This window comes from Vanellus vanellus, assembly GCF_965231255.1.
Source record: "Vanellus vanellus genome assembly, chromosome: 19".
NCBI lineage: Eukaryota > Metazoa > Chordata > Aves > Charadriiformes > Charadriidae > Vanellus > Vanellus vanellus.
In genome coordinates this window covers 1,550,401-1,836,005 of record NC_138924.1, presented here as the reverse complement: position 1 = coordinate 1,836,005, position 285,605 = coordinate 1,550,401, and the positions used below count along the sequence as shown (strand labels likewise).

At 47.8% G+C, this 285,605-nt stretch overlaps 1 protein-coding gene across 1 annotated transcript; it reads left to right on the top strand.

Moving 5' to 3' along the window:
- The first annotated feature begins 52,634 nt into the window (after window positions 1-52,634).
- Window positions 52,635-278,108, top strand: GALNT17 (polypeptide N-acetylgalactosaminyltransferase 17). Its single transcript, XM_082493169.1, has 11 exons — window positions 52,635-53,075; window positions 107,882-108,065; window positions 130,360-130,526; window positions 139,754-139,928; window positions 142,476-142,673; window positions 194,961-195,078; window positions 260,569-260,754; window positions 263,895-264,032; window positions 265,287-265,382; window positions 276,905-277,072; window positions 277,728-278,108. The coding sequence occupies exons 1-11, from the start codon at window positions 52,838-52,840 to the stop codon at window positions 277,854-277,856; spliced, it is 1,797 nt and encodes a 598-aa protein (XP_082349295.1). The 5' UTR covers window positions 52,635-52,837; the 3' UTR covers window positions 277,857-278,108.
- The last annotated feature ends 7,497 nt before the right edge of the window (window positions 278,109-285,605 follow it).

Here is a 285,605-nt window from a genome sequence, read left to right as displayed (position 1 = left end):
AAGAGAAGGCTCCTATGCGCTAGAGGAGGAGTTGCTCTGGAGAAATTGCATAATGGTCACAGTGCATAACAAAAAACATCCTAGCTGCAAACGTGTTTCTTTTAACAGGAGTAAGGAAAAGAGCCCCAAGAGGTGGTGGCAAGGCAGTAGGCACTTGTGGATGCCACCATCCACGATTTTGTTGGTCACCTTGAAGTAGGGCTTGCTGGTGAGATGTGTAGGAAAGTTGTTTGTGAGTTCCTTGAAGGTGAAGAAAAATGTGGGCTCTAGGGATGATGGAGCACAGTGAAAGCCAACCTGCCTGTGGCACTGCACTGGTATGAATGGCAGCCTCCAGCCCCACTTACTGTCGGAACTCCTGGTGGAAAATCTGTTGGTCTAAAGCATCTACTCAATCACATGGGGATGGCTATAGTAATTAACCGAACCAGAGCGGAGAAATCAATTTTCATCTTCCTGAATGGAAGGCTGCTTCTAGGCTGGGAAGCTGTTCCTCATCTCTCATGCGAGCACTATTCTCCAACTCATTTATGCTATAGTGTGAGTATACGTATGCTCAGTCTTTCTCCCATTTCATGCTTGAGCTCCTCGTTATAAAAGGAACACACTAGTGCAGTGTTGCTTTCCAAGACTGAGCAGACCTCCCAAAGGATTTCTTAGAAGAAATAAAGCATGGAAATGAATTAGTGAAATCCTGAGCTTCAAAGACCACCAAAAAAGGTCAGGGAGTGCCAAGTATTGCAAGGTCTGGCAGTGGGGAGGCAGCAAGGGAGCAAAGTGGTGAAGGGTCTGTAGGAAGAGAGCAATACAGTCTAAAACTTTTTTTTTTTTTTTTTTTTGGTGCAGGCATGCTAGGTTAGGGACAACTTGCATAAAATCACTGAACCTTAATGCAAGCACCAGGGTTAAAGATATGTACTGTTACTTGCTGGATGCTCTGTTTCTTTGTATACATTGGTCTATTTTTTTCATTCTTTTCTGGAGCGCTTGGGTTGTTTGGGAAGCAGGTGGCAATTGTGGAGCTCCTGCAGCCGGCAGGGTGGTGAAGGGACATTTAACAGCATGGGTTGCCTTTTGTTTTTAAAGGATTTGCAGATCTGCTGGCCATCTTGGCAAGAAATAGCAGCTGTTTGTGCCTATTTCTTTTCAGCAGAACAAAATGTACTGGGTTGGGTGTTCTGGTCCTTCATCTGTTTTCCCTGTGATGGTGCAGAGGTGCTTCGCGTTTGATAATGGACTAACCTGCTACCTCCACGTGTGTTCTCTTGCCAGGCTTGTGCCCCAGACCTTTCCCCTGCTGCTTTTTCAGAAATACAAATTAATCCTTCGTGTTCATGGACTAATAACGTATCTGGGCTACCTGAATGCTCTAATTTGTAAAGTAATTGCCACTGGATCCAGGCCTTGCATTAAGGCTAACACCAAAAGAACTGCTGAAGGTGTGCATGCAAGTGTATAGTTTTGTGCTTTTAATTAATTTGATTTAGAAGATCATAGGATTGTTTGGGTTGGAAGGGACCTTCAAGATCATCTAGTTCCATGCCCTCGCAGCATGACCTAGATGTCCCCGTCCAGCGGCACGTCTGGCTTGCAGCATGTGTAGCAGGGAGCCAGTCGCTTCCACTCGAATGGAAACTAGTCTTGAGAAATACTTGCCTGTGAGCACAGCTGAAAGTATAATTACAGCCCATGGGGACACTATGTGCTATAATTGAACTGTTCCTGATAGGCAATGAAAAATGACTGTCCTTTGAAGACTGTGCCCATCCTTTTCTCTTTATCGCGGTATCTGTTTTAAGATCAGATTGTGGTAATCACAATAGTTGGCATTTCTTATCCTTGGAGCCTTTCAGGTCTCATCCCTTCGATGCAACAACCACTCGGACTTCTTGACCTGTGCTTTATGCCACTCTTGAGGTATTCCAAGAAGACAGTTTAGGGAAGAAATATGTTCATTACACTCACTAATACTCCCTTTTTCTCTGCTTATGGATCCCATAGCAATTGCACAATAGCAAGAGCTACAGATAAGGTGCCCTGTGATCTTAAATGAAGCTTCTGGCATTACAGTGCTGCAGTACATAAGCCTGTTGCAGTGGTGCATAAGGGTTTGCCATTACCTTCGGCATATTTACCACATCCGAAGTAGGTCAGATGGAAGTGGCTTCTTGTAATGAATATTCATCTGGCATATAGCCAAGCACCTACCTCTGTTTTTTGTTTTGTGTTTTTTTTTTTTTTTTTCTTGCTCAAATGCTCTTTGACAGTGCATTGCAGTTCAACGTGCCATTTTTCTTGCCTTTTAGGCAAATAGTTGGGTGATGTTCAAAATATGTGTGAGAAGTTTTGCGTAACTGTTCACAAAATCCCTACCCGTAGCCACCTACACTCCGGCTGAAGCCTCTGGCTGAGCATTCCTGCTGTCTTCGGTAGGAAAGGCTGCTGCAGGCAGTGGCTGAATCCTGAGAGGTAATAAGCCTGCAAAGAGGCTTTCTTTCCCTTTGGGGGTGGGGAAAGACATTCCCAGCAGAACCAGTTACTAAACTTTCCGCTCAGGCACTCAGCAATGGGTGCTGGTGGTGCAGGGCACTCTGAATAGCGGAGCATGGGTATTCTCTCCCATCTCCCATTGCAAACTGGTGTGGAACAATGTAACTGGCACATTGTTAAGCACTTCCAGTGACACAAAGCTGGTCCTTTGCGCTGTAAAGCTGTGTGAACAGAGTCTGTTTTCTCCCAGCCCTTGCACATGGCTTGAAACATCTGGATGGTTCTGGTGTAGGTATACTTGAACACCTTGAGATTTTTCTCTTTGGAAATCCGGTTACTCCATGCCTTTTAGAGCAGTAGCTCTTTCCAGGGAGTTAGCAGTATGCTGCTGTGTCACCTCCCAAATGCTTTTCATCGTTGGGTAGCTGTGCCTGCTACTTCAGGCTTGCCAAACATCTTAGATCTTTGCCACTCTTACAGCTGATCTGTATTCCTGTGGATGATTTTGCATTTTAATATTGTGAAATTTCAGAAGGGTTTTCAGCTTGCCTTAGCCTTACCTTCTGCTCATGAGTCATTTCTGGGAAGATACTGACTGAAGCAGACTGAACCCTGACAGGTAATAAAGCTGCAATCAGAGGAGGCAAAAAATGTTCCCTGCAAAACTTCTTCCCCTTGTTCTCCTTTCTGTGAGGAAAAATGTGCAAGTCGGCAGATGCTGAATCTGAGCAGCAGAAGATTTTGCTCCCTCTCACCTCCCTGGGAGAGTGGGGAGTGACATGTCAAACTTGGGTTTGCTCCCCTGGCTTGCTGGAAGAGTTGCGTGCAGCCTTGTGTCAGAGGCATGGGAATCCCAAATCCTGCATGTCTGGTCATCTCACAGGTAGTGTTCTTCTAATGGAAGTTTGTGTGAAGGCAAACTGCCTGAAGAAAGGAGTTGGAGCAAGTGGAAGTATTGCTCCACCTGAAACTGAGAGGTCTTTACTCGCTGCTTTTATTTTTTTATGCTTTACAAAGAATGGACAGGGAAAGTGAGAGAGTGGGCCACTCGTAAATAAAATCCTTATGTCATTTGGAAACGGGCAATTACAGTTGGGTTCATGTAGTACTAAGCTACTGACGATTCAGAGAGTCATTTGCAAACGCATTCAGATTTCCCTCTCTTCAGTCCTAAACTGTTTCTTCTCTCTCGAGGAAGACATGGATATAGCCTCTTGTGAAAATAACCTACTGGTGAACAAGAAATCTGCTTAAAAATAAAGTTTTTTACAATTCTATTTTACGTCTTCCTGTATGTACTGTTGTGTGAGACAGTTTTCTGCAAAGAACTTGTAGTTCCTCTGCAGCTATTTTTGGAAACTGAAGTCCTGATCCATAGAAGGGACAGATTCTACCCACCCCCCATGGCACTCTCAGGGTAAGCTACAAGTCTAACAGATGAATTGGAAACTTGGCTTTCAGCAGTCTCCTCCCTGCCTTCCTTTGACTCTCTGTCAAGGGGATGGTACTAAATTTCTCTTGTCAGTAAAGATTTGGCCAGTGACTTACCCTGTGTGTGCTTAATGACCAGCTGACTTGTTGAGTGCGGAAGCTTTGGAGAAACTTAGGTGGGAGTTTGTAGGTTATCCATGAGACAAAGCTCCTTTTCATAGTGGCAAGTGTGATCAAATGAAATGTTGGGGGTTTATTGCCACAGCTCTGCTTCTTGACATTTAGCAGCTTGCATCCTATCTCTGCTCTCTGACTTACAAAAAGGATTGTCTGCGTGGCTTCTGCTGCAGTATGTCTTCATTTCAATTGCAAACTGTGGCTATTAGTATTCAACAAATAACCATTTAGGCACTTGGATTTCTCAGTAAAAGGAGAACTTAAAACAAGAATGGACGTGATGCTCAGGATAGATGTCTTCAGGAGAGCTTGCAGGTTTTGCCCAGAGGCTGTCAGATTTCATCAGTGACCTGGGCTTATTTTATAATTGCCTCCCCCTCCCTTCCCCCCCCCCCCCCCCCCCCCCCTCCCCCCCCGTATTCTTCACACACACTTCTTTCTCTTTGTAACAATGGCAGACTTTGAACTTGCATTTAATTCTATACACCACCCCACCCCCCACCCCACCCCCCTTCCTTTTGGGCACAGGGAGGATTCCTCTTGCTCTGGCTATTACAAAGCAATACAGAACTGCATGCTTTCTCCTGCCGGAGTTGGGGCGGCTTGTACCCGTGGGGACTTTGGGAGCCTCCAGGTCAAGCTGGTGAAGGCATGGGGTGCTGGGAGGGAGCCCACTGCTCCTCTTGGGCTGTGGCCTCGGGCAGCCATCCTCTGGCTTCACAGTCTTGTTTTCCCTCTGTCATGTCTTCTGACTCCAGTTCATCCGTGTCAAATAAGCATGAATAAAGCTGACTTACTGAGTCCCTGGGACTGCAGCGGGGTTGGTATGGAGCAGCTAACTCCACTGAGAAGCAGAGCAGTTGGTGCTTGCCATGGCTGAGTGCGTCTGAAGAACGTAAAAGAATTTGGGATGCACGGACTGTAATGTCTTTCATGTTGCCAGTGTATTACCCTACAGGATCCTTTCAGGGTGCTTTGAATTTTTTTCAGGATTAAATGGGGCTCTCCAGTGACTATTTGCTTGCCCTCCTGTTCCTGTGAATGAGGGCTTCTTGGATCTCTGGACTGTTAGCATGATGATGTTTGTAATGCAGAGAAGTTGTTTGTTTTGTTCTTTCTCCTTTCTGTTTTTTCTGATAGTTGAATTGGGCTGGTTCCAGCCTTACTTTATAACAAAGCCCTTCTGTCTGTTGTGAAGGGCTGAAGGCATAATCACTACTTTCTCATTTAAATTCTAAAATTGCCTTTCAAATCTTACCTTTTCGTTTCTTCAGTAAAAGTCTTCTATGGCCTTTTGAGGGATGAGCAAACACGGTTTCAGTACTGCAGTTTCAGTAAAAGGCTATGAATTGCTCCCTGTGCTCTTAACACAGAATTTACATAATCCCAAATTGTGGAGTTGGAAGAGTAACTTCTAACCGCTTGACTACGTTGAACTTTTGTCAGTCTGGATCCATGTCCAGGGAGTGTTGGTGGTTCTAGCTGGGGGAGATGTGATTTGCTTGTTCACTCATAATAGTTTGCTTTATTTTTAAAAGCTGTGCTTGGGCAAAAGAGACCAAGGTACCCCTTCTGCCTCCGTTTGTCGCTGGGTGGATCCTGTGTGAGAGGGCTACTTCCTTCATGGAGAGCTGCAGCGCTCAGCTGGAAGAGACCGAGGTGCATGGCAAGCACCCCACGAGCAGCAGCGGGGGACGGCGAGGGGAATGGGGAGCAGACCTGCAGCCCAGCCTCAGGGTAGGGAGCACTGACTCTTGGAGAGGCTGAGAAGGTGGTAAGGAGAGAGGAGCCCCTTGGTTTATCTCTGCCTCCCTGTTCGCATGTTCACCTGAGAATGGTGATACTTGTTTCAGACCCTTTTATTTTTAATCTGTCACACTCGGTGCATTTATGGTTTTGTTGTTGCAGAATTTAACCAGCTTTGGTTTGTTTTCTCCTAAGCTAGCTCTGGAGATTCAATGCTCTTTTGGTATTTTTACTGTGTTCGCTTTAAAGGAAAGGTGTAGGCAGCTCCATCTCCCAGCTCTAGTTGACGCAGGATACTGTCACATAAATCAGAGCATCAAAATGTGTTCGCTATGGAGGAAGGTCTGCTTTTTGATTATACTACCTTATTACCAAATATATTGCTCTCGGGCAAGTGTGGGGAACCTTTTCCTTGCTAAAGGCTATGTAGACCTTTCAAATAATTTTGACAAGCTATACATTAAAACGCACAGTTGTAGTTTTTACCCCTTATGTTACTGTTGAATAATTTTGCTGTGGGCTTTATGAAATAAGTAGTTAGCTGTAGTCAGCCGGAGGGTTGCAGATTTCACCACCTAGGCTTGACAGACTAATAAGCTTTCTCTTAATAGTGTCTATAAAGCTTGATGCTGCTAAAGCTGTAATATCACTTCTCAACTTTAAATCAGATCCTTCCAGACATACCTGCCATGTTTTCCCAGCTGTGTTAGCCACTGCAAAGCAGCCAGACCTTGGTGGAAATGTTGTTAACTGAGGGTATCTTTTGTGGGAGGATGGCCAGAAAATAGCCCCAGGTGGCAGCCTAACCTGTGTCCTAAGGGGAAGAGACGGGTTGCAATTGGATGTACACATCAGGATTTGGAAGCTGGGAAAAGCAGAAATTCCCTTGTGAATAGAAACTAAGTTTTGGCAGATGTCCTATGGGCCATGTGAATTCTTTTGGAAGAATTAGATACTTCTTTTTTAAAGAGAGTCTTGAGTGAAGTCAAAGGACTTCAAATATGCAAAGCTTTCGTGTTAACGGCTGAGTTAATGAGGCACTTGAAATGATTTGTCTTTGGAGGCAGCAGCATCTTCATCACTGGTGACTGCTCCAATCAGACTGGGTAAACACCTTTTGGGAATGGTGTGGGTCGCAGCTGACCCTGTCCGAGGCAGGGGGACAGATGAGGCAAACGTATTCTCTTCCCACTGCCTAGTGTTCTAGGACTTGCAACCTTGCAAAGTGACAACGGCCTGACGTGTCGTCTTCAATGTACGCGCTGGCCCCGATCCTCAGCTATTTGTCCTCTTTTTCCCAAAGAGGATTTTGAGCAATGGCAGTATAGTGCTTGTATTGACTTCAGTAGTGAAGGCATCCCGGACCACGTGTGGGTTGCTTTTGGAGGGCAGTGCTGGGAAAGCATGTTTCAGGATGTAAGACTCTGTAGGGACTTCTCTAATTCTTTAAGTTTTTGTGCGTTTGCAGCTTGTTAGGCATTGTGAGTAGGTTATGGGTAAGGTCTGTAAGTAAGCGTTGTGTTGAAGTTTATCTTCCTCAAACTTAGAGGGAGATGTCTCCTTCAAATTACTGGCAATCTATATAAAGGACAGAGTGAGTAAGAAAAACACTAATGAAAGCATATAATAGTTTTTGCAAGCAATTAAGTAGGAGATAGCTTTTTGGCTCTGGAGAGAGTAAACAACTAGAAAACTATGCTTATTTGACAGCAGGAAATCTAATTTTTGTCATTACTGTATATTGAAGAGATCAGTAAATGAGACTGCTTAAGCCTCACTCAGTCACCAGCCCACACAGGATCACTTTCTTCTTACCTCTTTTTCTTCATTTAATTTCATTGCTGAGATTGACAGATTCAAGTATGAAAGGCTTTAAATAGGTGATCATTCCTATCTCGAGGATTTGCCTGGCTTTTTAGTTTTGAAATCTCATTTCAGAACACATGAAGTGCTTGGTAATTTCATGTCACTTAATGTTAATTACTTTTTTAAAAAAACAAACCGCTCATATCCATTGCTATTGCTTACAGGCTCTACGAAACAGAAGAGTGTAGTAGTTTACTGGTGGAATACCACGTTCCTTGATTGTATTATGCTTCAGGACATGAGAAGTTATCCAGCTACAGCTGTGTGAACTTTGGGAAGCACAATGCAACTTCTAGTGCCAGAATTACAACTTGCTGTAGGACTCTTCCTTTGAAAGTATCTCCACATCTGAAGAGTACTGAAGAGCCAGCTGTGTCTCTTGAGCCTCTTTTGCAGAAGAGAAGAAACCGATCATTGATTTGGAAATGAGGATGAATGGGTTCTATTATATTTTTAGGTGTTGCTCCTAATACTGTTGTCGTGGACTTGCTGCTGATGTAAAGTTTTGTTACCTGGGAAGGAGAGTGAAGGAAGGCGGAGCAAAATGGAGCGAGGGATAAATTTACAAAGCTTCTAATAAAAAAAGAATGGCAATGAGGAAAGAATTGTTGTTTCTAATTGGAACGGACGGACGGTGGGATCTTCCCATACAAATTACCATTTCTAATTGACTTGTAGGAGAGTGCTCGCTGTGGTTTTTCTGCAGTGGTGTTGCTAGGAAATGTTGCTAGGCAACCAGTCAATGACTGAACCGACCTTTAAGATAAATATATGTATTTTTCCCCATTTTGATGCTGGAGAGCAAACCTCTATTTTGTCTCTTGTACTGGCCTTTCTCTGGGCAGTAGGAGATATTTGGGCATGGGGATTGTTAAATAATAGTCTGCTTAAGATTTGGCAAAGCTGACTTGTGGGCACAACCTTTTTGTGTGTTACATTCTCAAGAGCTCAATTTCTTTTTTGCAATGCGAGCAGCAAAAGTTGGCAAATAATGTCTTGAATAATTTATCTGATTAATTTTATGGTCTTTATTGAATAAATCATTGAAGAAACATTCTTCACTATTCACCCGGCTGCACAGGGGCAGGCAGGGCAAAAGCAGAGCACGAGGTGACCGGTCTGGTGCAGTCTGACAAATGGGATTTTAAAGACTCTCGTGTTGATTAGGCCTTCTCATAAGAAGCCTGGTGGCATGGCACAAAGCAGCCGCTGGGACCTGTTGGGAGCGTCTTCCTTTTACCAGCTGTCTCTGAAGCAAATCCCTTTGTTTATTATCATGTTCAAATGAATCGTGCTCGTAATTTTTTGAATGCTTTTGCCTGTCCAAAATGAGTTATCACACGTTTTGTTTTGGTTTTTTTTTTTTTTTCCAGAGAAACAGTTTGAATAACCTGTAAGGCTGATAATTTGAAAGTACCTCAAGTTAAGGACAACTTGCAGAAAGCTGTAGAGAGATTCTAGGCTTTTCCTTGGCGAAGGCTGAAGTCTCAAAATGCCAAGGCTCGCTGGGTGAGCACTGAGTGCCAACCACGTAGGAGTCATACTTTGTCTACAGTCCCCTCGGAGAGCTGATATGGAGGGGCAGCTTCTGCTCCACAGAAATGCAGACAGAGGTTCGCATCCCTCAGGGTTGGGGTGTGCGGTCCCTCTCCAGCACAAAGCAGAGAAGAGAAGGAGGAGGATCCTCAAAGCTGAGACAGAGCAGGTTATTTTGTTGCTAGGAGCTGGATGGTGCTGTTCCCTCTTGCAAACCCTTGACTCACAATGGCGAGCTGAAAGAAAAACACAGAAGGCAAGGGAACCCTTCCCTTTGGGAGGGGAAACCTTCATCTTCGGTGAACCACCAAAGCACCTTCAAGGATGGAAAACAAGAGAACAGTTACTGGCTGCAGGGGAGGCAGGTTTTGCTTGGCTAGTGAATAACGGCTCCAACCTGCTGTGCGCGGTATTGTTCTGCTCCCTTCTTTTCCTCCCCTCCCAGGCCTAAAAAGAGCTGTGAATAAGAATACTCTTTCCACACTTCTAGACTTCCAAATAGCTTCACAACTGTCCATGGACCCATGTGCAGCCCGTCTTGGAGGATGCTGTGCTTGTTTTTTAAACTATTTTTGACATCCTGCTTCAGCCCTGTTGAACTTCATATCTCTTCCCCATACTGCCTCCCACCGCCCCCCTATACTCTGTGAGGAGAGCTGGTTTCTTGCAGTGTGTTGCAAACACTGGGCTGATACTGTGGTTGTTTTGAAATAAACTCGGGTTTCTACCAATGTCCAAATTAAAATAACCTCTGTTTGTTCCAAGGTTTTAAGTTAGCTGATAGGGATTTCCCAGTGCCTGCCTCTACTGTGCTTGTTGCCAAGGGGGATGTCCCTGGATTCTGCTGTTCCAGAATGTAGGCATTCAACCGGTCTGTCTCTATGTATGAAAGAGAGGTAGACTCTTCCTGACGGCGATTTATCCATCCCTTGCACAAGATCTGTTACGGTGGGGGGGATTTACTTTCTGCTCTGGTTGCAGCTGGGTCAGAGGACCTGTGTCTGAGCACAGCAGTGGAGGTGAGAATGAGACTGCCGGGGAGGAGGAAGAGAGTCTTGCAATGAATAACACTGCAATAATTTCTGAAAGAAGGTGGCTTTTGCAGTAGTTGAGGCACAGTAGGACCCGTTCCTTCTACGTATAGCAAGGACTCGGGATAATTAGTATGAAATTGAATTTTGTCTTAATCAATCTAAGGCAGTAGTAAGGCACAGAACTGACTAGCATATAATTTCATTCCTTCCTGTCTCTTAATTACTATGAGAGCTTCTATCCAAACTGGAAGGGTAATGCTCACTCCTGTGTGGTCATGGGAAAGAGTCAATGCTGTGACTGGTCTTTGTAAGGGAACAGAATTCAGATTCAATGAAGCAACCCGGGGCTTTACTGGCAATGAGGTGGAGGCTGGCTTATTAGCATGTGCTTTTGTCCTTGATTTTTGCTCTATGCCTAGGAATAACAGTTGTTTTAAATTAGGCCGGAACGAAGTATTTCTGTGACATTGTATTGTGTGGATATTCTACTGCCAATTTTTTAAATCTGATTGGGTTTGGTAACCTTGTGATTACCAAAAAAATGAATATAGTCTTCAATCTGAACATACAGATAAACTTCTGTTATTCCTTGTTTGGAGAAAGTATTACGGGTGCACACAACACCTTGCAGAGACTGAAGTTTTAAGTCGTTTGTGGAAAGTCTAGATTCAACTAATACTTTAGTCTCAGTACATGTGGGGTCACAATGAAATTGGGGAAAATAACATACTCTTTTAAAACTTAACTTCTGGAGGACATAGGCTTTCATTGTCTTTCAGCTGGAGAATGCCAGTAAGTTGTTAAACATTTTAATAACCATTTATCATTGTTTTCAAAACTATGGAAACATAGTTGATTTGATGGTTTTTGTTTGGATACCCCTATAACACCTAGACATTATTAACAAATACAAATTAATAAGTGTTTGACTTTACAGTGCTAAGTAGGCTAACTACAACATACCTCAAGCCTTTCTGCAGGCTACTGTGCTTTAAAATAGTGTGCTGTTGTTTGGAAATTACTTTTAATTGCAGAACAGCAAAAATGGGTAAGTTACATAGCTAGAGAAAGGGTTCAAAATTCTACGGCTTGCCACAGACTGCTATAGTTTTCAGAATATATTGATTTTGCAGCATTAAATAGTCTATGCGTTGCCAGGGCCTAGATTGAGAAATGTGTAGAATGAATAATTTACCACGTAGAGAGAGTGAGCCTGTCTACAGGAGGAAGAAGAAATACAGCCCTGTGAACCGAGATTGTTCTCAAAGCTGAGAGCTTTCTTGGAAGTGGGAGCATCTGATGTTGAAAGACCTCTGGAGGGTGAGGCTTGTATGTGAGAACACATACACAGCAAGAAAGAAGAAATGCACGTCCTTCATCTCATGGCTTTCCTTCCCTGTGTGAAAAGATGAGAAGCTCTACAGATACATCTTTGACCTGGGCAAAGCTTCAGGTTGTCCTGCTTGGAGAAGGCAGACTGGGGTGAAGGTTCAAACCTTCCAGCTTCGTGTGGTCCTGGTGGCTTGGCTGCAATGTAAAGGGTTGGTCAGGAGAGATGGATTCCTTGCATATGAAAGGAAAACATGGTGTTGTAAAGGTTGCCTCTTGTTTAACTGCTACGGGCTTTGGGTGCAGGTCTGTTGCTACAAGCACAGAGATGACTATTCAGAGTCTCTTCTTGTTTCCTGTTGTTTGGGTTAAAGGATGAATGTGTCTGGAGCGGAGGGTTAGCTGGCGCTGCTAGTCAGACCGAGGGATCCCCTCACAAAATAAATCATGAGACCGGTGGGTGTTTCCAGTTCTGGGAAAAACATTATAACTTGGTACTTGCACAGAACTTCAGCAACAGAGATGATTCTCCACAGAGGTTCTTGCATCATCTGCAAGGCTGTTTCCTGAGAGGTTTCTGACTGTTCTGATTTGCTAACTTAATCAGCACTAAGTTATTTAAAAGGCAGCAATTGCTCTGTCCTCTTCCCTCACCAAAACCACGTGTATGCTCTGCCTTCCTGCACTGTTCTTTCCTGGTTTTTAGGGGGTGGACAAAAAGAATAGAATCGAGGCAAGCGATAATGAGTAACAATTAACATACACTTCAATAAACCAGCAAGTTTCCACTTAGTATGACACAGTGAAGGAGGAAAGTGGAAGTTGATAAAGATGCAATGTAAATGTTTTTCTGCAAGCAAAATACGGGAGAAGACATGCTAGAGAAATGCCATTCCTTCCTCCTCATCTTCTCTGTCTCTTTAGCCTCTCTGCTTGGCTTTGTGACACTTTCTGAACCACAAGTTTTCACACATCTTATTGGTCAGATCACCAAAGCCAAGGAACCTGCAGACATGGGCTCATATCCTGCTCTGCTATTGTTTCTGAGCACATGGTTTCACTTTCCTGGGCCTTTGGTTTCCCTATCTCTGTAAGAAGGAGCAACCTCACATGTCTAGTCAGATGTGGACCTTAAGGAAATTTATCAAAAGAGACTTCGAAAATGCAGCAGGCTGTATTTGAGTCCCTAGGTAGGAACCTAATATAACTAATGATGTTTTTCTAAACACAGTTATACACAAATGTTTATGGCTCTTCCAAAAACCAGGCACGGTTGGGGAGGTTAAAGTATGTGCTGTGAAACTCTCTGGGATATGTAGAAGTGCTAGTAGATAGTAGTTGTACTGAATGGTTCACTTTTGTTTTTCCAGAATTAGTGCTGTCACTCTTCATGTTGACTTGTGTTTTGTTCTAAGGTATAAAAGTTCTTTGCCATAATGTCAAAGAACAGATTCTTTATTGTCATTACTATTATCAGTGTAAAACTTGTGTTTGCTCGTCTCCTAACTTTACTTGAAGGGTGCCTCTAGTAAATTGAAGTTTTGGGCTAGAGTAATATCAGGAACTGGAGAGGTCTTTGTCAATTGACTTGTGCAATTTGTAGGGGGTAGTAATGCAGGTGACATCGTACTAGCTTCTTGCAGGGCTGTAAGCAGATAAACTAGCAGGCAAATGAAAATGCTTGCTACTCAAAGTCACCATTGCTGCCTATTGCACCTTTCAGAGGCTTGTAAGATCCCTACAAAACATCTTTTTTTTTTTTTTTTACTGTTTGAAAAAGTGGGTGCTAATTCTATCATACTTGCCCAAAGAAAGGACCTTGCTGAGCAAAATGTTCCCAGCCACTCCAGAATGAAGAAAGCTATTGTTCTGTAATGGCTGTAAACTTGTAAATAGAGGCAAAGAAAAAGCCACGATTTGTTGTACAATGCTTTAGGGCAGTACTTCACTTTCCTTATCTCCTTGTGTTACAGGAGTGGTAAGAATGCAGTGTAATATGAAGGCAGATCTACTGGAATTGAAGCTGGAGTGTCATCTGCATGCCTGGGTACAAAGAGCCTCGAGTTGTACCTGTTCAGCAAGACAGGAGTCCTGATTCTGTGGTGCGTGATACAGCAAGAAGGTAGTGTTTGAAGATTTGTTCTGAAAGTACGGTTTTATCAAGTACTGTCGCGTCAGGGATTTCAGATCTTGCAATTTCCCCTTCACTTTAGAAATCCTTGCTTTCTGGATTTCTTTACTTCTATCTTGCTCTTCCAACCCAATTGTTATAATTTGTTTCTCTAACTGGGGATAAGTAGTTTCACTTCAGGTTTTGTTACTAAACAACATCAGTGGAAAAACTGGCATTTTCCTGTTGGAAAACTTTGAAAGCTTGTATCTGCATGAGTTTCTCCCTTTCAAAATTGTTCCTCAAGAAAAGAAGTAAATGCCCCTTTTTGCAACTGCATTATTCCTGATCAATGGCTCCTGCAGCAGCAGCAGCAGTGCTTTTTCAGTCTAAGAAACTGAAAAATCCTGAACTTGTGATTCCTTAGGGGACCCAGACAGAACGTGGGTCTACCTGAATCTGCAGGATGGGTGATGTAGAGAAAACAGGGGGCCCGCATCTGATTTACACACTCTGGCTTATACAGAGAGCACTTTGCTCTAGAGGTAATCGTGTAGGAGGGGATGGGAGTTGGGAAAGCTGTGCTTGTAGCTTTAGTCCTCACCTTCTAAGGCTGCATTTAAAGGAAAGGAAGAGTGAGAGGGTGCAAACAGGTAAGGCCCTTAGGCTTTACCCTACGTTCAGTTCTTCACTACTTCGAAGTTCAGCCCCAGCCCTGCGGCCATACCAGCTCTCAAGCGCTGCTGCTGAATTCGTCCCTTTCCACTCTCTTTCCTTGTTCCTACGCCTTGAACATCTGTGCAAAGCCTGGGTTTCCATCTTGATACTCAGTAGTAGGATCTTGCCAAGAGTTTTTTTTTTGAAAAGGCTGGGGAGAGGAAGCCATGCTGGGGCAGATGTGTGTAAAGCAACCTGCAGGGTTATTGCTGTGCTACTGGTAGTGGCTTTGCTAGCTAGGAACACGTAGGGCTGCGCCAAGGGGCTACGTGGCTCTTCGCCTTTTGCTTAGGTTTTGAATACCCAGACCCCGAACACCCCATGGTACACAGTGGGACTAGTGAGTGATTACAAGAAAACACTTTCATTTAAAAGCCTCGGACCTGATGCAATCTGCATTCCAGCCAGAAGGTGCGTTCTGAAATTAAAACAAGTCTGTGATAAGTTTAATAGGATTCATGAGTTTAATCTCTCTTGACAAACTAAATTCATCATGATAGTAAAAGAGAGGAGTTACTAGGCAATTAAACTGTTTTAGTTTCTAGACAGGGGGTTTAATGAACAATCGGTATGAACATATTGCCTGGTACTACGTTTTAATACTAGATGATAGAATTATTTCCAACCAAAAACTTTGCAAAAGCGGGAAACTAGAAAATATCTTTAAGCCTAAAAATGTTACTTAAGTATTCATGAAAGAATATTGGAAAAATGCTAGAGAGCATATTGCTAACTCCGCTTTCCTTTTTAAATGAGGAGTCTTGTTAGCTGGAAGACCAAGTATTCATTTTTCTGTTAAAAATGAAAGAGGGCTTTCCACACCAGATTAGAGAGGCTTCTGGTTTTAGAAGTCCATGCTGAGGCGTATCAAATATATTGGTTAAAACTAAGAAACTGTCTGCAAGCCTCCAGCTCCAACATCTGTTCAAGAATGAATAGAACAAAGAAAACATAATGTCTGTGAACAATATGAGGGAGATAGTATTCTTTCATTTCTGAATGGGATTTTTTTGTACCACGGTCGCTACAGTAACATTTGAACGCTTCCCCCTAGTAAATAAAATAACGAGGCTAACATCTGTATTCTTTTATCTACTTTTAGATTGCAGAGAATTCATCTGGCTTGCACAAGTGGCTATCTTTGTTCCTACAGCCGCACACAAGGTTGTTGCGTGTCACGTTACTGCGATACGCACTCAGGTCTCTTCAAAGTGGCCTGTATCTGCCTGTTTGCTTTTGATACAGTTGTTCCCAGCACTGCGGTGAGAAGTGTAGAACAAACACGTGGAGACGCTGGAGTTCAGAAAGCAGGTAGGGCCGGGGAGGCTGCTGGAATATAACCCTGCCTGCACCAGCATCTGACTCTCACCTGAGCGGCACCCCCTAAAACAAACCTCTTGAGCAATATAAGAGGGAGCCCTTCTAACGTGCTTCCTGTTAGAGCTTCTCATAACTGTAGATCCTCACGCGCAGGTAAGGAGAAAGCTGAGGACAAGCATATGCTAAAAAGCATCGTATCCTGTAATGAGATGCCTACAGTTATGTCAGGCTGTAAGGGGGGGAAGTTTTGAAAAGTTGAAGGGAAATGACTGTGCTGTTACCAGCAGTTGTTTTTCTTCTAACTTCAAGGGTAGAGAAAGTGTAATGACCCCTAATGTCTTCAGCAATCTATTGAAATACGTCAATAGTATACAGAGATGCAGCAGAACCAGTTTACTGCTCTGTGTGTGTTATTGAAGAGTAAGAAGTTCATAGCGCTTTTTTTTTTTTTGCTTTCTTTTTAATCCCAAGGGAGAAATTTCAATGACGTGTATCTGCACTGTGTGTAAGAACTTATTATAATACTTCATATTCTTGAGTCTGTAAGAAGAAATATTTCAGGAAGCATAGCTAAGGAAGTTAAACATTTTTTTTCTTGTCCATGAGGGACCCTTTGGGCCCTGGAGAGGATGCTTCTGGGTTAAAAATGAGAGATTCTTTGGATGTATTTGGATAATGTTTGTTACATAGACTCTGTGACTTGCTTATGAATGAGCATGAAAATTAATCTCCTTCTTAAGAGGATATATAGATTAGGGGAGCTTGAGAGATTATTATATCCTGTTTGAGAACATATCAAGTGAATAGAGCTTAATATTAGTCATAATGACACATTTCTATCTGACATTAATGTAATATACCTGTATAGAAACTTAAAAAATCTAATACTTCATTAGTGAGGAGCATTCACATGTTTGCTGTAATGCTTCAAACTGTCACTTTTGGCTATGGTTAAAAGTACAAATTAGGCAGTTGTAATTCTGACTGAAGGCAGCTGAATATATTCTAATAAAGTCTGTTGTATTAGTGCGTCTCTCTTTGAGAATCATGTTGGGACGAAGCTCCTGTTTCGAGGCTGTAGCGGCACAAATGAGCAATGGATTGAAAAAGCAGGATGCATCTCTGTTTGTCTGCTACTGAGGGAAGAGTGGCTCCTGCCCTTCGTGGAGGAACAGCAGCTTTCTCTTAAGTTACGTTAACTCAGGATATGAGCCTTAGGATAAATGGACAGATTTATGCCTCTATCTATGAAAAAATAACAGGGATAGCCATCTCTATTGAACCTCTGTCGTCTTGTGCTCCGTTGTCACTTCTTGTGGTATTGTCATAGAATCATAGAATTAGTGAGGTTGGAAGGGACCTTTAAGATCATCAAGTCCAACCGTCAAAACAGCATCTACAGAAAACACTGAATTAAGAATTGCTCAAAATGCATTCAGTAAACGTTGAGACTGTCTTGGGTGTTTCCCCTTCTTTCTCAATACCTAACTGAAATATTAATTAACATCTCCGGTTCTGACTTCATCTCATAATTAAGGGTTTGCACAGCTGGGAATCTGCAATTGTTGGGAAAGCAGCCTTTAGAATCTCTTAGGAATTGTTTTCGTTTTTAAAATGATAAACAATGTTAGTGTTGACGTTGACCTACATAGCCTCTGATTTTTATTTTTTTAACTTAAATTGTTGCAAAGGCTACTAATTATAGCATACTCAAAAATAAATTAGTAAGCCATCACTAAAAATTACATTAAAAGCAACATTATTTCCCATAACATTAATAAGCACTTTTTGGGTGTGATTTATTTTTGCAACAATTACTGTAAAGTCTCCTGGAAGATGTATTTCTGTGTAGTTAATGTAATATACATGTATGCAGTTTTCCATTTTAGTGCCTATTGATTGCTTCATTTTTCATTCATATTAGGCTATTCTTATAATTTCCTTTGGGCTTTCAGAAATGGCAGACATCAAGGGAAAATTGTAGTGGCATGTCCTATGGGAAATGCGAAAAAGCAAATAGATCAGAGTCTAATGGAAAGGACTGAGTTCAAGTGCACTTGCATCATGAGAATTTAAACTGCCTTCCAACCTTTGAGAGATCAGAAAGTATTTTATTACAGTAACTTCGCTTTTATGCATTTTACTGAGAAATGAATTCTAATTGTGAGTGGAGTCCTTGTGCATGTAAGAGAAGTGTGTCCATTCTGCCCTGTTCCGCAATCTCTTAAGTTCAAAAGGTAACGATGAATATTTCTTGCTAACAGCTGTATCATTCGAAAACTTATGTTCAAGTTATGGGTAGCTCAGGGAACTTACATCATAGAAGACTACTTCCCAAAATTCAGATTTGCTATGTCAAATGTCCAGGGTAGTAAGGCACGCTAGCATCAAAATATAAGAGATGGTAAATTTACTTGTATCCAGTACATGTGAACTTAAAAGCAAGTGGTTTACTTCAAAACAAGAAAGAATGCATACAACTGCAGTCTAGATTCTTGTAGGTAACTGGTTTCTCTCTGCTTTCGCCTCTCGCAGCCTCCCCGTGGTGGTGTGCTCTAAGGGACAGGCTCTGTTTTCAGGTCAGGTGGTGCAGTGTTAATTATAGATGTGAATTTATCTTCACAGCTCTGAGTAAGATAATTAAATATCTTCTTATTAGTATGTCCTGAGTGCCACAGTATGTAGCTGTTTATAATACAGTCAGAGATAATGTAGTTAATTTATGTTACGTTGGCAGCGGTAGCTCTAACTTTTTGCTGTTTTAATGGTAACTTGTGGTTTTACAACCACTAGACAGAGCAGAGTCAGGCGCAGGATTTGACTGCAATTGCAGTCTGCAGGAACAAAATTGGAGCAAAGGAGTTGACCCTGGATGCTTTAAGACGACATTACTTTGCTGGGATTGAAGGTGTGCATCAGGGGCTTGGGTGAGAACTCCCAACCATACTTCTACATAGCTCCAGTTAAATCTCCCTCCTAAACCGGGTCACTAGGTCCAGTACATACTTAGTGGGGAGAGGAGTGGTATACTGGATGATTCACCCAAACTATTTTAGGAAGTGCCAACATTTGGATGAACGAGGGTAGGAGACAGAAGTCCAAACTGTCTGGGTCCTACTCTGCACCTCTGTAAATATTTTTTGGTTTTGTCACAGAAGACAGTAGCGTTGGAATTGATAAACCAGTCCACCCGTGAAGAATATAAGATTTTCAGAGGTGCCCGTGAAAGATTTCTCAGATACCCAATTGCCCTCTTTGGAGAGATTTGCATACCTGACTTCTTTAGCCTGCTTGGAAAATCCTAGTAGCTATAACTATTCCATAATGACAACCTTTGCAAAGTTATGTGCTGGAAGTTTTGTGCCTTTTTCATTTCATGCATTTCTTTAGTTAGTACACGTAGAAAAACATTTTAAAGAGGTGTTTCCTTGTGAACAGCAATTCGGAGGTTATACTTGTGCCCTTCCAGAAAGGTCAGCTTAAAAACTCCCTTGAAAGATTAAACGTGGGGTGAAAATCAGATATTAAACAAATGCAATAAAAGACAGATAGTTCAGTTCTTTGCTTTGAATTAATTTAAAACTTTTGATTAAATACTGCCCTCTGCTCGTGATTTGGCCCTATTCGTGCTTTCTACCTTTCTATAACCTCTTCCAGTGGCACTTCAAATTCAGATAGGTCTTCCAAGGCCACTAGCTCCCACTGTCTTTGAGGGCAGGAGGGAAGACTTCTAGCACCAAAACCTTCCAAGTAAAAAGAAAACAGAATTATTTTTTTTTATTGTGGCCTTATCTTCTGTGAAAGCTCCTTTTCTACCTTGATCCTCCACTGGTCCTGCAGACCCTCTAGCAAGTTACTAACTAGGACGTTTTTGATAAAGAACTTATTATTAGATGTTACAACTTTTGTGAGCTGTTCCTCAAAGTATTTTGGCCTGTTTGGTACTACTGCTACGGTCAGCCTGCTGGAGTAGTACACAGTGCTTTTTATTTGGGGTACGACTTCATCTTCTTGAAGCCTCGGTGTAGTGTCTTTATGTAGCCATCTGCAAGGAATCTGGCTCTTTCTCGCTGCGTTACTGAGGCGTATGGGGATTTTCTGTACTTGGTTCAATTTGTTCTTGATTGCAAAAAGTATCTCTCACTTTTTTTGTGTCAATCCAGGATGGACCTTGAACTTAAATGCACAGGGATCTATGGCCAAAGTTGATCTGCATGAACAGGCATATGAAGAACTGAATGTTCCGTGCTGGCCAGGGCCGAGTCAAGAGTTGCTTTTCCTGTGGTTCCCTAATTAACTACTTAGTGAAATAGTCATTAGTGATACTGAAAAATCAGTCTTGGCTTTATGCCTGAGTACTTGATGCACATGTGGGTATCTGATTCTCCCATTACAGCTGTATTTTTTGGCACTAAATTGCTCTAGTCTCTTTGAGCACGCCAAAGTCATGGCTGCTGCCAGCAACAGGCAGTTGATAATATAAATCTGTTCTTGTATTTCTCTTTCTAAGACCTTGAAGAAGCTACTGCTCATTGTATGTGCAAGAGTTCATTTGTGTTGAGAACAGGCAGCTGGGACAAGTGTCTGTCCAGCTCGTTGTACAATACAATGTCTGCGTGATGATGCAGTGTGGTGTGCGTACAGTAACTCCATTGGATTTCTAACTTCTTACACCTGAAAACGTCTCCTCTTTATCCAGGTCCATGCGTGTTATAAGGGCAAGTTCATAGAAAATACTAGATGTCCTCAGGAAGAGAGATCTTTCCAGCTGAGACTGGGGAGGATGAAGCACACTTTGTACGTACCAGCCTTGAAACCCTGATCCCAGCTCCTGAGAAATCCTCACTCCTTGAGCCAGTTGTGCCATGCACGTGATGCAGATGGCAACTGACCCTTTGAGTATCACTGCTTCTTCAAATGTTCTCCACTCCTGCTGCAGGGATGTGCCAATTCCAACTGCACAGACTTACTTTTATTCCCTAACGTGTCATCCTTCCTCTACTTTTGATGGGTGTAAGGAGCTTCGTGATTTTATTTATTTTGTAATTATACTCAGCCCACTCTATCCATAGAAGCTGTGCACCCCCAGCAGTGAACAGCAAATGTGGGACACTGCGAGCGCTGCGGCTTCGGGAGGAAGGGAAGGGCTCAGGGCTCCGGCACCGGGGCATGAAGTTCTCAGGAAGGCAGCCATCAAGGGGGAGAGAGAACTTGGCAGCAAACTTTCTAATTTCTAGTGAATGTGCCGTTGATGGTATGAACTAACCCTGTTGGCAGCTTGGGTCAAGAGCCCGGGTCTCGCTCCTCCCCATCCCCGCACCTGGCGAGCTCGAAAACACCGAGACCTTGAAATCCACACACCGTAGCTGGCTGTAAAGGAAATATTTTCACAAATTCAGACACGAGAGTCTTCTAAAAGTGCAGTTTTCCCACGTACTAGAAGATAAATTAATCCTGTGTTGCTCAAACCAGGATAGTGTGATACAACTAAAGAGGGAATTTGTGCTGGGGAGAAGGTAAGCTCAGAAGACCTGAGGATGAGAATATCTACCATTCTGCTTATTGCTCAGCATAACCTGTTTAGTGTTTCAAGCACTTCCTCAAAGGTGACTACAACTAGGAACTGTATGTTTGGCTATTTTTCTGAAGCAACTGAAGATGGCAAAGCCTGTCTGGCATCTTTCTAGGCTAGTGCTCTGTGGCGGTCCCTTTACTAGGAAAATGACACTTGCTAAAAATTTAGTACGTAGGAGAAAGTTGATTAAGTAAATTTGTTGATGTAAGGGTGGAGTGTTTTAGTGTTTAGTTTGAAAGGAGGGCAAGACAAGAAGAATTAAGTAGACAAACTGTTTTTGCTGAGCTGCTGCTGCTTTCGGGAGTGCTGAGACTTTCTTCTAGCATATGGGAAATTTTATAAGGACAGACTCGGGCAGAAAGCAGTGCAATTGAAAGATCATCTGTCTCTTCTAGTGATGATAACTTCTTAGTTCTTGTCTCTCTGTGAATCTAAAAGCATTTAAGAAGGAATTGGTATAACTCTTCCCCATTAGCCTGTGGTCAGCTAATAGCTGAACTAGAATTTGAGCTTGAGTGCTGGGTTGTCGTTCTTGTGAAACACCAGTATTGGGGGCTTTGCCAAGCTCAGGAGAGGTGACTGCTGACTGACAAAAGTGGGGATGGCACTGAACTTCACTGGCTTGTATTGCTGGAAGCCTCTGTCTGTTTCTGGGATGACAGATGGTTCGATTCCGGCTGTACTTGCAGCGTGTGCCGTTCCTGATGCTCTGCCTTCTCTCTCGTGGCTCTGCGCAGTGGCAGGGAGCACAGGGGAGGACATCAGGACTGGGGTTTGTGTTGGAGCTTCTGAGCCAATTTGCTCATTTTTTTTTTTGATTGGGCAAAAGGGTGGGGACGGCAGGTGTTGTACGTACAACAAGACTTTCTTGTGGCTGTTCTGTTTGCCTTGGGAAAGCAAGCAAGCCTCGTATATGATTGTCTCAATATTGTCACTGTTTTGCAATGGTGTTGAGTGAAAAAACTCTAGATTTTTTTTTTTTAAGTCTCCTGAATCTATTGTTATCAGATGATTTCCTGTTATAGGTCCTAAATTTATTCAAGAGATCCATAAGGAAACCCTCGTAGCTACAGTTGTACTCCTGTGTGTCTGAGGCGTAGGTTGCTTATTTTTGAAGAAATAAAATATGACAGTTAGAAGCTAGTTAAAAAACAAGTGATTTCAATACATGAGATAATGTTGCAATGACTACAGGCTGATTAGCTCATCTTGTCTCCTGGATCAAATTACTTGCATGCAAGTAAATAATTTCTGAATCCCCCAAATAGGTTCTGATATTATCAGTGGATTTAGGCAACTTGAAATAATCACAATAAGTGTGAAGAAGTAGGTATTCTGTCTTTTACCCAAGAAGCAGATAAAACCTTACCCTAGGTGTGTGCAATAACACAAATGTATGTCATATCTGGTTTCCTTTTATATCTGCTTATTCCAGTTGACAACAAGAGTCAGATGTACCAGATACGCTTAACCTGGAAAAGAGCGTCAGCAGTATCTATTTTTTTTCCTCTGCTTTCATATTTCCTGCCCTTCTAGTACTCAAACCTGCTGATCTTATTTCTCCTGGCCATACTTCTCTATGTCCTCGTTTTCTTATTTTTATTTCTCTGGCTCTGTGCAGCTCACTGTATATAAATGTACACATACCTACCTTTACTTGGCTCTTCTAGGAGGAAAAGTAAGTACAATAATAAACAAAATCTGGTAGGTAGAACGAAGGTAGAAATAATGTTGCAGAGTACATCAGCCTATGTCTGTGACTGTAGGCTACTTTGGGGCAGACCTGTGTTTATTGTACAAGTGTCTTAGTTAGTGCTACCTTTCTTTTACCTCTTCCATGCTTTAAAGAAATACACTAATTTTCATGCAGTAAATAGAAGGGTGGTGCTTTGTGGCTTTAAAAAAGGATTGGAAGAGGAGCCGCTTTTCCATACCGAAAACATTGTAAAATAATAACAAAAAAAAAAAATCTTTCTTCATCAGGGATAACAATTGAGATCAAAATACTTTAATACTTTTAAGAGGAAATACTTGTAATTTGAAACGCTGAATTGCAATTTTCCTGTTCTTCTACTTCCAATGTGAAAGCCTTAATTTCCAGGTTGTTGATTAGTTGAAGGTTGGTATAACAATCTTTGCTCCTGCAAATTATTCCGCTTTGTGCAGTTTGAGTTAAATTTCTCACGTAAGCGAGCAGGCACACTTATCAGAGGTGTCTCCCAAACAACTCCCTCAGGTCTGATGCTGTGGTAGCATTGTGAAAGGGTGCGTGAACCTTTGCCAAGGTCGGGAAACGGGTATTGCGATAATGGAGATGTTGGTTGGTGGCTTGACCAGGGTTTTGACTTCACTGGTCTGTCTCCATGGTGTTATTCTGTTGTTGAGAAAGCCTTTGCAATGAGTCGTTTTCTGGAAGGTCAAATTGAAGATGATAGCTAAACCATGAGCATGGGAAAGGGTGGGATAGAGTAGTTTTACAGATGTAGACATGAGGGGAGTTTCAGTGGAAACGAGTCTTTCAGTTTGAATTTATGCTTGGCAAATATTGTAAGGAAATCGTCAGGAAGTTAAGGTCCAGTCCCTTCTATAGAAGGACACCAGTGAGGAATAGAAGGCAGTTTTTGGTAAAATTTGGTGGAAGGAGTGGACAGCTACATCTCTGGAAAGAAGGAAGAGAAGTCTTTAGTGCAGATGGGCTGAAAATTGTGTCAAGATATGAGACGTGGTGAGCAGATGCCCTAGAAGGGGAAGACCAAAGAGGGGGTGTGTAGGACCACCCAGTTCAGCTATTTTGCTTGGGCAAGTTGAGCCAAAGCTGCAGAAGCCATGAGGGCTGGGGAGTCCCCAGGCTTGCCTCGGGGGCTGAAGCTCGTTCAGCATCCTTGCCCAAACTGCACTGCCCCACAGAAAACCTCAGCAATACAACTGCCCTTCTGAGCGCTTCTGCCAACGCGTGCGTGTTCTCGTGGTCTTTTAAATGGATCGACGGTAAAAAAGAGAATTTTATTTTTCTTCTCTGAACCTCTCCCCTTTTTTACTGTACTGGAACTGGGTATTAAGCAACTGAAATCGTGGCAAATACAGACTTACTTATATTGAGGGCCAAGCTGTTTGTTTCTGAATGGAGAGGAGAAGATGGATTTTTGGGGGGAGCTTCCTGTTGTGCTGGTTTGTAGTGAAGCAGAACTGCATGTTTACATAAGGAAATGGAACCAGAGAGGTTTTAACACCGGAATTTTGTTTGAAAACTAATTTTTTTCATGTTAATTAAACCTCTGTAGAGCAAACCTTATATATGACGCTTGGTGTTACAGGTGGCATGGGCTGGCTTCTAAGATCTCTGGTTGAATCATTACCCCTATGTAATATACCGTGGGCCAACCGTGCATTATGTTCTTGACAAGGCTAAACCCAGCTGGCCCGTATTAGCAGAAACCACCTTTTATTTCAGTCTGCTATTGAGTGATAGTCCTTTCAGCGTTGCTCCTGTTGCCATGTCTGCTTTCCAAAAACCCTAAGGACATCGCTGAACGTTGTCAGGAGCAGCGAAGTTTCACACTCCTGGTCTGTGCGACCATCTCAAACTTCCCCTTACTTTCCAAGTGTAAAACTGTTTTTTTATCTCGCAAGAACGTTTCAAATGAATTCATATGGTAAAATAAATCTGGGAAGCTATTCCGGTCTGTTCTGGAGAAAGCTGCATTCCAGACATCGTGGGATGGGTATGTGAAAGGGAGAGTATTTTGGTGCATGTGATATGCTCTTTTTTTAACCAGCTTAAGAAAGTACATGAACAAGAACGCAGAATTTCAGCTCATGAGAACTAGAAACTGAAATGGCTCCAGGATCTGTGGGTCAAATGGAAACCGTGGTGAACTTCTGCATATAACAGATACTTTCCTAGTGCTATGCTGTACTTTAACGTGTCCTAAAATTTGAACTGTACACAGTGTAAAGAGAACCAAACATGTGCAGTGATACTCAGGAGGAAACCAAATGCCCCGTGTGTGTTTGTAAACTGATTTAGGCAGTGAAATGCCAAACAATTGGCATCAACTTTGAGGGCACTGCAGCACAGCCTGATTTAGTCCAGAAGGGTACTTCGGACCCCGGCTAACAGAGAGCTTGTAAACAGTGCTCTTACCTCGTCTAATCTTGTTCTTGGTATGATTGATCTTACGGAAGAGCAAGAGTTGTCTACTACAAATACTACAAACCCGAGGAAAACTGTTTTTACAGTAACACAGAGAAATATCTCTTTTAAAAGGAATTTATTTCTTGAAGCAATGCACTTTATTCTACTGTTACCTACACATTTAAGAAATGTACGTATATGAAATTTGATTTGCCTATAAACTTGTTGAATATAGGCTTTGCATTAGTTTGAATATAAAAACATTTAATTGACCCTCCTTAGCATACATTGAAAATTACCTTAGTCTGAGTTTTCTGGTGTGGTTGTTTTTTTTCCTTCCATTATTGTCTGGATTTTTGTTTTCCTTACTGATACTGACTTATTCGTCCTTCGTGTTTGACCCTCATAATCTGTGAGTACATTTGGATTTTATTGTGCATGGAGAATTCCTGGTTATTGCATTTGAAACGCATCCTGGATGGAGCCATTGGAAATGTAAACAAGGTGCTGAAAGCTGAATTGCAGAGGGAATGTGTGAGGAGTCTCTCAGCCCAGGGACATAAATCTGCTCCTCGAGAGAGGAACAGGATTGCACGGGTTGTTATTGCAAATTCCAGGCTCCCTTCCTTCCGCAGACGAGCTGCAGGGGACAGAACGGGCAGGATGATTTACGCTTTATCCTTCTTTCCTGTTGACCCATCCTTGCTCTTTTCTTGAAGACTAACATCTCCAGGAGCTCCCACGTATAAAGCTTATGTCATCTTACAGACGAAGAAAACCCCCATTTGGTATAAGCGTTCATTACACAGAGGAGAGCGTCGGTGGCTGTGAACAGAAACCGTAGGGTGACAGCTGACTCCTCAGGCGGCCGCCCCCGGTACCGCTCGGTGTAGAGAGCTGCCCAGTTTAACTGGGGGCAGGTTGCAAATAACGCACAGGAACTCTTGTGCTTGGTGGCAGGGGTGCACGTCTAAGTGTCCAAACGGAATGCGTTGCCCAAATGAATGCCACTTGGCTGTGCTTCTCTGTAAAGTATTTACATAAGTGCACCCAAAATAAATTACATTCTGATTACTTCATCACTGTGAAGTTATTGTAATTGAGAAGACGGTCAGAGAAGAGTGTCTGAGAAATTAACAGGAGCCTGAAGGATTTGATTAATAAGGAAAATTGCTAGAAGGTGCTGAGGGTGACAGGAGGAGGGATGGAACATAGTACACTATAAATATTTGAAGAATAAAAATATGAAGAGGGATCACTCAAGGCAGATACAAGGTGAAACTAGAGAGGTATGAACTAAATGCAAGGAAGAAAAACGTTCCTGACAGTGAGATGGTTCAGGCTGGGCACGCAGTACCTCAGAGGGACACTTGACCAACAGCATGTCTTAAAACTGAATGGAATAGACAAGGAACAACAACCTATAGCCGCAATCCTTTATGGTAGGGTGGGAGGAGATGAGTGACTTAGAGATTCACGGCAAGATTAAGTACTGATAACATGGCTGGCTTGCTTATATTTTAAAGTCGAGGTGTCGTGTAGCTGTGCAAATGGGAACGCGATAATTGAGCAGTCTCATGCGTAGACCTTGTGGAAGGGAAAAGCTGAAAGATGCCAGTCCTGAGATTTCTGGAAAAAACCCCACTACTGTCAGTACAGCTTCTAATTTCATCTTGCATTAATGAAATACGCCTTTGTGCTAGAAAATGGATTTTTAATTGTGTATTACATAGCTATGATTGTGTTTTAGACCTATCCCAGTCACTCCGCAGTGCTGCAGCTGTCGGAGGTGCGCCAGAAGTCCCAAAGCCATGTTGCGGGAGAAACCCTGCGCTCGTGTGTCTTTGTTCTGCTGCAGGGTAGGGCTGAGGACCGGTTGCTGTCTGCTCAGAACACTTCATAGAAAGCATCTTTTTAAAGCGACTGAAACAAGTTCAAAATGCAAACCAGTAGGATTGCAAAGTAAGCACGCAACAAAGTTTTATATGGTAGTGTGCAGCTGCTCTTAAGTGTTCTGCACCCCGGGACAGGGGGAATAAGGTCTCCCTTCAGCCAGCCAGGCTCCTGCTCCCCTGAAGAGCCACATCTCTACTCTGCCCTCTTTCAACCACCTCCTTTCAGTTCATTTCATGTTATCAGGCAACATAGACCTGAGTTTATCCATTTTGTTTTATGTAATATGTTTTTATATTATTATGTTTCTCAGTTGTCCAAAATCCTCTAAAGGAACACATCCCAGTAGAGCTATAAAACTATCTTCGGTATTTAGTATAAATTCAATATTGTCAGCAAGAAAGATCACTTAGAACGATTGCATTGTATTTTACTTTTAGTGAAGCCGTTACTGGAGTCATGTCTTCTATTTATATTAGTATGTTGTTACCTGTAACCTAATGAAGATGCAAAATGCATGAAATTCCCTACAGATTTAAGGAGTGCACATAAAGGAAATTTTCTGATTTACCTTCACACTTGTTGAATACAGACCTTTCATTTGAACATGAAAGCATTCAATTGGCTCTGTTTAATTCCCATTAATTAATTTCTGTTATCATTTTCTTTGCCTCTTTACTTCAGTATTAAAATATTTGGATCAGTGTTAGAAAATTCCCTTAAGTTGTAACAATTTCAAATTATAAGGTTTATTAAAAATATCATTTGTGCTCTAAGAGCTTATTAGTTAAAACCTACATTCCAAGATAATCTTCAACTTCACAGAAGGTTTTCATTTTTTTTTTAAAAGATTTTTGTTTCTGTTTTTCATTAATTTGTAACTTGAGAAGTGTGGAAAGCCTCTTATTCAACAGAGAGAACTTTTCAAAACATGCCCAAGCCTATAGTTTTTTTTTGACAAGGAAGAAGCGTATCAACTTAATTTTTGCAGTATTTTGTCCAAAATACTGAGAGCTCTGTATATAGATGTTAATCAAATTACATCTGGTAGGAATACAATTTTTTCCTGCTCTGTCTAGTTGTGAATCAGATTTCCATAATGCTTTGTTGTTGTTGTTGTTGTTGTTAAAACCTATTGCTGAACTGCAGAGAACCTCGGGATTGCAAATAGTGGCAACTGCAAAGCATTTGGGAAACTTGTTTGTTGGGTGGTTTTGGTTTTGTTTGGGTTTTTTGTATTGGCAATGGACATTATGCACATTCTGTAACTTTACTGACAAAAGGAGCATAAATGAGTAAATTATCTGGAGATCCGTCCTGTGAGTAAGTCATGTGTGAAGAGTTGCTAACGCTGCTGTGCCGGTCTTGTTAAGGTTTCTATGTAATGTGAGTAGGATGGGCTGTGTTGCTGGCTGGCTAATTAGCCTCATAGCTGTCACACGGAACAGGCAGGTCCCCAGGGGCCAGCAGGAACAAAAGCCCCAGGAGCCCAAACTGACCAAGCTCTGTTCTTTGGACCTGCCGTCAAGGAGCCCCCACGTGATGGTGGTCACTTTGCAGGAGCTGTGCTGTCTTACTTCTGGTGTAAACTTCATTACATTTCTTTTGGATTTCTCACCAGGATAATTTTGTATCTCTCCAGATAGAGCTCTACGGAGCTGTGTAGCCTTTTTTGTGTGCGTGTCGTGGAGTGAGGATCAGGCCAGTGTGACTTGTAGCTGTCAGGAGCCTTTTAGTAAAATCCTTTAAAGCTTGGATCTCTAATGCGTTGAATACTCTGCCCCAGTCTCAGGGCACCTGAGCAATGCTTAAATTTAAGGATGTGAGTACTTGGTTCCACAGGCTTCACTGGGACTTCTGTGTGTCCAATTTAGTAAATACTTAAGCGATGAGTTAGGGGCTTGGAGAGTGGAGATCTTGTGCCAAGCAGTAGAGCATTGAGCCCCCAAGACAGCTGACAATCCTAAAACCCCTAAGAGTTTATTTATAAAAAAAAAAAAAAAAAAAAAAGGCAAAAGCTGCTGAATAATGTATGTGGTCAAATCAATTGTGCACATTGAAAACATCAGTTAATCACAGAAAGAGAATCAGGCTGTGTACTACTCTTTAATGTTCACTATTGGGAAATTAGGGGGGAAAAGGCCACTTCTATTAATTCTTTGGAAGTAACAAGCAGCAACAGCAGCTGTAGGAGGCTGGGGCAGAGGCTTGTGCTATGAGATCATTCTGGAAAACAGAATTAGTAATGGATCGAAGTTGTGAAGTTATGATCTGACCTATGGTTCTATCACCGAGTGTTTTCAAGGGAAACGCATTCAAATGTGCTCCTAAATGTTCATCATCTCATGAGATAGACAGAATAAAGAGTCCTCTTTTAGGGAAAGGCTGAATAAAAAAATAGCAGATATGCCACCCCATTCTTGTCACAGTATTTGGACGGAAAATAAGAGTTTCTAAAAGGCACTGTGTATGTGTATTGGTGGGCTTAGGTGGGATATACCATGCCTGGGATAATCCAACGTTTTATGTCCACTGGGGTTCTGTACTGGTTAAACTCCTTAGCTGTTACAGTGGAAGCAGATTTGGGTGGGATTTTCTTGTGGGTTTTTTGGTATTTTTTGTTTTTGAAACCAAGTGGGTTATTCCGGCTTCCTTCGTTGCAGCTAGTTGTATGCGCTAACTGGAAACCATTTTCTAGGTAGATTTTATTTAAGCTGTGACTACTCTTGGGGCCAGCTGAAACCGAGGAACCTGCAGCTCTGGATGTTGCTTCCTATTACAGCTGGAGGCAGTGAAGTCTTTAGGGATTAAGAGAGAAATCCCACCAGGACCTTGCTGCATCTTATAAAAACCAGGCTGTAAGTGACTTTCCCAGTATCTGACGAAAAGTCCCTTGGCACAGCGGAGAGTTGTCATGGATACTCCAACTCCAGGACACTATAAAGCCCATCATTCATTACATTTATAAAATCTTCAACACTTTAAAATCTGCTCTCAGTACCATTACAAGCCTACATCAAAGCAGATGGTACAGCACTACAAGAATAACCTCTTTACCTCCTCAGGCATGGTGAGGGCTCTGCTGCTCAAAAACTCCAACAGTGCCAATAAGCCATCACCTGAGCACCACCAGGACACTCTTTAATGTAAATAAAGGTAAAATTTGTCATGGTTTGACTAGAGATCCCTTACTGCTATGGATGTGAGACTGCCTTTTTCAGTCTAAAGCGTTCTGTGTTCCCTTAATTTAAGGTGAGCTATTCTGGGTATGTGACACCGGTTGATGAGCACAGACCTGCAACCTCAGAGCTGTTTTGTATGTTTTGGAAGTTGGGGCAAATGCTAGGATAACAGGTTGACTCGATTACTTATTTCTCCCCACGTCTTTACAATAAAACTTTCTTCGTGTTAAAGTTGCAAACTGGAGAGCATAAGGAAAGTTGAAAATAAGAGCTGTTATTAACCAGCCTTGGCTTTGGAGTGAGCCTGTGTTTAATAGTCTGGCACACTCTACCCTATTTCCCTGCATAATTGCCAATTAGGGCAATAGATCTCTCTATCTCTGTAGAACTAATTTTAGCTAGGTGCTGACAGATCACGAGGCGAAGGCAGGTGAATAGAGGATGGGTCCTGAAAGGCAACTTCTTCCACGTTTCCTTAAATATTCTTTCAAGGAGCTGACAGCAACAATACCTGTGTCATTGCTCTGTTGAGCAGGTGTTGGGAAAACAGACTCAGGTTTGGTGTTTTTTTTTTTGTTTGTTTGTTTTTTTCAGAAAACAGCTTTTGGGCCTAGTAAAAATTAAAAATATTTACGTTGACTTACTTGTTTAAGCTGTCGAGTGCACCGATATTCACATGATTCCCCCTTTTTAATGTTAAGAAGAATGAATTGTACCTTCTCTGAGAGCATGGCGTTGATACTTCATTGGCTCGAGAGAAACAGATAGCCAATTAAGGTCTGATTGAAAAAAATGTGTTTGTTAACAATAATGCCTTCTGGCTGTAGTTAGTATGGGCTAATAAATTTGTAATTAAAGGTGGTGTTCACTTCCTGAGCACTGTCTGCCACTCTGTAGTCAAGAAATACAGCCTTGCTTGTCACTGGCTGCTATGAAGGCATCTCCAGTTGCCAGTAGCTCTTTAATGTGCACATCTGGAGTCAGAGCAGACCTGTGGGCAACTGCGAAGGCAGGTCATGCTCGACAGGTTCAGACCCTGTCCCGGGGCAGTCGTGGCACGCTACAGGCTTTGTTACATGAACACAGATGAGTGTGCGAGGGTTAACACTGCAGAAGAGCTGCAGACAAGTTGGGAAGAGTTGGAGAGGGTGACCATGTTATTACTAAGAAGGCGGCAGAGGGGATGAGTTGGCACATTCTCCTGATGAAAGCGCACACCGCACTGACATCTCCTGCTTTATCCTGGCCCCAAGCTAAGCGCTGGAGGCAGAGAAGGCTGCGACCCTTCTCTGGCTGTCTGCTCTCAGTGCTGGGAAGTGAATCCAGTGACAGCATGTCACTACAGAAAAGATTAAGAACAAATACAACCTTCTCCTGAGTTGTGCTTCAAGGTCTTGTCCAGGGCCTATCAGAGATGATAAGAAATTTTCTTGCAGCCTTCACTGCATAAGGCCCTTATTCTATATATTCATTGTATTTTTGGAGAAGCGCTCTATTATCTCTGGCTTTGTCTTGTTTTCTAGCTGTAGTGTTTGTGATTATATGTTCTACACCGGAGTCAAATCCTGTACTACTATGTTTCACCTCTTATGCAGAGTATTTTCCTCGTCTCTCTCTGTCTCAAGTGAAAGTGAGCAACAATATATTAGAGAGGATTAGACAGGGGGTAAACCCTGCCTTTATGCTGTCCAAAAAAAAAAAAAAATAGTTTTGTTGGTGGTTTGAACTTTAAGTGCAAGAATAAATACAGGAAGTTAGCATTTATTGCGATCGATGACTGAATTGAACTTGGATGCATCATTGATTTTTTTTTTAATATTTTTTTTTTTGTGGCAGAGATGTGCTAAGTTGCATCAAAGAATGCGTCTGTGCTATAAAATTAAAAGTAATGGGTTTGTGTATGTGCTTGTAGAAAACAGTCTTACTCAGAATGATAGTAATAAATACTGTAAAGCCACGCATCCTACTAGGAGATATGACAGACCTGTAAAAAGAAGAACTATAATTTGGAGGCTCTCTGCCATAAGCCTCCTTTGGTGTTTGGTGAGTCTGCTGAGGTTGTTAGCTGTAGAACAATATTGCTTTGAAAAGGGATCAGCTTCTTGAGGTTTTGATGCAGATGCTGGCGTTGTCCGTGGGAATGAACCAGTGTAAAGACGCGATATCCTTTTGTAAAGCAAGAGGAAACTTTCTAAGAATAGTAAGTTTTTTATAAAATACTTGTGCGGTTTGAGACTTTGAGGGGTTGCAGTGTTTTTTTTTTTTTTTTTTTTCTTGAACATCCAGGAGAAACTGTAAAGCTGTGCTCATGATGGGCTTGAAAAAGTGATTAAGGTAAATCTACACTTCAATGGATCTCCAGTCATTAGCTTCAGCCTCAGGTATACTAACCTTTCGAGGAGAATAAATCAGAAATGCTTAAAAGTTTTAGATACGCTGAGGGCAACGCCCACCTTCTGCTTAGTTAAAAACATCAAAAGGGAAAGAGGGCTTGATAATAATGAAGTTTGGGAACTTGAGAAATTATAGAGGTCACTTCAGATCCCATTGGCCCCTGAGCAAAACTGGTTCAAGGCATTTTAGTTTTCTGACCTTTTTTGTACATGTTTGAAAGCCACGGCTTTTTACCTAAAGCACTCTAAAGAAGATTAAACAGCTTTTTAACATCTGCTGTGTTCATAGTGTGTAGGAAGAGCTATCAGTTTTGGGTGCTATTAAGATGGATGGTTTTTTACTTGATTTGGAAAAAGTGTTTAAACATATTTTGGTTTATGCTTTTTTTGTTCTCTTACACTCTGAAAATGGGGGGGAAATACCTTGCTTGAATTTGGTGGCTTTCATTCCAAAGGAAATAAATGCTTTAAAAACAAAGCATACCCACATCTAGAGGTCAGGTTTTTTGCAGGCATAAATAGCAGCATCTGATGAACGGCAAGCAGCAGCTCTGCGTAGCGATGTAGTACAGGAGTATGTCAATACAGAGGAAAGCTAGGAAAAAAATAGAGGATAAAAATATAAACTGGTTGGTTGAGTTGTAAGAGCAATTCGTATTCAACAGTTGTGTGACGAATGAAGGATTTGACAGATACTGTCTACCTTTCGTGTGTTATATGATAGTATCTTGCCTGACTCTGAGCTAGTCAGAGAGGCCCTTGTGCTCAGGACAGATCTACTCAGGGTGGAGAGGGCTCCTTGAGTATCAGGACTTGGCATGGTGATGCTTCTCTCCATGTTGGCTACTGCGTCTGACTCATCCCAGCCTGAACTGGGACTACTGAACTGCAAAAGGTCTTTGATGTAGAAAGGAGAGCCAAGTGGTGCCTGGATAAGGGGCGTGAGTGATGCATCCCAATCTTCAGAGGGGCAGTCTGCTTCACTGGGCTGCAGGAAAGGCTCCAGAAGGAGCTTGTGATTTAGATAAGGGGACTGGGGACTGTATACAAGCATGTCTTGGTGGCACTCATCTCTGCACGAGGGCATTCTTTGAGTCAATGAATAACGTGTATTGAGATGATGACTGCTTCTGAAGAACTTTGATTAGAGACTCCTAATGAAAAAGAACTCAACTGGAGCAACCAGCAAAACACGGCTGCATCTCAGAAATGAGGAAACTCTTAAGTACCCAAAGACCGTTCATAATTAACAGGACCACGTTCCTGGAGAAAGGTGCCAGACATAGGGCCAGGAGGCGTAGGTGACAAGGACTGAGAAGAGTCCAGAACTGCAATTCACAACCTTTTTGTTTTTATTATTCCATGCTATTCTCGTTTTTTCCTTTTCTTTGGCTCTTCATGTGACCTCAGTCAGTAGAAAGTGTCTGGCCGCGCATAACATTTGGAGTCCTCCATGGAAGCTCCATGCGCTTGACAAATGATCGTTACCATGCTACTGGATGTCTCGCCTAAAACGGAGCTCCCAACAGTGCAGTGGTGTTGACCTTTTGGTGCGACTGTGGCCCTGATCCAGCGGAGGAGCTGGGTTGCTTTGCCAGCAGCAGTTTCCAGCGTTAGGTGGGTTTTTCTCTCCAGGGACTCTCATTCCAAGTGCAGATCTGAATTCAGGGCTGTACTCTGCTCAATTTATAAATTCCCCAGGGATCATCTGATAGGACAGAACAGCAGCAGACATCGAAGGGGAAATGGTGGTGTTTGCAGTATACTCTGCCACTAATTAAAACCAGCATTGCAGCGCTCTGATTCCTTGATGTTTCACATAAATTCCCACCTGGGGTTTATAACCCAGGAATACAGGCTTCCTGCTTGAAATAGCCTTGCGATCAGATCTGAAGACACTCCCCCGGAGAAGTAACTGTGGATTTTTGAACTTCAGATGAAAAGCCAGTTGCCGAATCTCTTATTTATCTGAATTTCCCTTGACTTTAATACGCGATTGAACTGAGCAGAAGATGCAGAGATTCAGCCTGAGGTTTCTGGAATTCATATTTCGCTCTTGCCTGATATACATTGCCTTGCATAAGTCAATTAGCCTGTACTGAGGATCGATTTTTCTTCCTGTATTATATTTACATGCTTTGCTCAGAGGTTGCCTCTGCTGAGATTAAGGAATTGCCTCTCTGTGAGGTTATTCCAGTGATGAGTGTAAAACTGAAGTTGAGCAGAGCTTGTTTGATGTCTGGGCTGTGATAAAAGCGTTGTGTAAATTACAGCAGTGGTTCTCTGGGCAGGTTATCTGCATGTATAGGATGCTTCTGGTGAGGAGCAGGAGGCTGATGCATCTGTGTCTGGATGCTTTTGTATCCCACAGCTTTTGGGATAGGTTTCACGTACAGCTGGATGGGGCTTTGAATGCAGTCTTGAACTCTTGGAATATTCTTATTGTTGGAGCCAGTAGGACCGATCGTGCATCCCTCAACTCTGTTTGTTTAATGAATGTAGTGCATCAGAGTTTGGTGTGTTTTGTCCCAGGGATAACAGCTTTTGTAGCTCAGTGTATTTCCTAAAATCTCCACTGCTCTCTCAGTAAGCAGTTTAGTTGAGGAAGTAAGTTTTGCTCCCTTAGGAGCTGGGGTGTGTTGCCAGTTTGTAAATACACAGATGCCATCACAAGAAAAAAAATCCAAATACTATATCAAGCTGTGATGTCTGAAACATTGTTTTATATTCTAAAAGACTCTTGCTTTGATATTAAAGACTTAGATGTCACAAAAGTGAATGTGTGTGATTTAATTTTTTTGCAGGGCTACAGCTAAAGAGAATGGTAAAATTCTAATGCTGTGGACTGTTAGTGTATTTGCAGGAAAACCCCCAAACACCTTCCTAACGTAAACTTCCTGCTGTAGTATGATATAGCGTGATGCTTCTGGAGTATGTTGGTTGCAGTATAACCGTTTTCAAGAGAGGGGAAATAGGAATAACCCTCTCCAGCCTCAAACTGGCCTTTGTAGCACGTCTCCTTTTGCTGTAGCTCTTAGCTCGAGTGTCCCAGATGATTTGAATTCCTATGTTGAGTTGGAGGAGAGTGAAGCTGCCAGATATTTTAATGTAGCTTTATAGTTGTCACATGAGATGTTTGGCTCAGAGAAATTGATTCCACAGTTTTGTTTTACTCAAAAAAGGAAGAACGTGCGGCACTCTGAGTGCCATGAATAGGCTCAAATCACTTCATGCCTGAATTTTCTTTCAGATTATGGTGCAACGACAGCATTCTGCAGCGCTCTCCCTAAAACTCGGTGATGGATTGGGCTGTTGGCGTGTGAGATGTCACCTGGCACCATGGTCTTTAGGACCTCATCCCCTGCATTTCTGCCTCCTTCTCACAAAGTAGTAGGTCACTGCTAAGTTCCTTCTGGTGCTGCTGTATTAGGTTCCCTTGTTCGACTCGCTTTTTTTTTTTTTTTTTTCTCTGAACTGAGGGGAAATAAGGATATAATTTGCACTAATCTTAAAGAACTGGCGCAAAATCCCAGCGTTGCGACATGAAAAAAAATGAGGCTATGTGACTCTGTGAGAAACAGTGGTGCAAACGTGTAGGTGATTCGGGAGAAATGATGAATTTAACAAACGCATGCGGTGTATCTTGATGCCACGACTGCTACCGTCAGGCTAGAAAGGTCCCTGCTGCAGCTTTGACGTAGGGTTGGCTTCTTTGTGCTTTGATGCCTTTCTTCTCTAATGGCGTGCAGAAACAGTATTGCATATACGTGGTGGCTGCCAAGCTAATCCAGGCTATTGTCTGCGTCCCGTATCTCAGCGCTGGCTGCGTGCTCTGCCAGTGCTGCTGCACCGGGTCCCGCAGTGATGCTGTTTGTCCCCAGGGGCTGTGAGCCACTCTCCTGCTCGCCTGTCCCTCTCGCTGGCTTAGAAAGCTTCAACGCATCAGGTCACTGCGCTGCGAGGGGCCCTGCTGTTCTCTCCCACTCCACCACAGCCAGGGAAACAAGCCCAGACCCTCCTTGCTGAGACATTTTAACAGTTCGGTCCTGTGATCCTCATCAGGAGATGTAGGTGGGGGGAGAACAGAAAGCATCTCTGTGTGCCGCACGTTTTTAAAAGCTGTAAAAAATACAGCATAACTTAAACTTTTCTGGGAAGCACTTTGTACAGTCTGAGCGTTTTCCACCCTAATTTGTCGTCTCTGTAAGGTATCTTGTTTTCTTACAGATGTATTGTTTTCCTTTGCCCAGTAATTCCCTAAGCCTGTCGGTGAGTAGCGCTTTATTTAATGTATGTATAATAAAGGACTTGGCAATTAAAAAACAAACAAACAAAAACTTACCTGGAAAATGCTTTGGGATTTGGTTATGCAAGTAATTGCCTCGTCCCTGTGGAGCATCTGCAGCTGAGACGAGTAAAATCTCGCGGGTTTGGTTTGGGGATAAAGCCCCTTGGAGAAGGGTGTTGGTGGGGAGGAGGAAGGAGGGCCTGAGGCTGTCGGGGGGTCGGACTCCCTTGCCCTCGCTGTAGGACACTAGGGAGACTTCAGCACGTTGTTTAGAAACGAAGATCTGATATCCAAGACGCCCCACTTTGGTCTGTTGGATTCATTAATGTTGTGGGCATGATCCCTTAATAGAAGTGCTGCTATGAGGCAGTTTATTAGGTAATTAAACCTGATGAGCCAGGAGGAGGTCCTTTCCCATTCTGAGTGCTCTGTGGCAGAAGGGACCTATTTAAATTATTCCAGAAGATGGGGTTTTCCCTGGGGGTTACAAGGGCAGCTCAGTGAGGATGCTGTACAGAGGACAGCGCGGCGGTGTTGGGTGTTTACTGGCATGCCTATTTTGGGCTTTTTGCATTGTTGGAGTTTATGTAAGCCACAGAGAACGCTAGGCAGGCAAAGCATCAAATTAAAATACAAAGAAAATATTCAGCCACCTCGGACAAGTTAATATGCACTAGACAAGTACATACACGAACTGTGCAGATCAAAGACAAGTGCTCGATAATGTCTGAATAACGCTGCCCTTTAAGGGACTTGTGCTGAACTGTAAGGTTCCTCCTAGGACATGGGTGTGGGCTAATTGCAGAACTGTCAGTCTGACCGCCTCAAGTGTAGCTCCTGCTTTATGCTTCCTTCTCCGAAAATATTCAAGAAATGGCGTTCACAGGCTCTCACTGGTCGTCATTTATAAGGAGCAACAAAGTCTGCTTCCAGTGCACTTAGGCATTAACGGGTAGGGATTTACCAAAGGGGGAGTGGGCAAGGAGGTACTGAAGTTCTTCCCTTTTCCCCTTGGGATCAGTTACTGTGTGCTCTGAAGAGCTGTGGTGCGATGTTATTACACTCGTGCGTCCTCCTGGTTAGATCAGGGCTGTGCCCTTTGCAGCATAGCTGGGATGTGATGTTTGGTTATTCTCGTTGTTGTCCACTCGAATGGCCGGATTGGCCTTGACGTATTATTTCAGATTTTAAAAAAAAGCAAAACCCAAGAACACTATCAAATGCGTGTAATTTTAAGTAACGTCAATACATGTTGGACTTTTTTGACAGGGTCGTGAGGACAGGTCCGTGTGGGCGGGTCTCTGTGCGTGGGCACGTCGTGTACAATTGTAGGGATTGCTCTCGGCCTTTGGGTGGTGAAAGTTTTGCCTGGGACTCCTGTGCGCCTGAGGCATTCCTCAGTTGCTGGGGTGGACATTAGTATTCGAATGCAAATGTCATCAGGGTGTTTGTTGAGGACATTACTCTACAGTGCAACAGTCATAACGGCTTCAGTATAATCTTAATTGCTGGTTATATCTTCTGGAGTACCCATCTCCCATTCCTCCTAAAGGTTTCTCCATCACCTCCTGTCCTGGTTTGAGGACAAACATTAGCTAACACCATTTCCCTTGTGTACAGACCACTTTTATTTTTTCTTTTTTCTCCTGTTGTTTGTCTCTAGTTTTGAGATGTGTGATAAACGCTGGTGTGTAACGGGGTACCACACGATACCAGAGTTAGCGTGTGAACCTGCAGGCTGCTGCAGCAGGCACTGGACCTTGAAGGACTGCATCAAGCTGCAGCTGCAGAAGACAAGCCTCTTGCTGGCTGGAAAGTATGGTATGCTCTTTAATAATAATTACTGAGTCATGCGGATGCAGGATTTGGAAGAGGGCTAAAACCGCCAGTTGCAAAGCACTGTAATTATAACAGGTATACTAGAGGGGGGTTGTGCAACTTGAGGTATGTTGTCTTCTACGTACAGAAGACCAGGCTTTGCTATTCTTGGCTGTGACATGTTAAAAGTTACTTTGTGATCTGTTCAAGGGATATAAATGGACTTTACTAGGTAAAGCGCTACCTAGTATAAATAAAGATGTCAAATAATAGTCCATAACAAAAATCCAGATAACGGGTAGAGATGATGGCTTTCACTGTGTACCTAGAGGTGTCTTATATGTAATATGCCATAAAAGTGTTGTATTTTATAGCCATGGCCTATATTGAAGGTGAGTGATGTTACTTTTCTTAGCCTCCAGTATTCCCTTTGAATGTGATTTTTATCCCCAGCTATATACCAGCAATTGCAGAGCCCAGTAAGGTTTTCATTTGAGGACCATATGGGAAGCATATGGGAAAATGTCTCTTTGGTTGACCAGTCATTTATTAATGACGCCTTACGAAATCTTTCGTTTGTTTGTCTTTGCTTAGGTGTTCTTGCCTTCCCTTGAAATTCAACTCCCCTTGCCTGGGCAAGCCGATACCGTTGTTTGCTTGCTGGGGAAATGAAAAAGATATGTCTACCGAGGGTTAAACTTCAGTTAGGGGAATAAGCAGCAGTAGCAGATGAGATCCCTAATAAGGTTCTTGCTTCTGTGAAAGTGCCCTTGGTGATGCAGATGGAAGGTAGATCAGTGTGGAAAACATGACCTAGATGTTCTTTCTAAGCAGCATACTTATGTATACACATAAATATATATATATATATACTGTTGTTCCAGGCACTGGCAGCTCTTTAAAGGAGCAGCGGAAGCTCTTTTTTTTTTTTTTTTTTTTTTTTTTTTTTTCCCTAACAGAGAAATACCACATCAACAGACTTATTTGCCTCAGCATAGTCCCCGGTGATTAAAGCTACACCTACAAGAAAAGCTGAAAGCTTTGCCTATAAGCCTTCCTCCTTGCTAATGCAGCTGAAAGACCATTCGTTATCCCACCCAAGGCAGAATTTAAAAACAGATCCTTTCCAGTCTCCCTGCATCAAAAAAGAGAGATTTGGGCACACTCTTGTTCAGCAGCTGAATCAACTGTACACAGAAATACTTTAACCTTTCTGCATCGATAGCTGTGTAGTACACCCAGATTATAGGTATATAGACTCTTCATACTTTCTGTGAGTGGTCAGTTGATGTAGTTATTCAGAATTTTTGCAGAAAACTATTTTGCATTATGAGTGTTTTTTAACATGAAGTCTAACCGTCAGGGGTTCATGGATTGTTGATAAATTAGAGCCGTGATTAGCTTGAATATGGTAGTTGATAAGAGCTGGAGAATTGTCATGTTTTAAGTAGATCTATGAAGTTATTAGAGTTCGTAGCATTTGAATAACCATTTATTAAACATTAACATAGTTAAAATTAACCCTTTCTTGGTCTATTACATGAAGTATGTAAAAATTTATTCTGTTCCCTGATTGAATTGTGGTCCAAATTAAAGTTGTGGCCTCGTAGCTGTTCATCACAAAGGATCTCATAAGCCGGAATGGAAGTAGATAAACAGCAAGACAGCTCAAACACAGGCTTGTACGTACTCATTACTCGTGTGATCCAATTCAGTGAGCTCCTGAAGTGAAATTTTAAATATGGGGCTTGAATGAGTTATATGCAAGTATTATCCTGGCCGTTTGCACAAGAATGATTAAGAGGCTGTAACATATGCCTTCAGATTCCTATTGCGCTACGGAGACCATCCACACAAAAGAAATAAAATGTGTCTTTGCAAGCAATTCACAAATGCAAGAATTAAATCCAGTAAATGGTGTCATCTTATTCACTGAATTGCTTGGCCTGAGCCCTGCCCTTTACCAGTCAAAAGCTTTATTCTAAAACTCCGTGCTTGGGATCCTAGTTTTCCCAGCGCTTACTGATGTAATACAGTCTGTCGAAATGAGTGGAGTCGTTGACTACACTGGGGCTGCCCGTGTGCATGGAGTCAGGCGTACTTGAGCAGCAGGAGTCTCAATAAAGTAATTTTTCAGTGTGTGGACATCCAACTCCAAAGGCTGTTCTGTGCCCACCGGGCTCTGGAGGCCGGGCTTTCCAACTGGTAGCTGTAACTGGTAAGCTTAAGACCTGAAGTTCTTAATTTCAGTTATCTTGAAGTACTCTGGCCAGACTGCACAGTAATTTGTATGTGGCACCTCTCTCTGCTAATCCTGAAAAGTGATAGCTGGTGTACTCTGTGCACTCCTCAGCCTATTGAATTTAACCTGTTGAATAGTTTCTTGTGATGCTGTCCGTGATTCCTCATTCACCTGTACCGAATCGCTACAGGCAGCCTGGTAGCTAAACCCAGTGAGTAGCTTTTCTGTTTTGCTTTTTTCTGTTTGTTTGTTTGTTTTCTGTTTTGTTGTTGTGTGTGTGTTTGTTTTTTTTTTTTAATTTATGCATATACACAGTTTCAAAATGACGTGGTCCGTTTTTACTTGATGCAATTTTGTACAGGCAGAAAAATCCATCCGTGGAATTTTTCTGTTGAAGACGACAAATGCTCAGTTTGAAAGCGGGCATCTTCCCCTGGTTTATCCACAAAGCAGGGGTGGGCAGGTGTGTATGTTTGCCTGGAGCTATGCCATGTACAACTAACTCTCCGAAGGCCAGCTTACTGTGTGCACGTGCCTTTCTCCGTATCCAGCTGGTGCAGAAGAGGGCTTACGGCATCAGAGATGGAGATGGCCAAAATTATTTCAAAGAATCTTTCTTCTACGTTTCTGCTGTCCTGCTTCTGAACACCAAAACACTGAATACTGAAAAGGAAAAACGTGCATCCTAATTTAGCTGCCTTGTCTTATCTGGTGTGAATGTGCCCTGGAATAGTTGTGAATGGCATTTCTGAATAGCCAAAGCTTGTGGCTTTTCAGTGTGAATTCTGGAAATGGGAGGATGTTTCCCAGTGAGAGCAAAGCAGTTTGCAAAGCTGCCGTTGGCATGTGTTCAGCTTCTCAGGACCGTGGATCTTGTTCCTGCTTATTTGCTATGATTTCTGTGGGTCATAATCACCTTTCTTTCTTTCCAGAACTGTCTCCTCTGTACCTCGAGTACTTTCTGTTCGAGATTTTCCTACTACTGGTGACAGCCCTGTGGAATGAGTCGGCTCCATACTGCTCACGCTCTGTTGAATGAAGGGATGCTGAAGGCGTAGTTTCTTTATTACTGAAACCTGATTTAGACAAAAGTTTAGAATTTAACACTTCCTCGTAGATTCCTCGTCGAATTGATGGAAAGCAAACACCAAAGCCTCATGTAAAGATGAGAGTTAAATCACTCTGGTGAGCTGTAAGCCCCAACATTTCCTGATGCAGGAGCACAAGAGCAGCAATGCTCTGGTTAATTACTGACACCTTCCTCGAAAGGCTCTGAGATGAGCGTATCTTCTAGGGGGGGGGGGGGATTATTGCATAGATTAGGTTATTTCCCAGAGAAATACCAAAAATATTTTTCCCATGATTATTGGCCTTTCTACAGTAATTCCTGTGTAGAAAATGCAAATACAGCATCCAGGCCACAAACAGACCCACGCTGGAGGGGCATCACTGGCAGTGCATGGGCCTGGCCCTGCTGCTCGCTTTCATCAGCCGCTTCCGTTTCCAGCTCCGCTGTCTCTAACGGGAAGTTTGAGCACAGAGCCACAAGCTCGAAAACTGGCCTTGCACCCTGCTCGTATTTTCCATTTCTTTGAGGTTTTGAGGAACCTAAAGATCACCTCACTCAAAATACTTGGCACAAGTATCTCTGCCCTGTGAGAAGGTAACTCCTGCATGTCTCACCTGAAGCATTTTTCCATCTGCCTGGTCACACCATGTCATCTTTCCCAGAGAGTTAACCCTCCTGCGCTTTTCTGTATCATGACCTGCATCCACTGGCAAGAGGAAAGGACAAACCCCGGTACTTATAAAGGCCGGAGAAAGAAGCAGGTTGTGAAACACGTTTAGGCTTTGGCTTTACGCATGAAAACCTCAAACTGCGTTTCCCCCTCTCATTCCTCAAACTCTTTCCTCCCTGTCCCGCCATCCTGTGTCGGGGCGGCCATTCCCGTCGGAAAGCCCTTCAGAAATAACCAGGGCGTTTACAATTGCTAGGTGCGCTTTAGTGTTTGCATCCACAAAATGGATATTGATCATCTGGAGGTTATGGTCAGTGCTGAAGGCTCTAAAGATCCTTAAAGAGATGATGCCATAAAAAAAAAAAAAATGCAAAGGCTATTTATAGCTTAATTTTTTTAATATGTAATATTTACTGCCTTCTTGGGGAACATATCAAATGGTGTTCTGCTTCCTGAAAACGTGTGGTAAATCAATTGTTCAACGTTTTTTTTCAAGTATCCTTACTTAATGTTAGTTTTCATGCATGTGTTTTGGAAACTATGTAAAATATGCCTTAAATAGCAGAATAAAATAAGTGCCGGGGCTCTTACAGCTTCTTCCACCTGCTTTCGATGCAGAGTTGCCAAACAATTTCAGTGTTTTATAGCCTGTTGCCCCAAATCAAATTCTGTGTTGCTTTTGGTTTAAGGGCTAATAGCTTTTTGAAATATATTGGCGCTTTCTGGTGGCAGGTCCGAGATTAGCTGTTTATCCATAGTTCCAAGAGGTATTCTATAATCCTGTGGCACAGTAAACTTTATGAGGGATTTTACAAGCTTTCATGAGTGCATTGTGTTTTTTAAAATGCTAAAAAAAGCCGTTAAGGAGAGACGAAAACAAAGCACTGCAGTGTCTCCCTCTGATGTTCCGCTGGTCTTTGAAGTGCAGCGTTGGCGGCCAGTGGGGAGGGATGGCTGCAGGCCCGTACAGTGAATGAGGAACCAGCAAGCCGAAAGCTTTAAGCGCTGCAGAAGTGGCTTACTAGGGGCGTGCAGGCCTTAATATATAATGAACAGCAAGAGTGGCGTAATTCTGCCGGGAGCCGAAGCGGCTGGCACACCGTGAGCACGCGCTTGGTAGCAGTAGCGCTGCGAGAACGACATCCGTTTGATTCGCCTTCGCTGATTTTTTTCACTTCATGCGATTTTTTTTTTTTTTTATTATTTTATTTTTTTTTATTTTTGAGGCGGCGCCAAAGCAGGAGCTTCGGAGTGCGTTCATGGCTCTGCTGTTGGTTCCTGCAGGGCAGGAGAAGGCGGAGAGCGTCTGGGGCGAGGGCAGGGCTGGGGGCACCCGTGTTTCCGTGCGCCGGTGCAAACTGTGGATGCGGCTTGCGTGAATCCCTCCATCTCTTAATGCTCTCCGCCCCTTCTGCCTGGAGAAAAGGGGGAACACCCAGGTGCTGCGATGAGACAGACCAAAGGAGAGAAAATTGGATAGGCTCAGCACAGCTTTTTTCCCCTTAAAAAAATAGCTCTTCTCTGCAAGATCTTGAGCCCTAGATGCGGATGTATGCTCCTTCGGGGGATGCATTTCGGAGGCAGGGTCTAGCACATAATTCTCTCTCTTTCCGCTTCCTTAAAGATGCCATATCTTTCACCCACAACAAATTCTGTTGTTCGAAAGAAAACAGAAAATCTTTCTGGCCGTTCTTCTGAAATGAAAGCAGCAATCTTCAAAGCTAAAAACAATCCCTTCAGGGTAACTCAATAACCACTGAGACCACAGGAAAACAGGCGGTTTGTACTTGCAGGGTATCAAGATTTGCAACTGTTTTATCAGACTGGAGCTACTCTGGAGTTGATTGCGTCTGGCTGGAATGGTGCTTCACTGGGACGTGGGTGGGCTGTGCCTGGTGGCAGAGAGGATTGCTTGAATCCTGCTTTTATAACCGAGGAGAAAACCGCAGCCTATTTTTGGCACCAGTTGCCATTTGATGGAGCAAGTTACAGGTCTTAGCCTCAGGATCTGCTTTCCTTCGCAGCTCCGCCATCCAGTGACTGGTGCGAGCGGAGCAGACGCAGCTGTAGCTGGTCGTCCTCTTCCTCTGTTCTTGCAACCTGCAGCCTGACAGGGAACCACAATACAGCCAAAATTCTGGCTTGTATTGCCCCAAATCTCCTACAGCAGCTTCACCTAGACACTAAACAAGAGCAGGGGGCAGGGTTTTGCCCTGAATGACTTCCCAGCTGAGAATATTTGTAATAAAAGGAGGCTCCTACCTGAAAAGAGCTGATTTCAGGAGCCTCCGCGCTGGGTTTCGTGGACCCCACCTCCCAAACTAACCGACCACGGCCGGTGATGGGGAATGTTTCAGCAGCATTGCTGAGCTGAGGATTTCAATGTGCTTTTTAGGGCTGCTTTAAAACATGAAGGTAGCAGCAGAGAACGCGAGTCTGTGCAGCGTTTGTGCAAGAGGATGGATCTACGCAGATCTCCCTCTCCGCGTAGCCAGCAGCTGTTCGGAGCCGCTCGGCGGTTTGGGATTTACTGGGGAGCTCTTCTGAAACTGCAGCCCTCGGTTGTGTGTCTGAATATTTGATCCATGACTACCCTGCAAACTCAGCTCTGGGCACTTTGCCCAGGGACACCCAATGAATCAACAGCAAATCGGAAATAAAATCTGGTTTGCGTTTGGTTTGGGCTCCACCCCCCCCCCCCCCCCCCTTCATTGAACTCCGCAAGGAAACGCAGCACCTTGAATTTATCTATGAGGTATTGCCGAGACATGCACTTGGTATGTTTTGGGAACTGGTAAAACAGTTGATATGCAAATTCCCAATTTAAAACAAAAGGCTACCTGAAAGGGAAATTCGGTTGTTTAATTCAAAGTGTAAACATATATGTCTGTTTCTTGACCTACTTGATTTTTCTAAACACTAAGAACTGCTTTGAAGTATTCTTTTTGCTGGGGTGCAGACCTCTTGAAATTTTTATGAGAAGCATCTTTTAAGTTCTGTAACAAGAATTTTATTCCTATCTGTCAATGGTATTTAATTAGTGCGATGCAGTACACAGACCGGCATTCGTTAAGCAGTTGTTGCAATCTGTCATACCTCTTTATTGGGAGGTTTAAATTTTTAAGGTTAAAATAGTGTGTTATTTCCAGATGGTCAGTCCACCATCTGTAATCACAGCAAGATAAAAGCTGCCCTAGCGTGACTATAACATAGTTTAAGCACAAATCCAGTGCAAGAGATACCTTAATTATCTAAAAAGAATTACATGAAAAGACATAAAGAAGCAAGTACTCGTGCACACTGGCTTGTAAAACTCACAGTAACTTTTTTTTGTTGGTTTTCTTTATTTAAGAAGACGCTTTTTATTTTTGAGATCAATGCATGGAGAGCAGATAAGGGAAAAAGGCAGGTGTCGGTTTTCCCTTGATATCTGTGGCAGCACCACAACCAGCTCTTGAGTGATGTATCTTTGCACGGTCTCCGTGACTCGGAACCACTGTCCTGCCCCAGTAGAGCTCCTGCTGGGGGTGGCGGGGTGCTGGGGAGGGCCGTGCACTGCACCCCAGGAGGCCATGGCTTCAGAAAAGGCTTTCGGTCTTGACCCTAAGCTGAGTACTTGCTTTAAGGCGTAGGATAAGAAGTTATTCTGGAGCATGAGCTGTAGCATCTCGGAAGTCTTCAGAGCCGGGCTTACTGAGCAGCAGGGAGGGGGTACGCTGTTTCTAGGATCTCTTCTGCTGTTACAGAGGCCAGATTGCTACGGGAAGCGAGACCAGGCTTTTAGGGAGGAAAAAAACGAAACCCTGAAAGGTTTTATTAGATTCAAGCGAACTGACTTCTGGTCGCCAACTGACTTCGTTGCACTATCAGATCTGCCTGTCTGACAGTCACATGAAAGGCAACCCCAATGTTAATAGGAACAGGGATATATTGCAAATTGGCTTTGGGGAGCTTTCGGGATTTCCCTGCTTTCCACTGGCGTGGGCGTACTGCAGCGCTGATGAAGGGGCCATCAGCTCAGTGTGTTAGCCTTGAACTTCAGAGGCTGGTGGCAAACTGAGCTCTTGTACGAAAGGCTCTTGGTTTGATCCTGGCCTGGTTGTTTTTGTCATCTCTTGATTTCCTTGGGAATGTAAAGCCCGTTTTTTCGAAGGTCTTTAGGCATCTTCTTGTTTGCGTGCGTAACATGAAGAAACAATACTGTTCCCTGGCTCAAATGAGATGTTCTGAAGGACTGGGAGATGATTAGGTGCTGGAATAATATGGGTCGTATAGGTATCTTCTGTAATAAAAAGAACTAAGTGGGGATTTTTTTTTCTAGTCACACAAAAAGTCAATATCTAAACCATATTTTCTTATTTCTTAATCATTTGTCAAAATTTCGGTGAACTTGCTCTTCTCCCTTCCCCTTGTTTTTCGAGAAAGAAGCTGAAACTTTTCTAACCAGCTTTAATAAGAACAGAATACAGTGGAATAGAATAGACTATTTCAGTTGGAAGGAAAATGCTCTGAGAATTAGATCCTGGTCATCAAGGTGAATACTGGAGTTCAAAGCAGCAAAACCGAAGAGTAGTTGAGCTTTAAGCTATGATTTTTGCTTTTTTCTGAGCAAGTTCTTTCATTTCTGAACTCAGTCAAGAGTTGAAGCCATTCTAGAAGCTTTAGAAATGCTGATCCCGAAAGATACTTATTGATAACCATTGCAAAGATCTCTCTTTAATATCCTTGAGGGAACCATAAAGCAATCTCATAAGCTGGAAGTACAATAAGTTGCTTGTTTTTTCACAGCATTTCCCTGATGTGTCAGTGATGAGCTGTCCACGCTCACAGTCTGAACTTAAAAATTCATGAAATATGAATAGAGTCATTGTAATGTAGAACTAAAAATATTCCCAAACTTTGAAGATAAAACTGAAGAAAGTTGCTTTTGTGCATTAGCTGTGGAAGAAAATTTTAAGGCTGGAGATAAAGAGTTCACTCCTTGATGTTAAATACTTGCCTAAATTACTGTCAAAAATGAACCCAGGGAGAGCAGAAAATGTGCCATCAACTTTTTAACATTAGCTTCTGAAAAAAAAATCAAAAAAATCTTTTTTTTTTTTTTTTTTTTTTGCAAATGCTGACTCATTTCGCACGAGGAGATCGGGCCTCACGCGGCCACTGAAGTGAGGGCAGGGAGAAATGTGGTGCTGCTGGACCCTCGCAGCGCCAGCACGACTGCGCTCCCTGGGGCAGCGGGTGGGCTGCAGCCCTGCGTGCGGCGGGGCGTTATGCCGCCGGTCGTGCTGCGACCGTCCTTCCTCAACCCTTGCCAGCAGGCGAGGGCACGCCGCGTGCCTCCTGCGGAGCCGCTAGCACTTCAGGGAGCAGATTCCTGCCTGGAGAAAACACCAATGTGAAAAACAAAAGAGCCCAGAGGCACTATGGAGGCTTGAATTCACCTGACCTGATGCGGGAGGACCTTCTCAGAGGTGGTTCGGAGCAGCAAAGAAAGAAAATTAAAGCGGAATAATAGGAATTCTCAAAAGCCTGAGAGAAAAAGGAAAGACTGGCAACTCCTGATGAGCACCACCTGAAGCCTGAAAGCAAAGAAGAAACGCAATTGCACTAATAATACCCCAACCAGAACTTTAAGATTTTGAGGAAACATCTCATGGCTTTAAATTTAATTGTTTGTTTTTGTTTTTGTTTTTTTTTTTTTTCCCTCTTGCAGATCATGGTTTTCATACAGGGATTCAAAGTCACAGAAAGGGCAATTTATACCATTCAAGCAAGTTTATCTAAGAGGACCCAAACATCAGCTTTCTTACGGTGGTGGTTTCAAGGCTGGAAATGCAGATGTTTAGGTTTTGCCAGGTCGGCGCGGGGCACCCAGCAACACCCTCGCTCGCTGCCAGCCCCGGGAGCGGGCGGCAGAGGACAGAGCTGGAGTGGCTCCAGTAAGCAGCAAGAAACCAGGTTTTTCTGCCTGGTTCACGTCTATCAGAACGTGAAGAGCGTCTGCCCCAGGTATCGTACTGCCATCGTACGCTCCCAAAGTGATCAGGGTGAGATAACTTCTGGAAAGCAAGTGGGTTTTGTATTCGTAAATCTTCTTGTAACTGGCAGCTGTATTTGCTGTATTTTAAGGAGCAGAGGTTTTAGCTAAAGGATTAGTATGTCATTAATCAATCCATTGAATATTCATGATTTAGTGGATTTTTTTTTTCCCCCCACAGAAGGAGAGAAGTAATTATTTTGGCTAGCACTTGAAAAGTGCGTATGTGCTGTTGGTAGAACTCCACTGTATTAGGCAAAAATAGAATTTTTCTATTAGAAATGCAAACTGATCTCTCCCCAATACTGATAAATAACCCTTTAGTTTTTCTTTTTCTCTATTTAGTAACGATGTTTCATGCTTTTTTTGTAGGAATGTAATTAAAGTGGAAAAAATGAGAAAAAAGAAACCGAACAACCCAAACACTGCAGTGGAGGTTGAGCTACTCCGTGTTGAAACCCTGATTTGGAGAGTTGGGGTCTTGACAAACCTCTTCACGTTTACAGCAAACTGCCTTTGTGTATGGGTTATTCAGATCTTGTTCAGTCTCGCAGTGGAGCAAAGCTCAAAGGAAACACTGGTTGTGGAGCGTTTTGGGGGCTGTTCTCAAGATTTACGTCACAAAGCGTGACCTTTCCTGGTTTCCTACAGCCGTATCCTGATGGTGTCCCTCTTCAGAGGACTTTCTGGTCCTTATTGGGTTTTGTCTGTAGCAAGCTGCTTTCTCCCACGTCGCTTTAGGTAATTCTGCAACTCTTGGTGACACAAATAGCGTTCGGCTATTTGGAAATACGGCAGAGTTGGCCGAGTCTCCTGAGGAGCATACTAGTGGTTGTTGCTCAGGACATGTTAAAGGGCACATAATGGTTGGTGCTAATCCTTTGGGGTTTGGGCTCTAGCAGTTTCTAAAATCTTGATCATCGGCCCAGAACTGATTGTAGAATGACTGAGCAAAACTGAAATAACTTCCTCTGAGTAAAAGAAATAGAGGGGAAATCGTTGCTGCTGGTAAGAGCAGCACAGCGGAAGGAGTCCTGGTGAACATAGAGCGTTGCAAACCAGCTCAGGAGAAGGGGGTTGGTTTTTTATAAGGTTCCCCTCCACCCCCGAAAGGCCATGCTGAGTCCCATCAGGAGCTTTGCCCCGTGAGTCAGCAGCAGGAAACCTTTCTGCTCTGTAATGGAGATGGTGTGCAGCTGGGTTGGTGAACTTCCCCGGTGACGACCGTTTGCTGTCAGCTCCCAGAGCTTCAAAGCCTCTACGGTTTGGTTCCACTCTTGATATGAAGAACAGCAGCAACAACGACAGGTATGTGGGAAAGTTTTTTGCAGTTAATCCTGCTGATGGGGCAGGGGGGCTGCATGGCTAGCTGCTTGATGTGTCTATGGTCTACTTCCCGCACAGAATATAATGATTTTTTTTTTTCCTACAGGTTTTTGGACATGTTTCTTTTATCCTGGCATGCTGTCCTCATGGGGACCACAGGCTCTTACAGTGGCCAGGTGTCCTGTAACTCTACACAGCAACACAGTATCACTTTAAGGCGAGTTGTGGCTTTCTCCCTCCGTCTCTGCTTTCTTGGGGACTTAGTTCTGCTCCGTTCTTGGGAGGAGGAGGGACAAAAATACTCTCCTTGTGAAGGAGCTGCTTCAAACTCTCGCGTTCACTTTTTTTTTTTTTAAAGTACTAAGTTGTGGGTAGGGTTTTTCTTTTTTTTTTTTTTTTTGTTTGGTTTTTTTTTGCATTAGAGTCATATTACATAATGCCCATGTGCCAAACTTCCTTAAATCCAGCTTTTTACCACCAGTGTTTTATAATTAAAATAGATCTTGCTGTTTCTGTGTAATGCAACGAGGCTGACTTCAGTGGGAGCACTGCGTAATGAAGGACTGGCAGGAGCGGGTCTTCTTTATCCCAGACACTTTTAAAATAAATAGCAGGTAGTTTTCTGTTTGCACAAATATTCCTGCTCCTGATAGTCTGGGGCCGTGTGGCTTTCCTTTGGGGTAAATAACTCTGCAAAGTTGTGTTGGGATTGTTTTTTTTGTTTGTTTGTTTTTTTTTAAAGTGCTTTTACTGATAGAGGAGAAGAAACATCTTGGTTGACAGCTCTGGAAACAAAACGCTTGTGTTCACGTGCCAGAACAACCCCAAAGAAGCCCCAAACTTTGCAGGTCTCAGGATAAGCTTTCCCTCAGTACCAGCAAAAAGCTTTCATGGGTTTCATGGTTTTCTGGAATTTGTAAGGTAGTCCTAGCTTCATGTCACCGAAATAATTCACGGCTTTACCCTCTTAGTGGAATAATAAAGCTGAGCATGAATGATGGACTGACCACGTTGTTTTAGGGTCTGATTATGAGTTATGTGCCTGTCTCCCTTCTTCAGGGTTGTAGCAGGGTCCTGGGTCTGACTGTAGAAACCATAAAAGATTTCATGTGCAGCTGGTACAAAATTAAAACTCAAAATCCTTTAAAGCAATTTTAGGTTTGTTTCCATGGCATTGATTTTTTTTTTTTTTTTTTTTGGTTGGTTGGTTGTTTCTTTTTTTTTAATTATGGTTTGAAGGTGAGAGGGGATGTTCTTACATCTTGCAAAGTTGCCTTGTAGGATACAAGGACTCAACGTTGTTTGAATTCCTAATCTGTTTTCATGTTGTCTTTCTGAAAAGCAGCAGTGTTAACTGTGGGTCTAAATAGGCAGGTTTACTCTGAGATGAGGACATTTGGCAGCCTGGCTTGAAAACTTTGGATTTGAATTCTAGTTTATCATGGTTTTTTGCGATGTTTGAAGCGTAGAAGACCCTCGGTGGCAGCGCCAGAAGCCGTTCCCCGTGGAATCTTGGTGGAGGACGTACCAAAGAGGGGACGGTTTGCTTCAGTTGTGATTTTTTTTTTTTTTTAATTTTATTTTATTTTCTTAATCGCAAAGGTAAAGAAAGCCACAGAGCTGACGAAGGAAGGGAAGGCACCTTCCCGAGTGGGAGGGCAAAGCCTTCATTCCCGGGAAGCAAAGTTGATGGAAAGCACCGCGCGTGATGCCCAGATGTGCGTTTACAGCTGTTACCCACAGGGACACGATGTCACGCGAGGGTGGCGGTGCTGAGCCGGGCAGCGGCGCCCCACGGGCTCCCCCCGCCGGGTTCCCCGGCGGGGGGAGCCCGTGGGGCGCCGCTGCCCGGCTCAGCACCGGGGCCGGCGGCCTCCAGCCCGGGATTTACCGATAGCCGCGGCGGGGCCGCTCTCCGCAGGCGCGGGCGGTGCGCGGAGCGGCGCTTGCCGCAACCCGCCGGCTCCGTACGCCGAGAAAAGAGGGGCGGGAGCCCCGTGCCCGCCCCCTGCTCCCCCCCCCCCCCCCCTTCTCCCCGCCGCGGTGCAGCGAGGCGGCGGCGGCTCCGGGAGGAGCGGCGGGGTATGCCCCGTCCGCTCAGCGCAGGAACGGCCCCGCCGCCGGCGGTGCGGTTGCCGCAGGGCTCTCCGGCCCCGCCGCCGCCGCCCCGCAGCCCGAGCGCGGACGCCCTACGCGGGGTATGAAGTTGCGGCGGCAGCGGAGAGGGGCGGACGGCCCCGGTGGCGGCGGCGGCGGCGGCGGCAGCGTCTCCTCTGCGGGGCCGTAGGTCGGAGAGCGGCGGTTTCTCCTCGTCCGGTGAGGCCGGGGCCGGGCCGGGGCGCGCAGCACCCCGCGGCGCGGGGCGGAGTGGGATGTGCGGGCAGCGGAGGGCACCCGCCCGCCCGCTCCCTTAGCCCCTGCGGGCAGCCCGGCGGCGCCCCTCGGGAAGTTTGATGGCTTCTTTGAGGAGAGTCAAAGTGCTGCTGGTGTTAAACTTGATCGCCGTGGCCGGTTTCGTCCTCTTCCTGGCCAAGTGCAGACCCATCACGGCCAAGAGCGGCGACTCCTTCCATGACATCCACCCTAGGGCAGAAGTGGCCAACTTGACAGCCCACGGCATCAGCTCCATCCAGGATGCAGTGCTGAAGAGACTCTCCCTCCTGGAAGACATAGTCTACAGGCAGCTGAATGGTAGGAACAGTTCTCCTCTTAATGCCTTTCGAGGACGGTTGCGGGTGGGGAGTTGAGGCAGAGAGCGGGCGCACGGCTTGCTTGAAGTTTGCGTGATGGAGCTATGCTTTTTCCTGTATTATTGTGCAAACGGAGTCTCCGCGGACTGAATCAATTTAGTATCTGATTTCCAAGTGCCGTTTGTGTTTAAAGCTCAGAGTACCTCGCACAGGATGGGAGGAAAGCATAACATATAACGCTGCCTTTCGGGTTTATAGTAGTGGTCAGGAAATTACAGGGTCATCAGCTGAGAAGGGTGTTCAGTGGGCGCGTACGGGTTGGAGCGGCACACTGTATATTGATTGAGGGAATGGCTTTTACTGCTACAGAGTTGTTTTTTTTGGAAGGGAGTTTTTAAACGGCTGAAGTATGCTCCATCATTTGAGTGCAGAAGGTCAGAAAGCAAAACGCACTTTCTCTAATAAGTTAAGCAAACTATTTGGTATTTCCTATGGCTCAGCATTGACAGCTGCTAATTAAAATCTCAAGTAATGCTTCTCTTTATAGCATAGTGAAGGGATTTCTATTAAAATCTCACCAGGTTCAGTAGTTCTGAGAGGTAGAAGGGGAGTTTTAAAGATGCCGTGTGGGATAGAAAAACATGTTGTGAGGATGTAAAAAATCTAGGTGAGGCATCTAATTAAAACAGTGACTGTGGAAGCTAATTTTTTTTGAAGATTGTTCCCCACAGATGCACAACCGGGAATGTAATCTCAATCAAGAGTCCTGTTTATTGCTTCCGATCTCTGTAGCTTTAACAACTACAAAGTTTTTGGATTGCAGAAATAGCAGAGTTAATGTTTTTGGCAATGCCAGTGTGGTTCCCTTTCTGAGTTTTGAATATGAAGCTTATGCACGATTCTGTGCCTTGTTGAACCCAAAGCCAGAGCGTGCTGTGTCTCCCTACAGAATCCGAGCTTTTCCTGGATATCGTGCCGCACTGAGGGTGCGAGCCAGGTGTGGGAATACGATGTACCTTTCCTAGTGCGTAATAGTTGTCTCAGTCAGCGTTTGTGCTTTGGGGAAGGCACTGTACAAAATGAGAAGCACTCAGCTGAGTAGCAAAGTGTTATATATGTTGCTGCTTCATACACTTGCATGAAAAGCCTGTCCTGCCTAGGAAGGTGCCTGGCACCAGGAGCTGTTGAAGCAACACTCTTGGGTGACAAACAAGGTGAAACAAAAGAATAAGGGAGAAAAAGGTAGAAAGCTGGGTGTTATTTACAATCAAACTCTGAAACTGGCTGCTTCTGGGTATTGCTAGGGCAGAAGTTTCCAGGCAGATTTAGGCACCTATTTAAAAAGGAGCAATAGCTGCAGTTCAAGACAGGAGACCTTGGTATTGGACCAGTAATCACCGTGCCATCTACCATTCCCGCAGGTACAGCGGGAGGGCTGAAATCATAAGCTATTGCCCTTCTTCTGTGGAGATTATCGCGGGACTCCCTGCTCCGATGTGCTCTGGGGGCTGCTCTGGGATCTGGCTGGTGCTTGTAACGGGAGCCGCCAGGTTAAGGACGGCTCTGAATGCGCTGTCCTGTCTGTAGGCTGCTGCGGGCACTCGGAGTACGTTTACGGTGTAGTACAGCAGTCTGCTTACTGCCGGAGAGCAGCCATGCACCTAAAGACCAGGGGAGGCAGAGAGGTAATAGATTTGTTGCCCATATCGCAAACGTTTTCTTAGGGCAGGCAGAAAGCTGAGCACATAGATGTGACATCTTGTCTGGCCTCTGCGTGCCAGGGTGATTTATAGCAACGCTGATGAGTCTGGCTTAAAAAATAGCTCTGGCATAGCGGTTATGTAACTTTAGGTCAAGTATATATTTGGTACGTGTGATTTTTAGAAAAGTACGATGTGCTCTGTTCTCTGAGTGAGGTCTGTGTGCTGTGCTTCAGCAAGGCATAGGTTTAGAGCAAAGGGGGGGCCGGGGGGGGGTGCAGGTGAGCCCCCATCATCACCCTCCAGCACTAAAAGGAAACAGTCAAGTGTGCTGGGACAGTCCCTCGGATGGAGGATGCGGAGGCAGCTGGACTGGCTTCCCCGCCAGGAATTTTCTGTGCCGGAATCGGCATTCATTCCGTGCACCGAAGAATACTTAAAGCTGAAATCCTAGTACCTGCTTGAAGTCTGCAAATTGGAGCTTGCTTCTCTTTTCTGCTTTCGGGATGGGGAGGTTGCATGCTGGTGAGAAGTGCCTGACAAAACCCGCCATATGCTCTTAGACGAGCTCCCTGCAAAACGCATCCACCGAGAGAATTCTCTTTCTGTTGCGTAAGGTTGTGTTTTGTTTTAAGTCTGACCTGTGGTTTAGCACGTACAAAATGTTGGGCTATGGTATCCTACAGTGTGGCATGCGGAAAGCCTGCACCTCAGGGAGCACCGGGAAACGTTTGGCAAAAGGGAGAAACTAAAACACAGTTTGGGTGCCATCAGCTGTGGGTTTTTTTCTGCATTATAGGACTTGGCTGGATTTCAGTGGGAGTTGAAGCCATCTTTAAAAAAATGAATCTCTTAAAACTCCCTTCTGTAAAGATCAAATGAGCAATCTGACCGTACCACTGCTGTGTTTTTGTTCTTTGAATCACATAAAGCATATTGGAAATAACAGCTCTCTCTGCGATGGCAACCCTCATTTTGTATATATATTTATTTCTGTAAATGTTGGCCATGAAAACAAGCTAAACATCACTGCCTGGGCTCTGGTAAAGGAACGATTTTAAACAATCCTTCCTTTTGACTGACATTTCTCTGCAGCGCCATTCTGGAAATAACACTGGGCCCCCCTCTTAGTCCTCTTTGTGCAAGAAGACCATCCCAAACGTGGCCATCCGCCTCCTACAGTGACTCCTGCCTTTCCAGGTGATGCGCCTTGCTGGTCTCCTAGTGTTTTCCAGCCACTGTGAGCTGGGTTGCAGTTGCGGAAAGTTATGTCACGTCAACTATGGGACACTTGTTTCAGACGATGGTTGAAAGAGTGCCTTGGGGATGCTGGAGGGGACTGGGGAGTCATCGCGGCGCGTGGTGGCCTTGCTTAGTTTTCTCCTCGTTGTAACTCGCAAAGTATCTGTGCGCAGGTGGGTTTGTCCAAATGTGTCTATTCAGTCATCTTTTGGCCTAAAACTGATTGAGAACTGTACATGTGCTTTGTTCTTTGCTATTGCTCCTTAGTTGGTTGCGCAAGTCTCGTGGGTTTTACTTTTTGCTTTTCTGTGGCTTTGTGCTGGTCTCTAGCTGGGTGGCTCCCACGGTCCCAAAGAAGTACGAGGGTGCCCTTTGCAATGGAGGGGTTCGTATGTGCAGGCACTTATGTGAGATTTCAGAGGATTTTTAATGCCTGTAGTCACTTGTGTGGATGGAATTTTCTTGTTCAGCAGATGTTCAGAGAAAGCTAATGAAGGTCTGGAAGGAACGCGTGCGTTTTACTCTGGGCATTAACTACAACTTGTCTTTTTGATCCAAACCTAATTTTTTTGTGTGCTGACGTCTACAGAAGCAAAAATTGCGGTCCAGATTATCTCCGACTTTTATGGACGTTCACAGAAATGAACTTTTCAGTTGGGTCTGTGTTTACAAAGAGAGGCTTTCTGTGCTTTTGTGACAAACTAGTTAGCTAGTGAGGAGCGGGAGCGAATAAAGACTCGGAAGAGAGCGTTTTGGCTTCTGTCGCAGCCGTGGCCTTCCTGGGCAGCCCTGGGCAAACTCTTCCATTTACCTAACCCTCTCCCTCCGGAGGAGTTTGAGAAATCGTGCGTTTGTAGGATTCCGAGACAGCCAAAGGTGGGCCAACTTTTTAACATCAAAGTGGCGTGTAGGATGAGTGTCGTGACTTGAGGAAAGCTGCAGTTTGCCTCGTGAAACAGCGTAAAAAGGTTCTGCTCACTGTGCATTCCCTTCCTCCGCCCGCCTTTGTCCGCTTGAAGTTGTGCTCCATCCCACCCCGGGTGTGGGAAAGGGAAATGTTCACGGCGGTGCAGCGTGCGGGTTCCCCCCCCCCAGGAGGCTGGGTTAGGCTGGTGTGTGCCCTCCGCGGTGCCTGCCCGAGGTAGGAGAGGTGTTGGGAGGTCAGTCATGGGAGGCTGGATGTATAGGGTCCGTAAGCAGGTTTCCGTACGTCTACGGAGTGTTGGGGCTGCACCAGTGTCGAGGATTCCTCCCAGGTAGGAGGAAAGAGCCTGGGTCTGATTTTGCGCGTTGGTTTTTGTTCCCGTCCTGCTGAGTCTGATCCTGCCCAAAAGTGGGCAATCCCCTATTCCAAATGCTGTTCGCCAGAAGCTATTTAAGTCAATATATAAATAGTTTAGTAATTAAATAGTGCTGCTAGTTTGAGAATAAGAAGTGCAGGAGGGAGAGTACTCTAAATAAACCGCTGGTTTGCATGCGGGGAAGTCATGGTCAGTGTCTACCATAGCTGAGCACCTGGAACAAACGTAAGCAGATGGCTCCCGCTGGTCACTGGGGATGTAGGAAACCTTCCACCCAGCCATCTCCCAGGTGTGCCGGGGTAAACACCTCCCTGTCTCCTTATGCGTCTTCAGCAGAGGGCCGGGTCGTGGATTAAAACCTCCAAGGAGCTCGAAGGCTATAAGCTCCCTCTCTAGTGCTCTCTGGATGATACACACCAACAGCTGAATCTGGGAGGCGCTGAGCCGCCTGGCAGCAATGAGACGGGAATAATGTGGCATCTTCCCGAGTAGTGTGAAACAAAAAATAGTAAAAAAAAAAAAAAAAAAAAAAAAATTAAAAAAAAATCTTTACTTCAAGCTAAATATTACCGAGACAGAAAACACTGTGAAAGGGCACTGCTGACTCATCCCAAGATCTTCTTTTAAGTTTTGTTTTGTAAACTCACAACAGCTTATGTGTAAGATCAGGGAGATGAGAAGCTGTTTGCACGTTGTAAATGAGAGGCCAGTGAGGAACCACAGAAGCTGGCCAGAAAAGGGGTGAGCACGGGGGGGGGGGGGGGGGGTTCCCTTCATACTAAAGAAGTGCACCGAGAATCAACTGCTGCTTTACCAAATGTTAAAAGTTGAAGAGGAACTTTAAATTCCTTGGTGGTTAAATAAGCCTATGTTCGCTTTTTAAACAAGCTTACATCTGTGCTTTTGCACATGGAATTATTTGCACGTGCTGAGATACGAACAAGTGCATGCCAGCAGCCTCCCTGCATACAGATTGTGCTCTCGTCTGCTTATCCAATTAGGAAATTAACTTTGTGAGGGTTGCATGTGGACACTGAGGCCGATACTGAAACGCAGCCTTTTGCACGGTCTTGCTATCCCCCTTGTAAAGTGGCACTTAATTAACTTAAAACGCTTTAGAGATATGTGGATTTACTTCCCACAAGGATAAGATAATGCTTATCTTCTATAACACTTATCGTCCTCAAAGTGCGTTACAAACTTAGCTAACTACTTAGTATAAAATTTCTATATGTAAATAAGGCAGATTAAAAGCGGTTCTATCAGCCCTTTAATAGTATGTAATAGCGTTACACCCACAGACTAGTAATATTAAGATTTTAACAGGTAGGTAATAGATTAAGTGAAATGCTAAGAAATTCTCTGATTAAGATAAACTATGTAAATAACTGAGAGTGGGGAAATGCTGTTTGTAGGCAGAAGGGCCCAAAGTTTAATCACGTTAATGAAATAACTCTTTATACAAGCACAGCCTCGCTGGGTGAAATCCTTCGATATAAGAAATGATGATGTGGAGATAAAGTGCTACGCTATGGGGATGTGACGACTGTATTAACTGATGGTGATCGCGCAGGATCCGAGATGCTGTTTCCCTGTCTCTCCCCCAACCATGATGTTTCTGAAGTAGAAACTAACTGTATTATTTTGTATGGCCTTATATAGCTACTTGATAAAAAAAAAAAAAAGGCAGCTTTAATATTTGTTATATACCTAGCAGATTTGGTTGCCATATTCCTGTTAGGAAGAATGTAAATGATCCAGATTCAATACATGCTTTTAGAAGTTCTCAGCCTAAACTCACTAACTGTAGGGGAGTGGTCTGCATAGGCTCGAGACACCCGAGAGCTGCTGTCTTGTAACTTATTGTCATCAGGTTCATGGAAATTGGGTCTGATACCGGCCAAAGAATGAATAAAAGAAATACTTCTTAGAGAAATAATGGAAGCTTAGACGTTAACGTGACATTTAGTTTACAACCCTGCTGACTAGGAACTGATAGATAATTTTTGTTTTCGATTGTTGTTTGGCATCATCATCCGAATATTCACTGTCATTGGCAGTGAATGAGTAATAAGGCACTAACACGTTTATCATGCAGAGACAACACAGGATTCATGAGATGCAACAGCAATGACTAGAAAATAGTGACAACGCTGGTATTTTAGTCTTGCATATTAATTCAGGTCTGCCTGAATGGAGAAACGGAACCTTATCTCGGTGGTAAAACTTACAGAGGTACGTTAGTTTTACGCTGCCAAATTAGTCAGGCAGCTTTTAGGAATATTTTTCTAAGGCTAAAAAAAAAAAGTGCTGTAATTATGTGAATTACAGTATTATTTCCAAGCCTCAGTCTGGATCAGTGGTGCAGTATTGTGTCTCCAGTAAGAGACATTTGGAATTGGATGTATTTGGCAAAACACGGGCATCTAGTGACATGTCAGCACCCGAAGGCATCGTGCCTGGCTTCCAGCTGCCACTCCAGAAGGGCACGACTCGGCCGTCGGTGCAGTGTCACATCTGCTGGGCTCGCGCAACATCTTGGATGCCCCGAGGCCTCTGGAATGGCAGCAGGCGTTGCTGAGACGACAGTCCCCTGTTTGCCATCTTGGAGATCTTCCTCTTTGATCAGCGAGGACAGACAGACGAAGTTGGCTTTGGGCATATGCTTGGATTTTGGGGAGTCTTTCTGGTCTACTCTTGGCCACCATCTTCCCCCATTACTTCTCCCCTGGCAGAAAGCACATGCACTTCGAGTAAGAAAATGCAGTATGCAGCCTGTGAGCAAATCTACCTGTTAATAAGGCATACCACAAAAATAAAAAGAGGAAAAAAATAGAAATGAGCCTTCTCAGGTAATTAAAAAGGTTTTACTCACTTTGTGATTTATGCAAGTAATCTTTATCTAAAACTGAACAATCTGGTCCAGATGTTACGGCAGGCTGGCAGGCTGCCAGTTCCCAGCTCCTACAGATACACCCGAATCCCAGGGTAGGTGAGGACATTCTGCGTGTTGAAATATTAAACTTAAAAGGGAGACTCTTTTTTTGGTAAGATGTTCTTAGCGAAATCTGCAAAGGGCTGCTCAAACTCAGTACGCATAGTATTGACCCTACCGTGAGTCAACAGCTGTGATTCAGCTTCAGTAATGTATCCTGGCGGTACAGTATTATTTTTCCTAAACGGTTTTGGGAGTACTAGGAAACGTATTTTCGAGCCCCCAGTCCCTTTGGTCAAATTTCTTCAAGAAATTGTTGAATGCTTTACATCTTATTGCTAGAAGCGTAGCTAGTTCTGCCTATAAATCTAATAGCTATCGATCCACGTTCTGACATTCACTGATGGTTATCTAAAAATAATGCGGTAATGATGCAATGAGAGCCCTACGTAAAACATTACGTCCGGGCAGAGAGCTATGCTGAGCCTCGCTCCGCTGTCACTGAGCAGTTACGTTGAGCATTCCCAGTTCCTGCGCCTCTGACGCACTCTTACAGCTTCGATGCTTGTGTCGGTGGGGAGATGGAAAGTTATCTGCAAAAGACAAGTCCCTAAAATCAGGAGTGAATTGGATAAAAAAAAAAAATCACAGTTTGCCTTTTCCTTTTTTTAAAAACCTGGTGGTCTGCGCTCGCTACGTGATGAGTACTAGTTCCGATGCTGCTGCTCTCCCGGGGGTTCGCCCCCTGTGAGTCACTCCGATGCCTGGTACCCACGGAGCGCCGTGCTAAAGGCGATCTGCTGTAGTACAGCACCGGCTTGCCCTTGGAACAGGAAATCCTACAGCTTCACAGCGTCTCTAATATAGGAGTAATGTGATAACTCTTGGTAAATAGATTTTTTTTTTTTTTTTTTTTTTTTTAAAAAAAAAAAAAAACAGGGATCTTGCTAGGTTTTCTGACCCAGGCTGTTGTGTAAGAGCACCGCTCTTCCCGCTGATAGGGAAAATGAAAGATCTCTTAAAAGCTGGGGCTGTGTCATCCATAGTAAATCACCACTTCTTACTGCACAGCTGGCATGCCTTCTTCCACCTGATGACTTAATTTTAGCGCAGTAAAACCAACGGTGTGATGTGTCGGCATTTGACGCCGAGGAAGGAAGGGGAATCCTCGGTCCCTCTTCCTTTTAGTACCCTCAGTTTACCCGCAAGCGGGAATGGCTTGTGTTCCTTCCCACGGTTTGGAGTGCGATTTGCTCAGCTCTAGCACTGCCGTGGGGTCTGGTGGGGAAAGGCTCCGGGTGGGAAGGCAGAAGAGCTGGGCGCCGGGCTCTGCTCTGTGCCGCCCTTGAGCATCCTTAGTCTCCCTGACTCCATTCCCCAGCACCCCAACAGGATACGGGATTTTCTTTTCTCCCAGCTCCTCTAACAGTCGGGCCTTTCTGTGTTTGCGGGCAATAGACATGCCAAGGAAAAGCAATTTGGATTTCCAAGTGCTGCTGAGATACAGAAAGCGGAAAAACCATTACAAGAGAAAAATCAACAGTGGATTAACGGACACCAGCGGGGCCTCGGCGGAGTTATTTTGGGTGTTTCTTCAAGCTGCAGAGAGCATGAGAGGGTCAAGCAAGGTCTCGTACCTGATGGTCGTCAAAATTTATTTAACTTTTGTTTTAATCTTCGTTTGTTCGTGCAGTATTTTGGGCTGTGTAACGGCTCGCTGTGGTTATGCGCATTCTTAGAACATAAAGATGAAGCAAGAAGGTTAATTTTAAAATGAAACAATTAAAATTTCTTTCTGGGTCTTTGCCTACAGTACGCTTCAAATCAAAGCATAAGAGCACTCATGTTTGCGCCAAATTACTGAAAACTTTTCCAAAACAACTGCCTGATCATACTCCAAAAACACAAAGCAAAGGAGGAAAAAAAAATGTGAAAAGCCATTTAATGATATCTTAAAGCTTGCTTATGTTCTGTTATTTGTTTTAAAATAATTGACCTTTGTGTGTTTTCAGCGTGTACCACCTTTAGTGAAGTGCGCTGGAAGATGGAATGCTTTAAACAGGTTGGAACATAAAACCCCTATTCTGCTAGATTTTATTTCGGTTTTTCATATTTGCGCTGACAAGTCAGTAATAGTAATAACCATTGCGCTTGTCTAAAGCCGTAGTCAAGGCTGCGGCCACGTTGTACTTTGCCCTTTGCTAAGTGTAGACCAAACGCCGTAATGTGGCATTCCAGTTTGCTTGAAGCTGCTGGTCCTGTGATCAGGAGGGACTGGTGCCACCGTGAAGGGCAGGAGGCGTTCCGCAGGGAAGGGGTAGGGCTCACTTCTTCCTCCAGCTTTTTGTGCGATGCTGGCCAAGTGACTTAGAATAATATTAGGAAAAAATACACTAGTTACGGGTTCAATTCCTTCATGTGTTACTGAGTGAATGTCTCAAGGGCAGAGAGAGATGAAGAGGTTTCTGTGTGGGAAACGGTAGGAGAACAAAGAAGTGGCAGGCACGTTTTGGAAAATATTTGTAACTGAGAGGTAGGAACAGAAAAAGCGAGAAAGAATAGGAGATGTTTGCCTTGCTTCTTATTCCTTGTCGTAACAAACGACTGGAATGTAGCCTTAATTAAGTGATTACCGCTCACTTACGTTATGACCCTGCCCGCTGGCCCTGGCTGGTTCATGTCCCATATATTTGGTGCTATAAACCAGTGAGAAACGGGCCATTCCCAAACCACTTATCATTTAGCGAGATAAATCATGCGACAGAATGAGGCAGAAGATGGGGGGAGAATTAGACCTAATGTTGTGTTAATTCCCTGTGGCTTTTGGATTTAAAGCTCATGTTGGTTTAAATCTATATTAATTATGTGTCGACTAGGTTGAAGGGAAGATGCGTAAGAAAACGAAATAATAGAGGAGGAAGATGTGCAAATGAAGCTGGAGGGAGGACTGCAGTGCTGGTGAGAGCAGAAAGCGTTGGTGAGTGAGGTTTCATCACCTGCCGAGCCAAGTCACGCAGCTGAAGGGTCTCCAGGGGCTTTGAGGGCTGGGAGGGGGCCGGGCAGCAGCTCCTGTCTGGGCCCTGTCCTGTCTGCCTCCAGAAGCTTCACTTGCCCCTCTGAGTTATGGGAGGAACAGCGTCGCCGTTCGGTTAAAAATTAGGAAAGTACCCACCATGTATTGTGGGAAGGCGGAGGACCAGGAGCATCAATTTGGAGGAGCAGATGCTGGTGGGGGGGGAGGGGCAGGTGCTGTTTGGGTAAGGTGGACTTGCTTGACCCTGGGCAGTGCCCAAAGGGATTTTTAAGCTCTGCAGGTGGAGGACAGAAACAAACCTGCAGCATCTGGAGAAAGAAATGACTACTGAACCCAATGGGCCAGGGATGGGTGAGCTGCTTTCTCCAACGTGAAGAAGGATGGTTCAGACCTGGTGCTGTTTGATTAGTGCTTGTGGTACGAAGGGACAGTGTGACAGCTGGATCATGCAGATGATTTATGGGCATGCAGACAGCTTTCATTTAGAAATCTGCCCCTGTCAGGAGTGTCTAAAGGTAGTTACCGGCTTTTACAATGTCTTACATGGAAGGTGTTACTGGGGTCAGGTCGTATTGACTTCAGTTGTCTTTGGATCAAGCACTGCATCAATAATTGACTTTCTGGGGGAGTTTAATAGCTGTTCTGCACAGACATAAAAGGGGTTAGACAGTAAAATGGGATTTTACGCTTTTATCAGTCTTTTCTCAGGAAGTTGCTCAACTTCCATATACTAATTAATGCTATGTTCCTTCCACCAGTTTTCTTCCCTACTGGTGCTGCCTGTTTGATCCTGTAGAACAGCATCAGACCTTGCAAATTAGAACCAGCTGCCAAGCGGCAATGAGGAAAGAGGCAATGAACAGAAAGGAATAAAACTTCATCATCACATCCCAGTTTGAGGCATCCGGCATAATTTATGCTCTTTGTGCAGCTGTTTGGAAAATCCTGGAATTCCCTTGAATGTCCGGCTCCAATTATGATTACCAGAACCGCATATCCCGAAATACCCAGCTCCAATTAATGTTACTGGAACCGGATAGCCAGAGAGAGTAGTTCACTCCAAAGCTGCACACCCAGGTGTAGGCATCTCTGCTAGCAACTTATCCTGACGCTGCCCAGCCTTTCTCATCATGAGAAACTGCTTCAATTTGTTTAGAATTTTTCCAGTTAGGCTGAAATGGTCAGATACTGTCAAGATCATGTTTATCTTTAATCCCAGCAAAACTGGCCCAGATGTTTTTGGAGATGATGTGTGAGAAAAACACATACCATTCTTCCCACGGCGAGACAAAAGCTGCTACAAAAGGGCAGAGGAGTGAAGAGACTGAACTGGCAGCTCCAAAAAAAATGGGGCTGAGGAACCCCAGGAGCAGAGCAGGGGGGAGAGATGAGGAGGTTGACGTGGGTGGGCAACATGGGAATCTGTGGGGAGAGGGGGCGTGGGACACGGTGTCTGGGCAGGGAGCAGTGGCCCCAGGGAGCGGGGTCCCGGGGGCACCCCTGGTTTGCTCCAGGAGTGTTTGAATGCAGCGCAGTTGCTCGGTGCTTTTGTTAAAAGTGGTGGAAAAATAGCCGTCTGCTGCAAAACCAAAAAGTGTTATTTTCAACTCGATATTTTACATAAATGACGTGTAAGTAAAAGATAGGTTACTTCCAGAAACCTTAATGTCAAATGCGGTTCTTGGGAATTGTTGCAGGTTTGATGATTAAACCGTTAGCCTTGCAGAGCGTTGGGAAGATGTGTGGGTATGAAGCCAGAGCAGGTATTATTAGCTGTGTAAAGCAAAACAATACAGTCGCTGTGGAAAAATTACAGCTTTTGTGCTGAAGCAGATATTTAACCTTTGTTTTTACAACTCCAGAAATGAAGCAGTTTGTTTCTTAATGTGGGCTTAATGCTCGCAGTGTATGCCGACTGGATCGTCACAGCTGAATGTATGAAACGCTGGGCTATTAAAATCTGTTTTAACGATCTCTTTTCCCATAACTCCTAATATTTGCCATTTACTAATTATGATGCGCCTAAGTAGTTCTCATTTGTAGTAGGTATTTTAAATGCTGCAGCTGTCCTAGTTTCAAGCTAACGGCTGGTGACTTTTTTTTTTCCCCATGTTTGAGAATTGAGCAGTAGCAGTGATTTCTGCAGGTTGGCGTTAAGTGCTCACCTCGTACTGTTCTTCATTAGAAGGTTTTTGATATACAGGTCCCCAGTGGAAGGAGAAATAGTTGGGGCTTGCCAGAGGAGCAGCAGTGCTGGAGAACACATATATTTTCAGTGAGTATCGGTTTGCAGTGTAGATTCATGCTGAGTCAGCACGGGCATCCCCAGGGCTGGCTGGAACGGGGTGCTTTTTGATTTGGGAGTTCCCGCTTGACCCGCTCGATTTGTCTCTCTCCTTTTTTTTTTTTTTTTTTTTTTTTTTTGTTTAAGGCCCCGCAGATGTTATTGAGGCCATTGACCTTATAGTCTGATGGTCCTCCCTGCAAAACAGAGCTGAGAAGGGACAAAAAGCGATAATAAAAAGGAAGAACTTGTGAAGTGTAAGTTAGGAAGCAGTGGCTGGACTTGAAGGGAAAAGGGAAATACACAACTCAGAACAACTTAGATGTTCTGCAAGCAAGGAAAGCCTGTTACCTCAGTTGCCTGTCCTCCTTGCATTTCATTTTACCTTGAATTTCACCTGTTGTGGTGTTTGTGGTTTTTTTATTTTTTCGTAATCCCATTTCTCAATCATCTTCACCAGAGGCAACTCCAGCTGTGACTTGACAGCTGCTGCTGCTTCTCCAGCTTGTGCTGCCAAAACTCCCACTTGATTCCAGGGCTTAAGGCACAGTGCTGTCTATTTTCTCTATTTCTTCCTACTATAAAATAATACATATTAATATTAATAATGCGCTTTCTAAATTCAGAAGCCTCCAGGCCTATTGCAATTATTTTTTTTTTTACTTTTTTTTTTTTTTTTTAAAGCCTCAGTGTTTGGCAGCTATATCCTGGCAGTAAACACGGCTTATGAGCACGTCCCAGAGTACGGGCAGTGCTTTAGGGTTACGTGCAGCGGACAGTACTCAAGTCTGGAACCAAATCCTTAAACTCTTAAGGAAGCTTGAACGGACGTGAAAAAGCTTTGATTACAGTCTCTTCGCTTCACATCCTGCAAAATAGTTCCTTCTGACTTAGAAGAGGAGACTGCGATGCCAGGGGTAGGATGTGCTGCAGGTCCTTCTCGTGCTGAACACGCTGCCAACCAGCAGCAGCTCCTCCTGTGCAGACCTAATGTGGTTACCTATTTACGGAGCTTATTTCTTGCTTCTTAGCCGTAGGCTCCCTTTCTGCTGTCTGGATGGCAAACCGCTGCTGCTGTTAGAGGCAGCATCAGACCTACAGCCTCTCTCTTTCCTCCATAAGTTTTTTTTTTGCTTGTTTGTTTGTTTTTAAATAGGATATTTTTCCTTTTTTTTGCCTGCTCCTTCCCTTGCGTTTCTCCCACCTCCATGCTGAGCCTTGGCTTAAAACCTTAAGAGTTGAATCTCGAGAAGTTGGGGGGGAGGGGGAAGCTGATCTGGGAGTCTTCTGAGTGGATCAATGGAGCAAAAGAAGAGGCTGAAGTTGCACAATTGTGAGTTAGGAGAACTTTGCTGAACGTGCTGTGTCAGGGGCTTATACCACGCGGTTATCTTCAGAGGTGCATAAGGCAAATGCTTTTCCACTCTTAGGAAATTCCTTTACACTCGAATTTTAAAATGCTGGGAGTTTTTATTTTTATTTTTTTCTTTTAACAAAATTGCTGATGTGATGGGGCGTTCAAGTAATAATGAAATTCTTGTGGTTCGTTTTCTTTGACTCATTTTTTGGATGTTATTGATAAAACCTTTCAGTATTTCCCTTCTGTGAGCACTGGAATCTCTTTTCATGCCTTTAGTGGCATTTTTTTTTTTTTTTTTTTTTGCAGTATGCATGCTCAATCCTGCCGGGCACCCAGAGCTTCCTAAAAGGAGCTGCAGTCTGCGGGAGCCCGGGGTGCCCGTGCCCCCGAGGAAAGCTCAGCTCCCCCTGCGGCGGTCCCTTGCCTGTTCAGTGATCTAGGCTGAAATTGGAAGAAGCTGCTTGCTTCAATTGGCACGAAGGTTTTCTGTTGTGTCTGTATGGGGACAGCTCAAACCTCTGATAATCTTTAGAACCCCGTAGCCCGGCCTGTCTGGATTGTAAATTTTTTCTGATGAGCGGATCCTGCCTGCATCCCTTTATATGGGTGGGTTGGGAAAAACCCAAGGGACGTGCTTTCATCATTACCGGGTGCAGGCTGCGTTCTTTCCAGGGACTTCAGCGGGGTTAGGATCCGGCTTGTCTTGTGTGCTTTATTAATTGGCAGTATGAATTGGAAGGCTGTATGTTAGGTTAGAGAAGCAAAAAGATAGGGCCTAATTTTCAGGCTGAAATTGGTATGAGCTGGGCTTCTCTCACATCAGTCCCTTGAGCTTTTACAGTTTAATTCAAGAGATTTTTTTTTTCTTCTTTTTTTTTCCCCCTTGCTAGGTCACAAAGACCCTTTGTATTTCATTTGCATTGTGTTACCTGTTGGGGACTTGGACTTGTAGCTATGTACCAAATTCAGAATTAACTGTATGGCAGATACCTTGCAAATTTTTGTTAATTTTTCAGGTTTCAGATTTTTTTTTTTTTTTTTGGCAAGTAAACACCGTTTCGTATTTATACCCATGCCAGGACTAAATCAAATTAGTCTGAAATTAGCCTTTGCTCTTACAGTGCTTTGCACATTTCTAATATTAAGGAGATAAGGAAGGAGATGAGCAAACCTGCTTTGAAGAGGAGCTGATTTCCATAGCAGGCAGAGTGACCTACTTAAAGGGAGGGGGAGAGGGAGCGGAGCCAAAAAGGGGCTCTTTATTTATTTATATATTTTTAAAGTATCTGCGTCAGTGCTCCCCTGGCTGAGCCCTCTCCTGACACTCACCTGACAGAGGGCTGAAGAACACAGAGCTGAAGAAACGTTGTCCTTCGAGAGACTCCTTTGTATTAGAGAGACTTGTGTTGGCGTTGCAGCCAGGGTGGAACTGCGCAGCTCAGCGCGGAGGCAGTTGGTAGATGACAAGATTCAGACAGGGCTTTGGGGGAATGTTAATCACAGTTTAACATTTGTAGGAAATCTACTTCTTTGCTTCTCTGAAAGGAGAAGGAGCAGCGCGCTTTGCTTTGGGGCTCTTGAGCATCGTGTTCAAGAGCACGGGGTGTTCGGGAACTTCCTCGCGGAGAACCGCCAAATGGCGCAGCGGATCCGGAGATCCCCCAGTGGATGGGTTGGAGCAGCAGATGGGTGGTGAAGTGCGTTCGCTTCTATTTTTACGCGCTCCTGGTTTGGTAGCCAGGAGATGCATGGAGTCGTATGTATGTACGTGCCATCAAATAAACACTGCCTGGGTCGGTTTGGGGCCTTCTTTCTTTAAAACGGGCTCCCATAGTAATAATATACGTCCGATTCAGGTCTGGGGACCATCTTAGGGGGATCTGACTCTGCAAAGCAGCGCCCGGGGCTGGAGTAAGCGGCGCGAGCACGCACGGTCACAGCTTGTTGCCCTGCCTCCAGTACAGTCGTTTCCTTTGCTGTGAAGTCAGCGTAACGTGTGCCCAGATCGGAATGACCGTGGGTCACACCAGACACTGAAATGCATGAATTTATACGGTAAAAGCTGATTTGTCAGGCACGGTGGGTTTGTAACTTGTTTAGAGAACCAAGACTCGCTTGGTTGCTGAAGGCTGGCAGCGCGCTGCCGGTGCTGGTTTCTGGTCTGCAAGCTGTGTTTGTATCTTAACTTGATTTGCATCGTCTGCAAAATAATTTATATATCCAGGACTTGAGTTGGGCGCAGCTCATGCATTGCAAGAAACTGATGATCTGAGCTTTCTCGTGCTCAGAAATTGATAGATACTCTGCTCTTGTATTTGAAGTATTATTACGTCCTGAGAGGCAGGAGGGGAGGACAGGTTGTTAGCCTGAGCTTCTGACTTGAGTCTTGTCTGAGCTGATCATCTTAACAAGTTTATGTAGAGATGAAGGTTCATTCATTTAGTCAGCAGAGGTACTAAAAAGTTCTCTTTGCTCACCCTGCATAGTGATAAATATTTTGTAAGAACAATGCGTCTGGTTGTCTGTGCCTGAAATCTTTAATTCTTCCAATACCTGAGTGGAGTGAGATGAAAACTTCCCTGCCCTGTGGGTAGTTGCGTTGCAGTGGAGCCATGTGTTGAGTCTGCGAAGCCCATTGGGAATTTGGCAGGATCTGTGAACTAAGTTAAAAATTAAGAACTGACAAGTAGGTGAGAAGAGACTGCTCACAGCTACCTCAGGGCATTAATGCTCCCATAACAACTTTGTTCTATGCAATTATTGTCCCTGGTTGCTTTTTTTAATAGCGTTTCTTTTTCTTTGAGTCAAAACTCAGCTCCTTTTAACTTCCATTCTTCACTAAGAATAGTAAATCTGAGAAGTTGAGAGGAAGTCTTGTGGCCTGTTTTAAAAGCTTTATATGTTTTAAGTAACATATATAAACCAGAAATTTATTGACCCATTGCAGAGAGGAAAGTACGTCAAGTCAAACCGACAGAGGGATGGGGAGAACTGCTGCTCCACTGCCTAAAATATCTCCTGGTTGTGTTGTTCCTCAGCCTTTCCCCCCAGGGCTGTGCTGCGCAGGGACTTTGAGTGGCTTCTCAGTCCCTCTGCAGGTCTGGTAAGAAGTAGACTCCTAACTACATGGTACGAAGAAGAACAGTTGTCGAGACACGTGAATCAAATGCTTTATTCCAATGGAAACTCTTTGCAGAGATACCATTTCGGTTCCCTGGGAAGCGCTAACTCACCTGCACACAACCGAGCCGTGCAATGCAGCCAAGAAAAAGTCATCACAGAGGCAACGGGAGAGTCAAGAAGCCACTGAATCGCGCGCAGTGCCCAGCGAGGGCTTGTGCCCCATGGCAGTCCTGGGGTTACGTGAGAGCGTAACTTCCAAACGCGGCCAAGCCAAGGGACCACCTTCCCCAGCACTGCCAGTAGTCGGGTGTCGTGGTTTGGGGAGAGACCATGGCAGGCTTCCCTTTTGTCTTTTGGCAAGTTGTAAACTTGCCACCCTTCTTAAGTGCTCTTAAGTGCTTAAGTGACTTCTTAAGTGCTCCCGACTTCTGGGGAGGAGCGATGAGTTAACCGTAGCTTTTTCTTTTTGTCATTCAGCATTGCAGAGTTCTTTCATGTCCTCTGAGCTCCTCTGCCGCCTTTCCAGGGTGAAGAGTTCCAGTTTATTTCATTTCTTCTATATAAAAAGCGTTTTTAAAATCTTTGATTTCCTATTGCTTTGCATTGCTAGGGGTTTTTTTTATAGCCGTTTGTTTTCAACTGGGGATGACTCGAGCTGCACCCAGTATTCTGGGTATGAAAGCGAGGCCTGAAGTAAGAAGGGAATACTTGAGCCAAACATTGGCAAAATGGCATCAATATTTGCAGGAAAATGAAAGACATTCCCTTTATATATAATCCCCCCTACTATTAATGTTTGAAGTGTTCCAGGCCTCGGGTGGGCAGTCTCTCCTACCCTGGGCTGAACGGCTCTAATGCTCAGAATTCCTCCTCTTCCCGCCCTCTGCCCTGCAGTGCCTGGGTGCTGCAGAAGGCAAGGTTGGAAGATCCCTTCGGTCTTCTACGTCTTTGGGCTACTTAACACAGTGTCTGTAGAGTCTCGGTGCATCAGAAAATAGAAGTAAGGTGCTTAAAGCGGGACCCGAAATGATGTGGACTCTTTGAGCCACTTGTAGAACTTTAGACCATTATTTTTATTACTATCAGGATTTATGGACTTCTTGGGAGGTGATGGTACCTCCCACCCCCAAGGATGTGTCTTACCTGTTGTAGCTTGTTGCCCTGTCTCTAGTGTCTGCAGGCACTGGTTGCAGCTGAACCTTCCCCCTTCTCTCTGCATGTGTACGTTGCGGCGGTTTGTGGAGCTCTTGCTGAGCAGAATTTGGCAAGTCTGCACTCGTTCCGGTCTCCGCTCTGCAGCTATTCCCCTCGCACAGTGATCCTCACGACTCGGTCTTTTCCAGTCTCGTGAGATCGACTCCCTTGCTAATGCCAGAAACGCTTTGATTTTTTTTTTTTTTATTTTATTTTTTTTTTGGTAGCAGTTCTATTTAATGTGTACGTCGATACAATACACTTCAGATGCTGCAGATTGTAAACAGACCAAACTGAAATGTAAAACATAAGACACTCTAGAATGTAGTTCTGTGTCATTAAAACAAGTTGTGTCTATGGTAGGAATTTTAACGTTTCCTTTCAGAAGGATTTATTTTAATATAATATTTTTGAAAACCCACTTTCGTTGGCTGAGCTGTAGGAGAGCTCACAAGGCAAGGCTTTCCCAGCCATTTTGCCATTTGATTGAACAGTAAAACAGGTAAGTTAAGTTTTAATAAAAATCTTATTTTTACAGAGCACTTAAAATCAAGTAATTCAGAAATACCAACTGATTAATCCTTGCGTAACCCTGTGTGGCCGGTTAGAGAGGGGTGTAAACTGAGGGGTGAGTATTTGATTTACGTGACTGAATCCTCGGGGCCGGATTCAGCGTCAGTCTCTCCCTCCCCTTGGTGCTGGTTCCAGTGCCTGTGCTGTCGGCCAGATGTGTCCCCTTTTGAACCTGGATGATGCACAGCCTCGGGGAGCTCGTGTATGGGGGCAGGTCGGCATCCTGAGCCCTGCTGCGGGGGAGCTGAGCCCCGCGCCCCTTCCTCGGCTCTGCCTCGGTCAGGCGCGAGCCAGGTCCAGCCTGCGCTGCGGCAGGGTTCACGGTCGAGGATGCAGAGAGAACACGTGCTGGCCACGGGTTGTAGCGTTTCTCCGCTGCCGAATCCGGTCTTAACCTCACGGCGCTACAGAGCCAGGAGGAGGATACAGCGGGGAAAGGGTAAGCCCTGGCGCCCGGCTGCGCTGCAGCGAAGCTCTGTAGCTCCTGTGTATGCAGAAATAATGCGCCCCGGTGGGGCGCCGCGTGCTTGCACCGCCTGGAAACATCTGCAGTCAAAAGATTGTTATACCAGCAGTGTCTGCACCGCTCAAGGAAGAGTCCAAAAACTTGCTCGGGTTCCCTGGTGTTGGCGTAAAGGAGAGGTCATGGAAGGCAGGGAATTGCCCAGATAAGAGCAATTGCTACAACGGGATGCGTTGTACTCCCCAGAAAGCCTGTTGAGAAGGGAGAGGTAAGAAGTGACTCTGACTGGTGTCAGGATTAACGCTGGGAAAGGCTGGCCTGAAAACCGGACGTGGGGATTGGTACAAACTGGAAGATGGCCAGAAAGGGTATCCAAAATCAAAGCTGTTTTCGTATTTGTTGTTATATATTTGTCTTCAAATAACTGGTAAATGAAATCTTGGACTTCGGTATTGTAGCCTCTTGCCTTTAGCTGAAGGCAGTTTGTTGCGGATAATGGCTTCAGCTGGCTGGAAAGCCACTTTCAAGGTCTTTGGGGTCCTAAAGTGGCACTGACCATCTCCCGCAGTGCCCAGAACGTTAATCTGAAATCAAAGGTAGCAGGGGTGTTATGAGACACTGCGATTTGGTTTAATCTCAAAGCTGAAAGCGGAGGCATTGGTGAGAGATCTCCCAGGGATGTGATTTAATCCTTGATACACAACTGGCTGAGGAATTAATCTCCCCACATCGTAGCGCTTGCTTTGGGTCAGCAGAGCCTCTGCTTCTCACCATCTTTTAATTCGGTTATTCTGCTCTGTGGTAAGGTTATAAAAGACAAGGATTAAGCCTTCCGCTTTGAAACCTAAAGCGCTTCCGTTATCGGTTGCTCCGCGTGGATGCCGGTGGACAAACTGGGCTGAAGCCTGATGAGAAATGCCCCAGAGTTTGTGTCCTCGGTGTTTGGTGGCTGGCAGAGTTCAGCTCCAGGGAAGGAGAGTGCAAAAATAGTTGAGTAATGGTGATGAGAGAGTTCTTTTTCAGACGTGCTTGTCCGTGGCATAGGATAAAGACATTCCTGTGGGTATGGCAATACAAATAAAAACAGCAGAGCTCTTGGATCCAGTTGTGAGAGATGGAACAGATGGGCCCTTGTGTGCAAACAGAGCGTGTTCTGCGTTCGCTGGCACAGCGGCCAGTGCTGTAGGAGTGGAGCTTCAATAATGCCAGACCCTGTAAAAGCCTTGGAAAATTGTATTTTCTTGAGAAAACTAATTAACTAGACGTTTTTTCTAATACATGTAGACTGACAACTTGTGCCGTTACATACGGAGGTTCTGCATCACTGATCCTTATGACTTCTTCCCTTTTGCTCCTGCGAAGCTCCTGCGGTTCCCTTGTGCCGAACGGCAGCGAAACCCCAGTGCTCCTGCCCGAGGGGCTGCTGCCCCTGCCCCCTGCCCGCCTGCCGGAACGGGTATCGCTTTGCCCTCGGTGCGTGCTGAAGAGGTGTAGCAACTTTTGTGGAGCCGTGGGATGGATAAATAAACACAAAGCGCCATGGAGATCTTATCTTGGTGGGGGAAAAAGGATGGGTGAGGCCACGTCAAAAGGCTGCTGGGATGCCTCTGAGCAAGGCTTTGTCATCTGACCTAAAGCTGCGCTGGCTGGGACAGCTGGACGGGGGTATCGCCGCGCTTCTGGAAGAGAGAGGAGCGTAGTCTTCAGGGTTGTTATCTGCAATAAACTGGGGTTGGAGAGAACTTCTCTCTTAGGGGCAAAAGGAGGGTGGAGGTTTGGCTTTTGAGAAGAAATTCTTGTATCGTGTTTTGGTCCTTAAAACCATCCGAACTGCAATTTTGTGCAGCTTGATGGGGGACCTTGCTCAGGCGGCTTTCCAAAGAGTTGCTGGGACTGATGATTCCAACAGGTCTCAGAGTCAGAAGAGGGGATTGGCATCAATTCAGCGCCTCCTCTTCAGGCGGGCGAGTTAGAGGGACAAATCCTCCACGTAGCTCGTTGCAGTTGAGCCTTCCTGAAGGGTAAAAATCTGAGTGCTGCAACATGTAGACCTCTAAAGGGAAAGGAATTGGAACGTGTGGGATGCGTTAGTGTCCAAAATCCTCTCTGGTTTTGGAGGTGAAGTGATAGAGCGTGGTGTCTTTTCTGGTTGGGGTTTAATTTTTTTTGTTTGGTTTGGTTTTGTTTTGTTTTGGGTGGGTTTGTGGCTGTTGATGTCCTGGTTTTTTGCAGCCCCTGTAGACTGGCTTGCAGCACAGCCCTGCCGATAAAGGGAATAGGACAGTGGTGGTGCAAGGTAGGTAGGATTTGACACTCGGTTGAACATTTTGGAACCGATACAATCCCCATGCTTAAAAAACCCCAACAATTCATAAAGATAAGCGATGTGGCCAGTTACGCACAGAAGCAAATGTAGAAAACTGTCAGAAAGAAAATCTACACTTAAAGTCTGTAAAATCAGGCATTTTTGTATTTTGAAATATCTTTATTACCTGTTATCCAAGCATGGCTTGAAAATTGCTTTCACTTGCTGAAATTTTTTTGCCTGGATGTGGAATACCTGTGAGTTTTCAATCTCTACCAAGCCTGTGATAAGCAGCTTCCTTTTGGCCAGAGGTCTCGGTGTGTTCCTCCCACTGCTTTCTCTTTATGGCTTAATTTCTTTGGCTTTGCCACAGTTTGATTTTATTTTACGGCTTGCAGCATGAGGTCCCCATATCATTTATGTCCGTTAAGCAAACATCTATTTCTGGGACCGGTTTTAATTTAATAAAACACTTTCTAATGGGGGTCGGCTGTGGCCGTGAATTTGTAAGGAGCGTTTGTTGGAAGCCCTGTGGAACGGCAGCGTTTAGCACCGAGCGTGCGAGGGTGCTCGTTCCAAGCCTCTGCAGATGGGGGGATTTGTCGGAGGGGCCTTGCGTGCCTCCTGCTCCTCGCTGTGCTGCTTGTCTGGGATCAGCTGCTGGAGCCCCCACGTGTGCCCTTTCGCATAATCTCAGGAGCCGGACAGGACCAACATCCGTACAAAGAAAGCGATGTTGGAGGCGCAGGTTTGGGGTCCAGCTGGACGCGGTCCCAAATGGAAAGAGCGTGTTGAAAGGTGCTAGGAGGCGTTTCTAGGAGCTTGACTAAGGGGTGCTCTTTTAGAATCATAGAATTGCTGAGGTCGGAACGGACCTTTAAGATCATTAAGTCCAACCATTAACCTACTCCAAGTACCACATCTACCCCCTTTTTTTTTTTTTTTTTTTTTTTTTTTAAACAGCTCCAGGGATGGCGAGTCCACCCCCTCCCTGGGCAGCCTCTTCCAACGTTTAATAACCCTTTCAGTGAAAAAATGTTTCCTACTATCCAATCTAAACCTCCCCTGAATGTTTGTAGCACACATGAGAGATTTTGCCCTAAAACATTTCAGAATATTTAGGTTCAGATTACAGCAGATGAAGCAGCCAGACATAGGTCTTGCTTTTGTACCTAGCCACTGGGAAGACCAACTGGTGCTGGCTGCTGGCTTGGCTCATGAAAGCAGGTCCAGGGCAGAAAGTCAGGGATGCCCGAGAGCACCTCGCACCAGCTTGGGCTTATTGACCTGTTGCTTAGCATCAAACATTTTCTAATCATTTGTGAGGGTTAGAAAAGCCCCAAGACACAGATTGCTGGTCCAAGACTGTTTAGGTAGAGGGCGCGTAAGCCAGGACACAGGATTTTTGTTGAGGTCTGTGTCTAGTGAAGTTAATTGGGGTCTCGTTTGTTGGCTAAAGCAGCACAGGGTGATTCCGGGCTGCAGGCTCCGTTCTTGGCTCTCAGGACACCAGGCAGAGCGATCTTGTATAAATTATACAAGACACACACATTAGTTTGTGTATTCTTTCAACGTGTCCTTTCCCATCTTTGCTAATCTCTAGTAAATCAGTGTTTTGGGAAAGAAGATGGAGGCATGACAAATCTCATAGTAATAGGTTTTTAATAAATTCTCCCTTGAGCCCTTCATTTCATTTTTCACTTTAACACGCTCTGTCCTGCTGCCAGTCCCTTCTCTTTGGGTAACATTTTAAAGTGTACTTCCTTTGCCAGACTTTTCCAAATAGATTTGGGATGGGACATTAAGCATCTGATTAAATTTTGTGTTCTTCCTTCCTCCCTCACCCTTCAAAGAAAATTCTGGCTTCTTCCAGAAGATGCAAACAAATTTCTAATGCAAGTCAGTGAACTTTCTTTTTTTATCACCCCCTCGGCCACCTTCCTGCCAGCTCCGACCGCGATATCTCTCGTGAGACTTGGGACCAGAGTAACCAGCTCATTCTTATGGTAGCGCAGCCTTCTAGGATATAAATTTCCGCATAACCTCTGATTTTGTTCCAAGGCAGCTGTCAGGGACCCAGTGGACAACAGAAGTTTTGTTGACCTGTGTTAAATTTCCATGTGTGGCTTTGATTGAGGAGGTTTTACACCTTCCTCAGCCCTCTGGACTCACTGTGCAGTCGCTTGTTAGGGGTGATGCATCCTGCTGTGCTTGCCCTGTTTTTTCTGCTTTTCCTCGAGAGGTCTGTCACCAGCTTCTTTGGACCCCGCGTGTGACCCAGCGTGGCAGCACGAATGATCAATAGCCGTGCAAACTTGACTAAGAGTGCTGTGCTTTAAATCTTTCTTTTTTTTTCTTCGCTCCTCATCTTATCTTCTTTTTCCTTCCCTTCCTAGTTCTCTTGCTCTCTCTTTTTTTTTTATTTTTAATTTTTAATACTTTTCCCCTTTTTCCCAGTGATCGTTGGAGTTGTGCTTTAGCACCAGTCTACAACAGAGCTTAAACCTTTGCGAATGGACAGGGGTACCCATCCTGCAGTATTAGGGAGCCGTAACTGTCTGTAGGGGTGTTGGGGAGGAGGGACAGGAGCAGTGTGATGGCAGAGGTCAAGTTGAAGACATCTAGATCCAGAGTGGAGGATGCTTAAGCCAAAGCTGAACTTGCCAACAAACTTCCTAATTGTTTTAACTACTGTTAGTACCCCAAGTTATGTAAAAGGGTCTGGATGCTTAACGTTACCATCTAGTGACTGCCCACAGGCACCTGTTCTTCTCTGAAAACGTTGTTGATAGCTTCCAGCCAGAATTATGCTTCACTTACAGCAGGAGCTTTACACATAAATAACTTGCGAAGAGCTGTGGGAAATCTCCTGTTGTAACCGTCGTCCTCTGATTGCAAGGAGTCGATGCTTTCCGTGTTTGCCTTGTATTTCTCTATTAAGGACATACGATTAGCCTGTAGCAAGTAGCATTGCTCTGCAGAGAAATCTATGCTCAATATCTCCAGCCTTAACCATTATCATGAGAAGAATGGATTTCTCCTCTTCAGTGTATTAAGGACACGTTGTGACTTTGTGGAATCACTGGAGGAGTAAATGATGTATGAAATGAGAAATCTCTGCTCCGTGTGCGCAGGCACAGCCAGCGCTGTAAAACGTTCAGCTCAGATGCAGCCAGAATAATCTGTGAAGTATCCGACAAGACTCCTGGTGCTTCCTCTGGTAAAGCATGTTCCACCAGGTTTGGCTTAAATTCTTTCCTGGTGTGCTCACGAGTCTTGATTGATCATTGCAGATCACGCCAGATGTGCAGAGCACACTGCGTGCACGTGTCGAGACCGTTTCCCTTGAAGCTTGGAGTGAAGAACGGATGCTCGTTAGCTTGGGAGGAAGTTTCTTGCTCCTTTAGAGTCCCTGACACTTATATATTAAAGCCCTTAAATAAAACTTCCTTTTGTAGATGTCCCACCTTCCTCCTTTCCCCAGGCAGCTGAGCTGGACGAACTCAAACTGGCAGGCGTTATGTGGAATTAATGCCTAAGTGAGTCTTGGAAAGTTTTTCAGTTTCCTGATTTTTTTTTTTTTTTTGTTGCCATATGTGGATGAAGCCCAGGGCTGAGGTTAAATCTGCACGCTGACGCACAGCTGGCCTTCCTCTGGCCCCCGATCCTCCTCCCTTATCTCCCACAGGAGAGAGAGCACGTGCTCCCCTTGCAGGCAGCTTGCAGCTCAGAGCAGCGTTTGGGCGAGGACGAGAAGCTGATGGCTCCCGGCTCATGCCGGTTTGATGACCGGTGTCCAGGCTGCACGTGGAAAATCAACCGTGGCTGCCAAAGGGCTCGTTAAGGCACCGCCTCCAGTTCCAGTGCTTGCTGGCTTTGAACCTACGAGTGCACAAGAGGATGGTGTGTTACGTAGCTCACGAGTACTGCTGCTTTGCAGATTTCTGTCCACAGCATTTCTCCATTGTCCAAGAGAGATGATGGGGCTTTCAGAAAAGAAAGGAGTTCTGCAAGTGGTGAGCTTGCAAGGTGCTAAGATCTTGCAACTCGTTCTGTGTATGTTTGGTACTACAAGACAGGAGGGAGCAGGGGAAAGAGGACGGTTACTAAAACTAAGTTAATGGAGGGGAGTTCAGTTGGGCGAAGAATGCAGAGGAGGTCTTGTGAAAGCTTCAGAATTCTAAATGTCAGATTTAAGACGTTTTAGAGAAAAAAAAAAAAAAAACAAACAAAACCAACAAACAACTCAGTGACAACCGCAGGAAACAAAAGAGGTTCACATCAGAAGAAGAATGGAGAAAGTTTTAGTGGTTTGGTATATGGATCCGCCTAAAGGCGTGTACTTTTTATACAGAAAAATAGCAGCAACGGTACTCTGCAACTCCTTGTAAGGTAGGTTCGTGGGGCTAAAAATATATGACTGCATGTATTATCTAAAATAACCTTACCTCCCTTTCTGGAGAAGGAGATTCTGTAGTTCAGTGTGAATCTCTGTAAGATCCTTGCAGCTAATTCAGTTGGAGAACAATTTGGAATTACTCACAAAGGACATTTTTCTTCCTATCTTTAAGAACAAGGCAGAATGACTGAGAGATAGCGCGCTTGGATTTGTACCAAGAAGCTGCATCAGTGTTCCTGGGAGAGTGCCTGGAACTTGCAAAAAATGGATCATTTTTTTAGCCAAGTCTAGATGAGTTACCGATTCGACACAAACTGTACTGCTCTTTGCTGTTGTGTAAGTGGGTCCTTCTTCCTACCGTAGTATTTGAGATGAACCCTTCTTGTAGCATTTGTCATGCGTGGGGAAAAATGATGGTGTCCTGTGCCATCAGCTCCTTAACTGTCACCCTCAGTAAGTCTCTGCCAGGAACAAATAAATCTAAGCTAGGGAGGAGGGAGAGATGGAGGAAGAATTTTTTTGTTGTTGTTGTTGTAATACTGATGCGGCCCTTTTTGCTTTGCTGTGCATTTCGGGCGTGCTTCATCAGCTGTAAGAGCTTCTTCAGTGATTGCAGAACGCGGCTGTTCACATGAGACCCGTAGCAAGGGTACCTGGCAGTAGTTTTAAGGCTGTTCTTTTAAATTTTAAATCACAGATCTACACAATTTTCTGTTGAGAAAATAGCTTTATCAAGAATTCGCTCGGGGGCTCTGGAAACAGTTTAACATAGATCCTCCTGCCGAGTGATCTCTTACCAGGGACTGTTCTGCAGAGTTGCGAGATTGGCTCTTATGTCTTAAAATCATGGGAAGCGCGCCTGGCTGCGTGTTTGTTGGTCTGGAGGTTGGTTTGCTTTTTGGGCAGCGTGTGCCGCTCTTCATATTTTTGTGTGGCCATTTCATCCTTCATCTTCTCTGCCTTTGCGTGTTGAAACCAACTGACCTACTTATCCTCCAGCTGCTGTTTTCGGCGCTTGAACCCCTGTTCTGCTGCTGTTGAGTGAAACATGATTTAAAACATCTTCGGTTGTCTGTATTTCTGGGGGGGAGACAGCTCTGGCGGGGCTTGTACCAGCACAGCAGCCACTTGCAACTGCCTCTTCAAAGAGCATTTTCAAGAGTGCCATGCTCACGCGTCCCGGTTTGTTCTCCTGGGTGCGCTCTGTAGCAGGGTTATTGGTGCGGTGAGCCTCCTCGTTGATGTCGTGCAGCTTTCTAACGTTTTATATTCCCCTTGCATTGAGATGGCATTATGTCTGCAGATTTTTTCTTTTTCAACGTTATTTGTTGGGTCTGTGCTGGAAGAAATAGCAGCTCAATAACCTGTCTCCCAGTTAGTTTCCGACCCATCCCTCTTTTAAACTTCTGCTCAAATGTGGATTTTTTTTTTGATATTTTTTTTTTTTGGCGTCCCAGACAACGTAATATACTTCAGTGACTGATGGAGCAGATGATGTCTGGGGAGATGGGGAGATACCTGCCCTGTGTGCACCGACAGGGTGGTGGGCTCAGGGCTGCTGCGCTGGTGGGGCGGCATTTCTGCGCCCTGACCAGCGGATCCGTACACGTGATTATTAATAATATGCAAATTGTCTGGGCATTTAAATTTCATGTCCTTTCGGCAATTTGGATTTTGTAATTCGTGCATGCCAGACTTCTGCAAAGTTCGCTACAAACACACAAAGGCAGAAAAGCTAAATTTGCGTAGCCTGCAGTTTTTTTACAGAGTGCGTTAATACCCAGGTTAGTTAGTTATTCCTCCTGACAGGCTCAATTTGCCCTCAAAAGCAGTGGCTCCATAATTCCTTGTCCTTTAACGTAAACTCAAGAGACGGTCTTTTCAGCGTCACGTGGAGTGTTTGGCCGTTAGGAGATATCCAACGACTTCCGCTTTCAGGAAGTTGCATTTTATTTTTCCCTAGGATAGACCGGCAGAGGTCCCGGTGTAGCGAGCAGTAGCACGCAAGGGAGGTCTCGGTGAGGCTTTCACTTTGCTGTTTTGGGGATTTGTTTTCTTTTCTTGTTACAGGCTTATGTTTACGAAAAATGGCAAGTAGGTTCTTTGGTTTAGACTTTTCGTCACAGTCTAATGGTTTTAAGATGCATGTTTGAGAGTAAAATTAATAGTCTGCTTCAAAAATGCAACCACAGAACTTAACTGCGGTAATATAATAACGTTGGTAGAGAAATATAATAAGCATGTGGTTGAAACCGCTGTGCCTGGAGCCCTGCGGCGCGTGGCTGTGCGTGGGAGCCTTTCTGTCTGGGTTTTGAACCAAGGAGGGGACATGGCTCTCCTGAGTTCTGCAGAATGGTTCCATAAACCTCAGTTTGGGACGCTGAATAAGACCTCTCCGTCAGGGCGAACTGATGGTGCTGGAGGCTTGAAGCCCTCTTTAAACAACGCACGGAAGCAGCGATTGCACGGTCTGTAACTGCGCAAGCTTCCCAAATAAATTGATGTCTTTCATAAGCGTAGCTCACAGAGGCTGATTTTATTTGTGTGCGTGCACAGGCTTCCTTCACCTGATAAACCCAGCCGCCTGTTGTGCTATAGTTGTAAATCCTGGAGATCAATGTATTCCTTTTTCCATTTAACAACTCGTGAATGAATGCAGAGCTGCACAAAAGGGGATGGTTAATGACAGTGGTTAAGCAAGATGTTATAGGCAGGCGCGGTCGTTAGATGAGCCAGCAATCCCCTGGGTGAGTCTCGCTCCTGATTTATATCATCTTCTGCCAGTATCTGAACCCTGACTGTCTTTATACTAAATGCCCGAGACATTTGGGGGCATTTAGGAATTGGGTTTGTCTTTATTTTCAGGAGGGAAAGCTGCTTATCGCCCATGTTCGTGGAGCGTTGCCTTTGAACTGTCTTCCTTGCCTGTTGGGAAGGAGAAGAGGCAAATGGGTACTGTCAGTCCGGCAGCTTTCGTATTCAGCTTTTGGTTACGGTACGTGCATTGGGACAGACAGGCAGAGTGGCTGCCGAAAGGCTTAATCTGTTCATATTCACTTGCATGGTAACTTCTCCCGAGAGCTTACACAGCTCCCTCAGCCCTTTTCTCCGCTGAACAGCCTCACATCTTTATCCTGTGAAGGAGGGGAGGATGTTCCAGCCCGCAGGAGAAGATGTGCTGAATGATCGTTATCGCGTTCAATCTGTACGCTTAGATTCCTGGCTTGCCAGACAAATGCTCTTTTCGGTGTTTCAGCCACGGGCACCTTTTCGCTGGTTCTTCTGTACCCTGTGAAACCCTCCCAGCTTTCCTCTCATGGCCATCTCCTCCTGGAGAGGTCTCCAGCCAGGGACGTGTGTGGGCAGCCGGCCCTAATGGGAGGGGGACCCTGTGTAAGGAAAGCACCACGATGGGGACATGCGAACTCCTCTTTGGAGCTGCATTTGGGCTAAAGCTTTGGAATAAGGAACTACATTAACTCTTTTGCGTTGTTGAAGGCTTGGGGAGAAAGAGTCATGCATGGAGCAAGGCTTGTGTGGCGCTGGTTTTCCGGATGGGGCTGTAGCTGGATTAAGTTGTTGGACCCATAATTTAAATTCAGTCTGGGCTGCCTAATGTTCAGAAATGCTGGCGGATGGCTTGCGTACGGGCACCGACCGACCGTGTGCTGCATGCCCGGCGTTCGTTTTGGACCTGCAGAGCGGATCTGTGCCCGAGTGCTTTGGCCACGTGCAGCTCCCGCTGCCCCGCGCAGCACCGGAGACTGTAGTCAAATGTGCCGCAGGCTCCACGGGTTAGCGGTGTCGGGGCGCCAGGCACGTCGCACCTCCTGATTTGTTGTGCTGTTGTTAATGCTAATGTTGCACTGTTTACGGTAACATAATTACATTAACATAAACAAAATATTTATATTGAAGTCATTGCAGGAGAAAAATCACTTTCGCCTCCTCATCCTGTCTCACCTCTCCGTGTTGCCCAGTCTTTTTTCATAACGTACCTTTTAATCTTCACTTATATTCCTTTTAAAAAACCCCACGGATCTTGAAGGCGCAGCCGATAAGCAGTAAGATAACTCATGCTGGAGCAAGAATGGTGTCGGTCCTTTCAGATAGATATATTTTCCAAAGCAAACGCTCCTGAATCCCGCTTTCTGTACAAGGAGGAGATTTCCAAGGGCATGGCATCGGATGACATCAAGAGGAGTCAGAGGCGATGTTCCCAAAAGAATCGATGTGGACCGGAGGCCAAATTTTATCAGAAATCAGTAAGAGTTATTCCTTTACTGAAGTTAGGCTTAGACAGTTGCATGCGCTTAAATTAATTTCATCACTAGAGCTGCTTAGCGGTGTCTTAAGATACAAAGCTACATAATTGCTGCAGGATTGCAATTCCGGCGACCTTTGGAAAAACTGAAGGCATCTTTCATGTATGTCTTCAGCAATCTCTTCTTTAATCTCGGCCATAGCTTGGAGAATCTAGCTTTAGCTATCCGGTACTAAAAATCTTGGCCTCTGTGCCTGAGGCATACGTTTTTTCTCCCAGAAAGCAAAGGCGTTTTACTGTACCAAGACCAAAGGTTATAGTAATTATAATGAATAATAATAACAGTCTCGGATATTTTCTTTTCTATTGCTTTTTTTTTTTTTTTTTTTTACCACAGGAGGCTCTTAATACACTTTCTAAATCAGTAGCTCTGAGGCAGAAGCTTTGTACGTCAAATTTCACCCCGGAGCATATTCACATTTTGAGCTTGAAGATACAGATTTTAAGGGAAATGCTGACAGCCTTCTAACGGCACGGCTTCCGCGAGAGCGAGGGGGATAACGCAGGATGGTCCGGATCTTCTGTGACGTTAATCTCTGTGAGAGAAGAAAGAGGTTTGAGAAGTCCAACTACAGCAGTCATGAGTTGTTAGGGCCTCTTCTGCGTCTGGAAGATGGATGTCGGGAAGTACCTAAGGCAGCCCAAGTTCTTTAGACTTTCGCCCTGAATTATTTAAGCGTATTCATATCTACTTCCGCACCGCGTTGTATCTGTGGCTGTGTGACAGAGATACTGTGCTTTATACAGAACACCGGAGCAAAAAGACAATTTTCAAGCAGCGGGCACTGAAGAGAGTACCTTTGTTTTGTCCACCTTTTCTGTCTTATCGGTGATACCGTGTTAGAGGCTGTGGTTTTTTTTCATTTGTCGTCCTTCTTAAACTATTCCTTGTTCTTTCATTTGACCCCCTTACAGTTGGAGGGTTCTGCTTGTTTGTGTTTGGTGTTAATCCTGGCTCTTACGGATGCATTTGAGGTTAAGCAAGTGCTTAATGGCTTTTGTACAACAAGGCATCTGCGTTCCCTTGAACATACAGGTGGTGTTTTGGGGGCTTTTTTTTCTTTTTTTTTTTTTTTTCCAATTGGAGTCCAGGGCAAGATGCTGTGTTTCATCCAATGGGAATACTTATGTTTTTAAAATGAAGCACAAATAAGCTGGCGTAAGTAGTCGGTGGACCAGGGCTTCTGGCTCTGGTCCTGCAGAGGATCTCTGTGCGCTGCCTCCTGTGTCCCCATGGGAGTCTGCTGGACAGATGGCATCCGTCAGGACTGGTGGGACAGGAGCTCAGGATGTCAGGGAACGTAGTTTTAGTTAAGCTAGAGAGGAAAATCAGGGAGAGAGGATCAAGGGTGATCCCTTGGGTCACGCGGGACCTTGGTGTGGCCTTGGCAAGCGTATCCTGTAGCCCGTGTGAAAGCCTTGCCCACTTTTAGACTACGAACTTTGAAGATTTTACCAGTGTCTCAGGGACTTACATATGTTCCCGGGTTTTCTCTCCTCCCTTCTCCTTTTGTCCTTTGACCAGAAGCAGAGAACAGTGCGGATGCAGTGAGGCGCTCCCGCACAAGTGAGCATTTGGCACGTGAGGTGGGAGTCGGGATGTACCAGCTCACCTGTGCCTTTGCTTTGCTCCGCTCTCGGTGAATTATACGGCTCTCTTCTTTAAAGTGCTCTCCGCCACCCCGAAAACAGCTCCTGGGACAGTACTCGTCAGGATTTAGGTTTCCAGGAGCATCAGTGCAGTACCTTCCCTCAGACTTAAATTCACGTTAAAAATCCATTACAGGCCCTATTATCAAGGGCACTATTAAACCCCTCTAGCATTCATCTCTTTGGTGTATACGTTAAGTGGATGATCTATTTCCGGACTAGAAGGTACTGTGACACCATATATCACAAAGCTGCAGGTATTTCCGCGCCAGCACTTAGATACTTGGCTTGATTTGCAAGGGTGCTGAGCACGTGTAGTTTCCTTCAACGCCAGAGGTTGTCGTGTGTCCGGGTAAGTGTGGTATGAGGATTAAGCAAAGCTGGGACGGATTGTGGTGTTCTCCCATGGAAAAAATTGTCAATCCTTACTGAAAGGAGTGGGGTTTTTTGTTGTTGTTGTTGTTTTTTGTTTTTTGTTTTTTTTTTCCGGGTACAAACGGCAGCAGGTACCAATCCCACGGCGCTTTTAGCCAGGCATCAGGCTGCCTTTCTTGCCAGTACAAACCTGCCCCGCTCTTTATTTGTTTCCTTGGCCTATGGACGTGTTTTAAGACCCAGATCCACTTAAGCACACCTTTAGTTTTAAGTTTGTTAATAGCCGCGGGTTAATGGGACCGTTCACACGCGCAGGGAAAAGCACATTAGGCTGCCAAAGGCACTGCCTCTTGGCCTCCACTTAACGATAGTTTGGAGTATTTGCAGTTGTTCTCCCAAACCCAAACATTTCTCCGAAAACGGAGGGTGCATCGCAAAGCTTTATCGTGAGTTCAGCTCTGGGTCCGGTACACATTGCCGGCGATATTAATTCCACCCCCACCCCCCCCCCCCAGCGCAGAGCGCGATGGGCTTTGTCCATCAGAGCTCTCCGGTTTTCGTCAGCTGAAGGCACGTTACGAACACGCCGTTTGGGTTCTGGGGTAGTGTGGGTTAAGGTGTTTGCTTACCCCCACGCTTGGGGAGAAAAGGAGGGGTCGCACCAGCACGTAGTGCCCCAGACCTGGATTTGCGAGATCTGCCTTGAGGTCCCTGCAGAACCGGAGCTGGGGACAAGTTACTTGGTGCACTGGGGCCGTGCTGGGCGAGCAGCAGCCGAAATGGCGCTGGTGCCGTGCCAGTGCAATGAAACTGGTTTTGCACCTGGGTGAGGAGGATGCTGTGCTGTGCCGGGAGGAGGTCCCTGTCCTCATTCGTCGTCAGGGTGGTCAACGCGTCCGCAGCTGAGGGGTGCTGCAGGAGCAGCCAGCACCCCACTGGGAATGGGGACACAGATGGTGGCTGAAGCATCTCCTTTTGTGCCCCTAAGAGCACAAACAGAACACCGGAGCAAAAAGACAATTTTCAAGCAGCGGGCACTGAAGAGAGTACCTTTGTTTTGTCCACCTTTTCTGTCTTATCGGTGATACCGTGTTAGAGGCTGTGTTTTTTTCATTTGTCGTCCTTCTTCTTAAAGAAGGTACCAGAAGGTACCCTGCTGTACCAGGAGGGAAGGTTATCACTCGTTAAGATTGCTGCTGGACGAATTGAGGTTCGGCCTTTTTCCAGATGCCTCCTGCGACCTCAGGCAAGTCATTTCGCTCAGACCCTCATAGATCATTTATATTTCCAAATATGATTTAACATGTAATGAAATTGGTGGAAACTGGAGTCTAAATACCCTTAAACATCTGGCTATAGGTGCTTGTCTGGAAAATCTCTCAGGGTATGCAAATTGTGTCAGGTGCTTAAAATAGAGCTCTCATTTGACCAGAGGATGGAAAACTTTTTTTTTTATATCTTTCTATATCACAGCTGCAAACATCCAGTCTGTAAAAGAAATGGTTAGTAAGAGGAGAGACGTTAGATTATTTATGGTGGGTTGTTTTTTTTTTTTTTTTTTTTTTTGTCAACCCCTATAGCCACCCGCTGGTTCTGCATACTGGTATTTTATATGCAGCCCAATTCAGTGCAGCCGGGCTTTTTGCTGTTTGCGGTGAGCTCTATTCAAGGTAACAAACGCATTTGTGCTGCCTCAGTGGGAAGGAAAAAACCTGTTGCTTCGAGGACTTGGACTGCTGCCGTTTGCTGTGGCACGTGTGAGCATCATGCACCGACACAAGATGGAGTGGAAATGAGTTAAGAGCTCTTCAGATGACAAATTTGCAGACGTACCCGGGTTTCAAAACTCGCAGCTCGTGCTGTGAATGAGGCCGGGGTGTGTAACGGGTTGTGATGCGCTTCGGCGATGTCATGGGGCGATGACATGGGAGGTAATTGGGGATGCAGTAATGCTGCTTGGATGCGCTCCAGCAAACGTGCCTTCTTGCTTCTGGAGTGTTTTCTCTTTAATCTCTGCACATTCTTCACCTTTCTTATCTTTATCGCGTCTCGCTGCCTTTGAAAGGCAGTACTCCGATATTATTGGTATTTTATTTAGTGTTTGTGCGAGCATGCCAGCATTCCACCAGCCACATCTATTGTATAGTTTTGATTTTTTCCAAGGGGCGCGCAGAAGTATTGAGATATTAGAAAAACGGGAGTTTTTCTAGGGAAAAAATCCCCCTATGAAATTGCTGATTTAATTCTGATTCTATTGGATTATCATTTTAGTTTTATGTATTTTAAAGCAAAGGCTGTTCTTCCTTTGTCATTACCTATGTTGTATTTATACTTGCGTTGGAAGTTCCGAAATGTTGATGACTCGAGAAGTCTGCGAGTACATTTTTTGTCGAGATAACATAAAAATAGGAAAACTGGCAGTGAGCTCTGGAAGGGCCGTGTTGGGCCCTTGCTTGGAGGGCTCTGGTCAGCCTCCAGCCTGGCCGTTGAGCGCGAGCCCGGCCTGCCTGCCCGCTCCTTTTCCGGGAAAGGATGCAGAATCCAAAACTAAACGCAAAGAGGAATTAATAGCACTGTTCTTGCCTTTCTCTACCTTTAATTACTATTGTTATTTGTTATGGACCAAATGCCTGAGTTCCAGTGCTGTCGTTCCTCCGCTCTGTTGCCATCTGTGTCGCAAGGGACGGTGACAGCGGAGCAGCGCCGTTACCGCTCTGTAGCCCCCGACCGGTAGGCGCCTCATCTTCCTGCAGCTGAATGCTTGCCACCTCCAGATTAAAGAACATCCTTTATTTTGCAGTGTCTTAACACTTGAAAATGTTTTATAGCCAAGCCCGAGTCAGATGCACAGAAAGATGCAAGAAATCAGCGGTTCCTCCGCGTTTGTCTTGTTTACCCCTCTTGCTCGCTCCTCCATCTGGCTGCCGCCTTCAACCCTGGACTGCCGCCTCTCTGCGTGCTCCCGGTTCCTGTAAGCGCTCTTTCTCTAGCACTTACGGAACTGGAAACATGTCTCCTAGGTTTGACTTTGTGGGGTGTGATTGATGCCGCTTTAGATGGGAATGAGTTGAGTATCTGTTTTACGGATCTGCTGGGCTGACAACGCTGGGGAGCGGTGGCCAACCTGAATGTTTCCAGGAGCGGCTCCGGTCAGACATCTGCGGCTTCCTAAAGCTTTGGCTTTTGAGGCTGAGATTCTCCAGACTTGCCCTGGTCTGTCTTTAGTTAATTTATGTATATCTATGCCTGTAGACTCTTTTTTTTTTTAGGCATAGGCAGACTTTGTGAGTCTCTGATCTGAAAGTGATTTAACCAACTTCTCTGTATTTCTGTAGCAATAATACGATGTGCAGAAATGACTAGAAGGAGGTCATGGTCTAACCTCGTTGATGGTGCGGGGGCGATTCTTGCTCTACCTTTAGCTCAAACGGTTGGGGATTAAAAATAACCTCAACCCGCTATAGCGTAAGACACTTGAGACTGGTCAGCGCTTTGGGAGGTTAAATGAAGCCTCGGGATGCCGGGCAGTCGGGTGGGATTCGGGAGCGGTACGCTCATGGGCTCTGTGCAGCCCTGATGGAAGGAAAGGGACGATTAGACTGTCTTCCTCCTCAGACAGCTGCAGACACCTCTAATGATAACACCGCGGTTCAATAGCTGCATGCTAATACAAACTCATCTATCTTCATTTACTCTCCTGCCGCTGCTTTTTCCTTTTCTTTTCTCCTTATATTAGTTTTTTGGTTAGTTGACGTGACTAGTTTATCAGCTCTGTAGGTGTTGCCGGGCTGGGAGACATCGAGAGGGTACCACGGGGATGCCCGTGGTGTCAGACCCTTCAGCGCACCACTGCCGTGTGTGATGCTGCTGCTGCTGATCGAACTCTGACAGAGTTGTAATCTGTGGTCCCGATCCTCTGGGATTACTAAAGACCTTTGGGCTCTTCCAGGAATCTGGTATCAGCTCAGCTGGCTGCGCTCAAATAACAGATTTTCTACCTAAACCTGGGTGCGGCGTCACTGGGGGTTTATTTCCCTTCCTTCTTTATCGATAGGGTATTGCGGCCGCGTGGTGTTACTTCAGTGTGGCTTTACGAAGCAGAGCGCTTGAAAGAATGGAGCGCTGGAAGGAGGGTAAGATTAGCTCTACGGAGCTATCGGTGGTAGTCTGAGCCCTGAGGTATTTGGCAGCTGGTGCCAACGTATGGATTTTGTTTAAATTTAACATAATAGTGAATCGTGTGAACGAAAACGTGATGTGCTTATTTTAGACAGAGGAGCAGTGACTGCATTAGGCTGAATACGGGATCAAACCTGAGAAGAAAAGTTACTGAATTTTTTCCTGACCGCTGGTTGGGATGACCGGAAAACTTTGACCAGGATCTCAAAATTTTGTTTCCTATTAATAGTAGGAAATAGGACTTGATTACGAAGTCTAGGGTGTCGTAGGATTAGACTCTGTGTATGTGTAATGATTTGCAGCTGTTTATTATTTCATTTGACTAACGCATAGACTAACACAGAATTCACAAAGGCGGTTTTAATAAATGCCAGAAATATGCACAGCGGGGTTGTTTTTTGGTTTTTTTGTTTTTTTTTTTAAACATAAAGAGCCAGTTTCTTTCTGCAGACAATTACAGGCATGTAACATATGGGGAATTAAGGAATGAGGTCTGCAATTGCCCTGTATTTATTTCAAAGTTCATATGGGAAGCATTTTTCTTGCTGCTTTGTGGAGAGACATTCCTGTGCAATCTGCTCTTTGGCACGGACACCACGGGTCCTGCGGGGCCGCCGTGCCCCCCAACTGACACAGCCCCCCCCCCCCCAGCCCATGTTTGAGAAATATCTGCGACTGCGTTGCCTTATGACCTCCTTCTAAGGCAAGAGGTAGGCGACGCTTGGAAACACTGGATTTCGTAGTCATTAAGGGTGAAGAATAAGAGCAAATTGTAATTACAAACAGGAATTCCACTCAACTTATCCCAGGAAGTTATGTGGGCTTCTCTGACAGTGGTACCGAGAAACAGGTACATATTGCTCCTCAGACGCTAATGAAATTTTTCTGCTGGTTATTTGTGGCGCGTTTGCCTCTGCTTCCCCTCCTCCGTTGCGTAGCCCGGTAGTAGTCAGCAGATGGGATTTGCTCTCCTGAACGAGAGGCAGCTCCTCTCTCCAGCCTTGAGAGGGGAGGGATGTTCACTTTATGAAACACAGGCAAGTGTTCAAAAATAAGTCAGCGGAGCGGCAGCCGGTGTTGGCTGGAGATGGGAGTTTTGACGCCGCAAAAGATAAAAGCGGATTTGGTACAATTCTGTTTAGTCCCGGCAGTCTAACCGATACAAGGGCCAAATCCCATAGAGTTCACCGGTCTCGAATACAACGCGGTTTGTGGTTATGGTTTGGTTTGGTTTTTTTGGGGTTTTTTTTTTTTTTTGTTGGGCACTGGCACACCGAGCCCTCAGTCCGGGGTCAGAGCCCTGCTGAGGGTTGTACCGAGGGGGATAAATTTGTACTCATGAACATCTTCCTGGAGTCCTGCGGTCACCTCAAATATACTGCATTTATTGTTGATGTCTTTAGCTATTTGTACCTAGGTAGCGTTTAGGAAACGCAGTCATGTATCAAGATCTCATTGAGTTAGGCTCGGTACAAATAAACAATAAAATGACACGCTGCTTCACAGACCTTACAGTTAATGACTTAACTAATTACTCTAATTAATCTGTGCAAAAATCGGAGAATTTGCCCTGAGACCTTTTGAAAAATTAGTAAACGTGTATTGTCCTTTTTTCTGTCAGATACTGAGGTTTTTATCTCTGCTCTGATTATACGGGAGCAGCAGAATAGCCGTGCTGGGACGTGGGAGCGTAGCGACAATGTCCCTTTAGCCCTTACTCGCTCCAAGTGCCTCCCAGCCTCCACCTCCCTCCCGAGCCAGGGAATGGGCTGGTGCGGAACAGCGCAGGGAACCTGCACGTGTTGGCTGATAGGAGTGGGGGGGGGGGATATTTGGAGGGGGGGTGAGGGGGTGTAGCGCCTCTGCTGTTTCTCTCTTTCAAAAGACTTGGCCTGGGAAGGATTGATTTTTGAGGCTGGTCTAGTCGGAATGAGCAGCACATTTCTTACAAGAGTGCACGTATTGAAACTGTGACAAATTATTTGGCCTAAAGGACGTGATACTGTCCTTCTAAACGCATCGTCTCAGGAATCTGACCTTTTAAAAAGGTTGGGTTTGGGTTTTTTTTTTTTTGTTTTGTTTTTGTTTGTTTGGTTTTAGCAAGTTATTTTCTAGTAAATCAAACTACGTGCACCTTTCTTCCCAGCCCCATACCTATACCCAGTTTGGAGCTGAAACCTGGAGCGACACAAATACATTCATTATTTTTTTGTGCTGTGTTTTTGCGTGTCTTAGTCTCCCCTTCCCTTTCTTCATCCCCCCCCCAGCATAGATTGTGAAGCATCTGCGTGCACACAGGGAAGCAGCCTGGTTCAAACTGCTGCTTATCTTCCTGGGAGCAGAATTAGGTTTGTACCTTCAAGAAGTGATGACGGGTACAAGTAGGTAATGGGGGTGATGTGTCACGGCAAAAACTCTTCCTGCATCCGAAATGAGATTCAGAAAGTATTCAGCTCCAAATGGCCAAATGGTAGTGACCCTCAGCAAATTGGTCAGTTTTAGATAAAAAGGAATCTGTCTTAAGGCTTACTGAAAGAAGGTGAAGGACTCCTGTGAAGTCAGACTGCTACGAAGCCATTAGCAACTTCGGTTCAGTAGTTCAGATACATGTTTTAATCTGTAGAAGAAGGTATGGCGAGTAACTGCCAATACTGCAGTGCCTTCAAGTGCTGTCATGCAGGTTGCAAGACGCGTGCCCTTCCTCTCGGGCATCGCGACTTCGGTTTGTGAGGCATATAACTTACTTTTACTCATGCAAATTAATCTAATGGTTTGCTTTTAAGTTCATAGAGGGCGTAGCAAGGCACCAGCAGCGCGTCGGGTTCGTGGGTTCCTTCTGCGTTTCCTCCAGGGAAAGCTCTCACAGAGTTAGGAAGTTAAACTCCAAAATTCAGATTTAAAAGTGCTGCAGTCTTTGTTTCAAGCCCAAGTGCATACCCGAGTTGTGGATCGATATCAAATCGGCACCAGTCCCTGAACACGCTCAACCTGGTAGTTTGGAATCTGGATTTCTGATAGTAGTACGTTTCTATCAAAAATTTGAAAACTGAGTAAGAGTGTATCCAGAGGAATAAATCCAGAACAGCCGGACATTACGCATAGCACCGTTACGTAGAATAAAAAGGGTTTTGGTAGCCAGGCTTGTCTGCTGGGAAATTCATGTGGCAGATTCAAGTGAGAAGGATCAATTTTGAGACAAAGAGGGACAAAAGCTGTCAGCCATTAGATGCTTTAATAGCACCGAATATTCCCCTTTCTGATAGAAGAAAAAAAAAAAAAAAGCAGCTCTTCAGCGTGTTGGTGGCACTGGAGGGTGTTTCGGAGGATCTTGAACACATGGAGGGGTGAGATGGCTGAGACGAGGGGTGGACCATGGTACGGAAAGCGTGGGCGAAGGGAAGGGAAAGGATGGGTGGTGCCCACATAGGGTTTGTGGATGGGGATCCGGGGCCGTGGTCGGGAAAGCACTTGGCCGTGGAGATGCTCAGAGGACCGTGAGTGCAGGGTGACTGCAGCCGTGCCTGGTGAGCAAAGTGGAAGCAGAGGTGTGAAATTCTGGCGTGATGGAAAACTGGACGCTGGAAAAGCAGCACTGAAGGGCGAGTGCTTAAAAGGCTTTAGTCTTTCACATTCCGCTTTGGGAGCGTGTACTGTAAACTAAAAATTTAAGCCCAGAAGATGAGTCGGGAGAGCGGCTCGCTGCTCTCCCTGCCTTTGCTCGCTTCCTGCCCAACGTTTCTTATTCTCTTTGAATTGCAGACCCGAATTGCTCTTGGGTGTTGTCAAAAGGTGGTATATCCTTAATAAGTAAACCTGGAGAAATGAATGTAATGCTTTTGGTTTTGCTCTTGACCTGCATCTGAAGGGGGAGCTGTGTTTTGCTCATAAATAAATAATTTCCCCAAGGAGAAGGCAGTCTCTGCAAACTCGGGGTGTGGGGGAGGCTTTGTCGTGGTGAGAAGGAGGGGGGAGGGGGGGAAAGCGGCAGATCCTGGAAGGATGTCTTTGGAAGAGAAACGATCCCCTTCAGCCCTCGTGTGAGTCAGGGGAGAGTGTGACCCTGCCCTGCTAGAGGAAGATGATGCTGGTTTAGGTCCTCAGCCCCCTTCGCCTACCCCGAGCTCCCAGTAAGGTCTGGTTTTTATTCTCTGCCGTAAGCATTGGATTTGTAATTGTTTGGGGGGTTGTAAAGTAATACCCTCCTCTTCTGAGGAAGGGCATCTTTCTAGGGCATCTTTTTGATGGCACCTCTGTCACTGCTTGAGCAGTGAAGGGATGCGGCTCAGGGCTTGGCAGCTCAGTGTCCATCACAACAGTGTTTTCCGCTGGGAATCTGGTTCCCTTGGTAAACCTGACCTGGAAAGGTAAGAGCTGCTAGATGCGGTCGGTGACCCTGGGTATCGTACAATAACCTTTTTTCCCCGTAAGTCCTTTAATCTGCTTAGGGGTGAAGAGGGCAGGCTTTGCGGGTGGGTGTTAATTGCGTTTCTCCCTAGATAGGTGGAAGAGCGAGCGGACGATAGAACATACTGTCTGAGCGGTTGCAAGATACCTCCCAAATTGCTTAAGGTGATGAATTTGGGGATTAATTAAAATATATCCTTAACAACTTGTCTTTCCCCCTGCATGTCTAGATCAAGCAATGGCAAAGCATTTAATTTTTTAAGCTGTAAGTATCGACGCAAAAAGAACAGTCCATTCTTATGTGTTCGGGAGCTACAGGGTTACTCATTAGCACAGATTTTTAGAGGTGAATTAATTTATATTCATGGGAATTCAAGAGGAAACGGGTTCAAGTTATGTCAGGGCAGGTTTAGATTGGATATTAGGAAGCATTTTTTCACTGAAAGGGTTATTAAACATTGGAATAAGCTGCCCAGAGAGGTGGTGGATTCACCATCCCTGGAGGCGTTTAAGAAAAGGGTAGATGAGGTGCTTAGGGACATGGTTTAGGAGTGGTGGTGTTTTTATCAGGGTAGGTTAATGGTTGGACTTGATGATCTTAAAGGTCCCTTCCAACCTCACTGATTCTATGATTCTGTGATTCTGTGACATCTGGGTGGGAGTCTCTGGCCTGATCTTGGCTCCTCCAGGGCAGGTTCTGGTTGTGGCTCGGCACGGGGTGTGTGGTCTTGGGGACAGGAGGTGGCTGGTAGGGGGCAAGGGCTGTGAAGCCTTCAAGGGCTGCGATGTAGAAGGGAGACTGCCCTGATCAGCAGGAACTTTCAGGGATGGAAATGAGGTGAAGGTAGGATGGAAAGATAAAAGAAGAACGTGTGCGTGCTAGAGGGCTGGGAGGGTGGGAGAGAAGGTGGAGCTGAGGATTACGTCTGCCTGGAAGTCGCGGTACCATATGGCAAAGGCAGGACAGTTCCTCGTCGAGAGGAGGTTTGGTAAAGGCTACATTTCGAGAAGCGTCTTATTTTTCACTTGGGGACCAGAAAGCAAAGTGACAAGCGTGCGCTGTCCTGACATTGGTGGCGCTGGACACATCGCTGGGATGCACGGGAGTGTCTGCTGCAGGGCAGGAGGCTTATGGAGACTGGCCCCCAGCGACACCGCAAGCTCAGTGCTTGCTCCACCTCTGGGGCTTCTTGTCATCATTGTAATTGGACACGTTGCTCTCAAAAAAAAAAAAAAAAAAAAAAAAAAAAAAAAAAAGCCTAGAAGCCCTCTGCTTTTGGGAAAAATGGAATCCTGTCAAGCATTGTAGTGGTTGAGGCTGGCCCACTGAATTGATCTGGGACTTCAGAATCAGCCATGCAACGCAGGGGATGGATGGTTCTTGGAGTGAGGTGCTCAAGGTCCAGCTGCCATGCCATCGGTGTTAGCAGTTGTTTGGTGTTGGTCACTGAAGAGGGAGGGCCCCTGGAGGAAACCACCCTGCCGTGGCAGGTTGTTCTGAAGGTAATAAGCTCTTTAATTTTGTAAGAACTCAGATTCTGTCTCTGAACGCTGATCTTCTTGGGCTAAGTCACCTTGGACAAATTATTTTCTGTGTTTGACTGTCTAGAAAAGGAGCGAGGTATGTTTTCTCTTGCGTTCTCTTGGAGCACCGAACAAAATGGGACCAAGACCCTGTTGTACCGTGCACCCTGTTGTACCAAGTGTTTTACGAAAAGAACAAGGACAGTCCTACGTCAGGTACCTTAAAATCCGAGTCATATATTTAGCTCCCTCTCAGGAGCGCTTTGAGCATTAATTATGTTTTTAAAGCACTTAGTGCCTATCATCGGGAGCTCTCTATAGAAACAAAAAGTTAAATAGTCACAGATCTGCCGCCTCTTAGGAATTGTTCCCAATGCTGTACAGCAAAACCATTCATAAATTTGCATTGACGGTAGAAAGCAAGCTCCAATTCTCCTTCCGTGAGACCCCTGTCTGGCAAAGCACTGAAGCTGATGCTTTACTTAAGCACTTGAATAGTTTCGATGAGCTCAGTAACTCGGGTTTGGCAGCAAAGTACTTGCACTCAGACAAAGCTCTGCCGTCACCGCATACAGCCTAAGTCATACTAGAGCAATTCCAGGTTTTTATCTAAGAGGTATCTATTGTGCTTGTATGTTCATTACAGTAACACGTGTACTACAGAAACCCCTTGCATGCCTTAATAGTGGGTGTGTTTGGGGAATGCAGATGTGTACAAGAATAAAGGCATCGCAGTGGAGAATATTTCTCTCCGATGGCCAAATTGCTGCCTTCGTTTCTGTCCTTAGATGTTGCGAGTCATGGTGTGTCACCCCTGTGACCTGTTTGCAAAGCACAAACAGATGGGAGGAAATTTGAAGAGCGGAAGCGGCTCTCTGGAGTGTCCTGTGTGTCTGAGAGCACTGAATGCACACCAGTAAACCAACAACAAATTGGCTCAGTCGCTGAGTGTGAATAGCATCTGAGCACAGCCAGAACAAGTATTGCAAAAGAAATTAAATGCACTAAGCAAAACCCTGTAAAATAGACTTTCTTGACCTTAAAAAGTAAGTAGTAAGTTCACAGCTCCGTAAAACGCAATTAGGAGGAAGAAGCACGTACCCGCTTGCTGAAGGTGCACGTATTACCCCCGGGTTTCTCTCTGCAGCTCTGCTAAAGTAATAATTACATGCTGGCTTCAAGATGTTCGTTCTTCTTTTGGGAAAGCCTATTGTGGGCAGCGTCATCCTTCCTCTAATATATTGGTCTTCAAAGAATAGCTCAATGAGCAGGTTTAGGGTTAGCCCCGGGAGGGATAATATGCATCAAAGGGCCCCTGTAGAGAAACTTGGAAGCATGCGGAGGACCCCTCTGAAAAGTGGTATTTCTCAGGTACGGTCCCACATACCTTTTTTTCCACTGATTCCCAACTTTTTGGCATGTTGTCTCTGATGTGGCGGTCTGCTTGGGGCCACGGGTTAAAAATACCACCCACGACGGCCTCCTTTCAGGAGTGGGAAGAGGGGAAGGAGGAGGGAGCTCCTTGGTTGGCCTCGTCAACCTCTGCAGGGCTTTATAGCCTGACCTGGGACGGCGATCTGGGGACCTTCTCCAGTTTTCTGCCCTTTTCCGTTCCCTGGCTCCCAGTGGTTCTGCGGAGGAGGTGCCCCCTGCGTGGGGCTGACACAGTTTGCATGTTGGACGTGTAACACACGACCATAAACCCAAATCACATAACCATAAACCCCAAAACAGAGTAGCCAGCTCTGTGCTTATGATGTCTGAGCTATAGTGTGTTATTTCTTTATTTCCTCTCTTACCAAATGGCATTTTTTTTTCCCCTTTCCAGCAGGCTAATACATATAGAGAGGAAATGTTTTACAAAAAGGAAAACAAGAACACGCATTAAAAGAAACCACAAACACTAACAGCTTGTAATGGAAACACGATCTGGAAATAACAGATTCCTTGTGAAAATAAAAGTGCAAAATATTATTTTTAACCTTTGAATGGGATTTAAAAAATGTTGGCTTGTGTTTTTATGGGTTCTGTTCTCTTCCTGTTTCCATACTTGGTCCTGTGGCTCTGCTCCAGTTCCCGGGGACAGTCCTGTCCCGCTGCGGGTGTAACTCTAGTCACAGTTTCTCCAGGGGCGAGGTGGATTTAAGAAATCCTTGTTTCCTCCCCTTTGGTCCTGTGCTGTGCCCAAGCAGCAGCTCTGCCTGGATGCAAAAGGGTTGTGATGGGGGTGGGAAGGGACTGCGTTCCCCAAAGAAGTTAAATTTTGCACCGGAGTATAAAGCAGCGATGCGGAGTCAAACAAAATGGTTGTCTGACCCTGGGTGTCTGACAGTGGCCGGTAGGAATGCCTGCCTGGGGACAAATAGTGTGCAGAATGGTCCCACAAATCACTGCCTTGTCACAAATGAGGGTGGCGACGTTCTGCCGCTGGGGGCAGAAGAGGTTGGCAACTTCTTCAACTGCCTGTACTAAAGAAGATGTTAGAGTGAGACTGATGTTAGAATGTGTCCTAGCTTTCCTTTGTGCTTTCTGATGCTTGGGTTGGGTCTCAAAATAAATGAGGAGACCTCAGTGCGGAATCACTGAATGGTTTGGGTTGGAAGGGACCTTTTAAAGATCTAGTTCCAGCGGTTGCTAAGACTCCATCCAGCCTGACCATGAACATTTCCCGTGATGGGGCATCTATAACTACTCTGGACAAACGAGCTGCTCTTGCCATCTGTGCTGCGCCTGCCATCTTCTCTGAGCAGGTCTTGCACGTAGCCGTGTGTCCTGCCAGACGGACCTCCAGGCAGCTCAAATAGGAAAGCAAGATAGTTTGTGCTTGCTTGAATTGCAATCCGCCTTCTAAAAATAAAGCTGCAGACAATTGCTTAATTCATCACCCAAACGGGCTCAAGGCCGACCAGCATAAATATGCGAGACAGCTTCTGCCCTTGGCCTTTCTCGTTCGGGCGCCCGTGTCCCAAGCTATCCGACGGGCACCCGCTCAGTCCGTGCGTATGGGAAGAGCCGGGGCGCTTCAGCAAAGTCCGGCAAGTGCAGAGCTAGCACTTTGGTGTTTGCTGAATCGATACCCCATTAGGTGTGTGGACCAGGGACCTTGTCTGTCTGGTGAACGGTGACGCACCCTAAATTGACCTTCGAAGGTGCTGGAACAGTATCAGATTTTTTAACGCGAAGTCCTGCCGTGGTTTATGTTATATTGCATTGGTAGGCTACTAATACCGTAATACGGACTCTTCTTATGACGCTTCATCAGGTTTTCGATAGACGTGTGTTAACTCGTAGCAGATGTATTGCTGGACAAAGCTTTTAGCGTTGCTCTTTAACCTTGCTGCTGTCAATGGGACGAGGAGCTGTGAGATCTTGCTCCTGTGCGCAGCATTCGCCTCTCGTGGAGCATCCATAGGGGCGGCTGTGTGCCTTCAGTCCCCCTCTTGTCCCAGAGCCTCAGCAGGTAATTCCCAGATTTATGACTCGTGGTGGAGCAACTGTCCTTGCTCACGTGTTACTAGTCTGGCTTTAAGAAGGGGGAAAGGCAAAAAAAGTTCCGGGGGGAGAAGCCCGGGGAGCATTTTTGTCAGCAGCCACTTGAGTGACTGACGGTGGCGAGAAAGGGCCCTCAAAACAGATTGAGCGCAGATTGCTGATGCTGGAGTGTCTCGCCGAGAAAGTGGCTTTAAGCCATACAAATCCACTCATATGGCCTCTGAATCAAGCTGCGGGTCCCAGGGTGCTCTGCTGGGCCGGGCAGCTGCTCTCTCTCTAATTAGCTCTCGTTACTAGTGTCTGGTCATTTTGGGTGCTCTTCTATGAATTTTCCCCTCCCGACTCTTAGAGTATTCTTTGCTTTCTTATTGCTACCTGGGCACGACGGTTCTTTGTGATGGTTTATGCCGATCTGAAATAGCAGCGGGAAGAGAGCTCGAGACTGCTCTAAACGCTTCGCGGAAACATGTCGCTGTGTGTTGGTGGGAAATGGTCGCACCCGCATCCCGGTGCGATTGAATCCTTGGGAGCAGGGCTTAGGCAGGGCTGAATAAAGTGAGCTCTCCGGAGTTCTTCAACATCTTGAACACGGGTGCAGTCAGCTGTCTCGCTAAATGATCTTAGTGATGTTTCTGACCCATATTTTCCTTTTTGTGATCTAGTACTGTTTCCCTTCCCCCCCCCTTCTCTCCAGTAAATAACACGGATATTTCCAGAATATGACAGTCCATATGTTAGTCAGAGAGATAAATTTGTATTTGTGTCATAATGCGCGAGTGAGATTGCTACAACGCGTTCTTTTCTTTAGCTTTTCTGCAAATACACTTCATCCATCCCCCCTCGCAGATCCGAGTCTGTTATCTGGAATTGCGAGTCAGCTGCTGGTGCTGCGTATGTCACTCCATTACTTGGCAACTGCTTCGAATCTATCAATGCCTTGCCTGCAAAATATATATCCTTCCTTACAACGCATGTCCCTTGCACCTGCTGATGTAACCCTGTGGCTTATTACAGCACGCTTCATCCCCAAAAGCGCTATGAGCTGCATACCGGTCGCAGGAGTCCCTCTTCCCGCAGCTTTGGGGCGCAGAACGCGGTGCGCAGTGGGGCAGGAGGTGCGCAGGAAAAGCCGTATCCGTTGGAGACCGCGGACTGCGCTGGGGGCGGCGGGGTGTAATCGGTAGTTTTGAGACAAACCTTTAACAACCGTGAGCGATCGGCCTCTTGATTTGAAATTCTCACTTGAAAGGGGGAGCTCCCAGCTGCAGGGCTTCTCCTGGGGCGCCTGTGTCAGCGCAGACCTGGGAAGAGCATTGCTGTAATTAAATTGCCGGGAATGCTTCACCTGTGTCCGGGGTCTTCCCTGGGATATACGTCACCTCCAGTCTTCTCTTTTGTATCTGAACGACTCTGAGCGTAAGTCTCCCATCGAAGCGCTGCCTGTTCTCCCCGCGGAGCTGCAGAGCGCTCGGCCTTGCCGATGGTTTTCTGACCCTAAACCAGTTCTGTTGCCGAGACCTGCCTTCCCCCCCCACCCCCTCCCCCCAAGTTATTTTAAAAACGTGAAGCAGAATCGTAGGCGCCAATATCTGCAGACTTTCAGGGAGCAAAGATCTATGTCCAAGCTCTGCTACTAGTCCCAGGTTTTAGAATCGACTAACTCCATTCCTCTGAACTGGACAGCCTCAGCCGGTTGAAGGATTTGTGTTATTTTTCTGTTATTTTGTGCCTGAGGCAAATCCCGATTGGGAAATTATCATTTGCAACCAGAACTCGGTAGCCTGATGGCCTAAACGGGGCGAGAGTGGCTTTGAAATTCTCCTGACGACTGTGTTCTCCTTGCAACGGGTGCTGATCTTCCCTCGGGCTCTGAAGGTAATTTCTCCGTGTTTCCATTTCCATATAGATAAGAAAACGTCAATTGTGAATATGTGTATGTATGTACGTCCATACATATATATGCGTATAAATGTATATTTATGTTAAAATATTTCAAACGAGACTTCAGACTCTGCGCAATCTAACTGCGCTCTCTTCTTCCATCCTTTTCATAGAGTACAAGGTGGGAGGAAACCTTGATGTTGTCTGACTGTTCCCATAAGGATGTAAGCACAGCTGTACTTAAAATGTTCCCGATACAGGTGCCCATCTAATATATTTAATAATGAGGAGCTGTGCCCGTCCTGGGCAGCCTGGTGTGGCCCTCGCCTGTCACGATTATTTAAGCGAAATCTTAATCATCTGTTGGACAAATTCCTTCTGGTGAGAATTATTCAAATCATTTTACGTACGCAGGAACTTCGAGGTGAAATACGGTGGATTACGGCTAAAATACGCTCTATTTTCAGTGTGTCCCTGCTTGCCAAGCACAGGCTCAGCAGCGTTCGTCTGCTGCTTTTTTTTTTTTTTTTTTTGAGTCCGCATTAGTCATTTGGCGTGAAGCCAGAGGTTGGAAATTTTCTCCCAACCACCGTTCACCAGTCATCAGGTTCGTGTTTATCTCTGCGGTAAACCAACAAAATCATTTGCATGGCAAAGGACAACCGAACACTCTGTGGGATCTTTGCAGCTGAAGGAGATATTCAGATGCGGCAAAAGACAGCTCGTTGGAAAGGTACTGCCCAAGCGGAAGGTGGTAGCGTTGATCCTACAGCGGGGGGGATTTGTCAGAAGCCGCCTGCAGCCTCTGATTTGGGGGATGTACTGGCTTCTGATAAGCGGTCAGCCCTGGGAAAAACATACCTAGCGCGTACACTGGCTAAAATTGTATGGGGTTCAGGGGAATACTCATTTTTCCTCTGAACTCCAGTATTTAAACTCACTTTTGAAATTCGTATTATCATCCCCCCCCCCCCCCGGAAAGCAATCTTGCGTCTTCTAACCCCTTTACTACTACTTTTGGTTTCCTTTGGGAGAGTATAAGGGGGCTCTGGGGAGGTGGCGAGAGCAGGGGAGGCTGACAGAGCCAGTTGTATTTCGTACTCCGTGAAGAGTTTCCATAGCCCTTTCGCAGCGCGTGGGTGGGCGTTACGCAGGTGTAACCTACGGTCAGAGGAACACGCGTTATTTCATCTAATAAACAAATGGTTTGAGCAAAGACTGGGTAAAAATTGGGTAGAAACTGCTGCGGGGAGAAAAGTGAAAATCCCAAAGTGAATTCCACCAAAGCTGTAAAGGAAAATTGGTGCCTGTTAGTCTACCAATTACCCTTAACGTTAATGAGTCCTCCCCTTAACAGTCTGTATTTGCAGCGGTCAGCAGGACAACACTGAAAACTTCAGCGGTTTTCCGTAATTTCTAGCATTACCTATGATGTTTCGCCCATTGGTGTCTATTCTACTTTCTCATAAAATACCCCGAAAAGCCTCTCTCTTGTGTCCTCTCTCCCCATCTTCCCGGAGGTCACGCAGAGGCAATACCCGCAGCGCAACACGTGGCACACGTTAGGTCATTTACCTCATTGGATTTGCCTTTTTTTTCCCCCGAGTCAGGAATTTCTCATTCGCCTTCGAGCCTCTGGCTGAAGCGAGGGCAGCCGCAGGCGTCCCTGGGAGGGCGGTTTGGGCGGGCAGATCCGTGGTGCTTTGCTTGCGAAGAGCTGTGCTTTTCAAAGACGTCGACTCTCATTGTCCCTTTTGCGCTTCCCTTATTTTTCAGTGCTGTTTCAGGATTATTTATTCCTTCTTGAGAAGGAGAGCTTTGTGTTCTGCCCTACAGGAATGTGGTTTTTTCCATCTGAGCTGTACGCGCTCCGTCACTCACGCGGCACGGTGGCATGAACAAACGAGGAAGGATGAAATAAAAAATTTGCTTTCCCAGAAATCTTCCCTATATCATTCCCTCCTTTTCTTTTCCCTCCTCCACCCCCAGCGTTAAGGCTGAGGACCCCCGTTTCTCATGAGTGCCTTTCGACGTCAGGTACTCTTCCCCCTTCCCTAGCTTGCTTAGTGAAAGAGGTTTCCCCGCCTGAGGTTCGCATCGGTCGGGTTAGCGTTGGCGTTTCCCTTCATCTAGGCTGACACGTAGCAAAATACTTTTCCGGCGCGCGCGCTGCCTGGGGAGCCCGCTTGGCCGCCCGCTTTCTAAACCAAGGCTGTGTATCACGCTATATATCGTGTTTTACCAAAGTTTTTCTCTGTCCTAGAAAACTGTCTCTTACGAAATATACTGCTGGTTTAAGGAGAGAATAATATATTTACTATAACCGTACTCAGGCAAGGAATAATTTTGCTGTAGAGATTAAATTTTTATATCATCTTGAAGAAAACCAACTCTCTGTCAGTCTCCAGGGGATCCGGTGTCGGGCTGTTGCGGCAGGAGGGGCTCAGATCTTAGCAGCTCTATGTGGCATCTTTTTTTTTTTTTTTTTTTCCCTTCGATTCCTGCAATAAAAGAACAATACACTCCTTTTAGAATCATAGAATCATAGAATCAGTGAGGTTGGAAGGGACCTTTAAGATCATCAAGTCCAACCATTAACCTACCCTGATAAAAACACCACCACTCCTAAACCATGTCCCTAAGCACCTCATCTACCCTTTTCTTAAACGCCTCCAGGGATGGTGAATCCACCACCTCTCTGGGCAGCTTATTCCAATGTTTAATAACCCTTTCAGTGAAAAAATGCTTCCTAATATCCAATCTAAACCTGCCCTGACATAACTTGAACCCACTTTGTCCCAAAGTGCAGATGTTTTAGGAGACTCTGGAAAAAAAAAAAAAAAAAAAATCCAATCCTGTTTTCATTTCGAAGGTACTCGTTGGGTGAATGTGGCTCAAGGATGAGTGAAGCTCGCAACTGTTCAGAGCTCTGATCTACATCTAATCTCGATGCAGCCCATTACCATCTCATGAGCTTGCAAAATTCACTAGGGATTCACTCCGAAGATCGAGCTTTTTTTTGTGGGATATTAGTGCTGTGTGTTGCTATAGATAGGCTGGAGCGGGCGTCAGGAGAGACCTTTCGGCAGCGGTTCAGCACTTCTTCTTTGGTGCCTGCCCAGAACGATAAGGGAGTTGGTCTGTGACTTGGGAACAGTTCTGACTCTACTTTTTAGCCCAGTTCTTTGAGGGAATAAGCTGGTGGGATCATGCTCTTGCTCGTTCTGTCTCTGTGTGCCACTTCAGGCCCTTCCGGGCCAATTTCAAGCAGGCTTGGCAAAAGGCTGGGGGTTTTCAAAGTGTGAAGGTGCTGCGAGCACGTGGCGGCAAGAGGCCCCAACAGAAGGCTGTGCTGGAAACCAGTCCTGGAGGGTTGTGTGTGGGGAACGACAGGCTTCAGAGGCGATGTCCCCTTTCTGCTCCTGCGTCACCAGAGGTACTTAATGATCTGCCCAGAGAAGCTGTGGTTGCCCCATCACTGGAGGTGTTCAAGGCCGGGTTGGATGGGGCTTGGAGCGACCTGGGCTGGTTGGAGGTGTCCCTGTTGGTTGAGACAGGTGGTTTGGAGAGCAGGGGAGATGAGCGGGAGGAAGGGGAGCAAAGAGAGGAGGAGACACGATCACACGTGGAAGTTCTCTCCAGAAGGTGGGCTGCTGGGCTCGCTCTCCATGAGGCCTGGGAAGCGTGCGGGTGTCTCTGCGCACCCAAACGTGGGTTAACACAAAGCCCGGGGAGCTCTCTGCTGAGAAGGAGCTTTCCCTGGGTTCCTGCCCGGGTGAAGGAACCACATGGATAATTTCTGAAGTTCTAGCAAACCCTTGCAGAAATGTGTCCTTTGTGCAGCCTTAAAACGGGGCTGATACCAGTGACTGAATTTATGGATTCCCTGGTTCTGCTGTAACCGTTTGTTTTCAGTCCCGCCTCTCCTGAGGCATCTTTTCAGCCAGTTGGAAGCAAGTTTCTTCTTCTTCTGTTTGGATGTGAATTACCGTTCTTGCCAAACGCTACTTGAATCTTGCTTCGCAGTGCTGTACACCAAAGTGACATCCCAGCTGCACGGCTGAACCCTTCCGACAGCCCCAACTGGAGGATGAAATGTGTAACCAGCACAGAGACGGACACGGAGATCCTTCCTGTCACGTCGCACCCGGGAATATTCGTCTTTATTACTATCCCTGCGGGTGCGTTTGCTATCCTGGGTGCGCTGGAAGAGAGGGTGATGGTCTCACGGTAGTGCCCTGCCCAACACGTATGAATCGCTCACCTTAATTAATTCCTTTGGTTAAATAACATGGATTTATCTGTACTTAATGAGACAGGTTTTATAGTAGTAGAAGGGCTGAGTAGCGCATATGCAGAAATAAGGGGAAAGTTTCCACTTGTGTTCAGCCCTTCTTACAGATGCGTAGATTCAAAGCACCAACAGCAAAAGCGTTGGGGAAGTGCGAAATCTGTTAAAATGAATAAAGAAAGGCAAATCCAAGCCTGAAAAGCAAACTGATAGAACCTGAGGATACCTATAGTAGAAGTAGGAGCGTGCTGGATGTCGTGGAAGGACTTCATAGCTCCGTGTTACCGCCTTTCTGGCCAAGAATCGTAGGATCATAGAATGGTTTGGGTTGGAAGGGACCTTGAAGCTCATTGGGTACCACCCCCCTGCCCTGGGCAGGGACACCTCCCCCCAGCCCAGGTTGCTCCAAGCCCCGTCCAACCTGGCCTTGACCACCTCCAGGGATGGGGCCTCGACAACCTCTCTGGGGTTGAACTAGATAGAACTGGAACTGATAGGCGGTAGAATAATTTCTTACAGGTTTTGCTAGAAACCTTTCATGGGTAAGGTGATGAAGAAGGAATTAAAATTCTAAACTGAATTTCTGTTATAATGTGTGTGTGTGTGTGTGTAGAGGTAAAACCCTCTGCTGATAAACTGGGGGTGCCCTTTGTCTCTGTGATGTGACAAGCAGCAGGCCATGACCTAGGGTACCCGAAGGGAATTAATGCGTCTACAGGTGAACTGTTACCGAGTAGAAAAGATCTGGTTTTGATAGAGAGAGACGTTTTTGAGAAGAATTGTCTCTTTGTGAGAATATTTTTATATTTTTTTTTTAAATACTGGGGGACTGGAGCATCTTTCTTACGAGGAAAGGCTGAGGGATGTGGGGCTTTTTAGTTTGGAGAAGACTGAGGGGGGATCTTATAAATCCTCCAAGGGAGGGTGCCGGGGGGATGGGAACAGGCTTTTTCCAGTGGTGCCCAGTGACAGGACAAGAGGGAACGGGCACAAACGTGACCATGGGAAGTTCCATCTCAGCCTGAGGAGGGACTTCTCTCCCGTGCGGGCGGCAGAGCACTGGCACAGCTGCCCAGAGAGGGGGGGAGTCTCCCCCTCTGGAGCCATTCCAGACCCGCCTGGATGTGTCCTGTGCCACTGCTGGAGGTGCCCCTGCTCTGGCGGGGGGTGGGACGGGGGGAGCTCCAGAGGGCCCTTCCAGCCCTCACCAGTCTGTCATTCTGGGGTTTTATTTCTGTTGGACTTTGTGTGTGAAATGAAATGGGTATCTCTTCATAAGCAAAGCTGAACATTCCCCCTCCGGCCGTTTGGGGTGAGGAGGTTCGCGGAGCGATGTGCTGGCCTTCCGCAGGACACAGTTTCACCTTTCCCAGCTTTCTTGCCTTACTCCTCTGGCTGATGCTGAGCCTGGAGATGGAAAAAGGCAGCTTGGGTGTCTCATCCATCCCCACGTCACAGCCAAGTGCTCCTTGCAGTTGATTTGTTATTATTGTCCTCGGATAAAATCTAATCAAGCCCAGTGCGGTCAGAGGGACTCCATCGACTCCCAGAAGGTCCCTACCAGGGAGGGCTGTTTAGAGGTTCCTTGTCAGAAGGCGTAATAATTATAATAATTTCTATTTAAGTGCCTCAAACTGCGATTTACCTTCACAGGTGATTTTCTTACTGCCTCGCAACACTACTTTTTGAGGAGAAATATGTTTAAATCTATGTCTTGTAGATCGGGAGGCAGAGTGTTTTGTCCAGAGCAATGGAAATCCGCGGTAGGTGTGGGAGCTGGACCACGCTCTTGGATCATGAAGCCCTGTGCAGGACCTCAACGTTATTGTCACTTCAGAAGCACCAGTGGTGGTGACAGTCTGTTCTGCTCTCAAGAGTCAGGGCTCTGCCATTAAAACAAAGGGGAATATACCCTGTTTTTATTTAAAAACCAACCAAACAAAACCTCACACACACACACACACACACACAAAAAAAAAAAAAAACAACAGTAAAAGAAAATATTTATTACTTTTTTTTTTGTTTCTGACAAAAAGAGGAGTGTGAGTCTGTGCTAATGAAAAATATTAAAATTCTAGGTGTCCTGTGTAATAAATAATAACATGAGCATGGACTCCGCTTCCCACAATCGGCACCAAATCATCAATCTAGTTCTTTTTGTGCAGCTCGTTTTGAACTTTGCTTATTTCCTTCAGCTACGCCGATATAAATAAATAAATCCCCTTGATAAAGGCCTGGGAATGCTATACTTCTAAAAGATAAGAAAGCTTTGAGGGGAAATTGTTTTTAAATCCATAACATTTGTATGCTGTTCGCTGTTCGTACTGAGCAAAAATTAATTCAGTTGGCAGTTAACCAACCCTATTTTATTCTTCTTCTGTGTTCAACCTATCCTTCTCCTGGGGACATCTAACCTTCTATGTAATTACCTCTCAGAGTGGGAAGGAGGCCTAAATAACCTTCCCAACAACTAAATAAAATGCACAGATCCCTGGGACAGGTTATCAGTTGGATGCTGGTGGCAGAGCTATCAGGAACAGTGCGTCTGAGCCATGAAGAATTTCAAGACTTGAGTCATTTTCGTTCCAGCATCGGGTCAAACAACTGGGATTTGAAATGTTTTTGGAAAACCAAACCAAAACACCCTGGAGTTTCAGATTAGTTTTGTTTCTTTGCTAGCTTGGAAATGACAGTGATGAATTTTGACAGTGATGAATTTTAACAGTGATGGTGTTTTTTTGTGTTTTTTTTTGTTTGTTTGTTTTTCTCTCGAGGTCTGTCCAAGTCACTTGGTCTCATCGAAGGCTATGGTGGACGTGGTAAAGGTGGGCTTCCAGCCACCCTGTCCCCTGAGGAGGAGGAGAAGGCAAAGGGACCGCATGAGAAATACGGCTACAACTCCTACCTCAGTGAGAAAATTTCACTGGATCGTTCCATACCAGATTATCGTCCAACCAAGTAAGTACCGGTTGCTCCATGACGGAGTGCATGTGTTTAGGGGTCATCCAAGAACCAGGAGTGATGGTTCCTTTCATATTCTTGCGTGGTACTGTTCTGTCTTCCCTCCTTGCTGTTCCCGGGGCCACGCTCAGTAATGAGCAACCGGTGTAGTTTGCCTGAAACTGAGGTAGGTCATAAAGATGGTTGATCAGGAAAAGAAAGTGAGGTTTTTTCCCCCCCCCACTCTTGTCTTTCTCTCTCTTTTTATTTTCCTGAAGCGATACGTTATTTTGGGTGGTAGCAATGCGATCAGAAGCTCACGTCTGCCTTTGTCGGCGAAGGGCTGTTCACGGAGCTATTGGCCTTTGGTCTTTATTACCCTGGAAATGTGTGCAAAGACTGTCCCTTTCTCCTCCCTTGTCGGCTCCTCCATGTCCCTGCAAGGCCTCCCGGGCTCTCCGGCTGCCCTCGCAGTCCTCCTGGGACGCAGCTGTGCGTCTCCGATCTCCGGTTGGAGACCTGTGCAGACGTCTTTGAAGGAGCCCAATGGCGCAGGTGGCAATATCCTTCCTCTACTGGTTTTTCAGAATGACCTTTTTAAGGTGACGGCGACGGTGATGTTCACCTGCTAAGCACCGCAGAAGAATAGGCTTCAAATGAGATGCCAAATCATTTTGTTAAGAGTGTGAGAAAAGACGTGCTGTAAGTTTATCTTTAGGAAAGTTAATTTCAGATACGGCTAGCAGAGTGTTCCTCAAAATGGGAAAGTGTCAATTTGTCCAGAACTGGAGTGAAATCCCTGATAAAAAAAAAAAAAAAAAGAGCTGAGAGACATTTAGATTGTGAAAGATACGTGTCCAATGCCCGTGTCAGTAGGACAGTGACAAAGCCGTTGCCCGGCGTCTGCAAACCATTGAAAATCATGCAGCGAGGGGATGCAGCTACATGTCTCCAGCGTCCTGGCAAATTGTTAAGGATGTGAGAGCATGGCGAGCTTTTGTTCCTTCGCTTCTCGGCGTGCTGCGTGAATTTCAAGCAGCCGCTCGGAGTTTCCGAGGCTGTCAACCACTGACAACAGAAATATTGGGCTGAGTTTTCAAAGGAACGGAGGCCCAGCCTCCGGTTCTGCCGGTACGGTTCGTCTGGACAAAATGAACTGCGGGTACAAATTGCACCTTTGGCTATACGGTATGCAAATCCCACCACAATGACAAATCCTTGAAGTGAGACCTTCTCTAGCAGTTACCCGAGTCTGAGCTTCTTATTTTCATTTCTCATGCAGAACTCTGACTTCTAGCAGAGCCAGCATTACTTTGTGAGAATTAATTTGGGAAGTAATGGTTTTTTTTTTTTTTCAGATCTTGGGGGGGGAAGAAAAGGATTAATTCTGACATTTTTAGGTTTCCATTGTATTCTTCCTCAGTGCCGCTATCCGTCATTTCATGGGAGGGTGGTGGAGAGGACAGAGCAGACACAGCAATTTATTAAATATGCATACTTTTGGAGCTTGGCTAATAATTCTCGGAGAGAATTTGTGGGTACTGACTGCAGCTGCATACCTTAGTGTCTTTTATCTGTGTAATAACTTCAGGAGTGTGTTTTTGTTATTGCTTTTTTTTTTTTTTTCTTTTTTTTTTGGTGGGGTGGAGGGGTATCAGTTGTCTTGGTGTTGTAAGGGAGCAGTTGTTCTGGCTGGAAAATAGGCTTGAAATTTGCTGAAGGATTTGAAAAGTTTCAGCTTTTTCTACTTCTGACTTCAAGATCCATTCGCTATTTTGTGCGTGCAGTTTTATGGCTGATTTTATGAAGGGTTTAATACAAACCATTTAAGTCAAGTATCCTGGTCTCTGATTAAAATAGATTCAAGTCAAAGGAAATGAGCCTAAATGGTTTTGAAATTGCGGCATTAGTGGGGAAAAACTGTTGAAAACCCTCCAGCCTGATAAGCATTACAAAGCATGTATTGGTTTTAAATATAATTGCGAAGCCTGTTTGGTTCAGCTAAAGGCTGTTCAGTGTCCGGAATGCCGATGGACTCGGACTGTTCCTAGCAGCGGCTGTCGCTCATGCGTTCTTTCCTTTTAATTTTCTCTTTTTTTTTAAAGAAAAAGAGTAATGGGCTCGAGTGTCGCTTTCTCGAGCGCTGAGCTATGCTGGATCAGACCTCTTAGTCCTTTTCCTGCCCTCTCTTTGGGACTGTGGCCAAAGCAAAGGGGAGCGAGGGGAGTTTAGGGGAAATTCGGCGTGTTTTGTAATCTTTCTGTATTTAGGCTCCCTGCAGCTGGTGGTCAGCATGGCTACGGGTTCAGGTGTCCCTGCTCAGCGTGGTTTGCAGGCGGGTGTTGGCAACGAGGAGGCATCATGAGTCCCAGCTGATGGCCTTTCCAGTCCCTGCCCAGAGGCAGCGGGGAAGGATAGAGGTGAGTTTTCCTGGAGAAAATGGTCCGAGAGGTGCTGGGTTAGAGGATGGCGCGCGGGAGAAGGTAAAAGGTCTTTCCCAGGGCCAGGAGAGGCAGAGTACCTTGCTTGTCTTGGTTTGGGGAATCGCGGGGTTTCTTTTTGGTAGTTTGGATTATAGTCTTCGTTTTTAGTTAGGTACTGCAGTTTGTTTGAGGGATTTTCTTTTATTTTCTTAAAAACTGAGGCTGCTGGCCTGGGCTGGAAGGCAGAAAGTCTGCCCTGCTGTTCACCACTCGGGCAGTGTTGGGCTTGATGCCGGACTGATTCCCGAAGAAGTAGTGCTGATCCTATGGACAGGTGAAATACGTGTGCAGTGCTGATACCATAAGGGAGCTGTGCCTGTAAGACCTCCTTTTGGAGCTCGTTAATGCTGATGTTTTGGATCCCGGCCTTCTGCTGAGCAGGAAAGGTTGTGTCGGGTATACATTGTGCTTTTAGAGTGAATCGGGTAATGGCACTACATTTTGGATGGCTGCGAAAGCTCCTCCTTTGGCTGAAGTAAGGGAGGACTAGTATTTTGGTGCAAGGGGCTTCATTTCAGGTCTTGCTGCGGGACAGCGGGGTGATGAGATAGGCATAGGCAACACATTTTTGTCTGGCTCGATTAGGTTTTTTTTGACTTTTAAGATGAGATTTCTGCGTGTTCTGGAAAACAATTACTCCTTCTAGCTTGGAAGTACCCAAGGTGCTGCCTGCAGACTGCAGGACTTCTACACAAATCTCCAAAAAAAAAAAAAAAAAAAAGAGCTGGAATGATTTTCTTCAGTTTTCTGCAAAAACTGCCAAGGACAAGGCTGATCTGTTAGTTTTATTGTTGATCAATTTACAGCATTTTCTGCTTGCCTATGAAGGATGGGAGGGGGGGGTTAAGAAGAGGTGTTGTTTTCTTTATTGAAAGTGAAGTTTATTTATATGGGATCCTAGGGGCTGCTAACGTTCCCGCCTTTGATACTAGATTTCGTGCACCTCTGGTTTATTCTGTGATGTATGATTTGAATGGGAACCCCTCCTACACGTAGCAGGAAAATAAAAGTTGCTGCGTTAGATCAGTCTGCCTGTCCATTTTATCTGGGATCTAATCTCCGATAGTGGAATTACCAGATGCTTCAGGTTGAAGAAATCATATTAAGGAAAACTATGAAATAATCTGCCCATCTGGTACGTTCTCTCTTCTCTATTCTCTCTTTTCAATCCTATCCAATATAAATGTGGAGTTCTCATTATCTCTTTAAAAGTCGGTTCCTTTCTGGAATCCTGCTAAGCTCCGATTCAGTGGTATTTTATGGCATTATGGGATTAAGGAGTAGATTTAAGAAAAATAATACCCACAATTGTTAGGACTGTTGAATCATTGGGTGAAGATGACATATTCCTGCTGCTGTGAATCTCTCGACAGCTGTCCTCGTGCAGGCGAGCTTCAGGATATTAAAGTGAAGAGGAAAAACGATGTAAGTGAGAAGCATCATCCACAGCTTGATATTTTTTTTTTTTTTATTTTATTTTATTTTTTTTTTCCCCCGAGGTTTTGAGGGTTTCCTGGCCAGGAGACCCTGCCTTCCTCCTGCCTGCCATGCGGGTCCTGCGTATGGGTCAGGCGAAGCATGGAAAAACTTCGGAGGTGCTTACTGGGAGCTCGATCTGCTTATGTGTTTTGGCAGCGTGCGCCTGGTAAAAGGTTTGCATTTACCAGCTGGAGCACGTGGCCTTAGGGCAATGCCCTGGGTAGACATCACCTGCAAACCAGTGCTAAAGATTACAGGGTTACATATCGCTGACTTGATTTTAATATTTCCCAGTGGTGTGTTTGGGGGTTGAGTCACAGTCATTACACTTAAGTGTCTCAAGTGGCTGAATCACCCGTTTATTTCTGTAGCTGCCTTCCTTGGGAGCCTGGGAGCAATCGGGCTTTTTAGCACCATCTGGCTTTAGCTGGTTTTATTACCAGAGATGCCTGTGTAGCAGCTAGTTGAAAGTCTTTCTTTGGGATATAGAATCGTTTGGGTTGGAAAAGGTCTTTTAAGATCATCAAGTCCAAGGGTTAACCTAGCGTAGTGGAAAAGGCAGAGAGTTTTAGAGAAGGCTTTGGGTTTTTCTTTGACAACTCGATTTATCAAGTACTAAATCCATTCTTGATTTTATTTTTATTTAAAGTGGTCTGTGCGTGCCCCTTGGGGGCTCTCGGCGTGTGTGTACTGGGTGCTAGAACATATTCTGGGGTGGAGGGAGCGAGCTGTAGTGGGAGGCACTGCTCCCTTTGGGGTCTCTCCCCACCCCTGGAGAGCCCCTTGCCCTCTGCCGTGGGGCTGCTTTTGGGTCTCAGCCTCCGCTCAGGTTACTGGGGCGTTGCTGCGCCAAAGAGTTGGATTGTGGCTTTATAATCAAAACGGAATACATCTTTGGGAAGTCATGAATGTGGATGGGACTTAGGTCCATCAGGACCAGCCCAGGTCCGGGAGGATGGACCCTGGAGACCTGTAATTGAGTCTCCTGCCTGTGAGACCACACCTGCCTTCAGCTTCTCTCTTGTGCCGGACCCAAAATGTTCTTGCCCCGTGCTGGCCACTGGCCGTATCTGCTCTCGGGGGCTTCCCCTGCAGACTCCGAGTCTGGCAATGTTTTGTGCCGTGAGGCTCAACCCATGCCCCGTGGTTGGCTCTGATGGGGCTCAGGAAATTCTCTTTAGGTTTCACGTGCCATCGTGTTCATTTCTTTTCTTGTGAAGAAGAGCAAATCTCTTCCACTATGGCAATAACTAGAAAGACCTGGCTTTGCCGGTGCCTCTGTCTCAGTTTTCTCTTGTACCGAGATACTGAAATGAGATACTTTCTCAGCCCGTATCGTGACTTGGGCGGGAGACTGCCCTGTATGCTGCTTCACACGTCTGGTATCGCCTTTGGCTTAGTGTCTTGTTTCTTCCCCAAAATAGAAGGCATACAACCTCCTTCAAGCTTTGCTTAAAGCGAAATGCTTTTTGCCTTTCCCCCCCTGCCCAAACGAGCATATTCTTTTTTGGTAGACGCGGCTGACATCTGCAAATATTGCCGCGTCAAGCGAGAGAGCTCTTTAGTGTTGGTTTCCTCAAGCTTTTTGTAGCTGGAACGTTGCTGGAGTCGCACGTTCATGATATTATGCCAGTTACTTAGTCATGTCCTGCCCTAGGGTGTTGAGCCAGCCTTGATGGAATGAGTCTGAGGAGAAGGACAGCGCTTAAAATGACAAAAAACAAACTACGTGAATTATGCTGGTGATATTTGCTGGGAAAGAGAGTTTCGTGACTGTTTATTTGTAGTCACTGCTGTTTGTTGCAAACAAAGGAGGTCAGAAGAGCTCCTTCTCTCTTGAGTGCACAATACGTTATTTTACCTTTTGCAAAGAGGGTTTTGTTTTGTTTTTGCAATCCTACATACCAACAACAGCAAGGAAGAGAGAGGCAGGACCTTGTGATTTTTTTTTTGTCCATCAAATAACTGAAGGAAAAACTGGCGAGGAATCAAAGACACTGTAAGAAGGAACAAAACCATGAGAGTGTTTCAGCTGTGAAATTCTCTTTGAATAGCACGTGGGAGTGTATTAAAGGGTACTTTCATCTCCAGGAAAAAGTCAGAACTGGTTGTGTATCTTCTCTCCTACTAGATAGTTATGGTCTGATCCAGTATTGTGTGAAAAACACTCTCGCCCTTGGCTTTTTATGGCTTAAGCCATAAAAAAGGAAAAGTCATATTTTCCAATACTTGGAAACGCGCCACCTGAAAGTTTTCTGGGAGAGCAAGTAAAGAAATTGAGCAGTAAGTCTCAGTGTCAAAGCTCTGGCGTGAAGGAAACGTGCCTCAGAACAAGGCGCAGCAAAACTAGATCGGGTTCGCCGTTCAGAGACACGTTGCTGGATGTTTTCTGTCCGTGCATACCGTCCTGCCCGACCTCGGTGTGCCTTGGGGCGTTTTCATTCTGCCAGGCTGCACGTGTCCCTGGTGCTCTTCAGAGGAATGCTTGGGGCTGTGCTGAATCTGTCCCCTCTCTGCTCTGAAGATCCTTGCAGACCCAGCTTCAGACCTGATGCAGTTTGGGTTTTCTCTCTCTGGCATCATCGAGGCACTTGAGATGCGAAGAGCCACCGCTGCTGTGATGAGCGCACAGGCGTTGCCCTGCACCGGGGAGCTCACGGACACCGCCTGCCTTTCCGGGGACGGTGCTGCAGCTTTTGGTGACTTCTGGATGATTTGCACGAGAGGAAAAAGCTGTGTTGCTTTTCCAGTACTAATACAAACCAGTGTGTTATTGAGTAAATACCGGTATCGATCTCTATTCCTCAGTGCCTACCAAAATGCATGTATGGAGAGATTGTTATTGGACTGCCAGTAATTCTTCTTCTTGAAAACTGGGCAAGTGAAGTCTCTAAAGGCACACTTTTCCGGCTGTGCTTGATATTTGCTGATTATTTTTGATGCCTGCTCTACTGGGACCTCTTACTGGGAGGCAGCTGGGTGGCCCAGAGCAGCGCGCTGCCTTGCAGGTAGGGTGGGCTGCGCCGACAGCTGTGAAAAACCAGCGTAGAGCTGAAAGTGTCTGACTTCCTACTGAAAAGTTTAGGGGGTTATTTTTTTATTTCTAGTCCGGATTTAGACAGAGACACAGGACAACGTTGTTTTGGTTTTGGTTTTGTTTTTTTTTTTTTCTTTTGAAATAGAGGTCATTGAGGTATCCTTTGTCTGACAACTATGTGCGCTCTACTGTATGGAGTCAGAAGTGTGTCCGAAGCCTTTGGTGCTTAGAAGTCCCAATATCTTCTTTCAACTCAGTAAGAAAGTGCTTTTGGGAAAGTAACTCTAGAGTTTGTTTTGGTTAGCGGCTGTTACTCTCGTTCTGCTGCATGAGGTAATCCTGAAACGCTGCCACCATGGGTTTCTATACACAGTACCCAATTATTTTTTTTTTTTTTTTTATGCAATAGGTTCCACTAATTGTCAATTTGCCCCTCCTGACTGCAAAATTATTTCCTATTATTATAAATTTGGAACGTGATGCTGCAGGGAAGACTCCTCTCTGTGAAGTGTGCTATAAAACATTTACTAATGTAAACATAAGTATTAAATGCGCGCTTTGGCAGAGGATGGGATTAGGATAATTTAACAACTTGCTTTTGTGCTCTTCTGAACTCCAGCGATGAAAAATACCTGCGTTATCGTAAATACTTCTGACTAAACTGTACTTATGAAAATAAACGAAACAAATTAAGCTTTGGATACACTTCTTTTAAGTTGGCTTCCAAAGAAATCAAAGCTCCTGCGTTTGTGCTACCGACCTGCTTCCGTGTATCGCAGAGAGCTCTTCTGGTGCCATGGGAGCTGTTTCAATAGGTTGTGCGTTCCCAGCCAAACCAGGCAGAGGTGCGAGTCAGGCGCTGGTGTCTGACAGCGTTGCTCCTGAAGTCTTTTCTTTAGTTTTCCAGCGTCCGAGGCAGTCTGGTGCGTTGGCTCGCTTGGCCGGCGCGTTGTTGCCCTGCGCGGCTCGCTGGGAAGGGTGAGCGTGTCCTGCGGTGCAGGGCTTGTTTCAAAGGACGAAGCAGGAACCCTTCGAAATAATTTTGGAGTTCCTTACTGAATTTTCCTCCTCCTCTTCTCCCCACTGTCCGCAAATCGTGGCTGTTCAATAAATCCCGGACTGAGGATCTCCCAATGGCTTTTTCTTCATGTACGTGAAATAACTCACGTGCGTGGGGAGAGATGGGGAGGTGGACGTGCCACTTGCAATTGCTCTGGTTTTGATATCCCTGAGATACGTCCGAACCCAATAACTTTATTATGAGAGCCCCTCACAAAAATAAATGCAGTTCTGCACATCCTGTTTTTACAACTTCGTAGATCATTTCTTGTTAGAACTTGCTGAGTAAGTCACGCGCGCTTAGAAATGCCTGCGTATCCCGAAGTGTTTAAATTGCCATGCATATTTTCAGTACCCTAATTCTACAATATAAAGCATAACATTTCTGAAAAATAGTTACTGGAAATAAGGTAGGTGCTTTAAAAAAACAAGTTTTGTGGGGAAGCGTGGGAAGTTTTAGGTTTTTAATGATCAGAAATGGTTTATGAGAATCCTGTTCTGAATCTGTAAACACTAAAGCGTACCAGACGGCATCAGGTCTTTTAAGATGTAGACACAATTGATTTAATATTGATAATCCCTTTTGCAAGAAGACATGTGTAACTGAATCGGCAAAATACAAACTAAAATAAGCAATCGATGAATGGAGCGTGATGAGGAAGCGCCGATATGAATAGCAGAGTGAACACTTGCTTTCTTTTAAGCTTGTTCATAATCTTTACAAAAGCCAAATGAAGATCAATTCATTTCCTGGTGAAGCTTTATTTTTCTGAAGGCAACGTGAACAAAGCTTGTTTGAAATCAATAGCTTTAGCTTATGGAATCACTCGTCACTGGTTCAGAAGGATATGCAAGGTTTTCCCTTTCCTGCTGAGATTTAAAGCCAAAAAGCAGCACAGACACGTAAGTAATAGCCCAGCAGCGGTCTGTAGGACTGGAGCAAGCTTGAACCTGCCGGTGTGCGTTCACGCGCACTATGTGCATGTGGACAGCAGAAGATTGTAACGTGATTTAGACTGTACTGTATTTCCGGCACGGTGCTTGGCGGCCATTGATAGATAAGAATTAACCTCCCGGCTTTTCGGGTGCGTCAATACAAAGGCCATACCGGTTTTCTGTGGCGGAGCAGAGCGTGTGCTGGGCCAGGAGGGGACCTGTGGATAGGTACCGGCTGCAGGCAGAAACGGAAAGCCAAACCGTGGATGGGAATTAACGTGCGAAGTTTGGCTGTGCAGGTGGGAGAAGATTTTGTGCGTTAGGTCTCGCGGGAAGCGGGTAGAAGTCAGATGGCCTTCCGAGGGTGAGGAGGAAAGGGAAGACGACCCCTGAATTTTCCCGCTGTGTGGTTCTCAGGTGTGGACCCAAACCTCTGGTGTGTGGGGGTAAACGGCAAGTACTGTATTGGGAGGGCGCAGACCGGGTGTCGCTGGGTGCTGATTGTGTTTTCCTCACATCAAGTATATCGGGGCCAGTGCTGCCTAAAAATGCATCTAAGGAGGCAGTCTGCGCTTACAGCCTGAAGCCGCAGTATACATCTGTCTGTCTCTTTTGGGGGCTGTTGGTGGTGGCAGGGTGAGAAAGGAGCTGACTTCAAATGCATCAGCCTTTAGATACTCCTGTTAGCGTCTCTGTTGCGGCAGCACACAAATCTATAGCCTTAAATCGTGTTCTCTGCGTTGAAGTCATAGTAAAAGACTTTCTGAAGTGTCTGTGCTGGGTAGCTGCGTGTCTGCGGTCGTTTGCATCTCTGCAGATAAGGTCAGGCATTGAATGGGCATAACGAAGAAGGTGCGACACCCAACTCAAGGGGCGTCTCCAGCTCATCACTGAAAATTACAGAAGAGTGTTTTGGGTTTTGTTTTGTTTGGGGTTGGGTTTTGTGTTGTTTTTTTATTTGGTTGGTTTGGTTTTTTTTTTTTTTTTTCTTAACCCTATGGCAATTCAACTCATTTGACCGGCTGTATTGGATTGGATCCCTCCCGAACTTGCTTAGTAGGTATTTAAATGGTGTTACTGGTTTGCACTGGGCTACACTGAATGACCTTTCTCCTTGTATGCTCGGGCTCCGAGTTGGGTAGCTTTGTCTCCCTGGTATTTTGCTTTGGCAGAGGTGGAGAACGCAACCTGTAACAGTAGAAAAACCACATAGGAGCAGATTTAACCATAGTATAGCAGTGGTGGTGTGGATCTTCATCTGTGGACTAAAGGGACGCTTCTGGCACGTTGGAGTGACCGCTTGGCCTTTTGCGTTTATTGCACCAAGAAAAAATAAAAAAGGCTGCAGGAAAAACTAGAATGCAGACAGTGTGGCCCATCATTGCTTTGGGAGTCTTGTCACTACCTACCTCTGTGGTCTTCAAGTTGATTAACTTCTCCATGCTTAATGTCCCCTGCCGTTAAGGGGGCAACAATATTTACAGCCAGTTAATTGTATTCAGTTGACTCGTACCTGAAATTGGGACGCGAGTAGAAATGCAAATCAAAATCAGCCCCATCCTCTGTCTTTTGACCCTTTTTGATATTGCTTGTGATTTGGGTTGGTGTTCTTTCTTTTTTTCTGAAACGAAGCAGTACGTCCGTCTTGTCAGCTGGTGTGTTGTCGTGACCTGGGTGAGCAGCCTGCGCTGCGGGGACGCGGGGCTGGGTCGCTGCGGGGACGCCGGGGCTGTAGACCTCTCCTTGTGGGACTTCCACCATGCAGAAATTTGCCAGCCGGGGCAGCGCGACAGCCCTCTGCTGAGGCTGATCTAACGCTGACAGGGGTGAAGTAAACTTATACAGTGATTTCTGGGCATAACAAAAAACATTTAAAAGCCTCTCCATCGTCCTGGTTCATAAAACCCATCAGCAGAGTGGATCTGTTGTTACCAAAAAAACACAACAAAACAACAAAAAAAACTATCTCTACAATCAGTTGTGCCTTTTAAGTTCATTTTTATACCAGCTGTTTGAGCAGTGGCATTGTTCCACCCGCTCTGCCAGGCAGCACAAGCCTCGGCCGCTTTTCTTATTCGTTGCCCTTAAGTACGGACTGGGGATGTCAAAATCTTGAGTTCCCATGAGATCTATGCTAGAAAGATGCTCCTAAGGTAAGGCGATATACCAAGGGTTTCATTTGAAATTTGGCAGGTGAGGCTCACAGCCAGTTTTATACCAACCTACACGAGTAGAGCTGTGAGCTCGTTGGTAAAGCTTGCTGGGGTGATTGCCACCCTGAAGCCACCGGCCTGGGAGGTTCTGATGGGAGGGAGAGGGCTCACTTCACCAGAGGTGCCCATCTGAATGGTCGGTCTAGGTTTGCCAGCGATCAAGGGAGGAAAAAAGGCGTTTCCACCTGCCCAAAAAATAGCTGCAGCAGTCTGTTATAGCAGACAGCAATATACTTCTGCTTTGGATAGAGGGGTGGAATAAATTCTCCTTTGGCAGCGTCTCTTCTTTGACCTCGAAGGGAGCTTTGGCTCCCACCTTAGACTAGGTGTTTAATTAGCCACATCCCGGATTGTGTCTTACACAATAGGCTACGTGAGCGGTAGACCCCTTTAATAGAGGATGTCAAAACATACGCTGTTAATTTACAGTTTTGCATTATTGCCTTTCATCCCGTGATCTCGAAGCACTTACAGGCTTGTCATTGTTGAGGATTTGGTTGCCCCCGTGTAGCAGAGTCAGTGTTCCTTGGCGTGGTGGTGCCGGCTGGCGCGGTGCCATCCTTCCTCGCTGGAAACGCGGGGTCTGCTCAGCAGTTTGGTGATGAAGTGGGGAGCAGACCTTGCGTGGCAGCCTGATAGCGCAGGATCTGCACCGCGTGGGAGGTCACCGTGCTTCTCGCTTTGATGCGATGATGCCCGTCTTCGGAAAATGCTGTAGACGGCCATTTTCAATGCCTGTTCCTTCAGTCGGAACCTATTTTGACATTATTCAGTGTTCAGCTCTGTTTGGAGGGGACTGTTTTAAAACAACCAGACAAAAAAAATGCTCTTAAATTTTCTCCCTGTCTGGCGCACATTGCCTGGGATGACAGAAGGGCCAACAGACTGGCAGAGCCATTGGGGCAGGACCTGGGGGTTTTGTTCCTGAGCCCCGTTGACCTCCTGTCATCTTCGGGGCCGACCACTTAATTTCTGCATTCCCTCATTGGGAGCAATGATGATGTTAACTTTTAACAACATCACGTGGTGCTTAAGTCATTGATGCCTTAGTTAAGGGGAGAGCAGCCGCCGCCTCCTGAAGGATCTTGACAAGCTGAGAGTCCCCAACTCCGCTGTGGGTGTCCACAGCGTCTAGATACGTCCAGGTGTGGCCCTGAGGGTGGCACGTTCACCTCCTTGCAACATGGTCATGCAGGGCAAAGTCGTGTCTAGCCCTAACTTGTCGTGGTGTATTCTGGCACTGCGGGACCGATGAGGAGCAGGCGAAGGCCCGGGGGCTCTGCGAGAAGCAGAAACGGTGGATGTCACTGCTTGCACTATCCTAAAAGGTGTGTACCTGGTGATAGGCAACCCAGAGGCTGGCTGGGGGCTTACACACCACTCTGTGTGTTAACCTGCTGTGACAGAAGAGCCCTGACGCTCTGTCTCTATAATGGGGTAAAGGTGTTGGTACGTCAGATTCGGGAAGCGCTGTAAGAGTGCGGTTTTGAGGACCGAAGGGTCAGAGGTTCCGGGCACCGAGAGATGCGTCGATAATTCTCTTAGTTGCAAGACAACGTGTGCTCCAGCTTGCCTTTGTAAGAGCTTAGTGAAAGAGTTATCTATACGATAGTAATTTGGGGGAGAATTCCACTTAATGTGCAGAAATTCCAACTTTGTCGTCTCTTGTGCACCCTTAGCTTTAATGTTGCAGTTCCATATATCACTGTAGGAAAGGCATTTAAAAATGTATGAGCTTATTAAGTTGAACCCTCTCTGCTGCTGAACCAAGTTTTATAGGAAAATCTACAAAATCCTATAAAAGCTGCGCCAGCACGGTTGAGCACTTCCATGATGCTAAAAGTGTTTTTAAGGACAGTCAGTAACAAGAATCATTTATTCTACTAATCAAAATAATATTTACCTATTTAAATATTTAAACCCTCAAGCCTTATACAAGAATGAAATGTCAGGAAGGGATAAGCTCCTGATAAGAACGTTAGTTGGATTTATTTTGTGTGATGGCCAGCAAAGAAATAATTAATAACTACATTTCACGAGCAAGACTGGGGAACTACTGGGTGCTCAGAATTAAAAATGAAAAGGGGGGGGGAGAGGGGAGTCTAGCCACCCTCATACGAAGGAGAGGAGGAAATCTTTGAAAACATGTCATCAGGATCTTCTTTCTTGAAGAAGTGTGCTCTCTGTAATGAGAATCATCAAAGTCTTTGTCTACCCTGTCATCTTCCACCGGCACGTAAGATCTGGGCTCCTCTCTCCATTTTCATAGAATCATAGAGTGGTTTGGCTTGGAAGGGACCTTGAAGATCATTCAGTCCCACCCCCCTGCCCTGGGCAGGGACACCTCCCACCAGCCCAGGTTGCTCCAAGCCCCGTCCAACCTGGCCTTGAACACCTTCAGGGATGGGGCAGCCACAGCTTCTCTGGGCAACCTGTGCCAGGGGCTCACCGCCCTCACAGGGAAAAATTTCCTCCTAATATTGAATCCAAATCTACCTTCTAGTTTGAAGCCATTGCCCCTCATCCTATCACTACATTTACAGCCATTGTAAAAAGTCCCTCTCTGACTTTCTTGTTGGCCCCTTCAGATACTGGAAAGCCACAATAAGGTCTCCCCAGAGCCTTCTCTTCTCCAGGTGTCCAGAGCATCGCATTCCCATCAGACAGGCTGGCAGGTTTTTGTCAGGCTGGGGATCTTGGCTACAGCGTGTTTGGGAAGGGCTTTAACCCAAGGGCAGGCAGGTGACGGGGGCTGGGGGAGGCGCATCCTTCCTCTTATCATGTTGTAAGACTGTACAGACACAGCTGTGCCGCCTTTCGCTTTCCCTCAATCTTTGTTGTTCTGCAGTTACTGATTAGGTGTATGTTTAAAAATGAAAACGCAGCTTGGGGGAAGATGGTCGTCCTCTCCCCAGGCTCTGATGTGGCTTCTGCTCTCTGGTTGAGGCCCTGTGGTCTTGCCCAGGACCCCTGTGTGCTGTACGGCGTGTTTGAGAGCTTCCTTTTATGAGAAGGTTGTTTGGTTTGTTTTGTTTTTTTTCATTGGCGTTTATTGAACTTTCTGTTTGGCTTCACTTGCCCTCGTGTTGGCATCCCAGAGAGCCAGGAACTGAGCTGAGCGCAGAGTTGAAAGGGACCAGGAGGGTTTGTGCTGGTGGGCCTATGGTGGAGATCAGTTTTGGGGCGTTCATTTGCAGCCCAAAGGGTGAATGGCCCAATCTGCAAGCAGAACCTCAGCTTCTGCTCCAAACTGTGCCTCGGGTAGTGCTGAGGTGGCACCAGCCTGGAGGAAAACAGCTCGTGGCCAAACCTTGCGACTATGTTGTTCCATACAATGCAAAAACGTGTCTCGGAACGGATGGTGAGACCCTCTGGCCTGAGCGATTTAAGTCACGGGGCGGGGGTGAGGTTAGCCTTTTCTCTGCCTTGCTTAAACCTCTGATTTAAAAACATGGTCAGTGTTCTGGGTCTGCAGCAGCAGATGCTTTTCCTTCAGCGGTGTTTTTCCAGTATCTCTTTACCACCTGATGCTCCTCCTGGTTTGTCTCTCTCTGCATCTTGACAGACCTCTGCGTGTTGGTGCACCCCCATGCCTCGGTTGGAGAGATGGCTCCAGAGGGCTCCAGGCTGGCTAATAGGCAATAGGAATGATTTATTAGAAATACATCATTAAGAAAATGAGGTTACCGATGGATCATCTTCAGATAGCCTGTTGAAGCCTGTTTTTTATCTAGATCCAGGTATTACCTTTCAAAATTGCACATATTGGAAAACCAGGGCGCATCTGGAAGTTATTGGAAGTGGTCAACATGGATTTACCAAGGGTAAATCATGCTTGACCAATCTGATAGCTTTCTATGATGTTATAACTGGTTGGCTGGATGAGGGGAAAGTCGTGGATGTCATCTACCTTGACTTTAGCAAGGCTTTTGACACTGTCTCCCATGACATCCTCATTAAGAAGCTGAGGAAGTATGGGCTAGATGAGGTGACAGTGAGGTGGATTGAGAGTTGGCTGCGGGACAGGACTCAGAGGGTTGTGATCAGCGGCACAGAGTCTAGTTGGAGGCCTGTAACCAGTGGTGTCCCCCAGGGGTCAATACTTGGTCCTATTTTGTTTAATATATTCATTAATGACCTGGATGAGGGGACAGAGTGTATCCTCGGCAAGTTTGCTGATGATACCAAACTGGGTGGGGTGGCTGACACCCCAGAGGGCTGTGCTGCCATCCAGCGTGACCTGGACAGGCTGGAGAGCTGGGCAGAGAAGAACCTAATGAGGTTCAACAAAACCAAGTGCAAGGTCCTGCACCTGGGGAGGAAGAATGCTAGGCACCAGTACAGGTTAGGGGCTGACCTGCTGGGAGATAGCTTGGAGGAGAAGGATCTGGGGGTTGTGGTAGACAGTAAATTATCCATGGCCCAGCAATGTGCCCTTGTCGCCAAAAAGGCCAATGGAATCCTGGGCTGCATAGAGAAGAGTGTGGCCAGTAGGTCGAGGGAGGTCATTCTCCCCCCCTACTCGGCACTGGTGAGGCCACAACTGGAATACTGTGTCCAGTTTTGGGCTCCCCAGTTCAAGAGGGACAGGGAACTGCTGGAGCGAGTCCAGCGAAGGGCAACTAAGATGATTAAGGGCTTGGAGCATCTCCCTTATGAGGAAAGGCTGAGAGCGCTGGGACTCTTTAGCCTGGAGAAGAGAAGGCTGAGGGGAGACCTTATTATGGCATACAAGTATCTAAAGGGTGGGTTGAAGAAGGACGGAGCCAGGCTCTTTTCATTGGTTCCAAGTGACAGGACAAGGGGCAATGGGCACAAGTTAGAACACAGGAAGTTCCGTTCAAATACACGGAAACAGTTCTTTACGGTGAGGGTGACAGAGCACTGGCACAGGCTGCCCAGGGAGGGGGTGGAGTCCCCTTCTCTGGAGATTTTCAAGACCCGCCTGGATGCAGTCCTGAGTAGTGTGCTCTGGGCAATCCTGCTTTGGCAGGGGAGTTGGACTAGATGATCTCTAGAGGTCCCTTCCAACTCTGATAATTCTGTGATTCTGTGATCTGACCAGGCTTTTCAAATTTATGGAGTTCTGCCTCCTCACTGGACATGAGGACAGCTGTACTTTCTGCTTGATGGTATTTAATGTCTGTGTAAAACTTTGGGAGGCATATTTCTGTTGAAATTGGGGGGGAAAGGAGGCAGTACAGAAGGCGCGAATTAGGAAAAAGGTGATCTCTGCGCAAAATAGAAGCGTGTGCTGTCAGGAGTGGGTGGCTTGAGCGAGGCTATGCCTTCACAGAAGGTGGAAGACAATTTCAAGAGCCGGCGACGAATATATAATCTTTGATGCGGCGCCTGGGATTAGCGATTACTGGATCCGTCAGTGTGAGCAGTGTTTCTGCTGTGGGCTCCGGGGAGGAAAGCAGGCTGCGGGTCTGGCTGTCCCTCTCGGGACTCCTCTCTGACTGCTGTGGCTCACTTTGGCCAGAGTACGAGATAATGGTCCTGTTGTCCGTGGTTATGGACTTTGAAAGAATATAGCGCATTATTGTCTCTTTCGTTAAGTCGTGGGGTTTTTTTGGGGGGAAAGGTGCTGCCTTGACGGCACCCATCATCCGTAGGAGAAGATGCACCGTACACAGTCTATCCAGTCGCACATCGGCATCAAAGTCACCGTCAGCTCTGTGCCAGCGTGGTTTGACCTGGAGGTGCAGGATCAGACAAGTGGGGGCTTGTTTTGTCCTGGAACAGTCCGTGTTCCAGGTTGTTCATCAGCTGCCCTCATTAGTGCTGATAAATGGCTTTTATCGGGGATGTGAAGGTATAGAAACCATCTGAGTTTGGCTGTCGGCTGCCCGACGCTGGAGAGCGTGATTCTGGGTGGTTGATGGAAATAGCTTTGCGCACCAGAAGACAGTTGATATGTATTAATTGAGTATTAGAGTGGATCGCGTTAAATCACTGAGCAGGAAGAAGTGTTTTGTAAATGTTACTTGCCATTTTGTGGCCTCTTTGTGCTCCAGCAGTGCTTGCTGTGATTCCAGGTTATTTTTCTGCCGTGGGATCACGAAGCAGTAAATGATATGATATCCCTTTTCTGTTACCGAGACAGCCAATAAACATCCTAATCTCACTTGCTGCACTGAAGAGCAGATTTACAGCTGTGGGTGAGCATAAAACAAATGACGGGAGGATTCAAAGGCGAACTCCTGCAGCAGGCAAGCAGACGGGGTAACGAAACTTGATTTTTTTTTTTTTTTTTTTTTTTTGGTGTGTTTTGAAATTGGCTGACGTGATTAATACAGCCTGATGTATGCCAAGCTGTTCAGCGTAAACTCAGACATATTTCCCCTTCCCCCATCTCCCCTTCTCATCCTTCATTTGTTTCTGAATGGCTTCTTACATAAAAGCAGTGACTGCAAAGAATTCACAGGAAAAAAATGCCCTCCGTAAATATATTTTATTTTATGCCTTTCCCTGCACGTTCTCCTGATTGCAGACTTGGGCTTCACATAGAATAACGATCTTGGGCGTGGGAACGGTGACAGTGTCCACAGTCCACTATAGTCCGGTAGTGCCGTGGCCTCTGCCCCCACCGCCTCCCTGGGTGCCTCGCGGGGCGAGTGGGGAGGACTCGGGGAGCTGCTCCGCGGCTGTGCCGGGCAGGGGGTTCTGCTGGCTCCGGTATTGGTGGTTGGTCCGTCAGTCTGTTTCTGAGTGGGAAAAAAGCTGTGTCTGAGCCTTGAACCAAGGATGGAGTAAACCCCCTTTCTCCCCCATTTAAGGGCAAGCAGCACTTCTCAGTTGAGAGCTCAACGAGCTCCTTAAATGAAACCCAGGGCCATACAAATGAAACCCAGGGCCATACAAATGAAACCCAGGGCCATACAAATGAAACCCTATGCCATACGTTAGGAGGTTTTCTCCAGACCCTCAAAACTTACAGAGAGTTTTGTGATCGTGATTGAATGGGACGTAGTCAAGCGTGATTTAATGGGACGTAAAATGCCTCTTACTCTGATATCCCATTGATCTCAATGAGAGACGGAGCTGTAAGGTTTCTTTTTGCTATTGATTCGCGTTTTTCTTAAATAAATCCTGCAAGCAGGTGCCAGCCTACGTTTAACTGGAGAGGGCAGAATTTAGTGGGGAAGACGCAATTGCGTAACCTGCACTAATTAGTTTACAGGTGTCAGCAAGTAAGTACTGTTCCCTGCTTTACCATTCGAGTGTTTCTCATCTAGCCAAGAGGGGATTGTGAGGGATCAGCTGCAGCCCGCTTCGATCTTCTCCGGTCAGAAGCGTTTTCAGGTGTAGAAGGGCGGTGTTGCCCTTTTCTAACCTGGCACAGCGCCTCTGTCGGGCGGCTCTGCCTCGGGTCCGGGTGCTGAGCTGAGCACCTGACACACGGGGAGGAAAAAGGTTTCCCAGACAGCCTTTCGGTAACGATGAAAATCATCGTTACGGGCAAATTTCAGTTTAAAAGGAGGTGCCGGACTCTGACCCTATGGGTAACTAATCACTGACACCAACTGGAAAATATTGTGGTGGTCTCTGTGTTCTATTTCATTTAAATGGAAAAGTTTTCAAATGTACGGAGCGTTCCCTTGGAAATGCACCTCACTGGGCCAAGACTTGCTTGTGGGCAGACCCCAGCTATGGTGTGAGCTGAACGTTAGAAACAAAACCCGAGATTTTCCTCCTAGAGGGGTATGAGGAGCTGCGAAGTTTTTTCCAGCCTGCCTAAGAAATGGATTTGCTTTGGTGTCACTGTAGAAAAGCTGGGCAGAAATCTCAGAATAACAGGTTTATTGCTAGAGCTTCTGGTCTCCCGTGTGCTGCTTCGCCTCCAGCTCCCCCGAGAACCTTTTCGAGTATCACATTTATCTCATTAATTGCTAATCCCCGAAGAGACCAGCCCACAGTCTGAGCTGAGGACTGCAGCTGTGCTAGAATCCAGTTCTGGCCCTGTGCGTCCCCTTTTGGATAATTAGTGAGATGTGAATCCTGAGTTTAGCAGTGGTTTGGCCTGGTGTCTCAATTTTGAAGGTCCTGTCTGGCAAGCAGCCAAATGCTTTCTCGCCTGAGGGCAGTAACTGTGGGCAGAGGGGGGAAGATAGAGTCATAGGATGGTTTGGGTTGGAAGGGACCTTAAGGACACCTCCCCCCTAGCCCAGGTTGCTCCAAGCCCTGTCCAACCTGGCCTTGAACACCTCCAGGGATGGGGCAGCCACAGCTTCTCGTGGCAACCTGCACCAGGGGCTCACCACCCTCAAAGATGTGTCTCAGGTGTGGTTTGGTGGCCCATGGGTTGCTTGGGACTCATCCCCAAGCCCCTGGTCCTCGCTTCTGCTGGGACCCGGGGTCGGTGCTGACTCTTCTGTGCCGTTCCTCTGGGTTGCAGCAGGAATGTCACATCATGTTTCTTTCCACCTTATGCTGTTACAAGAAAATACAGCCCGGTAGGGTTGAAAAGGTGTTGTGCTTTGGGGTATGGGAGGGTGGAGATGGCGGATGGAGCTGCGATGGGCAGCCCGGCAGCCTCTCCTGCCCGCTGCTGCCGGGGGCCGGCATGGTCCCGACCTGCTGCACGATGGTAGATCCTCCCTAAACTGATGTCTCAGATGTTTCTAGGAGTAAAAGTCTAACCTCTGCACCTTCGCCAGGAAACGGTCTGAACAGTAAGGCTGAACCACAAAGTCCAGATCAGTCCCTTTTGTGTTTAAAATGCTTAAAATTAAAGAAATAAACCAAAGCAAAACCCCACCGCTTCCCATCTCACGTACTCATTGTTCCTGCTGTTTCTAACAAGTTCTCCGCTGGTCCTTCTAATTATGTTTGAGCCCCAGCATTTTTTTTTTTTTTTTTTTTGTTTGTTCTTTTTCCCCTCCTCGGCAGAGCCCAGAAGCACCGGGTGTTTTCCTGCACGCGTGCGGGAATATTTGCGAACGCGTCAGCTTGTCAATAATGAACCGCTGCGGTGGAGCCTGGAGGGCTGAAGGCCGATAGCCCGTGGCTGCGGGCAGAGAGCATCGCTCACCCCAGTTGCTTTCTGCGCCAGCAACTGGAGAGAAGCCCTGTGAGCGCTAACAAACTTGAGGTTAATTTGGTTTTAAATTGCTGCCTTCCCTGCTCGCGTGGTTGCAACCAAAGCCACCGGAGAGCGTGGTGGTTATGCAAAGCCTTTGCCTCCCCGCCTGCCTGCCTTTGGAGAATTGCAGCTTTGCGCATATGAACAATGCGGGTATTTGGCATGTCCGCTCCTTCCCCAGACTTATCCCTTCTCCCCATACCTTTGTTCGCCTGTCCTCGGCAATCGGGGAAGGAGAACGGCGATAAGAGTGGCGCAGGGCGAATGCGAATGAGCAGGAGATGAACCTCAAAGGGCTCGAGTTGGATTTTCCTCCAAACCTCTTTGATCACAAACTGAGCTCTTTATCCCCTCCCCCCCCCCCCCCCCCCCGAAGCGTGCCCCAGGGGAGGGCTGCCCAGAGGTGTGCAATGATGAAAAGGAAATGCTCTTGCTCCTGTGACCACCTTCTCTTCAGCTTAGCAGGTATCGACATAGATCAAAAGCGGGTTTTTAATCTCGGAGTCGGTTTAGGTTGACTTTTGTGGCAGGTTTTCAGGGTCAATTGTCGCTTTACCCCATCACGACTGTTCATTCATTTTAAAGAGAGATCTTCCCCTCGGAAGATCCTTTTCAGCATTCGGTACGTTCCCTTTTGTCGCAAGCTTGGCTTGTGTTGGGGCAGGCAATAGTGAAATGAAGAAATGCAACCTTGTTTTTATCCAGCGTAGTTGTTAAACTAAAGAAGATTCATAAAGAACTGTGTTTCTGCGGAAGTCTTTGTCTCCCAAGTCTCATTTTGGAGTCTGAAGAACACCTGCTGTTGCCTAAGGAACACCCGGTACAATTAAATACGGAGTCATTGTTGGGGAGTCAATGAGCTTGAAGCGATGCTGGGATGTCGTTCGTGCGTTCGGTCTTTCTTTGCTTATCGGGGCAGGATTTACTTGGTAAACGCTCGTTGTAATTCTGCGAATTGCTAATGTTGCATGTCTAATCTGTCATGAATGCGGAGAGGGAGCGGGGAGGCTCGATTTCTTCTTCCCTCGCACGTAGTTACTGTCGGGAAAACTGGAGAGTTTGATTAAATTGTTTGAAGTAGTTAAAGATTGCCTGTTTGCTTTGCGCAAGTACTTTTATTAAGGTTAGGGTTCTGGTTAGGATAAAGCGTGGCATTAAAACAACATCTGTCTCTCTTTGGGAACAAAGTGTGCTCCTTGGAGAGACCCCTTCCACTGAGAGCTGCCCCGGTTCTGCTCCACGTGTGTCCTTCCTCTTGAGGTCAACGTGACGTGAACCTGTTGCTTGCCGGGGATGGAGTTGGCTGGTGGGTGACCTGGGAGCTCCTTCCCCCTCTGTCCTGCTCTGCTGCGCAGAAATGGGTCTAAGCAGATGCGCAGCCACCAGAGCAGCTCACGTTAAGCAATTCCTCCTGAAACCCAGAGAGATGATGGCGAGTTTTTGTTTTTAACCTATCCTGGCTGCGTAGTCCAAAGACACCAACCAGTTCATGGCAGTGCTCTGCTGGGGTACTTCAGAGACAGGAACGTATTCAGAAGTATCGGCAAAGAGAGCTAAAACATTTATTAAGACTATTTAACCAAGGGTCATTTCGTATTCATTTCGTTCCAAAGCAAATGGGAAGAAAATTCACAAGTGCCATTTAAGAACAAAGCTCATTTCTGAGCACCTATTAATCTTAAACCAGAATAGGAATGTCGAGTTTCACTGGCAGTGGTAAAGCCGTTTTCTCTCTTCCGGAGGCTGCTGCTTTGTTCCGTGCCCACAGCCGTGCGAGCGCAACCCCGGCTGAGTGAACTCTGGATTTGTGCCCTGCCCGTGGTGCTCTCTCCGTCGCTGCTGTCTCTTCCTCCACAGCGCTGCTGAAATTACGCACCGGCAGCTGTAATCTGGGGCTTCCCAAAGCTGGGGGATGTCAGCCGTCATGGTGCGCCGTGTCTTACGCGCGTGCCTGACTCGAAGCGCTGCGCCGTGTGCTCTGCTAACCCCGTCTCTCTCTCTGCCCTTCGTGCTACAGGTGCAAAGAGCTGAAATACGGCAAGGACCTACCCCAGATCTCCATCATCTTCATCTTCGTGAACGAAGCGCTCTCCGTGATCCTGCGGTCGGTGCACAGCGCCGTTAACCATACGCCAGCTCACCTCCTGAAGGAGATTATCCTCGTGGACGACAACAGTGATGAAGGTCGGCAGCGCTGGGGTCTTGGATCTCCAAAATGTCGGGAGGGGGGTTAATTTTCTAAAATCTCATTGAGGAGTCATAGAATCAAAGAATTGCCTAGGTTGGAAGAGACCCTTGGGATCATCGAGTCCAACCATCTACCCTACTCTGCAAAGTTCTCGTGCTTCTTTGGGAGCGGTGACGCTGCTGGGAGGCACACGGTGTGAGGTGGCAGGTTTGCTGGCTGACACAACAGTTTTCTCCGGTTTCTGTACCAAAAGAGAAACAGGGTCAAACCAACGTTAAAATCTGAGATAGTTATCGATTGAAAGCGTAGCCGGAAGCTAGAAGGCTAAAGGGAACCGCAGAGCGATCTTAGCTTTCTCTTCACGGTAGCACCCAGCAGTTCTGGTTTCAGGTGTATCCCCGTCTCTAGTAAAAACCACTTTGATTGTGACAGAAATGCACCTCTCGGTATTTACCACGGCGTTGGGGGCGAGAGCCTGGAGCCTGGGGAGCTACTCCGGCTTTGGTCCCTTGCAGTGGTCTTAAACGAGATGTTCTCTCTGTGTGTGCCCCAGCTTCCCTATCTGTAAAATAAAGTCCCAGGCTTTACGAAATGGTTGGGACCCTTTGGAAACCCTCCTTCCTCTCATATTCTGCTTTTTGATGTGAGAGGGATAAATAAGGAGGAGGAAGAGGAGACAAACGCACCCGACCCGCTCAAGTCAGCCCGTGACAGAGTGTGGAGGGGGATGGCGGGTTTTCCACGTTACACACGTGTGTTGTTTGGTTCAACCTGCTCTCAGTCACTGTTGCAGTACGTTCCCTTCTGGCTTCTGATAACACAGAGCTGCAGGAGGTGGTTTCATGCGGAAGCATTTTCAGACTCAGATTCTTCCAAGATTTTTTTTTTTTTCCCCCCAATATGCAGTTGGATAATGTCATTAGGGTCGTTTAAAATCTTCACGAAGAACAGCAAATGGTTAGATTACTTTGATTACCGCCTTCTTTATTTGTACTGCACGCTTTTAATATTATTTTAAAAAATGAGACGTGCTGTGGATGCTGTGATCAGAAGGGAAGATCAGGGAGGGCGCGGGATGCGGAGAGCTCATTTCCAGAGGGAGCCTGAGAGGTTGCTCGTCTGTCTGCAGTGAGATGAGATAGTATACAGCAAGCTATTCAAGCCTATAAAAATAGGCACTCAAATACCACAGTAATGAGCACCATAGAAAGCTGATGAATTATAATTACCAGTAAAAGAAACAGGAGGGCAGCTCCTCAGCTGATGGAAATCACAGCAGCTCTAGTGCAAAAGCTGGGATGGTGTGCACCAGTGAAACCATGGGATTTCAGAGCTGGAACTACTTGGCTAGCGAAGAGAAAGTGCAGGTGATCTGTCACTGCAGTATTTAGCATTGCCCAGTACTCGGAGGGTTCGAAATACCAAAATGAGACGCTGCCTCTCCAAATTTTACCATATCAATGGGGCGAAGAGAAGAACGCTCTTTAAAAGAGGGAACTCATTGGCAATAATTATTGAGCTTCTCTAGCCACTGCCACGCACAAAGAAGTATGTTTCTCAACAGCCTCCACCCATCGCTCAGTATGCGGCGCCGAGGCTAATATTGAGTCAAGAACTCCGGAGACACTCTGGAAAGGCACAGGACGGTGAAATGAATCCTTTCAAAAAGCATCACCCCCCCTCCCACACACACACACCCCCAATCCCCCCCAATAAGCTGCGACTGCAGCTGGCAGCGAGGATGCAGAATGGCATCTCCTTATCCGGCACCGGGATTGCAAGGCGCTGTCTTCCCTGGCAGTTGGCTGCGAGGGCTGCGCCGGTGCTGGGGTGGGGTGGGGGGGTGTCTGGTGGTGGGGATGGGTGGTGACGGGGCAGCAAGATGGGTGGCCCAGCTTGTAGCATGCTCAAGCACTTCCAGCTCTGGGTTTTCCTCCTCGTGCCTGTTTTTGCAGGCTGACCGAGCTGCCCGGGTTGTGTTGGAGCACTTTACGGCACCCACCGAGCCAGGAGGGTGACCCAAATTGAGGGACGAATTCCTACATCACGTGCAGGAGGTGGGAAAATCCCAACCCCCTTGCACGCCTAGGCGCCGTGCGCTCTGCATCCCACCAAGAGGATCCGTTGATTGCGTGGGGATCGGGAGCGGTCAGGGTCCATAGCGATGGGCCGGGGCTGTGCTGGGGGTTGGACAACAGCTGCCCGCCGAGGTGGCTCCGTCTTCAGAAACCTTGGATGGAGGTGTACAGGGTGTAGGCGACGAGGGGATGCAATTAGCTGGTAGGGTTAGTTAGTAATGTCGGTGCTATGCTGTCGAGTCTTTGTAGGCATGGTGACAAATGAGGTTTTTAAGGAGGGATTTGAAGGAAGATAATGAGGTAACTTGGCAGATGTTTATGGAGAGCTCCTCCCAAGCGTGTAATAATCTTGTTTTCTCATGTAAAAGAAATGATACAAACCAGAATGTATCTCTGGGACCCGTGCGTTCACTCCGTGCATCGTCAAGGAGCTTCAATGACAGCAAAGAATTATTAATGGCAATAACGTTGTCATATAGTTCCCAGTTATAGTGGGAAATAATTGTGAGCAGCAATAGCAACATCATATAGTCGATGCTTTGGATATTACAAACAAAGTTGTAATATATAGATTTGGCTTCTACAGGAAAACAATTACAGGAAAACAGTTTCTCGTGACGCTCAGATTAAGAGGTGGATCCTGGGGGATGAAGCGCTGGTGTCGTGCGGAGGATGGGGTTGCGTGGGTGCAACTTTGGTGGCTGTGATTGAAGAAGAGAAGGAATTACTTCAGCCCCGGTGAGCAGCCGGCTGTGTCTGAGGGACAGTTTCCCCGGTGCCTGGCTTGGCCCTGCAGCCCAGGCAAAGCCTTTGGGGGCTCAGTTTTATACCCCTGGCAGAAGGTTGACCTCTGGAGAGTAGTGGCTCAAAACCAGCAGCTGTGTTGTATCCTGGTGGGTCACCACAAGCAGCTTCTGGGAAAGCTGCTGAAGGCTGGTGAGAGTCCGTGGCTGGGGGCTGCACGCTGGGGTGTTTGCGTCTCCGTTCTGCCAGGGAGCGCTTTACACAGATGCGAAGAGGAAAGACAGCTTGCCTGGGGAACTGAAGAACAAAGCAGGTTCCCAAACCAAATATTAAAAGACCCCCAGGGACTTCCAAGTCAACTTCAAGTTTGAAAATGAGTCCCGGGGACAGAGGTAGGAACCGCATCCCCTGCGCGCGGCGGCTGGGACTGCCTTTCGGGCCGACCGCTGACTGGTTACACAGACCCCGTCAAAACCTTTCAGCGTTTTGTAGTTTTCAGGCTGGAACAAACTGCTTCCGAAGACTCATTAGACGCTTCTCGCGTGTAGCTTTGTTGTGACGCCGTCTGTACAGCAACACTGCACAACAGAAAAGTGAGCAACGAGAGATGAAAAGTTAATAAACACCATCAGTCGGATTCCTCCTATCTGAGCTGTAAATAGATAACAGTTACCGATGTATTGTAATGGGGGGGGAAAAAAAAAAAAATCCCTTCTTGAAGGGAAAAGCTCGGGGGAGTCGTAGTTTGAACCCCTTTCTCCCTTGAGCTGCGCGTTATACTTTGTAAAGACTTTTTTGGAGACTGCTTTTGTTTGTGCTTGTTGCAGGGGTGTAATCGCAAAGCGAGTGCACAGGTTGTGTTTCTGAGTGATAACGTGTTTCCTGGGTTGTTGGAGGGATGCAGCAATGTGCCCCTGAGATGGTGCGTTATCTTGCAGCTGCACACTTTGTCTACGGAGTCTGTTGCTTAATCATCACCTGCTTTTTTTTTTTTTTTTTTTTTTTTCCTCCTGTCTGTCTTTTAGTGGATTTAATCTGGGATAATATCTCTTTGAAAGGCAAACCTCTAGGTATGAAAGAAAACCTTTGGATGAAAGACTTCCTTAAAGGAGCTGGCTGCGCTCGGGGAGACATGCTACGGGCTGTAATTTACCTCGGTGGAACACATTAGCTGCGATTTGATGTGTCGCTTTCTTGTTTCGCAGCTCGTTTCAACAGCAGCGACAGCGGTCGGAGCGCGCTCTCCCGGGAGCCGCCTGGCTCGCGTTGGGTGTGTTTGTGTTTAGAGGAAGGTTTTCACAGGATTGCAAGAAGCTGAGTCATACCTCAGCTCTCCCTAAGGCGCTGGTCCAGCCCAAGTGCCGAATTATTCCCATTGCTCAAACTAAAGATGGGTTGCTTGATTGCAGCTGACCTGGTGCTGTCCCACTGGCGGTGAGGTCCGAGGCCGTCGGGCCCCGCGGAGGTGTGGAGGAGAGCGCCAAACCGGCTTCGTTTGTCTCTCTTGGGCTTTTGCTGAACCAACTGAACCAGTGGCCCGCAGCCCAGTGCGCCCAGTGGGACCCGCTTTGCCTGTAGCCCCGCCTGAGAACGGATTGGTGCACCTGCTCCCCCTTTTCGCAGTTTCCTCTTCAATATTTGCAGGCGAAAAGCTTCAGGGCCTCGCCGGGCTCCATGTCTCGCTGCAAAAACGCTCGGATTCATTTACTGCCTGTTGAAGGAGTTTCCTTTGTGAGTTCAGGCTGCAGAAATCCAACCCGCGACGGTTTCGGGGTTTCGGGCAGGCGAGAGCGTGGGACAAGGGAGGGCTGGTGTGTCCCATGGCACCGGAGCGCTCCCAGCCCCGACTCCTGTGTCCTTCAGCCTTCAGGGCTTCTGATAACAGGCTTGGGCTCTGTAGACTTTCCCCACCCAGCTCAGCCCGGCAAACACAACTATGTTTTCTTTAGGGGTGTAGAGGAGGTGCGGTCTGCTCCCTAGGACCACCTGGGCATTCTTGTGTGAGACATTTTCTGCTGTTGGTGGTTCCTTGAGCTCCTCTGGCGCCGTTGGTCTTTGCTTCTTTCTTTGTGTGGTGATAGGCGGTTCCTACCTTTAGTTCTGGGGACTTCAACAGGATCTGGGGAGACTTGGGCAGGGTTTGGGGAGATTTGGGCAGGGTTTATGGTGTGGAGCGCTGAGCAGCAGATGTCCCTGCGGTTGCTTGTGGGCTGATGTCCGTGCCGTGGTTACCATCAGTGGCATCAGGTGATTCGATTTCTCTGGCCGGCCTATTTCCCAGAAAGCTCACGTAGGTGAGAAAATACTTTGCAATAGGTAACATAAGTCATTGCAGCTGGCAGATGGGTTTTTTAATGGAGCAACAGGTCTATTGCATTCTAGTTCCTTGGACTTGCCCTTCAGTGAAGATCAATACGGACAGATGGAGAGCAAAAGGCAGGATTGAAATCGAACCTGCCGGCGTTTTCAGTAGAATTTCTCGCTGCAAATCTTCCCTGGAAGCAGCTCGTGCAATGGCAAAGACCAAACATTCACAGATACCTCCGTGTACAAATATTGATTGCATCCTGAATAAACAGGACTTAGGAGTGATGTGGGTGTGCTCTGAAGGATGGTCCAGCGTAGGTTTCCCCAAGGGATGCGTGAGCGGCGGGTGAAGAGTGCCATGGGATACAGAAGAGAAAGGAGTCTCTGGATTCCATCGCAGTGCTTAGTTTGAATCAAATTACTGGTTGTGTAGCTCATGCCGCTCCACCCGCTCAGATACCGCCTGAGTGCGTGGCCTAAATATGGGGTCCTTGGATTAGGAAGGATGAAGGTGAGCTGGGGAGCCACTGCTCTGCTCCCTTCTGGGCTCCTGACTTTCCTTGTCCTTTCTTTGCATCCAGAGTTTCAGGTTATGAACACTGGGAAGATTATCACGCTAAAATTATCGTCGGCTGAGCGTCTAGTGGATGTTCTCATTTTCGGCAATGAGCTGAAGGGGCGAAAGCACCGCTGTGACCCTGCGCGAGGCGGAGGGGAGGAGAACGGCAGCAAGTTTAGACCGAAGCTGTGAGGTGCTTTCTCCCCTGCTGTAGTTTGCGTGAAGCCCTGAAAATGGCAGATCCAAAGGCCGGGTTGCCAGTTTGTGCGAAAACTGCCTCCCTTACGCGAGGGTATCTGCTGTCGTCCATTAGTGCAAGTCATTTAATTCCTGGCGTTCTACTTCAGACCTCCCGACCTTCCTATTGCAGCTCTGGGACGCGCTGTAAAGCCACAACAGTTGGGGACGAAACATCTCTTAAGTTAATATGACAGCCTAAAAGCTTTGCTGCTACTGACCTTAATGCAACAGCTCTCCGCGTGCCCAGCCCGGAGCCACGCGTTCCGACAACGCGCGTCAGAGCCGCCGCGGGTTGTTTTCCTCTTACGCTAACGGCACTCGATGAAGCGACTGCTGAGTGAAGGAAAGCGCCGGGTAAAATTGGGAATGACTCCAAACGACCTGGATTAAGATTAGATTCGCGAGTGAGTTACGATTTCCAGCCCGCTGGAGTTCACGTGGAGGGAGCCGAGCACGTCTGGTCCCGGCGGATCAGCGTCCATGGGACGGGGGGAGCTGTGCCAGTGCGCCTGTGCCGGCGCTGGGGTTTCCACTGGTGCTTTTTGGCACAGTCCCGCTCATTGGCCAGGGGAGACCTGGGCCAAGGCTGATGTAAAACTTGAACGGGAGTTTTGCAGGGCATTCCTGAACACCGGCATTTCACTTTCGTTACCTAACAGTGCATTTTCCACACCTGCATTTCTGGATGAGCCGAGAAATGAAATACGAAGCCCACCCCATCCCTGTGCCTGCTGGCTGGACGCCCGGTTGAGCGCCAACTATGTCTCTCCTCGTACCGAAAAAGTGCTCAGCAGCCGCTGTGCAGTGTGCCCTCCTCCCGCAGAGCTGCAAACCAGCTCAGAAGGGCGAGAGGCTGGCCGAGGCCAGCACAGATGTGCAGTCGTCCTCTCTGTTAGGGCTTCCACAGGCACGTAAGAAGAGGGAATTCTCGCCCAAAAGGTGTGTGCTGTGGGCTGAGCCAGGAAGGGAAGGCAGGGAGCGAAGCTGGAGGTCTGGGCAAGGTTGTACAGGGAGCCCTTAGCAGAGGGAAGGTCTGGAACCACGTTTTCCACGTCTGCTTAATGGTTTCGACTCTCTTGAGTGTTTCTCCGCTTGGGTAGCAGCCTGTCGGGGATGCTCGCAGCATGCATTGCGGGCAGGAGAGGGGCACTCTGGCCTCTGCTAACGAATGGGGTGGTGGGTTAGAACGATGCTAATCGTAAGCATCTTCTTCACTGGCTCTCCGTGGGCACCTCGCACCATTTCGCAAGTGCACGGCTGTGCTGTATTGGCCTTCCTGCTCTCAGCAGGTCAGTTCTTCACCTACTGGCATCCAGCGTCCTTTCAGAAAGGAGGAGGACGCGGCTGTGGCTCCCCGGGGAGTTTCTGACGAGCTGCCTGTTACACAGCATGGCGGGCATAGGAATCTCTCAGGCTTCACCCTTCGCTGCCTTTGAGACACGACATTACAATTCTTTCCTGTTTCACTACAGTTATATTCTCCTTTGAGCTGCTCAAACAATTCCCATGAAGATTTTTCTTGTTTTCCTTCAGCTGAGATTAAAACTCCCAATTTGAAAGTTGTTTTAATCGTTCAGCCCAGCCTGTAATGCAGTGGTCTGCAGCGTTAGTGACTTCACCTTCTGACAAAAACACGTGGGGTGTCAGTGCTGTGCTTGTGGAGTTTGGTCTGTTAAAAAAAAAAAAAAAAAATCTGTGTCTCTGTCTCCTTAAAACCATTCGGGAGAGTTGTTGTCTCCATAAAATATTGGTTTTTCTCTGAGTGGCTCAGCATGAAATGGAAGTTGCTGAGTTATGTATGTATGTGCTGCAGATGCTTTGAATTGAGGAAGGGGCTCATTTGCTTTATTCTTCTTATTCCCACTTCAGCATAAAAAAGAAATGAGACTTTTGGGAAATTGATGTATGAGGGGAACCATCCCAGAAAGGCAGTCTGAAGAAAGCGCGTTTTACGTGCCTGGAAGAAGGCGTGGAAGGGAAGGGAACAGATAATCCCTTTTCCTTTGATTTCTCGGGCTAAGACCCACAGATGGGACTTGCTGTTTACTCCTGCTCTCCACTGCCGTGTTTCCTTCGTGTAGGAGCCCATGTGTGCTCATATGTCTTAAGTATTTTACCATGTGGATTATATTAATGGTGATTTTTTTTTTTCTTTTTTTTTTTTTCTTCCTGGAGAGAGAGTATGTGTGAAGGGGTAGTAGACTATAATTTGGCTTCACAGACCATATTTTAATTTTCTTCTGTCCTGGAGCAGGGATAAAAGACATCCTCAGGAGCTGCTTTTGTGGCATTAACAGTCCGTGTTGGGGCACAGCGGTATTGCTGAGCTTTTACAGAGTCCTTCTCATCAGAAGATCTTTGTGCATTTAACTGATGCACCAAGAAGTGAAAGGAGCAAGGTTTCTGGCACGAGCACTTTTCCAAATTTTTGAAAAAAAAAAAAAAACAAACCAAAAAACGTACGAATACTTACTCCTTATTGTAACCTCCCGTATGCTTCCGCGTTCGAAGTCCTGTGTGTCTTTTATCCTCAATGCCCGTGACTGTCAAAAAATGTAATGCTGGCAGTGACTGCAGGCTGACAGATCCATTATGTTCTCAGCTGTACCACGTCTACGGGCTTAGACAACGTAATTAAATGATCTGCAGTTTCCAATGAACGGAAGATACGTGGTATGAGCATCTTCTGAATGAAGCCAAAAATCTCTTTCATCCTCTCATAAAAGCAGGGGGAATTTTAACGTTTCTGGTGGCGAAGCTTGGAAAACATACAGCAAAGTGCCAGGACTGTAGTAGTGAAGCTGAATAAAAAGGATAGTGAACCTCATACACGGTTTGATGTAGTTTAAGTTACTTCACATGGGTTTTGCAGCATTTCGAGCAATGCATTCAGCTAAAATCGCCATCAGAAATTCAGAGCCACTAGTGTTTGGTATCCACGGCTGACTTCTTTCCGTTCATGTCTCTCGGAGGTGTGATACCCGGGGATTGCAAGGCCATCTAGCTGACTTCTTGCTGCCCGTTGCCTCTGAAGATGGCATTTGGGCTCCTGAGTTGTCCAACATCAATGTTTTTGGCAACCTTGAATGTCTTTTGTAAGGGTTGTGGTCAGTACGCCGTTAGGTCGTCTTTTGCTAATCAGCATTGATTGACCCAAAACGATTATATTCCTCCCAGAGGTCTTCCAGAGATACGTGGCTCCTGTAAGTTACGATTGTATCCATCAACAAAGTGGGTTAATTTTAGGTGGAAACTGTTGCACCTTTTCAATGGCTTCTCCCTACTTCTTTTCTAGAGGAACTGAAGGCGCCGCTGGAAGAATACGTCAATAAACGATACCCAGGGCTCGTGAAGGTGGTGCGCAACCAGAAGAGGGAGGGCCTTATCCGAGCTCGTATTGAAGGCTGGAAAGCTGCCACCGGCCAGATCACCGGGTTCTTTGATGCCCATGTGGAGTTCACTGCCGGCTGGTAGGTGCTCAGCTGGGTCTCAGTTGGAATGTGTGTGTGTGTGTGTGTGTGATGCATTGAACAAGGGACAGTCCATCGTTTTGTAAGGATGTGTTTGCGAACGAGACAACCGGTTTATTAATCCTGTCTTCCTCCTGGACTGAACAGCCTCTGATGAGATACGATGGGAGGATACAAGGGAAATCTGTCCTTGCCCTTCTTTTCTGTAATCGTTTGCTATCCCCTCACCCCCCGTTTATATTTTTCAGGTTGATTTCCCATTCCCTTAGCCCTAAGTAATTTCCCTACGTTTTCAGAAAAAAGCCCAGGCAGCAAGGGATTGAAAGGGAAAGTGTTTCCTGCTTCCTTGCCCTTTGCAGCTGGATCCCACTGGGGAAGGCTTAGATGAGTTAGATTGACGTGTTTCTTCTGCAGCTAGGAGTAAGCGCGCAAGTACAGAAGCAGTGAAAAGTGTTTCATAAGGATTTTTTTTTTTTTTTTTTCCAGAGATTCAAAACGTTTGGGTTCTAGTGGCTTAAGCTTGAGTCTAGATCATGAGAAGAGTTTGAGAGTGATTTTTTTTCTTCTTCTTTTTTTTCTTCCTAACCAAGTGTAACAAGTAAATGGTCCGTATGTAGAAAAGCGGAGGCAGAAGACGCTAACTTGCGTCTAATTTGAACAGAGTAACATCCACAAGAAAAATGCCTTAGCAGCTGTGAACGGAGAATTCTGCGCAGTTACTGAATTCTTTGTAACGGCATCAGAACTGAAGGGTGTATTTAGGAGCCATTTCATACGTTGCTATCTGTATCCCCGACTAAACATTCCTCTCTTCGAGTCATTAAGTCCTCACACCTGATTTTATTGATATACAGAGGAAGCTCCCATTTACTGAGCTCTTGAAGCATCTTTTCTAGGGATAGAGAGTGAGCTTCTCTGCCGCCTGGGCTTGACTCACGCTGGTGTTACGTACCCGCTGCTGTCGCTGGAGGCACCAAGAGCGCCAGTTACTCTTTGTGTTGGTAGAGAGCCAACTGAAATCATAGACTCATAGAATGGTTTGGGTTGGAAGGGACCTTGAAGATCATCTCGTCCCACCCCCCGAGTCCTGGGCAGGGACACCTCCCCCCAGCCCAGGTTGCTCCAAGCCCCGTCCAACCCGGCCTTGAACATCTCCAGGGATGGGGCAGCCACGGCTTCTCGGGGCAACCTGGGCCAGGGCCTCACCGCCTGCACAGGAGAGAATTTCTTCCTAATATCTCATCTCAATCTCCCCTCTTGTCAATTTGAAGCCATTCCCCCTCATCCTATCTCTCCATGTCCTTGTAAAAAGTCCCTCCCCAGCTGTCCTGTAGCTCCTTTAGTTACTGGAAGGCCGCAATAAAGTCTCCCCGGAGCCTTCTCTCCCAACTCTCCCAACCTGTTCTCCCAGCAGAGGGGCTCCAGCCCTCACAGCATCTTCATGGCCTCCTCTGGACCTGCTCCAACAGGTCCAACAGACCAGTGGCTCTTGGGCTGCAGAGGGACCTTCAGAGATCATCCAGTCCCACCCCCTGCCAGAGCAGGGGCACCCAGAGCAGGTTGCACAGGAACGCGTCCAGGCGGGTTTGGAATGTCTCCAGAGATGGAGACTCCCCCACCCCCCCGGGCAGCCTGTGCCAGTGTTCTGCCACCCTCAAGGTAAAGAAGTTCCTCCTCATGTTTAGGTGGAACTTCCTATACTCAAGTTTGTGCCTGTTCCCTCTTGTCCTGTCACTGGGCACCGCCGAAAAGAGCCTGTCTCCATCCTCCTGGCACCCACCCTTTAAGTATTTATAAGTGTTGATCAGGTCCCCCCTCAACCGTCTTTTTTCAAGGCTAAAGAGACCCCATTCCCTCAGTCTTTCTTCATAAGAGAGGTGTTCCTCAGCTTAACGCCCTAGTTTGTGAAAATAGTCCTTTCCCTCCGCTGATAGCTTCAGCGGGTCCGTGAATTTGTGTGGTCGGTTGTGTAGCGGAGCACTAAAACTCCCCACACCTCCAAGGCCGCGGCTGCCTGAGCTCCGTGCGTGGCAGTTGCCCCCCCTCCCCTCCACGCTCCCATGGCGGCTCCGCGCGAGGGATGTGTCCGGGTGGGAAATCCCATCGAGTGGAAGCGCCGCAGCCTCTCGCGGCTGACAAAGCTTGGCAGACCTCGCGGAAATAACCTTGGAAACTTGGCAGCGTGGATGCTTTGCCTCTCTGTGCCGGTTCTGAGCTGATAAAAGCGCGGGCGAGTGGAAGGGCGAGACAGAGGCCTGCGCATTGCCTTCTGGGGTCACTCGCTGACGCTGTGAGGAGCCTCGTGACGCTCTCTGGGCTCCTCTGGGTGCGTTTTGCTGTGTCACTCTGAAGAGGTGACAGCACTTGTGAAGGGGAGCAGAGAGGAGTCCGCGTTATTCCCTGTTGTTTACGGAAGGGTGACAAGAACGCCCGTTCTCTGACCCTCGTTGAAGCGCACAAGCTGTACGAAAGCTGCAGTGCCCATCTGCAAAGTATGGGAGAAATTCACGGTCTTTTCCTCCCCTTTTTTTTTTTTTAACCACTCAGGGCTGAGCCGGTACTTTCACGAATTCAGGAAAATCGGAGACGGGTCATTCTTCCCTCCATAGACAACATCAAGCAGGACAACTTTGAGGTGCAGCGGTACGAGAACTCTGCCCACGGGTACAGCTGGGAGCTGTGGTGCATGTACATCAGCCCCCCCAAGGACTGGTGGGATGCCGGGGACCCCTCGCTGCCCATCAGGTACGTGGCAGAGCCCGGGGCCGCTCGCTCGCCGCCAGCGAGGCGCGATGAGGCAGAACGCGGTCGGATCAAGGGAGAAGCCGGGTTAGAGGGGGCAGATGCAGTATCGTGACATCAGCTCGCTCAGAGAGGCTGTCACACATGCCTGGAGGGGTTTTGCTAGGGCAAAGGGGTTTGGAAAGGGGGTGTTATTTGGTAACAATATGCGAAACCACTGAGGAAGTATAGAGACAGCGTAGATTTGTACAGTCCGATGTTTAACTGCACGGGACAAAGTCACTTTACCTTAATTAGGGCGTTAAGTTTTTGCAAATCGTAAGGAATGAGGTGATTATTCCTGGGTAATGAGCTGAGCGTGAATTCATGAAATACAGCGCTGCGTTTTCTGGAATAAAACATGTTTCTCAGCCCCTCCAGACCTCGGGGCGGGGGGGATGGACCCTCAGACCAACGGCGGGCGGGAGGGAATGGCTCGGCGCGGGCGGGAGACTGGGGCCGCTCCGGCTGCAGAGGTCAATGATTTCCCCTCGGCAGATCCTGAGTATCAGAAGGGATGCGGCGATGATGAGGAGTGGTCTCCTCTCCGGGTGAATAGGATGTATTGCTCCTTACTTGGTTAGTACGGAGCAGACTTGTCCTCGGGCGTATAAGGGATGTGTGTGTGTGTGCGATTCCGCACCTGACCTGAATCCTGAACTGAACTATCCGTGCTTTGGTCAGTGATACAGTCCCTGGAAGCTGAAATTAGGTCTGTTCCCATTTATGGAGAGACCTGGTTTATTCCTTTGGGCTCTCTTGTTCCAGACGGCATATTCAGCCATCAGTGAAGGAATTGACGGTTTATTCTGGACAGGGATCAAGTCTTTGAGGAATAAACAGTCGCTTTATCCAAATGCGAGCTGCTGGGCTTGTTAAGGGAGGGGCCGGAGGGCTGGGGTGTGCCGGGGGGGGGGGGGGGGGGAATCTGAGGGATCCGAAAGCCTTTGCGCGTGAGGTGTACGCAGCGTGGTGCTGGCAGTCCCGACGCCCGCCTGGCTCCGGTGCCCAAACTGGTGCCTCTGGAGGATGGTAGAAGTGGACCGTCTCTGTTGGGATACGCCTCTCAGCCAGGGGATGCGAAAGTCAAGGAAGGGTTGTAGGGCAGAGCAACCTCTTCCGTTTAGGCTGAACTGCTGTGGTTGGGAGAGGCAGTCAGGCTTTGGGCATATGGGATGTCCCCTGTGACTGCCACACCACCCCAGGAGCTTGCTGGGGTTCAAAAACTGGCGGGGAAGGTGCACTGGGGAGACGGGGCCCGCCCGTATATGACATTTAGATGTACGGCATGACTTTCTGTTCTACTCTTCTCCAAGAATGTGGTTTTAATTTCAGTTTCGGTGTGCTTAGGGAGGGCAAGCTGTGGCAGAGAGAGACGGGGAGGGACAGACTTTGGGGAAGTTGGTGTTTGGTGGCAGAGGAGCCAAGAAGGGAGAGACGGGGAAGAGGAGTGAGTGACTGAGGAGGAGGAGGAGAGCTGTGGGCAGCCGAAGGGTTGGATGGCTGTGAAGAGGCGGAGTGGGGAGGTCAGCACCTAACGCGAGGAGGATGGAGGCTTTTAAGGATGTAGCTTGGCCCCAGGCTCCCCAGATATGAACCAGTTTATAAAGGTGGCCGCCGAGGCCAGGAATGTAAATGGGGTCACACGGACGTTGGATGTTTACACGTCTCCAGATCTGCCAACGCACTTTTTTCTCCTTGGTTCAATGCTGAGCGCCAGCAGGTACTGCGAAGCTCCGAGTGAGTGCTGCCCGGAGGTTTTATGTACTTCTGATCTACTGCTATAGAAATGAACGGTTTGCCGTGGGAGTTGTCTTCTGTTGGGCAGAATGTTGTATTCGGTTGTTCCTGAGCTTGTTTTACCTTTAAAAAAAAAAAAAAAAATAATCTATGGAATGTGCTAAAATGTGGACACGGTATTGAGCATCATATTTCTGGATTTAAGCAGATTGCAAACAGTTACTACTTAGGAGGAGCTGGGAGGTGCGAGAGGTTTATCAGTCTGGGGGTTCCCACAACCATTCCGCACCAGTTGCGTTCTTTTTTGGAGACCACCTGGGAGCAGGGGATGCCCCGTGAGCCCTGAGGGTCTGCCCGCTCGGCTCTTGAGCACTGTTGAGTTGAACCACCAATGAATTAGAGATCAGAGAAGGCTTCCAGAGACACTCAACTGGCAGCGACAAGGAGGCACGTCGTGATCATCCGCTTTGTCTTTGTTGAAGGCATCTGTAATGGGGACACCGCTGCCTGAGGCCGCGGCGCGTGGAAGTCGGGGCTCGGGGGGATAAAGGGGGGAAGGGCACTGCCTCCCAAGCGTGCTCTGGGGAAGGGCTTCTGTAACAAACCCAGTAGCCTCCCAGTGACGGTAAATAATTAAGCAACTTCCTAAAATAACATTGTTAACGTGCACTGGGGGAAGGATTATGAGAAAGATAAATGGGTAGTGTCCACAACAAAAAGCTAATGAAAAATACTGTCTCGTTGCATTACGTTGCGTAACCACATACGGGCCAGAAATAAATGACTACAGTTATTTTTTTTGTCATATAATGCTATGAAAACTAGGCACTTTACGGCAATATTTGCATGAAGGGGATAGCAGTGCAGTACTCCATGTAATTATGCATGGGATTAGAGGAAATTCTGAAATTATAGTGTACAGAGGTACATTAGTTTTTTAGAGACCTCTTAGGATCTGACTGGGAGCAGAGTAAGACAGTCTATTCCTTTATTTGGTTTTACTCTCTCGGCACGTGGGGATTCTGGCAGCCCCGAGAGAAGTTCCCCTGCCCCCGAGGGCTGCTCCAGCGCTCTCCTGAGCCCCAGTGTGTCAGCCCCTACCGGATCCTCGGCAGCGGAGGCTGGAGACAGACAGCTGTGTGAATACGGTTGGAGGCAATTTTCTCTCATGGATAATTCAAGAGATATAATTATCCAGGCAAAGAGAGCTGATGGCATGAAACCCGTCTAAAATATGGCCCAGTCTCAAACTGGCTCCAGTCTCCTGCTTCATCCAATAATTTCCCTACAAGAAATAGTCTCTCTTAATGCCTAGGAGGGATGATACTTGTATGCTGGAATACATCTTTTTTTGTATTTTTTTTTTCCCCATTAACATTTAAAATCCTGATACACAAAGATACCCTCAGTCTTAGCACTGCCTTGTGCGTGGACTTCACAGCTGGGCTTTCCTTGCCAGCCTCACACATTTCCTCTGACTACCGCTGCCCAGAAGAGAAAATTGTGATTACAGCGTAATGTGTCGTGTCTAAATTAGCACTGACAGAAGAGGCAGACAGTAAGTGACATTTGAAACGGTCATCATATAGATCCTGATCTTCATCAGCAGGAGCTCTTGCAGAGATGTTTTGATTTCCTAGGTCGAACGGTGCTGATGTGTGTGTATAAACGATAACGTGCTCGCGTTACACACCTGGGCACACTTTCCTCTAGGAGATGTAGGCAGTCCTTTGTTAGTAATGATATACATCAATCAGAGTGTACTGAGAGTCCTGAAAAGCTGCCCGTCGACCAAAAATGGAAGAACACTGACGCTTTGTGTCCTGTGGGAAGTCTAAAAGAGGTCTTTGGAAATGCTGTGAAATTGCAGATTGATGACTTGATCTGGACACGGGGTATCCCAGAGAGAGAGCCGCATTCCTGCGGTCTCCAGGAATGATTCACAGGTTGGTGAGGGCTGGAAGGGCCCTCTGGAGCTCCCCCATCCCACCCCCCGCCAGAGCAGGGGCACCTCCAGCAGTGGCACAGGACATGTCCAGGCGGGTTTGGAATGGCTCCAGAGGGGGAGACTCCCCCCCTCTCTGGGCAGCTGTGCCAGTGCTCTGCCGCCCCCACAGGAGAGAAGTCCCTCCTCAGGCTGAGATGGAACTTCCCATGGTCACGTTTGTGCCCGTTCCCTCTTGTCCTGTCACTGGGCACCACTGGAAAAAGACTGTTCCCATCCCCCCGGCACCCTCCCTTTGGGGATTGATAAGCATTGATGAGATCCCCCCCTCAATCTTCTCTTCTCCAGACTAAAAAGCCCAAATTCCCTCAACCTTTCCTTGTAAGAAAGATGATCGTTTCCCACCTGGCCCAGTGAGTTCCTTGGGGCTTCTTGAGGTCCAGAGCCTGTCTGCTGCAGCAGCTCCGGTGGGTTGCGAACGTCAGTGCCAGTGGTTTCTTCTGCCTGACTTATTTAGTTCATGCTGCATCAGGTTTTGTCAAAAAGCAGCTTTGGAGAAATTGCTGATATCTGGAAGATTTATGGCTAGATGTGCTGATTGCGCTCCAGTTGCAGGACTCATGATTTATAATTACATATGTGAGATATTGATGGCTCCAGGGGTCTGATTCAGGAAAACAATTAAATGCATTCTTGCATCTGTGGCTCTTCAAGAAACCAAGCAAGCAGATAGTGCATATTAAGCAGCCTTGAGGACAAGGGACACTTACCTGAGCATGGAAATTCGGGTTGTTACGCTTTCCTACTGGCAGCAGTTCACATATCCCAGCAGAGAGAAAAGCAACTTGAATCTTTGCTGCTTGGTTGGCGAGTCCATCGGCAGGGCCGTGACCTCACCATTCCCAAACGATAGATTATTTAGAGTATAATGCATTTCCTGAGTTTCTCTCTGCATTTTTCACACTTGGCTGGGCGGATTGGTTGAGTCCGAGAGGCAAAAGCACTGCTGAATAACTCCGTTAGTTAGCAACCCCCCATGATGTGGTGGGGCTGAAGAATCAGAGTGGTTTAGGTTGGAAGGGACCTTGAAGATCATCCAGTCCCACCCCCCTGCCCTGGGCAGGGACACCTCCCCCCAGCCCAGGTTGCTCCAAGCCCCGTCCAACCTGGCCTTGAACACCTCCAGGGATGGGGCAGCCACAGCTTCTTGGGGCAACCTGCGCGGGGGACTCACTGCCCTCATGGCGAAAACTTTCTTCCTAATATCTCACCTAAATCTCCCCTCTTCCAGTTTGAAGCCATTCCCCCTCATCCTATCACTCCATGCCCATGTCACTCCATGTCACTCCAAGTCCCTTCCCAGCTCTCCTGGAGCCCCTTCAGATACTGGAAGGAAGTCCTCGGGTGACCAGAGATGACAAAGAGGCCCCTTTCCCACCGCACGGTGCCAGCTGGGGACCAGCTAGCAGGTTATATTTCACGTCGGATGGGGCTTTGCTCCAGCCGTTTTATGTGGTACTTAATCTTTACTGATGTAGGAAGACAAAAGCTCATTTAATTAGTATTAAGATCACTGCGAGGAGGAAATCGGTTTTGAGAGTTATGGATTGTAAAAGAATAGAAAGGCTGTTAGGTTTGGGTTTTTTTTTAAAGATGAAAATAATTTGAATTAACCCACCCAATTACCTGTTATCTCAGCCTCACAAATGCTAATGGATTTGCTCTTGCAACGTACTTAGGAGAGAGTGAACTCTCATCTCGGTTGTGTAAACGATACAGAGGTCGAGACAGAAAAAACCAGAGAGGTTTTAAGTTACTGAATATGAGGTGAGTGGAGAGAAGCTGTCTAATTCTACTACTGAACAAAATGCTTGCGGTGTTTGATAGAAACTATTCTCAGTCACAGACTGCAAATGGTGTTGAGGTCTCCTTTGGTTGCTCTGCATTTCACTTGCAGTAAAACCATAGGGATTTGTGGTGATATTCTTATTGTAATATGTCTTTTAATATATATTTATTTATTTTTATATATATTAATTCTAGAATCCACTAGCTGTTGTTTTTTCTTGGTGCCTCCAGCAGCCATCCTCCCATGACAGCTTTCAAAACCACAAAAAACTCGGTGTTTTCTTTATTTTAATGGAAAAAAAAAAATGGAGCGTTCTTTCCTCTTTTAGTCTGACCACTGAGACTTCTTCCAGGCAACTGTTTCAGCCTGACATTTTTGTCCACGCAGCACATGCCCAAACCTTGAAATAGCCCTGGGAGTAAAACCCTTCTGGGGGATAACCTCTACAGCGCTGCAGAGTGATGCGGGTGGATCTTCATCTCTGGGACACGTTGTTCCCACCGTGCATCCATGCCTTTGCAGGGATGAGCGTGTTAGGGCAGCACATCAAAACCCCAACAAACAGGTTTAGACAGGCTTGCTTAAACTATTATAAATATTTTCACCAACATTGGAGTACTCGGTGTGGCAGTTTATCCGGAGGCATCCAGCAACTCGGAGATGCCGCGGGCCGTTAAACATAGGTGACGTGTGAGGACAGGGCAGGATTTCAAAGATTGTTTCCTTGGTTTCTGACGGTTTGTTTTGAAAAATCCCAGCCTTCCTAAAAAACTGTTCGTACAAAATGCTGAACGGCTTTAAAATTAGTGATTCCCAACTTTAACTAGCATCTGCAAATGGCAGGAAGATTCCCGTTGCTGTATGGAGACAGTTGTAAGATGTTCTCGCTCCTCTGGCGTAGCTGCTGTGGAAGTCAAGGGGAAAGCTGATTTCCATAGGAGCCAGACGGGGGTTGATCGTGATAACTCGCGTTCGGAAACCTCACCTGGTACGTCTGAGAAGATGCTCGTGTGCAGGTGTTCGCTTAGAGGGATGGGATGTGTTTGAATGTCGCAACAGCTGCAGAACCCTTACGGAACTTTTTAATGGCTTCATATAAAATTTAAATCAAACACAAAGTTAAAGTAGCGATACTGGAGATCCATCTCAGTCTCTAAAGCCCCTTTTCACAAGCAGCTGAAAGACAATAAAGCTCTGTGGTGACCACCCAAGTGCTCTCTGTTCCTCAAAGTCGGATTCCCCTGCAGTCCCCGTACTGGCTGTAGCATGGCCGGGGGGGTCAACGTCCTACTGTCATATTTGTAGCAGAAATCCCCGTGGCCTCAAAGTGCGTCGCATTGGTCCTTAGAGCAGCCTGGGAACATCGGGGGCGTTCTACCACAGGCAAGGGTTGTTAGAGAGCTTCTACGAGCATCTTTTTGTGTGAACATCTGGATAAATCAAACCCCGCCATCCTTACGGTGGCTGCTGGAGGCTTGCGCCGTCCAGGTCTGTGGCTCTTAAACCGACGGTCTGGTCACTCCTGCCTGACAGAGGTCTTGGGAAGCTTCAAAACAAGCCAACAGAAATAAAAAAAACGGATTTTTTTTTTTTTTTTAATCGGTGTTTAATTTGAGGCGGTCTTGTTTGGGCTCAGAATCTGGGAGAGGGAAGATTTTGGTCAGAATCACGACCTCAAACTTTGTGATCCATCTCCAGATTAAATTGCCACCAGCTGCAGAAATACTTTGACAAGAACATTTTCAGTTTTCTCAGTTTGCGTTTTCCTTTGAGTCACGAGGGGTTTTTTGGTGATGATTTGAGGCCACAAATTAAAAAAATCCTTAACATTTAATTGACTTTCTCGATTTAATTTTTAAAGGTATTGGGGAGAAGTGAACCCCCAACTCACCGTACAAAGTGACTTTCACTCACTGGTGTGCTAATCTTAAGCTATTAAACATCAGAGAGATTCCCTGTGGTGCGAGAAACCCGCTGTGAGCTTTGGGTGTTTCGAAGCTCAGGTTGCTGCCGTCATGCCTTTTTAGAATGGATTCTTTGGTCATTTCTAATGTTCCGTAATTTAGTGCAAAGCGTGAAAGAAGGGTGTCTAATAATTTGTAACAGCGTCAGCTTTTACAAGATGAACAGATTTATGTCGGTGCCTGAAAGACTATAAAGCCTCTGCAGATTTAAGCATATGTAGATGGTTAGGAGTGGCCCGTGCGACGATCCGCTGTCTCCACGTGTGTTAGTGCTGCGTCTTATTTTTTGTTTTCGTGAGACTTTCCTTGGGATTGCGAATGTTGGCTGCATCCCGAAGCCGGGGTTGATCCAGGCCTTGGCGAAACGTGGCGAGGTTCCCACCGAACACCGGGGTTTGGGAGCAGATCCTGATTTTTCTGGAAGTTAGAGAAAAGCTTCCGGAGCGAAGGATCAATGTTTCTGCAGCTTCTGAGCGCCGTGGCCAATGTTGTCATCACAGACACCAGCGTGTCATTGTACGGCTGCCGCGGAGGGACCCAGATGGGCTCACGCATGGCCAGTTTGGCCAAGTGACCTTCAAAAGGCAGCATCTGTGCACTTTTTGGGTAGCCCATTCTGGAGCGTGGAGTGGGATTTGGGTGCAGGATTAAATAGCTGCCCCGGAGAAGGCTGTGTTTCTCCTGGGCTGGAGGAGACCCGTCCCTCGAGTCCCGAGCCTTCAGGCCAGCTCGGTGGAGCTTTAACCCCCTTTGCAACCTCGAGTCGGGGCTTGTTTTCATCAAAACCGTCGCTCTTTGCTAAACTGAAGGCGTACCGCAGGTAACGATTCAAGTCTTCCTTTGAGCACCAAAGTTGCAGGAATTCTTCCTGAAGAGCCTTTAAAACTTGGCGAGGGACAATGTGCCTGGGGGCTTGGCCCTTCATGGGGGGGAGCTGAGGGTGCAGGCTGCGGATCCTCCTACCTGAAGGGCATCGGAGTTTATTGATATAAAATGTTGATTTAATTAATTTCCATAGAGAAAGTAAACTGGCCATACTGGAAGCATTTGCTTTTATATTTTTAAAGCTTTGTATAAGAGAAGTGTTTTGATTAGAAAGAAAAAAAGCATGTTCCTGATTTAAAAAAAAAAAATAATAAAATAAATACTTGCTCCGACAGAACTTTTAATCTGCGCCCAAGTCACAAAAACAGCTTTTATTGATGTCAAAGTTGCTTTAGAAAAGGAAAGAGTAAACAGGATTTGGCCTTTAATTTGTGAAGGGTTTTGATTTTTCAGAGGCATTAAAGAGACAGAAAAGATGGGTATTGAATTATTTAACAATTGCTAGTAAAATTAAGCTTCAGTCAGCCTGTTTTCTCTGAAATAATCTTATGAATAAAAACAAAACAATCTGGGGCAGCACCAATATACAGAGCTCATATCCCGCTGACTGAATTGTTTCAAAGTGGTCCGTGAAGTGGTTTTGCAAGTCAAAGCCAAATGAAGTCTTTTCTGTGGTCTGTTCACACTTCCCCTAGGAGAAAGCCGCCGTTGATGGATTAGACAAACGTCTTTTCTCTCCAAATCCGAAACCGAGGGGAAAATATGCAAAACGGAGTTGGGGGAATTTGGCGCTTTGAATTTCTTTCTTCTTCGGCAGATGGCATTTAAGTGATTTATTGGCCCAAACCAATCTATTCTCGTTAAGAAGCAAGTATTTAATGACTTCGGAGGTGGGTATTCAAAACAAAGAAGTGATAATCGAGCCGATCGCGCTCGGCGACAAAATCTAACAGCCCTTCATCAAACAGACTTAAAAGAGTGTTGGAGAGCAAGTGCTGAGGGCTATGATTTTCTTTCATGTACGCTTTAATTCACTGTCCTTTCCAGTCAGTGGCGCATAAAGAGGCGTAGTTTAAATTAAAGGAAAAAGAGATCCTTATTATCATATCCGTCGGTTGAAGCGTAAGAGGTTGATGTTGATGCCTGGGAGCTCCCAGCTGCCTCTGCCTGGGGCCACGGGAGGGTTTCCACCCCCCCGCTCGCCCCCTGCCCACAGCACCCACTCGCTGCTCTGCGTCGGGTACTCTAAATTACATCTTCTCGAGCTTAAATCTCTACGTGCTTTCTCTGTGCTTGTAAAGCACGTAGGTTTGGGTGCGAGCAGCAGGCTCGCGTGTCACGTGCTTCACGGGCGATCTATATCTTGGGGGTTGGCATTAAACCCGCGCTGGGCAGGCGTGGAGGGGCAGGCTGGGCTCGCGTCCGTCGCCTCTCGGCGTGCTCCGTGCCAGTCGCGAGCCCCCGGTCTCGGCGCTGGCGAGCCCGGCCAGCCGTAGTCACCTCTCCTCATCCCGGTTTTCCAGCGCAAACACGCAGGTTTGGAGATCTGCACGCGGCAGAAGCTGGGGAGGGGCAGTTTTGCGAGTTCCTCATGGTTTTGCGGCTCGTTTAGGTCCCCGCTGAGCCCGTCCGTCCGTGGGTTTCTGAAAAGTTACCTCTCGGAGTATCACAGAATTCTGGCATTTCAATTGGATTTCTTAGAGCTTCTCAGAAAAGTTGGAGCCAACGTTGCCAGTTCAGCTGTGTGGTGGCTTTTTACTTTGCAATGGAAGAGGATCAAGACCGCCAACGTCCTCGCGCGGGGCAGCAGCCCCCTCCTGCTGCCTTGGCCGCGCACTGGTCCAGGCTCACGGGCTGGCGTGGACCAGCAGCTCCAGAAATGAATGTCGTGGGATCTTGAGGACCTCGGTGATGTGGAAGGACATCTGATAAGGTAAAAGTCACTTAGCGAGTAAGGGAAGGGGATCAGGTGGCAGAGCGTAGCTGGAGATGTTCAAGGCCAGGCTGGACGTGGCCTTGGGCAACCTGGTCTAGTGGGAGGTGTCCCTGCCTATGGCAGGGGGGTTGGAACTCGATGATCTTCAAGGTCCTTTCCAACTCTAAACCATTGTATAATTCTATGATTTGGGGGCAGCAGAGAGGATGGCCTGGCATGCGTGACAGACGTCCTGGCTGCCAGTTCTCTCCAGTTCATCACTGTCTTCTCCAGTCAATCACAATCTTCAGTCTGAAGACAGGACTTTCCTAGGAGGATTTGTTTTACACTCAGTTCATTCCTGGATCAAGCAGTGGCTTTGAGAGCACTATTAGTGAGGTGCAGGTTCGGTCTCTAGCAAGCACTGCTGTTCTCCACGGTGGGCCGTGCGCACACATCCTACGGATGGAAGAATCACCGCTCAACACGGAGCTTTGAAAGAGACAGCTTGTCTCCAGAACACAGTCCCCACGGCCCCATCATTTGTCACGGGAAGTGACACATCAGAGAGGCTCAAACTTCAAACTGAGCATCACAGGTTGGAATTAAGAAGAGCGTTTCAGGCTTTGACGAGAGGCAGACTCTTGGGTTCCTGGAGGCACGGTACTCCAGGGTGGTGATCCCCCACCGTCTCCCTGCCTCCCGGTCTTGGGGACCATGGGGGTCCTTCAAAGAATAGGATGAGGACTGGCAGACAATGTTTTTTTACATTTGTATGTAAATGAAAATGCTTTAGTTGCTGGTTTTGGAGGCACCAGAGCGCAGCTCTCATCACCGCCTCTCAACGACGATGTGTGGCGACTGCCCGGTGCCCGGCCTTGCCCTGCGGACGGAGAGGCTGCGTAGCTGCCGCAGCGCTGCCGCCTCCCAAAGCCCTGCTGCACAACAGCCTTTCTAGAAGCTTTAGGGAAGAGCATCAGCTGTCCTCATCCGAAAAGGTTTGGTGAGGCGCTGGGTCAGCGCTGGTCCCGCTGCCCCTGCCGGGAGCCCCGCAGCTTTGGCTCGTGTCTTTGAATGCTGCGCAGAGGCTGGGGGGGTGGGTGGGCTGGGGAGGAGTCGTTAAGATTTTGGGGGTCCCCAAATCAGAAACCGGTTTGGCTTCCAGTCCCAAGAGGACCTGAGGAGGGCAGAAGGCTCTTTCAGGGGAGCGGGAGGCTGGGAGCGGAATTTTGCTCTGATGAGCGTTCTGGCTGAGTCTCTCCCCCCACATGATGGTGGAGGAAGGCTGGGTTTTTTTGGTTTTTTTTTTTTTTTTTCTGTGCTGAGCACCATGGTGTTTAATGAACACCTTTCTCAGATCCCAGTTGCCTTGTAGCTGCTCGGCTCCTTAGAAGATGAGCAGGTACTTGCTAATGAGCAGTCAGGTTGGGGTCGTTCTTAGCTTGATCTGACTAGCGCTCGTTTTGCTCTGATTAATGCCTGGGCAAGCTCACCTCTTTTTGGGGGGGAGAGGGAACAGGTCCAAACCTGCTGCAGCCAAGCAAAAAAAAAAATAATAAGAATGGGCTGTGTATAAGGAGGGCTGGAGGCTGAGCTCTGCCCTGGGGGGAGCAGCCCCTCGCCTGCCCTCCAGCCCATCCCCTCCCTTCTTTAGTCCTGCCTTTAAATTTTTGAGCGGGGAGGCAGTAGTACCGCCCTGGAGGGGTGTCCCTGTGAACCCAGCAGAGCCCGTGGCACAGCATCGCTGCCCGAGCGCCAGCGTAGCGTGTCCTTCTCCATCCTTATCCATTCCGTCTCTCTCTGTGGTTTCCCTTCAGGAAAAAATAGTTTGGGAGCAGAGCGGGGGGAAAAGATGCCATCAAATATTGAAGCGAATAGCTGTCAGCGGCGTTGCCTGGTGTTGTAAGATCTCCCAAGTTTGGTAGATGCAGCAAACTGGTCTGCCCGGATGGGAGAACTGGGCTGAAGAGGTTTCGGCGCTGGGAGAAGGTGGGTGTCCTGGCTCTCGCACAGGTCAGGCAGAGGGGTGGACTGCTCCCCGGTGGGCATCCCGCATCCAGATCAGCCTCCGGAGCGCTTCGTCGCTCCCTGGAGAAAGGGAGGCCGAGGCTTGGTAGTCTGTGCAAATTCTTCCCGAAGTCACTGCTCGGAGGTGTTTTGAAAGAGCTCTTTCCTCTGCTCAGCGTTAGATTGATGTCTGCAAAGGCAACAGTCCGTTCTGTTACCGTCGCTGCCGCCACCACCGCCGCTCTGTTTTTCCTTGCAATTAGAAAAGCCATCAATCATTTTCACAAATGTGCACCTTATAATTGCCTTCTCGCGCTCCCTGTTTAGCGGCGGTGTTCTTGTCAAGTCCAGCCCTGGGAGAAAAGAGCATCTGACAGGTTTCCCCAGAGCTCAGCAGAGATTCTCCACAAATGCAGTTTCCACGTGGGATTTAATGACCGTGTGATTTTTGTGCTTCTGGCTTCTTTTTGAGAGGAAAGAAGTTTTGGTGGTGTGTTTTGGTGTTTTTTTTTGTGTTTGTTTTTTTTTTTTTTCTCCTGTTAACAATGACGGAGATTTTTCTTCAGGTGTGGGAAGTCTGCTACGGCAGGGTGCCAAGACTGTGAAATCCTCACGGTACAAACTTTATGCGGATAGAAAAAACAAAGGAGTTGGAGAAGCGCAGGCTGCGGGGGAGGTACCGCTTGGGATTTTGCCTCTGGTGACAGTCTTGAGTGGGACCATCGAAAGCGTCGAGAACGTTTGTGGCCCGAGCAGAGGCAGAAGCAAAGGCTGGCACTAAGAAAGGGTCTGGGGGTGCAGCTTGTTGTATTTTTCCTCCAAGTTTAGAGGGAATTGGGAGGTTCCCTGGTGCTCGGTGGGCTGTGCGCACTGGAAGGGACGAGAAGGCAGATTTTGATACGGAGCTGTTCGGGCAGAGTGATCGAGGCAATAAAATGGGTGCGTTAAAAACTGCTCTGACCTGCACGTGTTTGCATTTCATAGAAAGGTTAAACCGTGGGGCGTAAGAGTGAGTGCTGCCATTATAGCGTTAATTATATCAGCTTGAAAAGCGAGCGTTAATTTGGTTTAAAATGGAGGATGAGGTGGCTGAGAGCCGTTCCCCAGGATATTCTTCTCTCTTCTCAGTATAGCTGCGACTTTCACAACGACTTGGGATGTCTCGCTGCCTTTCCGTCTTCTTTCAGTGAAGGGACGTGAACACTTATGAACCAATGCCGTATCAACCCAGTGTTTCGGCTTATCTGTTTGCTTCAGCTGGCAGCCGGGTGGGTATCACCCCAGAGGCTGGCTGGAAGGGAAGAGGAGAAATAAACTGCACGAGCACTGGGTTTTGTCTTTTCTCTTTGTCCCTTTGACATCTGCACTTGTGTGGGGGCAGCCATGAGTTGGGGCAGCCATGAGTTTTGGGTACCACCTCCGAGAGGAAAAACATACATCTGTTTTTCTTTTAGATGAAAGGGTTTGATGAAGGTATTTTGCCTTCCTCTGGGTGAATGTCAGGATCTGGGTCTGTCTAGTTTACACGGGATTTGGTTTTCTTTGTTTGATGAAGCTCTCTGTCCACTGGTCAACAAATGGAATGTTTCCGCTATGATACTTCTGCTGGAAGGAGATATGGTTGTAAGGAGAGAGAAGCACGCAATATGCAGTATTACTTACTGACGGGGAGCTGAGCTCTGGCTGAAGGATGCTCTAAAAATAAAGGAGAAGGAGAGATTCCAGTTACTTTGGGACCAGAAAGGAGGAGATGGGGGAAGCAGATGGCTGGCTCGCTGCTGGCCACGGTGGATTGTTCCAGCTGATTTTTGGGATGGGGACGCGCAGTTATTGCCGAGGAAAATCACTTGGGCATTCATGAAGACAAGTATAATAAAGGATTAATAGTTTTACTGGACTGTGGCACCAGGCCGATGGCCTCTCCGCATCCGGGACAGGGGAGCAGTGATCAGAAGGAGCTCTTAATGCTGCGTGCGATAAAACGCTTGCCGTCGAGGTCTTCTCGGGAGGTCTTGACGTAAACCAAGGAGCTTTGCAGCCCTATGAGTTGTCAGGGTTGCCCAATGGAGGCACGTTTTCCATTTTAGCAGGGAATAGCCTTGCAGAGAGACAACGTAGTATGACTGCTTTTTTTTTTTTTTTCCGGTGAGCGATCCTTCTCCTGCTGATTTCGGGCTAGCTTAGTCAAGAAATCCCTGCGTGCCTAATGAAATGGGTTCATTTTTAACTGCGAGGGAGCGTTTTCTTTTTATACAGTAGTTCCTTTTTGTGCTTTTGTGAAACAGACTTTAATGTAGAAATAAATCATCAGAGCATTACTAAATTAAAAATAAGTATAAAAGCAGACAGTGCTGCCAAGCCAAGGTTAAACTTGGATCGGGGGATCGGATTGTAGTTTCATCAGTCTTTCCTCCCACTCTTTGCTTAATTTGGTACTTAAATGAACTTAATAACCGTTTCAAAGATATGTACACCCAGCTGCTTTGACGAGCGGTCTCCTGGTCCTCATGTTCTTATTTTGGGCCACGCGCATCGTTGCACTGATGTGCTATAACCGTACTCCTCGATGCCACAATTTATTTGGATGCAGAACAACTACGCTTGCCCGCAGCAGAGGTTAGCATCGGGTTTACCTGTCTCCTCTGTAAAGCAAAAGAAGGAAAGGAAGCGTTTTCAGTCTGTCGGCAGCTTTTTGGTTGATCTTGTTTGCTCTGGTGTCTGTCCCCCGGCTCGCTTTTAAAGGGTGCTGAATGACAACATCATTAGGAGGAAAACTCCCTGCCGCTAACGGGCAGCTTGGCGCTTAACAGTCATGAGGGACAAATCGGCAAAGGTATGTAAGTGCCTGGTGATTTACTGGGGCTGGAGCGCATTTATAAAAAAAAAATCTGTCCGGAGTATGTTTTATTCCTCACAGTCGGTCTAACCCAAGAGCCCCGAGCCGGCGCGTCTGACAGCCTTCCGTTTCAGAAACATTGCGGCCCTTTCAAAGGCTCATCTTTAATTATTACTCCGCACCTCCATTCCCATCGGTTCCGTGAGTGTGATTGTATTTTCTTCCCGCTTTGCCTCTTTCTGTCACCGAAAGCGCAATGTGGCAAAAACACTCGAGCGTGTTCTGAACTTGAAGAGCGGAACCAGGAACGTTTAAATGGCGCTGAAGGCGATACGTGGCGAAGTACTTGGCTGCGTCCTGGCCACTGTTTGTGATGGCTTCTGTACGGGTCTTTTTTGCTATTTGTTTGCCGTAATCTCGATCAGTTGTCTGGATGCCATTGCTAAACAAATGAGATGATAATTAGCGTAGCAACATCAGAGGAAGTTGATTTTCTCTCTGTAATAAGGATGATGATAATTAAACATGCATGACCTCATTGGATTGAATATGAATCAATTAAAATTAAAGCTTGTTGGGAATTCTTTCTCTGCTGTGAAATTTTTCAGAGGAAGCAAGAACGATATCACAAGTCCTGATGAAAAGAAACTGGGCCGATTTGCACCCTCAGTATTAAAAAATGAAACCGTGGTGAGATTCTTCAGGGGTGGAATATTTAACGGTACCTCCCCCGCCCTGCCCCAGCCTTGTGTAAATGTCCGGTTTTGATGAAGTTTTTTCATTTGGAGAAAAAAAAAAAAAAGAAAGGAAAAAAAAAAAAAGAAAAAAGAAAAAAAAAGAAGTTAAACTCTTCAGCTGTTTCGAACGCTGTTTAGCAAAACTCAGATCAAATACGTGCAAATGCTTCCAGAGTCTGTGTCCAGGGAGGCGTATTCCACGGGCGCTGTGGCCAACAGGGCGCATAAATTAGTTTTATAACACGTTTTAGTTTCCTCTGCATGAGTGAACACCGCACTGGAGCGGTTTCTTTTAAAGGAAAAGGATTTATTGAAGGCAAACGGCAGAGATGAATCAGAGAGGCAGTTCAGGCTGGCAGCCCAGGTGTGGTGTCCCAGCAAGGAGCGGGTGATGCACCCTCAGCCCACCCACTGGTACCCCGAGAGACGCCTTCTCTGGAGCGCAGGCGGGAAAGCTTTGGGTTGAATTCCTTCTTTTCGCCGTTTTTGAAAGATGAAAAGTCAGTGGCGCTGTAGCAGTTGCAGCCAAACTTGCCTAAGGCTTTTGGGTTTGGTTTTTGAGGGCTGTGTGAAGTCTCTTGACTTAGCAGCAAGACGCAGCCCGGTTCAGTTCGGGGCATCGACTGGAAAAACGGGAAAGCAAAGCAGGTGCAGTCCCAGGTCAGTGTTTGGAGTTTTGGGATATGCTTCCAGGTCCCTTGGTTAGTGCTCTTCTACTCCGTGTAATTTATCACATGAGAAGGGGTTGGAAGCAAAATGCAGTAGGTGATGCTGCGGTGAGGATGTCTGCGCTGGCCCGGGGAGCGCCGCATTCAGCGGCCGCTTTGCCTTTGCCACGTCCCGCTTGAATATCCCGAACAAGAAGATATTCGGTGTGTTTGCTTAAGGAGCTCTCATTGCATCCAGTGCGGAATGAAAACAAACGCGGAATTCTTCCCTCTTTCTCCTTTCGAAAGAGTTTTGTTTCTTGTCTATCCCCAGTAATCGGTAACACGGAGCGTGTGGTGATATGTGTGTTTGTGATGAGTGATCACTGCTTAAAATCTAGATACGGTCCCTTGTGCTGGTTTGGGTTTGTCGCTTGACTGCGCCCGTGATGAGGACACTTATGATTTGGATTCTCAGATTGCATCTTATCTAATAAGTAACTGTAACGCAACGTCGTGTCTACGTGGGCGATAGTGCGAACCGTGGCATAAGCCGTGCGTTGTCTTGCTTGAGTGCGTACGACGTGGGACACAATAAAGTTGTGGCTTTTGTTTTAATAGATCAGTTTAAACTTAGTTGTTTTGCAGATGGATTTTTTTCATTTGTCACTAGCGTCTTCCGTGAATGTGGAGAACTCTTCCTGAGGACAGATGTAAGATGCATCTCTGATAGCATCAGAGAAAAAAACGTGTCTCAGCCTAGCAAATCCTGGTTTTATTTCATTTTCATCTCACCCTGGCTTTGTCTTGTTTAAGCTTCAGTTCTGCAAGATGGGGCAGTGATAAGTGAACGCAATGGGTGTATTTTCTGTTATCTTGGCTAAAAATGCAGAAACGACTATCCACAGGTATCAAATAAAAGGGGTTACGAGGGATGCAGGAATCGCCACCAGCTGAGTTCAGATGAAGGCAGCATAAAACGTTAAATCACTGTGGTGCGGATAATCATGCTGCCTTTCCATGTGCCAGCCCCCATCTGCTTCCTTCTTTCATTTGGCCACGAAGCTGCGCGTAAGGCAGCTCTCGCCAGTGGCTTTCCAACGGGGAAAGCATCCTTCCAAGTTGCCTTTAGGAAATTTCTATCCGGTGGTTTTTATCGCGCACCATGTAAGCTGTTAATGACAGGGCCCTGGGTTCAAATCCAGCCCCGTGGGAGCAGTGGGCTTGTGCGCGTCCTCCAGCACGCCACCAGGGACACGGGTTTGCTCTGTGGCACGATTTTCTGAGCTAATGCACGTTTTTAGGGGGATGGAGGGTAATGAGGAGCGAAGAAGGTATTTTGCTAGCGCTCTGCCCCTCGTCAGGTGGAGCTCTGGGCGATGTGTGTGGAAGAAGGATTTATCCAGGGAGCAGCTCCTCCGTCACTCCCAGTGGGCTCAGGGTTTGCCGCCGTCCCCTGCGTGCGGGGCACGGGCCCTCTCGCCTGCGCGCTCGGGCTCTGCGCGGGGGGGTCAGCGCGTCTTCCATCCCCTCCTTTGGTCTGACAGCAGGGAAAAGCTTCCGGCGGTTACATCCATGTGCCTTAATGTTGTCTCGTGTTATCCTTAGGGCAGTAGGTGAATACCCCACAGAATCCCGGACTGGTGAGGGTTGGAAGGGCCCTCTGGAGCTCCCCCAGTGCCACCCCCCACCAGATCAGGGGCACCTCCAGCAGTGGCACAGGACACCTCCAGGCGGGTTTGGAATGGCTCCAGAGGGGGACACTCCCCCCCTCTCTGGGCAGCTGTGCCAGTGCTCTGCCGCCCGCACAGGAGAGAAGTCCCTCCTCAGGTTGAGATGGAACTTCCCGTGGTCACGTTTGTGCCCGTTCCCTCTTGTCCTGTCACTGGGCACCACTGGAGAAAGACCGTTCCCATCCCCCCGGCACCCTCCCTTTGGGGATTGATAAGCATTGATGAGATCCCCCCTCAGTCTTCTCCAGACTGAACAGCCCCACGTCCCTCAGCCTTTCCTCATGAGAGAGATGCTCCAATCCCCCAATCATCTCTGTAGCCCAGCTCGGGCTGGGTTGCTGCCAGCGTGCGTGACCTGCTGAGTGTCTCTTTTCGGTGGCCTCTGGGATGGAAAAGACCAGAGTTGGCTTAATGCGAGAAGATTTGCAGTGCCGGTGATTAGGAGAGGGCGAAAACCACTTTTTCACTTGTGAGCTGAATAAGCCTTGCTGCAGGAGTTGCGGAGAGACAGGGGATGTTGCGTCCTGCCGGGTGTGCTTATCGTCACCCTGCTTTATCCGGGGAAGAGGGACTTAAACGCTTACATTTGAAGTGGGTATTTATAAAACTTAATGAATTTCGGTGGAGTTGAGGGCTAGGTTGGGCTGGAGGCGGCAGCCCGATCAGAGGAAGAGGTTTAACATCAGGGCCTCTTACTGTTCATTAGGACAAATCTTGGAAAGGACTCCTCTCTTTTGCCTCTTAATTGCACTATCAAGGCCGGTATCAAAAAGGCAGGATGCAAGTGACTGCTGCTGCCCGAGATGCTATTATAATTAGAGTAGTCCCTGAACCTCATCCAAACTTACAATGTAGTATCAATTCAGGTTAAATTGGGAAACTGAGCAGAAAATTGCTGTCTGGTGTTTTGAGTGGTTTTTGCATCTTAACGTTATCTGATATTGGATCATTACGTACTGATGCAAAGTGCCAGCAAGTACCGGCACTGCACCGCGAGTAATGACACTGGGACGTAAGAGAAGGAAATAGCGAGAGAAATTTAATTTCTTATGCAGTTTCGTGGAATAAAGTCAACTCAGGTACACACTTGTTCAGATTAAATATAATGATCTGTGTCTGCAACCGAACCCTGCCGGGAATGCATATCTATAAGTTGAGGAGAGCAGGGGGAGAGTTACCATGGAAATACAGCCAATGTCATAGTTGCAGCGCGTTGCAAATGCCTCATGTGTCATGGCTCATTTCCAGAAGAAGCAGAGAAGACTGGGAATTAAGGAAAAAACATCTTTAAATGTTTGTAGCAAGACACATCTGGGACTGTGCAGGGACGGCTTAATAGGCAAATGTTGCGAGTCGTAAGTACTTTGTTGGGAGAAGGAAGCCGAAAGTACATCTCTAACAGCTTTGCAGCTTTCAGGTGCTGCCTAATTTGTTCTCCTTCCTCCTGATGGCCGCTCTCCAGGGCTGCTTCCCTCCGGCCGGCACGGGACAATGTCAGATGACATCCTCCAGCTCCGGAGCCCCCAACATAAGAAAGACATGGACCTGGTGGAGCGGGGCCAGAAGAGGCCCCGGAGATGCTGCGAGGGCTGGAGCCCCTCTGCTGGGAGGTCAGGCTGGGAGAGTTGGGGGGGGTCAACCTGGAGAAGAGAAGGCTCCAGGGAGACCTTAGAGCAGCTTTCCAATATCTGAAGGGGGCCTACAAGAAGGCTGGAGAGGGACTTTTTACGAGGGCATGGAGCGATAGGGTGAGGGGGAATGGCATCAAACTGGAAGAGGGGAGATGGAGATTAGATATCAGGAAAGAATTCTCTCCTGTGCGGGCGGTGAGCCCCCGGCGCAGGTTGCCCCCGAGAAGCTGTGGCTGCCCCATCCCTGGAGGTGTTCAAGGCCAGGTTGGACGGGGCTTGGAGCAACCTGGGCTGGGGGGAGGTGTCCCTGCCCAGGGCAGGGGGGTGGAAGGAGATGATCTTCAAAGGTCCCTTCCAACCCAAACCATTCTGTGATTCTGTGACCCTCCGGCAGTCTGGCTGGGCTTCACCCTTCCTCTTGGGAATCCTGGCTCCTGCACAGGACTTGAAGGTTTCTCTCAGTTTGGTCCTTTCACGTTTTTCCACCCAATTTCTTTCCGCTTGCTTTTCTCTCCTCGCTCTCTGTTGTTCTCTTCCAGCCTGCGAAGGAAACCTCAGGTGTCTGCGGGAGGGTTGTGTGAGAAAAGAGTTTCTTGCAGTTGCAGAAATGTGCCTGTTCCTTTCCAAGTTGCTTGCGGTATGCCAAAACGGTCCAGACTTATTGTTTGATCTAATCCTTTAATTGAGAATTAAATTGCTCACTGTTGTGTGAACTAACACATCGCTTACTTTAAAATTGGATGAAGCACTCGAGGGTATTTTTCTTATTTTTTTTTTTCTGATTTTGGGGGGAATAATTTCTTTGCCATGCAAAAATAAATGAGGCCGCTAGACAAACAGCTTGGGTCTTTATAGCCTCTCTTCAAGTAATTATGGTGTAATTCGGGCTTCTGAAATAAGAAGCGAACAATAAATAAATGATTAACCCGCCTTTATAGTATTGAAATCTCTATGTATTTTAATGCAGTCCCATTTGCCATAGTGGGTAAAAATGAGCAAATGCATATTTGAACACGTAATATAGGACTGACACGAGAATCGGAAAATTTGATGCTGGAATCCGTGCGCGTTCCCCAGCTCAGGACTCGCCTGGCTGCCTGCGCAGGGTTTGTTCTCTCCGTTTCTGGCGTCAGAGCTTCTCTGTGGTACGGCTGTAACAGCCCTGTTGGGGTGGGGGGTCACCTGTGTTTGCAGAGCGACTTTCGGGGTGTACACAGAAGTTGCAGTAGTTGGAAGCTGTCTAAAGACGGGGCTGGTCTGCAGAGCAATTTCTGAATGTAGAGAGATGAAAGAGCTGTCAGGTTCTTTACTTTGGTGGAGAAGACAACAGCGCTGATGTGGGCAAACGGGCGCTGAGTCGCTGAGTCACAGAATCGCTGAGGTTGGAAGGGACCTCCAAGATCATCAAGTCCAACCATTACCCTCCCCTGACAAAACCACTTCTAAACCACGTCCCCAAGTACCACATCTACCCCTTTTTTTAACCACCTCCAGGGATGGCGAATCCACCCCCTCCCTGGGCAGCCTCTTCCAAGGTTTCATAACCCTTTCAGTGAAAAAATGCTTCCTAATATCCAATCTAAACCTCCCCTGACATAACTTGAACCCATTTCCTCTTGTCCTATCACTTGTCACCAGGGAGAAGAGGTCAGCCCCCACCTCTCTACACCCTCCTTTCAGGTGGTTGTAGAGGGTGATAAGGTCTCCCCTCAGCCTCCTCTTCTCCAGGCTGAACACCCCCAGGTCCCTCAGTCGTTCCTCATAAGATTTGTCCTCCAGACCCTTCACCAGCTTTGTAGCCCTTCTCTGGACACGCTCCAACACCTCAATGTTCTTCTTGTCATGAAGGGCCCAAAACTGAACACAGTACTCGAGGTGGGGCCTCACCAGTGCCCAGTACAGGGGGTCGATCGCTTCCCCAGTCCTGCTCACCACGACCTCACACACAGGATAGACCGGTCTGTTTTATTGAAATGTGAGTGAATTCTCAGCCGCACCAGACCCTGTGTCATAGCACGGTCCCCGGGCGGTGTCTCCAGATAGCGCATTTTAAAGCCACGGACAAACTCGGCGGTGAGATGCGGTCTGCAGAGGCAGCGGGAGCCCCTCGGCCGCCGCGTACGGACCCCGTTGCAGGAGTGGGAGCGCAACATGCATCTTCCCTTTCCCCCCCATCTTCTACTCTGAGCAACTTGTCAACATCAGCACGTTGAGGTGCAAAGTGAGTAAAATCGGAATGTAAATCTTTGGTTCCCCTGCCATAGCGAGGATGCTCTCGTTTCTGTCAGCTGAGGAGCGCCGCGGTTCTGCCAAATCCCACCTGGGCGTGAAAGGTGGGCACGCAGCCCGGAGCTGCAGCTCCAGGGTCTGGTTTATTTTCTAAAGCAGGGTGATGCTCCTTAAAATTAAGTGTCATTTCTCTTCTCTTGCTGATATATTTCCTTTAACAGCAAAGAAAGGCTGCAGAAGAAAATTGAGTAGAGTTTCTACCGAGTTCAAAAACAGTGTAGTGATAAATATGGTTCTGAATAAACCTCCTTGTAGTCACAAATCAATTAATCTTTTTTTTTTTTTTTCCCCTGTGCGCTCCGTCCTAAGGATTTACTTTTTCATTGAGCTTTTGCTAGCTAGTGCAGTACACCTAATTCTTCACCTGGATAAATAACTAGTGGCATTTTTATTCTAAAGCAAACCGGCATTATCTTTCTGGCTGTGTACAAGCAAATGGAAAAATAACCTTCGTTTTATTTATTTATTTATTTCCACCAGAGCAACCTTTTGTGATTTGTGGCTTAGAATAAAAAGAGTTCAGGGCTTGGCTCTGAGGAGCAGCGCGCTTGGCTTCCGAAGACAAGGGGTAGCGTCGCTCTGCTTGAGCCCTTTGGTTTGCCCTCACCCCTTGGCTGATGGTACACCGTGGATGATCCGGGGACTGGAGCATCTCTCTGCTGAGGAGAGCCTGAGGGACCTGGTGTGATTCAACCTGGAGAAGAGAAGACCGAGAGGGGATCTCAGCAATGCTGATCAATATCTAAAGGGTGGGTGGCAAGAGGATGGGGCCAGAGTCTTTCCAGTGGTGCCCGGCGACAGGTACAAACCAGAACACGGGAAATTCCATCTCAAGATGAGGGGAAACTTCATTCCTTTGAGGGTGGTGGAGCACTGGCACAGGCTGCCCAGAGAGGTGTGGAGTCTCCTTCTCTGGAGAGATTCCAAACCCACCTGGATGCGTTCCTGCGCGACCTGCTCTGGGTGCCCCTGCTCTGGCAGGGGGGTTGGACTGGATGATCTCTGAAGGTCCGTCCCTTCCAACCCCTGCCAGTTTGTGGTTTTTCTGGCAAGGGCAGTCCCACTAGCCTGGCTAAGGTGGTGGCCAGAGGCAAGTTCACTTTTTTCCTGCTTGGAGCCAGCTAAAAGCTCTGCAGTGAGTTTAGCTCCAGGGTGAGCAGTGGGCTGTGTGAGCGGAGCTCAGGGCAGGGACACAAGGGACGCACGTGTCCCTTGAGATGAACGATGGAGGCACACCTTGTGCGATAGAAGCTCTTTCTTCAGCCTTCTGCCTCTTTTTAAGTGAGTTAAAAATAGAGACTGAAAGAAGACGGGGCACGCACAGGCAGCGTGTGACTTAGTGTGGGAACCTCCCGCGGTGCCTCGGCGGTACCTGGAGGTGCAGCACCTCCTCAGGTCGGTGCTTGCGGTGCCCGTCAAGTGGGGAGACAGTTTGGAGCAAGGCCGGTTGGGGACTTGCTGACTGCGCAGGTTTGCATTTCTGGTGGAGGAGGTGTGTGCCCACGCTGCGGGGCCGGGAAGCAGGGCAGAGCTTACCTTGAATTTAATCAGAAAATGAAGTGAACTGGATTGGGAGAATTGCTGTGTGTATCCTGACTTCTGGCCGGTGTCAGCTCACCGCGCTATCCAGTACGAGATAACCTCTAGAGTTTCCTCTGTGCGGAGTCTCCTTTCTAAACCCTTCTCTCTCCTCTTCCTCCTTTCCCCTTCCCCACACTTACATGTTATGATCTGGACTCGAACAGATCTACTTTTCTTCCCTGCAAAACATAGGGGAGAAACGATGAGAAATAATCTGTAGTGTCGTGCTTCAGACTAAACTTTATAAACTGATTCCAGAGGTCTTCTTCTATGTGGCCAGCTTAATACTAGATATGAACACGTATTGCTGAACGGCTTATTAATTTTCTCTGCAGCATGAATTTTTCTGCTCTTTCTTTTTTTGACTTAATATTTGGGAGGCGGCTTCAACAAGATGATTAACATCTTCATCCTGCAGCCTAAAAATTGAATGGCCATTTGGTTCTCTCTTCCGCCGAGGTGACGAAGGCGAAGGATGCTGCGGTGCCCCGTTGTACGCTGTTGCGCGTAGAAGGGGCGGCCAAGGAAAGTCAGCGTGACAGCCTTTGGGACTGCTAAGAGACTGCGTTGATAACGGGTAGTCGAGAGTTTGTACTCTGAATTATGGCACCACCTGCATTTTGCTGCTGCGGTTGCCTTACAAGAATATTTCTAAGAGGAGAGGGCAGAGGAGCGGGAAGCTGGAGGCTGGACTGCAGAGCTCCCACGAGCTCTTCTTTCGTACCTTGTAGATGTGAAATGTTGATTGAGTTCTGAAATCCCGAGAAATAGAGATATTTCAAATCTCTAAAGAGCTCTTGTGCTCTGAAAGATTCTCTCATTAACATTCAACATCAAGGATGCTCCCTGAAAAGAGGAATCTTCCCAGTATATAAGCACAGTGGCCCATTAAATACCTGGCTTGGCTTGTGTCCTGCAGTTTAGGAAGGAGAGATAGGTTTTTTGCCTGGGTGGGGGAGGAAAAAAGGGCAAGGGAATGCTAATTATTTGCAAACGCTCTTTCAAAAGTCACGCAAAGCGTTAGCCGCTGGAAATGATCTCTGTGGGAAGCACTGTGTGTTAGGTCTGGGGTTTTCCACCCCGGGGTCTGCCTTATTAGGTTTAACCGGCAGATGGTGAACCCCGTTTGCTGCCTGTGGGACGTGGCAGGGGACGAGGCGGAACTGGAAGAAGGCGGGAGGACGCAAAGGGGATGGCTGGGCTACCTTTTCTGTCTCCAGGAAGAATTACCCTGTTCACAGCCGTGTGAGTCATACAAGCTAAAATTAATTTATAACAACGTGGACACTCTTAAAATGACAAAGTTTAACAACCGCAAACATTAGCTCCATCTAACAGCACAGGGGTTGGACTAGATGATCTCCAGAGGTCCCTTCCAACCCTATGATTCTATGATAAAAACATCGCGTTGGTTGTATAAATGGTCAGAGTTTAATTTACTGATGGGAGTTGCAGGCCTTTATCGTCAGCTTGACCAACTGAGCCTTATTTTGGTCAACGAGATCTATCTCCTCCTCCTCCTTTCTTTTTTTTTTTATTTTTTATTTTTTATTTTTTATTTTTTGCCCTGGGAGGAAGGAGGGGTGTTCAGCATTAACTCTCCTGTGTAGTACATGCCCTGGTTGTTCCCTCCTTGACCCGTTGATGCTCTGCTGGGTGTTTTTTCTGCTGTATGGGAGTACTCGCCATGAAGGCCCCACACAAGATTAAGCGTTTAACAGGCACGCATCAAATACGTAGCAGACGCAATCCGTGTCGCAGAGGCCTTGGAGTCTGAATAGCCGGAGAAAGGTGGTTCCAGGTGGGCTGAAGTGGAGGAGCTCCAAGCGGCTCGCCCAAGGCCACACGTCAAGCTGTAAGGAGGACAGGAATAGAGCCATCGGCCTTGTGCCCTGAGGGCAAAACGCTAATTCACATCTTCTCTCAGCACGTTTATTTACTGTACCTGCCTCCTTTAAACTAAGCTCTTGCGTAAGGGGGTGTGTGCGCTCTGTCTTGCACGGGTGTGAAGCAGAAAACAAATGATGCTGTTGAGATGAAGCGCACTGTATTATATGCCATCCCATGAAAAATCTGCCGGGGTGTGATGCATCTTCCCAACGCATCCGAGACCACCGCCTTTAATGTCCCGAGCCCTGAACCAACCCTGAAGAGTGATGCAGGTGCTGGATAGTCCAAAAACTGCCTCAGCATCGCCAGTAAACGGTGGCAGTCCCCTGGGCTGACCCCCACCGCCGGTGCGACTTGGCAGCTGAGCACCCTGGATGATGGCATGGCACCATCCTGCTCTTTGTGGCCGGGCGCTGACAGTAGCAGGGTGATGAATTCGGAGCCGCCGAGCCCGCTCTGTGTGTATAATTCATGAGGCTCGTTTTGTGACAGTTTGAAGGACATCCCTGTCACTGCAGAGCCACGTCCCCGGGGCTGGTACGCCGTGAGCCGTGAGCCAGCTCCGGGGAGCCCGTACGCGGTTTTGCAGAGCTAAACCCTACACCGCTGCTCCAAGAGAAGCTGCAAACGTAAAGGATGGGACAATCTGCTCATCTGGGAGCGATCAGCTGCAAAGCTCAGGTAAACGTGAGGCATGTGGGGAAGTTGGTGTTTCACACCTTTTGCCCCCGAGGGAGTCCAGTTGTGGAGCGGAGAGATTTTAAGAAGAGGCGGCAAAGTGTAGTGAGTTTGTACCGGCTGCACCCAAATCAAAGGCTGCTGAGACAGCCACAAATCCAGCGTGGCTTTGGAAAGAGGGAGAACAATAACGCTGTTTTCCAAAAGAAAAAAAAAAAAAGTGTCTTTGGGAAGGCTCTGGAATAAATATTCGCTTGTTAACAGCGGGGTTGTGGTGGCGTACACCTGTAATGGCTCCGAAGTCGGTGGTTTGGAGTTTGCCCCCGCACACCTAGGACCAGCTGTTGGTTGACCACATCTTTGGGATTGAAGAGTGGCTTTGGGAGGGTGGGATGAACATGGGGGTGGCCTACGGGGGATATCTCCGTGACCCTAAGGACAAGGGAAGCCTGGGTGGCCTCTCTGTCACCGTTGGGAGCTCTTGAAGACGTGGAGCTCTTGATGCCTGGCGGCAGAGCTGGTCAGGGTGGCTACCGAGGGGGTTCTGTCAGGGCCCAAATGCACAACCAGCAGGGAGGAAACCTGAAAGTCCAGGTTGCTACCAATATGTCTTAAGGTATTTTGGTGAAGAAGCTTCCTGCTGCGTTGCTGAGAATAAAGAGTTGACCAGCAAAGTCCCTCTATAGCAGTCACACCTCGCTGTTAACGTTGAACCTCTCCTGCAGTATTAGGGAAGCGAATGGCATTGCAGAACCATTTTCCTCGTCTCTCGGAGCAGTAAGAGAAAAGAGGGGATCTGCCCCAAATCGCTGAGGTTCAGGCATCCATGTCACCTTTGAAAATTGGATTTTAGTTCTGAAGATGTCTCAGCACCGTTGAGCGATTTGCTTCAGTGAAACAGTTGGAGGTTTTAGGGTGCAATTACTATTCATTGTGAGCCAAAACTTTGTGAACTATTGTAAACTGTCATTGACTGTAAATGAAAACAACATTTATGGAAAATGAACTTCTCTAAAAACAGCTACTCCTGCCCCTAAGCTTTAAGCCGTATCTCTTGGTTTCCGTACCGAGATCAATATGTTCTCATCCAGCATCAGAGTCTTTTTTGAGTGCTGCTGAATATTCAGCCTCTGAAGCAAGAGAGGGGGAAATAAGTGAGGCGGTGAAGTTGAAAATGCAGCTTGACAAGAACAAGGAGAGCTAAACTCTCCCAGCAGTCGAGCTGGGATGCTGATGGACAAGAGGTACCAAGCATCCTCGGTGCCCATGAGATTCCGCTCTGCGGCGGGTCTGTCTCGAAACGGTTGCTGACGATCAGCACCTTGCAGGATTTATCCCTTTGTGCAGTAATAAGGATCAGACAAATACTGGCATATTTATCTCCTCCCTGAGATTTCATCAGAAAAGTGGATGAGTTCTGAATTATCCGCCATATGTTTCGCATTTGGGCATGAGGCTTTGCGCTCGCTCCCCCTTGCCGGTGGGGACTGGAGTGCTGGAGCCAAGGGTGTATCTCAAACCTGGCTACCAGAACTTTCCTCCTTTGCTCAGCAACTTTGAAACGCTAATATTTAATGCGGTGTCTTCCCTTCCTTCTGCTGCTGTTCTCCCCGAACTCTTCCACCCGCTTGTGCAGTCAGCATGTTCTGCTCCCCCTCGCATATGGCACGCATAATTTCCTGTATTTTAAAAACCAAACCCAGGAAATATGTAATGTTCCAAAAAGCGTAACAGTGAAATTAGAAACATCAAAATATGAAGGCTACTGAAAGGGAAGGGGATTCTGACCAGGAAATAACAAAGAAATCTGCCTGTAAGGTGTCCTGTTGCATTAGTGAGCGGTACCTGGATGGAGCTCTTTGAAGGGCTGTGTAGTTAATCATGGTGAGTTCGAACATCTGGCTTTGGGAGAGGGAGTGAAAGAGCCTGCCTCTATTGTCTTGGCAGATGCCTTGCAGGCATGGGGGTTATTAGTAGGTATGGGGGTGATTAGCATATTTGCAGGTTTGTGTCTCTGAAGCCTTCTCCTCCCCAGGCTGAGCCGGCCCTGTTCCCACAGCCTCTCCTCCACCGTCTTGGGGACCTCTACTGAACTGGCTTCCCCCCGGGCCACTCCTCCTCTCGCCCTGGGGGAGCCAACACTGGGTGATCTTCCAGACGTGACCTAATCTTATGGTTTGAGAAACCCATAACAATTTGTTGTTGTTCAGACAATCATTCTATCACCTGATGACTCCTCCCCACCTGGGAAAGGGAATTGGGGAAAAAACGGAATCCTGGGAGTTGAAGTATAAACAGATTTAATAGAGTCAGATTAGGTAATTAACGTTAATAGCACTAAAGAACCAATATTGATCCCGGTACCAATACAGAATATGCAAAGATTATACTCAGCCCATTCTATCCGTAGAAGCCGTGTGCTTCCAGCAAACGTGGGACACTGCGAGCGCTGCGGCTTCGGGAGGAAGGGAAGGGCTCAGGGCTCCGGCACCGGGGTAGGAAGTTCTTGGGATCGCAGCCATCACGGGAGAGAGAGAACTTGGCAGCAAACTTTCTAATTTCTAGTGAATGTGCCGTTGACGGTATGAACTAACCCTGTTGGCAGCTTGGGTCAAGAGCCCGGGTCTCGCTCCTCCCCATCCCCGCGCCTGGCGAGCTCGAAAACACCGAGACCTTGAAATCCACACACCATAGCTGGCTGTAAAGGAAATATTTTCACAAATTCAGACACGAGAGTCTTATGAGAGTGCGGCCTTCTTAGGTATTAGAAGAGAAATCAGTCCTGTGTCGCTCAGACCGGGACGCCCAACAAGCGCCAGGTGTCGGGGCGCAGTCCCCTTGGCCGCCGGCTGTGCCGTGAGCCCGCGCTGCTCTCGGGGCGCGCTGCTGGCGGGTGCTGAGCCCGCCGTCCCCCGCGACGCCCGTCCCTCCTCAGCTGCGCTACCCCCAGCCCATCTTCACGCGCGGGGTTAGGCTGCTCCAGGTGCAGGACTTGGCGTTTGTCCTCGCCGAATTCCCTGAAGCTGCCGCTGGCCCCTTCCTCCTCTCGGGGTCCCTGTGAGTGGCGCTTCGCCGCTCCTGCAGCGGTGGCTGGAGGAATCGCCTCGGTGTTATCCGAGCAAGAAATTTTGGGGTGGGCGGTCAGAGATACGTGCTGTTGCGTTGGTAGGGGCTCCGCGATTCCGAGAGCGCTCTAAGCAGCGAGGACGTCCGTGCCGTAGGCATCACGCGAGGGTTGTTCTCTCGCTGCTGTCGTGGCCGGTGAGCTCCATTCTCCACAGGGACCTCTGCGCCCCCGACCCACTCGGTCAGCCCCTGTAGCTGGCCATCGTCACTGGGGAGGTTTGTCAGAGAGGGCAAAGGAAAGCTATTTGGAGGGCATTTCAGTTTCTAGTGAACGATGCCCCAAACCAAAAAGCTCCAAAGAATATTAGATCTGAGATCTGTTCAGTCCTATTATTATCACTGCTATTTTTGGAAGGCTCTTCAAGTTAAGCGAGTCCATCTTACGTGCTTCCAACATATGGCCTTAGTAAATGATTGCCCCGTTTATACCCCTGGAGTTTTGTCAAGCATCTGTTTCGAGCGCGGTGTGGCAAGCCTGAAATTTTTGGTCACACAAACGCAGTGTAGCGTATGCGTCTGTTAAGAAGGCAGATGCGATTTTTAGGTCGAATGTCCGGAGCGAGCAGCTTTATGTAGTCACGCGGGCGGTTGCCAATATATTGTATAATGTCTTTTGTTAATCCTGAGAAGGGAGTCCGGTTTGTCTGTGATGACGAGGGGAACGGTGGACTCTGGTTTCCAAAGACGTAGTCATCTATAGACTGTCCGGGATGCTGGATCCATCCTGCCTGGGCTGGGGGCTCTCAGCAGAGCTGAATTGTTTTGAAAATTTTGCCACTTTATTCTCGAGGTCCGGATCGTGCCTGGCTTTTAACTAGCGGAGCGGCGTTCTTGCTGCTGTGCTAATGCACACGTAATGGGAAATGGTATCAAAGGAAAGCAGAAACGCTGTGTGATTGGGACGGCGTTACTCTCCTGAATTAATCTCAGGAGCGTTGCTGAAATTCCTCGCCCAGATTGCCGGTTCATCTGAAACATGCTTTCTTTTGAGTTCAGTCATGCGTGGAGCAGCACAGAGCTCTTGTGCTGGTTGGAAATGTCAGAAGTCAAAATTTTGATGCCGGGTTTTTGCTGAAATGTTGCGTCTCGTGGAGAACGAAGGCAAGGTCCTTTTCAAGAAAACAGTATTGGAAAATACTCTGCTCCTGTCTTTTTATGACCTACCGTGATGTTGGATGTATTGATTGTCGGAGCATTGAGGATGCTGCGTGAAACCATACATTTACCAATAGATCAGGAAATTAGTTGCCTAAATCATGAAGCTTTACGAGAATAATCATATTAAATGTAATGAAAACACCACGCAGCTTAGTGTCCCGCCTCTGCGAGCGGGTGACGGGGTACCCGTGAAAAGCAGGAGTAAGGCAAGCCCAGGCTGCTCGTTTTCCTCCTGCCCTGTGCTACGAGCGACGCCGGACTCAGCATCCATTTTGTGCCTGGACCCCGGCACCGAAAACGTGCCGCTGGACCTGCCCTCCAGAAATCCCGAATATTCAGCTTTTCCCTGTGCCCTGTGGCAGCGCGTTCCCAGCATCCCTTATATTTCCAGTAACCTTTTCTTTTTGCAATCCCTTGCGGTACGTTCCTGCCTTCTAGCATCTTCTCGGTAAGAAATAATCAGGTAAACTATTCCCTACTGAACCTTTCAATCTTCCGGTTCGCTTCCCAGTATTGCACTTGACCTGCTATTTCTGCCTTCTTTTCTTTGTTGCTTGGGAGCGCAGAACTGCGGCGGTGGAATTTGCCGCCAGTTCTCCCGTTCCATAAAAAATTCCGGGTGACTGTAAATCCCTTTCCTGGGCACGGGAGATGCAGTGCAGGCGCTGAAGAGTGGAGCAAAGGGAGTGCACTCGTGTTGTTTTCTGAAAGCACAAGTGCCGTTCTTGCCGTCTGAAGCCTTTAGATGTATCCTATACAAATTTTACTAATAAAGGTATTCTAAACGATGTTCTCTTTCTTATCCCCTTTGTTTGATGGAAGGAACTGTTATACCGCTAGTTTTATTTTTCCGAAGTACTGTATTGAAGTGCGTTCCGTGTTTGGATAAATGAAAATATCTTATTTGAAAAATGAAATTGGATGTCTCTAGGTTGTTTTGCAAACTAGCGTTTGCGTGGCGGTAAGTACGCATCGGCGCAGAATATGAAGATCCTTTAAAAAAGGCAGATACTTTAAGCTTAGCTGGAAGCTTTGCTTCATGATCCGTTTTATCGGAAGCCTCTTAGTGCGGGTCTGAGGGTGGGCTTTGGGGGGGGTTAGCTGCCTCTTTGCCTCGTCCCCTGGAGCAGCCTGTGTGACACCCCTGTCCCCGTGCTGGCCTGAGCGGGCGCGAGTGGGTCGGGCGCTGTCGGGGCACGTGTAAAGCCGAGGACCAGCCCCTGGATCGCTCGTGGGAGGACGGCTTGAAGTCCCCGTCCTCTGAGCTCCACCGACAGCGGGCTGGTTGGCGCGTCAAGCCCTCCTCGGTCCTTTTAAAATGATGTCTCGGCGAAGATGGCCAGGGGCGCGGAACCCCGGCTGCCTCTGCGTAGGTCATTCCCGCAGTGAATTATTCTCTGCGTTGAGGGGGGGAGGGAGGAAATAACCCAAACCCAAAGGCAGTTCCCCTCCAACCTCCCTTTCTTTTTAATTCGCGCTAAGCCGTTACGTGGCGCTCGTGAGAGAGCCCCCGAGCAGGCAGCTCCTGATGTAGGTGACGCAGGAACCCCGGGGCCAGGTTTCCCTGCTTTGGGAAAGTGCAGTTTAGCTTTCCCTGCCCGCATAGGTCGCTGTGGGCAGGGTGACTGCTGCTGGCAGCTCAGGAGAGAGCGATTTTTGAAGTCTGCATCATTTTCCAAGCCTGGTGTGAAGTTCTCGGTGACTTTTGTTTGTCAGAGATTTCCGTTTCCATCATTACGTGCTGTGAAGGACCTGCCCGTTTCTTTACGTGAACGCGGCTGAATGAAAACCAGGCGGTCAATGTCACTTTGGGATTTGGGGGGGGGGGGAGGGTAAACTAATCTAAAATCAAAGTTTTCGAGTCTGAGAAGATAACGAAGGAGGCTGTGGCTGGCCGCCTTCAGTGGAAACGGTAAAGAACTTGGGTCTTTTGGTTGAACTAAATATATTTTTTTGCATTAAAATCTTGTTTTGTGAAAATGGTTGCCCATCTCCGTCTGTGAAGTCCACCTGGTACTCACCTTTTGCCGGTGACTTCACGTAGGTGTTTGCTACGAGGTGATGGGAGGCGGAGAGGTAGCGCAGAGACAGCGACAGCCGAGCGGTTACGGTCGCAGCGGTTGTACTGCAGTGGGGAAAATTAAACCAAACTGTCTTGATAAACAGCTGATTGAGGGGGTTGTGGTATACCTCTGGGTCCTGCCTTCTCCTAACGCCACCAGAGTATAACCACAGACATTTGGGGTCTCTCTTTGACCCTCAGGGCGGTTAGTCCCCTACGAAGAGGAGATTTGTATCGTTTTTTTCTCATGAGCCGTCATGCTCTGATAGCCGTAGACCATCTCTCATAGCAGTGTCTTGTTGGTTGTTTATATTGTCAGAGTGGGTGGCTGATAAAACTATAGAAAATTGTGAAGCAGCTGGTGTTTAATTAGTGTGTTCCTTATATAGCTGATTGGCCACACTCTGATCTCGCTCCCACTGGGCTCAATCCGGAGTGGTTCAGTGGGTTGTGCTGGATGTTTGCTGGGGTTGGGCGACTGAGAACATGAATTAGCGTCGTGTGTTTCTGCTTTAATTAAAACCTGCCGTCGCTGGAAGAGGTGGGGCGGACGCAGAGGGCTTAGCGTTTGTACCGAACTCCTCTGCCAAAGCCCTGAAGATCATGGCTAAAGCCCTTTCCCCTACCGAAGCTGATTGCGAAATTCCTTCTCCTCTCGAGCCAAGATTTCCCATTTATTGAGGAGGGAGGGGGTGAGATTTAGCCCTGGTGTTAGATATTGTTGCAGGAGCTCTGCTGTGGGATGTGCTTTGCAGAAGGAAAAGCTTGACTTGCCTCTTTCCGTTTGCGTAGAGCCAAGTTACGACACCCACGCACTGTTTCAGGCAGCAAAGTCACCTTTTTCCTTCCCCGCTTGGAGGTGGTGAGCTTCCAAACCGGGTCTGAGGTTAGACCTCAAGCCTCCTTCGAGTCTGGCTGCGTTTCAGCTTGGCGGAGACGTCTGTAGGGAAAGAAAAGGAGCGTTGTGGCTTGGAAGACGTTGCGCTCGCGTATGCTGCTTGAGAGGTCAGAGGCGTTCGGGTTCGGATGGAACTCCGGTGCTGCTCCGCAGGGTGTCACTCGGCCGGTGTCAGCAGCCGTTGCTTAACCGTGTCTTACTGTGCGGCGAACCGGCTGCGCGGCTTCGTGCGGTGCCGGCTGCGGCTGGCAGAGCGCAGCTGCCCACGCTGGAACCTCTTCAGGAAAATAATAAAACCAAACAAGGCGTCAAGATCTCCTTTGCAAAAAAAAAAAAAAAATAGTTGTGATGCTAAATTCGGGCAGTTCTGTCTACAGAGCCACGCAAATGTTTTCCCATTAAGGAATGAAACGGGTTCAAGTTATGCCAGGCGAGGTTTAGATTGGATATTAGGAAACATTTTTTTTCACTGAAAGGGTTATCAGACATTGGAACGGGCTGCGCAGGGAGGGGGTGGATTCGCCATCCCTGGAGGTGGTTAAAAAGAAGGGTAGATGTGGTACTGGGGGACGTGGTTTAGAAGTCGTTTTTATCAGGTTAGGTTGACGGTTGGACTTGATGATCTTGGAGGTCCCTTCCAACCTCAGCGATTCTATGATTCCGTGCCTCGCTCGCAGATTTTTCTGAAGCAGCAGGGTTAGGATTTGCTGCTCTTGCGCCCAGATGCGGTGGATTTGGGGGGCGGTCGGGCGGCGGTGGGGGCACCTCCATCATGGGATCCATCCCGGGAGGTGATCTTTCCTTGGAGAGTGCTGTGTGTTATTTTTCCGATCGAAGTGGCCTAAATCAAACGCGAAGGATAGGTTGAAAAAGGCAAGTGGTAATCATGAAAATGGTCTCATTATTACATGCAGGGCACGGAGAATGGGAGGGGGGGAGAGGAAGCACAAAAGGCTGTTAGCCAGGGCACTAGCCTCTTTCCTTTCTGTTTAGTTTCAGCTTCCCTTAAAATTCCTGCTGTTTATCCACTTTGCCCACACGGGAGCCAGAAGCCTTCCTGCTCTTTTCTGTCAAATTAAATTAATGGGGAGAAAAAACCAACCACACAGATGCTCTAAGTCCCAGGCTAATACTGCAGAGTTTTGGCTCTCGCATCTGATTCTCCGTGTGGCTCTAAAGCAACTCCGGGGACACTGGGGCACTCAGAAAGGCAAAAAAAAAAAAAAAAAAAGCAACAGTCGTCGTGTTTAAATTGAGCTGAATTTTTCATTCAGTTCTGGAAGGAGAGATGTGGAGTCAAATCCCGGGTTTGCCTGTGATCTCCTTCTGCACAAGTGTGCATATATGATGGGGCTAATTTGCTGTGGGCAGCGAGGAGGAGTTTTTCATTTAATACGTTGGCCAGAAGAGCTTTTTTGCTAAAATAGTAGTATAAAAAAAAGTTGTTGGGAAACTTCTGTGAATGCGCGGGAAGCGTTTCCCCATCCGCCGCTCCCCGATTCCAGCAAAGCACCCGGGAGAGACAGGGCAGAGATGGAAACACAGCTGCTTGCACCGAGCGACGTGCCCCCGCTTTGGCAGTTTGACTTTTTGGGAGGCAATTTGGGTTTTTTCCCCCTGAGATCACTGGAAGTCTTCTCTCTGCCCCACAACTCTTCACAGCTGGAGAATAGCTCCAGATCAAAGGGCCCCAGTGACAAAAGGCCGCTGGCACGAGCTCCCGCAGCTGCTTAAGGGCAGAACCGTTGTGTCCGCTGGATGCGGATACGATTTTCATGCAGAGCGGTAATTAAGGCAAAGGTTGCGACAGTCACAGAACGGCACCAGCCATCTGCTTATTTTTTGCTCATTGTATTTTAAAGTACAGAGAAGGAGCCAAGGGGAGAGGGAAATGGGCTTTTGGCTTTAACCGTACCTAAGAACCGAGATCATCCTTCCATAAACGGCTTTGATTTGGCTCTTCATGGGCAGCTCGGACCTGGCACCATTGCGTCTCTCCATCAGCACGTGCTCTGCTGTCATAGTTCCTCTTTCTGCAGTTTCTTTCCTTTTTTTTTTTTTTTCCTTATTATAGTTCCTCTTTCTGTACTTCTGCACTTTCTTCCCCCCTTTTCCTTTTTTTTTTTTTTTTTCCTTATGACCCGGGTTACCAAGGAAGCTCTCGCCTGCTCCAGATTTAGGGCTGGAATCTCGCGATACGGTTGGGAGGTTTGTGTAAGTGGAGCTGTGGGTTTGGGTTTGCCTTTGCTCCTAAAAACCATTGGGGGATGGGGGGAATTTCGCAAACCTTCAGGTGGATGGGAGCAGTTTTGTCTGATATATGATGATAATATAATGAGGTCATCTTTTACTTGAAAACATATTATTGAAGTCGGTACTGTTTGGATGATTAAGACCAAAATTTGCCAACCGGTATTCCTAAGTGCTAGTGGCTAGATATTTCCGAGCGCAAAGTTTTGGTTTGTTTTGGTTTTTCTCCAATTTGGGAGACGCTCTTTAAACTGGCTGCCAGCAGGACAGCTTGTTTCCATGGTGGCTTTTGCCGTGCCCTACTTCCCCTGTTAACGCTACACATAGAGAGGCGTAAAGCAGCAATTCCTAAAAACGTGAATGCTCTACAGTGTTTTGCACGACAGCATTCTTGTACTTTTTGAAAATTGCTAGTCGGGAATCTCCAAAACGTATCACAAGCCGTCACTATGGATTTAAATGGTTTTCTTGATTCAGAGTAAATTCTTCAGTGAAAGCATGCCATCCACAATTTATCTCTCAACTTTTAAAATGTCAGATTCTCGCCTCTCAATTAAAGCAGGGATGGTAAAGTGGGACCTCAATAAAGAGGTTCGTCAGTGTAGCATTAATGCTGAAGCGTTCAAGTGCGTTTCACGTGCGGATTGGGAACCTTTTCATTACAGCACTTGTCCTCTGGAGGTTATGTACAGGTTTACCCCACGGCGTCAGAAGAGTTTGGTTTTGCTGTTGACTCCCCGTTTCTGATTGACTCCTTAACGTCGCAGCGTGCTGTTAAAAAGCAGCCGCCTTCTGCGCCCGGCTCTGGCAACGCAGAGCTTAAAACTTTCCTTGCCTCCTTGGCTCTTCTGTGGTTGTTAAAATCAACACAGTTTTTTTTTCTGATTAAAGGCAAAAGCGGAGGGAAAGTGCTTTTGGCTCTTTCGGCACGTGGTGCTTTGCAGAAGGAGAGGGCATAATTGTTATTCCACACAGTAAAGCTGGCAGTGATTCCTAGCACGTGCCTATGGTTTTTTCTCTCTTTCCTTCCCACTGTTAATTTTGCACGAGCAAGAAGCCTCTGCAAAGGCACTTAAAAACGCAATTTCAATTAATGCTCGTTTGTCCAAGGATCAGAAAGCAGTTTGGATTAGGTGGTATGGGAGCGTGTCCTTACGGGATGAACTCATTGCAGCTCTTGGTTTGGTTCAACAGCCTTCAGATTTGCGGGACTCCGTCGGCGATCCACTGGTAAAGGTTTCCCCGCTAATCCGACTTATTTTCTAGGAGTTCGGATGCTGACATCCACTCCCTCCAGTTTTTTCCAGACTGTGGATTCGATCACCAAGCGTTGATCCGCGCGAAGGAGATCTGGAGTGGTGCTGGAGGTGTTGGAGGTCTGACAGGACAAACTGCGGATCCTTTCCCCCGAGGCATCTTGGCGCTGCTTAACTTCCAGGCAAAACGCAAAGAAAAGAGTCAGCGTTTTGGCCACAAGCGGGTTATGGCGAGGGCCAAACGCTTTGTTAGCAAAAGGAGGATGGCAAAGCGCTTGGGATTCCCTGTGTCAAAATGTCACCTTTCTCTGGAAAGCGGAGGCAGTTCCCTCTCTGCTCCCGGCGGCGTTTGTATGCGTCGAGCTACGAAACCGTATTGCGGAGCTGAAAGACCCAACGATTTCAAATCCCCCTCCGCCCAACCTGCACCGTGCCGCGGGGCTGAGGGGCAGTGCCCATCACCTCCCGGAGAGGAGCCCGTGCCCGCGCCAAGGCCGGGGTGTGGGGAACCAGCCATCCCCCCACCTTCTCCTTTTCTGTCCGGGGAACCTTGTTGCCAAATTGGCTGTGAATTGCAAGAAGGCACCTGCAAATGCGGCTAAATGAACGTTCGTGCTGCCTTCTCCAGTTTGACTGTGTGAATGACGTTGTATTCCTTGGGATGACTATTGGTAGGGGATGGAAAGGACCTATTTTCTCCATTCCCTTTGCTCCCCGAGGATGCTGACTTCCAATGAGCTCCCATCATAGCAAGCATATAGGTGAAATCCTGGCTCTTCCTCAGGTCCAGTTCTCCTTGGGCTGATGCTGCCTTTGCACATGGCTAAGCCCATTCATCCCAACTTGTGCCGTCGTCTAATTATCAGGCGCCGGAGAGGGCAGGCTGGCCGATAATGTACAGTGCTTGCTTACGTAAGCAACCTGTAATTCAAACACCTTTTTCTTTTTTCCTAAACATTGAAGGTGAACCCTTGCTGCCAAGGAGCTCGCTGAGAGGTTTTGCTGGTGACTTGAAGAGGACCTTGAATCCAAGTTCTCCATTTAGAAAATCAATACATTTGGTGGGGTTTTTAAAGAAAAAAAAAAAAACCCACCACCACAACAAAGAAACAAACAACAAAACCCAAACCCAACCAAAAAAAACCCAAACCAGCACATATAAAACCCCCAGCAGACTAACTCTGAGTGGGTTCACGTTGAGTGTGCCCCATTCCAGCAGAAGTTGGTCACAGGCTAGGCTGTTGCGCTCAGGCTTTGAGCTTTGTACCGACTTGAAGTCAGTAGATCATCTACAACAATTTCGTTGCTTGCGCCGTGATCAGCGTTGCTTCACACCACCATTTCCAAGAGCTCTTGCATCAAAGTCGTGGTCCCCAACCTGTGGACATCTACAGGAGGAAACGCACAGAGCCTTAAAATTTTCATAGTTCTCTTGGTATGATAAATGTACCTGGGATGGGATGTGAGTTCGGCTTTTCAGAAGTAGCTTTTGAAGCCCTAAGTTGTCTGACCCTTAAACGGGCAGTTTGGTTAAATCTCTTTGCAAATATTGGAACATCTGATTTGCGGTTGGGTAGAGCTGCTCTAATCCAGATGGAGGTGAATCCAAAACAGCCTCTCCACCTCTGAGTTTCCTTACCTGGCAATCAGCTTTACCAAATTTGCGTTTACATTTCGATACAGTTCTTCCCATATTCATTTTTCTTTTCTATCTGCTTCGCTCAGTGTTTAAAATAAAATAAACTCCGAACCCCGAGAAATGAGAATGACATTTACTATTAAATGCTGGAGGCAGAGAATGTATCTGTTATATTTCTCAGGAATTGTGCTTCTGCGCTATGGATGCGCGAAGGGTAAGATAAACCTGAGAGCCTCCCTCCCTAGGAATAGGCTCGTATCAAGTAGTTGTCAAAATAAATGCATTACTCGGCTTCTTTGAGGTGCTTACAGGGCTATTTCGGTGCACTCTCATTTACCCACAAAGTGAAACTGCTCTGTCTGTCAATAACCATTACTCACATCCCTATTCTTAGTATCAGCCTATGGTGAGCGTAACCGCCTTTGCCTAAATTCTGTCTGCAGAAATATCTCTGAAATTCCCAGTAACTTCAGTCTCCTGAATCTTTATCTTCAACGCCCGTTGCAGCGATGCATCGGGAAGCAACACGGCTCTGTGCAAAACTAATAACGAGGAACTTGGTCGTCACCCAACGCCTATTCCTGATAGTGCCTTGCATTTCATGTTTAGGAGGAATTTAGGTCTAGGAAGTATTTCGGAGTGTTCGAGGGAAACTGGGACCGGTCGGTGAGTTGTGGTTACGCTGTAGGTTTGTATTTTGTGCAAAATAACCCTCTCGTGGAAGAGGTGCCGTGCGCCTGCATTCACGAGCAGGGCTAGGCGTAACGATGGCATTCATCTTTCGCTGCTCTTTTATTCCTGTTGTTTCATAGGGGCCAGCCGAGCTGACGGGGACTCGCGCTCTGTTCCTACCTGTCAGGGGAATTACTTCTTAACACTTTCATTTGTGTGTTTGCCCCCAGATGGGTGATTTCGGCTTGCGGCACCTTTCTAAAAGGCAATGATTCACCAAAAGAGGTTTCTCTCTTGATTTCTGGGGTTTGGCTGGAGCGTCCAGAGAATCAAAATGACATTTCAGCCGCAAAACAGAGCAGGTTTGTTCTAGAGTGATGCTCACGCGCATGGCCCTCAGAGCCCAGCTTCATATTATCTATCACCACCTTGACAGAACAAGAGGGAATGGCTTCAAGCTCCAACAGGGCACATTTAGACTGAACATCAGGAAAGAATCTTTCACAGCAAGAGTGGTCGGGCATTGGAATAGACTGCCCAGGGAGGTGGTTGAGTCACCATCCCTGGATGTGTTTAAGAGATGTTTAGATGTGGTGTTGGGGGATATGGTGTAGGGGAGAACTCTGTAGAGTAGGGTAGGTGGTTGGACTCGATGATCCCAAGGGTCTCTTCCAACCTAGGCAATTCTGTGGTTCTGTGATTCTAAATATCATTCGCAGTTTTTTCATTTTGGGTTTGATAGTCATGTGAAGCAAGTTTAGAAGCTGGAGGAGTATTTTGGTGTAAGCGCTGCATTGGAGAAATGCTTTTGGGGTTTGTGCAATTCATGGTGAATGTCTTCCTTGCCACGTCACGTATCTTCATCCAAGATGAGCGAAAAGGAGCCGTGGGGTTGGGATGGGACCCAGCCGCCGTGCCGTATTTGCCTTCCGCGCCCCTCTGCTCGGACTGGTCCGTTTAGATGTGTACAAGCGCAGCCGTGTGCTTTGTGTGACAGATGGGGTGATGGCACCGCCGCCTCCACCTGGGGTCTTTGGCAGAAAGCACTTGTGGTTCTGCACTGAGCTCGTTCCTCTCCAGGTAAGGAGAAGCTGAGAGCTGAGCCCTGGGGAGCGCTCGCTAAGACCTGGGAGCCCAGCAAATTAAATGGGGACACCGATTTTCCCGTTGTAGGACACAACACGCTGCCCAAGCCCCATTTTTGGGTACTGAGGGGTCTTTGGCAGCTCAGACCAGAGCGAAGGATCCTTCAGCTCCAGCTCGGTGCTTTAACTGGGGCACGGCTTGCTGCTGCGTTGGGCTGAGAGTTGTGTCTGAGGGAGAGAGGAGAAATTTGTTTACCTGTGAAATTTGTTCGCTGTGATTTTTATGCTGGGTGGAGAGGAAGAACACGACTGAACGTCAGCAGCTTTGCTGCCCTTGAGAAAAAAATATATTCACGTTAAAAAAAGAAAAGTAAATAACATGTTCCTGTTAAGTGCCCGTTAGTTATACATATTACATCTAAAAGTAATTATCATTTAATTAGCAGTCTAGCGACAGTGGAAGGAGATGAAGTTACAGTTATGTTGCATTTATTACTGATGGCAAGCAGAGGGCCGTATTCCCGATGAAGCAACGCCTGCGGAAGCCGTTGGGACCGTCCCTTCGGCGACGGCGAGCAGCGCGGCGGAGCCGAACCCGCCGGGATGGGGGCTGCAGCGAGCGGGACGGCAGAGACCCAGAGCTGGGACCAAAGTGAGCCCACTGAAGGTTTTCCATCTTTGATATTGACTTTGTCCATCAGGAATGAGATGCTCCCATTTGAAAACCAGTGGGATTAGGATTAGATACCGGATTGGATGAGCCCGTGTAGTTGTTGACGCCCAAATGCTGGTCTCCATCTCGGTATTTCTAAGGAGAAACGTTTGGTCGGTTTTGGTTGGTGTTTTTTTTTTTTTTTTCTTTCCCTTTTCCTGCATTGAGCATTTTGTTATGTCAGAGATTGGAAGTGCCAAAGGATCACATGTTAGAGGAAATAAAGTGCGAGAAACCTTCATAGGGGTGAAATCCTAGTGTTCTCCTGCTCTCCTGTCCCTGGGATTTTGGAAGTGGTGCAAATACAAATCCTTAAATCCAGGACTACATAAAAATGTTGTCTTCTTGAGGAACCGGGAAATGGTTTACAGGCGTTGGCTGCCTGTGTTAAATCCCAGTATCGAGGAGCACCGGTGAAGGCGCTTCCCGTTCTGCTCAGAGCTGCCCAACGAGGTGGATTTCAGTCGCTGCCAATTAGCAGAAATGAGGTTTTAAACTACTTCTGGTGAAACTTTGAAGCCAGTCCCTGACGTTGCCCTGGGGAATTCTGCATCTCTACCGTGGAATAAATAGGTCTGATTTGCATAGACAAACATTACCCTTTTAGTGAAAAGTTTGCGTGGGATCGAAAAGCCCTGAATAAGCTGTTCAGGAGCGCACTTGCCACTTGCGCTGAAGAGGCGACTGATAGTCGATAGGAGGAAGAGACCGTGACCTTCTGTTGATTAATCTTTAAAGGTATGCGCTCTCCTTACCTGCCCCGTGTTCCGGAACAGCAGCTCTCCTGTGCCCCTGCGGTGATACACAGCGTGGGGAAGAGACTCTGATTTACTCTCACCTCCTGCCTCAGATGAAAATTGCAAACGGCTTTGTTTTGCTACAGTTTTATCTCATGTTGGTTAACGTGTTTTAACTAATGAGATGTAAGAAAACATCTATTTTCCTCGCGGAGCCAAGGCTTTGTGGCTTAGCTCCTGGGTTTGATTACGAGATGTGCTCCGGCTGGATGATTCCTGTGCGAGCAAAATGTAACGGCAATTTCCAGATCTGCTTTGAGTGGAAGACCTTTAGGGGAGCGGTCGTATAGGAAAAGTAAAACCAGGTTAACTAAATACTGTGCCTTTCCGACCCTTCATCCATGCGAACTTGTGCTCCCCGGTGTGTTCTGTCTTGAAGTGCAATGGTTTTCCACACAGGGAAAGTATTTTTCTTGCTCTCTTTTTACGCGTTTTTCTGTGGCTTCCAGTATGAGCCGGTGCATATGTGAAAATCACGCTCTGTTTTATCTCAGCCTCCAAATCTGACACTCTGCGTTGCCTCTCCTCCAGGACTGTCCCTAATAAATCACTATGAGTGATCACTACTCTTTCTCCCAATTCTGCCTTTGTGAATAAATGGGGTGCCGTTAGGGGTCGGCCCCCGGCGCACCGGTGTATGCGAATGTGCCGTCCTGCTCCAGCGGCCTGCGGGAAGGAGCCTCTTCCCCCGTGCCCCGGGGAGGCACCTGGGCCCAGCGCGGCGGGACGAAGGGTTCAGACCACGTGTGGAAGACTGGGTGTCCCCCGAGAGCCTGGCTCTGCACCGCCTCCAGGAATAGCTCTGCAACTGCCATTAAATCAGCGAAAACGAAGAGCCGTCTTTTAAGGCCGTCCCAAGGGAGAATCCTGTAATTGCAACTATTTCCTCAAAACCATTCCTGAGCAGAGACCGAGTCCCATTTGAAGGGTAATCACCGAATTTGCTTTCTCCAAGGTGACTTCTTCAGGGCTTGTGCTCCGGGTCTCAAAGCTGCACACCTGGAACACCGTGATGCAGCGCTGCTCCCCCGTCAGCGCGGGGAGAGAGGACCGGGACCGTCCGAGTTACTCCTTGCACTATTGTCGGCGCTCGGGCTGAGGACGGAGAACAGCCCAAAAGGCCTTCCGCAAGTCCTCTTGACCCTGAGCAAGACTTGTTCCCATCTTGGGGCTGTTGGGCTGGAAGGGTTTCTCGAGGTTGGCGTCCTTTGCTGAGGTCCCAACAAAGATGGCCGTGGGAGATGGTTGGGCAGTCGGCACGTGGCCTAAGTGTCTTCTGCTGCGGAAATGGGCTCAGCCATGATCCGTGTACTGGAGATCTTTGGGGCTGGAGTTTTACTTCAGCTGACTAAATAGGTGGAGTTGGGGACAGCTACTACCTGCACGTGAGCATTTTGAGAGCCGTTAGCAGCACGCATCTGTAGGAAAGCTCCTGCAGAAAGTGCTGAAGAACCAGGAGCGTGGAGGTGGGCGCTCAGGCATCCGGTGATTTTTAGTGCTGGCACATCCTTGGGTTTTCTAGAATATACAAGGAAGGAAAATGCTTTTCGGGAATGGCCTCGGCAGTGGTTTTTACCCCGGAGGGGAAATTTTGGGGTTGAGTTATAGCCCTGAGGCTTGGACGTGGGAATAGAAACCTGCTGTAGACTCGCACAGTGTGTCTTAGCACACCGCGGGCACCATAAGGACGTGCACGTGGCTTTCCGTGCCACTGGTGGCTTAAAGCAAGGCTAGAAACAGCAAACGGGATGCGCCGTTCCTCGCTTATAAGGTTATTAACTACCAGCGCTTCTCTCTCCATAGATGACTTATACTGGGGGGGGGTCTGGCGTGCGTAACGGTATTGGTAGTTAATGCAGCAGCTCCAATGTGGAAGTCACTGAAGTGATTTTATAAAAGCTTTTTCTCAAGAGCGTTTAGGTATTATACTCATCTGACAGATGAGGAAACGGGGGTACAAAGAAGTTAAATGCTTTGCCTGAGGAGGTCCCAGAGCGAGCCGCTGCTCGACATGGAAATGGGAGCAGGCGCACAACAGCGACAAAGTCAAATCTATCTCGAGCAAGGTCACGGACATGGGTAGACTAATAGGTATTTTAAAAAATACGTAGTTTTCACAGCTTCTTTGCCATTAAAAGTTCGAGTCGTATTAATCTCCAGTAAATGCAGAAAAGGCATTCAATCTAGCATCTCTTTTATGCGGTATCTCTTATTTTTAATTTGTTTCGCAGATTCTGTAGTACTTAGCAACAGCGGGAAAATAAACCCATTTGAAACAGACAATTAGCCAAGGTCACTGGGGCAGGGAAGCTAAAATTATTCAAGAAACAACTATTGCAGATGCCATCCTGGGGATGATATTAAGCAAGGTACGCTGCTGTGGGCTAAAATGCCGTTCCTTTGTAGAAATTTTATTACATTCTTGTGAAAGACATCCAGCTTTCATCTGCCCAAGCCATTACGCAGGCAGTGAAGGGAAGCTGAGAGCGTGGCTCCTGCCTGACTCCGCATCTGCATGTAGATGTCCCGCCGTAGGAGGCAGAAGCAATATTTATTTCTCCTTTGGAGATGCGCTTCGGGTGTGACATTAGTTTTCAGGCTTCTGCGATCGGCATCTTGCCCTCGCGCGCTGCTGTTAGCCGCTTCCCACCGCTGCCCTGGCGCTCGGACTCTCTTCCACTAACTGCAAACTTCTTAAATTAATGATCTGAAGTTTGCTTTTAAAGCAAATACCGCTCTGTAACACGCACCCAGGCCGTGTCTGCCCTGCATGGTGGCTTTAGGAAGACGCTGGGACGGGGCTGAGGGGTGAGACAGGAACACCCTGCGTTTCACGGAGTCACAGAATGGTGGGGGTTGGAAGGGACCTTCAGAGATCATCCAGTCCCACCCCCTGCCAGAGCAGGGGCACCCAGAGCAGGTTGCACAGGATGGCGTCCAGGCGGGTTGGGAATGTCTCCAGAGAAGGAGACTCCACACCTCTCTGGGCAGCCTGTGCCAGTGCTCTGCCACCCTCAAAGGAAAGACCTTTTTTCTCATGTTGGGATGGAATTTCCCGTGTTCCAGTTTGTGCCCGTGGCCCCTTGTCCTGTCGCTGGGCACCACAGGAAAGAGTCTGGCCCCATCCTCTTGCCACCCTCCCTTTAGATATTGATCAGCATTGCTGAGATCCCCTCTCAGCCTGCTCTTCTCCAGGTTGAATCACACCAGTTCCCTCATAACAGAGAAATGCTCCAGTCCTTTGATTGTCTTTGTAGCCTCCACGGGACAATCTCCAGCAGTTCCCTGTCCTTCTTGACCCGGGGAGCCCAGAACTGGACACAGCGCTCCAGATGTGACCTCGCAAGGGCAGAGTAGAGGGGGAGGATGACCTCCCTCAACCTGCTGGCTACGCTCTTTTTAATGCACCCCGGGACATCATTGGCTTTCTTGGCCACCAGGGCACATTGCTGCCTTGTGGTTAACGTGTTGTCCACCAGGACTCCCAGGACCTTCTCTGCAGAGCTGTTTTCCAGCAGGTCAACCCCCAATCTGTACTGGTGCATGGGGTTACTCCTCCCCAGGTGCAGGACCCTACACTTGCCCTTGTTGAACTTCATTAGGTTCCTCTCCACCCAACTCTCCAGCATGTCCAGGTCACGCTGAATGGTGGCACAGCCTTCTCGTGTGTCAGCCACCCCTCCCAGTTTTGTGTCATCAGCAAACTGGCTGAGGGTACACTCCATCCCCTCATCCAGGTTGTTGATGAATGTGTTGAATAAGGCATTTGCCCTCGCAGCTGAGGAGCTCATGGGAAGGAGAGCTGCAAGGGTCGGTGCCAGGCAGGAGGGTGCTGCCTCATCTGCATCCTCATCCTCGTTCTCGCTGGTGCCTCCTGGATGTGGCCAAACCCTCTGTGAGGACAGGGGAAGAGGGGCAAGGCACAGTGGTGGGGGAGAGCTGATGAAGATGGCCAGCAGGCCGGGCAGGACCGGGTTTGTCTTCGGGTCGCTGGTTCTGTCTGCCTGGCCCACCGTTTCCCCTGCACGGGGACTTGTCGTGCCTTGCCTTGGCATAGTCTTGTTTCACAGAGGAATGGGGTCGCTTCCAGCTCCAGGCTCTGCCTGAACCTCTCCTGTAACAGCCTCACCACCAAGGGCCCCGAGAGCCGGGGCAGGCCCCAAGGATGCGGGTGGTCACTAAGCCAAGTGCAACTGAAAAATGGGCTTCTTGTTTTCCAGTTCATTTTTAATTCATTCGCTTCATCTTCTCTTCCATTTCTCTGCCCCCCAAACCCTGAGGGATCAGAGGTTTCCCCTCTGGCTGTGCAGTTGGACTGACTGCAGATCCCTGTCAGAACAGCACGTTGCCCAGGGATGGCGGCAGCCCCGGGGTGGCCTTTGGATGGCTCAGTGGAGACGCTGCCCCTTCGCCACCCCAGAGCCGTCCTGCTGTGGTCAGAGTGGGCCCAGTGCGTGGTCTGCAGTGGGCTGGACTGGCCAGGAAGGCAGCTGGAGCGGGAGGGCTCCAGCCTGGAGTCCCTTCGTTGAGGCCGAGCGGTCCCTGTGCCCCAAGGAGACAGCTTGTTGCCAGCAGAGAAGAGGGTTTTGCACGGTCTCTGACCCATGGAGCTCTGCTGCCTGTGGGCAGGGTCTGAGTTAACCCTGTCTGACCACCAGAGAGGTCAATCCTTAGTGCCGATGCACTGTCCAGGCGACAGCACTGACAGTTGTCTCTGTTTGCAAATCAGGTCCTTAATTTCGTCTATGGCCAAAAGAAAATCAAGTGTTTTATCATAGAGTCTCTCGTAAAAATAAAGATGGTGTTCTTCCTTACGCTGGTATCATCAGGGAAATAATTCATAAGCCACTGCTTAAAGCTAAAGGATTATTTATCATAGAATCATAGAGTGGTTTAGGTTGGAACGGACCTTTGAAGACCATCCAGTCCCACCCCCCTGCCCTGGGCAGGGCCACCCCCCCCCCAGCCCAGGTTGCTCCAAGCCCCGTCCATCCTGGCCTTGAACACCTCCAGGGATGGGGCAGCCACAGCTTCTCGGGGCAACCTGCGCCAGGGGCTCAGCACCCTCACAGCCAAGAAATTCTTCCTAATATCTCATCTAAATCTCCCCTCTTCCAGTTTGAAGCCATTGCCTCTTGTCCTATCACTCCATGCCCTTATAAAAAGTCCTTCCCCAGCTTTCTTGTAGGCCCCCTTGAGGTACTGGAAGGCCGCTCTAAGGTCTCCCCAGAGCCTTCTCTTCTCCAGGCTGAACACCCCCAACTCTCCCAGCCTGTCCTCCCAGCGGTGGGGCTCCAGCCCGCAGGTGGTCTTTGTGCGCTTCTCTGGCCCCGCTCCAACAGGTCTATGTCTTTCCTATGTTGGAGGCTCCAGAGCTGGAGGCAGTACTCCAGGTGGGGTCTCCCCAGAGCAGAGCAGAGGGACAGAATCCCCTCCCTCGCCCTGCTGGCCACACTTCTTCTGATGCAGCCCAGGATACGGTTGGCCTTCTGGGCCGCGATCGCACACTGCCGGCTAATATTGAGCTTCTCGACAATCTGCACCCTCCGGTACTTCTCAGGGCTGCTCTCCAGCCATTCCCCGCTGAGCCTATATTTGGGCTTGGGATTGCCCTGACCCGGATGTAGGACCTTGCACTTGGCCTTGTTGAACTTCATGAGATTGGCACGGGCCCACCTCTGCAGCCTGTCCAGGTCCCTCTGGATGGCATCCCTCCCTTCCAGCGTGTCTACTTTGCTACACAGGTTGGTGTCATCGGCGAACTTGCTGAGGGTGCACTCGATCCCACTGTCCTTGTCACCAACAAAGAAGTTGAACACTACAGGTCCCAGTACTGACCCCTGAGGAACACCACTTCTAACTGGTCTCCACTGGGACATCGAGCCGTTGACCACAACTCTTTGAGTGTGACCGTCCATCCAGTTCCAAGTGGTCCATCTGTTGAATCTGTGTCTCTCCAGTTTAGAGACCAGGATATGGTGTGGGACAGTGTCAAATGCTTTGCACAAGTCCAAGTAGATGACATCAGTTGCTCTTCCCTTGTCCACTGCCTCTGTAACCCCTTCGTAGAAGGCCACCAAATTTGTTCAGGCATGACTTGCCCTTGGTGAAGCCATGTTGGCTGTCACCAGTCACCTCCTTGTATTCTATGTGCCTCAGCAGAGTTTCCAGGAGGATCTGCTCCATGATCTTGCCTGGCATAGAGGTGAGACTGACTGGCCTGTAGTTCCCTGGGTCTTCCTTGTTTTCCTTTTTGAAAACAGGTGTTATGTTTCCTCTTTTCCAGTCGGCAGGAACTTCACCAGACAGCCACGACTTCTCAAATATGGTAGTTAGTGCCTTAGCGACTTCATCTGCCAGTTCCTTCAGGACCCGTGGCTGTATCTCATCAGGTCCCATGGGCTTGCGCAGCAGGCTCCCACCCGTGAGCCCTGGCTGAAACGTGGCGGTGCAGACGGGCAGCAGAAGTGGGATATTGTATCTGTTTTGGACAAGTCTGAAATCTCCAAATGGAAAATAAGGTGTTTGAATTTGGTGTGTTTAATTAGGAATGGCAAGATTGGGAGAGGGACAAATAACACCTTTCTGGGCAGGTAAAGGGCCATCCCAAACGTACTAAATGCGGTGATGTGTCTCCTAAAGCACTGGGATTGTGTTGTCCAAGGTGAGCGACTCCACGATTGACGTTTATTAAAAACAACAGCAGTTTAATGGAAATTGGACACCCCAGCAGTTCTTGAAGTATGTTCTCAGCCTTCTTGCGCTCAGTGCTATGACCGCTAATTATTTTTTTAATATCTTTTTTTCTACATATTTTATAACTTGCACTTCAGTATAAAATTGGAAGCAAAATCCAATTGTGTAGGGAAATTAATTTCCTTGAATTGAAGAAGCAATCTACTTGAGACTTTTTAATCATTAGATGATAACTGTGCACTAAAAGGAGGAAGACCATTAAAGTAACTTAATAGACTAGGATAAACGTTTTTCCCTGGATCTTCTTCATCTTTATTTAGAGATTCACGCTGAGGAGATTTCATCAAAGCTGCTCTTTTTGACCTTTGGTCACTTATTGCGTAGAGGATCCAACCAAAATAGTGGCGAGGAACTAACGCTGTGGATTTCTGGATACGAACCCAGTAATTCTGCTAAACATCTCTGTTCATCCTCTCCTGCCAAATTCTGCTTTTCCTTTCTCATTAAAGAAAGAATAGCTATCGGGACAAATAAAAATGCATTTAGCTGAGCCGAGCTGTGTGTGATTTTTAAAAACAAAGTGTGTTAATGCTTTTAATTAAGGGGCAGAGGAACAAGAGGCTCTATCAGCTCTTTGTCTGCGGGCCATTATTTCATTGTGGATGGGCTATCTATTATTGTAAACGTCCACCTTTTGGAAGGATTTACTACAAAATCAAATGGTGTTTTTATTTAAATTGTTGAGCGCCGCTTGATTCCTCATTTATTTAATATGGAGGCATTGTTACAAAGAAGAATGTAGCACTTAATTTGTATTGCTTGAGGGACCTCAGATGCGCTCGGGAGCGCTGCTTTGCATGCTTCACGGTAGCGCGGGTTGAAAACAGAATGCGCCGCGAAATGAGGAAGAGGAAAATTTGAAGGTGAAGTTACAAGGTCCCAGTCAGGCTGTTTCCGAGAGCGGTTTTGGAAAGGATCGGTGACTCTGTGGTCTGTAAAGTGAAGTCATGTTGCAAAATAACGATGAGAAAAGCTTTCTTAGGCTGCAGCTCCCATGCATGGCTGTTGAGCGGCTTCCAGTTCAGGAAACCTCGTTTCTCTGGCGGCGAGTTCCCAGTGAGCCACGTTATTGGATCAGAAATGCAGTTTCATAATGTCTGAAAGTTTCACCTGGACTTTTTTTCCGGCTTTAGCTGTTCTCTTGAGTGCCTTTAACAGACCTAACAGGTTGTGGCTGGAGAAGTCAAAGGTTCCTGTGCTCCCCCACACCTCTTCCCAGTAGAGGAGGTGAACTGGGTTGTTCGTGCTCCATGTAAAACCTGAGCAACTTACCCTTCTATTTAATTCCAGGAGGTAATCTAGGATAATGGAGCTATTAGATTTGGCATCTCCAAGGTGCTTATCATTTCAGAAAGAATTGTTTCTGCTAATGGCAGTTAACTTGCTACAAATAAAGCAGTAGAATTGAAATCTTAAGTACTAGAGTGGCAGCAAACCGTGAAACATTATACCGCTTATAGGAAGGAAGGCCGAGCTGGCTGTCAGGGAAGAAATCTATTGAAAAAATCCTCTGATGGATTCCGGCTCTAACTAATTTAATATGGCAGCAGCATTCAGCTGTTCTACCAGTCTATTAAAAGTATTAAAATGCCTATAAATAAGAATACTTAAGTGGCTGGAACTCGTCATCCAAGGAGCTCGAGGGTTTCCCAAAGATTGATTTGGGCGGCTGTCGGCGGAGCCGAGCCGTGAGGTTCCTTGGGGGTCCTTGAGCCCTGCGGCTGCCCGGGGGGCACCGGGGGCGCCGGGTGCTCCTCCGGCGGCTACAGGCAGTTTGTGCGGTGTGGATGGAGCGGCTGAGCGTGGGCCTGATCCTCGCTGTCTGTAACCTGTCTCTCTGTATTCGAGGATGCCTTCCTCCCCTGCCGGCCCTAACTGCTTAGTTCAGCCTCGAAGGTGCTCCATGGCATGGACAAGCCGTGAAGCGTGCTTTGAGGCAGGACTCTGGGGCTGCCGGTAAGACACACGATCCCATTGCCCATTTCGACCTCAACACCAGGTTCCCTTTGGAAGAACGGACGTTTCTAAGAGGTGCGAGGTTTCCGGGTCCGCGGGCTAACCGTTGGTGTTACCCACTGCGAACCTCTCCCCGGCAGCAGAAGGCGAGTGTCCCCTGGGCTCAGGCCAGGAGCTGCGGAGGGGACGGCCGTCCCGTCCTGCATGGTGGAGCGTGCCCCTGCTCGAAGCTTTGAGCCCAGGGTGGGCAGGGGGGTCCCACAGCTCCCCCAGGCGAGCGGAGTCTGGCAGAACCTGGGCACAGCTTAGCTGTAAAATTCGTCATCTCCTCCTGCTGATCCCTCTGAGTGGATCCCTGTTTTTTGGTTTTTGGTTTTTTTTTTTTTTTTTCCTTTGCAGCATGGATTAAAAAGAAAGGAAAGCAAGTTAAAGGGGAGAACGGTTTTTATATTTATATTTTTAATACAGAAAATATCCCAGGGGGTGAGCTTTCCACGTACCATAACCGCAACAGATTAGCGTGTCCCCAAGCAGCGAGAGCGTAATGATACGGTTGTGTTCAGTGCCGTGCTCTGTGGCAAAGCGTAATTTTATGGACAGGGTCACAAGTGTTTAACCATTCAAAAAATATCCCCGAATGCGATCTCAGCCTGCGTGACTCGGAACAGCAGCCTCATCTCGGGGAAGCTGTAGCAGATGGAGATCAGGTCCAGTGTTTTCTACGGTAACGAGGGAGGGACGGTGCGCGCGCACGTGGCAGCCGGGGTCGTTAGTAAACACAGTCATCTATTAAGTCCTTGAAATAGCACAGTTATTATAAATTAACCCCCGACACTGAGCTTTTCCTCAATCTTTCTGCTATTCTCTTGATGTCAGTATTGGTGGTATCGCTCTCGTTTTTCTCTATTATTTCCCGTGACCGGACGCTGCGCTCGGCTGCTCTCGCAGAAGTGGAGCCGGGCAGCGCTGGTCGCCGCGGGGCACGAGGGTTCACGGGATGAATGCGACACTTTGATCTCTAACCCGGAGCCCCGTCGATATCGGTGGAACTGGGCAGATGACGCGGCAGATGTTTCTGCAAGCAGTTGTCTTGAGTTTTTAAAGAATATGCTTTTCAAATTTGCAACTTACCTCGTTGTCACTAGTTGATAAGAGTTCCTTTGTGATATGTAAGAAAGATCGCAGTCGGAAACCTCGTTTCACAAAGGCGCTGTAAAAACCAGTGTCTGTCCTGAAGTTTCCTCTGTTACTGGATGTGCTGGAAGGAAGTAAGAGAAAGGAAACACCGTTGTTATATTTCCTTTACGAATGGGGAATGGAAATCCCAAGAATTTGTGCCCTTGCCCATAGCCACACCAAGATGTTTGTGACAGAGCCAACACCTGAAGGCTTTTCAGTCATTTAATCCCAGGAGAACTCTTTCTCCAATCTACACAGCAAAACGAACTGAAATTTTGGACAATTTCATTGCAGTAGTGAAGTAATGTCTTCAAAGGCACAGAGCTCGCTCATTGCTGCCAAGTCTCTGAGATAACTTTGCAGAAACTAACCCTCGGTCCATTAAAAATTAGAAAATGTCAATAATTGTGCATTTCTGTTGGTTTTCTTCTGGTACAGGACGCCGGCGATGATCGGTTGCTCGTTCGTTGTGCACAGAAAGTTCTTTGGCGAGATTGGGCTTCTGGATCCCGGGATGGATGTGTACGGAGGGGAGAACATCGAGCTCGGCATCAAGGTTAGTGACACGTGTGCGAGAAAAATTGCGCCTAACAGTATTTAAGGAACCCAAAGCGACACTTTAACAAGTTAACATAAACAGTTGTTAGAATGCTGTAGGGGAGCTGAGCATTGACCTGTTTTATAGCATTTTAATTTTTAAGTTTAAGGGGGGGAAAATGACTTGCTTTTAGAGGTGAGTGTAGGTTTTTTTCTTGGATGCTTATCTGTCTGACCTGATGCAGAAAGCTACTGGGATGAAATGGCATGGCCAGTTAAACAGGCCCTGGTCACGTTGTCACACCGTTGTTACGAGTTACGAATGTCTTAAATACCATGAAAAATACTGTGCGGTTTTTGTCCTGCGAATGGTCTTAGGGGGGCTGGTGGGACTCTGGTGAGTATCTCAAGAAGACACAAAGCCTGAAAATATTTTACAGGCGTTCAGCATCTGCAAATGAAACCAGGTCACAAACAGGCAAAACCTGCTGTTAAAAGAGAGACACTAATAGCTGTGTTTTTAGAGCTGCCTCAGTGCATCCGTGCAGATATTCGTCGTTCCAGAACCCACCGCGACAATCCGCTTGATTACTGTGTACAATATTAGATGTGGCTTAGTGATTCGAGTGTTTACATACAGTGAAGTGATTCATACGCAACGAATGCAGTGTTCAGAAGCAACTTGGGATGGCAAAGTCTATGGAGATTCTTCCAGGCGCGTTTTAGAGTACGGCGCTTGTACGTTAACAAGCTGATAGGGAGAGGCTTGAGACTTATAACTGGAAAATTGAATTGACTGTGCTGTTGTAAAAATGAAAAATCATTGTTCAGCTCATAGATTTACCAGAGGATATTTGCTTTGCTGGCAAATCAGAAGAAACTTAAGAAATCTATTGTTATTGGCTACGGGGAGCAGTAATCTCGCTTAAACAAGGGAATAGAAATTAAAGGCTTTAAATATGCCGCATAGCTCTTCTCCATATGAAGTAATTATTGCACATCATCGTGCAGCTCACTGCTTTGGTCTAGAGAGGTCCCGCTCTAAACCACGTTTCTCTCGTGGCTATCCGTATTTGTTTGTTTGTGGGATTTTTTAATAATATCGTTGTGGCATTAATCTTCTCAAAATTAGTAATTTAACCTGTTTGCTAGGTTTTTGGGGGATTTCATAGAAGATTGGCTTCTTAACTGGAAAAATAAGATGGATGTCTCAGGGACAAGTGATGAGCATATGTCCTCTTCTTTTTCACATGCTGAACTTTCTAAAAAGGCTATCTAATAAACATCCTTTTGGACAAAAATAATCCCTCACTTCCCCCAGTGACTTTCCAGGGCTTGCGGTTCCAACCCATATGTTTCCCGGCTGTTTGCTCACTCACATGCTGTGTGTTCTGGTCAAGGTTTTAAAAATATTGGTGGTTTTGAGAGCCAAAATACTTTAGGAAATCCACCTCGTAAGACTATGTAGAAAGTAGATTTTCAAAGATACCTGAGCTCCAAAAATCAGGCTCTGTGCAAGTGTCTTATTTAGCAACCAAGAGCTAATGACACATGAGTCCCATTTACTGCATGTTGGCCGGTGTGTAGGCAGGTAAGGTAGAGCGGCCCTGGAGATGGTGCGTCTGCACTTGCCAGGTATTTTGAGTTCCACTGCATAGTAAGATTTCAGTTATAGATAGTTTATCCAAGCCCTGGTCGTTGGATAGAGAGTCATTATGGATTCAGGCAGATGTCAGGTCTCAGACGGATGTATCTGTTTCTGAAAGTCCTGATGTACAAATCATAGAATGGTTTGGGTTGGAAGGGACCTTGAAGGTCATCTCGTTCCACCCACCCCGGGTAGGGACACCTCCCACCAGCCCAGGTTGCTCCAAGCCCCGTCCAACCTGGCCTTGACCACCTCCAGGGATGGGGCAGCCACAGCTTCTCGGGGCACCCTGCGCCAGGGGCTCACCGCCCTCACTGGGAAGAATTTCTTCCTAATATCTCACCTAAATCTCCCCTCTTCGAGTTTGAAGCCATTCCCCCTCGTCCTGTCGCTCCATGCCCCAGTAAAAAGTCCCTCCCCAGCTCTCCTGTAGGCCCCCTTTAGGGACTGGAAGGCCACAATAAGGTCTCCCCGGAGCCTTCTCTTCTCCAGGCTGAACCCCCCCAGCTCTCCCAGCCTGTGGAGCGAGTTGCCATCAGAGGTTGCCAGCCCTTCCTCGCGGCTTTGTAGTCTGCCGTGGCTGGGGTCTGGAGCAGCCATGGCACGTTACCAGTAACGTAGGTCTCTTTGTAAACAAAATCGGTGTAAAGGATTAAGTTGAACAGAAAATGATTAGGCTTTTTGTGGGTGTTTTGCCTGAGAAGTGGCTGACTGTAGTTGGAAAAGTAATTTGGTGGTTCCTTGTTTGTTTCAGTGATTCTTGGATGAAAATAAACACAGAAAGTATTTATTTTCCTTTTGACGCTGGTGCAAATTCCATCATCTTTCTGAGAATCATACGGCATTTTTGAAAGCATTATATTCTTGAATTACCAGAACCGCTCAAAAACCCAAAAATGAGATAATAAACCCATTGAGGCTACAAGAAGGACGTGTGTCTGCAAAAGCACTAGCTATCTATATTACGGTGAAATGGAATGCTAGTAGTCTGAATAACAAAATGAAATAAATAATTGAGAAGGTTGGGCTTTCCTGAGGACCAGGGCCATACACAGTACAAGAGTCTTGTTCTATTCGTATGCTTCCAAGATTCCGAAGTAAGCTGTGCTGTACCTACGTGGGATGAAATATAAGGGCCGTGTGTTTCTTTCAGTCGCTGCGTTCAGTTAGCTCAACGAGGGAGCTCCTACGTGGACCACTTAAATAAAACCCCGTTCCTCGCGTTGGCGCAGGTGGCTCTGGGCTCGCTGCTCTCCCGTGCGTGCTGGGAAGCATCCTCGGATTGCTCAGATAATAATCATAAAGCCGTTAAGCACGTTGCTGCCCCAGGCAAATTCCTGTTCTGCTTGCGGGGCAGCTCTGGCCCTGACAAGGGGAACATGCTCTTCTCTCTATTATTGCAGTTTCTTTTAGCGCACTGGAGTGTCTCCAGAAGGTTGTACTTATTCCCTCCTCTTTTCCCTGATGTCCACTACCTCCCTTCCCGAGGCAGAAGCGAGTAATTCCCCTTTTCTTAGCAGAGAGCGGAGAAGTGTTTGTTGGCGTAATATTTTGACCAAGAGGTTTTCAATATCCTTTTTTTTTTTTTTTTTTCCTCTCCTCCCCCAAGGTGTGCCTTGCTTGATTTGATTATTTGATTATTACAATAAGGTAATTTGATTATTACAGTAGCGCCAGGTCTCTCCTACCGCGGTGAGAGCCACAAGGACCAAACGTTTGATGCGTCCCTGCGTTAGTCGCTCCCCGCAGCGGACTGCTTGCGGGATGCCATCCTCGCGCCCGGCTGGTGACCAGGTGATGCCGATGGAGCTGCTGGAGCTGGGGCACGTGGAGTCATCTCGTACCTGCTCTCGGTCTTCCCGCAGGAATTGGGAGAGCAAGTATTGCTCCAAGCTCCCGCCGCTACTCCCAGGGAGCGGGCAGGTGCTGTAGACCAGATCCTGGTCTTGGTCCCAGCACAATTAACGTGTCCTCTCTGAACAAGCTTTGAGCCAATTCTTTTAACCCTTCGCTGTACTGAACAAGTTTCTGCTCTGATTTTATGACCTGGTGTCCAATGTCCACGGCGTGAAAGTGTTGACGCTGCTGTGGGTCCCCACCGGCTCCACGTGTGCACTTTGGCACAGAGCCTTCTCTGGCCGTCTCTGCTCCTTCTGTTGGAAATTTGTCTTTTGTTTTAAAACCTGTTTGTGGCCCTGGCTTTTAGTGACTGTGTGGCTAAGTGGGAAGACTGCTTTTGCTGCGTGTCTCGCTTTTTCTCTGCAGGGAGGGTTTCATGGGTTTTCGTGGTTAGTCACGGCCATTCGCTAAAGATGCTCCATAAAATTGCGCGTGTCCATTTGAATAGAGATGCAAACGTCTCTTGCATGGCTGTTGCCATGATTTCAAAGTCTGGGATGGGTTACAAGGTTGTTTTCAAAGTATTTTGTGCGCCTGTCATGCATTGCTAATTAAACTTATTTGAGTTGTCTTTTAGAGATTAATTTAATCAATAAGGATATTATTGCTACTTTGATGGTATCATTTGTACAAATTGTCACTTGGAGAAAGCAATTAACTGAGAATGCTTATTAGCTGATCCATCCCACACCTTATTTGTGTAGTAAGAATCGATTATTGAATTCATTAAGAAGAGCACAATTCAGGGATCCCTTTGAGGTTTAATGACTGACTTGAGCTACTTTTCACTGTGAATGTTAAATTGTCTGAAGTTTGGGTTGGATCTTTTTAAACTATTTGCAGAGGAAAAGCACAGCGTGTCCTCTTAATATCCCAGATTTTTTTCCCCAAATTTGGCGTCTGCATTCCACAGGCCGGGTTTCGGGCGCTGCCAAGCCAGCGGTTTCGTGCACGGAGCGGGCGGCGTTGCGTGCATGTGCATAGCTCTAAGGGCTGGGAATACGGAGATTTGAAAATCGAACGGGTCCAACGAGGGCATTGAGCATATTGTTGTTAGTGGCGATTTCTTTAATAATCAGGCTCTCATCCTGCAGCCACTTCGGCCCAAAAGTAACCTCATTGCAGCGGCAGTGACATTCATCCTCTCCCAGAGGGTACCGTGCCTGTGTACCCTTCAGTCTTTCAGAAACCCTTAAAATAGATTAAATGGCGTTTTAATGGTACAAATCTCTTGTGTCCGTTTCATCCATGAAGGAGCCCATTTTGTTTATATGAGTACAATTATTCATATGCTGAAATGTTGAGAGGGTCGGGAAAAAAAAAAAACCAACCAAAAAAAACCAACAAGAAAAGGAAAGCCATCACATAGGTATATTTAAATTCCACAAGGGAGCTTGGCTCTTTCTGCAGTCAGAAAATCAAATCCTTCTCTTCCTGCATACATTTTCCACAAAAATGATGGCTGTATCTTTTTTTTTTTTTCCGAAGAAAACAGTGAGGGTATTTAGAGGAGGCGGTTCTTTCAGCATCCATGGCTTTGTCGGGTCTGAGGTGAGGGATGGGCAGGCTGTATCCAGCCCTACGGGAGGCAGAAAATCCCCTCCATGGGGTGCTGGGTGGGAGCAGAGGAGGGATGGCAGGGCAGGGCTGTGACTCAAGAGAAAGATAGTTTGCTTTTTTTCCCCTCTTTTGTTGTAAAAATAACGCTAGCACAGGCTTGCTTTCCCAGCGCAACTGTGAACCCAGGCTGCGGTGCGGATACTCTGTGGCTTTATTTGAGGTTGTGCCCATCTCTGAAATAGAGAGTGATGGACGCGAGCGTCACGGGGAGCACATAAATGCCGCCGCTGGACGGGTATTTGGCTAGGTTTCTACTTGCACGGACCTAATATCGAAATAGTTAGTGCCTGTCATCAAAATGTAAAAACATCCCTGGTTAGGGTGGAATTTATTTTTCTAATGTCAACCAAACGCACAGACATCTCATATCAGGTGTCACATTTTCACTGGGCGTTGTGTGTTACTGCCGTCACTCGAAACGTTGTTTTGCCGGCGCTTTTTGTTTGATCATCTTCAAACGTCTCTCTCTCCCTCTCTCTCTCTCTGTTCTTCTGATTAATATATTAAAGTCTGGGTGCAGGCAGAGATAGCTGACGGTAGGCAGCACCTGAAATCCCTTTTTAACCACCCTGTCCGTCAGCGCCCGGGCGTGAATTCCAGCGTTCCTGCAGTGACTGGCGCGTCTGCTGGCTTCCCCAGCCGCCGGGCCATGGGCACGCCGAGGCTTGCAGGATGCGGCGCGTGGTGGGATGCGGGAGATCTGCAGTGATGTGTTGTTACATTTTTTTATCACTTTGAAAAATAGGAAGCTGAAAAGCATGTAATTTATTCATAAGGCTTTATTAGGCTTGCGAGGGTTGGCTGAGGCGCAGTAGTTAGGGTTGAATCAAGTTTCTCATGATGTGCAGGGTTGGTTTTTTTTTTTTTTTCCTTTCTTCACCTAGCTTTGCTGAGACTGAATTAGTCATGGAATTACACGTGAGGCAACGAAAGGGTTTTTTTGGGAGGTGTGGGGACAAATCAGCCCACGCTTCTGATGGAAGGACTTCGAGGAGCACCGATAGGGTTTGCTTCAAGCTGTCTCCCAAGCTTTATTTTGTGGTTGGTTGCAGGAGGTGTCGGTGCATCAGCTGGCACACGTTTCTGGTTGCAAGGAAGGAGAAAACGTGCCTCGGACTAGGTGAAAGCTTTGGGGTAAAATTGCCAGATATAAGTTGCTTATCTGGGGAGTATATGCAGTTCAGTTATCCACTCTTTTGATATTTCTTCATGAGATGGTGGAGTTTGAGATCCTTAGGGCGGCGAGGAGGGCACACAGTAATCTGAAGGGCACCTAGAAGAAAACTGGAGAGGGACTTTTTACAAGGGCATGTAGTGATAGGATGAGGGGGAATGGCTTCAAACTGGAAGAGGGGAGATTTAGATGAGATATAAGGAAGAAATTCTCTCCTGTGCGGGCAGTGAGCCCCTGGCGCAGGTTGCCCCGAGAAGCTGTGGCTGCCCCATCCCTGGAGGTGTTCAAGGCCAGGTTGGACGGGGCTTGGAGCAACCTGGGCTGGTGGGAGGTGTCCCTGCCCAGGGCAGGGGGGTGGGACGAGATGATCTTCAAGATCCCTTCCAACCTAAACCATTCTGTGATTCTGAGAATTTATACTGAGGAACTGCAATCTTGACGAAGTTGGTCGGATGCAGATGATGCAGAAGTCGGTGCCGGTGGCGGGAGGTGCTGGAGTGGGGCTGTTGGCAGGAGGGGAAGGGGATGAAACTCTGGGCTCCCCTAGCAGGGAAAGAAATTTTGGAGTTCGAGCAAGAGCCAGTTAGAAGACCTTAGTAAAAGTACCGGGGGAACCACCAAAGCCCGGGATAAGTTTTATTTAATAGATGTTGGAGTTACGGTTGGCCCAACCTGACGTGGAGGACGAAGCTGCGTGGGGATGGATCACATCTCCCTCCTGTAGCTCCAGGCACAAAAAGCCACCCAGTAGCTTGGAGCAGCCGCAGCAGCAGTGGGTTTGATGCAGGCTACCACAGAGCCGCCTCCAGCTTGCCAAAAGCCCGGAGGCTCCTGCAGTTTAGGAAAAGTAAAAAACCAAACAAACCAACAACCCCCCAGCACAAACCTGCCAACAATATAAACTCAAGATCAGCTTTTAAAAAGTGTTTTAGCAGGCAGGCACCAAAATCCACTTAGAAATTGGGGCTTAAGGCTGTTTCCAAATAAAAATCAAGTTAACTTGGAAGAAAATAAGAGGCAGAGTAGGACTGACCTTGGAAAAGGTCTCGGAAATAGAGCTTTAGAAATAGTGATGCAAAGGTAATATGTTGCCTTCGTGTACAGCCACAGTCTGTTTATTTGTACCTGTATCCCTGTTCCCCTCTGTATCGCCTCTTCAGAGTGATTCTTGTGTGGTTGGAAGAAATATTTCCACCACTGAACAATGTCCAAACACTGACTGTATTTATTTCAAGAGCAGGAACCGGTACAAGTATGAATCCCGATCCTATGTTTGGCATTTTTGTTGTCAGCTCAGTATTTACTGTAGGTGCTTGAAGATGCTTTATAACAAACTCCGGCGTAGTTTTCCAAACTGGTAAAATGCTTTTCATCACAACCGCCTCCATGGAAATGGAGCCGTATTTTGATGATTTTCTAACCTGGCTGTAACCTCTGCGTCGGGAGCCGGAGAGCAGTTCTGCTCTGCTCTCAGCGCCGCAGTGCTTTGGGCGGTTTATAGCCGTCCCTCCTCGGCAAAGGAAATTGCAGGCAGGCAGCCGCAGAGCTCCCGTCTCTCTCTTTCCTCGTGATCGAAAATGATTTGTCATCCCTGCCCGTTACCCGCTGACAGATGGGGACAGGTAGAGCGGGGGGAAGAGACCGCTATTTTCACCCCACCGGATTCTAACGTTTTTACTGACAAGTTGATTTTTGTGCCGGGAAGACACTGATAGTCTTTGCTGGGAGAGATGATAACTCTGGCCGTGCCATAGGCCGTGTGTTGCGGTTGAGTTTCACTGGTGGATGAAGAAATCCATTTCAGGACTCAGCCGTGCCTTATCTCCGCGTGAAACCCTGGCAAGGTGTCAGCTTTTCACTGATTTTTCGCAGGATGGGTGCGCGCCTCTGGCAAGCGTGGTTAGGGATCTGCCAGGAGTTGGTTTAACGCGCTGGACCGTAGTCGGAGTCCACCCTGGTCACTCTGGGCTCGGGGCCTGGGTGGAGAAAGTCAGATGCGGAGAGCAGCCGCAGCATCTCCATAGCTAAAGGGGCTGTGGAGAGCAAGGGCAAGTGGCCGTGCGTGTTCACAGAGACTCAGCAAAGTTGGGTTTGTTTAAGCTTTTCACCAATGGATTTTCGAAAAGAGCCTAAATCCCGAGGGAGGTTCTGCAGCGCTCGTCTTTGGCCTAACTCTGCTCCTGTTGGACAGAGCCTTTCCCATGTTGCTCTTTGCACCGAATTTGTGGAAATTTGAGTTTGAATTTCCACTGCTATAGGATTTGGACCACGCTGATGTTGTCTGGTAAGGTTGTCCAGATGCCCCTCAAGCGTGGTTGCCCACACCCCTGTGGGCACACATCCCGGCTGTGGGCATCAAAGGCACCTCCAGTATCCCCAAGATGGGCTGATTTTTTTTTCTATCACACGGTCTGCTTCTTGGCCATGACACCCATCCCGTAAGTCCTTTAACTTCTCCTGGGCTACCAGCTCTCCATTCTCTGTAGAGAAAGATGTGGCAAAGAAGGCACCCTGACTCTGAATTTTCACCCTTTCCTGCGTGTTGTTCAGGGGCGCATCCATTCCTGGCCGTGTTCCCCCCATATTTTATGTGGAAATGTCTGAACCCTGCTGGGCGTGGGACCCAGGGTGCCTCACCATCCATCCATGCTTTGTTGGGCTACAACGCGGCAGATACGTAGCGCTTGCCGCCAATGCATGGTGATTGCACCATTCTGGGCTTTGGTGAAGATGTTTGCAAGACTGATTTGGGTTATCTGGCAGCCCTGGCTTTGATGCTCGGGCAATGGTTTCCCTTCATCTCCAACCCCAGAGGTCCCTGTGGTGCTGTCTCATGCATCTCGGCCAGCCAGCCCTTGCTGGTGTGGGGAATACTTGAGAGACCTTCCCGTAGCAGGAGACGTTCTTGGCTGGCTGGGCAGGGGCATCGGGGCGCACTGAAATGTGGGATCCAGGTTGCATCTTTGGGGTACATCAACAGGCACTTGAAGGATGGTATGGGCCAGAGGCTTGTTGTGTCGGCGTTAGCTGTAGGCTGGTGTGTTTGGGAAGCAAAGGGGGTGGTGCGGGTGATGGCAGCAGCCTTGGCACAGCCACGCTTTGGCTCTCACCCTCCGTGTTCTTGCAGGGAAATAAATTACTTAAGTCCTGACTCCAGCTTAAGACTCCAGCTCTGGAGTCCCCAACATAAGAAGGGCATGGACCTGCTGGAGCGCGTCCAGTGGAGAGCCACAAGGGTGATCGGAGGGCTGGAGCACCTCTCCTATGAGGAGAGGCTGAAAGAGTTGGGGCTGTTCAGCCTGGAGAAGAGAAGGCTCCGGGGAGATCTTATTGCTGCCTTCCAGTCCCTAAAGGGGGCCTACAGGAGAGCTGGGGAAGGACTTTTTACTGGGGCATGGAGTGATAGGATGAGGGGGAATGGCTTTAAACTGGAAGAGGGCAGGTTCAGATTGAACATTAGGAAGAAGTTTTTCCCTGTGAGGGTGGTGAGGCACTGGAACAGGTTGCCCCGAGAGGTTGTTGAGGCCCCATCCCTGGAGGTGTTCAAGGCCAGGCTGGAGGTGGCCTTGGGGAACCTGGGCTGGTGGGAGGTGTCCCTGCCTATGGCAGGGGGGTTGGAACTCCATGATCTTCAAGGTCCTTTCCAACATAAACCATTCTATGATTCCTCTAAAACAACAGCCATGGGTATGAGCAGCTGAAGAAGGATTCCCATAGCATTTCAAGTGACACATTCCCCTCTGTCCTGCAAGGCACATTGGTTTGCTTCTTTATTAGCCCTCTGGGCCCTGCTGAGTGGAAGCAGCCCGGGGACATCTCTTCCCGTCCCCCGTTGCCTGGGCCGTGGTCACGTTTCCAGCACTGAGCACTCATTAATGTGGGGATGATGCATGAGCCGGAGCGGTCCCAGCTCTCAGAGTGCCTGGAGGCTGCAATTCAGTCAGGAATTGCTGAGATGTAGCAAAGTTAGGCCCCCTGAAAGCTGGTTTTATAGCATCGCTCCCTGGAGGACAACTGTCCTTTAAAGTATTTCTGGGTGTCTGAAACAATAACGCTCTGAAATCCGCTTTCTCCTTTCACTCATCACTACACAAGGTGAGCAGCAGCGCATTTACTCTGTGCATGTGCCTACAATGTCTGGGATATAAATTACCCTATAAAACAAAAAAAACAGGCTTGTGTCTTCCTCAAAACCAGCTCCAAGCCAAACTGAACTTTGTCTTCTTACAAAAAAGCACGCTTGGGAAACGCCAAGAGAAAATTTGACGTGAAATTACGCACCAATAAATGAGGCTCATAATAAACTGAGATGAGGAATGAGGTTTTTTTTTTCATCCCATTATATCCATAAAGCTTTCAGAAAGCTCATCATGACTGCAAAGGCAAGGTTTTTTTTTTTTTTTTGGTCTTTTCATCTGTCCTTTCTTATGAGAAGACGAACTTGTGATGCGGTTGCTGGGGCTGTGGGGGACACAGCTCTCTTCCCTCCCCCGTCCAGAGCCACAAAGTTGATTTTATCAGTCTCGCCGGGCTGCGGTGGCTCAGGCAGGGCAGTAGCCTCAGACCTCCGCGCGGTCCCGTCTCGTAGTCGCCGAGCGCTGGGTTTTTTCAAGGGTAAGACACTCTCTTCGTTGACTACAGATTCCTCCTAGGCCTGAGGATTGTTCTCGGTGAAAATGGAATCAATGCCGTTACACTCCTGTGATTTTCAACCAAAAAAGCCTGTAGTCAGAAATTCCCAACCGGCTTTTTAGTGCGTCCGGTGTCTCTGTAAGGCTTTGCAGTCGTCCTCTCTCAAGGACTTTTGGGTCAAAGCTGCTGATTTTTCCAAGCGAGGACGCTGTTTTCCACGCGCCCCCCCGCCGCAGCCGCAGCCTTGGCTCCCAGAGCTGCTCAAGCCGTATTTCGTTTTCATCTGAACTTCTCACCAGCGCAGACCGCAGTTAAAAGGCAGCTGACAGCCTGATGGCTGATGGCAAGAAACGGAGACCATCTGCGTTTCCCTGCCTGTGTCCGTCCCAGCTCTGCCAACTCAGCGGAAAATTATAGTAACAATAATAGTGTTCATGACCAAATATTGTCCCAGCCCGGTAGCGAGGCCAGCTTCACCCCCAAATTAAGGAAGGCCTTTTACCCTGCCTCCTGCACGTGCCCTTCATGCATCCCAGTTTTGCTGGACGGCCGTGCATCACCTCCTGGATTCCCCCTTGAACATCCGAATCCTTTTGAGACCGGTATCCTGCTTTTTGGGATGGCTTTGTAGCGCTTTCTTTCATGACAGCTTACGGCCAGTTTTGATGGATTGTGCCGTGGTACGGTCACCCGTTCCTCCAAGAAATTCAGTCCAGCGCGTTCGTATGCCGGTCACCTGCCGCCTGACCTTTTGCTTCCCAGTGTTACTGGGCATGATTTGCCGTTGTGCCCTCACAAGCTCCAGCACACGGAGAGTACAAAGCAGATGTAAAACACTAAATAAGGATGTTAACACTTGGTACGCAGTCCTGCCCGGCTCCGAAGCTTCGCAGAAAGCCCTGGAAGATCTCTGCCTCTGGCAGATCGTGCTGTCTCCAGCCCATGGATTATTTGGATCTGAGCAAATCCTATGTACTTGGGCTCGTTTTAATGTATGTGAAGCTTGATTGGGGTAGGAATCGCATCGTCTCGTGTGTTCAGAAAAGTTGGTGGTGTCTTAACAGCAGTGATAAAGAAGCATCAGCTTGTTCAGTCGTCTTCTCAAATCAGTTGGCTCACTTCTCCCACAGCTCTTGCAGTACCGGCGGACTTGAGTGACGGCTTCGGTGCGACAAGGAGGAGCGAATTCCCAGCAAAACTCAGTGGGAACTAATCATTTCTCTCTCCTTCAGCCATCCTGGATAATCTCCTCTTTCCCTTTGTGACTACAAGAGCCTGGCGCTGAACGCGCGTCCCTTCGTGTGCTATCCCTTGAGACTCGCCCTGTGCCTCATTGAGAATAACAGTGGAAATAACTAGACATGATTTATGCTTCCCAGTGCGTTTATCCTTCAAGTCTAGCGTGTCCTTGTGATACTCCATGGAGACTGCCGAGGTGGTGCTCTGTGGGACTCTTTTTGAACAGCATTCACAGCCGGAGCTCCCTGTAAAGCGAATACTATCACAGCAGCGAACTTTCTGGCTTCCCCGCGGTGCATTTATTATTCATAGCGAGACTATTGCCTCATGGGTGACCTAATCGCTGCGATGCACGGCTGCCGTAATGCATAAAAGGTAGTTAACCCCAGTAACACGACACGCAGTTTTCATTCATCTCCTTGGCTTCGGAGTTTTCCCGGCAGTCCCAGGGCGAGGGAAAGCGTCGCAGTTTGCCCTCTGCTCCGTGGGTTCCTCCTCGGCAGACCCTCGCGCTGGTATTAAGCTGCCGGCCAAATCCCATCCTCAGATTGCATCAGAGTTCAGGTGGTTGACCAAAATTTCCTTGGCTTTGCCTAAAAACTCACCCACTAAGGTATTAGATACCGTGGAACTAAAGGATGTATTAGGTTTTTTTCTGCACTCGGAGCTTTAGCAATATTTTCAGCGTCCGTGGTTAGAAGCAGCCGGTACAGGAATTTGGTGAGGCTGACCAGAGGATGAAATGAAATTCCACCTTTGACTACCCAGGCGGTGATCCAGCAGAGCATTTCACTTTCAGGCACCTGAGCAGTCGTCTTAAATTCTGGGGCACTGTTGCGCCTGCTTAAATGTAAGTGCTTCTTAAGTGCCTTTCTGCCCGGAGGCCTCTAGGGCTGAACTTGAGCCATAAAGGTTAACGTTTTCAAAACAAAAATTTTTCACTGGAAGAAGGTGGTGTTTCTCATCCTGCCCCCCCCCCCCCCCCCCCCCCCAAACCATTCTTCCATTTTGTAAGCTAATTAACTCACCTAGCTTCAAAAATACAAGTGCATCCTTCTTGGATTTTGTCATGTGTCACCACCTTCTAGAGAGTTATTGTGTCGTCTTTGCACAGAAAATCCTGGGAGAAAACACCAGGAAGTAAACTAACCTGTTCATTGAGTAAATTTATACCCAAAGCTTCAATAGCACACCCGTTATTTCATATTCATCTACAGACACAAGCTACGTATTAATTAACCAAAGTACCGCTAGTGGGCATATGCAAATGAAGTGGCATCAATCAAGCTGAGATCGCCCCCCTTTTTTTTTTTATTTTTTTTTTGCGTTCTTACTTTATTAAGAAATACTGCTTTGTGCTGACTGCGGTGCCTTAGTATCAGATCTGTGCCTTGAAGCTCAGTGCTAGGACCGAAAAGAGAAAGAAAATGAGAATTTCCTGGCGCTGCAGAAACTGCTGCAAATAATGCAGCTTATAATGAAGAATTCATCTGTAATCCCATAGAGGAGATAACTGTCTAGATCTGCCTCAGGCACGAAGAAGCCAAGTTTATTTTTGTAGAAGGTACTTCATTCTGTCAAAGCAACAGAGTTAAATGGAGAGAGACAATTAGATATAAATTCACATTTGGACTAAATATATCTAACTTAATATGTAAAAATAGGGGGTTTAAGTCTATAGCTCTGCTTTTCCAAGACAGAAGGTGATAGCGATACCCGAAGCAAGAGATAACAAAGGATTTCCCGCGCTGGCCTGCTCTGTGCTCACTTTAGGAGGAAGATGGTCCTCGGTGGTGTCGCCCTTCCCCACTGCCGGGGGGCCGGGGACCGGGACAGCGTCCTGGGTGCTTCGCTCCTGAGCAGAGGCTCTGGGGATGCTCCTGTGCGTCAGCTCTAAAATGCTTCAGGTTTTTGCCCAGCACTTTGCACGTCCATGTCCTGCACATCTCCCACACCACGGCAGGCAGGTACCTGTCTGCAGGAGAAGGTAGGGTGATAATCTCGTTGCTGACCCGTGCGGCTCAGCAGCCTGCTTCCAGTATCTCTTTTTTTCTTATTTCTTGCTTTGGCATCATTCAAGTATTGATTGTGCCAAGGGCGTTTCAGTGTTTTTATAATTGCTTCTGAGGATGCATTTTGTTTGCTTTCCAAATGAAGGATCTGAGCTGGATATTAAATGGCGAGCCGGGAGTGCGGGGAGGTGCTGTAACCTTTAATGTTTAAGAAGAGCTGGCATTAACATCGCTGGCAAAGACGTTGTGAGTGGTAATAAGCCCCCTTACTATATGGTCTTTTCCATCCACAGATGTCGGTCCACTCGCCCAAGGCAGGTGACTCCTGATATTCTCCTTTTGCTTATAGGGTCCCGTAGCGCAGATGTGTCTGGGTTAACCCCGAGCGCTCTGTACTCCCCCAGTGCCTGCTCATTTTGTCCCTGGAGCTCTGGATGGAGAGAATCGGTCCAGATCCCCAGGTTGAAACATCCCTCTGTGATTTTCCTTGGGTCCCCTGTGCTGGCGGGATGCATCCTCCTCTTCCGGGTGCCCTTGTGAGCTCCAGGAGAGTAAATCTAAAGCCACATCTGAGGTTCAGCTGTTGCCCTTCTGTGGGTCTGATTTGGTTGACTTGGCAGCTGGAGAGTTGCAAACAGACACAAAGTTTGCATCCAGAAGTAAAAATGTTTCCGTTCTCCTTCCTGGGGTTTTGGGTTTAAAAACTATAGAGATGTACAGATTTACATCTGTTTCCTATTCCAAACCTCAGCTTTTGTCGTTTGTATTTGAAACTCTGTGTGGGTCTTCAAAAAGCTCGTGTTCCTTATTGGATTTTTCCAGGATCGGGGGCCCGGGCTTTGGCTGTGAACGTTACAAAAACATTCCTGTAGCTTTGGGTTCTGCTCAGCCAGCTCCACATCCCATAACACCTCCCCGTGCTGGTGAACTCGGATTTTGGGCAAGCTTTGTTTTTTCCTTATCTGTGCTTGCTCCGGTGGCATCTTCAGTGGGTGCTCAGCGGTAGTGAGTCACAGGAGATGACACATGCTGCCTGCCCCAGGGGTTCCGCTCTCGCCTGCTTTAATGGCCAGCACAGATGTCTCCATTCAACACGATTCGAAAAACCCAGAGCTGGAAAAAAAAAAAAAAAGCCGTTTTCGGATCTTCCAGCCACCTCTTGCACTGAGCTATCCGTCTGACCCGTCTGTTTCCACCAAGGCCTCCTTGCAGCCGTAGCCAAAGCCACGAGCAAGGGGCAGTGTGTGGCCGTGGGACCCAGAGCCCAGCAGATGTTGCCAGAGCACCTAAAAGGGTGACCAGCCACATCGTCCATCCCAACCCCCTTCACAGCTCTTGCTACCTATGTTATCAGAATCCCAGAATCCCAAACTGGTGAGGGTTGGAAGGGCCCTCTGGAGCTCCTCCAGTCCCACCCCCTGCACAGGACGGCATCCAGGCGGGTTTGGAATGGCTCCAGAGTGGGAGACTGCCCCCCTCTCTGGGCAGCTGTGCCAGTGCTCTGCCGCCCTCAAAGGAAAGAAGTTCCTCCTCAGGTTGAGATGGAACTTCCTATGGTCAAGAAGGTTCCAACCACATTTCTAGTCCAAGCTCATCACAGCTACCAAGTCCCCGGTAGTTTTCTTGCGTCTCTGCTGCCCAGGCGGGGAGGAGCGGCTGCCCAGCGTTGGGGCTGTTGACGTGCCGTGGTGATACTGGCTCTGCTTGCTGCCCAGCCTTGCTCCTCGCCTGCCCGTTCATCCCACGCCATCCTGTCAGAGCAGTGGCACTGCTTCCCGCTGCTTTACTTCGATAACGAGCGTGTATAGCCCCTCTTACTGACCGTATCTGCTTTACTTGGACTTGGACTCGACCTCTTGGCCAAGGGTTCGGTGACCCCCCATGCCTGCATGCGGTGCCCCCATCTTGTCTGATGATGTATCTCCATGTGCTTCTAAGGCCGTGGAGCAAAGGCTTCAAAATACAAAAGACTTATAAATTAGTAAGAAAACAAACCTGTCTGATCGCTGCCTCAGAGGTCTCGGTTACTCGGATTCGTACGAGCTGCAGGAACAGGGCGCAGACCTTTTGAAGCAGGACATCTTAACGGTAATTTTTGCTGACAGTCAAAAATCAGCCGAGTGAACCATTTTGAGAGCCTTTCAAAAATGTTCATTTACATCATCTGCTGCTTTTGTCAGATACCCGGAAGAGCGTCTTGTCATGTCTTTTGTCTCATTTTTACAAGAGTTATGTTGTCTATTTAGATTATATTACAGGAGCAAACAGTTGTTGAGGGATTATCATTTGTACGATACAAGGAGAACGTGCACCAACAGTAGCAGGGCGGTTACCTCCTCAGCTGAAACTACTAGTAATTTTAGGGTTTTATCCTCGCATATAAGCTTAACAGTAACTAAAGCTGCACCCAGTGTTGGCTCTGGTCCCCAGTACAAGGAGGAGCTCATGGAGGAGAATTTCTGGTGATCGAAGTGTCTTTTTTTTTTTTTTTTTTTTTTCTGTCTGCCCGGGAGAGGTGAGGGCCCAGAGGCAGATACGGGTTTAGCGTATTTTGAGGCCTCTTTGCGGAGCAGGTTCTGGCGCGGGGTTGGTTTAACGACCCGGTGCGGCGGGGCTGTGTCCCCAGGGAGGGCAGCGTGGCCGCTGCGGGTGGCCCGCGGGGACGGGGGGGGGGACGGGAGGAAGGTACGGCGCGTCCTGCGGTGGCCTGTGTGGGCAAGGCCCCCAACTCCCTTGAGAGGGGAAACGCTTCTCACCCAAACGTGTGGTGGAGGGGCTGTGCCCGTCTCCTTCGTGCCTTCCAAAAGCTGCTCTTCTTCACCCAAATTTACACCTCAGGGCACGGAACTTGCCTGTACGTTCCGCTTCAGTGTCAACTGGGAAGTGCCTCTTGTTTCTAAAATATCTGTTGTCTTTAAAAACATTTGCGGCAACTGCATTTTCTTTTTATTTTTTTTTTTTTTTTTTAATTTTTGACACCGAATCACTCCTCTCCTCCCTTCTTCCCGGCATCTTTCTGAACAATGAAATTGAGAACTATCGCCCTTAAAAACAGAGCGCCCCGGGGAAGCCCGTCCTCGGGCTGCTTTGATTTCATTTGGTTCGGGGGGGGGGGGAGAAGACCTCATTCACGGTGTGGCGGTCTGCGTGGTTAATGGATTTGCTTGGCTCTTTCTGCGAGACACGTATAAAGGGGAAAAATGTGTTTACTGGTATTAAATTTAGAAGACCTGCAACGTTTAAGAGGGAGATATGTTCAGTGCTTTTGAAAATGTGGTAGGAAATGGGAAATTGTCGGTTTTGCTGTCTTTGCAGAAGTTCTCTCAGCTTTACTGACCAGGCTTCTGCCATGCGGTTATAATCCAAGTCCTAAAAAACGGAATGCGTAATAAAATACCTATGGCATGTCATCATTTTTGGTTATATTACTGTAACTGGTGTATATATCTGAAGGCAATCATCGCTACGAAGGAGGGAGGGAAATAACAGAGAGCGCTTTAAATTTCTTTAGACATTGAAACATCTGAAGGAGGATCTATAGTGGTAATATACAATAAACCTCTTTTTTTTTTTTTTTTTTTATCCTCTCATAAAATTGTATCTCTCTTCCTTTTTCTCCTTAAGTTGATCTGCCTTCCAGTATGCAGGCTGCGGAAATAAATCGATGATTAACTAAACAACAGGTATTCATAAAACTCCTTGTTTTATAGCGACGGTTGAAGCAGCGCACAGTAGGTGCTCTTCGGGCAGATATACGCACCTTAGGTACGTTATGGGGACTGTAGATAAACGAATAGGTGTGTCCGGTAGAGCTTGTGTTCGGTTGTACTCATCCTGCCGGTGAAAATTCATGTAGGTTTATGGAGGGAGAGGAGAAGTGGGGTTTTTTTATAGCTGCAGGAGACCTGGCCCCGGGCTGGAGATCTCCGGGCATTGCACTGAGGGAATGGCACCGCGTCCGCTGGCTTTTCTGGCTTTTTCTGCTGTAAGAGCGCATCTCAAGAAGTGCAAATGAGATTTACCACCCCCACACCCCCCCCGCCCTGAATTTCCATATTTCAGTTCCAGTTAAGAGTGAGTCCTGGGGCATTTTGGGACCAGCTGCTTTCATTACTGGAGAGCATTACTGTAAAGGAAGAAGGAGAACTTTATGCTAAATGAGCTGCGTGTAGTAGATTATTCTCATTGAAAGCATTTGGCTCTTGGCAAATGTGTATCATGTAAACAGAATAGATTGTAAAGAATATCTGATAATGTCGACTGAAGAGCATGAAAAGCCCCTTGTACAAATGCTCTTGATAATCACCTGGAAGGCTCTGCGGCTCTCAGAAGTAAACACACGTGCAGGTTTCTCTGTTGGCATCGCTTCAGAGGCGTTTGGTACGTTAAAGGTAGAAGTATTGGTATGGTTGACCCGCACTTGATGTAGGGTCGGACCTGCCCCACTGATTTCTCTGCTGATGTCCATCCTTTTCTTTATGAAGCTCTGTCCTCTGCGCGGGGAGTTGGGGATTGGTGTTAACAGTGGCTCATTTGGGGCAGCTTCTGAACACATCACCTCTGTGTCAGCGGCAATGGAAAAGGCAACAAAACCGCGGGGATTTATCAAGAAAGGAGCTGAGAATAAAGGCGAGGACATTGCTGTGGCTGCCCGCACCCTGAGCTGTGCGGTGTGGCTCCTGGAGCTGTCTCAAAAATGATGGTGTAGAGTCGGAAAAGGTTCGGAGGAGGGCAGTGGGGGTAACGGAGGGTACGAGAGGGCTCCTGCGGGGGGGGGGGAGGAGCGCTCGGTGGAGAGGGCGGCCGCAGCGTGGATAGCGGAGGAGCACGTGGGAAAGCTGCAAAATCAGAAGTGGCGCCAAGCAAATGAGTGGAGAGTTGGTTTTTCTGGGGCCCTTTCAGCGGGGTACCTGCCAAAGGGAGCTCAGAGGCATTTGAAAACACTGAAGATGGCGCTTCTTCACACTGTTTGTGGGCACTTGGCTGCCGAAACTTCACTTGCTCAACAGGTGCCCGGATTAATTAATGGACAAAAAAAAAAAAAAATCTACTGAGGGCTATAGATTTAGAGGGAGTGCCTCTGGCTCTAAATATCACCCACGTCTCTGCCTGGGGGTGGGAGCGAGCTCTGGGGCGGCATCGCTACGCGGTTCTCCTCTTCGCTGAGCACCGGCTGTTGGCCGCATCCAGCTTCACTTCTCGTCTCAAAACCTTGGCCTGATTGTGGCTGAAAGCAAAGAGATTGACTCCTGAATGTCATCGTCGCTCAGCTCATTCAAGCCCCACCTATTCCCTTCTCGTTTTACCCTGCCTGCGAAAGCGCTGCCCCCGGGGATGCGCCCGGTCGGGACCATGTGATGCTGCCGCCGATGCCGCTGCAGCTCTGGGCTTCCTAGTTGAAGGTTCTCCTCTTGCATCTCTCGCTGGAAAATCCTAGAGGGGAATGTGTGTCCTTTATAATGAGAAGAAAGAGCACTTGGAGCGATTCATCCCGCTGAAGTTTAACTCCTGCAGTGGGAGTTTGGATGCCTGCCTTAGGCTGGGTGCCTGCGTTTCGGATCGGGGAGAAGAGATGCGTCTCTCGGTCCTTATTTCACCTCTGTTCGTGTGGCTGCGCTTCACGGCTCGCCTGTGTTTATAGGACAACTCCGGGAAAGTCATAAAGCACCGAAGCTGCACTCAAGTTTACAGCGTGTGATTTCCGAGTTGTTTGCGCGCCCTGCCGCCAGCTACACCGTCACAATTAGGGGAAGCGCTCAGCGGCAAGGCAGGATTTTTTCTGACAGAGCAAATCAGCTCAAAATCTCCTCGCAGGAGAGGTTAAGCGCAGCAGACCCAGATCTGTCAAAACTACACTCGTTTCATCATCCAGGCAGGCAGCGTCCTCTCTCCCGCTGTTGGGAGTGCGGTATTTGTTAACCCTTTACCCTTTTCCTTTCTCAATCCGTGTCCTTTAATCACCTGTTAATCAGATTAGCGTGCCTGACTTCATCCTCCTCATCGCTCCCGTTCTTGCCAGCCCATCGGAGCCACTTGAAAGACGGCATTGGCAGACATTACAGATTTTTCCATTTGATTTTTTTTTTTTTCCCCCTGCTGTTGCTCCTCGTTTGACCCTTCCTCGTACATCACTAGCAGAGACGCTCGAAGATGATACCCGTTTCCTTTTGCGCGGATGCTGCATTTGGCACCTCCTGTTCTGCAGCGAGGGCTGAGGCGGCAGCGCTTTCGTTTTAAACCACGTTGGGGAGGTTTAGATGGGCCATAAAAATGTGTGCTGTCGGAAAGTTGACGTGCAGGTAGCCGGGACGTGCACGCTGGCATTGATGAGTGGTGGAGATGCAGCTGACGGAGTAGACATCTCGGTTGCAATTTCTGGCGCTGCTGTTATTGCCAAAACTTGTTTTTTCATACGAACAGTAGGTTAGAAAGAAGACGAACAGAATCAATGCATCAGCGGAGCTTAGGTGAAAAAAAAAAAAAATCACTGCAGGAGACATTTGTTCTCTCCAGAAGAGCGGCTTTGAGAAATCGTCCCCGCGTTGGAAAAGGTGTTTCTCTTCTAAGCGTGACTGAAATATTGCTTTTAAAAAAAAAAGGAAAAATATTGAGGGATGCTTGAAGTGCAGCGAAGCAGCCGGTATCTAACAGTCCCAGGGCTGGGTCAAGGAAAGACAGGTCTCGGCGGCCTTAACACCGGCAGTACATGAAAAGTCTGAAGCCAGCGAACGCGACACCGTGAGCCTGAACCATCAATGTGAAACGGTTCCTGCCTTCCAGCGAACAACGCGGCAGTCAGTCCACTTACCTTAAACACTTACGAACACACTGTGTTAGAGCCAGACACTTCACACCTAAGAAAACCGATTGTTGCTTCTTCCTTGTTTATCATCTCAAATACAAGTTTAAGTTTCTAATGCTCATCCAGTGCTGGACCATCCTGTGCCGTAGCTGAGACATCACTTGTTTCGGGTAACCGGCTCTGGCCCTGGTCTGGCAGGCAGGTTTTGGGGATTGCCCCCTGCAGGGCTTCGCACAGGGAGGACCTGCAAGAAAACTCTGATTCCCAGACCGTCGTTACCTACTTTTTCTTTTCTATATCGGGTTCTTTGAAAGGCAATGCTATTTAAAGACAACAAATGTTCCTCCCGAGCATGTACAAATATCAAACATATTTCACGACGTCTTGCCTTGCAGCTCCTGCACGTTGCATAAGAACTGCTGTTAAAATTATGGTGATGTCCTGGAAGTGGCACAATCATATCTTAAAGAAGTGAGCTAGCTTATTTCTCCATAAACGTGTGCAGGGCAGCAGGTAATAACTAAAGTTACTGGAAGATGTCCATTTTTCTGCTCTCATGCTTTTCGAGCTGATCCACAAATTCCCCGTAGGCAGAAAGTGGCAACTCCTTGGTGTAAGGTAAGGGAAAATCTTAAAACGTAAAATAAACCCACCTGTTTTTATGACTTTTGCAAGTATAAAAAGGGAGTCTTTATTCAGGCATTTTCCTGTTTCTCTTGGTTACCATCACAGTAGGTGGAAATTTTCTGTTGAAATGGGATGTCTGGATCTCTGGGGTCTTTATTGTTATTATCAGCATGTCCTCAGATTGGAGTATTGCTGAATTTAAGCAGCCCCAGAACCCGGCTTTGTTGCCAAGACCCTGTTCGATGATGAAATAAGTGGCGATGAAATTGCAGCGGTGAGCACGATGAATTCCTAAGCGTGGAAATACTCCGCCTCGCACCAGGCAAGAAATCTTCTGAGCATCCAAGAACACGTTCACAGGCATCATTTCCAGGGTAGGGACCTGCAGCCAATGCCACCTTCTTGGTTTTGCTCTGCTCTTCTCCTTCCGAGATGCTTTCAGCAGGCAGCAGAATGAGATGTGGACAGGCAGATGGTTTTCCAGTTGGCTCATCCTCGTGAGAGTTGTCCTGGCCTTCTGCTGGTCGTGGTGTAAATGTTTCCAATAAATTGAGTCGCGTGACATCAGCCTTACTCTGCTCTCAAGGTTTTTTTGGAAGATGCGTGGTTGTGCCCACTCACAATATAGACAATAATTGCCCTGGCTGAGGGTGGTTTCATCATTTGAAAATGTATTTTCCCTGAGTTTTTCATCAGTTTTCTGTTTTGATAGTTGCTGCTGCTTTGAAGTAATGCTTGGGGATGGCATCTGAGTCACGCCACCGGTCCCGGTGGAACCGAACCTTCCTTTTAGCTGTACGATTGATGCTGGTGAGGGTAATAACACTTCGCACTTCTCTAGGTCAGATTTTCCGGAGGAGATTTGCAGAGTCCTTTCCAAACCTGTGATCTGGATACGACAAAGGAGTTAGGTTAGGCTTGGCGCCTGCTGGAGTCTCCAGTGCCTGCTGGTTTCTGCGGAGCGTGACTGGGCTCTGTTCTCCCAGCTTTGCGTTTCGCAGGAGCTGTGCCGTGCCAAGCATCATGTCATCGTCTCTATCCGGTCTCTGGGTCAAATATGCTATGTTAACGAATGTTGCTTCATATAAAAACGCCGTGAAAAAAAAACAAAACAAAACAAAACAAAACCATCATCTCCCTCCCTGGCGTTGCTCCAACCTGGGAGAGTCTAACGAAAACCGGAGACTTGGTCCCTCTGCACCGCACCGCGCGGTTGAGCCAGATGTCATAGAATCACAGAATCATAGAATCAGTGAGGTTGGAAGGGACCTTTAAGATCATCAAGTCCAACCATTAACCTACCCTGATAAAAACACCACCACTCCTAAACCATGTCCCTAAGCACCTCATCTACCCTTTTCTTAAACGCCTCCAGGGATGGTGAATCCACCCCCTCCCTGGGCAGCTTATTCCAATGTTTAATAACCCTTTCAGTGAAAAAATGCTTCCTAATATCCAATCTAAACCTGCCCTGACATAACTTGAACCCATTTCCTCTTGTCCTATCACTTGTCGCCAGGGAGAAGAGGTCAGCTCCCATCTCTCCAAAACCTCCTTTCAGGTAGTTGTAGAGGGTGATAAGGTCTCCCCTCAGCCTCCTCTTCTCCAGGCTAAACAACCCCAGATCCCTCAGTCGTTCCTCATAAGGTTTGTCCTCCAGACCCTTCACCAGCTTTGTAGCCCTTCTCTGGACACGCTCCAACACCTCAATGTCCTTCTTGTAGTGAGGGGCCCAAAACTGAACACAGTACTCGAGGTGAGGCCTCACCAGTGCCGAGTACAGGGGGATGATTACTTCCCTAGTCCGGCTCACCACACTATTCCTGATGCAGGCCAGGATGGTGTTGGCCTTCTTGGCTGCCTGGGCACACTGCTGGCTCATGCTCAGCCGGCCGTCCACCAACACCCCCAGGGCCTTTTCTGTCGTTGAGAGCAACGCCGGGGTGTTTCAGACAAGTGCTGTTTGCTGGGGACGAACGCTACGGGCTGCCACCGCTGCGACCTGTGAGTATCTGGGACCGGGTGCTCCAGCAAACACATTGCACGTGGTAACATCGGTCCGAGAGGGAAGCGCGGCAAACCTGGCCATGGGAATGTGCATGGAGCGTCGTAGCCTGGAGCAACGCGTTACTTAAACCTATTGCTGCTGTGGACAAAGTGGCTCCTGGTGTTTTTCTGCCAACGGTCTGCTTAATCCCCGGGGAATTCAGGTTTCTAATTGAGGAGCTGCGTGCTGGGTATTCACCCCGAGCTCTGATTTATGCCTGCTGCTGTTGGAATACATATTCATGACATCCTTTGCATAAAATAAAGCAAATTATTGTTGTGAAAATATATAGGGCAAGAATCCCTTCAATTTGTTACCTCCTGAAGTGTCTCTTGTGATTGGAATGAAATGCAAAGCGGCGGGTTTGGGTTTGCGTTAGCGTTACTCTGCGAGAGAAGGGGGGGGGGAGGGAGGGGCATTCGTTAGAGGGCCGACCTTTTGTGAAAGGGACGTGGAGGATTAATAAATGCTGATAGACCCTGTCGGCAACACTTGGTTGTATCCCTAGATCGCTCCCAGGCTTCTATCAGTGTATGCCATCTGTTAGAGCATCATCGCTTATATCCTATTCTAATAACTGATGTTGTTACTATAATACACTCTGCTCCTCTGTGGAGCGTGTGTATAATGCGGGTCAACGTAGCTCCACACGTACCTGAAACCAGCTTTGCCGTCCCCTCACTGGCCCCTCGAAAATACCACCAGTTCCTGTGCGTTTGCTGGAACGCGTTGTGGTATTTGTGCGGGGTTGGGGCTCCGGGGCTACCGCTGGATGCCGGAGCCTTTGGAGATGTTTGTATTAATGTGCTCGTCCTACGGCTGTAAATATTTTATGCGCTTACAAAAGTCTTTTAGGAATTCGTCGGCGGAGAGGGGGGCGGAATTTGTTGTCTGAACTGGGGAAATTGCTCGGCGCGCGCTGTGCGCCCAGCCCCGGCGCTGGCCGCCGTGCCGCTGACGATGAGTTCCTGGGGTTTGGGTAAGGGGCGCTGCCTGCCTGTGAGTAGAAGCCCCTTGTCCTTCGTCAGCCCTGCCAAAATCAGGCAAATCAAAGAAACGAGGGAAAGGTGGTGCTTAGCGAGCGTGAGGCTGATTTCTGATTAATTGTGAGCTTTTAGCATCCTATGTAGATGAGATCTACCGTTAAATTAATACACTGTGAACTCAAAATAATTACTTGAAGGGAAAAAAAAAAAAGAGCTCGAAATGATGGATTACTTGCCAGCACGCCGAGGGTTTCCTGAGTGGAAGACAGGTTGCTACTGCTTCTCTCCTGGAGAGAAAAATGCTTCGAAAAAGACTGTGCCTGGCTCTGTCTTGTGCAAATTCAACCTCCTTTCCTTTTCCGTTTGAATTATAAAATGTTTCTCTTTGTTTTATACAACCATTCGATTGGCTTTGAGAAGGAACACGATGTTATTTACTGTGCTTCAGCCTTGTACTTTAATCTGTTTTTTAGTAGCAGAACAAATTAACTGCATTCTCCATCTCTGGTAAGAGAGCTCTTGGGTCAGAGCCAGCGTAGCCTCAAAACAAAGGATGCTTTTAGTCACCGCATCTTCCCAAGCTCCCTTCTTTAGTGGATTATTTTATTATTCTTCCTCCGATTTGAGATCAAAAGTGGATATGTTTAGAGCTGTATATTTACAATATAGCAGGCGTGAGCCCCTGAGAGCTAATGCAGTCTGGCTCTACGCAATGTAGGGCACCGCGCGCTCCTCCGGATCAAATGCTTTGCCGGAGTAAGTGCGTTCTGATACATGTGAAATCCTTTTAAGTGGCAAATGCTGCACAGGCAACCAGATGCAGCGAGTGATTATTAATACCGGGAATTAGCATACTGGGAAACGAGAAAGCTAAAGAAGACTCCTGAAAAGGGGGTCATCTTTGGGAGATTGCGTTGTAGGGAGAGCGCGCCGCCCTGCAAGCTCGGGAGAGGAAAAGCTGATCTTCGCCCTGGTGGGAAAGAGCGTACAAGTACTCCTAACACTGCTGGGAAAGAGAATGCCAGAGGGTAAAGATAACGATGGTAATAGTAATAATAGCAATAATAGTACCAGGAGTACTAAAGAGGGATGGGTTTTTGAAACAGGGGTTCGGGAGGTATCAGAGTCCTCTTCTCCGTGCGAGGTTCCATCAAACTGGTGTTACAGAGAGGCTCATAATCTGGGAAATCGGGGAAAGCCTTATCATGAGGAACCAAATCCTCTGTGTTCCTGAAGGCATTATATCAGGAATTTGGAGTAAAAGTGGTGGAGAACTTCAGGGTGTTGCAGGTAACTGACTCTGGATGAAGCTTTCTAAGCAGGTCCTGCGGGAAGGAATTTCACGTCCCGGTGCCAGTGCAGAGCCCCAAACAGGCATTTTCTTCTGCCACTGGCCAGCATTATCACAAAAAAAATATTCTTTCCGCACTGGAAAGCTGCTTATCAAAACTTTTCCCAGGCCTGATTATTTCCTGGTTCTTTGGAAAGGATTTAAAGAAAGATCGTGCTTATAAATTCACTTGCATTTTTTCCCCTGCCGCCTCCACAGTGAAAACCTAAAACCTCACATATAAAATATCTGTTTTTTCTCAGTCTTCAGTTACAAATCACGGGATTTCATGTGCTTTCCCACTTGTCTTGTTCAAATATAGATTGTGCCACGCATAAAAAGGAATAATTACTTAAGGCTCGATAAAAAAGAGAATACAAAGCTCGTAGTTTCTCTAGATATTTCTGTCTTTGGGCTGAATTCAGGAGGAAAGCGCTGGAAGCAGAAATCAAATCCCTCTGTCCAAAAGGATAGTCTGGACCTTAATGAAGCTTTTCAGAAGTCAGCATAAACATACTGTGAATTCCTGTCCCCGTTTTAGTTCACGTCCCTTGTCTCAATTATAACAGTCGCCCGGCAAAGCCAGACGTAAAATTCCTGAAATAAAACCAGATGCTGCGGGAATTACGCGAAATAGTTTCACTGAGGAAGGAGGACACTTGGGATATTATTTTCCCGACTACGAAATGGAAACCACTTTTAGAAAATAAACCGTTTTGCCTACTTAAAAAGAAGAAAGGCACGATCTGTGCTGGCTGGAAGGCAGACGCGTTTCTGTGCAAGTTTTGCGTGTTTCACTGAATTGGCTGCAAAGTTACTTGGAAGAAAACAGGGAAACTTTCTCCGTGTGGAAACATTTTCATTGGTTTCACACAGCTGCTTGGGTGATGGAAAACTCTGCCCATAACAGGTCGCTTGCCTCAAAAGAAAACGTAGCACAGAATTTTTACAGCGCCTTAAACTCCGATTTGTTTGAGCGTTTGCGGTAGTTCCATAGCTCAGGGGGACACTGGGATTTCTCGATGGTCCTTCCCTGTTTCACAGCACCGGCGGAGGTGGGGACTGCATCCATCTGCCTTCCCTTCCAAGTGCCAAATAGTTTCCAGCAGCTCTAACTCTAATGAAATATCCTCTTTCTTTGTAACAACCCCAAAACACCCACATGGATATGGGTTGTTTGGATGCAGCTGGATAACGAGTTACCATTGCGGACCACGGTCTAAGGTCTTCAGCACTGAAGGTGTCACCCTGCTTCTGTAGGCACCAGGACAAGGGGGAGATTGAGCTGGGATTTGTGAGGGCAAAGTCCTTTGAGTATTTACTGCATCTCCTCATCATGAACGTACCTGAACACTACATGTTCTCTTTTCTTATGAAGAAGTCACAAAGGCAAAGCTGGACGAGGCTCCTCCTTCACCTTTCCTTCAGCTCAGGGAAGTCTGGTGTCTCCGTCTCCAACAGTCTCCGTGAACCATCTCCTACCTAGGTGGTACCCACTGTCCCCAAATTCCAAACAAAGCCGGGGACTTGGAAAAGTATTTTTCTGAAGAAATACTCTTGCAGAAATAGCTTCCATGAAATTTCGTATATATATGCAAGTCCCAACTTGGCACTGTGCTAATAGCTATAAGCAGTTATTAGAATTAATTAAAATATAATACATGGTCTGGGAAATGAAACTCAATTTCACATTCAGTCTTTAGCCTAGTTATTCTGCTACGAACGCGGTAATAAGTGTTGAAAATGCAGGTGAATATCATGCAAATTAAAGGGAGGATGAAGTATTTTCTAATTTTATCTGGAAAAACACATTAAGGACGGCAGCGGGTCAGCTGGTGCAGCATTAATCACTTCCCAACTCCTGTGGTTGGGCTTTTGGGGCGCTCGAATGGCTGCCTACTTGATCGGGGAAAATAAAGGGAGTTTCAGGCATTCTAGGCATCTTGCCCGGCAAAAACAAAAGGTGCCGTTAGCTGGCTGCTAGTGCCTGGTTTTTCCTTTAAAACTTTTATTGAAGCAATTTTTTTCTTTTTTTTTTCCTCACGTAAAATAATCCACGCAAAAAAGCCGAAATGTTTGTGCTGTGCGATTATTCCTTATTATCTTTATGAGGTTTAAACTAGTACGGAAAAATATTGACTTCTTGCGCTGAGCTCGCTAACAGCATTTATTTCTCACTATGCAGCAGCCAAGAAATAAGCTTTCTGGCTCTTTCTATTACAATTTTTTCCATCATTTTGTTGTTATGTGTCTGAACTCCTGTTGACTCTTAAGCTTATTTTTTGCCAGCAAAGCAGGAACATCCTATTGAGCAACTGAGCTTCTATAGAGAGTGGTCAGTAAAAAAAAAAACAAACCCCAAACCTAGTCTAAACTGGGGGCTCTTCGATGGATGTAATGCTACAGAAGAGAAGATGAAACCAGCTTGCTGGTTTTATAGCTGGTCTAAATCGTTGGATTTGGCATGGAATAAAAATCCTACAGCCCAGCGTGGTCCCGGTTGGGTATGAGCCATCTAGAAAGGCAGGGGTTAGCGTGGTGGCTGGGCTGTGCCTGGAGACCCTGGATGAGGGGTAGGAGGTGCGGGACTCCCATTCCTGACCAGCCTGACTTTCCTCATCCCCTAAGTTTTCGTGGTTTCAAGAACGGCAGGAAGGTGCTGGTGTGCTGGAAGCGTGACCAAGGCCGGTGGTTTAGATCACCCAGCTCAGATGTAGAAGATTCAAGTCCCAATTGCCCGATGCCCTTCAGATCACCTCTGTCCCTGAGCTTTTCACCTCAGGTGGGGCTGCAGGAATGGGGTTGGGTTTGCTGCTTTGCTGTTTTGTGATGACCGTGCTCTTACCGTCACCTGCCCGCTATTCATCCGTTAGTGTTGCTCACCGCTTTGGGCACGCTGCTGCTCCTGCGGTTTTCTGGCCTCCCTTTGTTCAGAGGAACAGAGTCGAGGTGCTTCCTTCACCCTCCTCTTCTTCATCCTTCTTTGCCACCAGCGTATCACAGAGCAGGACTGAGCCCGCAGTCCTCAGAGTTTTTTCCTGAGAAGGAGTAAATAAAACGTAGGGCGATGCTTTGGCTTCAGACTGGCCTTGTCTTGCTCGAGCCAACATGTCTTAAGGGTTTCGTCATGTTGGGGGAAATCACGTCTGAATGGAGTATCTTTTATTACGGCTGGTTCCGGAATGATGTGGAGGGGATGTCTTGGGGGTATATTTTATTTTATGATTTTTTTAATAGACGCAATGTTAGTCCGGCTCTTCTACAAACTGAGACGCTAAGGACTCGCCCATACCTTTGCCATCTTCAGCATTGCCTTCTAAGGGCGCCCTCAATGTCACTTGGTCACGCAAGAGGAACCCTGGAATGACTGTTGGAAAAGGAAAGTCGGTGGCCAGACGATACCCATTTCAGCATGTGCTTCATCACATCACCGTGACAAAAGTATTCTACCTCTAGCGCGGCTCTTTCAAATAAGTAACACCTTCAGCTCTTCTTTCTCGCCGCAAAGAGGCCGACAGACAAGACCAACTTCTTCCTTGGGACGTAGAAGGCACGGGAGGAGTCTGTGTTGAAATCCCTGTGAAGCGTGGCAGGAGGCGGGGGGGGGGGGGGGCTGTGCAAATACGTATGTTATGTTGCGTATCATACGCATCACACTACATACCTGAGACGCGCGGGTCTGCCGAGGACGAAGCAGCGGTTGCTGTGGCAGTAGGGCGAGACGGGGAGTTGTTGTCGGAGCTGGCGGTTGCTGGAAATAGCCGTTTCCAGACCCGTTTTTTCATGCAGTTTCATAAATTTTGAATGAAAATCCGCGCGGTAGCAGATTTTATGTGTTTAAAGTACGAGCCTGCAAACCTGTGGGCGCTTCAGAATTTAATTTTCCAATTGCATTGTGTTAGGTTTAACGCGTTTATATTTATGACTTGTACATGGGCATGGAAGTCCTAGCAGCCGACTTGTGAAGCAGTATTGCATTACAGTTAAATTGTCCTGTGTTCTTGTGTTCTGCTTTCTATTTTTTTCTTTTATTCTAAGATATGGGAGTGTTCCTGTGCAAGATACCTTTGTGTCCAGAGCAGAGTATCTCTTGCATATTTTTCGATAAACCATTTCAATGCTCGAAATGATTGCAAAAGGATACAAAAAGGAGGGGGGGGGGGGGGGGGAGAAAAAGTGAAAATCTTCTTCTGATGTTAAAATCCCAATGGGGAAATTAATTTTTGAATAGCTGATTTTCTGAACTTTTTCAGGAATAGGTTTGTTGTTGCTTTGCCTCTGTTTTCAAACAATTTAAAGTGTTGAATTTTTCAGTATTAGCAGAAACTGTATATTCTGTGGGGCATAACGCCTCTGTGATGGAGTTTATTTCTGGGCTATTCGGGGTGATCACTTATCAGCAAATGCTGAAATGAGGAAGGAGGGGCTCCCCAAACTTTAAGACTTTTTGGAAGCACCAAATAAAATCAGTTTTATGACCTGATTTAAATCTTTAATCGACATTCCACACTAAAAAAAAGCCTCCGCACGTCTAAAAGGACATTTTGATTAGCAGTTTGGCCCTTGGTGACATCTCGTAAGTGAAGCAGCAAGAAGAATAAATGAGCCCTGTCTCTTGCTTTACCTTTTCTCTTACTTAATAACACAGTTGATAAGTTTCAAGTACTGGCAGTTAAAATAGGAGGGGAAAGGAAAGGGTTTGTCACGGCAGCAACAATTAGCAGTGAGGACCACAGTCCTCTCGGTTTCATCAGTAATGCGTTTCCAAAGTCTGTATTGAAGTCAAAATGATTTGAGAAGAGGACTACTTGGGAAATGGAACAACAAAGAGAATTTAAATAGCTGAAGAGAAATTAAAGGAAAAAAAAAGAGGGGGCAAGGAAACAAATTCAAGATGTAGCCCGTCACGACAAAGAGTATTTGTCTTCAAGGTTGTTTAGATAATCCTGTTCCTTCTCGGCGGTTCTGTAACCTCCCGTCACTGCTTCCCCGCAGTCTTTTTATTTCTCTCTCTTGTCACTTTGAAGTTTTCCCTGGCTTGAATACCGGCTTCAGCGTTTCCCACTTTTGACGCTTGCTCAGACTGATTTGGACAAAGGTGATAGATTGACAGTGGCCTTTATCTGGAAGCAAAGTATGAATTTTAGTCAATAGAGAATGAGAGTTGCTTTCAGATTTCATTTTGGTTTTTTTTCACTCTAGTTAATTGTGGGCAGAAATTGATGTGCCTGTCTGGGCAAAGTGGTACGAGGGGCCGCCTTTCAGCGCTTTAATTGAATTCCTGTATGCAAGGAACCTTTTGGGCGGCTGTGAATGCAAAACCTGATTGTGTCACACACGAAGGACTGAGCATCCCCGGGCCAGTCGCGCTTCCAGTGCTGGTGACAGACCCAGTCCTGCCCGGCATCCGCGCTCTTGGCAGCCACCGCCGGAGTTCGAGTTGGAATATGTTGGGGGTTGGACTAGATGATCTCCAGAGGTCCCTTCCAACCCTGACTATTCTGTGATTCCGTGATGTGATTCTATATTGGAGCTCAACGTTGTTTTGAAAGTCAGGGCTGCTTCGGCTGGGGGAGGGGGAGACTGGGGTGGCATTAGTAATTGATATAAGGGGGAATACTGTGCATTTCTTTGAAGGTGGCTGGTTCCAGGGACCAAGTCTTGCACCGGTTGAAAATGTTGAAATTTGGGAGTCTGAAGCCAGAAACCCTGAACCAGCATGGCTTACTGTTTCTCCGTTGTCGTCATAGATTCACAGAATGGTTTGGGTTGGAAGGGACCTTAAAGCTCATCCAGTGCCACCCCCCTGCCCTGGGCAGGGACACCTCCCCCCAGCCCAGGTTGCTCCAAGCCCCGTCCAACCCGGCCTTGAACACCTCCAGGGATGGGGCAGCCACAGCTTCTCGGGGCAACCTGCGCCAGGGGCTCACCACCCTCACAGGGAAGAATTTCTTCCTAATACCTCATCTAAATCTCCCCTCTTTCAGTTTAAAACCGTCTTCTTGTTCAGAGGGTAAATTGAAACCCCAGGCTTTTCTGCTTCCCACTGATACTCCATAGGGTTTAACATCCCAGCCAGGTCCGGGCTTGCGTTTCATTCCAGGGGCATCACGAATTTTATTGTGTTTGCTGTAAAGCAGGGCTCAAAGCTGTAAAATGACTTTTCAGCAAATGGAATGTCGTCAGTTTGAGCTTCCTGATGAGGAAAAAAGGATCCATTTCCATGTCCCTTGTGAGCCTTGTGTAGGGAATCGGCCCGACTGGCTGTGGTCCTTTGCAGCCTCATGGATGTGAGCATTCACACGCTCTCCTGCAGCACAGAGAGGAGGCTATAAATAAGCAAAGAACATTTTTTTTTTCTTTTTTTCCCCTTAATTCCTCCCATCCTTGCTTACTCTCTGCATTAAATGTAAGATTTCATCTACTTCCAGTGCGTGGGAAGGGTTGGTCCTTTGCACAACACCAAGGCTGGAGGTGGCCTTGGGCAACCAGGTCTGGTGGGAGGTGTCCCTGCCTGTGGCGGGAGGGTTGGAACTCGATGATCTTCAAGGTCCTTTCCAACCTAAACCATTCTATGATTCTATGATGCTGGCTGAAGGCCACCGTGGGTGTTGGTTGCACTTTTGCCAAGCTCAACGCTGCTCCTGGTTGCCAAGCTCTTACTTCTCCTCTCGCTTCTCTGAAAATCAAGCTGCCTGAAAAAGACCTTCGCTTGAGCCTTCAGTGCCACCTGCAAGAGCAAAGTGCCATCAAGAGGGTCTTGAGACCTCCAGGTTTGTGAGACGTTGGGGCTGCCACAGGACGGTCGGTGCCGTGGAGGTATTGTGCCTCAGCCCTCTCGGTGTCACTGCCTGGGCCGTTGCTGCCCTGGGGCTGAGGGTGCTGTCTAGATAGTAAACAGGTGGTGCGTTGAGAAGATGAACGAGCAGCGTATATTTCGTGAAGACCTGGGGTATATTTATCTGAGGCTGAGCTCCCAGCTGGGCTGAGAATGAGGATTTTTGAAGTGCTCGGCAGTAGCCGGTACAGCACTAAGCGCCACCGTGGGCCATCGCAGCGATGGCTGTGCAGCGACGGTACCTCACCAACGCTGTTGTATGTGCAGCCAACGGGGTATTTTGGCCCGTTTGTGATTTATTTTGAATATTCATACTGTTATCAGGCAGACACTAAAGGAAACAAGACAAAGTAAGCTCGAGCTGCTGTTCAGGCCGCCGTTGCCGAGAGGCTGTCGGGGACAGGGAAGCCTTTACGCGGCGAGAGGCAAAATAAAGAATCAAACCCGTGAAGATGGGATTTTCTCCTTGACTTTAATTTGCAGAGTCCACGTTCTCGAGTCGATGCGCGCGGCAGCTCTGGGAGCCCGTTTGCTGAGCTAGGCAGCAGCACAGTGCGTATTCACGGGCTTCCTATTAATATATGCAATAACTCATCATGGACTAATTAAGCAGCTCAATTTGTAAAAGAGGCATAAGGGAATTGGGTACAGGGCATTTGTTTAAAGAGCACAATGCAGTGTTTTGTTTTGGGCAGCCGACCGTTGTGAATCCCGCTGTCCCCTTGACACCGGCAGCAAATCCGGCGAGCGTGCCTGTTGGCAGCGCGGGTGTTCCCGCCGTTACGCTGTCACCGCGTCTCAGAGAACTAATAACTTTTAACTAATCTGGAGCAGTACCTTTCAGAGCAAGAGGAAACGCTTCTTTCTAAGGTGACTTGGTACCTTCTGGATGGAAGCTGCCGGCTCTGAGTGCCGAAATTCCCGATGCCAGTCACGCTGCCCGCCTCCATGAACAACGCAGTCGTCTCCGGCGTGAGCCACTCCTCTCGTAAGCAGCTTTAATAATCCCGCGACTTTGTCAAAGCAAACTGAGGTTGGGTCGCTTGCCTTCAGGTGGATCTCGAAGGGGCTGAGACGCCACGATTCAACATGTTTTTTCATGTGGATACTGTCACGGAGATGGAATTGGTCACGAGTGGTCTAAGTCCTCATCTGAAAGGTAGAAGAAGCCCTTGGAGGATGTGAAACTCCCACCGTTTTGCAAGAGTTTAGCTGATTTATTGAAAGAACCCTTCCGGTTGTTGTGGTCTGTTCAGCTGATGGTGTTTGGGGGTGAAATGGCAGGAGGGAGCCCCGCGTGGGACCAGCCGTGAAGAAGGAAAAGACGGAAAGGGAGCAGAGACTCTAACGCCGGCAGCTGGGCCGGAGGGAGAAGCAGCAGCGCTGCAGCCGGCGCGTACAGGAGAGGCTCTCGCTAACTGCTGAAGCTATGGCCAGCAGATTTGGGGGGCTTGAAAGGATATTAGCAAATATCTTAAAGCTGTCCTAACGCCCGGGGCTGTGTTGAGAAGCCTTAGCCCTAAGGCTAACCTTCATCTTGGTCAGATTGGCCCTGAAGAACCCCAGGCCCCTGAGACCAGAGGGAGAGTCTGGAGCACTTGCCCTTGATGGAGGTGGATCATGTTAGGGAACATATAAACAAACTGGACATACACAAGTTCATGGGATGCAGCCATAAGTGCTGAGGGAGATGTTGATTATCCAAATTCTTCTGGTTGCGTTGTGAAAGCAGCAATCCTGGTTGCTGTGTCTGCTGTGTAGTCTCTCACATGCGTTACGTGGGTGTCCTACTGGAAATCACATCTTGTTTACTTGCCTTTAATAGACAATTAGGATGTAGTGTTTCCACAAAATGGCAAAAAAAAAAAAAAAAAAAGTTAGCAAGTAAGAAAATAATATTCTCCATCCCAGGGAAGACATCTGGAGTGACTGGCAGTCGCAAGCGTGTACCTGCACTGCGTATGGAAAATATTTTGACAGTTCAAACTGAAAGCAGGCTTTGGAGTTTGGACTTTTTTTTAGTACACAGATATTATTTTTTTTAAAGAACTGTGGTGTGGAACACAGCTTTGATGCTTTAATGGAATCTAGAGAGCTCAATAATATGTTTCAGGTTTGGATAAAAGAGAGGAAAATTGCTTCTAGCACTTTTATGCTCAAGAAAAACAAAGCCAAAATCATCTCTCTGTGATGTCTTATCTATAATATTTTATCAGTGTGGTATCTAAGTGTAGCTTTGGTAGAGCTCACCGAGACTTCCCAGCTCAGAGAGGAGATCCAAGAAGACTGGAACATACTCTGAGTTACTTTATATTGACCTTTCTTTAAAAAAAAACCCCAAAATTAAAGAGAGGTGTAGGTGGATGGGTTCATTGCAACATGCAAGAAGTCGAGCAGAGGTGGCAGGAGACCTCTGTGGATGAACAAGGAGCTCCTGACAAAACACAACTATAAAAAAGAAATGTGCTGTGGGTGGAAGCAGATTCAGGTCACTGAGGGGGAACCCAGACGCTATCCAGGTGTGTGGGGCTGGGGTTGGGAAAGCCAAAGCTTAGCTGGAGTTGAATGGTGAAACAACAAAAGCTTCTATGGGTCTATCTGCAGTGGAGGAAGATTAGGGAAAATGCAGGTCTGCTGCTAAATGGGGCAGGGGAACTGGAAAAAGTTGAGGTCCTCAGTACCACCTTCATCTTGGTCAGATTGGCCCTGAAGAACCCCAGGCCCTGAGACCAGAGGGAGAGTCTGGAGCAAAGCACGCTTGCCCTCATTGGAGGAGGATCATGTCAGGGAAAGTATAAGCAAACTGGACATACACAAGTTCATGGGGCGTGAGGGATGCACCCATAAGTGCTGAGGGAGATGTCTTGATATCATTGTGAGGCCACTTGATTATCCTTGAAGGCTTGTGGCAGCTGGAAAAGGCGCCTGAGGACTGGAAGAGAGCAAATGGCACTCCTGTCTTCAAGAAGGGCGAGAAGGAGAATCCAGGGAATTACAGACCAGTCAGCCTCAACGCTATCCCTGGGAAGGTGGTGGAGCAGCTAATCCTGGAATTCATTTCCAAGTATCTGAAGGACAAAAAGGTGGTAAGGAGTAGTCTGCATGGATTTACGAAGGGGAAATCATACGTGACCAACCTGATAGCCTTCGGCGATGAGGTGGCTGGCTCAGTGGATGAGGAGGTAGCAGTAGATGGTTATCTTGATGTTAGCAAAGCGTTTGACACTGTCTCCCATAACATTCTCGTTGACAGACTGATGAGGTACAAACTCGAGCAGTGCACAGTGAGGTGCCGGGCTCAGGCAGTTGTGATCAGGAGCACTTGTCCAGCTAGACACCAGTGACTAGTGGTGTGCCCCGGGGGTCAGCTCTTTAACATTTGCATTAATGATCTGGATGATGGGGCAGAGGGTGCCCTCAGCAAGTTTGCTAACGATACAAAGCTGGGAGGAGGAGCTTATGCACCAGGTGGTGGTGCTGCCATCCATAGGGATCTTGACAGGCTGGAGAAATGGGCTGACAGAAACTTCATGAAGTTGGAGGAAACCCACCCTGGCCCTGGGGCGGAAGAACCCCAGGCGTCAATGTATGGTGGAGGCCAACCCCAGCCCAGCTGGGAAGCAGCTCTGCAGAGAAGGATCTCGGGCTCCCGGTGGACACCAAGTTGAACACGAGCCAGCAATGTGCCCTTGCAGCAAAAAAAGTCTAATGGCGTTCTGAGAAGTGTCGCAGCAGGTCGAGGTTGGTGAGTCTTCCCTTCTGCTCAGCGATGCTGAGCCCATGCCTGGAGTACTGCGTCCCAGTGTGAGAGAGACAAGGACATGCTGGACATGCAAAGGATCACTAAGATGGTTAAGGGTCTGGAGCCTCTCTCCTTTGAGGAAAGACGGAGGGAGCTGGGACCAGTCAGCCTGCAGAAGGGAAGGCTCAGGTGGGTTCTCATCAGTGTGTATAAACACCTGGTGGGGGGAGTAAAGCAGATAGAGGCAGTTTTTCTTAGTGGTGCCTGGTAGGGCAAGAGACAACGGGCATGAACTGAGACACAGCAGATTCCATTCAAACAGAAGAGTAAGCTTTCTTCACTGCAAGGTTGATCAGACACTGGAACAGGATGCCTAGAGAGGTTGTGGAGTCTCCATCCTTGGAGATGCTCAAACCTTGGCATGGTCCTGAGCAACTTGCTTTAGGCTGAGTCTGGGGTAGTTGGACGAGGTGATCTCCAGATGTCCCTGCCAACCTCAACAACTCTGTGGTTGTGTGAAAAACAGAAACAAAAAAATCCTGTTGGATCGTATATTGTCATGAGACAGATAATTTTTCCCAAAGATGTGATTTCTGAGGATAAACACATGGAATCACACGGGGAAGTCGGTACAGTCCTCACCTCGACCGTGCCTCATCCGTGGTACATCCCTGCTCAGCAGCAGCTTTCAGGTTCACTGCAGGTACCTCGGGAAAGACAGACAGACAACGCTCCCCAGCTCAGCTGGATTGAGTTTTGGCAATAAAGACCTCAAAACAGTGTGGCAGTACGCTGCCGAACGAGCGTTTACATAGCTCTGAGATTTAATCTTCAAATCCCCCCATTTGCTTTAGCTGCTGCTAATTCTGTCCTGTATGATTTTCAGCAAGAAGCCCTATTAACTCAAGCTGTGTACAGCGCCTTCATAAAATTGAACAACAGAAGTTAATCTTTTCCCTTTCATCTCTGTTCCTCTGTTGCTTCTGAGCAATAGCTTTGTAGGTTTTCGCCCTTTTTAGCATGCCAAGCGCTTCCCCCATCTCTTTATCTTCTTTTTTCCCTTTATGTCCTTATCCTTCTTCTTGAGACAGCCTCATCTGCAGGGGCCACTTGCTGCAGAGGCACAACAGCTAGTCTGAGGAGGTTTAAGAAAATAGTTATCTGAAGATTAAGCGGAGATGGCAAGCGGCCGGCTCCAGTTTTATCTGCTTTTGCTCCTTGTTAATTGCCATTGGAGAAAAAAAGGGGCTTTATGTTTCCAGTGATGGGGAGCTGATAACTCGTTTAATCTTACGATCTCGCTCCTTCCAGTCTCATGACTCACACTGGAAAGGGAAAAAATTTGTCTAAAAGATCATACGAGATAGCCGCTGAACAGCTTCCTTCCTCGGGCCAAGCTTCTCCCCCTCGTTCCCAGGATAAACCGAAGCCAAAGACGGGAGTTGTCACGCCAGCCCCACGCTCTGCAGTCCGTAAGCTGTGGGTGCGGGTCAGACGTCCTCCGGGACGATTCCTTTCTGACTCTGTTCGTCTGCGGAGCAGCCCCGTCGGTCCCTCTTCGTGCCCCCGGTGCCTTGCCAGGGATGGGACAGGAGGTTCCTGGCGGGGGCACGGTTTTGCCCCGTGCCACCTCTTGCAATGATATATCTCGATTGCGGAAGGTGACTTTAGCCCCGAAGCCCTGCTGGCCGGCGCCGGGGCGTGAGCGGAGCCGTGTGTCGGCAGCGGGTGCTCTGGGACGGTGTCGGGTGGGCTGTGCTCTCGCGGAGCCTTTCTGCAGCGAGGTGCTCTCCTCTTCCCTCTGCTCCAGAGGTACCCCATGGGAAGGACCCGCGGACACTTGCTGCACGCAGGTCTTTTCTCCCCCTTTTTGGCTGTGGGTAAAAATTCCTTCTGGAAGGAGCTAAGGAATTTCTTCCCCCTCTTGTAGCCATTTGCACTTAATTATTTTTACGAAGGAGAAATAATGATTTGCAGATGGCAGCAGCAGAACCCTCCAAGAATGCGCCGTTCATTTTGGATGTGCCTTTTTACCGTGGTTCGAAGCCAGTAGATTTAAGAGTCGGAGAGAAATCACATGAGGCCGAGCAGGGACTGCCAGATACCATTTGCCCAGCTCCAGATCTGCGGTTCCTCCTTGGCTTTGGGGGGCTCTTGTCCCAGTAAGCGCCCAGCCTGCCCCTGAACTCACCCTTCATGGCCACAAACCTCCGCGAGGGGACTTGAGCAGGGTGGTGCCTAAGGGAAACCACCCAGCAATGTGAATCATGGGTTAACAGTTCGTCCTTTAAGACCTGGGGTTCGTTATTCTGGGTTTTCAGTCCTCTGATTATCCCAGTTCCTACCAGTTCTTGCAATCCTTGAGTGAGTCACCACTTCGGTTTTCAAAGATGTTTTCTTCCAGTGTTAGCCTGCATGTTTCCGTCTGGTTTATAGGTTTATTTTATTTTATTTTATTTTATTTTATTTTATTTTATTTCATTTTATTTTTTTCCTAGATGAGCTCAGGAACCTAGAACCGTTTGGTCAGCAGTGGCCATGACAGTGTGAACCTCATCGTGATTGTGCTTGTGCAGTGTTTGGGTTTGTTCCTGTAGTTCCTGTAGGTGTAATAACACGTGTAGAACAGCCCTCGGGCTGCCTGCGCCGAACAGCTTTTGCAGCTCAATTCCCTGATCTCGCAGCAAGCAGAAACCTCTTCCCTGGCACAGCGACACTGCCAGTGGGATTTGTTGTACTGAAACAGAGTTGGGCAGAAATTAGATACTTAGTCTTAATTAGCCTAGCTAGCGCCGGACAGGAGCTGGGTGCTTCTGTGAGTGCAGTTCATCCTCTAACAGTGCCCGTCCCTCTCTGTGGGCAGGCGGGGAAGCCTGGGTGACCGGCAGGGACGAGGTGCCTTTCTTGCGAGTAGCTCACGGCAAACCAAAACGAGCCTTGCTTAAAACTTGGTCCAATGAATCCCTGCTTTCGGAAGGAGTTGGCAAAGAGGAGGCAGGATGCGGGGCGGAGGAGGGATGCGGAGGCTGGGACGGATGTGGGGCAGAGGAGAGATGTGGAGGCTGGGAGGGATGCGAGGCAGAGGAGGGATGCGGGGCGGAGGAGGGATGCAGAGGCTGGGAGCGATGCGGGGCGGATGAGGGATGTGGGGCAGAGGAGGGATGCAGAGGCTAGGAGCGATGCGGGGCAGAGGAGGGATGTGGGGCAGAGGAGGGATGCAGGGCAGAGGAAGGATGCAGAGGATGGGAGGGATGCGGGGAGGAGGAGGGATGTGGGGCAGAGGAGGGATGCAGAGGCTGGGGGCGATGCGGGGCGGATGAGGGATGCAGAGGCTGGGAGCGATGTGGGGCGGATGAGGGATGTGGGGCAGAGGAGGGATGCAGAGGCTGGGAGCGATGCAGGGCAGAGGAGGCATGCAGGGCAGAGGAAGGATGCAGAGGATGGGAGGGATGCAGGGCGGAGGAGGGAGGTGGGGCAGAGGAGGGATGCAGAGGCTGGGGGCGATGCGGGGTGGAGGAGGGATGTGGGGCAGAGGAGGAATGCAGAGGCTGGGAGCAATGCAGGGTGGAGGAGGCATGCGGGGCAGAGGAGGGATGCGGAGGCTGGGAGGCATGCGGAGGCTGGGAGGGATGCCCAGCGAGGGGGCTGTGGCAGCGTCTGCTCCCACCCGCGTCCCGCGGAGCACAGCACATGGGGTCCTGCACGGCCTTGACCATAGCATGGCTGCGTCCACCCTGCAGAGGTGAAGGCCTATTTTTTTCCTTTTTAAACTAATCTCTTTATTCTGCTTAATAAGGACCTAGTAAGAGCTTGAGCTTCTTTCTGGTGACTCAATATTTTAGTCATTATTCAACGTCTGGTGAGGTTCGTAGGAATTTTTTATTGATTTTGGCTTAAAATATGCTGCTCCAACCAGACCCACATAGAAGCGCACTGGTCTCCAGAGGGCCGGGCGCATGGGGATGCCAACCCTGGCCAAAGCCCTTCCTAAATAATCCCATGTGCGGATGAGCTGTATGATATCCATCTCGCCTATCTTGAAATGCCTTTCTGTCTCTGGCCCCACATCTGGGCTCTCTCTGCAGATCAGAGGGAGACAAACGCCTTTGGAGGGATGATCCATCCCACCCTGACATCGGTGGGTAAAGCTGTTTGTGGAGGTTCCTCTCTTTCTACGTGGCTTTGGGAAAAACAGAGGTGATGAGCTTGAGTTAGAGGTCTCGCTGTGAAATCCCGGGAGGGGAAGAGATACTCCCCGCTAAAACCATTTTTTCCTGTTTCACTTTAATGCAAAGCCACATGTAGGATGAAAGACTGGAGCTAAACAAGTATAGCGTGGACTGGCCGTGAATCTGAAGAAAGGTCTGCCAACAGTGGGACACCACGTGCAGGTAGGCTGGTTGGCTCGATGGGAGCTTCAGGCTTTGCACAGCCCCGACGGCAGGGTTGGGGCTCCCAGTTCAGGTTGTTAACTCACATCCAGCGCAAGATTAAAGCTGTCGTGGCAGTCGTGGCCCTTCACAGCTCACGGATGGAGATGGTCCATCCGTCTGTGAGCCCTGTGCTAACTTGGGCAGGTGACGGTGGTGGCTTCAGCCACCCCCTCTCAGCTGCCGCCGGATCTCCGCTGAGTCCTCATCTTCCACCTTGGGAAGATGAACAGTGTTATTCTTGCCGATGCCAAAAAAAAAAAAAAAAAACCCAACAATTAAAAAAAAATATTCCGTGAGCTGGTTATGAAAGTATTTGACTTGTCGACAGCTTTTCAATGCTTTCTTTCCGGAGCAGGAAGGGAAAAGCAGAAAAAAGAATGGTTTTCAGCTTTCTTTTCCTTTTTTGGTGTGTGAAAACTTTGGGGTTTGGTTTTCATTTAGAAAAATGCAAAAAGGGAAACACTACCAGTGTGAAAATGAAATACAACAATAGGTTTTGGTCGAAGCAAAGCACTGTCAAGAAATACAGCAACTACAATACCATTGTCCTACGTAATTGTTGCTGCCTTTTGGAAGGAGTTAAATACCGCTTAATTGTTGAGCCGCAGATAGCGTGGGGTGCGACCCCTGACAGCGCATAAATTAATTGCTACCTTTAAACCGTGCATTTGCTTAACAGCTGCTATTAGTTCATTTTAAGAGATTTTACAGATCTGGGACTAAACCCAAGTCCCTCTGCCATCATCACAAGATGCCATTGGCAGCATCAAGGCTTCGGCTGCGCTTTGTGCAGCACGTGTGTGACCCAGTGACGGGTGATCTTAGCACAGATGAAACGAAATCCCGTCTCTCTCCTACGTGCATGGAGCTTACGAGAAATCAAAAGCAGCTGCTGTTAGATGGGCTTGACACCGACACTGCTGACCGAGAGGTTAATTGCTGGTGTGGTTGTATGGCTTCGGTGAGGAGCGTCCATAATTAAACCTTGTGTGCGTCTTCTCCCAGTGCTCCCAGTAAATCAGTGTAGTGTCAAGTCAAACCTGAGAAGCCCCGCGAGAGCAGGGTCTGTACTTCTGCTCTGGTCCCCTTGTCTGAGACGGGTTTAGGGTCCTGCATCTGGGAAGGAATAACCCCACACATCAGTACAGGTTGGGGGCTGACCTGCTGGAGAGCAGCTCTGTGGAAAGGCACCTGGGAGTCCTGATGGGCAACAGGATGCCCACGAGCCAGCAATGTGCCCTGGTGGCCAAGAAGGCCAATGGCATCCTGGGGGGCATCAAGAAGAGTGGGGCCAGCAGGTGGAGGGAGGTCATCCTCCCCCTCTGCTCTGCCCTGGGGAGGCCACATCTGGAGCACTGTGTCCAGTTCGGGGCTCCCCGGGTCAAGAAGGACAGGGAACTGCTGGAGAGGGTCCAGCAAAGGGCTGCGGAGATGATGAGGGGACCGGAGCATTTCTCTTATGAGGAAAGGCTGAGGGACTTGGGGCTTTTTAGTCTGGAGAAGACTGAGGGGGATCTTATCAACGCTTATAAATCCTCCAAGGGAGGGTGCCGGGGGGATGGGAACAGGCTTTTTCCAGTGGTGCCCAGAGACAGGACAAGAGGGAACGGGCACAAACATGACCATGGGAAGTTCCATCTCAACCTGAGGAGGGACTTCTCTCCTGTGCGGGCGGCAGAGCACTGGCACAGCTGCCCGGGGGGGGGGGGGGGGGGGGGGGTGTCTCCCCCTCTGGAGCCATTCCAAACCCGCCTGGACGTGTCCTGTGCCACTGCTGGAGGTGCCCCTGCTCTGGCAGGGGGTTGAACGAGATGAGCTCCAGAGGCCCCTTCCAACCCCACCATTCTGTGAGTCTGTGACTGGTGAGAATGAATCCCCAAATTGCAGTATTTTTCATGGAAATGGAGTTCTTGGTAGCTGGCAAGCCCGCCCCAACGGGGCTGTGGCTCCTTGGAGGGATTTCTGCTGGAGACTTCTGTCCTGCCCCATCCTTGCTGGAGCCAGGCTGGGCTCGGACAGGGGACCTCGGCTGGGGTTTAGGTGGAGGATGACCCCAAACACCTTCAGCAAAGGTTTTCTTATAGCGAGAGGGTGTTGGAGAGCGCGTTGGCCTGTGGGAAAGCTGAGTCATCCCTCTCTCTGGCGAAGGCATCTATCTCAAAAGTAATTATACCGAGATGAAAACAGTCAGTGACAAGCTCTGTACCAGCAGTTTGAGTTCAGATTCTCATTTCATGCCGCAGAAGGATGAGTAATTCTAAATAGCTCTAAAGACATTTAAAAGCACCCAAACCATGACAGACAGAATATAGCAAATGAGAACAAGGTAAGTTATTATATGCTTTGTGAGCATATACAAAGCCCTATTATCGCTCGTACACCGATACACGCGTTGTCGTTGTGTGCGTGTACCTCTAACGTGCTTCCCTGGTGCGGGGCAGGTTTGGGGCCACCGAGCCCGACCCTCTCTTTCCCCTGAGGTGCCGAAGGCTTGGGCAGCCTCGTCGGCTCGGAGCTGGGTCGGGTAGCGACGGAAGGAGATGGGCGGCTGCTCTGCCGTGGGGCTGTCAGCGGGATAGCGCGTAGTCAAAAATACGGGGGAACCATTTGACTTGCTCTCTACCCTCAGAAAGAAAGTTAAAAATACAAAGAAGTGCCAAGGGGGCAGGAGGAGAACCCCAGCCTGTCCCTGTCTGGGCTCTCCACGGCAATAAGGCAGATGTGAGCGCCCCACTCACAAGAGAGGGGGGGAAGTGACTCAGGTTCGCAAATCCCCAACAGTGCGGACTAAAGTGAGACAACTGTCAAAAACCATTTATTAGATTCCCACAGTGATTGATATATGTGTTAACTACGTCCACGATAATTGGTTAGGTATATAACAAATTATGGCAAATGGTAAACCAAAGTATGACAAGTGATAAAGTACGCCTTGTGTTACTTCGCAACAGATACACAACAAATTATACCATGAATTATAGCAAGTGGTAAGGTATGCCTTGTGTTACATACTTAACTTTAAAAAAAAAAGAGAGAAGAAAGAGAAACAGAGGGATAAAGAAAGAGAGAGAGAGAGAGATAAAGAGATCACCGGTCCTGGTCCCAGCGTTGGTCCAGCCAACGGGGGTTTCTGGTTCGTAGGAGCGCTCCTCTGTGGATCTCCAGGGAAAAAAAGTCTCTCTCCAGGGAGAAAAGAGGTCTGCAGGGGCACTTACTTTCCCCTTTTATGTTCGTGGTATCGGTATGACCCGCCCCGCTGTTACGATGCTCAAGTTTCTCTCCCCCCCAGGCGACGCGTAGCATGATTGGGGTGGAGAGACGAGTCCTATAGTCATGTACGTTTAGCATGATCTCAATAATCTTCATTAGCATATGCAGGGGTGTGAACTTTAATATGCATTTCGTGGATAATGAGGCAAAGGTCGTTATTGGACGTGGTGGCCCCCAAAACAAAGAAACTAACAAGCTTCACAAGTTGAGCAGAAAACCTTGTCTCCACAAGACTTCCCTCCCCCACCCCCCCAGATGCATCCTGTGCTGCCCAGATGAGTTTTCTCTCCTGGGTCACACACGAGATAAGAAGGTGTCAGCCTTGTCAGTTCTTTGAGCACAAGGCCCACATTGTCCACACTCCACAGTATCCACCCCTCGGCTACAGCCATGTCTCAAAGTCCTTGGGAGTGTTTGAGACATTCCTCAGGGAGGCTCAGAGGGCCTTCCCTGTCTTTTGTCTCTCACCATTTGTTTCAGGGAATTTACAAGTCATAGAATCATAGAACCATAGAATTGCCTAGGTTGGAAGAGACCCTTGGGATCATCGAGTCCAACCACCTACCCTACTCTACAAAGTTCTCCCCTACACCATATCCCCCAACACCACATCTAAACGTCTCTTAAACACATCCAGGGATGATGACTCAACCACCTCCCTGGGCAGTCTATTCCAATGCCCGACCACCCTTTCTGTGAAAAATTCCTTCCTAATGTTCAGTCGAAACCTACCCTGTTGGAGCTTGAAGCTATTCCCTCTTGTTCTGTCATTAATTACCTGTGAGAAGAGACCAGCACCAACCTCTCTACAGTGTCCTTTCAAATAGCTGTAGAGAGTGATGAGGTCTCCCCTCAGCCACCTCCTCCTCAAACTAAACAGTCCCAGCTCCTCCAACCGCTCTTCATATAATTTCTTTGCTAGGCCCTTCACCAGCTTCGTTGCCCTCCTCGTACTCCAGCACAACGTGTGTAACGGCGCTTCAGAGCGTCTGTCCTTCATCTCAGTGGCCAACGCGGCCCAAACCGCGACACGTGTGCTCGGCCTCGCTCATGTGCAGGGAAGATCAATGAGCGGCTTCCGGTTAGATTAATGAAGCGGAGCTGTCGTGGTTTAGGCCAAATCCACCACTGGGGACCCGAGGGACCCCAGATGGGACCGACAGATGCTCCCCTCTACCCCTCTTCAAAGAGAGAGTGGACACTGTCTGCACAATATGCAGTTAATTTCAGTAGTTAGAAGAGGCCCCGCTAAGAAGCGAAGTTACTGAACAAAATTGGTTCTGTTTTACCTCAAACCAGGACAGGAGCTGAGAGGCGCTTTTCAGACCCAGAGCCTCAGAGGAGCAGATCCTTTTGCACCTGAATGCCTCTTTTTAATTAAAAAAATAATAATAATTAAAAAAAAAAAAGTTTTACAAGCATATTCCGATCGCAGTCAGAATATGGGTATCCCTGGGTAGGTAATGATGGCGTTGGCACTTCCCAAACGAACCGCCGCCGGCTTCGGCGCGTGGGACCTCACTTAAGGCTGATTTAAAGCCTGTCGAAGTGGATGGAAGTATTTCCATTTTCTTTTAGGGACTTGGCTCGCACTTTACAAATGTAATTTGAACTGGAGCCAGAATGTGGCCCAGGCTTCATTTTAGAAGGAATTCTGTTGAAGGCTTTAAGGTCTACGGTGACTTTAAGGCTGCCCGGTGACTTACAGGTAAAATCAAATAAAATATCTTAACGTGCTGGTGTGACTTGGAAAACCATGAATAGCGTTGGAGCAGCCCTTCTCCTCGCTAGAGCGGAGGGACGCATCGAAGGCAGCCTCTGCCCGGCCTCCGAGGCCACAGCGATGGGCAAACGGTTCAAAAAAACTCAGTGGGAGCAATCGAGGTGGGATCTTCTGCTGTTACGCTTTGTTTCCGTCTCCCGTGGGTTTGTGCGTTTACAAGGAATTGCTATATTTGTCATTTGAAAATCATCCCAAACCCAGGAACGCTGATGAATTAGGCACTAATAACAATTGGTGTTGAAATCTAAACGAATGAGAAGTGAGTCATAATGTCGTCATGACCTGAAGACAGAGCGCTGCTCATTGTCTCTTTTCTTCGGCATTATTCACTTTATACATGCTGGTTTCTAAAACTCATTATTTCCATTTGGGTTTTGAAATGCATTTCAAAAAAAGCCTGAAAAGTTTCCAGAACTGAAGTTTAAAAATGCTCTAGTTGATGAGAATGTTTTGTTTTGCTAAATCTGAAATTTTGCTCCATTCAGAGCTTTCATATTTATTATAATTTCTTATAAATTTTGAACTTAATGCAAAACCAAAGATACAGGCACTCTCCATTCTGATGAGCTCTAAATGAGGTTTGATCCGTTATCTTGCAATGCTACATTTCCTTTTTGGCGGCATTTCACTGAAACCACCATACTCCACATTTTTAAGGAAAAACTTTGTAGACGCTTTTGACTCGTCTCTCTTCTCAGATACGGCCAGACCTTCACATACTGAATACACAGCAAATACCTGTAAGGTATAAGTGTGAGAACACAGCGGGGCACATCCCATCCCCGTCCTTTGTATCGGTGGAGTGGCAGAGGCTCCCAGAGCAAAACCCAGTGCACGCGTGCCGGAGAGCTGGTCTTAAAAACGTGTCCCGTGCCGCTGCTCTGGGCTTTGTAGCCTCCGTCATGCATTTGAAAGGAATAAAATAGAAGTAGCTGCTTCAGCAAGAAAGTTATTAGTGCTGGTGCGCCCTTGAATGGCAAGCCCGGTATTTGGAGGCAAAAGCTGAAATGAGACATTTTCCATTTTATGATTTTGTCGGTGGAGAAAGTCCTTTTAATCTCAACTTAATGAAAGCTGGCTCAAGATGCGTGAGTGACTGTGAGCGCTTGGGAGAGGCAGGAGTAAAGCTTGAAGTGGGCTCCAAAGTCGGATGAACCTCTCCTTTAGGTGAGGCGGAATTTGGAACGTGGCTGGGGAACCGCCGTACGCTGATTTGTTTGTAAGTACGTGATACTTCATTTAGGTAAATGGCTTAGGATAAATGGCTTCATATACACGGTGGAAAATGCGACAGAATAAATTAGCTCGGTGACAGTTACATCAGGAGCACCCATCTTTTTCAGTCGCTCAGACCAACATAACTGAGAGCAGTCTGGCCTCGTTAATTGTTGACTGTTAACGGGTGATGTCTTTCATCCTTCCGCGCTCCTGCTAAATGACAGGGATCGCTTTTTCCACAGCACAGCCTTTTTCCACAGACCGAGCATTTTGAATATTTGATACAGAAGCGCCCACCCACCCCACCTGGGCATCAACAGCCGCTTCTGGGACTTGCTCTTGTCCTTCACTGGTGCCTCACTAAGGTCCATGGAGCCACCAGAAGGCCCTACACAACAGGTCCCATTGCCCTTCCCATCCCTGGTGTGCCAGCGTGTTGTAACAGGTGACTTTCGATATTTTAAGCCAGCTGAGAGAGAGAACAGGGATGTCCCCTCCATGGAGCAGGGCCGTCTCAGAAGCTGTGGCGCCCTGGCCTGAACTAGATGTATCTCTAAGGTACTAGATGTATAAGCAGATGTGTACCAGGAACTTGGCCAGATGGGTGGACAACATGATGAAGGACCTTAAACTTGCTGATTCTTGAGGATGTAATATCTGATGGCAGAACTCTCTTGTCCCCAGGAGGTAGGATGGTTAATGCTGGCCGTCAGTGTCCAGCTGTGGACACCTGCCTCACTGTGCCCTTGCTGGGAGCGGCCATGAGTACTTGCAAAGCAGCAGTGCTTTTGCTGGCTTTCTGTCCTGATCCAAAACAAAGAGCTTGTTGCCTCTGGGTGTTGATGCCACCAAAGACCTGTAGATGTATGGCATGCAGCCCAGCCTGGGAAGTCCTCTTCTGCTTCATTGTAGAGGCAGAGCATGGCCAAACACAACAGTTCAGCCCTGTGATAAGTGCAAGTGGTCCTGTGCCGTCCTACCTGCACCACGTCACGTGGGCTCCTGTTTGCCCGTTTCCTCCCATACATCCTTTGCCTGGAAACGCTCGCTCTTCATCTTCTTCCCGTGAAACCGCACTGCCCACATCTTCTCAGCTGCTCTCTGGAGACAGCTGACGTGGAGGAGCTGTGGTAGCACCGAGTGAAACGCGGCTGCGTCAGCCAGCCCTCCTGTAAGAGAGCTGCTTATACGAAAGAAATTCAGGCTATTCCCTGGACTCTTTGCGCAGACGTGTAATAAAATGAAAAGATGGTCTGCTGTCCAGGCGATCGCAGCAGGGCTGCCCTGGCCTTGGATGGCAAAGCTGCTGAGAAGGAGCAAAGCCCCCAAAGTCAGATGGTGCTCAGCGATCTAGAGCTTTGTTGTTTTTCTTAGAGGCCGAAGGAAAAAGTGGGAGCATTTTTAGAGAGACCAGACCTTCTCCGTGAGATGGCATGCCCTTCTCCAGGCAAAGGGTAACAAGTAATTTTTTTTATTAAAAAAATATCCCTCCTTTGTTGGTGCCAGCTCAAAGTGAGTGTAGGCAGTCTCACACAGCCGAGGAAGACAACAACCCTACGTACTGGGGCCGTCTTGAATCCCATCAAGCCCCATCGCATTAAATGCCATCAGAGCCCTCTTCTGGCAATGGCCTGAAGCAAATTAGTTGGTGAGAGATGGGAAATAAAAGCACAGATGGTGATGTTCAAGACATAGCATGGTCATGACATGCAGGAGCCCTGGCCTGGCTTGTGTAGGCACTTAGGAACAGTGAGCTGCTCCCTGTGGCTGCTCCTGGAAATAATATGAAATTAAATCCGCAGACAGTTATTGTATACAAAGACTTCCACCTCTTTCTCAGGGAGTCCTTAAGCCACAGGTTGCCTGAAGCTGGGAAGGACCTGGGGGCAGGTGTCACCATGTGCTTGCCCCGTTCTTCGTTCTCATCCGTGGATACCACCACATGGTTGCCATTGCAGAGGGCGGTCTCAGTGTGCGTACAAAGCCAGCTTGTTGTCGTCATCTTTACGCAGCGTAGATAAGGCGTACGTCCCCGCAGTGCAAAGGATGTGATTTTCCCACCGGGGGGACACTGTTGGACTCTGTACTTCTGGGTACACGGGAGCCTGGAGTCATGGGACGCTCCAGATGAGAAGGACGCCTGGGATCCATGGAAAAGTGCAGTCAGACTGCCTGGCGCAGGGGTTGCTCTCCTTCTGTCTCCTCATATGTGCATGGTACTCCCTGTGCTGCCTTCAGCCTTTGCGTTCATAACGCTGCTGAGATGTCCACAGCCAAAGCGGTGTGGGCCACGAGGGAATGGGTGGGAATGCACGTAGGAGGTGAATGGCATCGCGTTGGGCAGCCTGAAGTGCAGCCCGATTTTGGCAGACTTGGCAAATAGCAGTTCTGACTTAAAGACGAATTTCTACGGCGAGAGTCTGTTTTGTGTGCTGTTGCAGGCTTCAGCTGAAACGGTAGAAATATTCTCCCTGGAAATGTCTGATTAGAATATAATCACCGTTTTCGTACTTCCTGGTGCTTTTTGAGTTACGGAGAATGGTAATTGGTTTCTTCATGTTAGAATAAAATATCTGAGTATGTATGTTTGTAAGTATGGATACATATAAATAAGTGAAAACATTAATTGTTTTTATCAATATGCTTCATTGGGAAAAAAATAATTCCTTATGAGCTCTTTTTATGGCTCTCTAATAGCTATTCGGGTGACAGCCTGTCTGAAACCAGCGTTGTGGGATCGTATCGTTTCCACCGCAGTTATGTCTAATTGGCAAAATCAAGGACAAGAGGAGTCAGGCAAGAACGGAGAAGGACTGTGCTCCTGTTAATAAAATGCAATCTTGAAATTGGCCTGTGCTGGGTGAAATGCGGTGCCGCTAACCGGGCTCGCGGTACCTTTTGCAGGGATTGAGGGCGTCATTAGTCTATAGAGGGTTAGGGGGATTTTTTTGAGGAGTAAATTAATTAGTGATTTTAAAAAGGGATGTAATATGAAAATAGAAACAAGTGGATATTAAGTGATTTTAAAAAGGGACGTAATATGAAAATAGAAACAAGTGGATATTAAGTGATCTTAAACAAGAACTATGCGTTTGGGGACTTAAAATTGAAATTCTTAAAATCTATTAAATATTTAGCAAGACCTTTATACGTAACAGGGCGAGGGAAAGCATAGAAGTGTGGTAACCGCAGGAGTATCACATGCATAAAGAGTATCCTCTCAGATTGAACTCATGAAAGTGTTAGTGTATGTTTTTACCACTATCTCTATTCTGTACGTTTCGTGCAAAATAAATAATATTAGTTCCTAAACTTTATAAATAAATCAATGAAGCGGGTCTATGATCCGTTGAGGGGTGGTTTGATTTGCTTTGATCCAGAGGCTTCAGATGAAGCTCCTGCAGCCAAGCTGTAGAGCATTTGGGAAAATGACTGTTCTCACCAGCTTCCAGCACAGCTTAATTCACTTGAGAGGTTTGACTGTTCAGAAAAAAAACAGTGCTTTTATTGCACGTCGGAATTCCTTAAGCTTTATCCTTCGACACTTGGCAATAGGCCTGTGTTGCCCATCTCTTTTCTCCTGATTCAGCGTCTCTGTCACAATTTTATTGAACGTCTTTGATCAGTTGAAGTAGACTGACCTTTAAAAGACTCCTAACCACGTCTTCCTTGTCCACCAGCCTGTTGTTCTTATAGCCCCCACCCGCAGTTCGGGTCCTTGCGTGCTGTTTGCTCCGTGGACAATAAGGACTATGTACCCTGATCCATCTCACTCGGGATTAGTTGTCTAGTCTGGCAGAATCACACGATGGATGGTCCCATCTCCTCTATGCTCTAAAGGAACCTAGAAAGCATCTCAGACCAGGTTTTCAGCCTGGTACCTGTGGACACTGACTGTCCAGGAATTATTTTGCAGTGTCTGTGAAAAGGGTAGGAAAAAAGTTCCTATATGATGCACAATAATCTAACTTGGAGAAGTTCCTGAAGGGAGCTGGAAAATTTCACAGAACTCAGAGATTAGAGACATCTGAAAAACACCATAGTAGACATTTAAGTTTAAAATATCCCTAAAAGTCCTGCTGTAAAAAATAATTCCTTATATTCCGGTATCTTGAACGGCCTCAGCTGAGGGTAGACTGTCATTGCACTAGGAACCATCCGCCTGTGTTGTGACAGCCTCTCTGCTCATGTGATTGTATCTCACTTGGACTACATGAGTTGTAAAAGGAGAGAACAAAGGTAGATAGCACAGAAATAACTTGTCAAGATGTTCGGTGGAAGAACCAAGACAGTATTTCTCACTTCCTCTACCCTCGCCCAGAGGCGTCCTCACTGTGACCTCCAAACATCTGTCTTAAGCATCTCTGCACAGGAATTGTAGAATAATTCCGGCTGGAAGGAGCTTTTGGAGGGCTGTAGTCCACTTCCAGCTCAAAGCTGGCCAAGCTTCAGAGTCGGATCGGCTTTCCCAGAAACTTGCCCAGTCGAGGATCAAGAACAGTGTCTCCACAACCTCTCGTGGTCCCAGTGCTGATGCTCTTGTGCATCCTGGCTGCAGGAGCTGAGCATAGGGAAGGCGTATTTTCCTCTCCGCGTTAATATAAACAGTTTGAAATCAGAATCGTTACAGAACCAGAGCTCGATGGAAGGTGCACGGAGGAGGGAGGACGGCAGCCCTGGGATGCTCACAGCCACGCGCCCAGCCAGGCTGGCACCGCGGGGCCAGGGGGGCTATGGCTCTCCTGCCCACCCCTCTGCTCCCCAAGACACATCTTGGACTATATACTATGTACGTCTGCAGGGGAAAACTAAAAGATTTGGGATATTTCAGTTTTTTCATAAGCACAAACAAATACTTAAACACGAAGGTGGTTGTGTGCCTGTGTGTTTTATCTTTCGCCTAAGGCTCCTGCTTGGACCGGTCACGTGCAGCCTTACGCGTGATTGATTTACAGCGATTGCGCGTGTGTCGCTTAACCTTCAGGCAGCGGTCAGGGCAGTGGCCAGACACCGTGCCAGCGCGGAGACCCCCCTAGCTGGCTCTTCTGGCAAAGATGATCAAAGGGGCAACCTGATAGAGCAGCTCCTGCCGCCTCTCCTGCAGCGCGGCAGCCAGGTCATGCCGGAGTCACCTGGGGACAGCGCGGGGCTAAAGCTTCGCGTGGCTCTCGCCGTCGTTAAATTGCACTGAAGAGGTACAACATAATGAGCACAACAGCCAGCTACATGAAAAATCAGTAGTTGTGATGCCCTACAAAGTGGTGTGTCCATGCTGTGACCAGACCCTGAGGGAGGCAGAAAGGAGATGCTTTATGGCTGGGCGTTTGGGAGTGGGAGAGCATTCATACGTGCTCCTCAGGAATGGGGCACCGGCTGTAACAGGCTCTTGGAGCCTGCAAGCAGCAGAGGTAGGGTTTCATAGAATCATTTAGGTTGGAAGGGACCTTGAAGGCCATCTAGTCGCCCCCCCGAGTCCTGGGACACCTCCCCCCAGCCCAGGTTGCTCCAAGCCCCGTCCAACCTGGCCTTGAACACCTCCAGAGATGGGGCAGCCACAGCTTCTCGGGGCAACTTGTTCCACTGTCTCACCTCCCTCACAGTGAAAAATTTCTTCCTGAGATCTAATCTCCATCTCCCCTCTTCCAGTTTGAAGCCATTCCCCCTCATCCTGTCAAATCTGCGTTGGTCTCTACCCTACTAGTTTGGTGCCATGGATCAAAGGAGACATTTGCAATGTGGGTTATAAGGGGACCTAATGTGAAGCAAGATGCTTTCTGGGCAGACATGAAGGACACTTTCCTACCGTAGCGGTGGGACACGTGGGCACAACTGGTGCCCAGTTGGAGGTAGGCAGAGGTGGATGCGGCCGTGCTGGGGAAGGGTTACTGCTGCTCTTCCGTACATTCGTGTCATCTCAGATCTCCTAGTGGAGCTGCGACCAAAGGTGCTCTTGTTCCAGTGGGTTGAGTCACCCCAAACAGTGCAGTATAAATATGTTCTGCCTTCGTTGGGTTTTGTTGAACGAGGTTTAGGGAGGGCTCATGCAAGCAGCTTTGCCAGCAGATCTGGATTATTTTCTTTACGGTACCCTGTGATTCTTTAATAATTATAAATAATCCAAACATGTAAATTCACTGTAGATAGGGAAAAGTGTGAATTGACCAAGCTACATTTGCCTTTAACGCCACCAACACAAGGCCCTTCATAATGTGGAGGACGTTAACACCTGGGCATGCAGATGTGTCCACGACGGCCCTCATCAAACCCATGTGAATCCTTCTGCATTTGACACAAAGCTGTTGCCGTTGCCGGTTAGAGAGAGCTGAAATCCCGGCGCTGGGAGAGACGACGGGGGTTGTGCTGCTGATCTCAGGGGGGGGCAGGACTTAATATCCAAACAAGGCTTTGATCAAGATCGGGTTGTCCAGGAGCAGTGTCAGTAATAAAAATGGGAACGCAGCTTTGTTTTTAAACAGTGCTGTGTATAACAGGAGGAAAACAAAACAAAACAAAAACATTTTGCATCAGACACGTTTTTGCTTCCATCCCTTCCAAGTCTGTCCCTGCTCACTGCACAGCGTCGGTCCTCTCGGCTGTTGCTTTCGTTAGTTGAAGGGTTGAATTTCTGGCTGCTGTAAGCAAGTTCAAGTCCTCTGAAGTCAGTTGTCATGCACCCGAAGTATGTCTACATCAAGGAGATGCTGTGGCCTTTATTAAACCAACATCTAACGATGAGTATGAGCCCTGGCCGCTTGCTCTGAAAACTGAAGATGAAAGAGAGAGTCCAGATGGACGGCCACCAAGGTAATTCGACGGTCTTGGAGTGTTTCATGGATAGATCAAGCAGCTGCGCCACCCTAAACGCTGCGCCCAAAGACAAGGGCTTCCAAATTTAAAATCACAGCTCCAGCTAAGCGGCTCTTCTGTCCTGACGGGAAATGTTGCAGGAGTTGCCCGGACTTGAAGGAGTGATGTTCAACCTACCATGTCGAGTTGAGCAGCTGTTAGTAAGTTATCAATCTTAGAGAGTCTTTGCACAATGCTTTACCTGCACATGTATCGGAATGTTAACATCGTTTTTTAGCGGAGGGTGAAGGCTGGCTGTGACAATCAGTTATCAGTGGTTTTGCTGATGATAGCTTCAGAGCCACGGCAATCGCTCGGGCTTTAAACTTTCATACTTGCTTTGAGTTGCAAAGTATTCATTATTTCAAAGTACGAGACGTCTCCGCTGAAGAGGGGATTTTAACACTGCCAGAGAAAATAAGCAGATGGCAGAGTGACTGGCAAATAGACGACAGAGCTGCCCTGGTCTCTAACCATCTGGTCTGGACTTCACTTGAACATTTCAAACTTGCACACGCTAAGTCCGTCTGCAGCAGGCTCGGTGCTGGGAGCGGGGGGAGCGCGTTGGGCAGCAGACGGACGAGGATGGCTTATCTCCCTAAATTGGGCAGGTACTTTTTCCCCTCTAAAAGAAGGGCCGGACGACAGCTAGGTTCCGATTCTCGCTCGCGCTGCCCGAGCCGCCCGGAGGTCATTACTGAAGGGACAGTCAGGTGTCTGTGGCAACGCAGCATCGCTCTTGGGTTTCGGCAGAGCCAAGGCAACAGGTTTTGGGCTGGGGCTGGCTCCCTCCAGCTCTTCTGGACATCAGGTCTGACCGTTCCCTCCCGTCTAACCCATGATCAATCACAGTATAGCAATAAAATGAAGAATGGCGCATGGTTGAGACACATCCTGGTTGAGACACATCCTGGTTGAGACACATCCAGCTCCCTCTGCCTCGGCGGCTGGGTAGCAGAGCAAGCTCTGTGCACCGACCATGGGCAGGACCCTTTGAAGCCCCTCCTGAAGAAGAACAAGACCTAAAATGAAGGCAGGGGGCCCGAGATAAACCTAACACTTTGTTTCAACGCTGTTGTTCAGAATCCTTTCCAAGCATAAGGAAGGAGAAAGACGGTGGCGAAAAAAAACCATCAGGGAGCTCAGGAAGCACTGTCGGTCTGGCTTCGAGCACCGACACGGCGTGAAGCACCTCGTGTGCGGACGCGTCTGCGCGTGCTCATAGCCATTCACATCAAATCAGAGACACACACAGACACCGCATACATTTCCTCCCTCTATATTTACATGCTCTAGTTCTGAACTCATCAGCCGCGGGTTTTGACGAGTTACTTGAGCAGTTTTCTGCAGAGGATCGGCTGAGTCACATTCAATCGTGTCCACCTCTGAACATCTATGGAGGAGCTTGGCTTCCTTCCGCAGCCATCTCCGTCAACATCTGCTCCGAGGACATCTGTAATTACAGATCACAAAAGCCGCAGTCGTGATGTGCTGGAATTAGGAGGACTGGAAGGAGCTCGGTGGAGCCGGGGTGCTGTCAGCCCGGGAGCCGCTCTGTCATGCGCCTGCCTCTCTCTGCATAAATAATTCTGTTTCAGAACTGCCTCTTCTGGTTAAAATGATGCATGGCACCTTCCTCCCCCCCCCCGCCCCCGCTGCTCCCCACGTGGAATCGTGTTAGTTCGAAGAACGGTCTGCGGATAATTTTCTCCAAAGGCTTTTTTTTTTTTTTTGCATGAAAAATAGATCAAAATTCTGTTGAACTATTTACGCTATTTTATTCTTACAGCTTTGACAGAAATGGTAATAGGAAAACGAGATCAAGATGCTTTTGGTACATTACTGGCAATAGGGGGAAAAAAAAAAAAAAAAAAAAAAAGAGCAACCTCCAAGTAGTTCAGGGTCAAATCCCGTCAGTAATTTCCGTGCTACGAGCGTATAAAGCCCAGCATGTTCTTCTCCTTCTGAAAGGGCTTACAGGTATTGTTGATGCTGTTTTTAAGGCACTTGTCTTTTACGAGTCTGTAATAATCTTTGCATTATACTGTTACAACGTAATCAGGTCCTTGTCACGCTGCCAAGGCTGATCAGATAACACGAGAGCGCTGAGGAATTTTAGTACTAAACTTATTAGGAGAGACCCAGATTTATATATAGTCGCAAATCACTTCTGCGCGTAACCGGAGCTTTGTGCTCCGCAGGAATGCCTGTCTCGGCCATATGGGAGCGTGGCGGTAGAAATTTTGGCTCCAGCTCCCAGCCGAGGCTGGGAGTTCAGGTGTGAGAGCACCTCTCCAGTTTCACCAAGCATTTGCAAGAGGTGGATTTAAAAATACCCTCTTCCTCTTTTTTAAATACAACTTTTGAAAGCGCTAAAATGACAAAGCTGCGGTTGCTCTGGCTGCTATACTTTAATTTTGCAGCAATTAAAACATGGGGCCCGATGCACTGAGAAGCCAAATGCCTCTTTTCAGCAGTTTTTCTGAGCCCAGAGGATGTGGACGCTTGTCATTACAGCCAACCCTCCCTGCGCTGTGCTTTGGGATTGGGGTCTTTTAAACGTCGCTTCCCACCGAGCCTGTTCTTACGTATCTTATCTGGTGGGAAAAGTCAGATCAATACCTGTTGTGGCCAGGAACGGGGCGCTGTTCAGAACGGGTTGTGTGGCGTGTGTTGGAGAAGCACAGCATAAATTTTGCGTGGGAAGAGCCTCCAGCTTGAGCAAACACCATCGCGGGGTGCGCGTATCGTTCTCCTTGAACTGCGGCAGCGCAGAGAAATCACTGCTTTGCATTGACGTGAAACTGGCTTTACTCTAACGTCTCCGATACGGCAAATGTTAAACTATTTATGTTCCTTGCTGAGTTAAGAGGATGAAAACCACGGCTGTTGCCTGGTATGGCTGTAGGTTAGGATTTGTGAATTGTGCACCTCAGTTCCACTTTTACTTGGCATTTTTAAGGGGCTGTAATAAAGGGAGCGAATTTAGTAATCTCCGCAGGAAAGGTAAGACATTTGGACACTGGACAATCTGGACATTTCTGTTATTGGTCTGGCACAACACAGACAGGAGCCTGTCCAAAGTGGTGTCATCCATGAGGATAAAATGTGAGAAAAGGAATGCCAAAAAAAAAAAGAAAAAGAATTTATTGTTTGCAATGTTTTCAATACTCTCTCCTCCCATTTCCATTCTTGGCCTGAATGGACATGGTCTGAGATGGTCAGGTTAGGACACGGTCCATGCAAAAATTATATTTTAAGGAGATGGCACATGAATACCACGCCTGATGTGGCTGCTTGGCCCTGATCCTCTCGGAAAGGGTTTCCGTGGCCTCATGAGAGAGAAAGCAAATCTACAGGTTTAGCAACGAAATTCCCTTTTCTGGTTCAGCTGCGGAATGCCGAGTCTCTTTAGCTTCTTCAGAGAGGTTTCCAAGATGGTTTGTTAGTTGTTCAGGGCGAAGTTGTGTTGAGATTTCCAACAAGGTGGTCTGTGTTGGGTGCAGAGGTTGTCCATGCATGCATTGTGCTGCCTTCTTCTGAGGTCAACGTACCAAAGGGTTTGTGTCTCCCCATAGTTAGAAACGCTTCACCGTCTTGTTGGTGTGGCTGTTGGTTTTGGCTGTAGGTACAACGCTGCACCTTTGCTGGATCTATAGCAAAATGGCCTCAAAGGTGGTACATTCGCTGCTTTTGTACAAATTCTCACACCACCGGTTTTGCCTTGACGTGATCTGTGAAAATCCACATATCCAAATTAAAGGCAATCCTCTTCAAGGAGTGCTTGTGTCCACCTGCAGAGATCATGAATACTATATTCCACTGCAGTGGGAGTAAAAAGTTCTCAGAGAGAGCTGATTTTCCTTCCAGTTTTGTTGTTTGTTTTTTTTTTTTTTTCCCCTCTGTATGTGATTTCTTAACTCACCTTCATGTAATTCAACTTAACATTTCTCCTGAAGCTCTTGCTGTGATTGTTACATGAGATAGGGGCATTCACAATAGCTTGAAGGAGCACTTCAGCGATGATATGGGATAGAGCGTGTGTATATATATAAAATAGAAAATATTATCCAGCTTGCTGTGTGTGAGTCATACGACTTCTGATTGTCGCCCGTAAAAAGGCGTCAGCTAATGGCGTGGAGATGTTTATTTATCAATATTTGGGTTTAACAGCCTTGCTGTGGTACGTGTCTCTCTCCGGGATGTTACGAGGACCTTGTGCCAGGGGAATAAAGGTACTACAGCTAAATTATACTCGGTGTGAGTACCAACCCGTATGGCTTTCGAGAGGAAGTAAGGCCAACACACCGCCTCTGCTCTGCGCTGAGGATGCTCAAACGACAGGCAGGTCCTGCATCCCATTGTCAAGAGGGATTTTAAGCGTAAGGGACGGTTGTTTCAAAACCGCAGTGTGTTTACGTCTCCTTGCTCAAGCCATAGCTGTGGGACTCCGTCACCCCACTGCCCGGGGGTGAGGAGCTCGGCTTGGGCTGCCCATCCCCACCTCAGCAGCGCCCGCTCCAGCCACGTCGCCGCCGTCCCGGCGGGCACGAGGAATTACAGAGGTGGTGGGGAGCGACTTCTTCATCCCCTTCCTCACCCCTTTGCTGCTCTGGCATCTCGGGCACCGGGATGTGGGAGCGGGAGCTTGGCGCTGGGGATGTCCTCCCGCGGTGTGGAGAGAGGAGGTGGGATGGGGCATGGCCAAGACGGGAGCGGGAAGGACACAAACAGCTTTGGATACGTAGCTGGAAATGTATCTGTAAAAGCGTTGTTTCTTCTGACAAAAGGAATAATTTGGAGAGATACCGTCTCTCAGAACTGTACGAGGGAGCATGTGGAGAAATGATTATTTCTTTGCCTTTTTTGCTGTTTCTCAATTTTATTATTTAGGTCTTTGTTCTGATACGTTCCTTATTATTTTAGCTGCCCTGGGTATAATTGTGTTTTTTCCCTTAACTTAGGAAGTTACTTTTTAAAAGAAAGGAGGGGGGCGAAGATAAGGCAAAGCTGTTAAATGGGAAATCTATTGCTAATTAAGGCACGATTTTGCTAATCACCTTAGAAATGAAGTTATCAGCTGAAAAAGCCTGGAGTTTGTGTAATGAAAGTTAAGAGCGGGTTTTTCCCCCCCCCCTTCTGTTTCCTTCTGTCACAATACATTCAGAGATTAAAAGTTTACCTTACAGACTCATCTTGACACCATGAGACATGATGTCTCTTTGCATTAACTGCAGGCGGGCTGGAGCTCTTCTAGGATATATTTCAGTCTGAATAGTTAAAATTTGGCAAAGTTAAAAGCAACTAAAGTCAGGATTCTTTAATGGGAGCTGTCAGTGTTCATCGTGGATGTCACGCCGCGCTCCAGCTAGAACGCCGCGTCTGGGACCCAAGGTAGTCACTGTCCCTTCTTATTTTTTTTTTTAAATTATTATTATTATTAATGATATCCCAGGGGTGATGAGGAGGCACAGCATTATATAAGGCCGCAGCCCAGGGCGGCAATAGTATGGGTTTTCATCTGGAGATGCTGATGGATGAAAGGAGAAGGTGCTGTGCTGGGATGGGGCACCATCCTGGCACACCACGGCTGGGAGGGGGGCCAGCCCCAGTTTTGCCTCTGATCTTGCAGAAGTCCTTCTTTCTTTTACTGATGTCGGCTTTCTTTGGGGAAAAAAAAAAAAAACAAAACAGATGGCGAGCCCGAATTCCCTTGTACGGCTTGCAGCCGCGTGACGGGAAGCGGGATGTACGAGTTATTCTCTCATCCCAGGGAAGCAGCCCCTGCGTCAGTATTTTCTGATGAAAATATTCTCCTTAATTTACTAATTTTATCTTCTGCCCTGCCAGTGGGCACCATGGCATAGCACGCACTGCTTGCCGAAGGCTGGAGGGGGGGGGGGAACAAGGTTTTCTTAATATATATGCGTTAAACCTCTGTTTTCAAAGTTCATTTTTCCACCCGTTCTTTTGCTCGGAGCCCCTGCGTGTGTCCCTCACTGCTCAGCGGGTGCTGGCTGGACCTCAGCGCTGCTGCGCCTGCACCCAAGGGATGGACCCCGAGGAAGCCCTGCTCCGGGGGGTGAGCGGAGGGGGACAGCACGCGGTGGAGGGAGCAGCTCTGACCTGCTGGGGAGGGCTGGGAAGGACGAGGGAGCAGCCCCCCGTGCTCAGCAGCATCCTCCTGCTTGGCCCGGGTGGCATCCAAACACATCTTCTGGGTTGCTCCCTCCAAGCAAACCAGACTTGGAAGGCACTAATAACACCGGCACCGCCAACCTCAAGGCGCGAGCTTGGCCGACCCCTCCGATGCGTATTTCTAACCCGGCTCGACTGCGGAGCGCAGACGATGCCTTGAGCCTGGTGTAGCACGGGACGGGCTTTCGGCGCCCTCCTGGGTGGCAGATCTCCTCTGGGTCACCTTTTTCTGCCTACCTGGCTCCTTTGGTGTTAGGCAGATTGCCAAAAGCCCTTTTGTTTAAATAACGCTCCTTGGGAGTAATTGCTGGCTCTGGCAGACAGCAGCAAAGCAAATTGATAGCTGCAGTGTATTTTTGAGGGCAAAGGGGATTGTGGACGGTAATTGTTCATAACTGTATAACACTTGGGAGATTGTTTCTGCGGCTGCTGCAATGAACTGGTCAAGTGAAATCGGGATTTTCCCGCTGTCCTGGCTTGCATACACAAAGGACCGTCGGTGCGCTGCGTTTTGGAGCAGTCTTCTGTTCTCCCTCCGTTACCGGGAGTGCCGTAACCGTGGGGGGGACGTGCTCTTCCCCAGGCGATGCCCTGGTGCCTCCTCCTTGGGCTTGCTCGCAGTCCGGTGTCACCGGCCCAGTCACTCCTGTTTTCCAGGACATTCCCAAACGCCACAGTTGCTCGCATCCTCGCCGAATGAAGGACGTATCCTAGGAATGAAGACGTATAGAGCGCTCCATAAGAGGACTGTAAAAACAACTTTGGTTATGGAAGCCTGAAGGCTGATGGCAGAGAAGATGCTGATGTCTTGACTGGGAGGTACCCGCGCACAAAGAGAGGCACCTGGACCTCCTTTGAAGCTCTACTGCCGTACTGCGTCACGCCAAATCTGCTCCCCATTGTGGGTTGTCCCCAGCGCAGGTCACTGAGATGTCGGCTGTTTCACAGATGCTTTCACACACCCGTGACACCTTCGGGCTTCCAAAGGGTGATTAGAAAGCAAACTGGGTCTCCCCGTCACTGGAGCATGGCGATAAAGGCTCGTGCTAACCGGAGTTTGCCTCCGGCACGTGCAAAAGCTTTTAGAAAGTAGGTGGCCGATGGAACATCAGCTGTGCTGGGACATTTCACTGCTTGAGAGGAATTGCTGTTTTTTCCACGCTGAAGTCTTAGGGACAGTCACATTTTGCTTGTGTCCTGGTTCCGGCAAGGATGGGGTTAATTTCCCCAAGGAGCCGGCAGGGGAGGCAAGCATTCCATCCCACGTGACCCATGCCCGGGCTATAAGAGGCGCTAGCCGGGGCGAGGGAGGTGGTTGCCACTCGGGGGTGGGCTGCGGTGGTGCGGGTCCGGTGGGTGCGGGTCCGGTGGGTGCGCTGCCCAGCGGTACTGTAATCGCGTTCTTATATTCCTTTACCGGTGTTATTGTTTTTCTTTCTTCTCCCCTTTGTCTATTCTGTTAACTTACGGTATTTCAACGCACGAGTTTTGCCCTTTTCTGCCGATTTTTCCCACGGCTGCGGGAGCCGAGCGAGCGGCCGCTTGGTTCTGTGTTGGCGGCTGAGGCCAAACCACGACAGCTGGGGAAAATAATTGCAAGTGTATTACCCACCGGCTTTCTGAAAAACACATCAACCATCTCTGGGTGATGGATTTGTTTTCTGTTTGTTTCTCTGGGATTTCTTCACTAGAATTTAGTGTTTACTGGTTATTTATAAATCCAAGCGTCTTTCTGTCTGTTTGATTTCTCCTGTGTGCAGACTGATGGAGAAGTTATTGAGTCACCGTCATTTACTGGAGGGGAATGCTTCTATTTTTAATTCTGCCTCTCTTTACGGGTGGATGAATGGCAAGCTAATCGTCGTGTTGAAATTCGAATGTCAGAAAATAAGGGAGAAACTCGAGACTTGCTCGTTGTCTTTAACCCGCTGCGTTAAGTACTCTGTCTTGAGTCTTGAAACGTGCCTTTACATACCGTCCGTGCGTATTTTATCAAATGAAGCGATCATGATTTCGTCCTTTGTAGGAAGCAGTATAAAAGACTCTGCCTTCTTAAATAGGCTAAACAAATTTGACAAGACCTTATTTTTTCTGACTGGTCTTAATGTTGCGCTGGCTCTTGATTACCCGTCTACTAAGAGATAATCCTTCAAGGAATTAGCAATGATGTGCTGGACCGATTGTCCTGTTAATGCTGTTCGTTGCAGTAAATAGAGTATCTTAAGGGATTGTAGGTTTATTTGCTATGAAAACGAAAAATCTACTTAATAGGAGGGTAATCTATTTGTTGAAGGTCTTTGGTGGGACAGATGGCTGCTCAATAGGAACATAAATGAAGGTTCCCAAAAACCCTTCTGCCCTCGGGGTCCGAGTGCCGCAGGGGTGACGCTGCCGCAGGTTGGGACATCAGGGTATTGGCGAGGTGATGACTTCCAGCCTGGAATGGAGGATGGAGGTCTGCTGAGCCCTTTTGGTCGCGGTGTCTCGCAGCTCATCTCATTCTGGTGCCAAGAGACCAAAGTTCGGGGCCGTTCACTGCTCCACAGTCATGCTTAGTGCGAAACCAGAGCATCACGCTGAGCCTGTGGGGCAAGTGCACCCCATGCTTTGTGGCCGTGGAGGATGTCCCCTGGATTGTAGTCACCTGTGGACGTGTTCACATGCGGGTTTGGGTGTCAGCAGGAACAGAAAGCCCTTGCCAGGCCACATGGGAACAAGCAACGTCTTCCTGGGGCCGTGGTTTACTCCTCTGTACATGGAGGACAGTGACGCCAAGTGCAACTCGGCCGATTCCCGTTTAATAGTTCTCTTTGCTCCTGTTGTTACCAGCAGAAATGTTTATGACTGCCTTGTAAAAACAGTTAGATTTCTTTTAATTTATAATGACAATTTAGGCTTTATTTAGGAGATAGAAGTATGGCCTTTCCTTGCCTAAGTACCTTTTTCAAAATAATTTTTTATTGATCTCTCTGGAACTGGCTTGTAGATATGAATAAGCACGATGCCCAACACTCGCTCTCTCTCGGCTTATTACGATACGTGTATTTCAAGATAGTTTGTACAGATATTCCAGAAGTCAAGGAAAGCTGTCTTATCCTAAAGCCGTATGAGTTGTTTAACTAAAGCATGGAAAGATGACATTGCACCTTTACTGCTCGAGGCAAGCTTGCTGGGAAATGACATTTTAATTACATCATGGTTTTTATGTTTTTAAAGTACTTACTGTTCTCTCAAATCGGGACAAAACCTAGCAAATCCCCAAAACTACAAAGACAGGTGGTGCTGGGGATCTTCCACCCAAGAGCAGAGCTCGATGTTCCCATTTCACCGAGACATTGAGACGCTGAAGAACTGAGCAGGCCAGAAGCACAGGCAGTTTGTGTCAAACTGCTGCCTCGGGAATTTTTCCTTAAATATATATATATATTTCTTTAGAACTACCTTGTTCACCTCTTATTTGCTTTGCCAGCCTGTGGCCTCTTGCGAAACTTCGAGGAGAACAAACTGCTGGGCAGAGGCGAGCGTGGTCGCGGCGGGATGGGAGGGACGGGGAATGCCCCTTGTCTCACAGACCGGCTCTGAATTCGCTCTGGAGGTGCAAAATCATCTTTAATGTGTTCAGAATGGTCAAACAGCAGAACAGGGGCAAGATGGCATCTTTTTGCTACGTTTGTGCACCAGCTGGTAGAACGGGGTGCTGAGTTTTTTGATGTGGGCTCCTATAATCTGTCGCAATCACAGGGTTGGAAGGGACCTCTGGAGATCATCCAGTCCAACCCCCCCGCCAGAGCAGGGCCACCTTAGAGCAGGTTGCACAGGAACGTGTCCAGGCGGGTTTGGAATGTCTCCAGAGATGGAGACTCCCCCACCTCCCCGAGCAGCCTGTGCCAGTGCTCTGCCAGCCTCAAGGTAAAGAAGTTCCTCCTCATGTTTAGGTGGAACTTCCTATACTCAAGTTTGTGCCCGTTCCTTCTTGTCCTGTCACTGGGCACCACCGAAAAGAGCCTGGCCCCATCCTCCTGGCACCCACCCTTTAAGTATTTATAAGCGTTGATCAGGTCCCCCCTCAACCGTCTTTTTTCCAGACTAAAGAGACCCCATTCCCTCAGTCTTTCTTCATAAGAGAGGTGTTCCAGTCCCCTCATCATCTTGGTAGCCCTAGTTGGAGCAGGAGGAGCAGGATTACCCGCGGGAAGATGTCTCCCCGCTGCACTGCCCCTTCCTGGTGTCTCCCGGGCTTGGGATGTGTCCGTGCCCCGCGTTGGCTGGGCTAAACCCACCGCTTCGGGGTTAAAAAGGGCAGCTGATACGGGCAGGAGGCGCCTCGCGCTGCTGGGAGAGAGGATTGAGCAGGGTTGGTAAAATTTAGGGAACGCAGATGGGATAAAAGGTGGTGAGCCTGGAAGAGATCCCAGAAACGATGGGTGTCGTAACAACTGTGCAATATGATCGTGCGGAGCAGACCGCAAAATAGGCGAAACTGGGATTATTAGGCCTGTTTGGCATATGTGTTTGTAACGGTCGCACAGTGCCCGGTGTCCTGGGTATGCCTCTTTCATTTAAGATAAATGACTTCTTGGTGAACGCAAACAGGGAGGGAAGAACCCAGGTATGGCGTGTCTTTCTCTGAATTCCTTTTACATGCGATGAAAAGAAGATCTCAAAAGATTTTATTAACTTGCAAACTGTGATTTAAGGGAATTTTAAACCGCACGTGAAAGAAAAATAATGAACAAATGTTTTCAAGTGGGAGAAATCTGTCCCTGCCATATGTTTCACTGAGTCATCCCTTCTGCAGGAGGAGATCTTGCAATTGTTTCAACTGTTCCAGTCGCTGATCCTTTCTATTTAGTAAGACATCACTGTAGACTCAGCACCCGATCCTGCAACGCATTCATGCCGCGTGCTGGGTACCTGATGCCTTTAAAGTTGACATGTGTTTTGCTCTGGGCGCAGGTTAAATTCTCCCCGTGTATCTCACCTTTGAGCAAAGACCAAACCTGGCCGGGGGTTTCCACTTGCCAGCCAGACGGCGTGATGCCCTGCTCTCCCCAGGGTATTATAAAAACCTCGAACCCCACCACTTCTTTCTCCTTAATCTGTACGTGGACCCTTCGCATCCCGGCAGAGCCCCGCGCTGACGCCGTTGTGTGGTTGTGTTGCAGGTGTGGCTGTGCGGCGGCAGCATGGAGGTCCTGCCCTGCTCCAGGGTGGCTCACATCGAGCGCAAGAAGAAGCCCTACAACAACAACATCGGTTTCTACACCAAGCGCAACGCTCTGCGGGTGGCCGAGGTGTGGATGGACGACTACAAATCGCACGTCTACATCGCGTGGAACCTGCCGCTGGAGGTACAGTCGTTGCACCCCTATCCTAAGCCTTCACTTAGGTTAAAAAATTGAATTGTAGAGCGTTTAGTGCCCCTGGGTGAAGGAGAGCCTTAAATACCGTCGATCGCGTTCCCGGAGTCAGCAGAGCTCCCTCGGCTGTGACGGAGATGCTGCAAAACCTGCAGAATTTGGAGGATTTCCTACTGTACGCATCAGCCTTTTTATTTTCACTTCTAAAAATTAAACCTGCATCGTAGTGTTTATCTCCCCGTTGAGTGTTTACACAGCGTGCGCTTATGTCATTACACCGCTCCGCAGATGGAGTCTGTCTGTAAAATCGGTTGGCAGAAAATGATTAATATCAGCGTCATTAGCGCAGGAGGTTGTTTCCCGCGGCTCGGGCAGGTCCGTGTCGCGCGCGGCCCAGCGCGGGTTTCCCAACTGGCAGACGCTGTCGCTGCCCAGAGCTCCCCGCGGACGGTGCGTGGTCCATGTGCCTGGGACAGCGTCGGGATCGTCGAGGCCATCAGCGCTTAGAAACCGTCTTCAGAGGTAAAGGATGGGAGGTCGGTGGCCCGCAGGAGATCCCCTCCCAGCGGCACCACGCGCAAGTGCTCCAGAAATACTCTCAGCTTTGGTGGTTGTATTTATTTCTGCAGAGAAATGGTTAGATTTCCTTAGATCTGACATGTTATTTTTCATGTGAATCCTACCACGTTGCAGCACGGTGCGTCTTTGGAAAACCGTGGGGTCCCACCGGTAAGTCACGTTGACCATGCGTGACCAGGGGACACATCCTGCACGTGGACCCCTCTAGGTGATTCCCTGCACTTCTGCACAAAGCTCTGTAGGCTCCAGGAGGACTTTCTGTAGGTCCAAGGCTGCTGCTTGGGCTCCGATCTCCGTGCAGGTTGTGTCTAATCATGAAACCCAAGAGCACCTCCTGCCTCCCAGCTCCGAACGCTGCCGGGAGTGCGCTGGGAACACCCCCAGCTGGGCCAGTCCCCCCATCTCCTACCTCTGGTCCTGCCAGAAGGAGAAGAAGGGCTGGTGGGGAGGCGATGCTGTCCAGGCGATGGGTGGGATGAGAATTCAGAGTGCCCTGCGGAGCCCCCGGACACCCACTCCACTCGCAGTGCACCTAAGAAGGAGCGCTGGGCTGCTCTGTTCAAGCGCGAGGAAAAACCTTTTCCGTGAGTGGCCAGACCCCACGCGAGCGCTTATTTACAGCCACCCTTTTGGTGCTTAAAAATAAACACAAAACGTTCGTACCCCGCAGATCACACCCCTGCAAAGAGCTGCTGCCGTCCTCACCCCGCCGCGGCAACGTCCCCGGCTGGCAGCGCTGCGCCCCGGGGCCTTCCGAAAAAAAAAAACCCAAAAAAAAACCAAACAAAAAAAAAAACCCAAAACATTAAAACAGCAAAACCATGAGCTGCTGCCGCTGCTTTCCGGGGAAAGGTTACATCTGGGGAGAGTTACTGGCATTTAGAGCCACGGTAGTCGCGACTTCGTACTGCGTTAGAGAGCAACAGGTACCTGGGAAGGACGGGTGAGCTGCCTGCGCTGCCGGTTCGTCGTCCCCGGGGGCGGTGGGGAGTCCTGGAGTAGTTTGTTATGGAGAAATTGAGGAACGGTGGGTCTGGGGAAACAGGTCTGGGTTACCCTGAAAACCGTTTGGGATTTTTATATAGGTCTTCCCGGTAAAACTGAGATTTAATTTCAGAGAAACCGTGTTTGACAGGTGGTATTGTGCAGGGGGTTATTCAGTTATACGCTGGATTCTTTCGTGATGCCGCTGTATTCAAAACCGAGCCAGACCCCAGGCACTGAATATTTCAGGTGCTGACTGGTTTGCGGGTCCCGCTTCGCTCTGCGTCCCGTCTCACCCACTCGGATTTCAGCCTGTCCTACCTGTCTGCACTGAATCGTCTTTATTTTTACCTATGAGCTACCAGTCGCGCATTAAAATGGTGTCTTCTCTAAAGCAGAGTGAATAATTCATTAGAAGATCATTACAAGCATTGTAATGGAAAATTGCTTTCCCAGCTGTATTTAATGATGACTGCAAAAGACAAGAGCAGCAGCTAAAATAGAGTAGAAACCCAGACACCTGTAGGAAGGCGTAAAAGGGGCCGCCTTTGGTTTCCTCCACCTGGCTGCTGCATTAGTTCCCCAAATTCTGTAATGGAATAAAAGGTTAAAGGGGGGCAGCTCTCTTCAGCCCCTGCTCCCGGCTCCTGTAAGATTATTCCTTCGGGGACAGATCTCATGGCTTTGTCTGCTTTCAGATCGGCTGGAGCGGTGGGGTTCCTCTGCGTCTCCAGGGAGACTATTTCACCGCGTAATTGTCCAAATTGTTGAGAGGTTTTTCTGAGGTTCAGCCTCAACTTCTCTTCTCCTGTAATTTTCATCCTTTATTCTCAGCCTCTATTATATATGAATCTTAAACCTTTCTCTTTTTTCTTCTTTTCTTTCCCCTCCTTATTTTATACCTTTTAACTGTGCTGTCCTCTGCATTGCCCCTTTGTAGGGTCCCCCACCTTCTGTATTTTTGGGGGGGGGGGGTGGGGTGGGATTTCATGCTCAGTGCACAGACAGGGGTTTGCATTTCCAGGATTCATCATCTTTTAAATCCTGATGGACGTTTGCTGTTAGGCTTTTCTGGAAGTCCTGTATGGCAGTACCTAAAGAGGAGGTGAGATCTTTTAAAAATACTTTGTCGTTGTGCCCGTTGACAGATTCAGTCTTTCTCGGATGGATCCAAAGCCCAGAGGAATCGGTGAGAAGATTCACCTCTGTTACACTACACTTCTCGTATTTACTCCAAAAAAAAAAAAAAAAATTTCTTCTCCATTTGGGTTCTCTTGTCTAAATTACTTCCCAGGACAGTGTCCAGCGTCAGTCTGGTGGCCGTTGCAAGGATGTCTTCAAACCCTACGAGAGATGTCCGCGTCTCCTCCTCGCTGTGGCTGTGAAACCCAAGTTGTCTTCTGACTTCTGTGAGGGTGATTTCAGCTTGGACACACACGCTAAAATTCCCTGGCAGGGCCTCTGCCCAGGCGGCTTGGAAGCTGTATCAAACATCAGTGAAATACGCTCTTCTTACATTTTTCCGAAGGGTATCCACTCAGTGACGTGCTGTGTCTTTATTTTTTCAGAATCCGGGCATTGACATTGGGGACGTTTCCGAGAGAAAAGCATTAAGGAAGAGCTTGAAGTGTAAAAATTTCCAGTGGTACCTGGACCACGTTTATCCAGAAATGAGAAGATACAACAACACCGTCGCTTACGGCGAGGTAATTAAGGCTGAGCGGTCCCTTAGACCAGACTGGTAATATTTACAGCTGGTGAGTCGCTGATGAGAAATACCCTCAAAGGAGAAGAATGTGAATCAAAACCTACTATTTGTGTATAATTATATAAATCTGTTCACAGTTTCGTCTAAAAACCTGGTTTGGGATTTATTTCTCATCTTGGAGACCATATACAGTAAAATATTTTAAGACCTCATTTACTGAATTGACAGAAAATTATCTATATTACCCATTGACTCCATGGATTAAGCAGCTGTATGTATATTTTTTAATACGTAGTCGTTTTATAAAACCCTTTGACTTAAACTCGGCCTTATTCCTTACAAGGTCTCTGTGGGCTACAATGCGTTGTCACAACAGCTTAAGGACGAGATAAAGTAAGGAGACTTAATTCAGTCTCCGCTGGCTTTGAGACCATACCGGGAATATAAAAACGGGCATTTATGGGAACTAATAATATTCTGTTGCAATAGGTCTCACGGAATAGTGGCAGTTCGAGAAGGCTTCTGGAAGCACGGCCCCGAGCAGCCCTGACGGGCGTTAATTTTAAGAAAGATTTATTATCAAAGTTACTTAATGCCTTCAGGCTCAAACCTCCCCCAAAAGCGGTGTTTGCGAAGGCGTTAACTGCAGTTGCGCGGTACGGGGAGCCCGGAGAGGGGACGGTGGTGTTAACAGACCCGGTGGCTGTGGTGCAGCGCCCGTTTGGCTTTGTAGCATGAAGCCAGCACGTCCCCGCTCCCCCCCTCCCCGAAGCGTGTCCTTCGGTACTTGACGGCCGGTTTGCCGTGTCTGCATCTCCTGCTTCATCCCCACGATGATTTGAAGGGGCTCCTCGTGCTCGCCGGACTTTTTCTCCTCTGCCTGGTCGAGCACGTTGAGATTTCGATGAAATACAAGCGATCCTGCATGGATTTCAGGCTCCTGGCAACGTGCTGGCGGCGGGCTAAAAATACGTTTGTTGCCACCGCACATGACCGAAGGCAAAGAAAACTGTGTTGAAGGAAGTTGGCTGCTTTGAATGGTGATTATTATATAAAAGCAGTCATCGTTAAGCCCTGTATTTAAAGAAAACGTATGGCGCACTGAACCTTTCTCTGCCTGATTACGCCCAGCGATATAGCGCCGTATATCCTTTCCGTAGCACGAGAGGCTGGAGAAATTGCTGCGCATCAGTTTATGGCTCATCTCCGCCGAGACAGGGCCCTATAACTCCGCGTTTTTTATTTCTTACAGCTTCGAAACAACAAAGCGAAAGACGTCTGCCTTGACCAGGGCCCGCAGGAGAACCACACAGCAATACTGTACCCGTGCCACGGCTGGGGACCGCAGGTGAGGACTGACTCTGCCGGGATGGACGGGGGACGGGCGTGCGACTGGTCTGTTGGCTTCCCTCAAATACATAAGGCCCAGCTCCTTCTTAAAAATCCCGCAGATACAAAGGTGCGTTTTCCCAGCTGCTCTCAGCGTAGCTATTTTCCGGATTACCGTAATCGTGCCAGAGCCGCACGTAAAAGCGTAAGTTGGAAAAAAATCTTCCAGATGAGGGCAAATAATGCTGAAAGCCAATAGCCGATGAGCACAGCAGAGCATTTTTAAGACGTTTCCTTTCTCTTGCACCGGGCAGAGTAAAAACGTACCAACTGGGTGAAGGAAACAAACAGTGCTTTCTAACGGGATGGTAATTAACCATTTCGGCTCGGCTGGGATTTACCATGGTGTTAGTTTTCTAGCGCTCCTTTTCCCTCTCCAAAAGTTTTGAAGCAAACCAAAAGCCTCTTATCCGAATTTCAAGCTTATTCTAGATTAAAAGTCCTCATTGCAAGATTCGTTCTCGATCTCATCTCTTTTGAGGGATTGGTGGATGTGCCGAATACTGAAAGTTAGTGATGGTGAACTAATTCAGCTTCTTGTGTAGTTTTTTTTCTCTTGCTGTTTTTTAAGCAGAAAGCAGCACGGGAACGCTGCTTCTTTGATCGCCATAGATTTGGAACAAAACGGGGTACCACACTACCTCCCGTCACTGCTGGCATCTGTGAAACCGACAGCAGACTCTAAGCTGGACTTTCAGGATCTGCAGCTCCAGGGATAATTTACCCAGTTCCCCACTGACTTTTCCCGTCTGTTTTTCCTCTTGCCTCAGCCCATATCGCGTCAGTATTTTGCCCAAAACCTGTGATTTCCTTTGTGCTTTTCTTTCTGCATGCCTCGTGGTCACCGTCTCATCATGCGAGTCCCTTAGCACAATGTCCTTCTCCTCTACAATCTTTAAGGTGAAAATACAGCAAGTTTCCCTTTAGGTCTGGAAGCAGAGTGGCCGTCTTATGACACATGGGGTTTTCAAGAATTACGATGTGATTTTTCGGTTTTCTTTCATTACCAAAATCACACCTGACCTCCCTATAAAGCCACAGAGTAACAGCCTTTGTTCTTCTGGCGTTTTAGCTCTCTCCGGTGGCCTCACTGGTGTTTATCATCAGGGTTTGATGTATGCAGCTGACTTCAACCTCCTGCCTTAGTTTGCCTTTCCCGTGGAAATGCTGGGGCTGTCTATATTGGAAATTTAGCCGAGGCTAAATGTTGTAGATGATGGGCTCTACCACCACTGTGCTTGCGCGGTGTGTAGTGGCGGTGGGTGGAAACAGGGATAAACTCCTCTGTGACACGGCTCTTTCTTCTGTTGCTTTTCTATTCCCTTTGTTGAAAAGTCTGTGCTCGTTGCCGGACTCGGAAATATTTCCCCGCTGCTGTCTCTGGATCGGGCACGTTTGTGCTGAAGGGATTGCATCTGAACCATAGAAATGCCTAGGTTGGAAGAGACCCTTGGGGTCATCGAGTCCAACCATCTACCCTACTCTGCAAAGTTCTCCCCTACACCATATCCCCCAACACCACATCTAAACGTCTCTTAAAACACATCCAGGGATGGTGACTCAACCACCTCCCTGGGCAGTCTATTCCAATGCCCGACCACTCTTTCTGGGAAAAATTCTTTCCCAATGTTCAGTCTAAAATCTGCTTAGAAATTGGGGCAAAACTGCACCTTAAAGCTGTCTGAATGCCGAGTTTCTAGGCTGAAGCCATCATCCACATTTTCTCAAAAGAAGGCAAGACGTGCCGCAGGAGGGGACCCGTGGCAGCTCGCGCGGTGGGGTGGGTCCTGCCTGTCCCTCGCCGTTGCCAAGAGGACAAGCCTTACACTGGAAGCTGAACATTGACCTGTGGGAGGTTCGGTGAGACAATCCCCCCGCGGCTGTGCCCGGATGCCGAGTTAGGTACATTTATGGTATAGACAGGGATATCTTTTTATTTGTAGGAGAGCAATCTGTCTTTGCGTGTTTTAGGGAAGACCTGCACGTATTCTGGCCGCCGAGCTGTATGGGCTGTGTTCTTCCCTTACCTGGTAAGGCAGCCCTGGCTTGGCATTCCACCGTTTTCCATCTTGGCATCGTGATGTTTATTACTCTGGCATTCGCCATGCCTTCTAACAGCTTATTTTAACATCACGATCCCAAACCAGAGCTGTCAGCGCTGGCGGATGCCGTGGGGTTTAGGCTGAGAGCTGCTGGCTGGGCAGGACCACGTGTCCAAAGCCTTGCGAGCACCTACGTCCCGTTGAAATTACTGCGTGACAGCAGATGGCTGGGGTGGACCAGCACAGGGGGTGACACAGCACCCAGTGAAGACTAAATCCAGGCCACCTGGATTGATACACTGCGGGGTGTGACAGATTTGCTCTGCTCTCAAAGGCAAGTTACTGCATCAGACCTTCCTCTCAACCCAGAAGTGCATAAATTACACAGAAACGCTCAACCCCAGTGGCTGAATTCCCTCTGCCAAGAGCTCCGTAAACCTGTACCTCTGCTGCAGCAGCATTGGATCTCCGGGCAGGTGTGGAGAGGGGAAACTTCCAGTTCCTTCATAACCAGTATAGGTTAGGGGTAGACCTACTGGGAAGTGGTTCTGAGGAGAAGGATCGGGGGGTCCTAGTAGACAGTAAATTATCCATGACCCAGCAATGTGCCCTTGTTGCCAAAAAGGCCAATGGAATCCTGGGCTGCATAGGGAAGAGTGTGGCCAGTAGGTCGAGGGAGGTCATTCTCCCCCTCTACTCTGCACTGGTGAGGCCACAACTGGAATACTGTGTCCAGTTTTGGGCTCCCCAGTTCAAGAGGGACAGGGAACTGCTGGAGCGAGTCCAGCGAAGGGCAACTAAGATGATGAAGGGCTTGGAGCATCTGCCTTATGAGGAAAGGCTGAGAGAGCTGGGACGCTTTAGCCTGGAGAAGAGAAGGCTGAGGGGAGACCTTATTATGGCGTACAAGTATCTAAAGGGTGGGTTGAAGGAGGATGGAGCCAGGCTCTTTTCAGTGGTTCCCAGTGACAGGACGAGGGGCAATGGGCACAAGTTAGAACACAGGAAGTTCCGTTCAAATACACGGAAACACTTCTTTACGGTGAGGGTGACAGAGCACTGGCACAGGCTGCCCAGGGAGGTTGTGGAGTCCCCTTCTCTGGAGGTTTTCAAGACCCACCTGGATGCAGTCCTGAGTGATGTGCTCTGGGCAATCCTGCTTTGGCAGGGGAGTGGGGCTGGGTGATCTCTAGAGGTCCCTTCCAACTCTGAAACTCCGCGATTCCGTGATAACGTTACAAAAAAAAAAAAAAAAAAAAAAAAGCTCAGCACTGCAGTTGCATTCGTTAGGACCAAAACTGTGAAATATAATATAGTAAAGACCATGGACCTGCAGGGATTTGCACAGTAGAACCCTGCCTGTGAAAGTTTCTCCCAGCAATCGGAAAGGAGAGCGGGGAGAGGAAGAAAAGTGTCCCAGCAAGACACTAGGGTTTCCCAAAGTATTTGGGGTAATTTATTTATTGAGCGGGTTTGCAATTTAAGCACCGGAGCTTTCTGGTTGAAACTGAGGCTGCTGCGACTGGTTTGCTGGTGTCAGCGGCAGTCTCGCCCATGATGGGTTGTAGCACGTCTTGGATTTGGGTGTCTTTTTTTTTTGTTTTTTAATATCCCGATATTGAATACCAGAGGTGTCTAAACTCGATCTTGAAAATGGATCATTCTGAAAAGAAGGTCTTTGCGAGGGAAGGAGGTGCCCCAACTGCTGCTTTTCAGGTGGGAAACACGTATTAGAGTTCACAGGAAAATCTTGGAGCCGCTCCTGAGGGTCTGGGAACATCCCAGAGATGGTATCCCATTCCTGGTATCTCCCCTGAGATAAGATCTGATTTTTTTTTTTTTTTTTTTGGTCACATCTTAATGATTAGCTCATCAAATCTGGCTGAAAACCCAACAGCATTAATCAGGACTTAGCAAGACGGGGTGCCAGCTCTCTGTTCCATCACTTGCCTCAAATATGACTTAAACACGTCTGTCTTAATTCTCCACCTGCAAAATGAGCCTCATTGGCGTGAGGGTGAGTTGAAGATTGAGATGGAGCGAGTGGGGACGTAGAGCTGCAGGACACTGGAGCTGTGGTGGTCTTAGTGAGTATCCAGGGGTCCAGCAAGCTCAAGGACGTTCATTTTCAGCTGAAAAAAATGTATAGTTCAAGTGATGGTAAAGCGTAAAAGAGGCCGTTCTCACAATATGGCCAGTCTGGGCTTTCCGGGCTCACCAGGACTAAGTAATCCCAAAGCCCATCTGAGCCTGAACTGGGGAATCCAGGAGCCACCGGAACCTAGGAACCGGCTGCGGGAGTCCTTCGGGGTAGAGACAAATCTCTCTTTGGTTTATCCCTGCCTTTAAAAAGAGATCAGTCAACTGTGGCTGATCGAGTCACTGCTAAATATAACTGAGCTGTTGCTTAAACGCGCACAATTTTTTTCTTAAATGGCACAAACTGCCTTTTGGACTTTCTGGATGGAAACGTAAACCTCTAAGTGCATTATAGGATGGAGAAACTGCATTAGGCTGACATTGTCTGCTAACCCTGGGCTTTAAGATGAATGGCTAAAAGCAGGTTATTTATGTTTTCCTCAGCTGTTTTTGTCATTAAACTTAACGATGTTTTCTTTTCCTACCTGATGTTCTGAAGTCAGACGTTGCGGCGCTGCTGGCTCCCTTCGGCTCGCCTGTCGCGCAAGCTCGGCGTGGATTTTCCTTTGTGGTCTTACACCTCCACGTTGTCCTTTCCCTCTCCAGCTGAGAGCCAGTTCTTGGCAGTTCTTTTGTTTCACGATACGTGCAATTAGTTTAACTCCTTGAAAACGCTTTTTAAAAGTAGCTATCAGTGAGTGCAGAAGCTTTGGAATTAGCCTTTTGCAGAAGCACGGGCGCCGCACAAAAGAAATTGGACTTTCGCTACTACTGTTTAATTAATGGGCTGCGTGTTGTAATTTATTGCTGGGAATATAATTAGAAGTAATGTAAACACTTTGTTCAAATAGCTCGCTTGGGCTTTTTCTTTATATATATCTAAAAACCACAAGGAGTTGCAATTCTTTTTGAGTTGTTCAGCACCCGAAAGCGCACGCAGTGGTGTCTGCGCTCAACGTTCGTGTAGTCCCCTAAAATCTCAACTTCTCCTCTTGACGCTGTGGCCCATCGCGTTCGTGTTTTAAACGCGTTTCTCAATCAAGGAGCGGGTTCCTCGGCTGCAGCGAGCGTGGGTAAGGCGTAGGATCCCTGCTGGCGTTTGAACGGCGCAAGGACAGCGGTGCAGCGGGTCCCGTTCCCTGCCACGCCGGGTGACGTTGGAATTTTGTTGGAAGTCCTCACTTCCTACGTCCGTCCCCACGTGATGCTGTGTATCTGTAGGTGAGCAGCCCCACGCAGAGAGAGGGGGAATGACCGGCTCTGCGGGGAGAGGTTCGTCCCGTTGGAGGCAGGGCAGCTCGCGGAGTACGGTGAGTTCCTGCTCTCCCTGCTGATGACTGCTAACGAATTTCGGCTAAGTGCGCCCGTGGATGCAGTTGGGTGCGATGGATCCCATACCTAGCGCTGAATGCGGGCGAGATCTTGGCTTCTGCTCACAGCACCTCTGTTGTAGCATCTGTCAGTGTTTTGGTTTTTCTCTTGTTTTCCCTTTAGCTTTCCGTTCTCCCTCCTTTCATTCACTTCCAGGTCAAATAATTATCAGATTTCATGATGAAGTATCCTTTTACCCTGTAATTATGTTGAGCTTGCGTGTGGATTTTTTTTTTCTTCCTGATGGCTTCATCTTTTAAGCAATACATCATGAAAACACCTTGCCGTAATGATGTATTACGCTAATAATATAGTAATATCTCATTGGAGTGACAGAGCTATGGTGATATATTAAGGTGATAGAAAGCACTATAATACTATAAAACTTAAGATAATGTTCACCCAGCCGAGCATTTCATTTAATTATAGGATAAAATATGTTTTGCCCATTTAAGCATCAGGACTTGAGGACAAAACCATCAATACTGAGATCATCCGGGACACTGCAGTATCAAGGGTGACAAAATAGCACATCAGATTAAATTGTGTTAAAAAGAAAATACCGTGCGCTTTACTTATGGTTGCTAATTGATGATGTGCTCAGTGCAGAAAGGAAGCTAAACAACACCAAATTATTTTCCAATAGAGTCAATGAAGGTCATCAAGGCTTTTATTTCCCAGGTGCTAAGGCGTCTAATTAACTTTCTCCCGTCCCCGAGATGCAGCCAGCCAGAAACAATAATCAAAGAAGATGCATTGGTGGCGCACCGGGCTCCTGTGTGGCCGTGCACCCCTCCGCTCGCCCGGCATCGGCGGGGGCTGCGGGTCCCCCCCCACCCCCCGGGCCAAGCAGCCCCCCAAAGCGGCACCTGAAGATGGGGGATGCTGCAAGAGGCAGTTTTACCCGGGATGCAGTTTTACCCAAAAGGGTGTTCGTAAGAGGCTGTGGGTACGAAGGTGTGTTTCTCTCTGGGAATGTGGCTTTGGGCCATTTGCACCGATTAAGTGGTTTAAGACCTCATCAATATTAACCACTTTTAAACGGGTTGCTTGTTAATATTTTCAAACTGGTTTTCCTCTGGTCCTTCCTCTTGGTCTTTCTGGTTTGTCTCTCGTCCTGTGCCAGGCTGGGTCATTGCTTCAGGCGTTTCCTCAGCCCCGTACCTCCATGTTTGTCTTTTTCCTGCTGGATTGGCCGTATCCTCCACCGCTCGCTCAGCTCGTGCCTGGCTTGCTCTGTTTTCTGGAGGCTGACGAACCCGTGGGATGCAGGACAGATCGCTTTAAAGGACAGATAGATTTGGGGGGGGGGGGGGAAGAGAGCGGAATTTAAACTCGCATCACTTCAAGGATTTGTCTTTCCACAAAGCCGGGAAAACATGGGTTTGTTGCGTGAAATATCATTGGATCTAAGTGGTTATACAACGTAGGCTGTCGTTAACTTCCTGTGACTGGACTGCACTTTGGCAAAATCTCCTCCTTCATCAATCAAATAATTTCTTTCAAAAAAAAAAAAAAAAAAGACAAACTTATATTATCTTTAAGCACTGTGATGACTGTGTGAGAAAATCACTGGTGACTGCAAAGCAGCCGTGGGATCTCCGAGGGCGTAGCTTTGTTCAGACACTTGCTGACGTAGACAACATTTTTGGCGTGGTCGGCATCGGAAGAATCGAGAAGAGTCGGGACAATCCTTAGGAAACGTTTGAGAGGAGAAAACCGATGTGGTGCAACGGGAAAACATTTGGCGGAAGAGCCTGCCCGGATCCTGTGGGAAGAGCTCACCAGGCTGTGCCGTGAGGATGAGGAGGAGCGGGAAGGAGCACAGAGCGTTTGGGTGGTGCCGGGTGGATGGGGTGCGCTCCTGGCCAGGAGGGCAGGATTTGCACGGTTACATCACTGAGACTCCCAAACGCGGCGCCCAAAGAAGGAGCGTATGGAAATCTGCTCATGGCAGTCCCTTCCTGTGCTCCCCCGAGCCAAGGAGCGGCGGTGCCCCGGCGGTATTTTGTCCTGATGCCGAATATCACTATGAGCGCTGGCAGAAACCTCTCGCTGTTACATCTTCTCCCCTCAACTTTCACGAGTAGCCGAAGGATAAGTTCGCACCAACCGCCTTTCCCGGAGACGGGCGGCTGGGGCTGTGCTGGCCACGAGGAAGCACGCAGCCGTGCTCGAGATGCCGGGTTCTCCAGGTGCTGAGTCGCTGCCACCGCTCGGAAGGTTTCCATAAAAACAGCACACGTAATTTACTGATATTATAAAGCATTTCTATGGCGTCTTCAGTTTCTAAGGCAGGCTCAGGTCTTACGCGAGCCCACTGTCTGGAGCTGCTCTTTAAAATGTTGGCCGATGCGCTACGTGGTGATGGGACAGAGGGGTTTCCCATCTCTTCCCTTACCCAGCAAATCCAGATAGAAAGTGCCGGTCAGGCTGCGGCTACGCTCCCCGCAGCTGCCTGTGGGGCCATCACCTCTGCTTGGTATTTTCTTCCTTTTTTTCCGCTCAAGAAAGACTCAACGGTAGCAGGATTGGTGCTTCACCGCAGGATTCCCCTTTACCCGGGTGCTTCACCTCTGCCGTCGCCTTGTGGTTGAGACCCTCGGCTGCCGCGGCCGGCTCGCCCCGGAGGGGAGCGAAACAACGAACGAAGAGTTAAGGCATCAAAAGCAAAACATCCCAAAAAATAAAACCAAAATGCGTAAATGCCGTAGGAGCATGGTGGAGCTTGCACTCCTGAGTCAGATGGGATTTTGGGGGAATGATGACTCTCAGGTTTGATGGTTGGACAGACCTGAATGCTGGAACGGCTTTGCTGAGCCTCCGCTGCGCTCGGCAGAGTAGATCAGGCATTAGGCAGTGTGCTGCGTCCAGACGCGTGTTCGGGGCTTTATTTATCTGGCTATTATACATAGTAGGTGACACGTCTAATAGATGCACTTACTGCATTTTTCATAATACCCGTGTTTGTTTTTCAGCTCGTCGTGTCTCCCTGCGGCCCCCGCCCCGCTCCCTTCCTCGGGAAAGATTTGGTTTTTGCTCTACTTATTTTTCCCACCACGTTAGGCGATAACATGTAAGAGCAGAAATCATGTTGCCTTGTGGGCATTAGGCCAACTGTCTGAAGACGAGCTGCCAAACATCATAAAAAAAACCCAAAACAACAACAACAAAAAAAAAAAACACCAAAAAGGCAAGTGTTTAGCACGCTAATTATGTACGTGGTAGGAAACATTTCGGAAACAGGAGAAGGAGGGTAACTTGCACTGCCCGTTTGGGACTTCTGCGTGATTTCTTTCATCTGTCATGAAGAGGTCTTAGCAATTTTTTGGTTTTTTCCTTTAGATACCTCTTTCTTTTTGCAAGGCAGGCGGTCCCATCCTCTGTGGTGGTGCTCAAATACTCATGCAGATGAGCTGCGTGGTTAAAAACACACCGTCAGGCTGAGAGCATCGGCCCCCTCGAGGCTTGGCTCATCAAAACATCAAACTGCTAAATAAAAATCATGTGCATCTGAGCCTTCAGCTGGGCTGGAGAGGCCCGGGGAGTCATTCCCAGGTTGCTCCAGGCTGGTGTGCGGGGCAGCGCCCGTGCTGGGAGCCCGGCACAGCATGAGCCGAGCTCGGTGGTGGGTATGATGCCCATCCTGCAGCCGGGCACCTTGTGCCTGGGGCAGACGGTGAATTACAGACTCACAGACTGGCAGGGGTTGGAAGGGACGGACCTTCGGAGATCATCCAGTCCAACCCCCCTGCCAGAGCAGGGTCACCCAGAGCAGGTCGCACGGGAACGCATCCAGGCGGGTTTGGAATCTCTCCGGAGAAGGAGACTCCACACCCCTCTGGGCAGCCTGTGCCAGTGCTCCATCACCGTCAAAGTTTTTCCTCATGCTGAGGTGGAATTTCCCATATTGCAGTATGTGCCTGTTGCCCCCTGTCTTGTCACTGGGCACCACTGGAAAGAGTCTGGCCCCATCCTCTTGCCACCCGCCCTTTAGATATTGATCAGCATTGCTGAGATCCCCTCTCAGCTTTCACTTCTCCAGGCTGAACAACCCCGGGGCTCTCAGCCTTTCCTCAGCAGAGAGATGCTCCAGTCCCTGGATCATCTCCATAGCCTCCGTGGGACCCTCTCCAGCAGTTCCTTGCTTTTCTTGACCCGGGGAGCCCAGAACTGGACACGGTACTCCAGCTGTGGCCTCCCCAGGGCAGAGCAGAGGGGGAGGATGACCTCCCTTGCTCTGCTGGCCATGCTCTGCTTGATGCCCCCAGGATGCCATTGGCCTTCTTGGCCACCAGGGCACATTGCTGCCTCATGGGCATCCTGTTGTCCACCAGGACTCCCGGGTCCCTCTCTACAGAGCTGCTCTCCAGCAGCAGTTGATGGGAGGAGGAGGAGGATGTGATGGTCATGGCTTTGTGCTCTGCGGGCTGCTCTCCTTTCCACCCCTGCTTGCGCCACTGCAGGAGTTTGGAGGGGGAATTACTGCAAAGCTAAAGAGACACGTACTCTTCTGCACCATCTTGCTAAGGACTTTGAGGGCCAGAAGAGCAGATCCTTCACCACGGGGCGGGGTGGGGCAGCTTTGCCCCACGCCAGCATCAACTGTATGGTGTGGGCAGCTGAATCCGCCTGGAGGAGGGAATACCTTTGGCAAGTGGACCTTCGGGGGGATGTACGGTAAGCAGAGGTCTTGCTTTGATACGCAACGTGTTGGCTAAAAGTGTAACTCCACCAGCAGCTGGGAGCAGAGCGCGGCAGGCACCGTCGCAAGGACTACAGGCAGCAATGGGGACCAGCCGGAGGATCCGGCACACCGATACCCGCAGTCGGCATCAGCGAGGGAAGGCAAAATCGCCCTCGAGCACCGTAACTGTATCTGCGGTTACGTGCTACAGTTGGACCCTGTTACACTGGTTTAACTTCGTTTTCAATGTTTAATTATTCTAACCGTGATAACCCAAACTCCCGGTGTGATTTACTGTCTCCTTTTAAGCGTCTGGGTCATAGATATGCTCAGTTAATTAACGTGCTGAATACTCCTTATTTGTCTGCTAGATAATGGATTGATTCATAATTTAAATAAGCAGCTGTGTATATCTTTCCCTTGAACTATAAAAGGCCGGCCGCTGTCATTCGTCTCTTTTCACTCCCGAATTTAAATACGCTTAGGCAAATATTTTGGTGGGATCCTTGAACGCTGCAAACGGAGGAGCCCTTTGTGTGTGGGGCTGTCGCGGTGCCGTCCCGGTGCCAGCCGCGCCGCTGCCTGCGGCTCCCCGGCAGCCCAGCCGGGTCCCGGGGCGCGCTGGGCGGTGGGACGCGGTGGGTATGGCGGGGGGTTTGCTGCAACCCGGAGCCTTTGTTTCAGCGCCGAACCGTGGGGGAGCTGTGGGCTCGCATCCCCGGGGAACGGCGCCAGTTACGTATTGGCCCCCGTTGGCTGGCGTTGCTGCCCGGCTGCTGTTGGACTTGCTGGAGGGCCGTGCCAGACCCGCCAGCAGCATCGTTTGGAGGCCAAAGCAAGGTTGGCTCGCCAGGCGTGTGAAAAGCCACAGGCTGGGCCAGCGTGACCGGCCAAGACAGCTGGCTCTGGCCAAAAACCCGAGGGAAATCATCCATTGCTCCAACCTGCGGAGCGTTCGGAGGCTGGAGGAGGCTGCCCCGTGGTGGGTTTAAGGCTCAGTGTTGTTCTTACCGCTTCCCCGTGCCCCAGCTCCCGAACTGCATCTCCAAAAAGCCCCAAAACAACAAGAAAAAAGGCTGGAGAAGGCTCAGGGTTTTTCTTCTTGTCAGTTCTACTTTCTCTGTCCTCCATCCTCACAGGGTTTTTTCCTGGGGCTCTGCAAATTTGCTCTGTCCTCTGCTGCTTTTTAGTGATGCTCCAAAGATACTGATGGTTGTTTTCCCCTCCTTCCCTGCCCCGCAGCTTGCACGCTACACCAAGGAGGGCTTCCTTCATCTCGGCGCCCTCGGGACCACCACTCTTCTGCCCGATACCCGCTGCCTGGTGGATAACGTGAAAAGCCGCTTCCCTCAGCTCCTCGATTGCGACAAGGTCAAGAGCAGCCTCCATAAGCGCTGGAATTTCATACAGGTCTGTTACGGGTCTGCCATCGGTGCTGCCCCTCTGCTTCCCCGACCGTGGGCTGTGGCACATCGTCTTTGGCATGGGACAGTGCGGGACGAGGGTGAAACGGTCCTGTGGGACAGCGGGTGCCGGGTCCTGGGGCAGAGGGAAAAGGTTAAGAGGCACCCGGGCAGGGACAGTATTTTAGGACACTTTCCAGTAGAAGTTTCCCTTTCTGGTCCCCTCAGGTGTATGTGGATGACTTCCAGATTTCTTTGTTTCTTACAGATAAGCTATGGTGAAATAACCTGAAAACATGGTACTTTTGTCCCAAAGCAGAGAGTAAATAACATACCCTGGACAGAAGCATCACACCTTCCTAACGCAGGGGTGCAGCCCTGCTAGTTAAAGGTTGCGGATGTTCTTTGGTTGCTGATGTGTTGGGGATCCGTGTTGTCAGTGGGAAAGGTCGCCCGTTCGCATGGATTATTTTAGGAATTTTTTTTTTTTTTTTGCCTGAATCGCGTTACCGCCCAGCTCGGTGCTGTGCGCTTCCCAGCAATGCACGAGGACACAGCTGCACTCTGGCGCAGCGCGTGCTCCTGGCTTGCTTCACAGGCAACCCCCCGTCTTTATTTGTGGTTTTTTTTTTTAATATTTTCCCCGTATCCTTTAATTTTAGAACGGCGCCATCCTGAACAAGGGAACGGGACGATGCTTGGAAGTGGAGAACAGGGGAATGGCCGGTATCGATCTGATTCTTCGCAGCTGCACAGGACAAAGGTGGACGATTAAAAATTTCATCAAGTAAGGGGTGGAAGAGTCGGAGGAGTTTGACTCGAAACACGGCTGACTTGGACTGATCCGACTGGACTCCTTTGGAAAGGACGAAATATCAAAACAGAGCTTTATTCATGTTATTAGGAGAGGACGTGGGGGAAATGGGCATTTGTGTCTTTTTATTTTTCTGTATATTAGTCTCCCACAGCTGATTCCAACTGTGTGAAATTGGGTCAGAACTGCTATTTTCTCCTGGCAAGCACTCTAAAAGGTACCACTTATTTCTGCCGGAATGACTGTAATAAGCTCATGCAGTCTTGTGAGCGTGACAGGGAATTGTTGCTTTCCCAGACGCCTCCAAGCTCTCCCAAAGGGCCAGGTAGGTTTGGACCGCGATCGGAGCCGAGAGACCCTGGACATAGCTGCCTGGCGAGCGTGAAAACTTAGGTGCTTGGGAGAGGAAAAGGTTGCCAAGCCCCAGATGAGCTGAGTTTGAAAGATGGGGTGTTTTGCTAGGTCCTCTCTCTCTTTCCCCTTTCTTGCCCTTGCATCCAGCAGCCCTTTTCTTGAGTCTGGGAGAGGTTAAGCTCCCCCCGGTAGCTCCCGTGGATCTTTCCAACCCTTAAACACGGACGTCATCAAACAAAATCCTATTGAAAAAAAAAAACAGACTGGTCTCCCATCGCCTCCTCTCCATCGCTCACGCGCTGCTGTTGGCCAAAGCCCCGTGCAGCACCTGCCCCCCCAGTGGACGCCCCAAATGGGTTCCTTTTCCAAAAGACCTCGGGTATCTACCTGCCTGTTGGGGTATCTACCTCGGGTATCTACCTGCCTTTGGGCTGTCGGTTGGACTCACGCATGGTGAGTGGGGCTTGCGGGATGCTTCCTGCCCCGGGGGAGCTGCAGGTCCACCGTGCCCTCCCAGCAGGGCTCTGGCGCTGTGCTCTTGGAGATGCAGCTTTACCCCTTTTTTTTTTAATCTTTTCTTGTAGAAGTGAGGGTGGACGTGCTGGTGCGTGCGACAGGCTGAGAGCAGGTGACGATAGTCCCTCTTGGGCGTCCCTCCCATGGAGGCTGTAGGGTTTGTTTTTAAGGCATCCTTGCTCTGAACGAAGACGTCAATAATGGTAGTCTCCAGAACTTTGTAGTGGGGTTCTCCTCCTGAGGCTCGAGTACGTCTGTCCTGCCTGGTCAGTGTGTGAATGCGGTCGAGGTCCACCCCAAACAGCACGTGTTTCTGCAGTTCTTCAAGAGCTATGGTGAAGTAAGGAAGGGAGAGGGAGGGCAAGAGACCAATACATGGAAGTTTGGCTGAAATTCTTGATCTTCAAGTCACTTGAGGTTGTTAATACGGTGGGGCGATGTCACCTGCTTTTTTTGGCCTACAGCTACCAAATTTGCGCATGGGAGACCATAGGTTTGGGGTCCTGATGTCTGGCTCCCTGGGAAAGGGAAGCGTGGTCTTGCGAAGTTGCTTTACGTGGTTGCCAGACTAATGGGTGGATACGGGCTTTGCTCGGTGGAGAGGAGAAGCCAGCCCATCTCCTGTCCTTCTCACGGAATAAAACTCTTTCGGGTTGCCCTCTGGCTAGGGTGCACTAAAATATATTAATATATGAGATGTACGTGTAAATATGTTTCCCAAAGACGGGATGTGCACAGAGTTGTTTGCTGCAGAGCACTCATGCCTGTCTTCCATTTGCATCAGGATGAAGCTACCTGGATGTTTAATGAGTTTAATTTTCAGTGCCATGCAGCGGCTTTATAACTGATGTTTTAGTAATTTATTGAACAGAAGCAGATATATTTCATTGTTCCTTCTCCAGCAATGAGCATCACGTAGGACTGATTGTTCATTTAGGCTTGACAAGACTTCCTCATCCATTGGGGTTGTCTCTGATTTTTTTCCCTTGCCTTCCTTAATGAAGTAAAACCTCTTAGTTGTCCTGAATTGCAAAGTAGGGAGTCAATGTAGAATTTTGCTCTCTTATTCGCTGTTGCATCATCTCTTGTGTAATAAATTTTAGCACTTACAAAACCAATGTGATCACAATGTCTTTAGCTGCATGATGTGTTTCCCCATGCGTTTGTTGCTGCCTTCTCAGAAAAGCAATTTACTGATGAAGTGGACTCCGGGAAAGTCTGGGGGATTTGAGACTTCACAGCTAATGGTCAAAATGGTAAAATGCCCTTTAATTGAGCAATCAGTTTGCTGCCAGTCATCACTGGAAGCCACATATTGTTTAGCGTTGGGAAAAACCTGCGTGTTTCAGGATAAACAACCGAAAAGCCCTTGGATGTTGCCTGTGCTATAATTCACGGTTCCTGGGTCAGCTCTAGCCCTGCCAGTGCTCAGGGCGCCAACAGATGGGCTTTGTCAGATTTAATCGCGGTGGTATAAGGTGCCACCGCCCCCAGCCTTCCATCTGCTTCAGCTGCTGGAGGTTTCTGTCCCCGTCACCGGCGGCAGAAATGAATGTGTGGCTGCACCTCCGCTACCATAATTGGCAGGACGCGCTTCAGCCACCAGGCAGGAGGGACTTGCTCTATTTAAGGCGCCGGATTGTCAGCCAAAGTCACTTCAGGATGGCCACGTGGCTCCGCTCGGGATGCAGCGGCCCCTGGCAGAAGCGGATGGGCACCGGCATCATCTCCGGCTGCCTGCTGGGGTGAGGGACCGGCGCCTGGGAGCTCAACCTTGGGCAGCACAAGAGATGACCTGGCGATGAGGATCTTGTTGGTGATGGCCTCTTTGATCCTTTAAAATATTAAGGTTCAAAGGTGCCTTTCCTTCACGCTCCATAAGGAAAGCAAATACCTGAATATCCAAAAGCGAGGGAAGGCTGGAGATGAACGCTTTGCTCCAGGACCTTCAGGTGGGGCAGAAGCCCCGCGGAGATGGTTGGCCCCTTCTCACTGGTGTACATAGAGTGCTTTAAAAATGACTGAAAAGAAGCAGCATGAGCAAAATCAGGATTAAAAGTGAGAATTTAATCGGCTGTGTCCGTGTAACTGAAATTCTGTTCTGACATTGGTTTGTGACATGCGGAGATGATTGCCGAGGTGACGACCCGAGGTCCGCACCCTCCTCAACCGTAGAAATCTGTCTTAGAAATCTGGATCTAAATGTTGCATCTTGCGCTTATCTCTAATAATATGTTAATTGCTTTAAAAAGTGATATCGAAGTGGTTCTTATTAAATATATGATTTGAGCCTTGCCTCTTGAGTGATTTTAAAAAGATTCACTGCTGATGAGATACAGAGGCAGTCATTTTTCTCTGTTACTTATTTAATAGAAAAGTGCTGCTGTTTTAATGGAACTTCCATTTTAAAAAGAAATGGAAATGAAGGAGAAATCAAGAGAGATGGCCGATGCAGATTAACCTCCCGTTTCATCCGTCCCTGCCGGCTGCCACTCACCAAGATAACGCGGTTACATTCAAGAAGCCGAAAAGAGACGTTACGTGGTAAAAAAGCATCACTTGCTGTACCCAGGCGGGGTGTTTCTAAATACAACCTGAAGCTTGGGGCACTCCTTAGAACCACATGCTTACATCCATATTCTCCTAAAAACCAGTTTGGCCGGTGATGTGGTGTCCCTGTGAGGACAGCGAGGTGTGGGTAGGTACATGCCCGTGCAGGAGGGAGATGTACCTGTGGGTGCCCCGTGTCATGAGGGCACCGTAGCGGTTCTCCCGCTAGGAGCAGCCCATTCCCAGCCGAGGTGAAGACGCAGCAGGCTGTTAGCAGGAGTCCCAGGTAAGTGTAGCCTCCAACCTCGGGCCTGTTTTGGGCCGAGCGTGGTAAATGGAGTTCCATCGTGGAGTGTCCCATTGGCACCCACTTGAAGGATGACACGGGGCTGACGGAGGAAGACCCGTGCGCTTCTCGTGTGCCTTTTACATGCTCGAGAATTTCTAAGGGGAAAGGTCCAGGTTAGAGAACAGTGCGATCCAATGTGCTTTACGGCAGATTGAAGTCAACGGCCAACTCTTACTCTTTCCATGCCCTTAGCGGGACCTTTGTGCTGCGCAGGGCGGAGCGCCAAAATTTCACAAAGTTCCCTTTGAGCCCTCAAATGAAGTTAAACGGCTGCTGTTAAGAAGTCAAAACTTTAACTGGTGGACTCCCAATAGAAAAGCCTCTCTGCTTCATCACCGAGCAATTTGGGCGCTCATCCACTGCTAATAGGTACAGACTTAAGCGCTCCACTAAGCAGTGTGAAATTAGGTATTTGAAATCTCCCCAGCTCGCTTTTGCAGATGAGAAGCCGTCTTGCATTGGGCTGGGGAGTGGGACAAGCATGTTTGACCGTTAGGGATCTCAGCTGGATTTCCAAGGACTTTGGGATGAAGTATTAAAGGTCCTTCCCTGTCACTGCTGAACCAAAGTGATCTGTAGATGGTCCTGGTCCTTTAAACATCAGAAAAACTTCAGGCCAGCGTTAGGGGAATAAACCCTTCCAGCCCCACCAGCCTAGTGCCGGAAAGGTTGAGGGGCTGAGCTCTTCTGCGTTTTTACTGAAAGGCCAAAATCTTGTAGGCGGGCTGATACTGGGAGGAGGTGGTTCCTGGAATCACCGTTCTTATAAATCAGAAAATTCCCCAACTTATTAATGGCTTTAAATCTTCCTGCAGGCAGGAGCCACGCAACAGGCTGCAGCCAGTGAAGTTGCTCAGCTCACTCAGGTTTGCAGCTACGTCGGCGCTGGTGGGACTGGGATCTCAGCTGCGCCTTTTGCTTAGAAGGAAAGTGACAGCATCCTTCTAGCAACGCGTTCCAGGGAAATAACAGAGCAGAAATGACAAGCTTGAAATCCCAGATCAGCGGTCCCCAGTTATCCAAAATATCTTGTCAGGAGCAAGTGGGTTAAGTGCCACGTCCCAGGGGGATTACTGGGGATGTCTCAGCCGGGTTCAGCAGCTGGTGCCATCCATGGCTCCTCACCCCGGGGAGGTCCCACCTATGGGCTGAGGAAGGAATTTATAGCAGCAAAAAAAAAAAAAAAAAGAAAAGAAAAAAAAGAGTCAGTTCAGTTACAGGACTGCGAGTTTGGGTTACTCCTGCAAAGCCCCAGCGGAGATTTTGGCCCGAGTGCTTTGGATCACGCTTGGAGCTGAGGCACCTGCACGCCGGGTGCGCTCAAGGCAATTGCTATTTATTGGGAAAATAATAACCTAGGCATTAGGCTCCAGGGTCTCCTAAACTGCTAAATATTTGTTTTGAAGCATGCAGGAATCGCTACCTAGAACGGCCATCCCGATCCTCTGTGTCGAGTGTCGTTCCTCTGGCAGAAGGCAAAATAACAGGAAGAAAGATCGTATAACCCGGAGAGCTTTCCAGGGGAGGAGTTTCTTATTTTATTCCCATCTGGTGGCTCTGAGACGTGATGGGTAATAGCTCTCCAAATGTCTTTCCTGGCTATTGTAATTCTAGGTTTTATTGTTATAGGCAAGTATTTCATAGTTAGGCAAGAACCCATGCAGGAACTAATTTCTTATTGTGCTCTTCAGAAATCACAGCCGGGAGGAAAATAACTGCAGAGTGGGGACAAGGTGATTTGCTGTGCTGAGATGCAGAATTGTCACCCAGCGCTAAACCCGTAACAACTTCTGGCGTTTTGAGAGCGGAAGAGCTACCGCGAGGATCCTTTCAGCCTCGCAAGCTCCCCCTGAGGAGGCCGCGTTATTTCCCACAGTGCTCCTCGGCACCGAAGATGCGCTCGAAGGCTCATCCTGGGAAAACTGTCCCGGCGACGCAGCCCCGCGTGGGCGGATGGCACAGAGCTCCCACGTTGGTCTTTGCGCCATGTGCGGGAGCTTCCCGCGGCTGCGGAGACGCTGAGCTGCGGTGCGGTGGGTTGGACCCGGGCTGGCTGCTGGGTGCCCACCCGGCTGCTCTCTCACCCACCCCTCCACCACAGGGCGGGGGGAGAAAATAAGACGAAAATGCTCTCGGGACAAGAGGAGGGCCGGGAGATCACTCGCCGATTACCATCATGGGCAAAACAGGCTTGACTTTGGGAAAAATAATTTCACTCCTTGCGATTGACAACGGAGAGGGGTGGTGGGAAACAAAACCAAAACTAAAACCACCTTTTCCCCAACGCCCCCTTATTTCCAGGCTCAACTTCACTCTGTCATTCCCAACTCTTCTACCTCCTCCCCACCCCGCAGGCGGTGCGGGTGGGTGGGGAAGGAGGGCTGCAGTCAGTCCGCAGCTCTTTGTCTACGTCCATCCTTCTTCACACTCTTCTCCTGCGCCACTGTGGGGTCCCTCCCATGGGATGAAGTCCTTCACGAACTGCTCCAGCGTGGGTCCACCATGGGCCGCAGTTCCTGCAAGAGAACTTGCTCCAGCGCGGGCTCTCCGTGGACTGCAGCTTCCTTCAGAGCACCTCCGCCTGCTCCAGTGGGGGGGTTTCCACAGGCTGCAGCGTGGTATCTGCCGCACCGTGCTTTCCTCCATGGGCTGCAGGGGACAAGGTGCTTCACCATGGTCTTCTTCACCTGGTGCAGTGCCTGGAGCATCTCCTTCCCCTCCTTCTTCACCGACCTCGGTGTCTGCAGGGCTGTTCCTCGCACGGTGTTCTCACCCCTCTCCCAGCAGCTGCACAGCAATTTGGGGTTTTCTTAAATATGTTGTGCCAGAGGTGTCACCAGCTTCACGGCTGGGCTCAGCTTCGGCCAGCAGCAGCTCTGTCGGAGCCAGCTGGACCCCGAGTTCACCCTCGCCCTGCTCCGTGCCCGCTTGCCCAGCTGGGACCCCATGCAGCTCCCGGAGCAGCGCAGGGGACAAGACAGCTCTGGTTGTGGGAAGGAGGGAGGAATTATGATGGAAAGGAGGGCTGCCCCTTGCCGGTGGTGAATTTGGAAAGACTCGGAGCATCTGAGGAGGAGGTGTTGTGCCTGCGGAGGGGTTTCTTTGGGCAGAGCTGGCTCCAGGCCAGGCAGCCGGGGACAGTATTGCCCCGGGGTGGGGAGGCACACGGAGAGGGACCGACCCTTCCAGCCCCGGCCACGGGGCTGTGCCGTGACCGGCTCCCTTTGCCCTCTCTCCCCGGCCCCCTCCTCGTCCCGCCGGGAGGAGGGAGGGCGGCACAGGAGCAGCCTCTGCCCCGGCGTTGCCCTCCCACCCTCTGCTTTGCCCCTCGACTCCGGTGTCGTCTCACCCGCACCTTCACTCCATTCATGTTTTCTGCTTTGGTGCTATTTTTGTTCTACTTTCCCTTTGTCTTTAGTGCTGTCTTGTCTTAGTTTTTGTGTCTGGGGCTGCCTTGCATTCCCCTCTTTGTTCTCTGCGTGAGTCTGCTCCATCTCTGTCCTCTCTCGTTCCTCTGTTCTCCATGTGTTTTCTTTTGTTTGCTCCCTCTTCCCTTCGCTATTTCTTTTGATTGCTTATTTCCACTTTGGATTTTTTTTTTCCACTCTTTTTTATTCTTTCCTGTTTCATCTAACTTCTTTTTTCCTCTTGCTTTGTTTTCCCCGTACTCTTGTTCTCTCCCCCAGTCGTTTCGTTCTTTGTACATCATCATTTTGCCGTTTAGATTCGCCATCTTCCGCTTTCCTCTCTGCGTTTGCATTATGAGTTGGAAACCTGTCTGTGTTTCTTTCTTTAAATTTTAATCAGAGTCGCTATAATCCAAATCCTTTTTTTCTCCCCTTTTTATTGCTAATAAATAGACGGTGGCACAGCTCGTTACAGACGCTGCTATCCACGCTGCCTCTGCCAGCGCTGCAGTGCTTTGGCACGGGCTGGGTGGTGGTGATTGCGTGGCCA

Coding starts and splice junctions, on each gene's coding strand:
- GALNT17 (XM_082493169.1), top strand. CDS start 52,838: ATGGCTTCTTTGAGGAGAGTCAAAGTGCTGCTGGTGTTAAACTTGATC. Junction 108,066..130,359: donor CCAGATTATCGTCCAACCAA/GTAAGTACCGGT, acceptor TTCGTGCTACAG/GTGCAAAGAGCTGAAATACG. Junction 139,929..142,475: donor GTGGAGTTCACTGCCGGCTG/GTAGGTGCTCAG, acceptor TTAACCACTCAG/GGCTGAGCCGGTACTTTCAC.